General features: G+C 45.1%; 1 protein-coding gene across 2 annotated transcripts; it reads left to right on the top strand.

The window, feature by feature from the left end:
• Positions 1–74,430: 74,430 nt before the first annotated feature.
• LOC309567307 (phosphatidylinositol 5-phosphate 4-kinase type-2 beta) lies at positions 74,431–251,096 on the top strand. 2 transcript variants are annotated; one of them, XM_082272716.1, is made up of 10 exons: positions 74,431–74,600; positions 126,117–126,214; positions 158,049–158,145; positions 158,242–158,394; positions 160,248–160,394; positions 160,483–160,521; positions 176,977–177,090; positions 219,127–219,379; positions 243,442–243,545; positions 250,024–251,096. In XM_082272716.1, exons 1-10 carry the CDS (start codon positions 74,457–74,459, stop codon positions 250,102–250,104), a joined length of 1,230 nt encoding a protein of 409 aa, XP_082128842.1. In that variant the 5' UTR covers positions 74,431–74,456; the 3' UTR covers positions 250,105–251,096. The 2 variants fall into 2 exon arrangements, with proteins under 2 accessions (XP_082128842.1, XP_082128843.1); XM_082272717.1 differs by lacking the exon at positions 176,977–177,090.
• Positions 251,097–288,358: the final 37,262 nt, after the last annotated feature.

The raw sequence follows: 288,358 nt of genomic DNA, 5'->3' as shown, positions 1-288,358 counted from the left end.
GCTATGCTGAATCCTGTGATCTGTCCCTGCCTGTCACAGAGGAGATCCGCCCACTTTGTTTACACAAGCGGGTGGATTCCCTCAGTCTTTCCTCGACGATCGGGGAGGAGAGACGGTGATCACCACATCTCCTCCCCTGGCCCGACTACCGCTGTGTCTAAACACAGCGGGAGCGAGCCTCCGGCGGCACGCACGTGCGCCGCCGAGAGATGGTGGAATAGACCTATGTCACCAAACCCCGGGCTGCCGCGTTGCTGCAGTAGCAGCAACGTGAGCAGTCTTAAAGTGGTTAATCTTCCTAGCAGTATGCAGGCTCTCCCTTACAGAGCCCCGAGCACATGGTTAGGCCTCAGACTTCAGGCCTACCCAAACAGCAGCAGTTCCTCACACACCCACCCCAGACAGGGGTCTGGGTGGTAAGAGCCAGATCACCTGACTTCCTACAAATAAATAGTCTCTCCCAGCATGCTCCAATACCAGTGTGATTTGCTGAGAGAAACATACATATTTATATTGGAAAAATAGCCCAATGGTGAGGCTACCTATAGCACTTGATGGTATGTGTACACCTTATTACAAAAATGAAAATAATATTTGTGTCTTGTGATAAAATTTGTGGTGTTTTGTAAATAAAATGTTAACTAATGTACACCATATAGAACATCTAATGCATAGATAAGAAATGTTGATAAATAATACACTTATATTTCATACAGTAGTAAAAACAATCCAAAATTTTAAAATAAATAAATAAATAATTAATGGTGAGATATAAAGTGCTTGTGGCTTATTTGGTCAAATCCATAACATGTGACTGTAGTGATAAAGTTTAGAGTGGTTCTCTTGTGCAAATGATGCTTATCCAACGCAAAAAGTGCAGGTGCTCAACGTGGAAATTTTCTGTTTACTTTGTGACAATAGTGCAGCTCTGATTCCTTTTCCACCGTGGTAAGATAAGGGTGGGTCACTAAGCAGATGGAGTGGGTCTTGTATGCCTTATAGCATCAAGACCAGTATTGCTTTAGTGGCCTCCAGGCTAATAGGGGTCTCCTCGTGGCTCTCCAAACGTGGGGTGGATGGGATGGTGGACTTCCTCCTCTCCTCTCACCTTATTGGATTTGGGGCCAGTATATGAAGAAAGACAAAAGGTGCTCCGGATAGTGTACGAGAAGACGTCACCGGATGTGACGAAACGTGTATGTTTGGAACGCACAGCGTGACGTGTGATCGCAGGTGGAACGCAAGCCAGATATCTCCCGCTTGCCACTCTGCAGCTGGTTCACTACTAGCACACACGATCACAAACGGCCTATAACGGCCTAGGAACCCAATTTTTTTATGCTTTTTCTGCCATTTTACCTGTATTTGCCCTGATAATATTTTACCCATGGAATGGGAATAAAATAATTTTTTTTTAAATACTACACTATCCAGAGCACCTTTTGTCTTTCTTCATATACTGGCCCCAAATCCAATGAGGTGAGAGGAGAGGAAGGAGTCCACCATCCCATCCACCCTACGTTTGGAGAGCCACGAGGAGACCCCTATTAGCCTGGAGGCTACTATGGACTTGACCAAATAAGCCACAAGCACTTTATATCTCACCATTAATTATTTATTTATTTATTTTTACATTTTGGATTGTTTTTACTACTGTATGAAATATAAGTGTATGATTTATCAACATTTCTTATCTATGCATTAGATGTTCTATATGGTGTACATTAGTTAACATTTTATTTACAAAACACCACAAATTTTATCACAAGACACAAATATTATTTTTATTTTTGTAATAAGGTGTACACATAAGCGCTATAGGTAGCCTCACCATTGGGCTATTTTTCCAATATCCATCCACTTGTTTCTATAGCTGCTGCTAAAACACATACAAAACATATATATATATATATATATATATATATATATATATATATATATATATATATATATATATATATATATATATATATTTCATATATACCACCAGGCACGGGGAATATACTCTGGTATATTTTTTCATACATATTCATAACCTGACTCACTGTAATTCATTACCCTAATGCCAAAGGTAACAGTGCCACCTACTGACAGAAGGGAGAAATAAAGCCAAACCAGAATTAGAAAAGGAAATCCAATGACCACAAGACTATAAATCAGCCAGGCTATCTACCCCCTAGCACAACTAGATTTACTAGCAACCCTGCTTAGGATAAGGGTGCTACATAAGGCCTTGCTATTATCTTCAACAGCAATTTGATCTCAAAGAACAAATGATTAATTCCCAAGTGTAGCACAATGTGAGACAGGCAATACTAAATTGATTCAGTGAGTCCCAATGACTCTGATACGATTAGGCTGCAGTCCTCTCTCTCTCTCTCTGTGGCGGACCGATGCACACACAATGGATCCTGGGAAGCAAGAGAGTGTGGGCCTGGTCAGCAGATCCCTTTTATAGTCTCTCCCACAATTTTCCCCTGGAGCGAATGGCCTGCTGAGAGGTGTGGTCCATAAACAGTTCAGCAGTGCAGTAATAGACCATACATCATTTTGTAATAAATTCTACATACTGCATCCAACTATATGCAAAATGATCTACTGTATGAATGTATTGTATGTACCCTATATATATATATATATATATATGTATATATATATATATATTGTGACAGGAAGTCAGGTAAATCTGTGGATGTAGTCACAGACAGGAGATACATTTCCACCTGGTTTGGAAAGTTCACCAATTACTATAGGGTGTCGGCTGCAGAGATAGCCAGCAGGAAATTGAAAACCATTCAGCTGTTCAGAATGAGGAAATGAAGGCTTCTATAATTTGTCCAAAGGAAGTCTAAGGATTGCTGCCTCCTGCCGCTGTGTGGGCATGGGGAGAGGAGGACAGTCAGATGTGTGCCCCCTGAAAGCTGTGTAAGCATGGGGAAGACCTCCTCTTTTAATTGTTCCAGGATGCCATTTTTCATAACTTCCATTTGTTTTAGTTTTGTGCTAAAACTGAGCCTTTGACACCTCTCTTCCTGTAAGAGTTCCTGAGTGTCTTGCAGCTGCGATTCCAAGATAGAGAAATCTTTGGCAATTTCTCTAGATTTGCTAAAAAAAAATTGAGACCACTGTCTCTTTAAAACTTAGTAGTTTTTCTCTCTCTCGCAGGATCTCCTTTCCTGTACACACAGTTTGTGCAGTCTCATGCACCAGACAAAACAAAGTCCATCAAAAATTTTGAGACCACTGTCTCTTTAAAACATGTTTTTTCTCTTTCAGGATCTTCTCTCCTGCACACATAGATTGTGCAATCTCATGCACCAGACAAAGTTCACAGGACAGATGAACTTATTTGCAGGGATCTCTGCTTCTGCCCAATGCATACCTCCACCATATGTGGGAGATTAGCTCAGTGGTAGGCATGGATGACCCCTTGGAGGGGTTCGTTACACAGGGAGACAGCCGAGAAGTGGTTGCAAACAACACTTTGGTTTATTCATGCAATGCAGCAAAAACATCCAAAATAAAAATAAAACACAAAATAAATCCTTGCCACTGTGGGCGGCTACCTTCTCACATACAGGAACCTACCTACGGAGTCTGTCTCCAACCTACTGTTGGGCAAACTTTGCTGATCCTACAGCAGACACTCAATAGTCCATGTTTTTTCTTCACACAACAAATGTCCATTGATCATGTCCCTTTTCCTCTTCACATTGAACAGGTCCCTTTGCTTTTCTCTTCACATAGAACACAGTGCATTTATTTCTTTCCACATAGAAATAGTCCAAGACCTCACCTTGAGTAGTCTTCACACTTGTTACCCTCCTCAGCTTCACATCACTTCAGGAGGTCTTCCCCATGCTCACACAGCTTTTAGGGGGCACACATCTGACTGTCCTCCTCTCCCCATGCCCACACAGTGGCAGGAGGCAGCAATCCTTAGACTTCCTTTGGACAAATTATAGAGGCCTTCATTTCCTCATTCTGAACAGCTGAATGGTTTTCAACTTCCTGCTGGCTATCTCTGCAGCCGACACCCTATAGTAATTGGTGAACTTTCCAAACCAGGTGGAAATGTATCTCCTGTCTGTGACTACATCCACAGATTTACCTGACTTCCTGTCACAATATATATATATATATATATATATATATATATATATATTGTGACGAGACCAATCTCGCCACTGGGCATTGGAGAAGCCTGCTTGCTCGCCTCCTGCAATGTGACTATGGACCCTCTCATCAGCCCATGCTAAACGTAAACCCCATGGCGATTTAACTGTGTTTGTGGCATCTGAGCGCTGTTTGGATATGTTGAGCGCTCAGATCCAGGCTATCTGGGGATGGGTTGAATGTGGGGGTTCTGTTCAGTAGACTGGGAGTTATGCATTTTTGTGTCTTTTTGTGTTTCTTTAACCATGTGGCTAATGGAGTCTTGCCTCTATCCTCGAAGCTAAACCTTATTCCTGTAAACTGTAAGGCACAGGAAGTGCACTCCTAATATGGTCATTCCAGGAAGTCCAATGAGGAGACGGACTGTCTGAGGTGGCTCTCCATTCACCTATTGTCGGGTGTGCTAATGAACTTGCCTGCTGTCTGCTAAGAGATGTAGTGACACTCAGAGTAATGTGTATTGAGGGCTCGTTAGGGAACCATTGTTCTGTGTCTGGCTATTGTGTACATTGATTGCCCCCTGGGGCTTCTGTCTCCTTGCACATGGCAGTCCTTCTGGTCAAGCTATCTGACCAATCACTGCTGACTCATTTTCAAGCCCTCATTTGCATGGCTGGAGAGGACCTTATGGGGAACTGCAGGTACTGTGCAATTGACCAATGGGAAAGCGGTTGTTGGGGGAAGGATGTTCCAAATTCTGTATAAAAGTGTGCTGTGTTCTTCCAATAAATGTTGTTCATGTTTTACCCTCAACTCGGAGCTTTGTCTCGTTATTGGGGGGATTTATTGAATGCTGTTCCAGTTTGACTGCTAGGAGTGTAAACCCTTCATATGTTTTTTCCTATTCAGCTGTATGCAGCATTCATAAGGTTCCAGCTACACTGTTTGCATCATTCCTTGGTTTCCAGTTCGGGAGTTTGGTGTCCTGCAAGTAGCTGTGCCTGCAGCTCTGGAAGGGGAAGATCTCCTAAACGGTTTTAACCCTTTTGTGTCCGGGGTGCCGTTACATATATATATATATATATATATATATATATATATATATATATATATTGGCTATAACTGGAAGCCCACAAAAGGTCTTATTGTGTGATCTACCTTTTTTTGAAGCAAATAATAAAAATAATAAAAACAATGAATATATTTTTATATGTGGGAAGTACCTATAAGGTTATTTTTTGTTATAGAACTCAAATGGACTCTTTTTGATGGTAAAAAGGACTCTTAGTGACTGGTCTTATCATCTGGTATTATCAGATCATAGAGCATATTGTACACAAAAACATTGATAATACAGAAAGTAGAGGAGAAAGAAGTCATGTATGACTATGTACTCTGATAAATCAGTGGAAAAAAGGGCAAGAAAAAAAAATTGAATTAATAGGGAATGTAAAAACATGTATAAAAGTCCCGTGATCATAACTATGTAAAATTAGAGAGATGTATGGATACCTGTATTAGGTATATAAAGTATATTCACTCATAAGATATTTAAAACCCAACACTCTGTTTTGGCAACTAAAATCCCTGGACAATGTACAGTAGGTGGTCTGATATAATATGGTTAACATATGGGCCTAAAGGATGGTGAACACTTCTGATTCTTCAAAAAGTGTCTCCACTGTTAAAAAAACAGGTGTCTGTTGCTGACATCACAGGTTAGTATGAAAAGGCAAAAAGAGGGACTTTACAGGCAGCCAGTACACCATTTCAATTTGTTTAAAATGCATACATTTTTTGATTCACAATAAAAAGTTCCAATGTTGAAAAAACATGTACAAGATAAAATCCACTGCTCAAATTACATGCATCTTGTGAAATTGCAAACAGAAGGAGCAGTGCAGTGAACACATACAGCTCACCAATCAACGAGCTCCCAGGTGCCCAATCCACAGCCGTTTAACTATACATATGTACAAAGATGATCCGCACACAGATAGTTGCTCTTAACCACTTTACGACCAGCTACGTAGGCCTACGTCGGCTGGCTTTGCGTGGTTACACCTGGATTATGCCTCTAGCTAGAGGCATTATCCCGGTACCGGTGTTTAGATCCAGTGGTCGGCTTTCCGGTGGTAACGACCGATGCGGCTTGGGAGTCGCTCGATCGTTACCCTGGCGAGATGGAGGGGATGTCCCCCCCCCCCCTCCCACCGCCTTCTGCGGCTCTGCCCGGGTCTCCCGTCCCACCGGGAGACCCGAGCACCCAGCCGGCGCATCCGCCGGCTGGATGAAGTCTCGATCAAAGCTGGAAGCGGGTCTCCGATGACGTAACCCGGAGGCGGCGTCCATGACGTCACTTCCGGGTTACTCTGCTGCAAAAGGCGGCAGTTTCAAAAAGTGAATGTATTCAAAAATACCGTTTTTGGCATTTTGAATACATGGAAGTGCAGTGGAGGGGTCTAGGTTCTTTTAGACCCTCGATCCCTCCATAAAGAGTACCTGTCACTGCATATTGCTGTCACAAGGGATGTTTACATTGCTTGTGACAGCAATAAAAGTGATCAGATTTTTTTTTTTTTAAACCTGTGTTAAAATTAAAAAAAATAAATAAATAAATAGGAAAAAAAAATAAAAAATGTAGCCGCCCCCCGTCGCCGTTAGCTCACGCACGAAAGAAAACGTTTATGGAAATCACGCCGCAAATGAAATCTCTGTTCAAACCACACATGTGAGTTATCACCACGATCACCAGAGCGAGAGCAATAATTTTTAAAAAAGAGCTACACGCTAACTAAACTGGTAACCTTTAAAAATGTTTAAAGCGTCGCCTATGGAGATTTTTATTGACCATAGTTTGCCGCCATTCCGCGGGTGTGCGCAATTTTAAACCGTAACATGTTGGGTATCTATTTACTTGGCGTGACATCATCTTTAACAATATACAAAAAAATGGGCTAACTTTCCTGTTTAGTTTTTTTTTAAATGCAGTGAAATATGATTTTTCGTAATTTTTCCAAAAAAATGGCGTTTGAAAGACTGCTGCGCAAATACCGCATGACAAAAAATACAAAAAATATTGCAATGACTGCCATTTTATTCTCCAGAGTCTTTGTTAAAAAAATATATATAATGATTGGGGGTTTTAAGTAGTTTTCTAGCAAAAAAAAAAGATTTTATCTTGTAAACAAAAAGTGTCAAAAATAGGCCTGGTCTTAAAGTGGTTAAAACAATCTTCAATTTTATTCAGGAACCACATGAACCACATGACTAAGCCCTTATAGGCTGAAACGTGTCAATTGATCTTATCAGCAGATGTGTTCTGTGGTTCCTGAATAAAGATGAAGATTTTTTAAGAGCAACTATCGGTGTGCGGATCATCTTTCTACATCTTGTGAAATTGTACATATGAAATAATGATGTCTCCACTGTATCCGATGCGTTTCAGGTCAAACCTTTCTTCAGGGGTAAGCTGGGGGAGATACATGTATTCAAAGTTTCTATTAATAAAGAACATAACATAAAATAATGGTACAAACAAAACAAATCAAGAGCCTTCATATTGATTGTAAGAAGATCACCTACCACCTGAGATGATCAAGGTAGTAAAAGGCTGTGTGTGAATAAAAAAGACTTTGCCTCTGCCTAAATGGAGGGATCAGCGCAACATCACAGCCATAGAGCCCAAACCATCCTAACGAAGGTCCCTACTGAAAGAAGCCGCTATCAAGTTTGGGGGGGAGGAACTTGTCTGATCTCAACCCGATAGATCCCCTTTGGGATGAATTAGAGCGGAGACTGTGAGCCAGGCCTTCTTGTCCAACATCAGTGCCTGACCTCTGTGCTTCTGGAAGAATGGTCAAACATTCCTATGGAATCACTCCTAAACCTTGTGGACAGCCTTCCCAGAAGAGTTGAAGCTGTTATAGCTGCAAAGGGTGGGCTAACTCAATATTGAACCCTATGGACTAAAACTGGGATGCCATTAAAGTTAATGTGCGTGTAAAGGCAGGTGTCCCAATACTTTTGGCAATATAATAGATATCTCAAATTCTTACAAACATAATACAGTTTATTATACGGATCAAATGATATGATGAATATTTATCTGATTGTGTTTGTCTATTAGGGATACATCTAGATATGGCTCTGATGGGAGTATTCCCTGTGTCCAGCAACATAAGAGAGTAGTTTATTTTCACATTATGGGGCCCGTATGTTGCTGACATGTGTATAGTCCCTAGATGTAGCAAAGACATATATGTTTTCTATGAGATGTATAAACTCCGCGCAAGAGGACTCTAATAGGATATGCCCAAAAAATGTGCAAAAAAAAATATATATCCCAGTGACAAGTGTGTGGAGTAAATATAATATATAGATAGTGTGTGTGAGTGTAGGCTGCAGCCTCCCTGAATATTAGTCCGGGGACTAAATATAAAATGAATAAAAGATAGGGTGTTGGCGCTGCCTATTTAAAAAACAATAAAAACGTACAAACTGTAAATACTATAAAGTGACAGTGACAAATAATTTAGCGTAAATATTGCATGCTAAAACATAACTCAATACAAATGAGTGCTAATCAAAATAAAGGTGCTTAGCAGATAAAGTGCTTATCAAATAAAGTGTTGTAGTGCACGTGCAAAGAATTCCCAACTGTATCATACAGTATATGGAAAGTGCTGTAAAGAGCTGGGGAAAAAACTAGTATGCAAAGGATAAATATACAAATACAAGAAAAATGTAATAAAATGAAAACACAATCAGAATAGTGTTGGTGTACAAATAGAATATACTAAAAGGAAACACAATCCAAATAGTGCTGGTGTGCAACCAATCTGTGAATAGTCCCAACACAATCCAAATGGTGCTGGTGTGCAACCAATCTGTGAATAGTCCCAATGATGGAATTTCTGTAGTCCAGTGATTGAGTATATTGTGCAGGAAAAAAATATATATATGAGTGGTAGGTGACAATCACTGTATTCAAAAGGGTGACCCCGTGCCGTGTGGTAGGGTGCTGCGTGGTCCTTTCTGGTGAAAAGGCTCACTTACCAGAAGCACCCACCCCACACAGGGGTATAAGGCGGGTGTATAAGAATCAAGGGTCTCGGTGTCTCCCCTCTTCCTGGGTCGATGGGTCCCTGAAGTGGTCCCTGAGGTCCTAACTGGAGGTATCCCTGGGGTATTAGTGGATCCTACTATTCTCCTATAGGCTGGGGATGATCCGAGAGGTCCGCCAGATATAGCTCATAGCCGTATACCAAGGGATGATAGATAGACAAGGCACATAGCGTAATACTGTCTAGGAGGTTTATTCAATATAAAACAGAGAGGTACTCACAATCAGAAATAAGTAAACAAGCACAGGTACGAGTGTGGAGCGCGATGTGGTCCAAGCCTCGTTCTCTATGTGCGGGAACCGGAAGTGACGCGACACGCCGTACGCGTTTCGTAATCAATACGTCCTCAGCAGCGTCGGTACACTTCCACCATGGTCCCTTATAACTACATGCGGTAGCTAGGCAACGGATTAAACACAGGTCGGTAAACACTGGAAAGAACCCGGAAGGAAGCTCCAGGGCATCGGCTACAGTAATATGGCGATCAAGGAAGACTATAACAGAAGAAACTTTTTTAATATCGCCAATCCGTTATATGTACTGGCCAAATATATGTAGTATATGCCGAACCTGGGTAGTTTGCAAGAAATTATTTTGTTATATTATTCCACTGCTAATCGCATGTAGGTAGTCTGGGAAGTGACATACATCGTGAATACTAGACAAAGTATATATCTAAAGCATATTAACCCTATGTAAACTTTAATCAAACAATAAAAAGGTGTGTATAGTAATGTGTATATAAAAAAGGTATATAAAAAAGTCTATATAAGAAAGAGTGAATGTTTTTTATTAAAAAAAGTGGATATTTTTATGTAAAAAGGGAGGAAATTTGGAAGGCCATCTAGTGGTGTATAATAAGAATACACGTGATGTAAAAGGCTAGAGGGGAAATAGCCATTAATTAGAAATTAGTGGAAGAGATGGACAAAGGTAATAGTATTTGAATCGTCAAGGACAAGGTATTTATAAATTGGAGTGCGATGAAGGTGGTGAATAAATTTATTTAAATTATGGCATCTCAGGTTTGTAATATGTGTATGTTTCTGGTAACATAGGTAACAAGATATTATGAAGGGAACTAGTAACATAAGATGATTCTATAACAATGGGTGAGGTGGACATTAAATTATTAATTATAAATAATTATTAATAAATAGTAAAAGAAGATAATGTATGGCATGATGACTATAAAATAGTTTGCTGAAAGATGTTCGTTTTTTAAAAATATATATATGTTTAAAATATTAAAATTATTTAAAAAAGGGGGGTATGGACCGACTAATAGAACCGAATAATAAAACCGATTAATAAAACTCGGAGTATTATGGAGGTTAAAAATTAGAGATAAAACAATTAAGATCGATGTCTAAGTTAAGGCCTTTGGGCTGTAGTGTATTGAGTCTATATATCCAGAATGTTTCATTTTTGGAGATTTTAATCTTCTTGTTTTCTCCTCGCCAATGTGCAGCTATGGTATCAATCCCATAGAAGATAAGTCCACTTGGATTTTTATTGTGTTTTTCTGCGAAATGTCTGGATAGACTATGTTTTGGGAAGCCTTTTCGTATATTCTTAATGTGCTCTCTGATCCTGACGAATAAAGGTCTTGTTGTCCTGCCCACATATTGCAGCCGGCACGGGCACTCAACGACATAGGTTACATGATCTGTGTGACAAGTGATTAGTTTATTAATGTGAAATTCTTCTCCACTGGCTCTGGATTTAAATTTGAGTGTTTTCCTAGGTTGTCGTCTATTCGTTTTGCATGGTAAACATCTATTGCATCTCACAAACCCTTTAAGGTCTTTAAATAATTTAACTGTCTGTGGAGGGTCAATTACATTGTGTACTAGTTGGTTCCGAAGCGAGGGTGCCCTTCTGTAAATGAATGTAGGTTTATTCGGTAGTAATTTTGATAGGGTTCTGTCTGACTTGAGTATTGGCCAGTATTTTTTAATGATACGTTCTGTGTCTCTAAAATTCTTGTGGAACCCCGTGATAAAAGCTGTATCTCTCTTATTGTTATGTGTATGGTTCTTTTGTGACAATAAATCTTCTCTATTCATTCTTCCAACTGTTTCTCTGGTTTTGAGTAGGGTTTCCTTGTTGTATCCTTTCTCTTCAAATCTTTGTAGTAGTATTGAGGATTGTGTCATGTAATCTTCGTAGTTGTCGCAATTGCGTCTCATACGGATAAATTGACCCTTAGGGATGTTTCCTTTCCAATTCGGATGGTGACAACTGGTATTAGGTATGTAGCCATTTCTGTCGGTGCTTTTAAAAAAGGTTCTGCTCTTTAACATCTGTTGGTCTTTAAAAATTTGTAAATCGAGAAAGTTAATTTGTTCTTGACTCCAGTTGCCCGTAAATTTTATCCCATAGGGATTATTGTTAAGAGTGGAGAAGAATTCTCGCAAAGTGTCTTCCGTGCCATTCCAAATTATTACGATATCATCAATGTATCGTCTGTAAAAAGCTAATTCAGGAAATTGTTGGTTATATACGGCATTCTCTTCAAGCATGTCCATTAAAAGGTTGGCGACACTCGGTGCATACTTGGCACCCATAGCCACTCCTTTCGTCTGCAGGTAGTACTCACGATTGTACCAGAAGAAATTGTGGGACATTGCCAAATCGAGGCCTTCCATGATGTAATCTATCTGGATCTGTTTTAAATTACTCTGTTCATGTAAAGCCTTTCTTACTGCAGTCAGTCCATCAGGTTGGTTGATGCTCGTATATAACGAGTTCGCATCTATAGTGGCTAAAAGGCAATTTTCTGGGATAGGTATGGATTTAAGGGTCTTGATCAATTCTGAGCTATCTTTTAAATACGATTTCCCTTTCTTAACGACAGGTTGGAGGTAACTGTCCAAATACTCACCAAGTCGAGATAGTAGTGAGTCCACCCCGCTCACAATGGGTCTACCGGGGGGTTTTTGGGCATCCTTATGTATCTTAGGTAAATAGTATACCACTGGTATTTTACTAGATTGTGGCAATAGATATTGTGCCTCTTTTTTATTCAATATGCCAATTTCTTTCCCTTTCTTAATGTAATCTTTCAGTTTCTTTTTATATGATTTAGTGGGGTTGCCTTTTAGTATTTTGTAAGTGTCTGGAACCTGTAAAAGATTTCGCATTTCTGCTTCATAGTCGGTTTTCTTTAATATAACCAGGCCTCCACCCTTGTCTGCAGGTCTAATAACTATGTTTTTCTTTTTTTCAAGTTGTTTGATGGTATGTTGGATATAATTAAACCTTTTCTTATTGGTTTGAATTTTTCGTAGATCTGTCTCTACCATCTTCTTGAATGCTCCAATACATTCACTACCAGGTACTTTGGGGTTAAAAAGCGAATTATTTCTTAGACCTGTATGTTTAAAATTAGAATCATCTGGGATTTTTGTGGAGCCTTTTAGGTTAAAATGTTTCTTAATCTTAATTTTTCTTAAAAATCTGTGTAAATCAATAAAAACTTCAAAAGGGTCCACCTCTTTGTTAGGTGCAAATTTTAGACCGAGATCTAAAATAAAAAGTTCATCTGGGGTAAAAACAATGTCCGTGAGATTAAAAATACCTTGTCCTAAAATTTGCGTCTTCTTTTTCTTCTTGCCTCCCCTCTTTCCTCGTGTACGTCTCCTTCTTCCCAATGTGTGTTCTGGTATTGTGGTCTCATGTATCCTCCTTGTTGTTGACCTCTCCAGGGTCGTCCTTGAAAGCCTCCCCCTCCTCTGGGTGGGGCAGGTCTCCGATTCCGGGGATGGTAGGTGTTCCAATTGTTGTGTGGGTGGGGGCCCCTCCAATTGGGTCTTCCTTGAGGTTGATGCCAACCTTGAGTTTGTTGAGGCCCGTACGATGGTGGTCTTTGCCGGGGGCCTCCCTGAAAAAAATTCCTCGATTCGTGATATTGTATTCTTCCGTAGTCATCCCTGATCGGGGTGAAATCATCTCTTCTGTCCCTGGTCGGAGTAAAATTGTCCCTTCTCTCCAGAGGGGAGTATCTGTTTCGTGTGGGTATTTGGAACCTATTATAGTTAGGTGTACTGAGTATGGAAGGTCTAGGCCTAACTATCGGAGAGGGTCTGGTATCTGGTCTAACTATCTCCCTAGCTTGGATAAATCTATTATTGGGTGGTGTGGGCTGGATATCCCTGGATTCCCTGTTGGGTCTGAAGGAAAGGGCTCGGGGTGTTTCAGGAATAGGTGTTATAGGTTCATCCTCGAGTTCCTCCTCTTCCAATGATGATTCCATAGACGATGGAATGGTAGGTGTGTTGGGGATTAGATGTTTACCATGCAAAACGAATAGACGACAACCTAGGAAAACACTCAAATTTAAATCCAGAGCCAGTGGAGAAGAATTTCACATTAATAAACTAATCACTTGTCACACAGATCATGTAACCTATGTCGTTGAGTGCCCGTGCCGGCTGCAATATGTGGGCAGGACAACAAGACCTTTATTCGTCAGGATCAGAGAGCACATTAAGAATATACGAAAAGGCTTCCCAAAACATAGTCTATCCAGACATTTCGCAGAAAAACACAATAAAAATCCAAGTGGACTTATCTTCTATGGGATTGATACCATAGCTGCACATTGGCGAGGAGAAAACAAGAAGATTAAAATCTCCAAAAATGAAACATTCTGGATATATAGACTCAATACACTACAGCCCAAAGGCCTTAACTTAGACATCGATCTTAATTGTTTTATCTCTAATTTTTAACCTCCATAATACTCCGAGTTTTATTAATCGGTTTTATTAGTCGGTTCTATTAGTCGGTCCATATCCCCCTTTTTTAAATAATTTTAATATTTTAAACATATATATATTTTTAAAAAACGAACATCTTTCAGCAAACTATTTTATAGTCATCATGCCATACATTATCTTCTTTTACTATTTATTAATAATTATTTATAATTAATAATTTAATGTCCACCTCACCCATTGTTATAGAATCATCTTATGTTACTAGTTCCCTTCATAATATCTTGTTACCTATGTTACCAGAAACATACACATATTACAAACCTGAGATGCCATAATTTAAATAAATTTATTCACCACCTTCATCGCACTCCAATTTATAAATACCTTGTCCTTGACGATTCAAATACTATTACCTTTGTCCATCTCTTCCACTAATTTCTAATTAATGGCTATTTCCCCTCTAGCCTTTTACATCACGTGTATTCTTATTATACACCACTAGATGGCCTTCCAAATTTCCTCCCTTTTTACATAAAAATATCCACTTTTTTTAATAAAAAACATTCACTCTTTCTTATATAGACTTTTTTATATACCTTTTTTATATACACATTACTATACACACCTTTTTATTGTTTGATTAAAGTTTACATAGGGTTAATATGCTTTAGATATATACTTTGTCTAGTATTCACGATGTATGTCACTTCCCAGACTACCTACATGCGATTAGCAGTGGAATAATATAACAAAATAATTTCTTGCAAACTACCCAGGTTCGGCATATACTACATATATTTGGCCAGTACATATAACGGATTGGCGATATTAAAAAAGTTTCTTCTGTTATAGTCTTCCTTGATCGTCATATTACTGTAGCCGATGCCCTGGAGCTTCCTTCCGGGTTCTTTCCAGTGTTTACCGACCTGTGTTTAATCCGTTGCCTAGCTACCGCATGTAGTTATAAGGGACCATGGCGGAAGTGTACCGACGCTGCTGAGGACGTATTGATTACGAAACGCGTACGGCGTGTCGCGTCACTTCCGGTTCCCGCACATAGAGAACGAGGCTTGGACCACATCGCGCTCCACACTCGTACCTGTGCTTGTTTACTTATTTCTGATTGTGAGTACCTCTCTGTTTTATATTGAATAAACCTCCTAGACAGTATTACGCTATGTGCCTTGTCTATCTATCATCCCTTGGTATACGGCTATGAGCTATATCTGGCGGACCTCTCGGATCATCCCCAGCCTATAGGAGAATAGTAGGATCCACTAATACCCCAGGGATACCTCCAGTTAGGACCTCAGGGACCACTTCAGGGACCCATCGACCCAGGAAGAGGGGAGACACCGAGACCCTTGATTCTTATACACCCGCCTTATACCCCTGTGTGGGGTGGGTGCTTCTGGTAAGTGAGCCTTTTCACCAGAAAGGACCACGCAGCACCCTACCACACGGCACGGGGTCACCCTTTTGAATACAGTGATTGTCACCTACCACTCATATATATATTTTTTTCCTGCACAATATACTCAATCACTGGACTACAGAAATTCCATCATTGGGACTATTCACAGATTGGTTGCACACCAGCACCATTTGGATTGTGTTGGGACTATTCACAAATTGGTTGCACACCAGCACTATTTGGATTGTGTTTCCTTTTAGTATATTCTATTTGTACACCAACACTATTCTGATTGTGTTTTCATTTTATTACATTTTTCTTGTATTTGTATATTTATCCTTTGCATACTAGTTTTTTCCCCAGCTCTTTACAGCACTTTCCATATACTGTATGATACAGTTGGGAATTCTTTGCACGTGCACTACAACACTTTATTTGATAAGCACTTTATCTGCTAAGCACCTTTATTTTGATTAGCACTCATTTGTATTGAGTTATGTTTTAGCATGCAATATTTACGCTAAATTATTTGTCACTGTCACTTTATAGTATTTACAGTTTGTACGTTTTTATTGTTTTTTAAATAGGCAGCGCCAACACCCTATCTTTTATTCATATATGTTTTCTATGTCTGGTGTTTTCTGTAATTTCCTTTTCCCTCTAAATGTAGGATAATGTTTGCCAAGATTTTTTTGCTTATATGCTTTGGCAGTTTTTGTACACCACCATTTTTCCCTTCCCTCTCTCCTGCCCCTCTTCTCCTTTTGTACCAATGTATCATGTTGATGTCTTCCTTCTCGCTTCTCTTCCTTCTTTTCAGGGTCTTGATTTACTTGTCTCTGCTTAGTTATTTGTTATAGAGATCTGGGGGTGTTCCTGCTGTGGGGCCGGACGGTCCCCACTTGGTGCACAGGGGGGCCCCCTGTGATTCGGTAGCATGGGATCCTGTGATTGGCTTCATCGATTTCAGATGAACCTCCCTCTGTGGGGGGAATTGTCTGCTGACTGGTCAATCTGCATGCGTGCGCCGGTGGTTCTAAAACGCATGGCACCACATGGTGCGCTTCAAGCTCAGCTGGTCCGAGAGCTGCTTTCGCGCATGTGTGGCAAAAATCAGGTTGTGCACAGGCGTGGGCGTCCAGCGCTATATTTAGGTCCCCAAGCAGGCTGTATTCACAGTGGCTTGCCTTGGAGGACACTTTTTGGACGTGCTTCTTCACCACTAATCAGGTATCTGTTTTTTTCACACTATATGCAGGACCCTTTTGTCCACAGATACAGTACATTTGCTGCTGCCCTTTTTCACCATATGACATGCCTGTCCTTATACATATCGTATTCATGGTCACATCTATCTGTTACAGAGACGGATCCCTTTGTTTGTCCACCTGGAGCCTAATGCAACACTATCATTTCAGGGTGATTATCGACTGTTATTTAATATGCTAATCACCCCACAGACACTTTTTATACTAGATACTCTGGACTTCCTTGTTACATAATACATTACAGTAGAGTGACTGTCTCATATTGTTATTTTTTTGTTGTTTAAAGGCGATGTACAGCCAAAGCTTGTTTGACTGTACATCTTCTATGGAATACAGGAGTGCAATTCGTTTTGCATTCCTGTGACTCGTTTTCACCAGAGAGCGGGCATAAGTCCACTGTTTCTCTTCCACAAGCAGTGGTATCAGCAGGGAGCATCGATAGTTTCAAAAAACTATTAGATGGGCACCTTAACCCCTTCCGTACCGCGTCATGTCAAATGACGTCGGCACAAATCCTTTCTCGATCCGGGCGGACGTCATATGACGGCGCCCGGATCTCCCCGCTACTGCGCGCCCCCGGCGGCGCGCAGCGCGGCGATCGGGGGTGAGGCTCGTCCCTCGGACTGAGCCCAACCCCGATCAAGGTAAACAGCCAATGAAATTGGCTGTTTACCACGTGATCGGCTGTGTCAATCACAGCCGATCACATGAGCGGCTCCAGCGCGAGCCGCTCGTTCCTTCCTTAATGCGCGCCCCCGGGGGCGCGCAGCGCGGCGATCGGGGACGAGGCTCGTCCCTCGGACAGAGTCGATCCCCGATCTAGGTAAAGAGCCAATGAAATTGGCTCTTTACCACGTGACCGGCTGTGTCCAATCACAGCCGGTCACAAATGTCATCAGAGAACACGGTAACTAGCTGTCACCGTGTTCTCCTCCTCACACACTGATCCTGTGTGAGGAGGAGATTGTGGTAACAGCTAGTTACCAAGTACAGTGCACCCCAAATACACTGATTGCCCCCCCCCCCAATAAAGAGCACCTGTCACTAGCCCATCAAAGTACCCGAGTACCTGTCACTAGCCCATCAGGTACTCTGATGACAGGTACTCGGGTACTCTGATGGGCTGATGACAGGTACTCGGGTACTCTGATGACAGGTACTCGGGTACTCTGATGACAGGTACTCGGGTACTCTGATGATAGGTACTCGGGTACTCTGATGACAGGTACTCGGGTACTCTGATGACAGGTACTCTGATGGGCTGGTGACAGGTACTCGGGTACTCTGATGACAGGTACTCGGGTACTCTGATGACAGGTACTCGGGTACTCTGATGACGGGTACTCGGGTACGCTGATGACGGGTACTCGGATACTCTGATGACGGGTACTCGGATACTCTGATGACGGGTACTCGGGTACTCTGATGACAGGTACTCGGGTACTCTGATGACAGGTACTCGGGTACTCTGACGACAGGTACTCTGGTACTTTGAGTACCCGTCATCGGAGTACCCGAGTACCTGTCACCTACCCATCAGAGTACCCAAGTACCTGTCACCTACCCAACAGAGTACCCGAGTACCTTCCACCTGCTCATCAGAGTACCTGACACCTGAAGTACCCGAGTACTTGCCACCTGCTCATCATTACCCATCACTACTCATCAGTACTCATCAGTACCCATCAGTACCTATCACCTATTAGTATCAGTACTGATCATCCGTACCCATCATCAGTACAGTATCAGTATCACCTATAAGTATCAGTACTACTCATCAGTACCTATCACCTGCCTGTCACCTGCCCATAAGAGTACCCGAGTACCTGTCACCTGCCTATCGGAGTACTCGAGTACCTGCCACTTGCTCATCAGTACCAGAGTACCTGTCACCTGCCCAGCAAAGTACCCGAGTATCTGTCACCCTTCATACAGCCACCATGTCCAAGTCCAAAAAGGTTTATATACGTCGTCCGTTTAAACCTAAATACCGGTGTTATGGCAGCAGATAGCTGCCACAACCCTGGTATTTTTTTAAACGGTGGACGGTTGGCTTTCCGATAAGGGTGGTCCCAGCGGCGGATTCGCCGCGGGATCACCCTTCCGGGGTGGCGGAAGAGGTGCCCCCCCCCCCTCCCGCTGCATTCTGGTCCTTTTCCCCGTTTACCGGACCCGCCGGCAGCGGGGAAAACGATCCGGTCCCAGATCCTCACAGACAGGATGTCGAGTGAGGGCAAGCTTGCCCTCACTTGACTCTATGGTCTTGGAGGACCGGAGCTACGGCAAACGTCATTGCCTAGCAACCAGTTTAAAGGTCCCTTTTTTTTTTTCATTTTATTTAATTTTTTTTTAATTTTTTTTTTTTTATTTTTTCTATCTTTTAGTGTACTTGTGAGATCTGAGGACTTTTTGACCCCAGATCTCACAAAAAAGAGGTCCTGTCGTGCCTTTTTCTATTACAAGTAATGTTTACATTTCTTGTAATAGAAATAAAAATGATCAATTTTTTTTTTTAAAAAAAACAGTGTAAAAATAAAAAATAATAAATAAAATAAATAGTAAAAAAAAAAAAAAAAAAAATTAAAGCGCCCTGTCCCCGCGAGCTCGCGCGCAGAAGCGAACGCATATGGAAACCCCGCCCACATATGTAAACAGTGTTCAAACTACACATGTGAGGTATCGTCGCGATCGTTAGAGCAAGAGCAATAATTTGAGCCCTAGACCTCCTCTGTATCTCTAAGATAGCAACCTGTAGAAATTTTTAAAATGTCGCCTATGGGGATTTTTAAGTACCAAAGTTTGTCACCATTCTGTGAGCGTGCGCAATTTTGAAGCATGACATGTTGGGTATCTATTTACTCGGCGTAACATTATCTTTCACATTATGGAAAACAATTGGGCTAACTTTACTGTTTTCTTATTTTTTAATTAAAAAAAGTGATTTTTTTCTCAAAAAATTGCGTTTGGAAGACCGCTGCGCAAATACGGTGTGATAAAAAATATTGCAATAATCTCCATTTTATTCTCTAGGGTCTCTGCTAAAAAAAAATATATAATGTTTTGGGGTTCTAAGTAGTTTTCTAGCAAAAACAACTGATTTTAGCTTGTAAACACCAAATGTCAAAAATAGGCCTAGGCAAGTGGCTAGGATGCATGATGATGCTCCTTGGATGTTTAGGCCCCTCTATATGGCTAGGCTGTAAAAAAGTCTCACACATGTGGTATTGCCATACTCAGGAGGAGTGGCAGAATGTATTTTGGGGTGTCATTTTTGCTATGTACATGCTATGTGTTAGGAATATTCTATAAATTTACAACTTTGTGTAAAAAAAAAAGTTTTTATTTTTTTCCCACATTTTCCAAAAACTTGTGGAAAAAAATGACATGTTCAAAGGACCCATAATGCCTCATAGAATATACGTTGGAGTGTTTGCTTTCCAAAATGGGGTCATTTTGTGGACTTTTCCATTGTATTGGTGCTCTAGGGCCTTGAAAAGTGTGATAGGTAGTAAGAAAGTTTTATGTGTATTTATGCTCCTAAAACGCCTTATGGTGCTACTTGGACGTGGAGTCTCTTTTTGTGGCCAGGCTGTGTAAAAGTCTCACACATGTGGTATCACCATACTCAGAAGGAGTAGCAGAATGAATTTTGGGGTGTCATTTTTGCTGTGTACATGCTATGTGTTAGAAATAGCTTATAAATTGACAACGTTTTGGGAAAAAAAAAGAAAAAAAAATGTTTTCTTCATTTTCCCAAGAATTGTGGGAAAAAATTATAACTTCAAAAAACTCACCATGCCTCTTACTAAATACCTTGGACTGTCTACTTTACAAAAAAGGGGGGTATTTGTACTGTCCTGACATTTCAGGGCCTCAAGAAAGGAGATAGGCCATCAGTACATCTGGTGTGATCAATTTTCAGTAATTGGTACCATAGCTTCTAGACTCAATAACTTTCACACAGACTAAATAATATACACTAATTTGGGTTAATTTTACCAGAGATATGTAGCAGTATACATTTTGGCCCAAATGTATGAAGAAAAATTAATTTTTTGCAAAATTTTATAATAGAAACTAAAAAAAAGTGTTTTTTTTGCAAAATTTTTGCTCTTTTTTTGCTTATATCACGGAAAAAAAAAACCCCAGTTGTGATCAAATACCACCAAAAGAAAGCTCTATTTGTGTGAAAAAAATGATAAGAATTTTGTTTGGTTACAGTGTAGCATGACTGAGCAATTGTCATTCAAAGTGTGAGAGTGCTGAAAGCTGAAAATTGGTCTGGGCAGGAAGGGGGTCTAACTGCTCTGTATGGAAGCGGTTAAAGACCACAACATACAGGGGTATACAATGTACGGTTAATAGCAAACAGACACACACATCATAGGTTGAACTGGATGGACTGATGTATTTTTTTAACCTCACTAACTATGTAACTATGTAACTATGTAACTGTTCCTGAATGGACTCTCAAGGTTTTCTGGGCCCTCCAGGTGGTCTGACAGGTTTAATTAGGTCTAGATCATCTTCTTCCTCTTCACTTTTCAGCAGCTCATTAGGTGGGCGAGCTATCTTAACAAATCCCTCAACGAATCTTCTGTAATAGGAACAGAATCCCAGATATGACCTGAGCTTGGTCACAGTGGTAGGTCTCGGCCAGGAGGTGAAGGCTTCCAGCTTCTTGGGGTTGGTGGCCACTGCTTTGGCGGACACAATATCATCAAATTAGTTGATGGAGGGTTGATAGAACTGACATCGACCCCTTTAATAGAGTCTCTTCAAGACCTTCTCCAAACGCTCTTCATGTTCCTACAAAGTATTACCGAAGACGATGATGTTGTCTAGATCAATGTTTCTCAACTCCGGTCCTCAGGGCACACTAACAGGCCAGGTTTGCAAGAAAACTGAAATACATCGCAGGTGATATTATTTGCTGCTCAGTGATTGCAGTATTCTAGTCTGCATCTCCCCAAGGTAATACTTAAAATCTGGCCTGTTAGTGTGCCCCGAGGACCGGAGTTGAGAAACACTGGTCTAGATACACCAACACCTCCATCAAATTCATATCACCCACTGTCTTCTCCATCAGTTTTTGGAAGGTAGCTGGTGCTACATTAGGCTCCGTGACACTCTCATCAGAACTTCTAGGTGACTTTTGCTGCCAGCAGGTTCATCGTCTTTATCATCTGAGACTTTAGGGTGGGGGTGGCTATGATGGACTTCGACTCCATTGCCCCCACTAATCTGACATCAGACAGAGGTCCCGAGGCTTGATAGACGGCAACTCGGTTGTCACGTGTCCTCCTCCTTCATCACCACTTTGATAAGCTCAGGGTATTTTAGTGACTTAACACCGGCAAAGGTCTTCAGCTGAATCCAAACTGGATCTGAGCATAGGGCTCCCTTGAGGATTTGCTGTATCCTGGCATGGTCTATTACAGAAGACACCATCCCCTTTTTCAGCACAATCTGGTATAACATCTTGTTCAACCGTCTGATGTATTCAGACAGATGCTCACCTTGGCGCTTAAGAGCTTGCTCGAATTTATAGATCAGATTGGCTGCCTTCTCTGTCCGCCCAAACTCCTCATGGAGCATAGCCAGGTAATCGTAGGCTGTACAAGTTGTGTCTCTGAAGAAAGTTTCTGATGGCCTCAGCAGCAGCTTTTTGCCAACTCTCACTAATGCGCTGTTTCTTTTGGGCCTCTGGCAGGTTATATTCTTCTATAGCCTGCATTGCTTGTTCCATCCAGAGTTCATACTCTTCCTCTCCAGGGGGCAAGGGCTGTTTCCCCGAGAAGATCCTCAGCTTCCTATATCCAGCCCCAGGACATGCTGGATTGCCCTTTTGACATTTTGACACAAAGTCTCCCAGGGCTGTAAGGAATTCTGGCCCGATCATGGCATGGGGTGCCAGGGAGGGAGCTACTTCCTCAATTGCCTCATCTTGACTGGAACTTGTTGGACACTAATCTGGAACTTTCAGCTGGATTCGCCAAACTCAGTTTTATTGGCCAACTGCACACCAACGCCTCTGAAACTGTCTGGGACTCCTTGCTTCTACTCTAACAAGGCATATGTGTGGGAGGTGCCATGGTCTGGTTTGACGTCAATCACCCATACTTTCCGGTCTGAGGCCAATGTCTTCACTGCTTGACTGATCTGTTTTTCACTCCAGGTCTCCCCAGGGGGCTCAATCCCCACACTCAACTCTGGGTCTCAGCAGCGGGTACTTGGTACTTGTAGAGGTGTTGTCTTAAGGAGTTGATTGCAGAGTACCAGTATATCCCGGAAGAGCTTCCACGTGTTTCGCTAATCCTGCAGGAGCAGCTTGAATATTCACCTCACCTTCCCACCGGTTCCCGCCACAGAGGAGAGGCCGCCCGCCGGTTCCCGCCGCAGAAGAGGACGAGGGAGAAGCCGCTCACCTTCCCGCCGCCGCCGATAGCCGAGCCGCCGCCGCCAGGAATATCTGAGTTATCTGAGAGACTCTTCCTCAAGCGGTCCACATATCCTCTGTGGGACGTCATTGAGGTATGAAACGCGTAGGGAAGGCGTGCTGACGTCACCACGAGGAACCCGGAAGTCGGGCGGCAGCGTGTATGTCATGGTCTTACCTTCTTGCTGTTCTCCTTCGTTTGACATGTGCTGGCGGCCATCTTGGTTTCTGGGTTTCTTGTAGCCTCCCACCCTGCGGCTCCTCCTTCCCACTGGGAGGAGCTGGATGCCTAGCTCATATATATAGGAGGTCTGTGGCTTCAGTTCCTTGCTTGGTCCTCCTGTGTTCACATGCTTCTAAGACTGCTGCTGCTTCTGGTCCCTGATCCTGGCTTCGTCTGACTACCCTGCTGGTTCCTGATCCTGGCTTCGTCTGACTACCCTGCTGGTTCCTGATCCTGGCTTCGTCTGACTACCCTGCTGGTTCCTGATCCCGGCTTCGTCTGACTACCCTCCTGGTTCCTGACCTCTGGCTTCGCAAGGACTCTGCCTCGGTTTCGCCATCCGTTTGGACTTCTGCTTTACAGCTTGATTTTCAATAAAGCCTTCTTATTTTCACTTATCTGTTGTTGTACGTCTGGTTCATGGTTCCGTGACATTAGGACCAAGCCATGAATTCTGACGGTACAGGGCCATCCTCGCTACCCACGCTGGTTGCCAGACTTGATCAGCAGGATCACCTGTTGGGTCGGTTCGCTGTGGCGTTGCAAACCCTGCTTGAACGCACGGCTCATTTCGCTCCCGTTGCCGATGGGTCGGTTGTCGCTCCTGGGCCCGCTCCTACTGCCGCTCCGGTTGTTGCGCCAGAGTCTACCCCGACACCTGTTGTTGCGCCTGCGGTGTTTCGGGGTATGACCGTTTCTGCCCCCCTTCCACAGCGCTTTGGGGGAGAGCCAACTCAGTGCCGAGGTTTCCTTAACCAGGTGGGCATTTATTTTGAGTTGCTGCCACATGCCTTTCCTACTGAGAGATCAAAGGTGGGCTTCTTAATTTCGCTGCTCTCGGACAAGGCCTTGGCCTGGGCCAGCCCTTTATGGGAGAACAACAATCCGGTGGTTGCCGAGTTTTCCGGTTTTGTTGCTTCTCTTCGGAGGGTATTCGATGTGCCGGCTCGTGCTGCCTCTGCTGCGAAGCTCCTTATGTCCATCAGACAGGGTTCACGATCCGTAGCTGAATACGCCATTGAGTTTCGTACCCTGGCAGCAGAGGTGGGCTGGAATAATGAGGCTCTGGTCACTGCTTTCTCTCATGGTCTCTCGGATGCCTTGAAGGATGAGGTTGCAGCTAAGGACCTACCAGTGGAGCTCGAGTCTCTTATTTCTTTCTTGATTTTGATTGACACCAGACTCAGGGAGAGACCTTCCTTTAAGGAGAGTCTGCGGAGGCCTACTAACAGATTGGCGCCTACCTTTGCTGTCCCACCCGTGCCTCCCTCTCCTCCCACGCCTCCTGGGGATGACTTGACTGGGGGTGAACCCATGCAGCTGGGCTTTGCTCGCCTGTCTGAGGGGGAGAGGGTACTCCGAAGACGCGAGGGTCGATGCATGTACTGTGGTCTCGGTGGGCATTTTCGGTTGGCATGTCCGAACCGTCCGGGAAACGCTCGCACCTGAGATCCTGTCGGGGGCAGATCTTGGGTGGAGTCTCCTCGTCCCCGGTTTCCCGTGTTGACAAACCACTGATCACTGTTGTCCTCTCCTGGGTCGGGGGCTCAGTGACGACCCAGGCGTTGGTGGACTCTGGTGCTGGTGGTTTGTTCATTGATAGTGTGTTCGCTGCCGCCAATTCCATTCCTCTGCAGGCCCGAGGTTCTCCACTGGTTCTTGAGGCGATAGACGGCAGACCCCTTCTGCCGCCACACGTGACTCATGAGACCCTTCCAGTGGGGATAGCCATTGGTGCCGTTCACAGAGAGTCGGTCTGCTTCCAGGTTATTTCGTCTCCACACTACTCGGTGGTCTTGGGGTACCCCTGGCTCCAGAAGCATAATCCGACTTTCGATTGGAGATCGGCCGAGATCCTCTCGTGGTCACCGCAGTGTGGGGCTAGTTGCATCCATGGGCCTGTCAAGTTGCTGTGTACTTCCTCGGACTCTCTGTTGCCTCCTGAATACGAGGAGTACCGGGATGTATTCGATAAGGTGCGCGCGGTTGCCCTACCTCCGCACCGCCCATACGATTGTGCCATCAAGTTACAACCTGGTGCCGTTCCTCCTCGTGGCAAGGTCTATCCACTGTCGGTAGCGGAGAATGAGGCCATGGAGGAGTACGTGAAGGAGGCGCTTTCACGCGGACACATTCGCAAATCCTCGTCCCCGGCAGGGGCTGGATTTTTCTTTGTGAAAAAGAAGGGCGAGGCGAGGTGAGTTGAGGCCTTGCATCGATTACAGGGGTCTCAATCGCATCACGATCAAGAACGCTTACCCGATTCCCTTGATTTCCGAGCTGTTCGATCGCCTTAAAGGGGCCACGGTCTTTACCAAACTCGACCTGAGGGCGGCATATAACCTCGTAAGGATCAAGGCGGGCGATGAGTGGAAGACCGCGTTTAACACCAGGACCGGTCATTATGAATCCTTGGTTATGCCCTTTGGGTTGTGCAATGCGCCCGCAGTCTTTCAGGAATTCATTAACGATGTTTTCCGTGACCTGTTGCAGCAGTGTGTGGTGGTCTATTTGGATGACATCTTGGTATATTCTGAATCCATGAAGACCCACATTCTGGATGTCAGACGAGTGTTGCAACGGTTACGAGAGAACAAGCTGTTCGGTAAGCTTGAGAAATGCGAATTTCACCGATCCCAGGTAACCTTCTTAGGTTACATCATTTCCGCTGAGGGGTTCTCCATGGATCCTGAGAAGGTTTCGGCTGTCTTACAGTGGCCCCAGCCCAGTGGTCTTCGCTCCCTGCAGCGCTTTTTGGGCTTCGCCAATTATTATCGGAAGTTCATCAGGGACTTTTCCATGCTAGCCAAGCCTCTCACGGATCTGACCAGGAAGGGCAGTAATTCCCAGGTCTGGCCGCTCGAGGCCATCCGAGCTTTTGAGGCTCTAAAGTCCGCCTTTGTGTCGGCTCCGATTCTGTCGCATCCCAACCCTGGGTTGCCCTTTGTCCTCGAGGTGGACGCGTCTGAGACGGGAGTAGGCGCCCTTCTGTCTCAGCGTAGAACACCAGAGGGTCCTCTGCTTCCTTGTGGGTTTTACTCCCGGAAACTGTCTTCCGCGGAGTGCAACTATCAGATTGGTGACAGGGAGTTATTGGCCATCGTGCAGGCCCTTAAAGAATGGAGGCACTTGCTCGAGGGTTCGGTGGTTCCGGTCCTCATCCTGACGGACCACAAGAATCTGACCTACCTTTCTGAGGCCAAGAGATTGACACCACGTCAGGCCAGATGGGCTCTGTTCTTGTCACGTTTTAATTACGTGGTCTCCTACCTACCCGGTTCCAAGAACATCAGGGCGGATGCCTTATCACGGCAATACTCCGACCTGTCCAGGGAGGAGTCGATTCCGACTTCGGTCATACCTCCGAATCAGATCCTGGCCGCCATTCGCACCAGCCTGACCTCTCTCCTGGGTGAGCAGATTTTGGCGGCTCAATCTGGTGCTCCCTCTGGGAGACCCAACGGCAGATGTTTTGTGCCTGAGGAGTTGCGCACTCGGTTGTTGCGAACCTACCATAACTCCAAGACCGCGGGGCATCCTGGAAAGAATCAGCTGTCCTGGGCTGTTTCACGTCTGTTCTGGTGGCCTTCCCTACGTTCCGACATCGCCGCATATGTAGCGGCATGCTCCGTTTGTGCCCAGAGTAAGTCCCCTCGGCACCTTCCGTTGGGCCTTCTGCAACCCATAGCCACCGGGGAGCGCCCATGGTCACACCTGGGGATGGATTTCATTGTGGACCTCCCTGCATCCCGAGGCCATACGGTCATTCTCATGATTGTGGATCGATTTTCCAAAATGTGCCACTGTGTTCCTCTCAAGAAGTTACCCTCTGCACAGGAGTTGGCCACGATTTTTGCCAGGGAGGTCTTCCGGTTGCACGGTCTGCCCAAGGAGATTGTGTCGGATCGGGGGAGTCAGTTTGTGTCCAGGTTTGTGTCCAGGTTCTGGCGCGCCTTTTGCTCCCAGTTGGGGATTCATCTCTCCTTCTCCTCGGCCTACCACCCTCAGTCCAATGGGGCCGCAGAACGTTCCAATCAGGCCTTGGAGTAATTCCTTCGTTGCTATGTCTCCGATCACCAAGACAATTGGGTTGACCTCCTGCCTTGGGCTGAGTTTGCCAGGAACACGGCGGTGAACTCTTCCTCTGGGACGTCTCCCTTCATGGCCAATTATGGGTTCCAACCTGCCGTTACCGGAGGTATTCTCTCCCCAGGATATTCCGGCTGTGGAGGATCACCTTTCCGTCCTACGTGCTTCTTGGGTACAGATCCAGAAGTCCCTTGAGGTCTCTGCGCAGCGCCAGAGACTCCAGGCTGATCGCAGACGAGCGCCTGCTCCTTCCTACCAGGCCGGAGACCGTGTATGGTTGTCCACCCGCAACCTCAACCTTCGAGTGCCCACTCCCAAGCTGGCGCCTCGCTTTGTTGGTCCCTTCCGAGTGCTTCGCAGGGTAAACCCGGTAGCCTATGCCCTTGCGCTTCCTCCTGGCATGCGGATCTCCAACGTGTTTCATGTCTCCCTGTTGAAGCCACTGGTGTGTAATCGTTTCACTTCCTCGGTTCCTCGGCCCCGTCCGGTCCAAGTGGGCAATCGTGAGGAGTATGAGGTGAGCAATATCCTGGACTCACGCCTGGTCCGCGGTCGGGTGCAGTTTTTGGTTCATTGGCGTGGTTATGGTCCAGAGGAGCGTTCCTGGGTTCCCTCCGCAGATGTCCATGCTCCTGCCTTGCTCCGAGCCTTCCACGCACGCTTCCCTCAGAAACCGTTCTTTACACGGCGGAGGAGGGGCCCTTGAGGGGGAGGTACTGTCATGGTCTTACCTTCTTGCTGTTCTCCTTCGTTTGACATGTGCTGGCGGCCATCTTGGTTTCTGGGTTTCTTGTAGCCTCCCACCCTGCGGCTCCTCCTTCCCACTGGGAGGAGCTGGATGCCTAGCTCATATATATAGGAGGTCTGTGGCTTCAGTTCCTTGCTTGGTCCTCCTGTGTTCACATGCTTCTAAGACTGCTGCTGCTTCTGGTCCCTGATCCTGGCTTCGTCTGACTACCCTGCTGGTTCCTGATCCTGGCTTCGTCTGACTACCCTGCTGGTTCCTGATCCTGGCTTCGTCTGACTACCCTGCTGGTTCCTGATCCTGGCTACGTCTGACTACCCTGCTGGTTCCTGATCCCGTCTTCGTTTGACTACCCTCCTGATTCCTGACCTCTGGCTTCGCAAGGACTCTGCCTCGGTTTCGCCATCCGTTTGGACTTCTGCTTTACAGCTTGATTTTCAATAAAGCCTTCTTATTTTCACTTATCTGTTGTTGTACGTCTGGTTCATGGTTCCGTGACAGTGTACACAACGTTCTATTGCAAGCGCTTTTGAATCTCCCTAAATCTGAGTGATTTTAACTGGTATTACAATAAATTGTCTTTGCGTACTACACCATTGTTGCTCCCCTTTCTTTCATATCCGCTGCGAGGATCAGTGAGAGGTCGAGCTAGGATATGTATGGTGTTGCTACATACGATTTCCATTGGTGTTGGTGCATAGTGTAGCTTCCTGCTGCGCTAAGAGTTGTCACGGGATCAGCTGGGAAGAGGTGCCAGTCTCTTGAGTGGATCCATCGTTGAATATCTATGATATATGCCTACACTATATTGAGCTCTGGTAAGCCTGGTGTGAGCCCTTTGCATGCAGCATGTAATGTGGTTTTAGACACATTGATTGGGTGGAGGATTCCTTTCTACACCGGATGCTCTCTGCTTGCTCCCTATTACTATATTGGGACATCATCGTCTGATGGACTTTTATTGAATGTTATTTATTGAATGTCATAAATTTTGGTTCATTATTGTACATCTATTTGATCTCATATCAAGCAGTATCAATTAGCGCAGCTCTTTTTTATTTATTTATTTTTTTTATTTATTGAATATTGTTAGTTGTTTACTCTGCCTTTTCAACCCCAAGAACAGACTCAACCCCACTGGCACACCTGGCAACAATTTTTAGTGTAAATACCAAAGAAAATGGACACAGGTTGAGCGAACACAGAAATTATCTTTACTGTGAACTTGCTTAAGGAAGGAAAGAAAACAACAGTAACAATCATATTAAATAGTAAGCAGATGTGTATGGGTGAGCAAGGAATAAAGAGCTAATAAAGGAACCTCAAAGATCAAATCTGTCTGCTCTCAGGGGACTATATGACAAACTATATGATGGATATTACTTCAGTGAATTAACTGCCAACTCTATTTAAAGCGGTTGTATCCCGCTTTTTGACACTTTTACCTACAGGTAAGCCTATAATAAGGCTTACCTGTAGGTACAAATAATATCTCCTAAACCGGCACGGTTTAGGAGATATTTACAGTGCATGCAGCCGCTCGCGCGAGTGGCGCATGCGCTCTGAAGGTCCGGGGGGACCTTCAATTAACTTGCCGGGAGCTTGCCGGAAAAAATCACTCCCGCGCGCGTTAGATGACTTTATGGTGGTTCACTTGCTGAGATTTCTTTAATGGAGAGAACAAAGTAAAGTACATCCAAAGAGTGCTTGGTAGATAGAAAGGACTCGAATAGGGTTGGTAATCTTCAACTAAATCAGGCAGGTACTATCACTACCAAACAGAGTGTAACAGCATCACAGATTCTCATAATCAAGTGAGGCAGAGCAACAACAGCAGTTCAGTGTTCTGGCTTAGGGAGAATTGAGCAAGTGCCCTCTCACCAATCCTGTGTTCACAGGCCCAAGGGGGAAATATCATAAGATCGATCCTCCAGGTTTTCCCGACTGGCCACCTTCAAACTGAAACACCACACGCTGACAGCGACGCCTGAAGATGCACCCGGGTTCCTCTCTGTAGCCCTGGATATCAGCCACTGACCTCAGAGCTGTAGCATGAACGATCACAAAGACTCATGACCACAGCACCCTTCTCCAGCCTCCAGTCTTCCACACATCGCCTGGTACAGGGGCGTAACTACAGGGGTTGCAGGGGTTGCAATCGCTACCGGGCCCCATGCTCCAGGGGGCCCGGTAGCAAACCAGTGGGTGAACTTCTAGGATCTCAAAGGTCACACTTGCGACCGGGCCCTGGCATTTCACCACTGTGGGGAGGCCCCAAGATTGCAGGAAGGGGGCCCACTGCAGAACTTGTGAAAGGATCCTGATGCGGGACCATAATAAAAGGCCATGCAATGAGATTAAAGAGCCCCAGGATTAGTGGGAAGAGCCCCGGGCTTGAAGGGAAGGGCCCCGGCCAGGGGTCTGGGGGGGCCCTTCATGGTTTCTTGCATCGGGGCCCTGAAGGTTCTAGTTACGCCTCTGGCCTGGTACCTAACTCCCCTCTACCAGGAAGCCTCAGCTGCCAGATCGCTCCTCTCGGTTTATGGTTTCAGTAGTTTTTATCCTGACGATTACAATGGGGTAGCCTGGGTTGGGGACTACATATCCCAGTGTTCCTTGCAGTTCTTCAGTTCTCCCTGGATTGGCCAGCCCCTCCTGCCAATGGAGAAACCTGGGAGGGCACAGAGTGTCTGTGAATGTCCGTGACTCACTGCACAGTGAGAGAAGGAGAAGGAGGGGGGAAATTCCCCTGAAGCTGCTGGTAAGCTGTGTGTGTCCTTGTCAGCCTGCCTGTGCTTGTATTGGTCTCAGGCTGCAGCAGGAAATATGGGGTCACAGACGGGCTGAGATAGCACCCGCTACACTACCTTGACCATCTAGGTGGTAGGTGATCTCCTTAAAATCAATATGAATGAAGGCTCGTGATTTGTTTTGTTTGTACCATTATTATAAAGTTATGTTCTTTATTGATAGAAATTTTGAATATATGTATCTCCCCCAGCATACCCCTGAAGAAAGGTTTGACCTGAAACGCGTCGGATAGAGTGGAGACATCATGATTTCATATGTACAATTTTACAAGATGCATGTAATTTGAGCAGTGAATTTTATCTTGAATATACATGATTTTTCACCACTGGAACTTTTTAATATGAATCAATAAATGTATGCATTTTAAATGGATGGAAATGGTGTACTGGTTGCCTGTAAAGTCCAGCTCACTGGTGAGGGTTTTGTCTCTTCTAATCTCTCGTTCAAGCCTCCAGGTGATAAGGTATCTAAGGAATAGATCCAGAAGGTTTCTCGCTCACAGAACCTATGAAATCTCTAAGCTTCTCAGAAATTCCTAGGCATCTGCTCAATCACCCATACTTTTAATCCTAATGTTGATTTATTGTAATATTTGGAAAAGAGGGCCACTGTGGGGTTTATTTACTAAAGGCAAATCCACTGTGCACTACAAGTGCACTTAGAAGTGCAGTCGTTGTAGACCTAAATGGGGACATGCAAGGAAAATAAAAAAACAGCATTTTTTCTTGCCCATGATTGGAAGAAATCAGCAAAGCTTCCCCTCATTTCAGATCTTCCCCTCAGATCTACAGAGACTGAACTTCCAAGTGCACTTGTAGTGCACAATGGATTTGCATTTAGTAAATCAACCCAATTATCTTTCCAGTGCAGTGCCCTACAACCTACAGATGGTTGACATGGTGAACTAGATGGTGTGCTTAAAACCAGGTATGTTGTGGTGTGCTGGCAAAGTACATTTAGGGTGCCATTAAAAAAAATGCATGGTAGAGCAATGCACCACGCATTGTGCATTACCATACTTTGTGGTTTAAAATGTGTTTTATCACTAACCATAGCTCTGAAGCGGCCTTCAAAATATTTGATGAAAATATATTTAAAGTGTTACTAAACTCACAACAGTAAAATCATTCTGTATATGCAGTAAAGCATGCTTGTTATACTCACTGTGGAACCGAAGGTGTTAATCCTCTACATTTTGTCAAAAGGTTGTTTGATCCTGTCTTCTCTTTTCCTCCCCTTCTTTCACAGTCCCCAAATCATCTCATGATAGAACAGAGTCAAGGGGACAAGCTGCACATGCTCAGTTTGGTGTGTATTGCTAGGGAGTTGTTTTTTTTTTCTTAGGAGAGTGCATGCGATCAGCAGAGGGCCAATCAGCACTATCCAGACAGAGGGTCGGGGGTCATGCAGCCTCATTGGACAGTCATAGAAGAATGAAAACTCCTCCTACAAGCTTTAGCCAGACACTGATAGAAGTCACAAGACTGCTCTAACTGTTGATGAGAAAAGATATTTAGCAGTTTATTTTTACTAAAACGATTGCATTTCCATGTTCTGTGCACTGTGGGAGACCAGATATAGTGAATGCAGGGTCCTGAGTTTAGTAACACTTTAATGTCTATGACTAAAAATTGGAAAAACTAAAATGAATCGGAGGCTGCACACTTATAACGCCACTTCTGGATAAAACGTTTTCCAGCCACAAACAGCAAGCAGCTGTTCCTTCCCCCGGAACCACCCCTCTGACGCATTTCACCTCAGGCGTGGAGGTCTGTACAATTACTACCCACTGGAAAGAAACATGTTGCACAGGATACTTATAACAGCCAATGTACAGTATTCATTTCACAGAGAAGCAGTGGCGGCCGGCCGATAGGGGGCGCAGGGGCGCTGCCCCCCCCCCCCAAAAAGAAAAAGAAAAAAAAAGATTAAAAAAAATTAAAAAAAATAAATAAATACATTTTTTGCCCACTAGGGGCGCCGGACTCATTGGTGGCTATGGGGGGGTGAGGTTTTCCACCCGGCAGAGGCACCGATTGGCGGCCTTCTGGGGCGTAACTGTGGCGCAGAGCACTGTGCTACACCACCCCCCTTTTGTGATGTCCTGGATCATGATTGGTCCAGACTCCAGCCTGGACCAATCATGATTCAGGACATCCCTGCTGACCTCGTTGGGGGCGGTGCCGGTGCGTGCATCAGTCACTCACCGTCACCGCCCGGTCACCTTCCCGCCGCCGCAGAAGAGGAGTCACGAGGAGGGGAGAAGCCGCGGCCGGGAGCCAAGCCGCCGCAGAAGAGGACGGACGTCGGAGTCTCAAGGAGGGGAGAAGCCACCGCCGGGCGCCGAGCCACCACCAGGTAAGTGTCTCAGGGGAAGTGCTGACTCGTGATCCGTGGTAGATTGCGCTGTCGGCAGTGGCTAGCCTGTGATTAGCAAGAGATTGAGAGGAAATATGCCGCCTCCCGCATGAATGTTTGTAAAGGATTTTTACACTAAAATCCCTCTTCTCTGCACCCCAACTGTGTCTATTGGACACAATTGGATCGTGGTTAAGGCAAGGCTCTATTTATTTCCCCGGGGCATGGTGGCACATGATATCCCCTGTGAAACACAACATGTCAGTGTGTTTGGGGCTGTCCTGCAGCCATTGCCTAGTTTTGACCAGTGGCTGAGACAAGCTAAAAATTTGCTCCAACCCCCTGTTTTTGCATCATGCCCATGTGAAAGGGACCTCCTAGGAAGAAGAGTGGTCTAATGATTGTATTTAATGATTTTAGAAGATGTTTTTCAAGCAATCTTATTGTTAATTAGACCAGACCTTGTCCTGTAAATAAAATGCATTTTCATGAATATTTCTAAAACATTACTGAAGATTATTCTGTGTATGTAAAAAAAAAAAAAAGGAAACTAGTCTATGTTTTTAGTATTTAGGCCATCTAGTGGTGCAAATGGAGAATGCAGACAAACCATTTTTGTGTTTGCTGTAATACATTGACAACATTTCCTCAGGCTGTTTTTCCTTCATTCTTCTTTATAATGTAAGCTGCCAATAAATAACAGAGCACCACTAAATGTGGAAAAAGTGATCCGATTGTCTTCATATGTCATTTGACATTTCCTGGCCTCTGCTTACCCCAGAAGAAACATTAGCTATTAAGCAATTATTTGTTATTATTTTTCCTTAGGTCTTTCAGCCAGTGTAGTCTGAAGGACAGCCGTAGAAATACGGTGATCTTTGTTTTTGGCCAGATTGGGCAGCCCCATCAGTATACAAGCAGTTATAGTGGCAGTTGCAAGGTATAGTTAAGGAAACGTTTGACTGTGCATGTGAAGTACAGAAAAAACAGGAGACCGCTCAGGTGTAGTATGTAATGGATTACTCACAGGTGCTGGCCCCGGCTCGCTACTGCAGTGACATAGAAATGAGAAGAAACTGGTTGCTCCCCGCTGTTGTAATCCAATAAAACGTCCTTTATTCTTCAAACATAGGACAATAGCGCAGGATAGGTTACAGTTGACATGTTTCACACATTGAAGTGCTTATTCGTAAGTTGAAGGGGGCATGTACGCTGGTCACAGCATTGAAGGGGGCATGTACGCTGGTCACTGCATTGAAGGGGGCATGTACGCTGGTCTCTGTATTGAAAGGGGGCATGTACGCTGGTCACTGCATTGAAGGGGGCATGTACGCTGGTCTCTGCATTGAAAGGGGGCACACTGGTCTCTCTGCATTGAAAGGGGGCATGCACGCTGGTCACTGCATTGAAAGTGGGCATGTACGCTGGTCACTGCATTGAAGGGGGCATGTAAGCTGGTCTCTACATTGAAAGGGGGCACGCTGGCCTCTCTGCATTGAAAGGGGGTATGCTGGTCTCTGCATTGAAAGGGGGCACGCTGGTCTCTCTGCATTGAAAGGGGGCACACTATACCTTAATTACTGAAGGCCCCTTTCACACTTTTGCGACCTCAAAGTCACGCAATTTTTTACAGCGTTTTTTGCCGCAAAGCAATGCCTATTACATTTTTCTGTTTGCGCCCTTCCAAAAATTTTGAGCACCAGCCGCCACTGCAGAGAAGCAACATGGGCACTGAGAGAAGAACCCTTTTGCGCTACAGAACAGAAGAAGAAGTTCCTGGCACATATGACTGCAGTTTAGGTAAAAAAAAAAGGAAAAAAAATCAAGGTTTCAGTAGTTCCAGTTTTTAAAAACAAAACTATAGAGAAGCTACGGGTGGGTGAATTTGGAAGGGAAAAAGTATTCTTTTGCTAAGGCTGAAGATGAGCTTTAGGTACAACTTCAGTCTTTGTTGGATAACATTAGCAGTTTACTTATTAATTTACTTGTTGCTTGGTGTTGCACTTTAAAGCAGGCCAATGAAAACACAATTCCTAGTTTCAAATAAATTATTATACAATGTATTTTTGTTACTAAAGTGAATCTAAACCCAAGAACAAAAATGTAATATATGTCAGCTATCCAGTCCTTTAGATTAGTTGCCCCCAACGTTTTTGGCACCGGGGAACGGTGCCTCCATCACCTGCCCCAGATGCAGATTGTCACTGCATTGGTGGCAGCACAGGCATCCACAGAACATAGAGGCAGGCCTGGAGTGGTGGGTTCCGAGTAAGGAAGAACAGCGGTGATGCGGGGCGGGTGGTGAGAGATTACCTTATCTCTCTGCTCGCCCTCCTCACCTCCAACAGTGTTGCGGCCCCGCTGTGAGGGCGGAACAGCGGTGATAGGGGCGGGCAGGCGGTGAGAGATAATCTCATCTCTCTGCCCATCTGCCTCCTCTCCAACAGTGTAGTGGCCTGGCTGTGAGAGTGAAACAGCGGTGATGATAATGTCATCTTTCTGCTCGCCCACCGCCGCACCTTACACAGTGCAGCCTTTGTGGCCGGGCTGCAAACAGGCCGCGGCCCAAGGGTTGGGGCCCACACTTTAGATGATTTTTTTTTACTTTTGCCTGGTAATAGGGATCACTTACCGTGCAGTATCTTTAAAGAAGCAACGTCCCCCCCACCACCGCCACCACCCTTCCCCTGGACAGGGAGCGAGTAGAACACTTGCCCCTCTCTTCACAAGACACAGGAGAGGATTGGATTTTTTGGCAGGATCATTGGGTATTTTTTTGCACCTACAAATAGTGTAAATAAATCTCCGCTCTATGGAAGGGAAATAAACTAGTATTATTCAACAATAAATGTGCTTCAAATGTACAGTATCTCACAAAAGTGAGTACACCCCTCACATTTTTGTAAATATTTTATTATGTCTTTTCATGTGACAACACTAAGTGCCGGTTCACACTAGTGCGGCTGTGGAGATTGCATGTAATTCGGAGCGCACAGCTCCTTCATTACATGCGATCTTCTGTGCGGATGCAAATTCAGCCATACACTTTTTATGGCTGAAATTCGCACTGCACCCGCACAAAAGACGCACAGGACCCTTTTTTTCAGCCGCATCAGGATCGGATCGCACAGTGGTTCACACTTGTGCGATCCGATCCTGTGCGAACTGTCAGATTGCACTGCGATATGCAATCAAACTGGGGGTGTCATTAACATTTAATTGACACCCCCTGCGTATCGCATATGGCAGTGTGAACTGCCTCTTGTGCGGATGCGATGCGGGAACAGGCTGCGAATTCGCAGCCTTCCCGCATCGCACAAGTGTGAACCGGCACTAAAGAAATGACACTTTTCTACAATGTAAAGTACTGAGTGTACAGCTTGTATAACAGTGTCAATTTGCTGTCCCCTCAAAATAACTCAACACACAGCCATTAATGTCTGAACCGCTGGCAACAAAAGTGAGTACACCCCTAAGTAAAAGTGTCTGAATTGGGCCAAAAGTTTCAATATTTTGTGTGGCTACCATTATTTTCCAGCACTGCCTTAACCCTCATGGGCATGGAGTTCACCAGAGCTTCACAGGTTGCCACTGGAGTCCTCTTTCACTCCTCCATGACGGCATCACGGAGCTGGTGGATGTTAGAGATCATGCGCTTCTCCACCTTCCATTTGAGGATGCCCCACATAGGGATTATGTCTGGAGACATGCCTGGCCAGATCATCACCTTTACCCTCAGCTTCTTTAGCAAGCCAGTGGTCGTCTTGGAGGTGTGTTTGAGGTCGTTATCATGTTGGAATACTGCCCTGCGGCCCAGTCTCCAAAGGGAGGGGAACATACTCTGCTTCAGTATGTGTTTTGCTTTACGTCTATCTAGCAAGGTTACTTTGCGGTATAATCAAGGAAGTTCAGACCTCTGCAGTGTATAAATGTGCTTTTACTATACAAAACCTGCGGTACATACAAACAATTACAATATTAGGAACATAATACAAGACTGACAGATATAACAATGCCTAACAAATTAACAGCCTATGGTCTGTAAACAGAAATACACTTAAAGTTACTTAACTTAACAGTGTTCTTGATTCTCCGATGACAATGAGGACTCAGGCTTCCTAAACAGTTGCTGGAGAATCAGGTGAAAACATATTGGTTACAGGGGTCTCTGGTGTTCAATGCCTCCTGGAGTCCTGGATAAGACTGACTCATTCCAGTTTGGGCTGTGGTAGATACAGGCCATTGTGTGGCTAAATGACCAATCAAACCTGTTTGGACAGTGACTAATACCTTAAAGGGGGGGAAGGGTAGGCTTGGTCATACTGCATGCCTCAAGCCAAGCCTTTAGAAAGGAATAAGCTATACATATGACCTTATATGACTTCTTGACCAGAACTTGGAGGCTACAATGCATTAGTGAGCCACTGTATTAATAAGGAAATATGTAATATGCAATTTCCACAACAGTATGTCACAGTACATGTTGGCATTCATGGTTCCCTCAATGAACTGTAGCTCCCCAGTGCCGGCAGCACTCATGCAGCCTCAGACCCTGATATTCCCACCACCATGCTTGACTGTAGGCAAGACACACTTGTATTTATATTCCTCACCGTGTTGCCACCACACACGCTTGACAACATCTGAACCAAATAAGTTTATCTTGGTCTCATCAGACCACAGGACATGGTTCCAGTAATCCATGTGCTTAGTCTGCTTGTCTTCAGCAAACTGTTTGCAGGCTTTCTTGTGCATCATCTTTAGAAGAGGCTTTCTGCTGGGACGACAGCCCAGTAGACCAATTTGATGCAGTGTGCGGCATATGGTCTGAGCACTGACAGGCTGACTCCCCCACCCCTTCAACCTCTGCAGCAATGCTGGCAGTACTCATACGTCTATTTCCCAAAGACAACCTCTGGATATGACACTGAGCACATGCACTCAACTTCTTTGGTCGGCAATGGCGAGGCCTGTTCTGAGAGGAACCTGCCCTGTTGAACCGCTGTATGGTCTTGGCTGCAGCTCAGTTTCAGGGTCTTTGCAATCCTCTTATAGCCTAGGCCATCTTTATGTAGAGCAACAATTATTTTTTTTCAGATCCTCAGAGAGTTTTTTGCCATGAGGTGCCATGTTGCACTTCCAGTGACCAGTATGAGAGAGCGATAGTTATAACACCAAATCTAACACACCTGCTCCCCATTCACACCTGGGACCTTGTAACACGAATGAATCAGATGACACCGGGGAGGGAAAATGGCTAATTGGGCCCAACATGGACATTTTCACTTAGGGGTATACTCACTTTTGTTACCAGCAGTTTAGACATTAATGGCTGTGTGTTGAGTTATTTTGAGGGGACAGCAAATGTATACTGTTATACAACCTGTACACTCACTACTTTACATTGTAGCTCAGGGCCAAATTCACTGTACCTCCAACGCTGATTTTGTTCTATTTTACCTCCATTTTGACTATTTTTAGGTGCAAAATGCAATTCACTATAACACCATCAGAAACGTTTTGAGCAGTGTCAAATTCACTAAGATCAAATAATGTCAGGACTGGACTTAAAAACAGTCCAGCTAAAAGGTGGACTCATTTTTCAAAATCACAAAATATGGCAGGAAAAAAATAAAAAATGTGTGGGAAAGATGTGTTATATGCTTTTGAGCTAAATTGCTTTTAAACTGTGTGAAAAAGTTAAGTAGAAAAAAAGATATTAATAAAAGTGTAAAATGCAAAAATAGCTCCAGAGTCAATTTCTGGCAGATAGCCAATGTGTGCATGCTCCATACCAAAAATTAGTCTGAAAATAAAGTTTTTGAAAACGTTAGTGGGAGTTATAGTGAATTTGCGGCAAATACCGCTGCAAATTCGCTGTAAAACGGTGCTTTTCCGGCGCTAATGAGAGAAATGCACATCTTTTTTTTTTTTTTTTTTGCACATATCTATGTATGTCTATATATATATATATACAGTGGGTACGGAAATTATTCAGACCCCCTTAAATTTTTCACTCTTTGTTATATTGCAGCCATTTGCTAAAATCATTTAAGTTCATTCTTCTTCCTCATGAATGTACACATAGCACCCCATACTGACAGAAAAACACAGAATTGTTGACATTGTTGCAGATTTATTAAAAAAGAAAAACTGATATATCACATGGCCTAAGTATTCAGACCCTTTGCTGTGACACTCATATATTTAACTCAGGTGCTTTCCATTTCTTCTGATCATCCTTGAGATGGTTCTACACCTTCATTTGAGTCCAGCTGTGTTTGATTATACTGATTGGACTTGATTAGGAAAGCCACACACCTGTCTATATAAGACCTTCCAGATCACAATGCATGTCAGAGCAAATGAGAATCATGAGGTCAAAGGAACTGCCTGAAGAGTTCAGAGACAGAATTGTGGCAAGGCACAGATCTGGCCAAGGTTACAAAAAGATTTCTGCTGCACTTAAGGTTTCTAAGAGCACAGTGGCCTCCATAATCCTCAAATGGAAGACGTTTGGGACGACCAGAACCCTTCCTAGAGCTGGCCGTCCGGCCAAACTGAGCTATCGGGGGAGAAGAGCCTTGGTGAGAGAGGTAAAGAAGAACCCAAAGATCACTGTGGCTGAGCTCCAGAGATGCAGTCAGGAGATGGGAGAAAGTTGTAGAAAGCCCGCATGGAGTTTGCTAAAAAACACCTGAAGGACTCCAAGATGGTGAGAAATAAGATTCTCTGGTCTGATGAGACCAAAATAGAACTTTTTGGCCTTAATTCTAAGCGGTATGTGTGGAGAAAACCAGGCACTGCTCATCACCTGTCCAATACAGTCCCAACAGTGAAGCATGGTGGTGGCAGCATCATGCTGTGGGGGTGTTTTTCAGCTGCAGGGACAGGACGACTGGTTGCAATCAATGGAAAGATGAATGTGGCCAAGTACAGGGATATCCTGGACAAAATCTTCTCCAGAGTGCTCTGGACCTCAGACTGGGCCGAAGGTTTTACTTCCAACAAGACAATGACCCTAAACACACGGCTAAAATAACGAAGGAGTGGCTTCACAACAACTCCGTGACTGTTCTTGAATGGCCCAGCCAGAGCCCTGACTTAAACCCAATTGAGCATCTCTGGAGAGACCTAAAAATGGCTGTCCACCAACGTTTACCATCCAACATGACTGAACTGGAGAGGATCTGCAAGGAGGAATGGCAGAGGATCCCGAAATCCAGGTGTGAAAGACTTGTTGCATCTTTCCCAAAAAGACTCCTGGCTGTATTAGATCAAAAGGGGGCTTCTACTAAATACTGAGCAAAGGGTCTGAATACTTAGGACCATGTGATATTTCAGTTTTTCTTTTTTAATAAATCTGCAACAATGTCAACAATTCTGTGTTTTTCTGTCAGTATGGGGTGCTATGTGTACATTCATGAGGAAGAAGAATGAACTTAAATGATTTTAGCAAATGGCTGCAATATAACAAAGAGTGAAAAATTTAAGGGGGTCAGAATACTTTCCGTACCCACTGTATATATATATGAATCACAAAATATATATATATATATATATATATGTGTGTGTGTGTGTGTGTGTATATATATATATATATATATATATATATATATATATAGATGCCCAAAAATTATTATATGTATATTTATATATATATATATGTTTTATTTATTGATTTGCCTATGTTACATAGTGAACATTTGCCTATGTGAACTGTGACCTATGTGTGTGTGTATGTATATATATATATATATATATATATATATATATATATATATATATGAAAAGCAACACTAATAAGGCTTCTCCCCAAAAATGAAACATTGTATATGTGTGAAATTAATATATTTTTGGGTTGGTTAGATATAGAAAGTAACAATACTATATGGGTTTTTGCACATGCATATATATATATATATATACTGTATATATATATATATATATATATATATATACAAAAAACAATATATTATTGTTACTTCCTATATCTAACCAACCCAAAAATATATTAATTTCACACATATACAATGTTTCATTGTATATGAAAGCCCTATTAGTGTTGCTTGTCATATATAACAACAGACAGTTGTAGGTAGTTCAGGGATTTGACTACCCAAATACAGCAGCTGTGCTAACCACTTAACTACCTGAGGCTAATGAAATTTTTTCAAAGCATGTGTGATTTGTGCTTAAAAAAAATGTATATATATATATATATATATATATATATATGTGTGTGTGTGTGTGTGTGTGTGTGTGTGTGTGTGTGTGTGTGTGTGTGTGTGTGTATATATATATATATATATATATAGATATATATATTTATGTATCTATATATATATATTCTATTTAGACCCAATTCAAGCTCAAATAATTTTTATTTATTAACATTTTTTGATGGACTAATCAAATCAAACTATATTAATTTTTAAGGTGCCAGTGCATATATGTTTGGTATAAAGATAACAAAAAAAAAACCCTCAGAGACCACAATTCACAAATAATTAGCCTAGTTTAGTGAAACTGTATAAAATCAACACATTTTTTTAAAAAATCCTGCATGCTGGAAATTATATATAGGTGTTTAAAACATTTATTTCTGTGAAAAATTAGTATTTTAAATATAAATTGATAGGCTAGGAAACTATCAGTGGCATATATTATGAAATAAATGTAACAAAGTGATTATGTTTGTGTAAATTGTGTTTTGCAAAATGTTGCAAATATGTATTGAGCTTGAGCTTGATTAAATAAACTGACCAAAATATCCAAGTGGTTAGCACATCTGCCATGCGACAGTGTATTTGGGTGTTCAAATCCCTGAACTACCTACTGTCTGTTGTTATATATGACAAGCAACACTAATATGGCTTCTCCCCAAAAATAAAACATTGTATATCTGTGAAATTAATATATTTGTTGGTTGAGTGGGGAGCCATATTAGTGTTGCTTCCTATATAGAGCCACATTACACTCTGAAAAATAGCAGTGTTTGAGCTTGCAAATCAGAGAATTTGCAAATTGATTGAGCATATGCAGTGGAACCCCAGAACTCAGAATTCAACACCCCAAAAAAAAAAAATATATATATATATATCCCCAAAATATAATTTATATATTTCATTGTTTTTTTGTTTCTGAAAGATTTCTGGGTTCAGCTGCTCATGCTCCAAACATTTGCTATATTGCCCTTTTAAAAAAAAAAAAATACTACATCAAGTCAACACACATAAGAAATGCTTTCAATAATCTCAGCATGAGCACAAAGTGGCTTTTTCATTTAGACTAAGGCTGGCCAACATGATCCAATTTTCTTACAATTTTCTTGAAATTTACCTTCAAGTATGTAGTACAAAGGCCTGCCTAATTGGATACAAGTGAAAGTGTTGTTTAACTTTGACCTCACATTATGTGGTTTGTGGTAAATCTATCAGAAAATTGTACAACAAAAATTGAACATGTATGGCCAGCCTAAAGGGCCATACACACTATAAGATTTTCTAAAGACTTTTTCCTTCAGATTTACCTTTTCTATGTAGTGCAAGGGCCTGCCAGATTGCATACAAATTGAAAGTGTTTAGGTTTGACCTCATATTATCTGGTTTTGGTAAATCTAAAGGAAAACATTGCTGGCATGCCTAAGGACCCATATTGCAGTAAGTGTATTTTGTTGGATGAATACTTTTCATGCTCTAAATGTTTTGTAAAGTTTTTGCAAAGTGTGTCATTATGTACTCTATACATGTTTTTTTTATTTTCATGCCTCTGTGTAGCTGTATGTTCTGCTGATTTGATGGTATTTAAATGGAAAGGTAGGCTCATGCAAACAATAAACATAAAAGTATGTTGGGTATGTTTTATGCTTAATACTAAGGTGTCTACAACTTATTTTGCTTGACTTTTGGATATTGTAAGCTCTATCCATCATATGTTGTATCTTTGCATTGTAATTTGAATAAAAATTACTTGATTTCACATGCCTGCTTGAGTGATTACTGATGTTTTATACATGTTCAATAAAGCTTATTCATTTGTACACAGCTCCTGTTTTTTTGTTTTCTTTTCTTCATATTTGTCTGGATGTAATTCAGATATCTTTTGTGTCTATTGAATGTAATCCATTTCTTGTATTTTTTGTGTGTGTGCAATGGCAGTACAGTATGAACATGGGTAGGGTTTCTCCCTTTACTCCAGCGAAGTGTGTATGGGTGTGTATGGGGGGGTGGGGTGTGTGTGGGGGGGGGAGAGGAGTGTGTGTGTGGGGGGGGAGTGTGTGTGTGTGTGGGGGGGGAGGAGTGTGTGTGTGGGGGGGGGAGTGTGTGTGTGGGTGTGGGGGGAGGAGTGTGTGGGTGTGGGGGGGAGGAGTGTGTGTGTGTGTGTGGCTGTGGGGGGAGGAGTGTATGGGTGGGGGGGAGGAGGGGGGGTGTGTGGGGGGGCTAAATTGTAAGAAATAATTAAAGTGTGTATGTATATATTTAGCTAAAAATATATATAAATTAAGGAATAATACAAAATTTCCATTCAGGCTCTGTGGATGTAACCAAAACATTTAATGAAAAATCACTAAAAATGATTACTAAATAAAAGATTGCTACAGCGCTCACTCACCTCTTTAGTTGGCCTACGTCAGTGATGATGAACCTTGGCAACACAGGTGTTTTGTAACATTTCCCATGATGCTCATCTACATGGCCAAACCAATCTATTAACCTTCTACGATGAAGTGAGCTGCCACCTAGATAAAGGAAAGCCTGTGGATGTGGTGTATCTGGACTTTGCAAAGGCCTTTGACACCGTTCCCCACAAACGCTTACTGTACAAACTAAGGAAGGTAGGTATGGACCATAAGGTGAGTACCTGGATAGAGAACTGGCTCCAGGGGAGAGTACAGAGGGTGGTGATTAATGGGGAGTACTCGGATTGGGCGGGGTGTGGAAAGTTCTGTCCTGGGACCAATCCTGTTTAATTTATTCATAAATGATCTGGAGGAGGGGATATTGAGTACAATCTCAGTATTTGCAGATGATACTAAATTAGGCATGCCAATATCTTCTATGCAGGATGTGGAAACCTTGCAAGCGGACCTGAACAAAATAACGGGGTGGGCAACTACATGGCAGATGAGATTTAATGTTGAAAAATGTAAAGTAATGCACTTGGGGGCCAGAAACCAGAAAGCAAGCTACTCACTGGGGGGGAACCTCTGGGTGAGTCTAGGATGGAAAAGGACTTGGGGGTACTGGTAGACAACAGGCTTGGCAGTGGCATGCAATGCCAAGCCGCCGCAAGCAAAGCCAACAGAATACTGGGTTGTATAAAAAAGGGGACTCACTCCAGAAATAAAGAGATTATTCTCCCGCTCTACAAGACTCTGGTCCGGCCACATCTGGAGTATGCTGTCCAGTTCTGGGCACCGGTCCTCAGGAAGGATGTGCTGGAACTGGAGAAAGTCCAGAGAAGGGCAACAAAAATAATTAGGGGAATGGAGGACATCAGCTATGAGGAATGACTACAAGCACTGAACCTATTCTCTCTGGAGAAGAGACGATTGAGGGGGGATATGATATCAATGTACAAATACTGTACTGGCGACCCGAGCATATGGAACAAACTATTCAGAGAAAGGAGATACAATAAGACACGTGGCTACTCACTAAAACTTGAGGAAAGGCGGTTTAACCTTAAAGTGCGTAAGGGGTTCTTCACTGTAAGAGCGGTAAGGATGTGGAATTCTCTTCCACAAGCAGTCGTATCAGCAGGGAGCATTGATAGTTTCAAAAAACTATTAGATGGACACCTTAAATACCACAACATACAGGGGTATACAATGTACGGTTAAAAGCAAACACACACACACATCATAGGTTGAACTGGATGGACTGATGTCTTTTTTCAACCTCACTATGTACACTGCAGAGTACATGAGCATTATGGGAAATGTAGGGCAAAAACATCTAAGGGGGGGGGGGGATTAAGGGTTACCATCACTGGCCTAGGTAAAACATTTCCAATACATTTTAGTTGTCTGTGTGCACCATTTTTAAAATAAAGCAAAATCTCTTTGCAATAAATTGCAAATGGCACATTGGCGTTCGCCCTGGACCAGAAATGACACCAAATTGGCTTGCACACATTCCAGCAAGTGGTCACAATCAACTGGCTAATCATGGTGAGGGCCACTTTCAGCTGTGAAGAAATGGCATTCTTATGCAAAGTAAGTGTGTGTGTGTGGGGGGGGGGGGGGTCTGTGTTTGTAATCAGAGCATTGATTACCGGTGCAGACCCTTGGGGGATGCCACTAAAGCCACCAGGGATTGCTGACCCATGGCCACCAGGGATGCCCACCCATGCCACCATTGATGCCAATTAGTGCTCAGGGAACCTGTTAGTGCCCTCCTCATCAGTGCTGCCCATCATTACCATCTATCAGTGCTGCCCACCAGTGCCAATCATTGCCCATCAGTGCCACCTATCAATGCCCATCAATGTTGCATATCAGTGCCGCCTATCAGTGTCCATCAGTGCTGCATATTAGTGTCTCATCAGTGCCTGACAGCGCAGCCTCATCAATGCTCGTCAGTGCAACAAAAAACATATTGATTTACCAAATTTTATTACATAAACAAAAATACATTTTTTTAGGGGTCAAACATTTAGGTCTTCTTTTTGCCAATAAAAAAAAAAACCTTGCAGTGATCAAATACCACCAAAAGAAAGCAATATTTGTGTGAAAATAATGTCATACATTTGTGTTAGGTACAGGGTTGCATGACCGCGCAATTGTCATTCAAAATGCAACAGTATAAAAAGCTGAAAATTGGCCTGGGCAGGAAGGGGGTGTAACTTCCCTGTAAGGAAGTGGTTAACTATTGAAACATGGGAATGAATATTCCATGGGTAATCATGCTCAGCTCAATGGTTTAGTGGTTAGTGTTCCTGTCTATAAACACTGAGAGCATGAGTTGAAATCCCACGTGTGCCATCACCTCCTTAAATTTTAGACAACTGTAAATAAATACTGAAACTTGGCAAATGCATAATTGCACCCTGCACATATGCATGTCTGTTTCTTGAATATACATGGCCATTGACATGCAATTTTTGGTGATGTAGCCAATGTATTACTATGTAGCCAAAAAAAATAATGACACACAATTGTGAGCACACAGGGTGTTATCATGGTTGGGCCTTGAACTCATGACCTAGCAATCTTTGTCTATGACCATAGCCCACTACACCAAAGTGCTGAATACAATCAGATATGCCTGAAAGTTTCAGATGAATAAAGAATAAAGATTGCTAATTAGACAGCTGTGTAGTCTGCTATTAGTAAATCTAAAGGTTAAAACACATAAGATACATAACTATACCTTAAAATTAAAATAAACCATAATAGATGACATTGCCGTGTAATAGTGATTCAGAATAGACAAATTTCCTTTTATGAAAAACACAAAGGGATTTTGGTTAACTCCAAACCCTAATTCAGTCTTAGTTAACTCCAACTCCGAATTCACTAAAGCACCTAGTTGAAGGTTTAACTCCAGTCACTTACCTAATTAGGATGCTAATGAGTTTAGGCTGGAGTTATTTCTGGAGAAGTGAGCAGCTCTACTCCAAACTTATAGTGAATTAGGTCCTCAGTGTCATTTATTCAGTGTTGTCACAATAAAATATATATAATAAAATATTTACAAAAATGTGAGGGGTGTACTCACTTTTGTGAGATACTTTATCTATATAAAGTGCTCACTGCTGCCACCTTTAAAAAAAATACAAATATACCAATAGTTTCACAGTCAGAATATCATTTAATTGTACAAAAAAAAAAAAGGAATGTGGTACAGACATATTGCAGGAAGATATGGAGCACAAGTAAACGGACAACCAACAAAAATACAGTATAGTGTTTCCTTATCTATGGTACAAAACTTCATCAGTACAACTTAAGGCAACAGTGAGCGTATAAAGGATATGTAATGTATCCTAGATTGTAAAAAAAATAAAAAATAAATGAATGGTACAGCTTAGTAAGGAACAACAAACTCATCACGCTGTTTAGGGTGGCCAGATTCTGTCAAAAAATGTTTTTTTTTTTCAATCTTATTTTATTAATAGATGAATTGAAAAGGAATGTACAACAATATAAAAAGTTATATACCAAGTTATACAATATGGTACAAAGATAAGGATCATAGGAAAATTAGCATAGTTACACCATTATGGCATTTTCGCAATCTGATTTTCAGACATAAAAGAATAATTAAGACCTCCAAAGGTTTCCTCATTGAAATACATGTAATAGAACTCATAGGCCACCAAAAAGCAAATGGACCTATTATATCGGAAAGGATATTGTGAGTTACGTCAATAACCTCCTTCTCACAGTAGGCTATTATATACCTGGAATTTTGCTATAATTTGGTGTAAAGGTAGCTCAGAAAAGTTCAAGGCAGAAATATAAGTGGGAAGAATATAAATGAGACAGAAGAGGCAATAGGGAAAGAGGGAGAAGGGGAAAATGAAGGTCGTACGTACTCCATCATGGCACAGGGGTACCAGTATCTGTTGCACCCTTGACCCAGTGAATGAAGTCTGCTGAAAATCGGTAACATGAACCAAGAGGACCATGTGGTGGAGAATTGGTCCAGTTTCCCATTCTCCTGAGCCAACAGACGTTCCAAGTCTCCAATCTTGTCCACCTCAATGGCCCAGTCTCCCAGTGAAGGCATATACAATGTTCTCCAATGTCTAGGTATTAATACCCTGGTTGCGGCCAAGAAGTGCCACAGGATGTCTTTTTTGATGGATCAAAATGATCCCGGTATGAGTGACAATAGGGCCATTTCTGATGTGGGCTGAAGAAAGGTCAGTATCAGCCTGCAGAGTAAAAATCATCCCCCAAAGTTTCTGAACTGGGGGGCAATCCCACCAAATATGGAGTAGTGTCCCGGTAGCAGATGAACACCTCCAACAAATGTCTGATAGGGAAGGGTCTATGTATTTTACGTTAGAGGGGCATCTGTACCATCTGGTCAACAATTTAAAGCCCTTCTCCTGGGTTTTGGTGGCCATTGATAGTTTATGTGTTAATATGAAGCATTTCTGCCAGTCGATGGGTGAGATAGCATGTTGAAGTTCCTACTCCCATGCTCGCTTGTAGGGCGGCAGATCAGGGGAGAAAGCCCGAAGCAACAAGGAGTACAGATTAGAGACGACCGACTCGGGAGGACCGGCTTGCAAAAGCAGGTTCTCAAAACTTGAAGGGTCCGCCAGGATATCCGATAGAGAAGGCAATGTATGGAGAAAGGAAAGGACCTGTTGTCTCTTTAACCATCCTGTCGTAAGTTGAAAAGATTCCCAAGATAGGACCGCAGCTATCAGTGATGGATCAGCGTGGAGGACTTGGGCAAGGCATCTATGATTGTCTTTACTTCATGAGCCAAACCTCTTCCCACTAGAAGCCGGCGGGAAGGGTTCCAAAAAAGGGGGTCATGGGGCCCTGCAATTTAGATAGGATGCCGAATGTGGTCAGTCGGTCCCAAATCTGAAGAGTCTAACAAGTAAGAGTACAAGAGGGAGGTGTAACCTTGCGGTGAACAACAGGTGTCAATGACAGGGCACAGAGGTCTATTAAATTGAGGTGGCGTTCCAGCTGGACCCACAATTTAGATGAGTGATGGTGGAACCAGCCCACATTGTGCGTAAGTACTGCTACCTTGTGGTATAACGAGGCATCGGGTACTTCAGCACCCCCTCAGGCCTTGGGAAGGGTGAGTGTTGCATTTCTAATCCTAGGGCCCTGAAGTTGTTCAGCAGTATAGTTTACCTCAGGATTCTGATTACCTCAGGATTCTTAGTCATTCACTTCACAGCCAAGGGCAAAGTGAAGTAACGGCCTAGTCATAACTAGTGCCATTCAGCATTATTCAGCATTACTCAGCGTTAATCAACACCTTTCAAGTCGTCCCAGCCAATTGTGCATAGTGTATAAAGTTGGAGTATCCCACTCATTCCCTTCTCCCATCCAAGTTCCAAATAAAAAACACAAAAACCAAAGATACTGGACTGTTTCCTGACTGAGCTAAAACACTTGGGAAAATATCAGACTGTCATATTGTTGCTAATGGTAACCCAGGGGGACCCCGTAATCAGCAGCTCCCATGGGAATAGTGCTACATTGATATATAAGGTCTACCCTCTGTACACTATGCGACAACTGGGTCATTTCCTCTGTATTCCAGTTTTACTTCATTTATTTATTTTTGTATGATGGTTGTAATTCAATGAACATGGACATTAATGTGCTGCAATCTTTATATGTATGGTTGCATTTGGTCTTTCCTGCAATCCGGGTGGATACTTCAAGGAGTTAATTGGTTTTCCAAAGAATTAATGATTCGTTTTTGCTGTGGTGACCACTATATGGATCGCAGTGAAAGCACAAGTTTTTCAGCAATGAATAAGCGAACCTGATTCGTGAAACCCGTCTGCTGTTTGAGGCATCTGTTCATTGTGCTGTCATGTTTTTGGAGAAATAAAGACTTTTTATCCGCTGACACGAGTGCTGTCAAACCCTTTCCTATACAATAGCAAAAATAGTGGCCCACAGCCAATAACTCAAACGCAGTCCCATAGAGCCCATAGTGCCCTTCCTGATGCGCTTGCAAATCCTGAATAGCAGCCCACAGATTCTGCAGCACCTGTACTTTCCCCATTCACTAGCCAACCTGTAATTCAGGTGGAAACAGTGTATTTTACTCCCCTTGATTTTTTTTAGCTGTTTTTCACTGAAGATCTGTTCAAACCTATTGTGGACCAAAGCAATTTGTGCGCTATTTAATTTATAGCCGCAAACCCAAATTTGACCCTTGCCAGACAATTTGGCTGGAAACCTATCACAGTTCCTGAATTTAAGACCTTTCTGAGCCTATCCCTCAACATAGGCATTACTAAAAAGAGTGAGTTGGGGTAATATTGGTCCACTAACCCAATTCATCATATGCCAGTTTTGTGCTTCAGCATTACTCAGCGTTAATCAACATCTTTCAAGTTGTCCCAGCCAATTGTGCATAGTGTATAAAGTTGGAGTATCCCACTCATTCCCTTCTCCCATCCAAGTTCCAAATAAAAACACAAAAACCAAAGATACTGGACTGTTTCCTGACTGAGCTAAAACACTTGGGAAAATGTCAGACTGTCATATTGTTGCTAATGGTAACCCAGTGGGACCCCGTAATCAGCAGCTCCCATGGGAGTAGTGCTACATTGATATATAAGGTCTACCCTCTGTACACTCTGTTTTTCACTGAAGATCTGTTCAGACCTATTGTGGACCAAAGCAATTTGTGCGCTAATCAATTTATAGCCGCAAACCCAAATTTGACCCTTGCCAGACAATTCGGCTGGAAACCTATCTCAGTTCCTGAATTTAAGACCTTTCTGGGCCTATCCCTCAACATAGGCATTACTAAAAAGAGTGAGTTGTGGTCATATTGGTCCACTGACCCAATTCATCATATGCCAGTTTTCTGCTGCTGCCATTGCCAGGGCTAGATATGAGCAAATATTGCAGTTCATGCACTTCAACAACAATGAACTCTGTCGTCCTTGGGGTGACCCTGAATATGATCAGCTACACAAAATTCAGCCCCTTGTTAACCATTTCAACCAAAAATTTGAAGGCTTATTTATCTCCCAACAAGATGTCTGCATTGATGAGTCCCTGATTTTTATGGCCGCCTTGCTTTCAAACAGTTTCTCCCTAGCAAGCATGCCAGATATGAGGTCAACATGTATAAGCTCTGTGACAGGGCAACAGGCTATACATGTAGTCTCCTGGTTTATGAGGGAAAAGATAGCAGCGTGGAGCCACCCAACTGCCCAGACTACATAGGAGCAGGATTGTTTGGGACTTGATGCCACCCTTATTCGGAAAGTGGTACCATTTATATGTGGGCAATTTCTACACAAGAATGCCACTTTTTTAGACACCTCTTTCAATTAGGAATTGGTGCATGTGGCACCATGCGATATAATCGCCAGGGCTTCCCCAAAAGGCTTGTAAATGCCCCACTTAGTCACAGGGAAAGAGACTGCTTGAGGGGCAATGAATTGCTTGCAGTGAGGCGGAAGGACAAACTGAACATTTACGTTCTGTCTTCCATTTACGCAGATACGACTGTCCAAATTACAACGGTGACTTGTGTTGTTGAGAAGCCCCTTTCTGTCCACCACTACAACCATAAAATAGGAGGGGTGGATTTTAATGACCAGATGATGGGGCCGTACTTAGTTGCCCGTAAGGCCAGACACTGGTACAAAAATGTGTCTGTAAACTTAATCCAATTGGCTCTTTTCAACGCTTATGTACTATACAAAGTGTCAGGAAGAACTGGATCCTTCCTAAAATTCCAGGAAGAGATCATCACAGTCCTTCTGTATCCAGAAGCTGCTCTGGCCCAATTTCCTAATCAAGATGCAGTGAGGCGGCTGCAAAAGAGGCATTTTTCGGATGTCCTCCCTGGTACGGCTACCCAAAGAGTACCCCAAAAAAGATGCCGCGTCTGTAGCAAGTACAGATATAGGTGTGATACCCGCTATTTTTGTCCCTCCAGTCCTGGCGAACCTGGTCTCTGCATCGGTTTCCGTCGCTACCACACACTAGTGGAGTATTAGTATAGGGTACAGCATGGCACAGTCTAGGGCACACTTTCACACAGGGTCTCGAAAGATGTTAGATGGCTATCACATTTTGAGAGACTCTAACCTGGAATGTTTATAGTTACAATAAAAGTGTAAAAAAAAAAAGAAAAAAAAACATAAAAATAAAAAATAAAAAAAGCCAAAAATAGTGTTGTTTTATTGTTCTTACTGTTTTACTGTATTTTATGCTATACTGTAATGTTTAATTGTTACAGTGTTATTGTTAACCATTGTTTGCTTTGCAGGTATGTAATTCTACTTTTTTACTGTACTGTTATTGTGTTGTATTGTTAACCATTGTTTGCTTTGCAGGTATGCCATTCAGCAGCAGCACTGATTTGTTTATTTTGACAGCAACAGCAATACATAAATATTTTGACAGCAATACGTAAAATTAGCGACTCCAGGGCTGTAGGAGGTGATTTCCGCCAGATGGTCCCGAGACCGTGCCACAAACCTCTGCACCTTCCTGTTGAGACGAGAGGCCAACACGTCCACCTCCGGAGTAACCCACTGGAGGCACAACTGATGAAACACCTCCAGATGAAGTGACCATTCCGCCTGTCGACTGAGGTAATCCGCCTGCCAATTCTCCACCCCCAAAATATGTACAGCAGAGATGGCTGGAACGAAACGTTCTGCCCACCTTAGGTTCAGAATCTAACCAAACTCCCTCAGAGTTTGCATAGTAACCTCTAAGTTGTCCACCAGAGCAGTTGGAAACTTTGCTCCCAGCATATTTTCCATGTGCCCCAGTACCGTGATCCCCCGCTGACACAACAAAGCCAGCACTGGGGCCAACACTTTTGCGAAGACCCAAGGAGCAGAGGGGAGACCAAAGGGTAACACCACAAACGAATAATTGCTCCTCTCCCACAGCAAAGCGGAGGAAGCGCTGGTGAACAACACATATTGGAATGTAATTGTAAGGGTCCTTGATGTCGATAGAAGCAAGAAGATCCCCCTGATGCAGGGATGCCACTACCGTGCGAATGGACTCCTTTCGGAACTTCTGTACCCACACAAAGCAGTTTAGCGCCTTGAGGTCCAGAATTGGACACACCTTGCCCTCCTTCCTGGGGGCTGTAAACAGGTCTGAATAAAACCCTTGAAAACGTTCTGAAGTCGGAACCGGGACAATCACCCCTTGGCTCAGCGAGTCTTGCACTGCCCCAAAGAGACCCCATAAGCGGTCTGGGGACAGGCGCAATTTTAAGGGAAAAACCCTTTTCGGAGGGTAACAACGAAACTTGATCTTGTAGTGGGACCGTATGACTTCGTGGACCCACTTGTCCTGTACCAGGGAGGTCTATTAGTCCAGAAACCAGTGAAGACGTCCCCCCACCCCACATAAGGGTGAGGGCGCCCCTTTATGCTGAGGGAGCCTTGTCCGCAGGTCTGGAGAAGCCCGCCCTCGGCTTGCCAGACCAGGTTCGTTTGGATTCTCCAAAGGAGGCACTGAAGAGTTTTGATCCCTTGTCTTGAGACTCCTGAGGAATGAAAAAACTTCCTATAAGCCGAGAAGGATGGACCACGTCTATGATGGGGCTCCTTGACCTTACTAGCCTGCGAAAGAAAGGTACTCTTCCCCCCTGTGATACCCTTAATGACGTCATCCAGGGAAGCTCCAAACAGGCGATCCCCTAGGAAGGGGAGATTAGATAAGCCCTTCCTAGAAGTCTGGTCCGCAGCCCAGCATTTAAAGCGTAACTCTACTTTTGTTGAGAAAAAAATATTGCCCTCTGGGTGATCTATGTACATTGCAAAGATTTTTAAAAACTTTGTTGCAGATTCCTACCTTTTATTATTCAGAAGAAATCATTGTTTGTTTCTCTTTGCAGAGTGGGTCAAATGGGAGTGGTTTCATAATGATCTATCAGCTGTGGCAGCTTCAGGGCTCTAATGAGGGAAGCTGCTGGGCCTGCATCCCTTTAGACGTGTTCCTGTTGGGAGTATCTCGCCAAAAATAACATTTTTGTTGCAGGAGATGCCAGAAATCTGATTTGTATCTTAGGCAGACTTCTGGGGAAAATGGTGAGCCAATCACACAAGCAGGAAATTATGTTTCTGGGAGGTGGTCAGTACACATTCTGTGTACAGAACAGCTCCAGGTAGCCATGTTCCATTGCATTTTCAGAAAATGACAACAGCTGTAGATTGAAAAGAAAAGGTCATTTTTAATAGCATTCAATTACAATATGATTTGTTTCACAACTGTATACGCTATATTGTTTTTTCTTTATTTGCTCTTTTTTTCCTACGAAAGTGGAGTTACACTTTAAGCCAAATAACACGCCTAAGGACCCTTGCTAAGACAGACAGCCTCGCAATGAGAGGAGCCGCATCCAAAGAGGCATCACAGACAAACCGCAGCCCCTGGACCAACTGGTCCACCAGTTCAGCAAAGGCAGGGGGAAGCTGCTCCCCCTCCAGGTCCCAGCAGAAAAGCTTGGCCCACTCTGATGTCAGAGTTTGCGACATCAGGGCAATAGTAAAAACTTGCCTAAGTGCCGAACCAGCCACAGTGTACATATGGCGGGCCACATCCTCCGCTTTTCTGTCAGCCAATCCTTAAAGGCCAGGGACTCCTCAACCAGAATCATGGTTGCTTTGTTTAACCCAGAACCTGGAGAGTTCAGTCCTCATAAGGGTATTGCATAGCAAAACGCTTAGGGACCACAAGGAGGCGTTTTGGACAACCCCACTGTTTAGAGACAATTTTGTCAAAGTAAGCAGGAAAGGAGAACACCCTTGCCGCTCTGGAGGGCTTGTGCTAAAAAGGAACCGATGCCTCCGATGCGGCATCAGCTGCATCCTCCATTTTTAAAGTCTCACGCACAGATACAATCAGTGCATCCACCAGTGCCTTTTCATACAGGAACAGAGGAATCATCTTCAGTATCTGAGAAAAAAGGGTGTGTGTGGACACAGACCCAACTGGGTGACTTGCATCCGCAGCGGCCGAATAAGATTCAGGATCTGATGAGACAGATGAGGCAGGTGAAGACGGGGGATGCTTTTTGCTAGCCCGTTTCCCCAGGACCAAATCCACCTTGGACACCAAAGACTCCAGGACTGCCGTCAGTGCAGTAAGGGATTGTTGGAACCCGGAGGGCCCGGCACCCTCTGAGAGGGGATCAGGTGGGAAAATGTGCTCCAGAGACTCCATGAGTGAAAAAGGGGGACCCACAAAAAAATGTGTAAAAACACTTCTGGGGACACCCCCACTGTGCTGGCAGCACCACAGGTCGCCAGGCAAAGAGCACCAACTGATCCTATAGCAGAGAGTGAGAGGATTCCACCAGACTAGTTACCATCAACCGATCAGGCAACGCAGCACCAGGCTATCTGCACACACATGCGGCGATCAGGAAGAGAAAGATTCAGGAGTCAGCACCAGGGGATAAGGAGGGGCTCCCACCACCGGACATCAACACAATTCTCGTCTTTTTGGCTCTATACACCACCACAATGGATTTGAAATGAAACACACAAGATGTGCTTTAACTGCAGACATTCAGCTTTAATTTGAGGGTATTTACATCCAAATCAGGTGAAAGGTGTAGGAATTAAAACAGTTTGTATATGTGCCTCCCACTTTTTAAGGGACCAAAAGTAATGGGACAATTGGCTGCTTAGCTGTTCCATGGCCAGGTGTGTGTTATTCCCTCATTATCCCATTTACAAGGAGCAGATACAGTGGGGATCGAAAGTTTGGGCACCCCAGGTGAAAATTTGTAATATAAAATAAATAAAAAATAATAAATTTGTAATAATGTGCATAAAGCCAATTTATTTCCCTCGTGAAGAAAACATCCTTCACAACAGTTGGTCAGATCAATAACACTCTCCAGGAGGTAGGTGTATGTGTGTCAAAGTCAACAATCAAGAGAAGACTTCACCAGAGTGAAAACAGAGGGTTCACCACAAGATGTAAACCATTGGTGAGCCTCAAAAACAGGAAGGCCAGATTAGAGTTTGCCAAACAACATCTAAAAAGCCTTCACAGTTCTGGAACATCATCCTATGGACAGATGAGACCAAGATCAACTTGTACCAGAGTGATGGGAAGAGAAGAGTATGGAGAAGGAAAGGAACTGCTGATGATCCAAAGCATATCACCTCATCAGTGAAGCATGGTGGTGGTAGTGTCATGGTGTGGGCATGTATGGCTGCCAATGGAACTGGTTCTCTTGTATTTATTAATGATGTGATTTCTGACAAAAGCAGCAGGATGAATTCTCAAGTGTTTTGGGCAATATTATCTGCTCATATTCAGCCAAATGCTTCAGAACTCATTGGACGGCGCTTCACAGTGCAGATGGACAATGACTCGAAGCATACTGCAAAAGCAACCAAAGAGTTTTTTTTAAGGGAAAGAAGTGGAATGTTATGCAATGGCCAAGTCAATCACCTGACCTGAATCCGATTGAGCATGCATTTCACTTGCTGAAGACAAAACTGAAGGGAAAATGCCCCAAGAACAAGCAGGAACTGAAGACAGTTGCAGTAGAGGCCTGGCAGAGCATCACCAGGGATGAAACCCTGCGTCTGGTGATGTCTATGCATTCCAGACTTCAGGCTGTAATTGACTGCAAAGGATTTGCAACCAAGTATTAAAAAGTGAAAGTTTGATTTATGATTGTTAATCTGTCCCATTACTTTTGGTCTCTTAAAAAGTGGGAGGCACATATACAAACTGTTGTAATTCCTACACCGTTCACCTGATTTGGATGTAAATACCCTCAAATTAAAGCTGAAAGTCTGCAGTTAAAGCACATCTTATTTGTTTCATTTCAAATCCATTGTGGTGGTATATAAAGCCAAAAAGATTAGAATTGTGTCGATGTCTCAATATTAATGGACCTGACTGTATATGCTTCACAGTCATGGCCGTCGCCATTAGCAATGAGAAACCACTAGAAAATGGCTACACAAACATGGCTGCTGAATCTACAGCACACAGGCTACAAGAAAATGGCAGCCCCGTGCGGCACCCGGGGGCCCAGGAGGGGTCCCAAGAGCTCCGAAACTTGACACCAGCAGGAAGGGGGGCCCTGGTAGGAACCCCCACCAGGTACAGCCCTCTCCCAAAAGCCGATCGTCCAGGCGCTGGCCATGCGCCCCCACCCCCCTTTGCCAGCTTAGCACCCAAGACCGACCTGAAAAGATGGTATGGCCGCACCATGGGGAAGGGGGAGGGGTAGGCAGATCACCAAGAGAGGGGGGATGCTGCATGGGAAGGAGGAGAACCTGGGGGCCTGACTGTCCCAGGGATGGGCCCATGTCCACCCCAAAACCCTCTAGGGGGAGAGGGGGGACACCTACTTACCATACCAGGGACAGGGTGGGCACCGCTCCAGACAGAACCTCCTCTCCATCAAAAAAGTGGGGCTGTCGGCCAGGAGGAACGTTGCAACTCAGGCCGAGGCCAGGTCATAGTGACCTCACGAGATGTTTAACTTGCAGGTCAGCCCCCGTCCAGTGGGGCTATGTCACGGCCAACCTGGCTCACTGGCCAGACTTTAAAAAAATATCCAGCATGTCGCCCAGTCCAGCAGTTGATTGTAGACTCTCACAGGAAAAATAGAAATATCCATTAAAAAGGAAAAAATTGCCAGGACCGAAGATCCCAAAAAGGAACTAGGTTTTTACTCCTCAGAAAGAAACTGAGTGCCTATAGCTGAGTGGGCATATACCCCCTGGGACTGCCCATAGGTCTAGTCAAGCTTTTTTTCTGCCTAGTGTCCTACTGCTGTAAGGGGCAGTATAACCCAATGGTTTAGACGATCAGGAGCTGTGTCCGTCAATGAACGATAGAGAAATATCATTTAAGGGACAGCTTTGTGTAAAAAAAAAAAAATAATAATTTTTGGAATTTTTCTGAGACTTGTGGCAAAATATAAAATATTCCATAGACTCAACATCCCTTAGCTTGGGGTGTCTACTTTCCAAAATTGGGTAATTTGGGTTTTTTTTTGTGCTATCTTAACATTTCAGGGCCTCCGAAACTGTGATAGGTAGTAAGTAAGTGAAATGAGCAATTTATGCCCTTTGAAATTCTGAACTACAAAAACAAAGAAGTTCCCCTTGGGTGGGATTTTTTAGGCACTATTAGATCAAAGGCACACAAATGGTAAATTTAGAAACATTATTAAAGAGTGTGATACAAAAAGATAAAATTGAAGAGGCAAGTCAATTCATACATTACATTAGCAGTAGAACATAATAATGCTAATGCTAACTGCTAATGTAATGTATGAATTGACTTGCCTCTTCAATTTTATCTTTTTGTATCACACTCTTTAATAAAGTTTCTAAATTTACCATTTGTGTGCCTTTGATCTAATAGTGCCTAAAAAATCCCACCCAAGGGGAACTTCTTTGTTTTTGTAGTTCAAGTCTGGGATGTGGCACTCAAGGGATCACCCCACATGAACTAAATGTTTTTGAAATTCTGAAGGCTGATTGGTTTTCGGGATCCTTTACTGGGCTAGGCTCCTAAACAGTCTCAAATATGTGGTATCCCCCGTACTCAGGAGAAGCATCAGAATGAATTTTGGGGTGTAATTCCACATATACCCATGGCATGTGTGAGCAATATATAATTTCAGTGACAATTGTTTTTGTAATTTTTCAATCACTTGTGACAAAAAAAATGACATATTCAATGAGCTCAACATGCCTCTCAGGAAATTTCTTGGAGTGTCTACTTTCCAAAAAGGGGTAATTTGGGGTGGGTTTTCTACTGCCCTGCCATTTTAGCACCTCAAGAAATGAGATAGGCAGTCAGAAACTAAAAGCTGCATACAGTGGGTACGGAAAGTATTCAGACCCCCTTAAATTTTTCACTCTTTGTTATATTGCAGCCATTTGCTAAAATCATTTAAGTTCATTCTTCTTCCTCATGAATGTACACATAGCACCCCATACTGACAGAAAAACACAGAATTGTTGACATTGTTGCAGATTTATTAAAAAAGAAAAACTGAAATATCACATGGTCCTAAGTATTCAGACCCTTTGCTGTGACACTCATATATTTAACTCAGGTGCTTTCCATTTCTTCTGATCATCCTTGAGATGGTTCTACACCTTCATTTGAGTCCAGCTGTGTTTGATTATACTGATTGGACTTGATTAGGAAAGCCACACACCTGTCTATATAAGACCTTTCAGATCACAATGCATGTCAGAGCAAATGAGAATCATGAGGTCAAAGGAACTGCCTGAAGAGCTCAGAGACAGAATTGTGGCAAGGCACAGATCTGGCCAAGGTTGCAAAAAGATTTCTGCTGCACTTAAGGTTCCTAAGAGCACAGTGGCCTCCATAATCCTTAAATGGAAGACGTTTGGGACGACCAGAACCCTTCCTAGAGCTGGCCGTCCGGCCAAACTGAGCTATCGGGGGAGAAGAGCCTTGGTGAGAGAGGTAAAGAAGAACCCAAAGATCACTGTGGCTGAGCTCCAGAGATGCAGTCAGGAGATGGGAGAAAGTTGTAGAAAGTCAACCATCACTGCAGCCCTCCACCAGTCGGGGCTTTATGGCAGAGTGGCTCGACGGAAGCCTCTCCTCAGTGTAAGACACATGAAAGCCTGCATGGAGTTTGCTAAAAAACACCTGAAGGACTCCAAGATGGTGAGAAATAAGATTCTCTGGTCTGATGAGTCCAAAATAGAACTTTTTGGCCTTAATTCTAAGCGGTATGTGTGGAGAAAACCAGGCACTGCTCATCACCTGTCCAATACAGTCCCAACAGTGAAGCATGGTGGTGGCAGCATCATGCTGTGGGGGTGTTTTTCAGCTGCAGGGACAGGACGACTGGTTGCAATCGAGGGAAAGATGAATGCGGCCAAGTACAGGGATATCCTGGAAAAAAACCTTCTCCAGAGTGCTCTGGACCTCAGACTGGGCCGAAGGTTTACCTTCCAACAAGACAATGACCCTAAGCACACAGCTAAAATAACGAATGAGTGGCTTCACAACAACTCTGTGACTGTTCTTTAATGGCCCAGCCAGAGCCTTGACTTAAACCCAATTGAGCATCTCTGGAGAGACCTAAAAATGGCTGTCCACCAACGTTTACCATCCAACCTGACAGAACTGGAGAGGATCTGCAAGGAGGAATGGCAGAGGATCCCCAAATCCAGGTGTGAAAGACTTGTTGCATCTTTCCCAAAAAGACTCCTGGCTGTATTAGATCAAAAGGGGGCTTCTACTAAATACTGAGCAAAGGGTCTGAATACTTAGGACCATGTGATATTTCAGTTTTTCTTTTTTAATAAATCTGCAACAATGTCAACAATTCTGTGTTTTTCTGTCAGTATGGGGTGCTATGTGTACATTCATGAGGAAGAAGAATGAACTTAAATGATTTTAGCAAATGGCTGCAATATAACAAAGAGCGAAAAATTTAAGGGGGTCTGAATACTTTCCGTACCCACTGTAAATTCAAGTAAATGTACTATAGTTTGTACTGTAGACGCTATAACTTTTGGGCAAACCAATAAATATACGCTTAGGGCTTTTTCACACGGGCGTTCCGATTAGATCCGCCTGTCAGTTTTTATAGGCGGATCTGATCGGATGCCCCATTCAGCCCTATGGAGCAGCGGATGTCAGCGGTGACGTGTCCGCTGACACCCGCTGCCATCCGCATCCAATCCTGTCCGTGAAATCCGGATGGATGGAAACCCTATTTTCCATCCGTCCTTGGGATCGGATGAGAGCGGACAGGCAGTCCGCTCTCATCCGATTCCCCATAGAGAGCAGCGGGGCTCTGACACCCCCCTCTCCGCACACAGTGCGGAGACGGAGCTGTCATCTGCCGGCTCAGCGGGGATCGGCGGATCGATCCCCGCTGAGCAGAGCACGGTCCGCATTCCGTGAAACTCTTTGAAAGAGCCCATATTGAATTTTTTTCACCTGAAACATGTTGCTGAATACGTTTTGGTCTCAACGTATGACAAAAAAATAGTATATTGGATTTTTTTTATAAAAGTAGAAAATGTCATTTTTTTTCAAACTTTTCAGTATTTTTTTAAAATATATTTTGCAAAAAAATTGTAATCTCAGTGGTGATTAAATACCACCAAAAGAAAGCTCTAGTCGTGGGGGAAAAAAAAAGGATGCAAATTTAGTTTGGGTACAGTGTTGCATGACCCCCCCCCCCCCCCCCACACCAATTACCAGTTAAAGCAGCACAGTGCAGTGCCAAATTACAAAAAGTGCTCTGGTAAGGGAGTAAAACCTTCTGGAGCTGAAGTAGTTAATCAGTACAGTAGTCGTTCGAAAATGCAATATAAATACACTACAACACATTTCATCACTTTTTTTATTGTCAAATAAGAATTTTCGTAACTTTAGTAAACCCTTCATTTTTTGATACATTAGCATGCAAAAAATAAAAATAAAAAATGGACGATCATTCGCCTGATAATCTCATCGTGTGTACCCAGCACAAGTCCTAGTCGGTCAGTCTTTCTGGGCTGTTAGCAAACCTCCTTTTCCCAGCTACTCCCCATGGAACACCTTGTCGAGATGTATGAAGCATAGTATAGCGATGAGGCTGAGCAGGCCTGTTTGGAGTATGTGTGTGCGCAGTGTGTATGTAGAGTGTGTATGTGGAGTGTATGTGTATGTAGAGTGTGTATGTGCAGTGTGTGTGTATGTGCAGTGTGTGGAGAATGTGTGTATGTGGTTTGTGTAGTGTGTATGTTAAAGTGGAGTTCCAACCAAAAGTGGAACTTCCGCTTTAGACACTCCTGACATGCCAAATTTGGCATGTAATTTTTTTGGGGTGGAGCGGGTACCTAGATTTGACAGGTTCCCTCTCCCACTTCCGAGTGAAAGCTCTTCTCTCCCCCTCCCTCCTTGTAATCTGCCTGTGCCGCCGAGAGGGAGAGGAGCCAGGCTTCTGGCGGCCGCATCGCTGGATTGTCGACAGGTGTGGGTTTATTAAAAGTCAGCATAGTTACATAGTTACATAGTAGGTGAGGTTGAATAAAGACAATAGTCCATCCAGTTCAACCTGTGTAGGTGTGTGTGGCTGTAATCATCTCACATACCCCTGAATGTTCTGATCCTTGAGATGTAAGTCTAAGAGTCTTTTGAAAGCCACCATACTACCCGCAGAAACCACCTCTTGTGGTAGAGAATTCCACAATCTTGTAGCCCTAACAATAAAGAACCCCCCACGTTGCCTGAGGTTAAAACGCTTCTCCTCTAATCGCATTGTATGCCCTCGAGTCCTCATGCAATCCCTTCGAATGAACAGCTTTTTTTCTAAGCTGGGATCCCCATTAAGATATTTATAAATTGCTATCATGTCCCCCCTCAGACGTCTCTTCTCCAGGGAGAATAAATCGAGCGATTGTAGACGCTCTTCATAGTCAAGGTCCTCCAATCCCCTAATTAGTTTAGTTGCCCTTCTCTGGACTCTCTCCAGCTCCAACACATCCCTCCTGAGGACTGGCGACCAGAACTGGACAGAATACTCCAGATGCGGTCGGACCAGAGTTTTATAAAGTGGAAGGATTATAGTCTTATCTCTGGAATACATCCCTTTCTTTATGCATGCCAATATTCTGCTGGCTTTGGCAGCTGCCGCTTGACATTGCATGCTGTTGCCTAATCTATCATCAACCAAGACTCCCAGATCCTTCTCCATTTTTGATTCCCCCAAGGGTTTCCCTCCTAACGTGTATTGTGCTTTTATGTTTTTAGTCCCCAAGTGCAAAACCTTACACTTCTCCACGTTAAACCTCATTTGCCATGTCGTTGCCCACTCTGTAATTTTGTCCAGGTCATTCTGTAGGATATCTGCTTCATGCTGTGCAGTTATTGCTCTGGCCAATTTTGTGTCATCTGCAAAAACTGATATCGAACTACTGATCCCGACCTCAATGTTGTTTATGAATAAATTGAACAAGGTTGGTCCCAGGACTGAGCCCTGGGGCACCCCGCTTACTACCTCAGACCAGTCTGAGTATGCGCTGTTTATTACCACTCTTTGGACACGCCCTTTAAGCCAATTCCGTATCCAAGAGCAAACCCTGCTGTCGATACCTGCAGATCTTATTTTATAAATTAAGCGCTTGTGGGGAACTGTATCAAACGCCTTAGCGAAATCCAAGTACACCACATCCACTGGTCTCCCCCTATCTAGCTCACCTCCTCGTAGAATGTTAATAGATTGGTTTGACAAGAACGCCCATTTGTAAACCCGTGCTGATTACTGCTGATGATGTTGTTGTCTTTAGCAAACTCTACGATATAGTCCCTTATCATCCCCTCCAGAAGTTTACATACTATTGATGTCAAACTGACAGGCCTATAATTTCCCGGGATATGCCTCTGGCCCTTTTTGAATATCGGAATCACGTTAGCTTTCTTCCAATCCCCTGGTACATCTCCTGTCCTAATACTGTCAGCAAAGATCAGGAACAGTGGTCTGGATATAACCTTACTGAGTTCCTTGAGTACTCTCGGATGTACGCCATCCAGGCCTGGTGATTTGTTTGTGTTGAGTTTATCCAGCCTTTCCCTGATTTCACCCTCTGTTAGCCATAGTGGCAAGTCCTGTGTATTACTACCAACCAAACAGTCATGGTCAGTGTACCCCTCCGTTTCCTGTGTAAAGACTGACGAGAAAAAAGCATTCAGCACGGTTGCTTTTTCAGTGTCCTCTGTAACCATCCTCCCATCATTGTTAATTATGTGTGCAATATGCTCTGCCCTAGTTTTTTTGCTATTGATATATTTAAAGAATTTCTTTGGGTTTTTTTTACTATCCTCCGCTATTTGTCTCTCAAAGTTGATTTTAGCCATCTTGATTTCTTGTTTACTTTTCTTATTTGCCTCCTTGTATTGCTCGAAAGTCGATACTGTGCCCTCTGATTTATACTTCTTGAAGGCCAATTTTTTTTCCCTAATAAGTTTTTTGACGCTACGGTTTAGCCAGCCAGGTTTGGCTTTGTCTCTTCTAAATTTATTTCCCATAGGAATGCACTGCAAGATGCCTTTGCCTAATATGTTCCTAAAGCATTCCCATTTTTCCTCTGTGGTCAGGGATCCCAGGGTTTGGTCCCAGTTTACCCTTTCCATCAACGAGTACAATTTTGGAAAGTTTGCCCTTCTGAAGTTTAGGGTTCTTATGTTCCCCACTTGCCTTGTTATATTGTTATTTATACTAAATGTGATCATCCTGTGATCGCTAGAGCCCAGATTGTCCTGGACTCCTACCTGCGAGATTAGGTCTGGGTCATTAGTGATCAATAGATCCAGGACTGCATTTTCTCTAGTCGGAGAATCCACCAACTGTGACATGTAATTATCCAGTAAGGTTTCCGTGAATAGGCGGGCCTTCTGTGAGTGTGCAGTCCCCTCGTCCCAGTCAATGTCGGGATAATTGAAGTCCCCCAATATGACGACTGATCCCAATTTTGCCACTTTACTCATTAGTGCTAAGAATTCCAGCTCTACCTCCTCCCCTTGGTTAGGTGGCCTATAGCAAACCCCCACAATTACTTTCCCCTTTTCTCCTTCCCTATGGAGTTCAACCCACACAGATTCTAAATCCATGCTCATCCCATCCGTAATGTCACTCCTTTCTATCACCTTTATATTGTTCTTGACATAGAGACATACCCCTCCCCCTCTTTTTCCTACCCTGTCCTTCCGGTACACCGAATACCCTTGGATATTGGCCAGCCAGTCATGTGAGGGGTCGAACCAAGTCTCTGTTATTCCCACAAGGTCTATGTCCTCCTCATGTACCAATATTTCCAACTCATCCATTTTATTAGCTAGGCTCCTGGCATTAGCATATACCCCTCTTAGTTTTACGGAAGTTAAGCGCAATTGGCGGTTATGTTTATTCCTGTTTGGTCTGAGATTTTCCCGCACAGACCTGCCAATTGACATTGTGGACCTACTGTCGCTGCTGACCCTACAGCTGCCTTCAGTCCTCTGCTCCCTCCTGACTGACTCTACTTCTGAGCCCTCCCCCCCGTCTCCTAGTTTAAAAGCTCCTCCAACTTGGTGGCCATCTTTCTCCCCAAAAGAGCTGTACCGTCCCCATTAAGGTGCAGCCCATCCTTACTAAAGAGCCGGTAGCCGACTGAGAAGTCAGCCCAGTTTTCCAGGAACCCAAACCCCTCCTTCCTACACCAATTCCTTAGCCACTTGTTAAGTTCCCTAATCTCCTTCTGCCTCTCCTGTGTGGCTCGAGGTACAGGCAGTATTTCAGAGAAAACCACCTTGGAGGTCCTTTTCCTCAATCTATTACCTAAGTCCCTGAAATCGTTCTTAAGGATCCTCCACCTACCTTTAACTTTGTCATTAGTGCCCACATGCACCATGACCGCTGGGTCATCCCCAGCCCCCCCCATCAATCTGTCTGCCAGATCTGCGATGTGCCGAACTCGGGCGCCCGGTAAAGAGCAGATACACTTTTTGTAGCTGCTGACTTTTAATAAACACAAAAACGAGTGGAACTCTCTCTGCTTTAAGTGTGCGTGCAGTGTTTGGAGAGTATATTTATGTTCAGTGTGTGTGTGTGTGGAATGTGTGTGCATGTGGAGCGTGTATGTGCAGTGTGTGTATGTGGAGCGTGTATGTGCAGTGTGTATGTGGAGCATGTATGTGCAGTGTGTATGTGGAGCGTGTATGTGGAGCATGTGTGTGAAGCGTGTTTGTGCAGTGTGTGGAGAGTGTGTGTAGTATGTGCAGTGTATGTGGAGAGTATGTGCAGTGTATGTGGAGTGTGTATGTGGAGAGTTGTATGTGTGCAGTGTATGCATGGAGTGTATGTATGTGGAGTGTGTGCAGTGTGTGTGTGTGTGTGTGTATGTATGTACGTATGTGGAGTGTATGGGGAATGTGTGTATTTGTAGTGTATGTATGTGGAGTGTGTGCAGTGTGTATGTGAAGTGTATGAGTTTGTGTATGTATGTGGAGTGTGTGTATGTATGTATATGTATGCATGTATGTATGTGGAGTGTATGAGTGTGTGTGTGTGTGTATGTATGTATGTATGTGGAGTGTGTGTATGTATATATGTGGAGTGTGCATGTGGAGTGTGTGCAGTGTATGTATGTATGTATGTGGAGTGTGCATGTGGAGTGTGTATGTGCAGTGTATGCAGTGTGTATAGGGAGTGTGTGTATGTATGTATGTATGTATGTGCAGTGTATGTATGTGGAGTGTATATGCATGTGCAGAGTGTATGTATGTATGTATGTGTAGTGTGTATTTGGAGTGTATGTATGTATGTATGTATGTGTAGTGTATGTATGTATGTGCAGTGTGTGAATGTGCAGTGTATGCATGGAATGTATGTATGTATGTGGAGTGTGCATGTGCAGTGTGTGTATGTGGAGTGTGTGCAGTGTGTATAGGGAGTGTATGTATGCATGTATGTATGTGGAGTGTGTATGTGGAGTGTGTGCAGTATGTATGTATGTATGTATGTGGAGTGTATGTATGTGGAGTGTGTGCAGTGTGTATGTGGAGTGTGTGCAGTGTGTATGTGGAGTGTGAATGTGCAACGTGTATGTGGAGTGTGAATGTATGTGGAGTGTGTGCAGTGTGTATGTATGTATGTATGTATGTATGTATGTGGAGTGTATGCATGTATGTATGCAGTGTGTATGTGGAGTGTGTATGTGGAGTGTATGTATGTGGAGTGTATGTATGTATGTTTAGTGTGTGCAGTGTTTATGTGGAGTGTGTGCAGTGTGTATGTGGAGTGTGTATGTATGTATGTATGTATGTGGAGTATGTATGTGTAGTGTGCAGAGTGTATGTATGTATGTATGTATGTATGTATGTATGTATGTGGAGTGTGTGCAGTGTGTATAGGCAGTGTGTATCGTAAGTGTGTGTGTGTGGAATGTGTATGTGGAGTGTGTGCAGTGTGTATCGTGAGTGTGTATGTGGCGAGTGTGTATCTATGTATGTACGTATGTGCAGTGTATGCTCCCTGTGAAAGGGATGTGTATGTGGAGTGTATGTATGTATGTGGAGTTTGTGCAGTGTGTATGTATGTGCAGTATATATGTATGTATGTAGAGTGTGTATGTGCAGTGTATGTATGTGGAGTGTGTGCAGTGTGTATGTGGAGTGTGTATGTATGTATGTATGTGGAGTATGTATGTGTAGTGTGCAGAGTGTATGTATGTATGTATGTGGAGTTTGTGCAGTGTGTATCGTGAGTGTGTATGTGGCGAGTGTGTATCTATGTATGTGCAGTGTATGCTCCCTGTGAAAGGGATGTGTATGTGGAGTGTATGTATGTATGTGGAGTTTGTGCAGTGTGTATGTATGTGCAGTATATATGTATGTATGTATGTGCAGTGTATGTATGTGGAGTGTGTGCAGTGTGTATGTGGAGTGTATGTATGTATGTTTAGTGTGTGCAGTGTGTATGTGTAGTGTGGAGTGTGTATGTATGTTCAGTGTGTATGTGGAGTGTGTGCAGTGTGCATGTATGTAGAGTGTGCAGTGTGTATGTGAAGTGTATGTATGTGCAGTGTATGTATATGTGTAGTATGCAGAGTGTATGTATGTATGTATGTGGAGTGTGTATGTGTAGTGTGCATGTGGAGTGTATGTATGTATGTGGAGTGTGTATGTGCAGTGTGTATGTGGAGTGTATGTATGTGGAGTGTGTATTTGGAGCGTATGTATGCATGTGGAGTGTATGTATGTGTAGTGTGCAGTGTGTATGTGGAGTGTATGTATGTGTAGTGTGCAGTGTGTATGTGGAGTGTATGTATGTGTAGTGTGCAGTGTGTATGTGGAGTGTATGTATGTGTTGTGTGCAGTGTGTATGTATGTGGAGTGTGTGCAGTGTGTATGTGGAGTGTATGTATGTGTAGGGTGCAGAGTGTATGTATGTATGTATGTATGTATGTGGAGTGTATGTATGTGTAGTGTGGAGTGTATGTATGTGTAGTGTGCAGTGTGTATGTGGAGTGGAGTGTATGCATGTATGTGGAGTGCATGTATGTGTAGTGTGCAGTGTGTATGTATGTGTAGTGTGTATGTATGTGTAGTGTGCAGTGTGTATGTGGAGTGTATGTATGTGGAGTGTATGTATGTGTAGGGTGCAGAGTGTATGTATGTGGAGTGTATGTATGTGTAGGGTACAGTGTGTATGTATGTGCAGTATATATGTATGTATGTATGTGCAGTGTATGTATGTGGAGTGTGTGCAGTGTGTATGTGGAGTGTATGTATGTATGTTTAGTGTGTGCAGTGTGTATGTGTAGTGTGGAGTGTGTATGTATGTTCAGTGTGTATGTGGAGTGTGTGCAGTGTGCATGTATGTAGAGTGTGCAGTGTGTATGTGAAGTGTATGTATGTGCAGTGTATGTATATGTGTAGTATGCAGAGTGTATGTATGTATGTGGAGTGTGTATGTGTAGTGTGCATGTGGAGTGTATGTATGTATGTGGAGTGTGTATGTGCAGTGTGTATGTGGAGTGTATGTATGTGGAGTGTGTATTTGGAGCGTATGTATGCATGTGGAGTGTATGTATGTGTAGTGTGCAGTGTGTATGTGGAGTGTATGTATGTGTAGTGTGCAGTGTGTATGTGGAGTGTATGTATGTGTAGTGTGCAGTGTGTATGTGGAGTGTATGTATGTGTTGTGTGCAGTGTGTATGTATGTGGAGTGTGTGCAGTGTGTATGTGGAGTGTATGTATGTGTAGGGTGCAGAGTGTATGTATGTATGTATGTATGTATGTGGAGTGTATGTATGTGTAGTGTGGAGTGTATGTATGTGTAGTGTGCAGTGTGTATGTGGAGTGGAGTGTATGCATGTATGTGGAGTGCATGTATGTGTAGTGTGCAGTGTGTATGTATGTGTAGGGTGCAGAGTGTATGTATGTGGAGTGTATGTATGTGCAGTGTGTATGTGGAGTGTATGTATGTGCGGAGTGTATGTATGTGGAGTGTGTATGTATGTGGAGTGTGTATGTGTAGTGTGCAGAGTGTATGTATGTGTAGTGTGCAGTGTGTATGTGGAGTGTATGTATGTGTTGTGTGCAGTGTGTATGTATGTGGAGTGCGTGCAGTGTGTATGTGTAGGGTGCAGAGTGTATGTATGTGGAGTGTATGTATGTGTAGTGTGCAGTGTGTATGTGGAGTGTATGTATGTGTTGTGTGCAGTGTGTATGTGGAGTGTATGTATGTGTTGTGTGCAGTGTGTATTAGGGCTGAACGATAGTCGATATGATATCGACTATCGTTCTGTGTCCGTAGGCGATATTCATATCGCCGAGGTCACGATATTTGCATAGGCAGGGGGAGGGACTCGGAGGAGGACAGGAGGACTCGCAGAGTCGCAGACTTCTGTGTTAGGTCGGAGGAGAACTCACACATCCAATCCACTGCAGGCTGCAGCCCGCCCCACACGTTCAGTGAGTCTCACTCTCCGCCCTAGTTTTTTCAATGGCACATTCAGGCAACCAATCACGCCGTGAGCAGCTGCACAGCTAACCAATCACGCGTGCCTGCACACCTGATTGGTTCGCTGTGCCGCTACTCACGGCGTGATTGGCTCCCTGAATGTGCCATTGAGAAAACTAGGGCGGAGAGTGAGACTCACTGAACGTGTGGGGCGGGCTGCAGCCTGCACGAGACGAGTGACTAATGTAATGTATGGCATGCGGCTGTGCTCCTTTCTAATCCACCGCTCCAGCCTCCTACCACCACTGCCAGTAGCAGTATATATGTGAAATAATCTAAATAATCTATATTGACATGGTGTGTATACAAAAAGGGAAAAGTAGATGTATGTATATGTAGAGGAAAATAAATTATTAATAATTCAGAGGTGATTTATATATTTATAATTTATTTTCCTCTACATATACTTAAATACATCTACTTTTCCCTTTTTGTATACACACCATGTCAATATAGATTATTTATTGTATTTCGCATATATACTGGCAGCACCAATCACTTCCTCTTTATAATCTATTATATAACCCCTTCCAGGGTTATATTTTGAAGTGGGCTGCAGCCAACCTCCTTTATATTTCTCCATATAAAGGACGGGTCCCACAATATCGCAATATATATCGTTGGGAAAAAAATATCGCAATATATTTTTTTTCCAATATCGTGCAGGCCTAGTGTGTATGTATGTGGAGTGCGTGCAGTGTGTATGTATGTGGAGTGTATGTATATGTAGGGTGCAGAGTGTATGTATGTGGAGTGTATGTATGTATGTATGTATGTGGAGTGTATGTATGTGTAGGGTGCAGAGTGTATGTGGAGTGTATGTATGTGTAGGGTGCAGAGTGTATGTATGTGGGAGTGTATGTATGTGGAGTGTGTATGTGGAGTGTATGTATGTGTAGTGTGGAGTGTGTATGTATGTGTAGTGTGCAGTGTGTATGTATGTGGAGTGTATGTATGTGTAGGGTGCAGAGTGTATGTATGTGGAGTGTATGTATGTGTAGGGTGCAGAGTGTATGTATGTGGAGTGTATGTATGTGTTGTGTGCAGTGTGTATGTATGTGGAGTGCGTGCAGTGTGTATGTGGAGTGTATGTATGTGTAGTGTGCAGTGTGTATGTGGAGTGTATGTATGTGGAGTGTGTATGTATGTGTAGTGTGTATGTATGTGTAGTGTGCAGTGTGTATGTGGAGTGTATGTATGTGTAGTGTGCAGTGTGTATGTGGAGTGTATGTATGTGGAGTGTGCAGTGTGTATGTATGTGTAGTGTGCAGTGTGTATGTGGAGTGTATGTATGTGTAGTGTGCAGTGTGTATGTGGAGTGTATGTATGTGTAGGGTGCAGAGTGTATGTATGTGTAGTGTGGAGTGTATGTATGTGTAGTGTGCAGTGTGTATGTGGAGTGTATGTATGTGGAGTGTGCGGTGTGTATGTGGAGTGTATGTATAGTGTATGTATGTGTAGTGTGCAGTGTGTATGTATGCATAGTGTGCAGTGTGTATGTGGAGTGTATGTATGTGAAGTGTGCATGTATGTGCAGTGTGTATGTGGAGTGTATGTATGTGTAGTGTGCAGTGTGTATGTATGTGCAGTGTGTATGTGGAGTGTATGTATGTGTAGTGTGCAGTGTGTATGTGGAGTGTGCAGTGTGTATGTGGAGTGTATGTATGTGTAGTGTGCAGTGTGTATGTGGAATGTATGTATGTGGAGTGTATGTATGTATGTATGTGTAGTGTGCAGTGTGTATGTATGTGTAGTGTGCAGTGTGTATGTATGTGTAGTGTGCAGTGTGTATGTATGTGCAGTGTGTATGTGGAGTGTATGTATGTGTAGTGTGCAGTGTGTATGTGGAGTGTATGTATGTGTAGTGTATGTATGTGTAGTGTGCAGTGTGTATGTGTAGTGTGCAGTGTGTATGTGGAGTGTATGTATGTGTAGTGTGCAGTGTGTATGTGGAGTGTATGTATGTGTAGTGTGCAGTGTGTATGTGGAGTGTATGTATGTGTAGTGTGCAGTGTGTATGTGTAGTGTGCAGTGTGTATGTGAAGTGTATGTATGTGTAGTGTGCAGTGTGTATGTGGAGTGTATGTATGTGTAGTGTGCAGTGTGTATGTATGTGTAGTGTGCAGTGTATGTATGTGTAGTGTGCAGTGTGTATGTGGAGTGTATGTATGTGTAGTGTGCAGTGTGTATGTGGAGTGTATGTATGTGTAGTGTGTATGTGGAGTGTATGTATGTGTAGTGTGCAGTGTGTATGTGTAGTGTATGTATGTGGAGTGTGCAGTGTGTATGTGGAGTGTATGTATGTGTAGTGTGTATGTGTAGTGTGTAGTGTGCAGTGTGTATGTATAGTGTGCAGTGTGTATGTATAGTGTATGTATGTGTAGTGTGCAGTGTGTATGTGTAGTGTGCAGTGTGTATGTGGAGTGTATGTGTAGTGTGCAGTGTGTATGTGGAGTGTATGTATGTGTCGTGTGCAGTGTGTATGTGTAGTGTGCAGTGTGTATGTGTAGTGTGCAGTGTGTATGTGGAGTGTATGTATGTGTAGTGTGCAGTGTGTATGTGGAGTGTATGTATGTGTAGTGTGCAGTGTGTATGTATGTGTAGTGTGCAGTGTGTATGTGGAGTGTATGTATGTGTAGTGTGCAGTGTGTATGTATGTGCAGTGTGTATGTGGAGTGTATGTATGTGTAGTGTGCAGTGTGTATGTGGAGTGTATGTATGTGTAGTGTGCAGTGTGTATGTGTAGTATGCAGTGTGTATGTGGAGTGTATGTATGTGTAGTGTGTATGTGGAGTGTATGTATGTGTAGTGTGCAGTGTGTATGTGTAGTGTATGTATGTATGTATGTATGTATGTGGAGTGTGCAGTGTGTATGTGGAGTGTATGTATGTGGAGTGTATGTATGTGGAGTGTGCAGTGTGTATGTGTAGTGTGCAGTGTGTATGTATGTGTAGTGTGCAGTGTGTATGTATAGTGTATGTATGTGTAGTGTGCAGTGTGTATGTGTAGTGTGCAGTGTGTATGTGGAGTGTATGTATGTGTAGTGTGCAGTGTGTATGTGGAGTGTATGTATGTGTCGTGTGCAGTGTGTATGTGTAGTGTATGTATGTGTAGTGTGCAGTGTGTATGTGTAGTGTGCAGTGTGTATGTGTAGTGTGCAGTGTGTATGTGGAGTGTATGTATGTGTAGTGTGCAGTGTGTATGTGGAGTGTATGTATGTGTAGTGTGCAGTGTGTATGTGGAGTGTATGTATGTGGAGTGTGCAGTGTGTATGTGGAGTGTATGTATGTGGAGTGTATGTATGTGTATGTATGTGTAGTGTGCAGTGTGTATGTGGAGTGTATGTATGTGTAGTGTGCAGTGTGTATGTATGTGCAGTGTGTATGTGGAGTGTATGTATGTGTAGTGTGCAGTGTGTATGTGGAGTGTATGTATGTGTAGTGTGCAGTGTGTATGTGTAGTGTGCAGTGTGTATGTATGTGTAGTGTGCAGTGTGTATGTGGAGTGTATGTATGTGTAGTGTGCAGTGTGTATGTGGAGTGTATGTATGTGTAGTGTGCAGTGTGTATGTATGTGTAGTGTGCAGTGTGTATGTGGAGTGTGTATGTGTAGTGTGCAGTGTGTAGTGTGTATGTGGAGTGTGTATGTGTAAGGTGCAGTGTGTATGTGGAGTGTATGTATGTGTAGTGTGCAGTGTGTATGTATGTGGAGTGTATGTATGTGTAGTGTGCAGTGTGTATGTGTAGTGTGCAGTGTGCATGTTGAGTGTATGTATGTGGAGTGTATGTATGTGTAGTGTGCAGTGTGTATGTATGTGTAGTGTGCAGTGTGTATGTGGAGTGTATGTATGTGTAGTGTGCAGTGTGTATGTATGTGCAGTGTGTATGTGGAGTGTATGTATGTGTAGTGTGCAGTGTGTATGTGAAGTGTATGTATGTGTAGTGTGCAGTGTGTATGTGTAGTGTATGTATGTGTAGTGTGCAGTGTGTATGTGTAGTGTACAGTGTGTATGTATGTGTAGTGTGCAGTGTGTATGTGGAGTGTATGTATGTGTAGTGTGCAGTGTGTATGTATGTGAAGTGTGTATGTATGTGTAGTGTGCAGTGTGCATGTGGAGTGTATGTATGTGTAGTGTGTATGTGGAGTGTATGTATGTGTAGTGTGCAGTGTGTATGTGGAGTGTATGTATGTGTAGTGTGCAGTGTGTATGTGGAGTGTATGTATGTGTAGTGTGCAGTGTGTATGTGGAGTGTGTATGTGTAGTGTGCAGTGTGTATGTGGAGTGTGTATGTGTAGTGTGCAGTGTGTATGTGGAGTGTGTATGTGTAAGGTGCAGTGTGTATGTGGAGTGTATGTATGTGTAGTGTGCAGTGTGTATGTGTAGTGTATGTATGTGCAGTGTGTATAGGCAGTGTGTATGTGGAGTGTATGTATGTGGAGTGTATGTATGTGTAGTATGTGGAGTGTATGTATGTGGAGTGTGTATCGTGAGTGTGCATGTATGTATGTGCAGTGTATGTATGCTCCCTGTGCTGTGAAAGGTCTGTTCCATGTGCGGAGGATGTAGCGTCACCCCCTCCCTCACTTCACATACCACGGGCAGCCCCGCCCACCAGAGGCGGCCATCTTGTCCGGAAAGGGGACCGGACCGGCTGCATAGTGGTCTCCAGACGCAGACTTGCAGAAAAAGCCGAGCAGGGGGGTGAAGGTGGCGGACACGTCTGTAGAATACGTCTTGTCGGGAACTGTATGGAGCACGGCCATAGCTCACAGCTGACAGGCGGCCCATTGCACTGACATCACCGGGGATTACACCGGCTGGACCGGAGTGAGGGAAGGAGGGGGCCATGAGCTCTTGTTAGGAGCGGCCAATGTTCCGGAGAGGGGTTCCCGGCCTCTAGATCCGTGCCAAGGGAGGAGGTGGCGGAGAGGCCCCGGATCCCTCCGCCTGCACCATGGCCTCCAACTGCAGCAGCGCCGCCGCGGGCAGCGCCAGCAAAACCAAAACCAAGAAGAAACATTTCGTCTGTCAGAAAGTCAAGCTGTTCCGAGCCAGCGAGCCTCTCCTCAGTGTGCTGATGTGGGGGGTGAACCATACGGTAAGTATTTACTACACCTGTGCTGCATGTATCTGCAGATAGAATCCCCCATTCACATCTGTGCCATCTGACAGGTCAAGTCGCAGCCTATTGCCAGCAATGGGAGTGTCCAAATCAGTGCGACACCGACTGCATCCATTCCCTAAAGTAGTTCCTGCGCTACTTTTAGCGACTTAAGGGGCGACTTCCATAGACCTTTGTGCATGGACCCGCGCAGATGTCATTTAAATCGTCCTCCGAAGTCAGACTGAAATGCCGGTTTGAAATTGCGCAAATTCAGCTGAATGTCTTCAATTTCAGACCTGCATACAGTGTAAATCTAGGCTAAGTCGCTCCTGAAGTCGCACTGAAATGCACCTTTGAAATTGTGCGAGTTCAGAGGAAATCGCACGTTTTCAAACCTGCGTTCATTTAGGGCTAAGCCCTCATTCACATTTGAGGCGGGTTTGAAATCGGTCAAATTCAGCTGAACTCGCACGATTTTTAAAGCCACATTTTCAGTCCGACTTCAGACTGCTGACAATAAGCTGCGATTTGGCCTGTCAAATCCCCCCGATCTGAATGGGGGATAATACATAGTTGTACATGGGCTCCATTCACACCTAATACAGATGCAGGTCACGTATCGCACTTGGACCTCATTCACACCAAGTGATTTGGAGTCGCGGGAAGAATCGAGACCTTTCTAAATTACACGGATGTGGCAAAACACACCATACATGTTCACGTTGAAGGCGGGTTTAAAATTGTGCGGATTCAGCTGAACTTGCACAATTTCAAAGCCGCATTTCAGGGGTGACTTGAAAGATATCTGTGCGGGTTCATGCTCAGTTGTCTATTGAAATCACCCCCGAAGTCGCCAAAAGTAGTGCAGAAGCGGTGCCGCAAAGTTGGCATCGCACCAATTTGGATGCTCCCAGTGCCGGCAGTAGGCTGCGATTTGACCTGTCAAATAACCCCGATGTGAACCGAGGCCTAATACATAGTTGTACTTGGGCTTCATTCACACCTATAGCAAAAATGGAGTGAAGGCGCCAGAGAGACTGTTCCTAAAAGAGGTTGCATAAAGGGATGCTCACAACTGCTGTATTCAAAAAATATAAACTTTATTGAAAAACAAGGCATAGTGAAACATGTAAAAAAATGCCCCTTTCTTTTGTACGACAGACACGCATAAAGCAGACCACTCAGGCTCCATTCACACCTGGAAATTTAGAATTGCCATAATTCCGAATTGCAGTACAACGGGCGAAACGCGTTTGGGTGCCATAATACTCAATGACACCCCAAATGCGGTGCAATTTGCCACACAATAGATTTGTGCCTTTTAAAAGCTGTGCAAAGCTCATTGCCCAAAAAAGGAGCAGGAGGCAAATGCGCAAATGCAGCCTGTTGAGGTGAATGGGCTGCTGTATGTATGACACACAAAAACCTGTGCAAATCACACTTAAAAAAAAAAAAAAATGTACGTGAATAGCTGGCTTCTGTTCCACGCAGAAAGTTGTGTAAATCGCACTTATAAAAGGCCAGGCATAGAGAGAGTATTGGCACATCTTATGCATGCGCCATAATGGCACCCCACACACCTTGCTAACGCAAAGTACCATGCATTTTGGTGCGCCAGTTGCTGCTTTTTTGTGATATTCGTGTTAAGGGTCACCCACCGAAAAAAAATGAGCGTCCTTTGGGCTCCATTCACACCAATGCATTTTTTTAATGCTTTTTTGCACAAACACAGGACATTATTTTTGACATGATTTCCTATGGAACACGTTCACATCAATTAAGTGTATAGGTGTCACACCGCGCTAATTTAAATATTAAATAGAGCTGCTCGCCCTACAGTGGACCAGACATTGCAACTAATATGGTGATAAAGTACAGCGCCTTAAAAAAAAAAAATATCAATACATAAAGAAAAATATAAAAAATTAATCATAAAGTGCAAGGTGCCAAATTTACATATAACTAGCACTAAAGTCCATAAGTATAAAGTCCACAATAATCAATATTTATTTCATTCAATTTTACAAAAAAAAAAAATCATATCTCCAATTCCCAACCCCCGTCCTCACAATTCTCCTATTAACCACTTCTGGACCGGAAGGATTTGCCCCCTTAATGACCAGGCCATATTTTGCGATTCGGCACTGTGTTACTTCAACGAACAATTGCGCGATCGTGTGACGCTGTATCTAAATAAAATTGTTGTCCTTTTTTTTTCCCCACAAATAAAGCTTTCTTTTGGTGGCTAATTGTTTACCTGTGCAATTTTTTTATTTTTTGCGCTATAAACAAAAAAAGAACGACAATTCTGCTATACAGTATAACATTCTGAAAAAAAAAATTTAAAAATCAAACTTTAACATTTTAGGCCAATTTGTTTTCTGCTACATATTTTTGGTAAAAGAAAATCACAAGCGTATTTTGATTGGTTTGTGCAAAAGTTATCCTGACTACTAACTACGGGAAAGATTTATAATTTTCATTGTTGTTTTTTTTTGTTTTTTTTAAACTAGTAATGGCGGCGATCTTCAATTTTTTGCATGATTGCGGCGGACAGATCGGACCCCTAACTGACATTTTTGACACTTTTGGGGGACCAGTGATATTACTACAGTAATCAGTGCTAAAAATATGCACTGTTACTGAAATAAAGACACTGGCAGGGAAGGATCGATCCCCCGCTGAGATAAACGGAGTCCGTCCGACGGACGGGCTGTGTGAAAGGGGCCTAATTCCAATATGTTTTCTCTAATTTCCCCAAATTCGTATGTAATCTCTAGTAGTTTTAAAATCTCTCTTTCCCACTTTTCTTCGTCTCTGCTACACATGAATTTCATATCCTATATTTATTCAACTCTCCCGCACCATTCCCTACAGTGGGGACTTCGGTTTGTAGCCATCTTTATGGGATCGTCCCTTTCGCGGCATTGAAGCGGAGTTCCGGCCACAAAATCGACATAGTCGATTTTGGGCCATCCGCTTGCTATAGCTCACCTGAAAAAGAAACGGGTAGTTAGGATAAATTTTTTTTTTTTTTTTTTTTTACTTACCTTGTAATTGCAGAAAAACATACTCTCCTTTCTTCCACTTCCTCCCTCGGCGGCTGCGGCCCGCGCCGTCACTTCCGCTTTGCAAAGATTCTTGGGAGCTGAACGTCATCGCTCCCAGGAATCAATGCGACGGCACCGGCCCCGACGTCCGTTCCAGTGCAGGCGCCGTCATACCTTGCTAAACAGCTTTTGGGCATGCCCAGAAGCTGTGCAGGGATGACGCTGCAGACTCGGAAGTGACGGCGGGGACGCAGAAGAGGATCACGCTGGCTTCAAGCTGCCCACACCTGAGATGGCAGCACTGGAGAAAAATTTTTATAAGTAAGTATTTCTTCTAAAAGGTAAGTGCGAACCGGGACAGTTCAGAGGCTAGCCATTGTGGAATGTACTAGCCCTGACTGTCCTGGGGATATGTATGTTGAATTTTTTTTTTTTTGTGGCCGGAACTCCGCTTTAAGCAATTTTGGAACTATTGAATTTCTGTAGGATTGTAAATGATGGACTGGTTTTATGAAATAAACAAACCCAGTGATCATCGGCCACTTTCTCACTTGTAATTTGGTTGATAAGATGTATTTTTAACCAGTATATACAGATCTTGGGGCATTCCCACCATATAGGAAACATTGATCCTTCAGCCTGATACCCTCTCCAACACCAACTAGATTTCTCAGGGTGGTAACGGTGGGCCCTGGCCGGTGTAATATACCATCTCGATAGGCACTTGTAATTCAACTCAATGGTGTTTGCGTCTCTAGAGGTGCAATGTGCGGATCTCAGCACAGTTTTCACCTCGTGTTCTATTATTCTAATTCCTGTTTCTCTCTCCCAATTTTTGATAAAAGGAAGTTTCCTCTCTCTCCAGATCAGTTAACCTCTTCTTTACTAGGGACGATCAAACTTTTCAAAAGTTCGGTTTGGCCAGGACATCCGAACTTCCCGAAAGTTCGGCCCGGGTTTCAGAACCCTATTGAAATCAATGGGACCCGAACTTCGGTAATCAGAAAACACCATTTTGAAGCCTAAAAAGGGCATTGGGTTCTGGGTCATGCCCCAGGGACTATTAATCACACAAAAAAAAGTTCTTAAAAATTGTCATTTTTGATAGAGAGACAATTATTGCAAAAATTAAAAAAAAAAATTCTTTGGATTTAGTGTCTGGGGGTCTAAAAAGTGTACCTGTGAAGTTTCAGCTCTGTAGCATGTCCAGAACCAGAAAAAAAAAGATTGTTTGTATTAGGTCACATATAGAACAGGGATATGGCTCCGCTATTTTCACACCTTGCCGGTTTTGTACCATTTTTTTTTTTGGGCATTTTTTTGGGGGACTTTGGAGGCAGGCAAAACATCTGAACTTCTGTGTAGGGGTATATATACATACACCCATGTCTGTATATATACACATAGGTGTGAAAATAGCAGAACACTATGCTTGCGCTAATGAAATAATTAACACCAATATGTCTCCGCTCCTATAACACCTATATATGTGTGTATGTGTAAAAATACATATAAGCGTGTGTGTATATATACCCTATACAGAAGTTCAGATGTTTTGCCTGCCTCCAAAGACCCCAAAAAAATGCCCAAAAAAACACCAGCTACAAAAACGCCCAGGTGTGTTTTTGCAGCAGGCGTTTTTTTCCACAGCCAAATTGATTCTCTGACCCAGGTAAAAAAAATGTAGTGCCCGTTAATGGGATTAACAGAGTTGTATGCCCATTCAGCCTGCTTATAAAAAGCATCCCAAGTTTTGTATACAACTCTTGTTGATTTGTATATCTCTAAACTTTGGTAGAATCCAAATGTTCCTATCCAATTGTGCTCAGCTTAACGTGGTTTCCAGCTTTACCCATCCTTTTTTTAAATCTTTTATTGTCCATTCAATCATCCGTGATAACACTGTTGCTATATAGTATCTTTTAATATCCAGTACCCCTAAACCCCCTGACGCCTCATCTCTGCTTAGAGTCGCCCACCAGTCCCTTGTTTTTTTTTTTTTTTCCTGTGCCAAAATTTTTTGGATATACAGTAAACCCCCCTCCATTGCGGGGGTTACGTTCCGGACCCAGCCGCGAAAAGTGAAATTCCGCGAAATAGAAAAACCCTATTAAAATGCATTGTAGGCATGTTTTTTTACTGTCACTGTACGTGTAAAAGCATTTTAAGGTCTTTAAACACACTTTTAAAACAATAGAAACTCATTTAACCACTCTGCAACCGCTCACAGTAATACTACTGCGGCAGAGTGGTTCGTTATCGTCCAGTCACGTAGTATTAACGTGACTGGACACTCCCCCTTCTGGGCGGCGCTTGCGCGCCGCCGGAGGCTCGCTCCCGCTGTTTTCATTCACAGCGGGAGTCGGGCCAGGGGAGGAGCAGCGGCGATTGCCGCTGCTCTTACCCGATCGTCGGGGATCGAGTCTGGAGATCCGCCCGCTGTGTGTAAACACAGCGGGCGGATCTCCATAGTGACAGGGAGTGACAGATCGGAGTGTTCAGCATAGCTGGACATCCGATCTGTCCATGAATCACTCAGTCACCTCCCCCCCTACACGTCAGTAAGCACCAGGCATACATTAACCCCTCCCTCTCCAATAAAATTAACCCCTTCCCTGCCAGTGTCATTTTTACAGTAACAGTGCATATATATAGCACTGATTACTGCAGTAATGTCACTGGTACCCCCAAAAGTGTCAAAAATGTCAGTCAGGGGTCCGGTCTGTCCGCCGCAATGTCGCAGTCCCGCAAAAAAAATCGCAGATCGCCGCCATTACGCGTTAAAAAAAAAACACCAAAAATGACAGAAATCTTTCCCTTTGTTAGTAAACGCAATAACTTTTGCGCAAACCAATCAAAATACGCTTATTGCGATTTTTTTTACCAAACATATGTAGCATAAAACAAATTGGCCAAAAATTTTTAAAAAAATTGGTTTTTACATCTTTTTTGGGGGGAATTTCATATAAAAAAATGTTAAAAATATTGTTATTTTTTCAAAATAAACGCTCTTTTTTTGTTTATAGCGCAAAAAGTAAAAATCGCACAGGTGATCAAATACCACCAAAAGAAAGCTCTGTTTGTGGGAAAAAAAGGACGTAAATTTCGTTTGGGTACGGCGTCGCACGACCGCGCAATTGTCAGTTGAAGTCGCACAGCGCCGAATCGCAAAAAGTGGCCTGGACGGAAGACAGCAAAATCCTCCGGTTGTAAAGTGGTTAAACACATAAAAGATACTAAGAGACATAGCAAGAGCTATGGAAAACACAAAAATATTTCATTTTTAATGATTTATATAGTAAAATAACATTACAAAAAAAACCGCGAATTACCGGGACCGCAAAAACTGAACCGCGATGTAGCGGGGGATTACTGTAATCGTTTTTATTTTAAATATGCAACTGGAATAGCAATAGGGAGCATTTGGAATCTGTATAGAATTTTAGGCTTATCATTTTAAAGATACTAATTCTGCCCAGCCACGATAATTGACTCGAGATATTCCTGATATTAAAGAGGAAGTAAACCCTCCTCTGACACTTTTACCTATAGGTAAGCCTATAATAAGACTTACCTATAGGTACTGTAAATATCTCCTAAACATGTACAGTTTAGGAGATATTTACCTTACATGCAGCCAGTGACGTCACTGGCGCATGCGCTCTGAAGGAACGGCCACTGGTGCCGTTCCTTCAGAGTGCCGTGACCGTCAGCTCCCGCGCGCGGGAGTGACGTCACTGCGGCTCCGGCCAGTCAGATGGCTGGATGCCGCGATCCCGGAAGACCTGTCCAGTCGCCCGTCATAGAGGTAAGCGGGCGGCACTGCGGGGCTTCGTTCTTAGGTAAGTATTTCATAATGAGCTAGTATGTGATGCATACTAGCTCATTATGTGTTTCTCTTTCAGGTTAAAAAAAAAAAAAAAAATGTTTGGGTTTACAACCTCTTTAAACTTTATCTCCTCCAACATTGGAATATAGTTGGCCAGGTAGAGATTTTCAGATAATGGGGTTATATTTATCCCTAAATAATTTAATGTGTATTTCGCCCAAGTAAATGGAAATTCTTTCTGTAATGCCTGTTCTTTTTTCTTTTTTTTTTTTTTTTTTTTCAATCTAATATTTAAAATTTCGGATTTTATTGGGTTTATCTTTAAAATTTGACAAGTCTCCATATCTTCTCAGTTCTTTGATATTCCCAGGCTGATTTTAGGATTACTTATATAAAATAGGAGATTTAGCACATATGCTACGATTTTATGTTCATTATGCCTGATCTTCACCCCTGTTATATCTATATTGTTCCTGATCGAGGCCAACAGAGGTTCTAATGACAGGACGAGCAATAGGGGTGACAAAGGACACCCCTGTCTCGTCCCATTGCACATCTCGATCCCCGCTGACAGACTACCATTTACCTTTACTGAAGCAGCAGAGGGATTTCTGGAAAGAGCTCCTATCCAGCGAATCATCCTAGGGCCGACTCCTAAGTTCTATATTGTTTCAACCATGAAGTCCCAATCCACCCTGTCCAAAGCTTTTTTAGCGTCAACTGACAACAGGAGTGCTGGGACTAGGGATGCACCGATCAGATATTAGGATATGATATCGGCGCCGATACTGCCACAATAGCTGGATCGGGAAAATTAACCGATCCACGGGCCGATACGGTTTTGCTGAGTCCCAGCTCAGCTGTCCCTTACTTGGTGTAGTAGTAGTAGAGCTGCACATGACATTTGCTCGATTCTTTAGACTACATTCACACCTGAGCGTAGCGTTTTCGCGTGTTTTTTTACCGCGATTTACAGGCGTTTTTTGTTCAGGCGTTTTTAGATTGAATAGAGACCAATGGAAAAAGCCTGTAATCTGCCCAAAAAGAAGCTCATGTACTTTTTTGAGCGTTGGGCGTTTTGCCCACAGTGTCAAAATGCTCAGATGTGAACAGGGGCCATTGAAATGAATAGGATTTGTCTTGTTGGGCGTTTTGAGAGCTGATCCTAGAGCAGAAAAAAACGCCCCAAAACGCCTACATGTGAACGGAGCCTTACATAGCTGTGAGGGAGCAAAGAAAAGCTGTCAAAGGAAAAAAAAAAAAAAAGAGCCTCCCGCAAATGCCAACATCAGTCTCCCAGTTAAGTATAAATACAATGTATCTTTTCCTTCCCGGAGGAGGGAAGTTTAACCTCTTAGAGCCGGTTCACACTGAGGCGACACGACTCCTTACTACTTCGGGGGCGACTTGTGCATTACCATGCACCACGACTTCGGAGCGACTTGCAGGGACTTCACATAATGGAAGTCTATGCAAGTCTCTCCGAGGTCGCCCTGAAGTAGTACAGGACCCTTTTTCTAAGTCGGAGCGACTTGTGTCGCTCCTATTAGAACGGGTTCTGTAGCGGTCAATGGACCGCGAGGGAGCGCGACTTGTCAGGCTGACAAGTCGCCTGACAAGTCACGCTAGTGTGAACCGACTCTTAAAGACTAAGGCCCCTTTCACACTTGTGCGACTTGTCATGCGATTTGGGACTGCAAAATCGCATGACAAGTCGTTCTCCATTATTTCCAATGAGCCCCATTCATATCTGTGCGACTTGAAGTCACACCGACTTCAAAGTAGTCCCTGCTCTACTTTTATGCCTGTGATCCTCATATTTAGGATCACAGGTCTCTGTGTTTATTTCACAGGTCCTTCTCCCATACAGTTAGAAAACCCTCCCCTATGTTTATTTCACAGGTCCTTCTCCCATACAGTTAGAAAACCCTCCCCTAGGCTCACACTTAACCCTGGGATCACCCCTGGGTTAACCCCTTCTCTGCCAGTGTCATTATTACAGTAACAGTGCATATTTTTAGCACTGATAACTGTAATAATGTCAGGGGTCCGATCTGTCCTCCGCAGTGTCGCAGTCCCGCTAAAAAATCGCAGATCCGTCCCCATTACTAAAAAAAAAAAAAAATTAAATCTTTCCCTTAGTCTGTAGAGGCAATAACTTTTGCGCAAACAAATCAAAATACGCTTATTGGGATTTTTTTTTTCTACCAAAAATACGTTGCAGAATACAAATTGGCCTAAAAGGAAGAACTTGTTATCACAGATGATTGAATGGACAACTTTTTTTTTTTAGGAAGTGAAAAATATTGTTTTTGTTTTTTTTTTTTTTGTTTATAGCGCAATAAATAAAAATCGCACAGGTGATCAAATACTACCGAAAGAAAGCTATATTTGTGGGGAAAAAAAAGACATCAATTTTATTTAGGTACTTAGGCGATTGACACGTGATACCCCCTGCAGGGATTTTTCCTTTTGTTGAGTCCGGTCCTGGGAGAGTGGGAAGCACAACTTTATCCACTTCACCATCCACTTTCAAGATTTCTTTGGGATTGTCATTTTTATGGACTTTTTATATTCTTTTATTATGGATTAGATTTCAATTGATTTACATATATTCACTTTAGCACTATAGCACTTTAATGATTTTTTTAGTGTGTATTACAGTCCTTTGTATTGTTCACCTCACCAGCACCTACCACTTTTTTGATGAATTTGAGCTACAGTATTTATTAGGAAAATTGTTAGATGTTTTTGATGTATTAATATCTAACTTTATTTATCATTAAATCACCAGTGGTATCTACACTTCTTTATACTGGGTACACATCTTGTTTATCACAATATTGTTCCTGGCTTTAGCTCTGCCAGGTTTATATATAATTTTATATAATTTTTCCCCTAGGCAGCGCCACTTATTCCTCTGTGTTTTTTCTATTGCCTCTATGAGTCTATGGTCCAACATTATATAGTCCAGTCTTGAGTACGTCTGGTGCACGGGGGGAATATAATGAATAATCTCTCTCCTGCATGCTGGATTCTCCAATGTTTACTATGTCATGTAGGAAATCACAAACCTCCCCACTTCAGACTCCTGAAGAAAGGCCTGCGTGTCTGAAACGCGTCGGGTGGGAGGATTTCCTCCAAGAAGTCAACATGTACCATTTGAGTATATGCATCACAATTCTCTCCATTTTCTTTTGAAAATTACACCTCTACATACTATCTGTATAACTTATGTGACATTTTTGATCTATGTAAGATCGATTTTAAACTTTGTTAATAAAATGATATAATTTTTATCTACTGACATTTATAAAGCTTTTTTCTAACTTTCCTAAGCTGGTATCCATCCTTCCCCCCCATGCACCGGACGTACAATCAAGAAGCGGATCCATACAGAAATTAAGATCTCCTGCCGAGATTAGATAACCCTTTTTGAAAAGGAACAATTTGTCTCAAATTTTCTTTTGAAATCCTAATGAATTTTTATTTGGGCAATATCTATTTGCTAATGTGCAATCTAGACCCTGTAATTGTCACCTCCAGGAAGATGTATCGGCCATCAGGGTCCAAAAGTGTTTCTTCCAGGCAAAACCCTGACGCCTTTGGCAAATCCTATAGCAACTCCCTTTGGACTTTTATTGGGTGAATACCCATATACCAATTCGGGAAATATTTTATTTTGAGTAGATCTTTTGTGTTCTGTGTGATAGGTCTCGTGTAAAAAGGAAATTTTAACAGAATTATTTCTAAGTACCTCCAACAATTTGTCTTTTGGTTGGGGTACTTAGTCCTCTGACGTTATACGATAACATTTTCAGGCAATTTTATTTTAATTTTAATCTCTCTATCAGCTCTTGCCCCTTGATTTTTAATCTCTCCCCACGACCTCCACCTGTACAAGTCGGGTGAGGGAAGTGGGGGGGCCCACATTATAGCGCTCACGTATACGTTAGCCAAAACTTTACGGGAGGACAATACCCTGTTCAGTAGGACTATAAGTTTTACAATTCTAGATTCCCCACTACCCTCCTCCCTCTTTATCATCTTTACCCTAAGCTCCTCCATCATCCCCCTCCCTCCTCCAACCCTTCCTCCCCCAGACCCCTCGTAATTCCCTTTCCCTGATGTTATTGATTGGCTAAAGATCCTATCAAAGAAATTGAAGGGATCAATCCAAAGATTCCCCTCACTCTCTCTACTCTTGTCCTTCAGGGTGGTGCTCAGCAGGCGCACTCGTGAACACTGCCTCTATCCTGCTAAGTGAGGAAGTCCAAGGCCCTTCCGGACTGCCAAACTAAGTCACAGTTCAAACTTCATAGATCAATAGTGTTGAATGAAGTTGAAAAGAGGAATACCAGTGTAAACTTTGTGGTTTAAATTTGTCTTGCCATCATACGTGTTGAAATCACGACTGTGTACCATCCACCAGTCAATATAAATTCACTGCTTACCAGAGAATGTGGACTTGGATACCATGAGCACTGAGTCAACCGCATTTAAGATATAGCTGGAGATTGATTGGCAGTCTTACCGTGGATTGAAGTTACGTTATTTCCAGAGTTTCCTGTATGCTCCATCTTCAGCCATTCCTTTCTGTCATATTCCTGATCGATCGCAGGTGGCCGGCGGACCCGCTAAATGGCCCCCACTGTGTCCAATGACAGCGGGAGAGTGGCTCGGGCGGCGCACACGTGCCCCCTAGAACCCTTGTGTGCTTAAGGGCCGCCCTGGCACAGTAAATGTACGTGGGGCTGTCCTTAAGTGGTTAAAAGCAAAACTGTGCTGCAGAAAAGCATGTAGTGGGGTTACTGCCATTTTGCGGCGATTTGCGTTTTTTTAACCACTTCCAGCCCAAGTTTATTCTGCCACTTCTCTCCTACATGTAAAAATCATATTTTTGTTGCTAGAAAATTACTCGAAACCCCCAAACATATCTTGTTTGTTTTTTAGCAGAGACCCAAGGGAATAAATTGGAGGTCATTGATATTTTTTATATCACAAGGTATTTGCGCAGCAAATTCTTTTTTTTTTTTTTTTTGGAAAAAAAATCTTTTTAATGAATTAAAAAAAGAAACCCTAAAGTTAGCCCGATTATTTTGTATAATGGGAAAGATTATGTTATACTGAGTAAATAGATACCTAAAATGTTATGCTTTAAAATTTCACAAACTCGTGGAATGGCATCAAACTTAGGCACTTAAAAAATCTCCATAGGCGACAATTTAAACAGGTTACCTGTTCAGAGTTACAGAGGAGGTCTCTGGGTAGAATTATTGTTCTTGCTCTAATGTTTGTGGCGATACCCCATATGTGTGGTTTGAATACCATTTCACATATGTGGGCGTGACATGCGTATGCATTCGCTTCTGTGCGTAAGCACATGGGGACGGAGGGGCTTTACATTTTTTTTCTTTTTTTTTTATTTTACTTTTATTTTTTGTTTGACACTATCCCTCAACATTTCTTCTTCTTCTTTTTTTTTTTTTTTTTTTTTTTTTTTATCGATTTTATTAATTAATGTAAACATTCCTTGTAATGGGAATAGGGCATGATATGTCCTCTTTACAGCAAGAGATGGGTCCCCAGATCTCTCCTGTAGGCTGGAAAGCCTGAAACCCCCCCCCCCCCCCAAAAAAAAAAACTACCATATTTATCAGCGTATAACACTCACCTCAATTTTAGGAGGGAAATTTTCAGGAAAAAGTTTAAATTTGAAATAAACCGCTTTGAACTCAGAACTTTTTTTTTTTAAATCAAATGCAGCCTCGCCAGCGCAGTGTCGTCTCTTGCAGCCTCGCCAGCACCATTGCATAGAGCAGGGATGGGTCGGGCCGAGGAGTGGGAGGACAAGCGACTGCTGTCATCTGAAGTTGTGGCGCCTATGATGGACGTCGCACATCCTGGCCTCTGTGCTGTCTGTCATAGGAGGCGGGACTTCCTATGACAGCGACCGCTCATCCTTCCTTCTCCCTGGCCCGCCTCTCGGCACTGCCTGGGTTTTTTTTTGTAGGTAGATATAGATATAGATATATAAAGGCTTATAACACGCACTGCTGCTTTGCCCTCCATTTTTAGGAGGAAAAGGTGCGTGTTATACGGCAATAAATATCTCGGCTTCCCAACCAGGATAGATTTGATTTAACTCACTAGAACAAAGGCTTATTTTATTCATCTCGATTTAAAGCATAATTTCTCTTACGTCCTCCGACAGTCGCCGCCTCTCCATATTCGTCACAATGGGGTAATTGACCTTTGCTCCGTAGGAGTAGCTAGGCAACAGAATGTCGATATTAAAGCTTTTAGCATATCCCACCCCCAGGGGGTGGTCCCCTCAGTCAATACCCTCCTGCTTCCTGTTCCATACCTCAGTTTCATTGTCTAGCTTTCAGGAGTTAGCTAGCTGTTTCTTTGCTGGGGCATTTTGTCTCAGCCTTTATCTTTTCTTTTTGATTTTATTTGAGTTTTTTTCTCTCTCTTTACTTAGCTGTTACTTTTGTCAGCATTAGTTAGTTCTTCTGATGAAGAGGATCGTGCGGGCTGGGTCTCGGGCTGGCCCCCCTGGTCGCAGGTTGTGGGCCAGTGGCTTCCCAGTAGGGCTGTCACGACTCGTCGACGTAGTCGACTACGTCGACTACAAAAAATCGTCGACGTGCGGAAAATGCGTCGACGCGTCAACGTGTGACGTCACACGCCGCCGGCCGCCGCGCCGCTTCAAGCATTGCCGGCCGGGTGAAATTCCCCCGCCGGGCTCCGTCGGAGACGAGAGGTGAGTGCTGACCGTCTCCAGCACCCCTGTACTGCCACAACACATTCGCATCCTCCCCCAGCTACTTAGAGATGTCACATTTGCGGCGCTACACCGGCTTTGTAATGGCCTGTACTAGGTGGGAGGGCTTACTGGGGGGTCTGCACTGGAAGGGGGGCTTACTAAGTGGTCTGTACAGTACAGACCACTTAGTAAGCCCCCCTCCCAGTACAGACCCCCCAGTAAGCCCTCCCACCTAGTACAGTCTGTACTAGGTAGGAGGGCTTACTGAGGGGTCTGCACAGGGAGGGGGGCTTACTGAGGGGTCTGTACTAGGTTGGAGGGCTTACTGAGGGGTCTGCACTGGGAGGGGGGGCTTACTAAGGGGTCTGTACTAGGTTGGAGGGCTTACTGAGGGGTCTGTACTAGTGTACTGGGAGGGGGGCTTACTAAGTGGTCTGTACAGTACAGACCCCTCAGTAAGCCCTCCCACCTAGTACAGACCCCTTAGTAAGCCCCCCCTCCCAGTGCAGACCCCTCAGTAAGCCCTCCAACCTAGTACAGACCCCTTAGTAAGCCCCCCTCCCAGTGCAGACCCCTCAGTAAGCCCTCCCACCCAGTACATACTGTACTAGGTGGGAGGGCTTACTGAGGGGTCTGCACTGGGAGGGGGGCTTACTAAGGGGTCTGTACTGGGAGGGGGGCTTACTAAGGGGTCTGTACTAGGTTGGAGGGCTTTCTGAGGGGTCTGTACTGGAAGGGGGGCTTACTAAGTGGTCTGTACAGTACAGACCACTTAGTAAGCCCCCCTTCCAGTACAGACCCCTCAGTAAGCCCTCCCACCTAGTACAGACCCCTTAGTAAGCCCCCCCTCCCAGTGCAGACCCCTCAGTAAGCCCTCCCACCCAGTACATACTGTATTAGGTGGGAGGGCTTACTGAGGGGTCTGCACTGGGAGGGGGGCTTACTAAGTGGTCTGTACTGGGTGGGAGGGCTTACTGAGGGGTCTGTACTGGGAGGGGGGTTTAGTAAGTGGTCTGTACTAGGTGGGAGGGCTTACTGAGGGGTCTGTACTGGGAGGGGGGCTTAGTAAGTGGTCTGTACTAGATGGGAGGGCTTACTGAGGGGTCTGTACTGGGAGGGGGGCTTACTAAGTGGTCTGTACTGGGTGGGAGGGCTTACTGTGGGGGGCTGTACTGGGAGGGGGGCTTACTGAGGGGTCTGTAGTGGGAGGGGGGCTTACTGAGGGGTCTGTATTAATTACAGGATTAATTAGCTAATCAAAAAGACTAAATTTAAGCAAAAAAACAAAAAAATTAAATCGATAGATTAGTCGACAGACAAATTAATCGTTAGTTGCAGCCCTACTTCCCAGCCTGCCATCGAGCGTTCAGTCAGGTATTTTTCCTGGCATTGGTGAACGACCCATCCCTGTTCGCTGCAGGGATGCTGTGGTGAGGTGGCTACCTCACTGGACGCCATGCGGTTTCGTACCGCAGTGCTGCTGCGTCCTGGCTGCGACTTTCCCTGTCCCATGTGCAGTGGCTTGATCGCTTGTGCAGGTTCCCCACGCCATTCGGAAGGTAAGTGTTCTCTGTGTGGGGACCTGTCTGTTTAGTGGGTGTCAGTCTGGGACTGTGTAACCCTGCATGTCTATTCACACTATGAGGCTCCCTGTCTGGATGCTGCTGTGGGCTGCAAGGAGGGGGGCTGTGATACACTCTTCTGTGTTACTAACTGTGTGATATCTCTGTGTGACATGCTATATGTTGTAGGGCATGCTGTGGTACATGTTTTGTGCAACATGCGGCGGCCGCTGCTGCGGCCCGCCATTTTGATAACTGCAGGCATATGAGGGCTTCTTCTATATGCTGGGAGCGGCGTTTTGGCGCCAAGCGCCGGCGTTTTGGCGCCAAGCGCCGCCATTTTGGCGGCAATCGCTCCGGCCTCATGTAGCACTGCATTTACCTCCTCCCCCAGCGGCCATTTTTTTGTAGCCTTCCATAGGCTTTATAGGAGCGGCTTCTGTTGCATCACTTCCTTTTCCCTGGGCACACCAATCGATACAGCAGCAGCAGTGATCTCTCCAGGTTTTTATCCTCTTTAGTCCTGTGTTCCTTGCCTGAGTTTGTAGTTTTCCCTGTGGGGGTCGACTTGTGCTGGTGTGTGTGAGCGGTGGGCTGCGCTCGCCGCGCTTTTAAAGGGACAGTTACCCTTTTTTCTCCTGCACATTTCTGGGGGCATGGATTCTCAGGAAAGCAAATTTCCTCCCGCTTTACTGGGAGGCCAAGGGGCTGCTGCTGTTTCCCCTGAGGGGGGCGATTTGGCCACAGTTGTGGCTAACCTGGCTGCTCAGGTGCAGATGCTTGTGGCTGCTCAATCCACTAAACGGCCCAGAGTTTCAATTTCCTCTGATTCAGAGGGCGAAGGTGATGGGGCAGCTATGCTCCCTGGACTTTGCAGGGTCGGAGGGGGATGCAGAGGTTGAGGGGGTTGATGATTCTCCCCCTGGCTCGTCCGAAGAGCTTGCCATCATGGATGAATTGGTTGCTTCTATCAAACAAACGTTGCATTTGCAGGATGAACCGTGTCCGCCTGCCGTTCTGGCTTCTTATGGGACACAGCGGAGACGCAAAACATCGCAGGTTTTTCCTTGCACTGAGGATTTTCAGCGCGCTGTTAGTGAACAATGGCGCAATCTAAAAAAGCCTTTTGCTGTACCAAGTAGGTTCAAGCTGCGTTATCCCTTCACGCTGATGAACGCTGGTGTGTTCCACCTCCGGTGGATCACGCGGTGGCGGTTTTGAATAAATCCACTGCGATTCCGGCAGAGGATACCCCGGTGTTCCGGGAACCTATGGACAGGAGACTGGAGTCTATTGCCCGTCATACTTACTCGGTTACCGGTTCCATGCTAAAAGCTATTTTTGCTTCCCTTATGGCAGCTCAAGCTGTCGCGGATTGGATGCAAGTGCTCAGGCGCGTCCTGGTGGCTGATTCCGCCCCGCCGACGACATTGGCAATGGTGGATCAGATCCATCAGGGTGTCATGTATTTGTGTGATGCGGAATTAGATGTAATTCCTTTAGCTGCACGTGTGCACAGCGTGGCGGTGTTGACACGCCGTTTGATTTGGCTAAAATGTTGGTCTGTGAACCAATCGTCTCGCAAGACTTTGGCTAATTTGCCCTATACGGGATCTCGCCTTTTTGGCGACTCACTGGATACGCTGATTAAGGGGATCTCTGGGGGTAAGAGCACGCTCCTTTCCCCAATCTCACAAGGCTAAGGGCGCTCAAGGTAAGAAGCATGCTTCGTTTAGGCCCCCTCAGGGGTCCTTTCGTGCCTTTCGGTCGCACTATAAGGGCAAGCCCTTCAAGGGTCAAGGCTCCCAAAAGAAACCGTGGGCAGGTAAGCAGAAGTCCGGCCAGTCTGGGTCCGCTGCCCATAACAACGCGGCCTGAAGGGACGCCCTCACCCAGTTCTGGGGTGGGGGGACGTTTGCTCGGTTTTCTTCAACCCTGGCTGGCCCGCGTTCGGGACAGGTGGGTTCAGGAGATCGTTCGGTCCGGGTACAAGATCGAGTTCCTATCTCGGCCGGCGAACAGGTTTTTTCCCTCAAACCTTCAACTGTCTCCGGAGCGTTTGCGGGATCTGCACCTGGCGGTGCAGGACCTGCGGGCTCAGGGAGTGGTGGTTCCGGTGCCTCATCGGGACAGATTTCAGGGGTTTTATTCAAATCTGTTCACTGTGCCCAGAAAGGAGGGCAAGGTATGTCCAATTCTGGACTTGAAAGCTCTGAACCGCTTTGTGCGGGTTCGCAAGTTCCGCATGGAATCCCTGCGCTCGGTGGTGGCTGCTCTAGTTCCGGGAGAATTCATGGCCTCCATCGACTTGAAGGATGCGTACCTACACATCCCCATTTTCGAGGGTCACCAGAGGTACCTTCGATTCGCCATTGCGGAGGATCATTATCAGTTCGTGGCGTTACCCTTCGGTCTCGCTTCGGCTCCGCGGGTTTTTACCAAGGTGCTTGCACCAGTTCTGGCCTTACTGAGAGCCCAGGGTATCTCAATCCTGGGGTATCTGGACGACATTCTGGTTCGGGCTGCGACCAGTCAGGGTCTGGTGAAGGATCTGTCCATCACGATGCAGACTCTGCAGGAGTTTGGTTGGACGATAAACTTCCCAAAATCGACGCTGAGCCCGTCGGTTCGTCTTCCCTATCTGGGTATGATTCTGGATTCGGTTCAGGCGAAAGTCTTCCTACCGGAAGACAAGCTCAAAACGCTTCAGGACGAAGTCAGGTCCCTTCGGGACGTTCCGTGCTCATCCCTCCGGACGGGCATGAGGTGTTTAGGTTTGATGGTCTCGGCTTTCGAGGCGATTCCCTTCGTCCAGTTTCACACGAGGGGTCTCCAGGCGGAGATCCTGTCCAGGTGGGACGGGCGACCACAATCTCTGGATCTTCAGATCTCGTTGAGTCTTCACACAAGACGGAATCTTCTGTGGTTGCTGCAGTCCCCGGCGGTGTCGGGGGGCAAGTCTTTTCGTCCGCTTTCATGGACGGTGATCACCACGGATGCCAGTCTGTCGGGCTGGGGTGGTGTTCTGGGCGTTCTGTCCGCCCAGGGTACTTGGTCGGAGGAGGAATCCTCCCTTCCGATCTGGAATTGCGGGCGATAAATCTCTGCCTTCAACGCTGGACGGACAAGCTTCAGGGCTGTCCGGTTCGGGTACAGACGGACAATGCCACGGCGGTGGCCTACATCAAGCACCAGGAGTGCCCGAGCGGCTCGGGAAGTAGCCGACATTCTGTCTTGGGTCGAGACGCACGTCCCGGCGATAACGGCAGTTCACATTCCGGGGGTGGAGAACTGGCAGGCGGATTATCTGAGCCGCCAGACTCTGGACCAGGGGGAATGGTCGCTCCACCCGGAGGTCTTCCAGATGTTGTGCGCGAAGTGGGGTCTTCCGGATGTGGACCTTTTCGCGTCTCGTCTGAACAACCAGGTGGGAAGGTTCGTGGCAAGGACGCGCGATCCTCGGGCAGACGCGTCAGACGCGTTAGTGGCTCCGTGGCATCAGTGTCGGCTGATGTATGCATTCCCACCAATTCAGTTGCTATCTCGGTTCCTTCGCAGGTTGTCCTCGGAACCAAAAACGGTGATTCTGGTGGCGCCGGACTGGCCCCGCCGGTCTTGGTACGCAGACCTCGTGAATCTGGCGGTCGACGCTCCATGGCGTCTGCCTCTTCGGGAAGATCTTCTGTCTCAAGGACCGACATTCCATCCTGCTTTACAGTCGCTGGCTTTGACGGCCTGGCTGTTGAAACCGAGGTCCTGAAGGATAGGGGTCTCTCTCCGGAGGTCATTCATACTTTGATCAATGCTAGAAAGGCCTCTTCGGGGAAGATATACTACCGTACTTGGAAGGCCTATTTTGCCTGGTGTGAGTCCAGGGGGTATTCCCCTCGCTCATACTCGGTTTCGAGAGTGTTGGCTTTCCTTCAAACGGGCGTGGACCAGCGTTTGGCGTTGGCCACGATTAAGGCGTCTAATTCTCTGGTTGGCACCTTTGTTCAAGGGGTGCGGCACCTGGTCCCTCCTCGGAGGGAGCCTTTGCCTCCGTGGGACTTGAACCTCGTTCTGTCCGTGTTACAACATGCTCCTTTTGAAAAGATCAGGGAGATCTCGTTGCCTCGGTTGTCCAAAAAGGTCGCCTTTTTGGTGGCGATCACTTCGGCTCGCAGAGTTTCGGAACTGGCAGCTTTGTCTTGCAGGTCTCCGTATCTGGTACTCCACTTGGATAAGGTGGTCTTGCGACCTAATCCTTCTTTTCTTCTGAAAAGGATTTCGGAATTTCACCTCAATGAGGACATTGTCTTGCCTTCGCTTTGCGCGGAGCCTAAGCATCCGAAGGAGGTACATTCCTTGGATGTTAGGGCGATCAGGGTTTACCTGAATTCGACAAAATCCTTTCGCAAGACGGATTCTCTTTGTCCTTCCTGAGGGACCTCGGAAGGGCATGGCGGCGTCGGCGGCTTCTACCATCGCCAAATGGATCAGACAGACCATTGAGCAGGCATATGCTTTGAAGGGGAAAGTTCCTCCTATGCCTGTGAAGGCGCACTCTACCAGATCTCTGAGTACGTCTTGGGCCTGTCATCATTGGGCCTCTGTGGCCCAGGTGTGTAAGGCGGCGACTTGGTTGTCCGTTCACACTTTCTCAAAGTTCTACAAAGTGGATGTTCAGGCATCGGCAGATGCTTCCTTTGGCCGCAAGGTTCTTAGTGCGGCAGTACCCTTTAAGGTTCCTTGTTTTTGGGCCCTTGGCTGTTTGGGTTGTTTTTTATCCCTGGGTTAGTTGTTCTTCCTGGGTTGTTGCTCCTGTTGAGCAAAGTTTTTTTCATGCTACCCAGCTGGTTTCCTTCCTTTGGTAAGGTTCCTTTCTTTGATATGGGTCCGGCGTTGCCTTAGGCGCGGCTGCGTTTCCCACCCCTCATGCTTACACTGCTTTGGGACGTCCCCATTGTGACGAATATGGAGAGGCGGCGACTGTCGGAGGACGTAAGAGAAAACAGAATTTTTGTAAAATCTTACCTGTAAAATTCCTTTCTCTGAGTCCTCCGACAGTCGCCGCCCCCGCCCCTCTTTTGGGGTTTGTTTATGTACTCTACTGCTATTCTACTGAAACTGAGGTATGGAACAGGAAGCAGGAGGGTATTGACTGAGGGGACCACCCCCTGGGGGTGGGATATGCTAAAAGCTTTAATATTGACATATTCTGTTGCCTAGCTACTCCTACGGAGCAAAGGTCAATTACCCCATTGTGACGAATATGGAGAGGCGGCTACTGTCGGAGGACTCGGAGAAAGGAATTTTACAGGTAAGATTTTACAAAAATTCTGTTTTTTCAAGAGCACCTGTCATCTCTGTCCTGCAGCAGCTCCTCCTCTGACCCGCTGTTAACTGATTGGCCATCCCATTCACTTTAATGGGACGGCTGGTGATGCAGCAGTGACACAAGAAGGGTGAGGCACATGGTGGCAGCAGGTGAGTGGATGCCCGCTAACAGGCGCTGTCATGATGGATCTGAAATGACAGGTGCTCTTGAAATGTAAGGACTCATTCTTGCTGGTAGTTCGTGTGAAATTGTGTGAATGCAGTGCATGTTATCTCATCTTGCAGAGCTTGGATTCATTGCATGAATATACAGCCTCATGCTACATAACTAAGCTCCATTTCATGCTGAATAAACTAAATTAGTTTTCTATTTAAGATATATTAATATCTTTAGATAGATTTTTTTTATTCCAAAAGCATTTTATTAACCACTTTAGAACCGCTCACAGTAATACTACTGCGGCAGAGTGGTTCGTTATCGTCCAGCGACGTAGTATTAACATCGTTAGACACTCCCCCCTTCTGGGCGGTGCTTGCGCACCGCCGGAGGCTCGCTCCCGCTGTTTTCATTCACATCGGGAGTCGGGCCAGGGGAGGAGCAGCGGCGATCGCCGCTGCTCTTACCCGATCGTCGGGGATCGAGTCTGGAGATCCGCCCGCTGTGTGTAAACACAGCGGGCGGATCTCCATAGTGACAGGGAGTGACAGATCGGACTGTTCAGCATAGCTGGACATCCGATCTGTCCATGACTCACACAGTCACCTCCCCCCCCCTACACGTCAGTAAGCACCTGGCATACATTAACCCCTCCCTCTTCAATAAAATTAACCCCTTCCCTGCCAGTGTCATTTTTACAGTAACAGTGCATATTTATAGCACTGATTACTGCAGTAATGTCACTGGTACCCCCAAAAGTGTCAAAAATGTCAGTCAAGGGTCCGATCTGTCCGCCGCAATGTCGCAGTCCCGCAAAAAAAATCGCAGATCGCCGCCATTACGCGTTAAAAAAAAAAACACCAAAAATGACAGAAATCTTTCCCTTTGTTAGTAAACGCAATAACTTTTGCGCAAACCAATCAAAATACGCTTATTGCGATTTTTTTTTTTACCAAACATATGTAGCATAAAACAAATTGGCCAAAATTTTTTTAAAAAATAGGTTTTTACATCTTTTTTGGGGGGAATTTCATATAAAAAAAATGTTAAAAATATTGTTATTTTTTCAAAATAAACGCTCTTTTTTTGTTTATAGCGCAAAAAGTAAAAATCGCACAGGTGATCAAATACCACCAAAAGAAAGCTCTGTTTGTGGGGAAAAAAGGACGTAAATTTCGTTTGGGTACGGCGTCGCACGACCGCGCAATTGTCAGTTGAATTCGCACAGCGCCGAATCGCAAAAAGTGGCCTGGACGGAAGACAGCAAAATCCTCCGGTGGTAAAGTGGTTAAAATAACTTTGATTAAAAAAAATATGATTTTAAATAAAATCTGATTATTATTATTATGATTATTATTAATAATAATAATCATAATTATTATTTTTTTTAATCATGGATTTTTATCCACCCTATTAGCCCAGCTGAAGAAACGGCAGTGTTTACATCTGCCGAGGCTTTTGAAAATTTGAAGCGCTTACCGACACCCTGCAGTACATTTACTGTTACAGGTCGTCTCGCACAGGCACAATTACATACCGTACCTGCACATTGCGGCTTTCTTACGGGTCTGCTCGCACATGCGTTCCAAGCAGCTTGAGCTGCCATTCATGGTGGCACAAGCTGATCAGCGTGTTCTGGCCAATAATTTATGACTGGCATCGGCTGAGCGAATGACAGAAGAGACCCTTGTGTTGATAAACAACATTGGGCTCTCTACAGACAGCAATGTTCCGCTTTCTTTTTTTTTTCTCCCTCCAATTCAGAGAATAAAATCGGGGATATTCCATAGTATATAGTACTAACAGTAACATAGTAATAACAGCACACAGTACACATATTAACGCTTCTTAGGCACGCAGTTAACCCTTGGATCCCTCCAGATGTAACTCCTTCCCAGCCAGTGTCATCAGTACAGTGTATATTAGAACAGATCACTGTATAAGGCTCCTTATACAGTGATCAGGGGGGCTCCGGGTTGCTCAGCGGGGATCGATCCACTGATCCCCCACTGAGCAGGCGGATGACAGGTCCATCTCCATTTACTTTGCAGAGACAGACCTGTCCAAGCCCCGCTCGCCTCTATGGGGAGATCGGATGAAAACGGAGCGCCTGTTTTCATCCGTCCTGGATTTCACGGGCAGGATCTGTTCGGAGAGCAGCGGGTGTCAGCGGACATGTCACCACTGACATCCGCTGTACCATAGAGGTGCAAGGAGCATCCGATCGGAAAGCCCATGTGAAAGGGGCCTTAGTGTCACTGGAGATGTCAGTTTTAGACATTTCTCACAAAGTGTCAGTGTCAGATTGCCTGCCGCGCGCACAGTCCAGCTATATTGATCTCGGCTATTAGTAGTATAACAAAAAAATAAAAATTCCAGGATCTATAGTACCCCACTTATTTTTTGGGGGATTTGGGGTAAAGTAAAAATATCAGGGTGGGGGGTTCAAAATGTTCAGTCTTTTTTTGGTTTCCATAATATTTTATTAGGGAAGTTTAGAGAAACCAGAACAAGTAGATAAACATTTTCACATGGGCCCATCGGCCTATTGATATGTTTGAGTTACCTGACCATAATAGTGGTTAAACATTTTAACCACTTGCCGACCAGTCACTGGAACTGTACTGTGGCAAAGTGGCTCGATTCCGTCCAGCGACGTAGACCTACGTCGCTGGACTCCTCCCCTTGTGGGCGGCGCTTGCGTGCCGCCGGAGGCTCGCTCCCGCTGTTTTCAGTCACAGCGGGAGTCGGGCCAGGGGAGGAGCGGCGGTGATCACCGCCGCTCTTCCCCGATTGTCGGGGAATCGAGTTTGGAGATCCGCCCACTTGTGTAAACAAAGCGGGCGGATCTCCTAAGTGACAAACAGTGACAGATTGCAGGGTTCAGCCTAGCTGAACATGCGATCTGTCCCTGTGTCACTGTCACCTCCCCCCACACACGTTAGTAAGGACCAGGCATACATTAACCCCTCCCTCTCCAATAAAATGAACTCCTTCCCTGCCAGTGTAATTTTTACAGTAACAGTGCATATTTATAGCACTGATTACTGTAGAAATGTCACTGGTACACCCAAAAATGTAAAAAAGTCAGTCAAGTGTCCGATCTGTCCGCTGCAATGTCGCAGTCCCGCAAAAAAAAATCGCAGATCGCCGCCATTACTCGTTAAAAAAAAAAAAAAACCCACCAAAAATGACAGAAATCTTTTGCTTAGTAAACGCAATAACTTTTGCGCAAACCAATCAAAATACGCTTATTGTGATTTTTTTTTTTTTACCAAACATAGGTAGCAGAAAACAAATTGGCCAAAAATTTAAAAAAAAGTTTGATTTTTACATTTTTTTGGGGGGGGGGGGGGGATTTCATGTGAAAAATATTCTCATTTTTTCAAAATGTACGCTCTTATTTTGTTTATAGCACAAAAAGTAAAAATCACACAGGTCATCAAATACCACCAAAAGAAAGCTCTGTTTGTGGGAAAAAAAAGGACGTAAATTTTGTTTGGGTACGGCGTCGCACGACAGCGCAATTGTCAGTTAAAGTCGCACAGTGCCGAATCGCAAAAAGTGGCCTGGACGTAAGACAGCAAAATCCTCCGGTGGTAAAGCGGTTAAAGGAAAGACAAGATAATGTAAAACAAAACAGTAAATAGTTTTAAATACTAGTGGCTTGTATAGGTTGTAGGGTGAGCAAGCGTTTTGAATCTCAGAGCCCAGAGAGGCCTAAATCTATAGAAAAGTCAGAGGCATAATGACACTAATTATAATGTGGGTCGAGCTGACTTCTTGAGACACAATGGGTAGGTTGGGTAAGTATCAACAAAGTAATGAAGGGATGAGGTTTGCGAAAAGGTGAATGCCACGGGGTGTTTAAAAAAAAAAAAAAAAAAAAGTTTATGCATTTTCCAGCTAGCCATCTGGAATAAATCTATTAGTTGTATCACCGAGTAGGGGTTATAAAATTGTAGAAGAGGGAAGGAAGGTCGAAGCGGGGGGGGGGGGGGCACGAGTGCCTCCAACCTGACCCTGATCTTTGACACATCCATCCTCGGTTATCCCGAGAGTTTAGTGTAGGGAGTAAATTTTAGGTTTATCAAGAGGTCAGGGTGTAGTACCGTATCAACTAGTGTGCATTTACGATTTGGGTGTCATAAGGGGTGCTTTTGAAGTGATACCAGCAGGCCCATTGGGCGGTGTGTTTTTGGTAATATTGTCATACAAGATGGCTATTAACTTCTCCATTTCGCCGATTTTATGGATTCTCCGAATCCATTCTTTAATTGAGGGTGCACGGGTTTTGCCCCAAAGAACTGGAATACAAAGCTTAGCTGCATTTATCATGTGCATAGCTAGGAATTTGAAGTAGCAGCATCTGGGTATTGTAGTGTGGTGTAGGAGAAGTTGGGCGAGGAAACATCCAAAGCGAGGGTAGAGACTCTTGAGGTTATGTTGCGGACTTCATTCCAGAACTTTTGAATGGTGGGGCATGACCACCAAATGTGGGTGAGAGACCCTAGTTCCGAATTGCAACTCCAGCATAGGTTGGTTATCGATGGTGCATATTTGTGGATAGAGGTCGGGGTTCTATACCATCGAGTGATGACCTTATACCCATTTTCTTGAGTTGACACATTTATTAACCCCTTAAGGATGTTTTCGAAGATTTGTTCTCATTGTTCATCCGTGAGGTTTAGGCCCTGTTCACATTGGGGCGACGCTACTTTGCCGGGCGACCTCATAGGTCACGGCGCGTTGCTCGCACCGCAACCTCGGAGTGGCCGGCACGGACTTCATAACATTGAAGTCTATGCAGGTCGCTCCGGGTCGCCCCAAAGAAGCTCCGGACCCTTTTTCTAAGTCGGAGCGACTTGTGTCGCTCCTATTAGAACGGGTCCGCAGCTTCTCTATGGAAGGTGACCTACGGCGACCTGTCAGGCGACCAGGTCGCCTGAGAGGTCGCCCCAGTGTGAACGGGGGCTTAGGGAAAGTTCTTTCTCCCAGAATTGACATGTCTTGTTTTGCTTGGGTCATTTGTCAAAAAAAGTAGAGCATATATGGTAGATACGAGATGTCTTTGCGGGGTGTTTTCGAAGCACAGTAGTTTTATGGGAGTAGGTTGACGGGTCCCATGTGTTTCTTGACTCCAATGACTTTCTTCATCCAGTTGAAGCCATGACAGATATGACGTAACTCATAAAGGTACCAAGCGGTGGGCAGGTTTGACTTTTTTGATGTTAACCTCTTTGGAGTTGTGATTGTTAATAGCGGTTTTTATTCCAAAAAATGTGAGTTTGAAGTTGGGATCTGGGTTTATGTCTCCTGAACGTGTTGATACTGCACCATTGGAGATTGTCGTCTTTCTTTATATGTCCCAATCCCTTTGGACCAACATAGAGTATAGTAGAGTGATCTATTAAATAGACTGCATTAGTCTAGCTGCTTTCTAACTGCCTGAGACCCCTTGAGGGTGAATTATGAAGGCGAGCAGACACTTCACCTGGTGATAGCAGCACATCACACTTAGAGGTTGTAAACCCGATTTTTTTTTTTTTTTTTTTTTTTTTTTTTTTTCACCCTGAAAGAGAAACTCATAATGAGCTAGTATGCATCGCATACTAGCTCATTATGAAATACTTGCCTTAGAACAAGCCCCCGCCGTGCTGTCCGCTTACCTCTATGACGGGCGACGGGCGGCACGGGGCTCTGAAGGAAAGGCACCAGCGGCCGTTCCTTCAGAGCGCATGCGCCAGTGACCTCACTGGCTGCATATAAGGTAAATATCTCCTAAACGGTACATGTTTAGGAGATATTTACAGTACCTATAGGTAAGCCTTATCATAGGTACAAATGGCAGAGGAGGGTTTACTTCATCTTTAAAGGAGTGGATGCACACGTAATGATTTGCTGGCTGTTTCTTCAATGGAGACTTTTTTGGACCTTATATACTGCACATTTGCACTGTTAGGCTCCATGTACACAGGGCATTGTTAAAAGTCCCTTTTGAATGCTGGAATTTTTAGGACGTTTGAAACGTCCGTTCGGTCGCGTTTGTACCCGCGTTTAGCGGCGTTTGCGGGCGTTTTGCGTTTAGAACCGTTCCTAGAGGTAAAAAAAAAAGTATTCCCCTTTAAAATGGAAAAACGCTAAACGCGGGTCATCGCGTTCGGACGCGTTTGTGCGTTTGAAACGCCGGGAAACACACGTTCGAGCACAAATAATTGCGTTCTAAAAAAAGTCCCTGAACGCAACTGCCTGCAAATGACTGTAAACGACCTGGTGTACATGGACAGATAAGATAAAATGTAGATGGGTTCAGCTCCTAAACGGCCATTTCCAGCGTACCGTGTACATGGAGCCTTATGCTGGCCATACACGTATAGATTTTCGTCCGGAAATTTTCGTTTCAAGAAAATTCGTTTGATTTTCTAATCGTTAGTGGGGTTAAATCGATGTCCTTTTTCGACTGCAGCAACGGGAAAATTCGTAGGGGCAGAAGGGAAAACTTTTCTCGATCAACGAATTTTCGGGCAGTGTATGTGGTAATCGTTCAGAAATTACATTCATTTTAAAATTAAATGTTAAAAGCAAAAGACAATTTTCGAACGACATTCGTCTATTCAAAGAATGTTCAAAGAATGTTCAAAGAATGTTCAAAGAATGTTCCCGTCCAAAAATCTATACGTGTATGGCTAGCATTAGAGTGGTTACTTATTTATATTTATATTTTTTTCACTTTGGATTTGTTTTGTTTGCACCTTAAGGCTTCTTTCACACGGCCGCTCCGGATTTCTACTCCGCTCTGGTGCTTTTTTTTTTTTTTTCACGGAGCGGATGACATTTGTGTCATCCGCTCCGTGTGTCCTCATATCATCCCATCCGTTTGTGGATGATATGCGGACCTAATGTAAGTCTATGGCATTGCGGATGACACCGCTGACATCCGATTTTCCTTCCTTTCCCTTTTTTGAACGGATGAAAAAATAGGGTTCTGTTCCGTTCCAAAAAACGAAACAGAACTGAAAGGAGGCAAATCGGATGTCAACGGATGGTATTCCGCTGACATCCGCAATGCCATTGACTTACATTATGTCCGCAAAAAAATAGGATGATTTGCGCACAAGCGGAGCGGTCGTGTGAAAGGACCCTAATACAAAAAGACGGGATTCTCTGCACCATATTGCACTTTATATGCTGTAATATGTAAACTTCTTTTACTTCTTTATTTTTTACCAATTTTATAATAGCGGTATCACAATTTTTTCTCATATGCAATTGTTTTTAGTTAGGTTTCTTGTCTTGGTAGCATCTTTTTTTTTTTTTCAGAGACAGTGTCTGTTTCACATTGCACTTAAGTAAGATAATACCTTAATTTGGTATATTAATTGGTTGATATTTATGGTTTATACTGGTTATTTATTCTTTTTTAACAGCTCTACCACATTTTGTCATTTTTAATATACTGTTAATTGCTGTATTAGGGGATCCAGAGGGAGTGTTGACCAGGGTTTCATTGAGGTGATGTCTTCGATTCCAGATAATTAACTTAGGTCTAAGGAACGATGTTGGGCAAAACTAGAACAGGAACACTGTATGTATAAGATAAACCTCAAAACGTGTTGAAAGGAGTTGGTTTCCATGGTATGGGTGGTGAACGCAGCGTTCCTGGCGAACCCACCTGTGAGCCGGCGAGGCCAAGGGGTGCCCGCCTGAGGGGTGGTGGCGAGCCTCAGACAGGGGTGTTGCTGGAGAAGACCTTGGTCGCTGGGGCCGCATGCCATCCTGGTGGATCTGCGTCTTCGCATTCTGATGGCAAGGAGGATGTATCCTCCTCAGCAGCCACGTGCGAAAGCGAGCTGGTGGAGAGACACTTATAGCGGGAAACCTTAAAAATGGCAGATAATTCTACAGCGTCAGGGGCGCAGGTGTCTTTTGGCACCTGCAAATTGAGTATAGTAGAGCCTGGGGGGTTATGCCTGCTGGGACAGCCCCTTTAGGTCCAAGTCCTGTTTTCTGCCTAGTGCCTGTCCCTAATGGGAGGAGCATAACCCTATAGTCTATGATTAAGCAGAGCTGCGTCTGTCGAACTTCAGAGAAAAGGATTTTACGGTAATTTCTTATAAAAAATCTAGTATTTTTCAAAATTGTTGATTTTTTTTGTTTATAGCTAAAATAAAAATCGCACAGATGATCAAATACCCCCAAAAGAAAGCTCTAACGTGAAAAAAAAGGACATCAATTTTATTTCGGTTCAGTGTTGCACGACTGCACAATTTTCCGTTAAAATAATGCAGTGCCGAATCGCAAAGAATGGCCTGGTCATTAAGGGGGCAAATCCTTCTGTTTTGTATGGCTAGCATAAGTGACAGCGGGCACAGGTAGCTTTTATCAAGCCACCTGCCTATGATAAGGGAATCTGTCATACATAATACATTACAGTTCTGTCTGAAAATCGTCTTAATTTTTTTTTTTTTTTATAAAAGAATTTGATCTCCGAGTGTGATATGTACCGGATTCAACCTCTAACAGTATATATCTCTAATGTCCGTTATTTTGGATTAGAGATTTTGCTCCATAACCATATAGTTATTTGTTTACCTCTGCATATTCATGAAAGGAGTGTACTCCGTGCTAAGGAAAAGGGGGGATAATAGGCTGCAGCCTCCCTCAAAAATAACCAAAGTCTATATACATGTAAAACAGAGGGGAGGGGTGGGGAGGGGAATGGCGCTGCCTAGGAGGATAGAAAAACCACTGATATCCTACAGGAGGAAAAATATGTAAATGTAAAACTAGGTGTAGTAACTGAAGGTGTAAAAGTTAAAAGAATGTGTTCAGCAAAAACAATTATGATACTCTGGCAATGAACATCAGGATAATGATGACTGATGGTGACAGTAAATCAAATAATGCCCAAAAATATCAACACATAATATATAAGGTGGCTAGTGCCGTAAAGTGCAGGATTATTGAAGTCCCGTGGTGATAGTGGTGTACAAATATTAAAAATAAATCAATATATAGGTCCTAAACAGTACTATGCATATAAAGTGCTTGGTTGAATCAAATACCATGATAAGAGTGGCAAAAGGTAATCATAAAAGAATGGGTATAAAGATTATAAATCACACAGTGTTAGTTCTGTGAGGGACTGCAAATAGACAGTGTTAGGTGACTCAGTGCTGGCAGTATAGGAAAAATTGGGTAATAAATAGAGAAATGGGGGTTGCCCATAAAGAGCATACTAATACATAGACCAAGGTGACTCTGTGCAGAGGTAGGTATTAGCTAATCTATATAAAAATCCATAAATGGTGTAAAACAGGTGACTATATCTTCATGCGATTATCCCCAAACGTTAAATTTGTAGTGGGTATAGTGGTAGAGTGCTGGTGTCTCTCAAGTATATGGTGCACTCACCAGAAATACCCACCCCACACAGGGGTAATGGGCAGGGTAATATTAAGGAGTAGGTAGGTACTCGGTCTGGTCCTGGATGGCCCTCCTAAAGGTCCTGGAAATCCCTCTAGGTAAACTCTATCCTGGTTTAGGGATCCTCAGTGTCTAGTGTGGGGTCCTATCCTGGATGGTCCTGGATATTCCTCAAGGCGTTGGGGTAAGTGGTGATCGGAGAGTTTTCTCCTCTTTGAAGAAGAAAGAGGACCACAAAGGGAAATCCCCTTCCCCTCCAGGAAGCCCCCGCCCAGGGCCCAGCTCCATGAGCAAGGACGGAAACAAAGCCACTATACCTCCCATTTCTTTTTACGCTGACATCAGTCGGTTGGTGGATAGCCTTGTTCTGAATGGGGTATGTGGAGCTGCACAAAATTGCCGCAAGTTGTGTTTCTTTTCTGGGCAGTCACCCACCCCCACCGACGAGGAGAACTTTGAGAGTTGGATGACTCAGGCTACCCAGGCTGTGGATGAATGGAGTGTCGCCGAGTCTGTGAAGAGACAGAGGTAAAGTGAGAGCTTAAGAGGCCCTGGAGCAGAAGTGATCCGAAATCTACGGATGGGGAACAAAAACTGCACGCCTGACGATTATCTGAAAGCCCTTTTTGATGTGTTTGGGCGGGTGGAGAAGACCACTGATCTACTCCTATAAGTTCAACCACACGCACCAACAGAAAGGAGAAAAGTTATCAGAGTACATCTCACAAGTAGATAAGATGTTACACCAAATCCTCCTGCGGAAAGGGGTTGGCCCTCAAGAGGCTGACCAATTACGTTTGGACCGAGTATTACAAGGGGCTCGGCCCAGTCACCCGATTGTCCTAAAATTACTGCTTAAAGGGGTTAAAGATACTCCTACTTACCCTAAACCCATGCGGGAAGTTAGGGAGGAAGAAGCTTTGCTTGAAGAGAAAAACCATGGAGGAAAGGAACCATTAAATAATGAGTTAAGAAGAAAAAGAGCCTCTGCCCGGCTGCTTCGAGTGGAAAATAGCCTTTCAGAGGACGAGAGTGAAGCCGAAGTGGAGTCAAACCACCAAGAGGAAGCTCCAGAGAGCAAGAAGACCGAGCAAGTTTCGCCATCTGCTGACTTAATGCTTCAAGTAGCTCAAGCACAGACTCAAATGTGCCAGACCTTGGTGCAGGTCATGGAAGCGAAAGGGAAGGTTCCTGAGATGCGGAAGTCGTTTAAAGGATCAAATCTTTTCTCCCCTCGGGACAGAGGATGCTTTGCTTGCGGAGAAAAGGGGCATTTCAGGGCCCAATGTCCAAGGCGGGGATTTAGTCCTGAGACAATTGAAGAGTTGCTGAAAGCCATACAGAAGTTCTTCCTTAACAAGAAGGCGGAAAACTTCAGGGGACCTCCAGTGAAGGAGCCAATTGAGAGTCCCGCTAAAAGCCTGAGCTCCAGCAATCATGAGGGTAATTTACGGTCACAATGAGATGGGGTGTGCTCTCCCATCCCTCCCCAATACCTCTATATCTTTTGTAGGGATCCACTGAATCTGGCAGAGAGACACAGAGGGTTGATACCTCCACTCCTCTTCCGCAGAGAGGATCCAGAGCCCCACAAACTTAAGTCTGTCAAGGTGCTTACCATTGAACTTCTGAAGGTTCCAAGCACTGGAAGGTGAAACACTCTAGTAACAAGGTCTGTCGAAGATTGTTCCAGCCCATTAAATAAGTTGTACCCAAGAAACTAGTGGGGCCATCCCCGGTGGTACCACTACAGGTGGAGGGTATTTATACCAAGGCCTTGTTGTATACGGGCACTCAGGTGACATTGCATTATAGTGACTTCTACCAGGAGCACCTGAGGCACATCCCTTTGTTAGTTAGAACTAAAGTTAGAACTAAAGATCTGGGGTTTAGGGACCCAAATGTTCCCCTATGACGGGTACGTCCCCATGAAGATACCGTTTCAACCCACCAAAGGGGCGAAGATGGAAGGGTTTGATACTCTGGCTGTAGAGCGCCCCCTACCCCCCAGGTGCTAAACCGAATTCCCTGATAATTGGCATCTGAACAGTACATCTAAACAGTGACGGCCGGTGCGTTGGGGGCGCAGAGGCGCCGCCCCCCCTATCCATGTGTCTGGCCCCCTAATCTACATGCGGGGCATGTAGAGACCCGTTTTCTGATTGGCCGAAAGGCGAACCTTTGCCATTGGCCGAGGAGGAGGACTCGGGAGACGCGGAGGACTGAGGAGAAGCCGCTGCTGCATCAGGTAAGTGCACTGGTCTTTCTGCACGCTGGTCAGTCTGCATTGAAAGGGGGCACACTGTGGTCACTCTGCATTGAAGGGGGCATGCTGTGGTCACTCTGCATTGAAGGGGGCATGCTGTGGTCACTCTGCATTGAAGGGGGCACGCTGTGGTCACTCTGCATTGAAGGGGGCACGCTGTGGTCACTCTGCATTGAAGGGGGCACGCTGTGGTCACTCTGCATTGAAGGGGGCACGCTGTGGTCACTCTGCATTGAAGGGGGCACGCTGTGGTCACTCTGCATTGAAGGGGGCACGCTGTGGTCACTCTGCATTGAAGGGGGCACGCTGTGGTCACTCTGCATTGAAGGGGGCACGCTGTGGTCACTCTGCATTGAAGGGGGCACGCTGTGGTCACTCTGCATTGAAGGGGGCACGCTGTGGTCACTCTGCATTGATGGGGGCACGCTGTGGTCACTCTGCATTGATGGGGGCACGCTGTGGTCACTCTGCATTGATGGGGGCACGCTGTGGTCACTCTGCATTGAAGGGGGCACGCTGTGGTCACTCTGCATTGAAGGGGGCACGCTGTGGTCACTCTGCATTGAAGGGGGCACGCTGTGGTCACTCTGCATTGATGGGGGCACGCTGTGGTCACTCTGCATTGAAGGGGGCACGCTGTGGTCACTCTGCATTGAAGGGGGCACGCTGTGGTCACTCTGCATTGAAGGGGGCACGCTGTGGTCACTCTGCATTGAAGGGGGCACGCTGTGGTCACTCTGCATTGAAGGGGGCACGCTGTGGTCACTCTGCATTGAAGGGGGCACGCTGTGGTCACTCTGCATTGAAGGGGGCACGCTGTGGTCACTCTGCATTGATGGGGGCACGCTGTGGTCACTCTGCATTGATGGGGGCACGCTGTGGTCACTCTGCATTGATGGGGGCACGCTGTGGTCACTCTGCATTGAAGGGGGCACGCTGTGGTCACTCTGCATTGATGGGGGCACGCTGTGGTCACTCTGCATTGATGGGGGCAAGCTGTGGTCACTCTGCATGGAAGGGGGCAAGCTGTGGTCACTCTGCATGGAAGGGGGCAAGCTGTGGTCACTCTGCATGGAAGGGGGCAAGCTGTGGTCACTCTGCATGGAAGGGGGCGCGCTGTGGTCACTCTGCATGGAAGGGGGCGCGCTGTGGTCACTCTGCATGGAAGGGGGCGCGCCGTGGTCACTCTGCATGGAAGGGGGCACACTATACTTTTGTGACCTCAAAGTCATGCAATTTTTTGCCGCAAAGCAATGCTTATTAAATTTTTCTGTTTGCGCCCCCCCCCCCCCCCCAATAAATTTTGAGCACCAGCCGCCACTGCATCTGAAGTCTAGAATGGTGTTGGGCCATGTGAGTGCTGCTTCTCCACTAACCCCTTCTGAATTTAAGGAGGAGAAGAATAGGGACAAAGGGTTGGAAGGTATTTCTCCTGCTCGCCCAGCTGTTCCTTTCAAGTGGGGGGAGTGAGTAAAGACACAACTGTCTAGATGGGAGAAACTATTTTCAAAAAATGATTACGATGTCTGCTGTGCTAAAAGTGCCCAACATTGAAACCGCCTTAGTGAAGATAAACCCTTCCGAGAGAGAGCCCGGAGGATACCCGAGTGACTTGGAAGACCTTCGCGAGCAATTAGCTGAGCTGAAGAAGTCAGTTGTTATACGGGAGTCCCGTAGTCCTTATGCTTCACCCATAGTGGTGGTCCAGAAAAATAATGGGACCATCCGGATGTGCATCTATTACCGTAATCTTAACCAACCATTCCGGATCAATACACCACCCCTCGTATAGAAGATGCTCTGCAGTGTTTATCAGGTGCCAAGTGGTTTAGCGTGTTGGATCTGAAGAGTGGGTATTACCAAATAATACCTATACATCCTGAAGATGGAGAAAAAACTGCTTTCATCAGCCCACTGGGTTTCTTCGAGTTTAACCGCATGCCCCAAGGATTGGCAGGAGCCCCAGCAACCTTCCAGAGGCTTATGGAGAACACTGTAGGGGATATGCACCTAATTGAAGTTCTGGTATACTTAGATGACATCATTGTCTTTGGTAAGACCTTGAAAGAGCATGAAGCCCGTTTTGGAGAAGGTGTTTCAGAGGCTCTATGAAGAGGGGTTGAAGTTATCGCTGGAGAAATGCCAGTTCTATCACACCTCTGTCACCTATCTGGGGCACGTGGTGTCTGCCGCAGGGGTATCTACTGATCCGAAGAAGTTGGAAGCTGTCACCACTTGGCCTAGACCTACAAATGTGACCGAGTTGCGATCCTTCTTAGGATTCTGTTCTTATTACAGAAGGTTCGTGAAAAGTTTTTCTCAGCTGGTGCTTTGAGTGAGCAGCTAAAGAGGGAAACCGAAGAGGAAGTGCTGATGCCTCGGAAGACAGAGATGCCCAAAAAGGGGCCCAGAGGATCTAAAGGAATCTATTCAAGCCCAGTGGGATGTCAAGTGTGAACAGACCTTCTGCAAATTGAAGGAGAGCCTTACAAAAGCACAAGTCTTGGCCTATGCAGATCCTGCAAGACCTTATGAGTTACACGTGGATGCCAGTAGAGATGGTTTAGGAGGAGTGTTATATCAAACTGAAGGAAGGCTGCGCCCTATTGCCTAATATTAGTCGCAGTTTGTCCCCCTCCAGGGAAGAATTATCCCATTCACAAGTTGGAGTTCCTGGCCCTCAAGTGGGATGTACCATTGACGTACCTGCTGACTACTGCCAAGTTGGATGCCACGGGTCATAGGTGGTTAGCTGCCCTCTCTGAGTTTCAGTTCAGTTTGAAGTATCGGCCTGGAAAAGGGAACTTGGATGAGGACACGTTGTCTAGACGGCCACATCCTGCTGATAAAAGAGAGCGTGAGTGGTTGCATCTCACCTCTGAGGGAGTACAAGCCACCTTTCAAGGAGTAGAGTACCGCTTGAAGGGAGTATTGTTCAAACTGTATTTGTTATTAAAGTTCTGCAAAGACAGTGACTTTGAATTATGGGAAATATTGTTTCGGAGGAGCCAGGACCATAGACTGCTATGTAAAGGGATTCTTCTCCCATTGAGCTATGTAAAGGGACTCTTCTCCCATTGAGCAATGTGACCCGCGGAGCCTGCTGGGAGTGTCCTTCATAAAGGTGGGCGGGATCCATTTTCGCTCTCTTGCCTCGGACAGCGTGCTGTAAAGAAGGGGAAGAGCTGCTGCGCATTGCAGAGGAGTAGGCCAGAGGCCTAGTGGCGGACACCGGAGCTGAGGCGGGTGGTGTGTATGCGGAAGGACACTTGACAGGCCGAGAGAGTCGCAGAGCAGGGCCTGGCTGCAGCGGGGAGTGGAGTTCCCGGTATTGGGTGAGAGACATCCAGCATCTACATCTACAGTTATCTGTCACACCCCTAGACTGAGCCAGGGAAGGATTGCCGAACTGTTTGGATAGAAGGGCTATACTGACTGATCGTAATACCACTGGACACTGCCGTTACACTTAGTGCAAAGTGGGTGAACTAGGCCTTAAGCCCTTTCCAGTACTAGGCTGTCTGCCTGATGAGAAGCATGTAGACCAGTGTCGCATTTGTCCTTGTGGATTACAATTACTGACTACTTTGGGGATTATAACTACCAATTCCCTTTATTTTGGATTACAATTACTTTTCTTGACTGAGGATTCCTTGCCGGCAAAGACTAGTGAGGCCTCACTCTCCAGGAGACTGTTCAGTATAAAGGGGGCCCCTGTTAGTTAGTACACAGAGTGCACTCTGATATTCAGGTAGTAGTTATACTGTTCATTTCACAGTTTTGTTTTATAAGTGTGGTTAACATTAATTTGTGGTCACTCTCTAATCACGAAAACCTAAATGTGTCTTCATTGTTACTGAACACAATCCTCTAGCATATATATGTATGTACTTACATTATATATGTGTGGCTTGCGTTCCAGATCCTGAGTGCTAAACCCTATTCTTTGGTTGGGGAATCTACATTCTTGGCAATTACTGCATTATTTCTAATTCTGTTTGTATACCCTTTTATTTCCAATTCAAAAGCAGTAAACTTGTTTTCTCTGTCGTTCATTGACAGACGCAGTCCTCTTGATTAATATCAATTGGGTTATACTGCCCTCTACAGGAGTAGGACACTAGGCAGAAAAAAACGTTCTGGCCACACCCTAGGGGCAGTCCCAGAGGGTATATCCTCTCACTTCCTGCTACAGGATGTCAGTTTTTTTCTGTCTAGTCAGGAGTAAGGACCTAAGTTCCTTGCTGGGATCTTTTGGTCCTGGCAAGTTTTTTTAGATAAATCTTTATTTAGCTTTTTTTCTCCAGCTTTTGTTTCTGTGAGATCTTCAAGCAATTATGCTGGAGCTGGGCGACGAGCTGGATGTTGAGATCCAGTGGTCACCCCAGCCAGCCTACGAGCGCGTGCAGATTCTAGCTCCGCGCTGGATCGGCCGCGACACATTCAAGCAATTACGCTGGATCTGGGCGACGGGCTGGATGTTGAGATCCAGTGGTCACCCCAACTATTTTACGAGCGCGTGCAGGCCCTAGCTCCGCGCTGGGTCGGCCGCGACATAGTCCCACTGGACGGGGACTTGCCCTGCGAGTTAAACGTCTCGCCAGGACGCCTACGACCAGTCGGAAACTGAGTCGCGGTGTCCGGATTGGTCGACAGCCCCCCCCACCTCGGTGGAGAGGGGTTCTGTTAGGAGTGGGTGCCCGCCTGTTCCGGTATGGTGAGTAGAATGTTCCCCCCCTCCCCCTGTCGGGTTTTGGGATGGATGCGGGCCCCTCTGTGGATGGTCGGACCCTCTTGATCCTGGGTTCCCCCTCTATCCTATGACATGCTTCACAGATCTCCCTCTTGCTAGTGTGATTTGGTGAATAAGATATACCACTCCAGGAGGCTTGGTTTGGGAGCGGACTATCTGATAGTCACTGTAAAGAACTGGCGCTGTAAAAGGAGAGAAGCCATGACTGAGGTCAGTCAGAGATGGAAACAGGGCGCCGCTGGCGTTACTGTTTGAAATAGTCATGTAAGAGGGGTGATATGATCAAGCACCTACCTAATGCATAGTGATGCAGCTACATGGACTATCGGCATCCTCCCGCAGGCCGCATGGAATCCGCAGGCCGCCGCCATCCTCCCGCAGGCCGCACGGATTCTGCAGGCCGCCGCCATCCTCGCGCAGGCCGCATGGAATCCGCAGGCCGCCGCCATCCTTCCACAGGCCGTCCGTTTCCCGCAGCCCGCGTGGGGCCGCCACTTTGGCGTAGCCTGGTGTCTCCTGCATGGGGGCGGCCATTTTGGATACACCCAGCTACCTCGAGGAGTAGCAGTGGGAGTGCCGGAAGGCATGTAAAGGGGCGAAGCCGCCTCCTTTACCCGGGAAAACGATCCACAAGACTTCCTGTTCTGTAAAGGACAGCGCTGAGAGCAGTTTGGTAGAAGCTTCTGTGCATCAGGTGGTGAGCCCTTGGGGTCTCTCTCTCGCTCTCTCTCTCGAGGCGCTGTTGCGCTGGGGGATTACATTACAAAAAAAAAAGTTTTTTCTTTTTCAATTCTTGTTTGCTGGCAAGTGTTCTTGGATTAATCATGGACCCTGCCACACGTGTATCCCCACCTGATCCCCTCGAGGTGGCCGCAGGACCCTCCAGTTCCCCATTTACTATTGATGCATTGTCAGCGGTTTTGGAGTCTTTTGTATCCCGGATGGAGGTGGCCTGTCAGGGACGGGGGGCAAAAAAGCGACCCCCGTCTACCCCTATCTCATCTGACATTTCAGATACAGATTCTGAGCCTGTCGCAGCAGCTGCAGGCCCCTCTTCTGAGGCTAGTGTCTCATGTCCCATCTACTCGGAGAGTGAGGTGGACATCTCTCCCTCTGCTATAGCGCAAGATAAAGCGCTAGTAGATGCACTGATTGTGTCTGTGCGGGAAACCTTAAGACTTGAACTTGTACCTACGGAAGCAGTTGATACTGAAATTGCCTTTGGTACTCGCAAGCCTACCAAGATGGCAAAGGTGTTTCCTTTGCCCAAATGTTTTCAAGATATAATTAAGGAAGAATGGGCCCGTCCAAAACGAACCCCTGGTATTTCCAAACGCATTGCTAGATGCTATCCATTTGAAAAATCTCTCCTTGATAAAGGGACCGTACCACCATCGGTGGATTCGCCGGTTTCCAGACTAAATAAAGCTACTGTTATCCCGTTGGAGGATGCTCCGTCTTTTCGGGATCCAGTGGACCGTAAGGCGGAATCTTTATCCCGCTCGATATTTACCCTGATAGGGTCAGCCTTTAGGCCAGTGTTCACCATTGCTCTGGTTGCACAAACATTGACAGAGTGGACCAAGTTGTTACGCCGAGATCTGGAGGGGAGAAGTCTCCCCCCGGCAGTTTTGGACTTGCTGGAGCAGATGATACAAGCGCTACAGCTTGTCTGTGACGCCGCCCTGGACACCGCTCCATTGTTGGGGCGTGTATCGATCTCGGCGGGGTCCTTCGGCGCATGTTATGGTTAAAGTGCTGGTCGGCGTATTAAGCTTCCAAAAAGAGCTTTTGGCTGATTTCCCCCCCCCCCCCCTTTTCAAAGTAAAATTACCAAGGGTCTCATTGGAGGCAAGAGCACCTTTCTACCACAGGCTACGAAAGGTAAGGGACCTCGTCGCAGACGGGGACCGTCTTTTGCTGTTCATAAAAAAATAGTTTCGTTCCTCTAAGGCGAGTGATAAGGCGAGCTCCTCCAAAGACCCCGTAGGGGTTTCAAAGGGGCCTACAGCCGCATCACCTTGAATGCGCCCGATCTCGTCTGATCTCGGAAACTAAACAGGGTTGGGCCTGTTTAGTACCTGTATGAGAAACTGCCTGGGAATACCAGGTGCTGTAGGCTTAACGCTAGTCGGGTAACAAAGATCTGATCTTTCCAGACCTGAATATAAGACCACACAGCCTGAAGGTGCACCCCCACCCATATCTGGGGTGGGGGGACGTCTTCACCGGTTTCCGGATCCGTGGCTTTCCAGAAATCCAGACAAATGGGTTCGCGAGGTCATACGGGCAGGATACAAGATCGAGTTTTCGATCATTTCCACCGGTGCGATTCTTCCCTTCCTACATACGACTATCCCCGGATCGCTTAAAGGCTCTGCTGGGCAAGGAGTGGTCCAGTTTCTTGGGGGGAAAAGTTCAAGGGATTCTACTGGAACCTGTTCACAGTCCCCAGGAATGAGGGCAAACTGCGTCCAGTTCTGGACTTGAGGGCGCTCAATTATTTTGTCCGGGTGCAAAAATTCAAAAGGGAGTCCATTCGCACAGTCGTGGCCTCCATGCATCAGATGGATTTTTTGGCGTCCATAGACATTAAAGATGCCTATCTTCACATTCCCATTTATGCAGGACATCAGCGTTCCTTGCTTTACTGTGGGAGAGAACCATTATCAGTTGTGGCGTTACCCCTTGGTCTCGCCTCTGCTCCCCGGGTCTTCACAAAAGTGTCTTGACCCCGAATTTGATACTGTTGCGACAGCGGGGCATGTCGGTTTTAGGCTGCCTGGACGACCTTCTTGTCCGTGCAGAGTCTCCGTAGGCTCTATTGCCAAACTTGGAGATCACCATGGTCTCTTTGGAACAGTTCAGGTGGTTGGTGAACCTGCAGAAATCATCCCTGGTCCCCACCAGGAGACTGGACTATCTGGGCCTTACTTTAGATACATCCTTGGCAAAGGTGTTTCTCCCTGCTGAGAAACTCCAGAGGATTCAGTCGACGACTCAGTTGTGATTGTCAGTCAACTGGCCTTCCCTTCAGATTTGCATGAGGGTTCTGGGACTGATGGTGCCCTCCTTCGAGGCAGTACCGTTTGCCCAGTCTCATACCCGAATTCTCCAAACGGAAATTTGTCTCAAATGGAACCGGAATCCCGATTCCCTGGACAATCGGATCCGGCTGAGCGAACGAACCAGGGAATCTCTGGTTTGGTGGCTTCAATCACCAATGCTCAGTCAGGGGAAGTCATTTCGTCCAATCTATTGGACTATTGTCACCACGGATGCCAGACTATCCGGGTGGGGTTCTCGGCAGACTATCTGCTCACAGGCCCTGGTCCCTGGAAGAATCCAGGTTACCGATAAATGTACTGGAACTGAGAGCGATCAGACTTTGTCTGATTCACTGGACCGAGCAGCTCCGGGGCAGCCCGGTGTGGAATCAGTCAGACAATGCCACGGCAGTGGCTTACGTCGATCACCAGGGGAGCACCAAGAGTGACCTGGCGGCCATAGAAGTGGCCAGCATCCTTCGTTGGGCGGAACAATTGTTCCAGCTCTCTCCGCCATATTCATTCCAGGGGTGGAAAATTGGCAGGCAGATTTTCTCAGCCGTCAGATTCTGGATCAAGGGGTATGGTCTCTTCATCCAGAGGTATTTCACCAATTGTGCCTTCATTGGGGCACCCCGGATGTAGATCTGTTGGCATCTCGGCTCAACAGGAAGGTGCGGGGGTTTGCAGTTCGCTCCCGCGATCCTCTAGCAGACGCCGCAGACGCGCTGGTCGCCCCGTGGGGGCAGTATCAGCCTTCCCTCCTCAAGTTGCTGCCGAAAATTCTTCGCAGGATAGAGGTGGAGGGAATTCCAGTCATCCTTGTGACTTCGGATTGGCCCCGTCGGGCCTGGTACGCTGACCTGGTCAGGCTGGTCGCGGACGTCCCTTGGCGACTTCCTCTCAGGAAGGATCTGCTGTCTCAGGGACCGATCTTCCATGCTGTTTTACGATCGCTGGCTTAACGGCCTGGCTGTTGAGACCCAGGTGCTGAAGGACAAGGGGTTGTCGGCTTCAGTTATTCCTACTCTGATTAAAGTAAGGAAAGCGAGTTTCAGAAAGGTCTATCAGCGCACATGGAAGTCTTACATTGAGTGGTGTGAATCCCTTGGGTTTCCTCCACGTTCCTACTCGATGGCCAGAATATTGGCTTTTCTGCAAAAGGGAGTTGAGCAGAAACTGTCCTTGAGCACTATCAAGGGTCAGGTTTTAGCGTTAGCAATCTTCTTTCAGAAGCCTTTGGCTACTCATTCCTTGGTACGGAATTTCATCCAGGGGGTGTGGCACCTGGCTTCGCCGGTGCGCGTCCTTACCGCCCTGGGATCTTAATTTGAAAATATTAGGGAGATTCCCTTGCTATCCCAGAAGGTGGCCTTTTTGGTGGCTATCACTTCTGCACGCAGGGTGTCAGAACTGGCCACATTGGCCTGTTGTTCCCCAGATCTGGTGGTACATAAGGATAAGGTGGTTCTTCGCCCGAATCCATCCTTCCTTCCTAAAGTGGTTTCAGAGTTTCATCTGAATGAAGATATTGTGTTACCTTCCCTGTGTCCTAAGCCCAGCCATCCTTGGGAGTTTGCATTACACTCCTTGGATGTGGTTCGGGCGATCAAGGTACACTTGACTACTACGAACTTGTTTCGTAAGACGGATTCACTTTTTGTGATCACGGATGGCCCTAGAAAAGGGTTGCCTGCTTCTGCCGCGACCATCTCTAGATGCATCAGACAGACGGTGGTACAGGCTTATTCTATTAAGGGTCGGGATTCTCCGTTCCCTGTTAAGGCGCACTCCACTCGGGCGCTTAGTGCTTCCTGGGCCTTCCGCCATTAGGCGTCAGTGGTTCAGGTTTGCAAGGCGACTACCTGGTCGTCGGTTCATACCTTTACAAAATTGTATAAGGTTGATGTGCTGGCATCGGCGGATGCCTCTTTTGGCCGCAAGGTTCCTGCAGGCCGCTGTGTGAGGAGACTGTTGGTCTACCTCGAGGGTTGTTGGGTTTTTCACTTGGGTCTCCTCTTTTTGCTTGATGAGTCCTTGATGCTTCTGGTTGGCACCGGTTGGGCCTTCTAGATTGAATTTTGATTTCCGTTATCCCACCCCTCATTTGTGGCACTGCTTTGGGACGTCCCAATTGATATTAATCAAGAGGACTGCGTCTGTCAATGAGCGACAGAGAAAATTGGATTTTTGTAAGAACTTACCGTAAAATCCTTTTCTCTTAAGCTCATTGACAGACGCAGTACCCGCCCCTCTATATTTGAGTTGGGTTAAATTCTCTGACACTGCTTTGTGACATAACTGACATCCTGTAGCAGGAAGTGAGAGGATATACCCTCTGGGACTGCCCCTAGGGTGTGGCCAGAACGTTTTTTTTTCTGCCTAGTGTCCTACTCCTGTAGAGGGCAGTATAACCCAATTGATATTAATCAAGAGGACTGCGTCTGTCAATGAGCGACAGAGAAAATTGGATTTTTGTAAGAACTTACCGTAAAATCCTTTTCTCTTAAGCTCATTGACAGACGCAGTACCCGCCCCTCTATATTTGAGTTGGGTTAAATTCTCTGACCCTGCTTTGTGACATAACTGACATCCTGTAGCAGGAAGTGAGAGGATATACCCTCTGGGACTGCCCCTAGGGTGTGGCCAGAACGTTTTTTTTCTGCCTAGTGTCCTACTCCTGTAGAGGGCAGTATAACCCAATTGATATTAATCAAGGGGACTGCGTCTGTCAATGAGCTTAAGAGAAAAGGATTTTACGGTAAGTTCTTACAAAAATCCAATTATTTCACTGCAATACTTGTGGTCTAAATCATTTTAATATGACCGAACCAATAGTGTCAGTTGGGTTGGAGCAGTATGCTCGCATTAAGCCACTCCCCTGGGAGCAGGGCTACACCTAGTTTACATTTACATATTTTTCCTCCTGTTTTTTTCCCACTCCAGTCTAGGATATCAGTGTTTTTTCTATCCTCCTAGGCAGCGCCATTCCCCTCACCTCTGTTGCACTGCATATTCATATTTAAGAATAAATCGCCCCATTTTTTTTTTAACATTTTACCTAAATTATACACCACACTTTCCTCTTTCGTCCACCGACGGACGTAGCTGCTGCTTTAAATCATAGATGGATGGGCATAGGTGAAATGGGACATTGAAACATTTATTGATGGACTGTATGTATGTATGTGTGTGTGTGTGTGTGTGTGTGTATAGATAGATATTTAAAAGAAATGATGGACTCACGTTAATTTCTTATATATAGAGGATTTTTACACTATTTTCAGATATTTATTTATGTACTATAATTTGAATGCACTTTATTGAAGGAGAGTGCTGCACTTTTTTGTGACTATAATTATTTTGATAGATTTCTGTCGAACAAGCGAGTTGAAAAACTTTTTCTGATCCGCATCCTACTACTTGGGATAAGGGGGTAATTTTCTGCATTTTGCAGGTCTCTGGCTGGCTCATGTTTTTGACAATTTATGTGCATTTCTAGCTTTGATTAAAAAAAAATTAAATAAATAGAATTTAGCCCCTTACCTTGGATTACCTTAGACAAAGGTTGGATGTGACAAACCATTCCATCTCCTCAACTGCAGGACTTGCATTTGGCAATCTTGAAACTATTACAGCAAAGGGCTTTTGTCCCAGTTCTACCCTCTAAAAAATGTGGGTGATTATTTTTAAATCGTTTTACAGTTCCCAGGAAGGATGTTGCTTGTCCAATCCTAGTCCTCAATTCAGGATTGAGTCCCATCTGATCGGGGGTAGCCTTCTCCTATCGAGGAATCTTCTTGTGTTGATCAATATCAGGGATGTATAGAAGTTGTTGTAATTTGCTGCAGCCAGCAAAGGTTCCTCCCATTTGCTGTTGGTGAGGAACACTACCACTTTGTGCCACTTCCCTTTTGGGTAGCATCAGCCCTGTGCGTTGGGCTTTGTGGATGATTTACTCTTAGAACCCGAGTCATACTGTAAGGTGAAAAACAATCTTTCCATAACTGTGAGAACTCTTCAAGAGTCTAACCAGCAGTATTCCCATCTCGCACATTCCTGGATTGGGCAATGTTAAATGGTTGTTGCAACAATGCCAGCTGGATACTAGTAACATCACAGATGTAAACATACATATTGACAGCACACCAAGGATCTTCAAATAATGTCCAAATTATTTTATTCAAAGTAATCGCAATGGAAGAGTGCAACGTGAGATCATACGCTGGACGAAGGGGTCCAAATAGTTTGGATGGTATTTAAAGATCTTCGGTGTGCTGGCAACATCACCAAGATTCTGGTTGGAAATTAAATGTTCCTTCTGTTGGGAGCATCTACTTTACTGGATCAACAAGTAAAATGTCTATTATACAGGGGTGACAAACGAAAAATCTAAGACTGATCTGTTAATGAAAGTGACAGACTGTGCAAACATACATCAAACACCTAATGGGTCATTTAAGCTATACAGTGCCTTGAAAAAGTATTCATACCCCTTTGAAATGTTCCACATTTTGTTATGTTACAACCAAAAACATGTATTTTATTGGGATTTTATGTGACAACACAAAGTGGCACATAGTTGTGATGTAGAACAAAAATGATAAATGATTTTCAAACTTTTTTACATTTGTATTCAGCCCCACTGAATCAATACTTGGTAAAACTACCTTTCTCTGCAAGTGATTGAGTGATTTTTGTTTGCCCATTCTTCTTTGCAAAATAGCTCAAGCTCTGTCAGATTGGACGAAGAGCATCTGTGAACAGCAAATTTTCTGGTCTTGCAACAGATTCCCAATTAAATTTAGGTCTGGACTTTGACTGGCCCGTTCTAACACATGAATATGCTTTGATCTAAACAATTCCATTGTAGCTCTGGCTGTATCTTTAGGGTCGTTGTCATGCTGGAAGGTGAACCTCTGCCCCAATCTCAAGTCTTCTGTAGACTATAACAGGTTTTCTTCTAAGATTGCCCTGTATTTGGCTCCATCCATCTTCCAATTAACTTTGACCAGCTTCCCTGTCCCTGATGAAGAAAAGCATCCCTACAACATGATGCTGCCACCATCATGGTTCAGGGTATTGTGCAATGTTTCTCTATCGTTGTTGACGGACGCAGTCTCTGATGCATATCAGTAGGGTTATACTGCCCACTACAGGAGTAGGACACTAGCCAGAAAAAAAGTTCTGGCTACGCCTATGGGCAGTCCCAGGGGGTATACCCTCTCTCCTCCTGCATAGGATGTCCATTTTTATCTGCCTAGTTAGGAGTAAGGACCTAGATCCTTGCTGGGATCTCCACTTCGGCGGAGAGGGATTCTGTCAGGAGATGGCGCCCACCTGTTCCAGTATGGTGAGTAAATGTTCCCTCCCCCTCTTCCCCTGGCGGATTTTGGGATGGATGCACGCCCCTCCCTGAGACGGTCGGACCCTCACATTCCAGAGTTCCCCTCTGTCCTGTCACGCACCCCCTCTTCTACCTGCCCCCCTCCTCACACTGGGGGCTACTGGGCCTACTCCCAGGGGTTGGGGATCACGCTCCGGGCCGGATGTAGGGGCAGGGGGGATGTGCCACCGGCGCCAGACGAATGATCGTGCGGGGGGGTCTCTGCCTGTTCCTCCAGAGCCCATCTGCTAATCGATCCCATTTTGGAGTCTGGGGGGTCCCCACGAGGGTCCTCAGCTGCTCGGCAAGCGACGCGGGGCCGCCATTTTCTTGTAGCCTCATGTGCCGAAGAGATTGGTGGCCATCTTGGTACACCCAGAACCACGGTCATTCTGCGGTGGTTCGCTCTGTAGGAATCCGATTTGGCAGTTCCTGGAGGCGTCTCTTTGTGGGTGGAGCCCCTCCCTATACCCTGGGCTGTTTCTCAGATCCTACCCTTTTTGGATCGAGCTGCTGCTGACACGTGCTGCGCAGACGTTTTTGGCCTCCTGCTGTATCTGGGTACAGTCAGTGTGTTGGGGTCTGTCTCTCCTCTGCTGGGGGTCTCCGACGCGCTGCCTAACCTCTTGGGGGGGGGGGGGGCGCTGTAGTGCGGTTGGACCTTTTGAGGGAAAAAAAACTTTTGGTGTCACTTTTTTCAGCCTTTGCTGGCGGGTTCCCCTGGTGCCCCCCTCCGGGGAGGCCACAGGGCCCTCCAGACCCCAGCTGTCTACAGATGCAATTTTGGCGGTCCTGGAAGCTTTTGTGTCCTGGGTGGAGGTGGTCTTTAAAGGGCGAGGTGCTAAGAAACGCCCTCCGCCTACCCCTGCCTCATCTGATGTCTCAGGTTCTAAGTCTGATTCAGCCACCGCAGACACAGGTCTCCCTGCCGGGTCCGCTACCTCACGCCCTGTCTCCTCTGATAGTGAGGATGACATTTCTACCTCCACTGCCGCGCAAGATAAGGCCCTAGTGGACGCACTCCTTTCTGTGCGTGAGACCCTAAAAATGGAGGACGCAGCTGCGACTGAGGTGCAGGTTACGTTTGGCACTCACAAGCCATCCAGAGCGGCAAAGGTTTTTCCTTTTCCTGCGTATTATGACGCCATGCTCAAAAAAGAATGGGACCGCTCAAAGCGTTCCTCTGAGGTGCCTAAGCAGATTGCTAGGCGCTATTCTTTTGAGGAGTCCCTGATAGACGTGGGCTGTGCCACCTACATGGACCCTCTGGTCTCCAGGCTGAATAAAGCTACCGTGATTCCAGTGGAGGATTCCCCGTCCTTTAAGGATCCAGGGGATAGGAAGGCGGAGGATGTGGCCTGTAATATGTACTCCCTGGCAGGGTCTGCACTGAGACCGGTGTTTACGGTTGCCCTTTCACGCAAACAATGACTGAATGGGCTAAGTTACTACGCTGTGACTTGGAGGGAAAATGTTCTCCAGACCTGCGGACAAGACCACCTCGGCCTAGGGTGGCGCCCTCATCCGTATCTGGGGTGGGGGGGAAGTCTTTACCGGTTTCCGGACCTGTGGCTATCCCGGATATCAGACAAATGGGTTAAGGAGGTCATAGGGTCCGAGTACAAGATCGAGTTCGATCCATTCCTCCGGTAAGGTTTTTCCCTTCCAATGTGCGACTGTCCCCTGAATGCTTGCTGGCACTCTCTGGGGCAGTTCAGGACCTGGTACAACAGGGGGTAATAGTCCCGGTTCTGTGTGTGGAACGTTTTCAAACCTGTTCACGGTTCCCAGGAAGGCAAGATGCGTCCAATCCTGGACCTGAAAGCACTAAATTGCTTAGTGCGAGTTCAAAAATTCAAGATTGAATCGGTTCGCGCAGTGGTGGATTTCCTGGCCTTCATAGACATCAAAGATGCCTAACTTCACATCCCAATCTGTGCAGGACACCAATGGTTTCTCCATTTTGCCAAGGGAGAGGATCACTATCAGTTGTGGCATTGCCCTTTTGGTCTCGCCTCTGCTCCTCAGGTTTTCACAAAGATGTGGGCTGTAAACCTGGCGCTGTTGCGGCAGCAGGGGATATCGGTCCTGGGTTACCTGGACAATCTGCTTCTCCGCGTGGAGTCTCCTACGGTGTTGGAAGCAAATTTGGAAATCACCCTGAGAACTCTGGAGGAGTTCGGGTGGATTCTGAACCTTCAGAAGTCGTCCTTGGTCCCTTCCATGAGACTGGACTATCTGGGCCTGACTTTGGACTCGTCCTCAGCCAGGTGTTTCTTCCTCCGGAAAAACTCCAGACTGCGGTTCAGCTGTTGCTGTCCAGCAAATGGTCATCCCTTCGTACCTGTATGAGTTCTGGGGCTGATGGTGTCATCCTTCGAGGTGGTCCCCTTCGCTCAATTCCACACGAGGATCCTCCAGAAGGAAATCCTTCCCAAATGGAACAAGAATTCAAATTCCCTGAACATTGAGATCTAGCTGAGCCAGGTGACCAAGGAGTCCCTGCTCTTGTGGCTTCGGTCCCCGATGCTCAAGCAAGGAAAATCCTTCCTATATATTGGGACAATTGTCACCACGGATGTAAGTCTGTCCAGGTGGGGGGGTTCTTGGCAGGTTCTCTGCAGGTTCTCTGCTCAAGGAGTCTGGTCCTTGGAGGAATCCAGGTTACCGATCAGTGTTCTGGAACTGAGAACCATCCGACTGGACCGAGTACCTGCAGGGTTGTCCAGTGCGCGTTCAATCAGACAATGACACGGCCGTGGCTTATGTCAATCACCAATGGGGCACCAAAAGTGTCTGTGCGGCCTTGGAATTGGCAGGCATCCTTCGTTGGGCGGAATGCTTTGTTCTCCGCTGTTCACATTCCAGGAGTGGAAAATTGGCAGGCGGATTACCTTAGTCGACAGGCCTTGCATGCAGGGGAATGATCCCTCCATCCAGAGGGGTTCCAGCAGTTGTGCCCTAGTTGGGGCTCTCCAGATGTACATCTGTTGGCGTCGTGGGTCAACAGAAAAGTACAGAAGTTTGTGGCCCGCTCCCAGGACCCTCTGGCGGATGCCACAGACGCGCTGGTGGCCCCATGGGGTCAGTATCAGCGGATTTATCAGATTGGAATCCTGCGAGCTACCCCTCTAATCTAGATTTTACAACTGCCGCAAACACCTCTCTCCTCAGAAAGTGCTCTGTGCTATAAATACAATAAATAGTGTTGCGCAAGAGTAAAAATCTGCCTGGTTGCTATTTCAACGATATTGGTGACCAATCCAGATTGTACTGTGTATGGTGTGCTATCCAAAAATGTAAAATAAAATAAACCTGTGTGATATAAATTGTTTCGTGAAAAGTCAATGTTTTGATGTGATTCCAATGCTGATTTTATATAAATAAATGTGTAACCCGCTTCAATAATTATACAGTGTTACCAAATATAAAGTGCTGTGTGCTGATACCGTTGTGTTTAAAAAAATCCTTGCAATCAATATTTGCTATGTTCTCTCATGCAAACAGAAAGCAATATATATAAAAGATTCTAATATATATATAAATAGTCCATACAGTGCTTATAGGTGTTATAATCTGAGTCCTTAATATAAAGAAAAAGTGCCAGGTGCTTGTGGAATAATCAGCTGCAGGTGCTCAATCCGCCAAGTCTGTGGACATGTGGGTGTGTACCCAACCGGTATGCTTGACCGATATATCACCAAACTCCATGCACCCCCTCGTGATTGGGCGCTCACCTTAAGACCGATATAGATATGCCTCTAATCGTATACAATATGAACTCCTCTGGGGCACTTCTCCTCCCTTCCACTGAGATATCAAAAGATCGCTGGCAGTATCCTCCTACATGTAACTCCAACACTCCATAGGGGACGATACCATGTGAAAGAGATAGCTCCAGATAGTGCTTATATCGTTTTATACTTTTTATTAAATGCCAAGTGAAAAGATGTACACTCACATTTCCAGGTGCATGTATGCACGTATGAATCGCTTTAACCGTTCCCGGATGCCTTTCGGATAAATAGGGAGCCGCCTCGGCTTGCGACCGTCCTCCTTGGTCTGCCCGACAGCCTCACGCTGGGTGCAACGCTCCGTCCGTCCTAGCCCCTCCCCTACACGTGACGACACAGAGACCTCGTGTCTTCCTCAGGGGAATGCGATATAACATGGTACACTCACATTTAATTGTGCCAAACGGCACATACAAAAACCGGAGAGCAGAATGGTGTGTAAACGCTGCTCGGTAACAGCGTGCGTTCCACAATGCGTTCCAACAGCGGGCGGAAGTGGCGAACCAGAAGTGATCACCGAAACAACCTCAATGCATTTCGCGAAGTCACGTCATCAGCAACTTCCTGATGGCTTCTCGCAAGCTGCAAACAGGACTTCTTACGGCTTTTTTTCAACAATGGCTTTCTTAATGCCACTCTTCCATAAAGGCCAGATTTGTGGCATGCACGACTAATAGTTGTCCTGTGGATATATTCTTCTACCTGAACTGTGGATCTCTGCAGCTCCTCCAGAGTTACCGTGGGCCTCTTGGCTGCTTCTCTGATTAATGCTCTCCTTACCCGGCATGTCAGTTTAGGTGGACAGCCATGCCTTGGTAGGTTTGCAGTTGTGCCATACTCTTTTTCCATTTTAGGATGATGGATTGAAACATGCTCCGTGAGATGTTCAAAACTTGGGATATTTTTTTTATAACCTATACCTTCTACCTTTATATCATGGCCTTCATGATACTGTTTGTTCACTAAGGTTCTCCTTAGCAAACCTCTGAGGGCTTCACAGAATAGCTGAATTTATATTGAGATTATATTCCACACAGGTGGACTCTATTTTCTAATTAGATGACTTCTGAAGGAAATTGGTTCCACTAGATTTTAGTTAGCGTAAAGGGGGCTGAATTCAAATGCACACCACACTTTTCATCAAATTTTATTTTTTTTAATTTGAAAACCATTTATCATTTTCCTTCCACTTCACAATTATGTGCCACTTTGTGTTGGTCTATCACATAAAATCCCAATACATTTATGTTTTTGGTTGTAACATGACAAAATGTATGTGGAGCATAAATGCGGCCTCTCGGTGGGTGAGCTTTAATGCCGAGAGGCCGCATATATATGGCCTTATATAAACAGTTTTCTGTGCTGAGAGCGCAGGCTCCCAACACATTTTCCATCGGGGAATGGAAAGCTCGCTATGCTTACTTGTGATTGGGAGCTTTCCAATCATGTGGTCACTGTGACAGCCAATCACAATAGTCACATTTCCTGAATGCCCACGTCTGTCTGCTGGCATTTAGATGTTCTTAAACACTTGTCGACCGCGCTATAACTGAACGAAAGGTACAGCGCAGTCATCTAGCTTTGCTGGGCGCCGGCGGCTCGCTCTGTAATTAGTGTTCTCCGGATTATGCTGACCACAGATTGAGTTAAAGAGCCAATCAGTGGCTCTTTACCATGTGATCAGCTGTGTCCAATTACAACTGATCACAGAGGTAAACAGATGTCGATTATCGGCACACTTTTCCTCATGCTGAGAGCATGAGAGGAGAAGAGAGCCGATAACCGGCTTCTCTAAAAGGGACATCTACACTGAAAATCAGGGCACTGATTATCAGTGCAGTCCCACCAGTGTTGCAAATCTGTGCCCACATAGTTGGGTTGAAAAGACACAAGTCCATCTGGTGTAACGTTCTTAATAGAGGAGTGGTGTCCAGAATTTGTTGAGCACTGACAGATTAACCTCTAGAGGTTATGTAGCTAATGGTGGAATTTAAAATTGAGAAATGTCGTTTTTTTTTTTTTTTTTTTTTTGTTATAGATATTGATTGCAAAGGCGTTTTAATAAAGTTTTGTTGATTGTATAGATGATGTAATCTATTTATTTAATTACTGCTATCTGTGGTAAATACTTTCATCTTCTGGCTTTCAGATCAATGAGTTGAGTAATGTTCCAGTTCCTGTTATGCTGATGCCGGATGATTTTAAAGCCTACAGCAAGATCAAAGTGGATAACCACCTTTTCAACAAGTAAGTGTGGTCTGACACGTTTACCCTGTGACCCATCTGGAGTTTACTAAAATATAACCTTGGGAATTTATTTAATGCATGTAACGCAAATGTGTAGTACAGTAAAACCTTGGATTGCGAGCATAATTCGTTCCGGAAGCATGCTTGTAATCCAAAGCACTCTTATATCAAAGCGAATTTCCCCATAAGAAATAATGGAAACTCAGATGATTCGTTCCACAACCATTTATTCATAAATCCTTCAATTTATAGTACATATAAAAAGATTATAGCATTGCGATAAGTTGTGTAACCATACAATGTCCATCCACAAATAGCCGCTTCCACAAGGGCATTGGAAGCAAATTCCAGCAGGAGCTACAGGGTAGCATTATGGTTCCATTTAATGAAGGTACAACATTTAGCAAATCACATGGTTGATGAATAAAACAGGCACATCTAAGTATGCAGGCATCCGGGGTAAAGCTGTCCACATAGACCATCTTCTGCACCGTCGGCTGCTAGACTGTAATCCTGAAGACCACCCTGCAGTAAAGCGACCTGAAAGCGAGGGGCAGCATGGAAAGGATGACGTAGATGATGATGCGGAGGATGGTCTATGTGGACAGCTTTACCCCTGATGCCTGCATACTTAGATGTGCCTGTTCCGATCATCAACCATGTGAATTGCTAAATGTTGTACCTTCATTAAATGTAACCATATTGCTACACTTAGAGGCGCCTCTCTTCTCTTTTATACTCAGCTGTGACTTGAGGCTACTTGTATATCAAGACATCGCTTGTATATCAAGTCAAAATTTATTTGAAAATTTTGCTTGTCTTGCAAAGCGCTCTTAAACCAAGTTACTCTCAAACCAAGGTTTTACTGTAATTCAGAACAGGTCCATCTTTTCTTTTATTCTTGGTTTTGTATTTTGTTTAAAATTTTTAAGCTTTCACTCCGTTTAAGACCCATTTAAAGTGCTGAATGTGTTAATAGAAAAAAAATTCTAGAATTCATTATTTAAAAAACTGTACCAAAATATAAAAATGAGAAAATACTTAAAATTGTCAAGTATCTGAGTTCACGTCAATCGTTCTAGTACTTTCTATAGTAATCATTCAAGTTCTAAATGATAAATTGATAGAGCAAAAGTTAAAAGGGTAACTCCACTTTTGCGGGGAAAAAACATTGCAAATAAAGAAAAAAATAATAGTGTGTACAATTGTGACACAAATCATATTGTAATTGAATGTTATTAAAATTACCTTTCCTTTTCAATCTGCAGCCATTGTAATTTTCTGAAAATGCTATGCAATGTGGATACCTGGAGTAGTTCTGTACACAGAATGTGTACTGAACACCCCCCAGAAACCTAATTTCCTGCTTGTGTGTTTGGTTTGCCAATTTTCCCAGAAGTCTGCCTAAGATACAAGTCAGATTTCTGGCATCCCCTGCAACAAAAATGTCATTTCTCTGTCGCTCATTGACAGACGTAGTCCTCCTTGATTAATATCAACTCGGGTTATACTGCCCTCTACAGGAGTAGGACAAGACAGGAAAGAAAACGTTCTGGCCACACCCTAGGGGCAGTCCCAGAGGGTATATCCTCTCACTTCCTGCTACAGCAAATCAGTTTTTTTCTGTCTAGTTAGGAGTAAGGACCTAGATTCCTTGCTAGGATCTTCGGTCCTGGCAGGATTTTTATAGAAATACTTTTTTTAGACAGCTTTTTTTCTCCAGTGTTCCTGTGAGATCTTCAAGCAAGTACGCTGAAACTGGGCGACGGGCTGGATGTTGAGATCCAGTGATCACCCCAGTTCAGCCTACGAGCGCGTGCAGGCCATAGCTCCGCGCTGGGTCGGCCGTGACATAGTCCCACTGGACGGGGACTGACCCTGCGAGTTAAACGTCTCGCCTGGACGCCAATGACCAACAGAGTCACGGCGTCCGTATTGGTCGACAGCCCCCCCACCCCGGTGGAGAGGGGTTCTGTCAGGAGTTGGCGCCCACCTGGTTCCGGTATGGTGAGTAGAATGTTCCCCCTCTCCCCCTGTCGGGTTTGTTGGTGGACGCGGGCCCCTCTCTGGGATGGTCGGACACTCAGTTTCTGGGTCTCCCCTCTATCCTATAACAGGTCACAGATCCCCCAATTTGAGTGTGATTTTTGTGAATAGAAACCAGGAGGTTTGGTTTGGGAGCGGACTATCTAAAGTCACTATATGACTGTAAGGGTGACTGAAGTCAGTGGCAGACTACTATAAGGCATTACTATTGAGGTATAGAGGTATCCTACCTGTCTAGTGTGTACACAGGCCGATGCCTATGCCTGAGTTACTGCAGCCACAGATCGCCATCCCTCCAGAAAGCCGGTCACTTCCACAGGCCGCATAGCCTCCCGCAGGCCGAGGACACCTCCCGCAGGCCGAGGCACTTCCGCAGGCCGCACAGGCTGAATGCACACATCCCGCAGGGCGCTGCTAACTTGCAAGCCGCCGCTATCCTACACAGGCCGCCGCCATTTTCCTGCAGATCGCACGAGGCCGCCATATTGGCGTAGCCTCGTGTCTCCAGCATGGGGGCGGCCATGTTTGAGGTGACCAAACACCTCGTGGAGTAATTGGGAGGCGCCGGAAGGCGTGTAAAGGGGCGGAGCCGCCTCCTTGGCCCAGGGAAAGCAAGCCAAAGACTTCCTGTCTGTAACAGACAGTGCTGGAAGCAGGTTGATAAGAAACTTCTGTGCATCAGGTGAGCCTTGGGGTCTCGGTCTCTCTGTCTCTGTCTCTGTCTCTGTCTCTGTCTCTGTCTCTGTCTCTGTCTCTGTCTCTGTCTCTGTCTCTGTCTCTGTCTCTGTCTCTGTCTCTCTCTCTCTCTCTCTCTCTCTCTCTCTCTCTCTCTCTCTCTCTCTCGTCCAAGCAGGTAGACTGAGGGGTGCTACTGCGCTGGGGGACTAAAAAAAAAAGATGTTTTTTTGTTGCAATTAATTTTTTTGTGTTTGCTGGCAAGTGTCTTGTTACATGAACCCTGCCACACATGGATCCCCTCAGGGTGGCCGCAGGACCCTCCAGTACCCCACTTGTGATGATGCATTATCAGCAGTTTTGGAGTCTTTGGTATCCCGGGTGGAGGTAGCCTGTCAGGGATGGGGGTCAAGAAGAGCGACCCCCGCCTACCCCTATGTCATCTGATACCTCAGATACGGATTCTGAGCTGGTCATTGCAGTCCCTTTTCTGGGGTTGTTGTCTCGGGTACAGTCTCCTCAGACAGTGAGGAGGACGCTTCTGCCTCCGCCATAGCCCAAGAAGCGTTGGTGGAAGCACTAGTTGTGTCTGTCCGGGAAACCTTAAATCTTGAGGTTACACCGGCAGAAGTAGCTGACACTCATATTCCTTTTTTGGTACTAGCAAGCCTACCAAAATGGTGAAGGGTTTCCCTTGCCCAAATAGGGTCGTCCGTAAATGAGCCCTGCTATTTCCAAACGCATGGCTAGGCGCTATCATTTTGAGGAATCCCTCATTACAAAGATGGACGGTACCACCAATAGTGGACTCACCGATTTCCAGACTAAATAAATCCACTGTTATCCCGTTGGATCGACAGAATGGGCCCCACCCATCTCTAGGGTGGGGGGATGTCTTCACCGGTTTCCAGATCCAGGGCTTTCCAGAATCCCAGATAAAGGGGTTCGCAAGGTCATATGGTCGGGATACAAGATCGAGTTTCGATCACTTCCACCGGTGCGATTATTCCCTTCCAATAGTCGACATCCCCGGGTCGCTTAAAAGCTTTGCGGGGGACAGCTTGATACAACAAGCAGTGGTAGTTCCCATTCCTTGGAGGAGTTCTAGTCGAACTTGTTCACAATGCCCAGGAAAAAGGGCTAGGTGTGTCCAATTCTGGTCTTGGAAGAGATGGAGTCCATCCATACAGTGGTGGCCTCCCTGCATCAGGGGGATTTCCTGGCGTCCATAGACATTTAGGATGCCTATCCTTATATCCCCATCTTCGCAGGACATCAGCGTTTTCGTTGCTTTTCCCAAAGATAATCCCTGGTTCCCACCAGGAGACTGAACTATCTGGGCCTAATTTTGGATACATCCTTGGCAAGAGTGTTTCTCCATGCGGAGAAACTCCAGAAGATTCAGTCAATGATTCGGATGTTGCTGTCCGTCAACTGGCTGGGATTGATGGTCGCCTCCTTAGAGGCAGTACCGTTTGCCCAGTCTCATACCCGAATTCTCCAAAGAGGAGATTCTTCTCATATGGAATCGGAATCCCGATTCCCTGGACAATCGGATCCGATTGAGTGAGCGGACCAGGGAGGCTCTGGTCTGGTGGCTTCGGTCTCCGATGCTCAGCCAGGGGAAGTCATTTCTTCTGATAAATTCCAGGTTACCGATAAATGTGTTGGAACTGAGAGCGATCAGACTTTGTCTGATTTACTGGACCGAGCAGCTCCAGGGCAGCCCGGTTCGGATCCAATCGGACTATGCCACGGTCATGACTTAGGTCGATCACCAAGGGGCACCAAGAGTGCCCTGGCGGCCATAGAAGTGGCCAACATTCTTATTGGGGGAACAGTTGTTCCAGTTCTCTCCGCGATATTTATCACGGGGGTGGACAGGCAGATTATTTCAGCCGTCAGATTCTGGATCAAGAGGAATAGTCTCTTCATCCAGAGGTATTTCACCAGCTGTCCCTTCATTGGGGCACCCCGGATATGGATCTGTTGGTAGGTTGGCTCAACAGGGCTCGCACCCGCGATCCTCTAGCGGACGCAGCAGACGCGCTGAACGGCCTGTAAAGGACTCTCAAGGACCGATCTTCCATCGTGCTTTACAGTCGCTGGTTTTAATGGCCTGGCTATTGAGACCCAGGTACTGAAGGACAGAGGGTTGTCAGCTTCAGTTATTCCTACTCTAATTAAAGCAAGGAAAGCGACTTCCAGCAAAGTCTATTATCGCACATGGAAGACTTGTATCGCGTGGTGTGAATCTTTTGGAATTTCCCCCACGTACCTATTCGGTGACCCGAATCTTGGCTTTTCTGCAAAAGGGGGTTGAGCAGAAACTATCCTTGAGCACTATCAAGGGTCAGGTTTCAGCATTGGCAATCTTCTTTCAGAAGCCTTGGGCTACTCATTCCTTGGTGTCCAGGGGGTGCGGCACTTGGCTCTGCCAGTGCGCGCGCCCTTACCGCCCTGGGATCTTAATTTGGTGTTTGTCGGTTCTTCAGAAACCTCCCTTTGAAAATATCAGGGAGATTCCCTTGCTTACATTATCCCAGAAGGTGGCCTTCTTGGTGGCTATCCCTTCTGCACGCAGGGTGTCAGAACTGGCTGCATTATCATGCCATTCCCCATATCTAGTGGTTCATAGGGATAAGGTAGTTCTTCATCCGAAGCCATCCTTTCTTCCTAAGGTGGTTTCAGATTTTCATCTGAATGAAGATATTGTGCTACCTTCCTTGTGTCCTAAGCCCAATCATCCTCAGGAATATGCGTTGCATTCCTTGGATGTGGTTCGGGCAATCAGGGTATACCTGAAGACTACGGAATCGTTCCGTAAGACGGATTCACTTTTTGTGATCACGGATGGCCCCAGAAAGGGGTTGCCTGCATCTGCCGCGACGATCTCCAAATGGATTAGACAGACGGTGGTACAGGCTTATTCTATTAAGGGTCGGAATCCTCCGTTCCCTGTTAAGGCGCACTCCACTCGAGCGCTCAGTACTTCCTGGGCCTACCGCCATCAGGCGTCAGTGGTCCAGGTGTGCAAGGCGGCTACCTGGTCGTCGGTTCATACCTTTACAAAATTTTATAAAGTTGATGTGATGGCATCGGCGGATGCCTCATTTGGCCGCAAGGTTTTGCAGGCCGCAATTTGAGGAGACCGGTGGTCTACCTCGAGGGTTTTTTTCCATTGGAATTTCAGTTGAGTCTCATCGTGTGATTGATGAGCCTTTAAAACTTCTAGTCGGCACCGGTTGGGCCTTCTAGATTGGATTTTGATTTCCATTTTCCCACCCCTCATTTGTGGCACTGCTTTGGGACGTCCCGAGTTGATATTAATCAAGGAGGACTATGTCTGTCAATGAGCGACAGAGAAAAATGGATTTTTGTAAAATCTTACCGTAAAATCCTTTTCTCTTAAGCTCATTGACAGACGTAGTACCAGCCCCTCTGTTTTTGAGTTGGGTTGGGTTAAATTCTCTAAACACTGCTTTGTGACATAACTGATTTGCTGTAGCAGGAAGTGAGAGGATATACCCTCTGGAACTGCCCCTAGGGTGTGGCCAAAACGTTTTCTTTCCTGTCTAGTCCTACTCCTGTAGAGGGCAGTATAACCCGAGTTGATATTAATCAAGGAGGACTACATCTGTCAATGAGCTTAAGAGAAAAGGATTTTACGGTAAGATTTTACAAAAATCCATTTTTTTGGTGGGATACTCCCAATAGGAACACGTCTAAAGGGATGCAGACCCAGCAGCTTTTCTTAGTAGTGCTCTACAGGTGCCACAGCTGCGTGATAATTATGAAACCACTCTCATTAGACTTACTCAGCACAGAGGAACAAACAATTATTTCTTCAGAATAACAAAAGGTAGGGATCTGCAACAAAGTTTGTTATAATCCTCCTTGTAATGTACTCAGATCACCCAGAGGGGAATGTTTTTTTTTTTTTTTTCAACAAAAGTGGAGTTACGCTTTAAATCCAAGGTAAGGTACAAGCCAATGCATTACAAACCCATGTGCTACGTTTAAATTATCCTTGTGTCAAATGTAGGGACTGCCATTGGTTACCACCCTCTGAAGATGCTAGGCTTATCCTATGCTGATCACTGGTTTTAATGTGTTCTGTATTACTTATCTGGATCAAGTATGTGAATCAGGAGACCCAAAATACAAAAGGTTAGGGCACTGGGTGAGTGACTCTGAGCTTTGAAGCCAACTAATGTAGCTTCTGTGCTTCTCTTAGATTAGGTTTGCCTAGGCTGCTGTGTAATCCAAAAAGAGGAAGTAATGCCAATAAAGTGCATGACTGATGCTTTTTTTTTTTTTACTATTTGCTTTAAAGAACTGGAACTCCAAAACATAATCAGTGTCACCATTGGTAGTGACCCAGCATTCATTCTGTAGTCCGAGCTCGTGTGCAAAGGTGTGTATAACGCTGCATTCAGAGCCATAGTGTGCAATTTTTATTAGGGTCGGAGTATTCATTTTTTAACAGCTGCTATAAAAAAAAGCACCGTTAATAGTGGGAATTAGTAGATGGTTTTAAAGTGATATTAAAGTCCTTTTCTCTTGCGTCCTCTGACAGTCACCGCCCCTCATATAGTCTTCACCAATGGGTATTGACCTTTTATCCACAGGAGCAAGCTAGGCATAAGACTTGTTAAAAACACAAACAATTTGCATAGACACACCTGTAGGGGGCTGTCCCACTGGTCCAATACCCCCCTGCTATCAGCATTCCCAACTCAGTTTGTCTTTTGCCTAGTTAGGAGTAAGATAGGCTTCCTTGTGCTGGGGCTACAGTCTCAGCCTTTTCTTCTGTTTTCTTACATTTTATTTTGTGCTAAGTGTGTTTTCTTTACACTGTTAGCTTTTATTTGTTTCCTGCGCTAGTTAGTCAGAACTTCGGAAGACTACAGCGTTTGCGGAGCTGGGAATCGGACTGGTTGTACTAGAGCCTTACGGAATCCCAGCCCGCCATTGAGCGTTTAGCAGGCTATGCGTACGCCCTGACCTCGCAAACAACCTGTCCCTGTCCTCAGGGACAAAGCCCGCGAAGTGGCCACTTCGCTAGGATGTCTCAACTGCGTCCTCCCGCGTGTTGCTAGAATCCTGTTTTGGCTGACGGCACCCCCACCACCAGGGGTGGGAGGCTTCCCGTCGCAGAGAGGCACCCACGCCTTCGTTGGATCGGTAAGTACCATGCTACCACCTCTGTCTGTGACATTGTATGTCCGGGGGTGTATGTGGGGCCTCTGTCAGGGGGACGACAGTCTGCTGGAGTCTGTGGTATCCCCCTCATGTCTGTGTGTCTGGGCCCCGCGTTTCCTCCCGGTCCCTGCGGGGGTGCTATTGCGCCTGGACCGCGCTTGTGGGGGTCCCTGAACCCTTCGGCACTGTATAGTGTAAGTTTGGGGGTGCAGACATACGTGTGGGGGCCGCTGCAGGGTAAATTCGCGGGGCCGACATTTTGGGTGTGGGCAGGCTGTTCTGGCTTCAGTAAGGGCATTCAGCAGCCATTTTCCATGTAGTGTATCGCGCCCTTTCGGACGCCATCTTTAGTGTGGTAAGGTTTTTTGTACATGTGTTCGGCGGCCATTTTCCCGGAGCCTCCCCATTACTTTCTATTGGCAACCATTTTTTCTTGGCCCAAGTCCTATTTAGCCTCTAGCGGTGTGACATCGCTTCCTTTCTTCATGCAGCCAGATCGTGCAGCAAGCGTGGTAACTGTATAGCTACACTTCTGGGGGACTTTTTATGCTGTTTTAAGGGGATATTCCTTTGCTATTGGTTATATTCCTCCCTGTGGGGTGTCTCAGGCAAGTCCTCATTGTGAGGCATTGCGGTGGGTTTCGCCGCTATCGCGGTTTAAAGGGCCAGCGCTATAAGTTTTTATGGAGTCCCAGGACAGCAAATTCCCCCCAGCTCTGGTGGAAGATTCAGGTACGCCTGAATCGTCTGCAATTACTGCTGCATTGCGACTTTAGCGTCCAAAGTGGATCCTTTGATGTCTGAAAGGGCTTCTAGAAAAAGGCCTAGGCTTTCTCACTCTTCTGATTCTGAGTCTGATATGGTTGCCATGGACAGTGTACCCCCTGAAGGGTCTCTCTCCTCTGTCGGAAGGGGAGGCGGAGGATGAGGAGGGGGGTGACCCGTAGAACCCAGAAAGCTGCACAGGTGTTTCCCTGTCCCGCTGAGTTTCACAAAACGGTGAACGAACAATGGTGCAATTTTGAAGCGCAATTTTGTGGTACCAAAGCGGTTTCAGTACCGTTATCCCTTTGCGTCACCTACGGATTCTTGCTGGACCGTGGCCCCTAAGGTGGATAACAAGGTGTCCAGGTTGAACAAGGCTACTCAAGGCTATTCTCCGGTGTTTAGGGACCCTACGGATAGGCGGGTGGAATCTTACTCTCCACTCCTATATGGTTGCGGGTTCTTTGATGAAACCTATTTTCGCCTCTGTCATGGTCTCTCAGGCGGTGGTAGAATGGACCAAGGTGCTCAGACGCACCCTTGTGGCTGATTCCGCCCCTCCTGCTACTTTGGAGATGGTGGACCAGATTATTCAGGCTGTTCTATACCTGTGTGACGCGGCCTTGGATGAGGCCCCTTTAGTCTCGCGACTGTCTGCTGTCGCGGTGATAATCCGTCGTATGGTATGGCTAAAGAGCTGGTCGGCTGACCAGACTTCCAGAAAGACGGTGTCTGACATCCCTTATGCGGGGAATTGCCTTTTTGCGGGGTTACTGGGGGCAAGAGCACTCTGCTGCCCCAAGCTCCCAAGGGTAAGTTTTTCCGCGGTAAGCGGGGTCTTTTCGTGCCTTCAAGGCACGAAGGGCAAATCCTTCAAAGGCCATGGTGGCCAGAAGAAGCCTTGGGCAGGCAAGTCCAAAGCCGCTCCCCGCTGGCGCGGCGGCCCAGTCCGCCACAACCTGAAGGGACGCCCTCACCCGTTCCAGGGGTGGGGGGACGTCTGCGCGGTTTTCTCGAATCTTGGCTGCTCCGGATTCTGGACAGGTGGGTTCAGGAAATCATTCGATCAGGTTACAAGATCGAATTCCTTTCGCGTCCAGCGCAGGTTCTTTCCCTCTTCGTTTGACCCCAGATCGTTTACAAGATCTTCATCGGGACAGATTTCAGGGGTTTTACTCGAATCTGTTCACTGTGCCCAGAAAGAAGGGCAAGGTACGTCCGATTCTGGACTTGAAGGCTCTGAACCGCTTTGTGCGGGTTCAGAAGTTCCGTATGGAATCCCTCCGTTCAGTGGTAGCCTCTCTGAGCCCGGGAGATTTCCTGGCTTCAATCGACCTCAAGAATGCGTATTTGCACATCCCCATATTCGAGGGTCATCAGAGGTACCTCCGATTTGCAATCGAGGAGGAACACTATCAGTTTGTGGCGTTACCTTTCGGTCTCGCTTTGGCTCCAAGGGTGTTTACCAAAGTGTTGGCTCCTGTTCTGGCCCTGTTAAGGGCGCAGGGAATTGCGGTCTTGGGATACTTGGACGATCTCCTGTTAAGATCGAGTGCCAGCCCGAGTCTGTTGCGTGATCTGTCAACCACGGTTCATACGCTCCAGGAGTTCGGGTGCACAATCATTAAGAACCACACAGTGGTGTAGATGAGGACCCTGCCCATCATGTGAAGCAGAGCTCCTGAAAGAAGTATGAAGAGTCAGGTCGCAAGGCTGGCTGTGTGCTGTCTGGCAGAGCTGTGTACATTTCAGGACTAGGACAAAAATAGAAATCATGCAACATAGTTCCCAACTACAGTGGAAATAAAAAGTCTACACACCCCTGTTAAAATGTCAGCTTCTGTGATGTAAAAAAAATGAGACAAAGGTAAATGATTTCGCAGCTTTTTTCACCTTTATTGTGACCTATAAACTGAAATCTTTTAGGTGGAGGGAAGTAAAAACCAAAAACAAAACATGGTTACATAAGTGTGCACACCTTTAAACTAATACTTTGTTGAAGCACCTTTTTGATTTTATTTCAGCACTCAGTCGTTTTGGTATGAGTCTATCAGCATGGCACATCTTGACTTTGCAATAATTGCCCACTCTTCTTTGCAAAAACACTCCAAATCTGTCAGATTGTGAGGGCATCTCCTGTGCACAGCCCTTTTCAGATCACCCCACAGATTTGGATTCAGGTCTGGGCCATTCCAAAACTTTAATCTTCCTCTGATGAAGCCATTCCTTTGTTGATTTGGATGTATGCTTTAGGTCGTTGTCATGCTAAAAGATGAAGTTCCTCTTCATGTTCAGCTTTCTATCAGAAACCTGAAGGTTTTGTGCCAATATTGACTGGTATGTGGAACTGTTCAAAATTCCCACTTCCTTGACTAAGGCCCCTGTTCCAGCTGAAGAAAACAGCCCCAAAGCATTATGCTTACGACCACCATGCTTCACCGTGGGTATGGTGTTCTTTTGGTGATGTGCAGTGTTGTTTTTGCGCCAAACATATCTTTTGGAATTATGACCAAAAAGTTCAACCTTGGTTTCATCAGATTATATAACCTGTTTTCCCACATGCTTTTGGGAGACTTCAGATGTGTTTTTTTGCAAAATTTAGCCGGGCTTGGATGTTTTTCTTTGTAAGAAAAGGCTTTCGTGTTGCCACTCTACCCGATAACCCAGACATATGAAGAATACGGGAGAATGTTGTTGCATGTACCACACAGCCAGTACCTGCCATGTATTCCTGCAGCTCCTCTAATGTTGCTGTAGGCCTCTTAGCAGCCCCCCTGACCAGTTTTCTTCTCATCTCCATCAATTTTGGGGGGATGTCCAGTTCTTGGTAATGTCCCTGTTTTGTGCCATACTTTCTCCACTTGATGACTATCTTCACTGTTTTCCATTTTATATCTAATGCCTTGGAAATTCTTTTGTACCTTTTTTCATGACTGATACCTTTTTAACAATGAGATCCCTCTGATGCTTTGGAAGCTCTCTGTGGACCATGGCTTTTGCTGTAGGATGCGACTAAGAACATGTCAGGAAAGACCTACTAGGACAGCTGAACTTTCTTTGGGGTTAATCAGAGGTACTTTAAATGACGGCAGGTGTGTACTGACTCTTATTTTTTCATGAGTTTGAATGTGATTGCTTAATTCTGAACACTAAATTTAAATGGGGATTTGCGCTATGGACAAATGTGTGATAAGGTGCTAAATGTGCGTAGAGCTGCTGCCTCCCTAATGACTACTACCAAGGTAGTGTCTGTTATAAAACCTGTAAAAATAATGTATTGGCGCTGCACTTTGTGCAATATACTAATATGGTGATGTATCATACTCCAAAAATGTGAAACCTAATGTACAGCATATATGCAAAAAAGTGCATGTGCTAAAAAAAAAAAAATATATATAAAATGCTGTGTAATATAGAAGAGCTAATGTGCAAAACATTGAACATTAATAAAGCTTTGGTGACAGATTGCCCCTAACATTATTGCACCGCCAAAAAAAAAGTGTTTTTTTCAAATGAAGGGATTTTATCCTTGTAGAAAATGTGGAGTTTGTGCACTCAATCAATTGAGGAACAGGAAGTATAACTACCAATGTCACTACTAAATCTTATGACATTGAATCCTTCATGACTTGTTACTCTAAAAATGTGGTTTATCTCATCACGTGTCCGCAGGGCTTGCATTATGTGGGCCGTACAATTAGGACTTTCCAAATTAGGATGAACTAACCTATTGCCAACATCCGTAAGGGTTTCCCTAAGCATAGTTTATCCAAACATTATGACCAATGTCACAATGGGAACCGAGTGGTACGTCCTTCATGGCCATTGATGTATTTAACCCACATTCGAGAGTCATGTGAGAAGGGAGATCCCTAGGTTGGAAATCTAGGTGGATTTACTGGTTGAAAAGCTATAGACCCTTTGGGCTGAATATTGAATAGGATGTTAACGCATTCATCAATAATGGTAATATCCCTATTCTTTCAATAAATTTTCCTTTAGTATTGGTAATCTATTTCTTGGGGAATTTTTTAGTTATTTTTTAGTTAATTTTAACACTTTTTCCATTTAATATCGATATTCTAATGCCTCTCGTTTTATTTTTTAAATATAATATTGATGGTATTTTAACTTTTATTTATGATGTCCAACCTTCGTTTTTGACAACCTTTTAATTTATGTTTTTAAATTATCAGGATATGGCCACCTTTTTTTTTTTATTTTTTAGAATTTTCCATTGTGGGGTTTATGTCCTTACAATGGAGATTGGAAATGTTCTATTTCCGGCATGTTTGAGTCAGGCTTGGTGTGGAACTCGCCATCCAGGACATTGTTCCATTTCTGGTTTGAGGTGTTTTTCACCAGCTCTGGTGTGGAACGCAATCAATTAGGAAGTAAATTCTATTTTCGGATCCAGTCTGCTGGCTAGCGTTAGCTTCCATGTGGAACGGAACGCCGTGTATGTTGTCTAGCACAGTTCCGGGTTCGCTGATATAAATAGACGCTGCGTGCATACAGAGCCATGCCCCCCTGATGTCTATGTGATGAAGCGCGTAGGGAGGAGCTGGTTCTGCGTGCACTTCGTTCAACCCGGAAAGTCGGCCATCATATCGCACTGTATCGCTGCCTGTTTGAATACTATAAGCGCTTATTTCTTATGTAGCGAGTCTAACTTTTACCTTTTTTAATAGTGTTTTCCAAAGTTACTACACCATGAGCTTTATTTATTGATCTCTTTGGATTTATATGTATCCTACTTTGGACCCTGATCTGCTAATTGGATATTCTATTAACTGGTCTCTGAGGCTGTGTGATCCTCTAATTCACCTAATGTGCCATTTGATCATTGTGGAAGCAATGAGCCATTAGATGCGGTAAGAGACGGTGTATTTTCACTGTGGTGGTGGCGGATGTTTATTTCACATTCCCTGAATTATACACTGAGGTGGTCAACTCTTTTTCCAATCAGGATTATATGGGACTTTTGGACTTTTAAGCTATTAACTTTAAGCGCTGCATTTCTTCTATTTATTCAACAATAATAAAGTGCAGGTGCTAGATACAGGTGCCCAAACAATACGAACGGCCAACTACATTAAACAATATCTGCATTAGACATGTGCTAACCTAACTGATCCGTGTTTAAGAGCACAAGTCCACTAGTCCAAATTTTCCCTGCGCGTTTGGTCACTCTGACATCATCGGGAGCTGCCTCCGGATGACGTCAGAGTGACGAAACGCGCAGGGCGGAATCTAGCGATATTGTGCCAATTCCGGTTTAGGTCCGTAGAACGCACCACGTCCCAGACTTCCTGCTTCTGACACAAGCTGATTGTTTCCTTTTTAAATGTAAATGCTTCCCCCCTCTAAAATATTTCAGTTTGTTTTTCCATTTGAGTTGTACAGTTTATAGGTCACATTAGAGGTGGAAAAATTCTGAAATGATTTATGTTTGCCTCATTTTTTTACATCACAGGAACCTGACATTTTACCAGTAGTGTGTAGACTTTTTATATCCACTGTATGTGTTTGGCGGTTTGCTTAAAGTTCAGCTTTTTTATGACCAGTTTATCAAGCTGATGGTTTACTAAGCCAAATGTTGAGGAGCCACATAATGACGTCAAATGGATCACCTTCTTTTCATTGTTTTACCAAATAATTGATGTGCAGTAATGTCTTTATGTGGCAAGACATTTAAAATTAAAAAGCTTGTTTTTCAGGATACATTTATCATGTATTTAAAAAAATACATTTTAACTTATTCCAATATGTTTTACATAACGGATGAGAAGTTGTCTTCAATCTCCGACGTCAAAATGTGTTTTTCCATATACTACAAATACAATACCAGTGTGTGGCGCCCTAAAATTGTGACAAAATGTGTCTCCCCCTTTATAGGTAAACTAAACACCTTAATTATGCAGAATAAAAAAATGTAAAGCTGGCGCTCAAGGCACTTAAAAAAAAAAAAAAAAAAAAAAAAAAAAGGGGGAAAAACCGCTCCCAACAGAAAACAAATAGTGGATGATGATGAATATCATAAATGAAAAGGCAATGCGGTTAAGCAATATATAAAAAAATAATAGAAGGTAAACTCCAGTGTGACTGTCTCAACACCAATGGTTGCTTCAGTGATTAGATACTTAATCTTCACCACTAGTGCTCAAATTGTGGATGTACACTCACCAGAGGTGTTTGACCCCTTTTTACAGGTAGGTCAAAATGGGCTTGTGAAACCACAAAATTGCTGGGATCCCTCCAATGAGAAGCTCCACTTCATTCCTCCATTAGAGTAGAAAACTCAGAGAAAATGACTTCACAGGAAGCAAAAATAAAAAGTACCATTAGGGGGTAGTATTTTAGTTGTAATAGGTGTTAAAAACATAATAAATACTTAAACCGCTTTTATGTGATATACTCAATAAAAAGAAATATAAAAATATAAGCACATCCAAATATGAAATCGTATAAAATGTGTCAAACATTGCTGTCTATGTAAACTGAACTGGCTCCTAAATAGAATATTCACCACTGCCATCTTGTGGTAAAATGATGATGGTACACCCTCCATTTAAATCCTAAAATTAGTCTTATGAAATGGGGGGAATTAAGGCTCCCTCATTGTATATCTGATGGTGAACTATAACTTATTTAATACCATAATTAAAACAAAAGTGTATAAAAAAAAAAGAATACATATATATAAAACATATACATACATGCATACATCTCCATTTATTTTTTCAAGAATGTGCATTACCCTTGGCAGACTTCCCTGGATACCGCCCCCCACTCCCTCCGTGCCAAAGCTGAGGAGGCAGTCAGTCACAGGTATCCTGGGGTGAAGGAAAAAATGCAGGAGTTGGAGAAACTCCCCAACTTTACAGAACCCCCTGTGAACTCCTACTCAGGTAGGTCTGCCTTTAGGCAGACTATGGAGGTTCTGTCTATTTTCCCCCCATCCTTACTTTAGGCTAAGGTTGTAGGAAGAGCCATGAGGAGGACTTACTGTGGGACCAGCAGGCCTGCATCTTTCCGCACATTCCACCACATCCCCCTAGCAAGCAGGTAGGCTCGCGTGGGAGAAAGGGGCATCAGGGATCTCTGTCTTTCTTCCGCTCAGGCCAGCATGCTGCTGCTCCACACCCGGTACATCCATACTAATCACGGCCGCCTGGAGTGAAAGTGATGTCATTAAGATGGCACCGCCGCAGGAAGTGGATGTGCGGCCATCTTTTGTGTGGACAAATGCGTCCGCGAACTGTGCGGCTGCCCCAAACAGACTGGGAGGCGTGTTAGAGGGCGGAGGCCCCTCACATCCCAATAAAGCACCCAGTCAGCAATGGTTGCGGCAGCAGCAGGTATTGGCATGCTCCTGCCCCCTCCAGGCAGACCAATGGGAGAGCCAAGCCCCAGCTCTCCTACAGTAAGGAAGAGGGGAGGAGGCAGGAGAGACTTCCCAGGGGGGTTTAGTACTCCTGTTTAAATTTTTGGGGGGTTAAGGGGAGGTCATACAGGGCAGCAGGGTCCCCCGTCTCTCTCTCTCTCTCTCTCTATTTGTCTTTGTTGTTATCATTCCACAGCCCAAAACCCAGAAATCGGCTGAGGGGCTGACATAACCAAAAAAGAAAAAATATTGCTGTACATGCAGGGTAAAGATTCCATCCGACAGCGATAAATTACTTTTCAATGGATGCATTAAGAAAATAGTTAATGAGGAGACTAAGCCCCTGGTATAAGACTTTCTCGACTTTAAAAAAAGAGATGACGTCCACGCTTGAATCTCTACAAACAGCCATTGATGAGATGAAAGGGGGGGGCAACTCAAAAAAAACTTGTGAGACCGAAAGAAAGGCCTAGAAAGCCCTCCCCCCAACCACAGCTGAGTTCCTCGGATTCAGAAAAAGAGGGAGAACTCCTATACCAGAACAGCTCCGACGCGGAATCTGGCTCGATCAAATCACAGAAAATTTCCAAACATCTTTTCCCGAAAGGAGAAATGGAAGAGCAATTTTATATAATGGAAGAAAGAAACTCAAGAATCCCAGCCCGTGGACTTCCTCAGGGACAGACTATATAGAGGTTTTTAACTTTGACGTTCAATACCGGGGTTATGGCAGCAGATCCGGTCTGCTGTCCCCTCAGGCAGGAAGTCGAGTGAGGGCAAGATGGCCCTCACTCGACTCTATAGCCTTGGAGGACGGAGCGACATCATACATAGCTTCCTAGCAATGGATTTAAAGAGCCCATTTTTTCTATTACAAGGGATTTTTACATTCCTTGTAATAGGAATAAAAGTGATAAAAAATTTTAAAGTTTTTAAAAAAAAGTGTAAAGATAAAAAAAAATTAAAGCAGCCTGTCCCGTTAGCTCGCGCGCAGAATACGCAAGTCGTGCCCACATATGTAAACAGTGTTCAAACCACACGTGATGTATCGTCGCGATTGTTAGAGTGACAGCAATAATTTGAGCCCTAGACCTTCTCTGTAACTCTAAAATGGTAACCTGTAGAAATATTTAAAGTGTCACCTATGGAGATTTTAAGTATCAATGTTTGTCGCCGATTCACTAGCATGCGCAATTTTGAAACATGGCATGTTTGGTATCTATTTACTTGACTTAACATTCTTTCACAATATATAAAAAAAATTGGGCTAACTTTACTATTTTCTTATTTTTTAAATAAAAAAAGGGATTTTTTTCCCAAAAGGTCGCTGCGCAAATATGGTGTGATAAAAAAATATTGCAATGATCTCCATTTTGTTCTCTAGGGTCTCTGCTAAAAAATAAAATCTCGGCTTTCGAGGGGATACCCTTTGCCCAGTTTCACACGCGGGGTCTCCAAGGGGAGATTCTGGCCAGGTGGGACGGACGACCACAATCTCTGGATCTCCAGATTTCGTTGAGTCATCGCACCAGAAGGGACCTTCTGTGGTGGCTCCAGTCCCCGGCGGTGTCGGGGGGCAAGTCCTTTCGCCCTTTCTCGTGGACAGTGATCACCACGGATGCCAGCCTGTCGGGCTGGGGTGGTGTTCTGGGCGTTCTGTCCGCCCAGGGAACTTGGTCGGAGGAGGAGTCCTTCCTTCCGATCAACATTCTGGAATTGCGAGCGATAAATCTCTGCCTTCGGCGTTGGTCGGACAGGCTGCAGGGCCGTCCGGTTCGGGTGCAGACGGACAATGCCACAGCGGTGGCCTACAACAACCACCAAGGGGGCACCAGGAGTGCCCGAGCGGCTCGGGAAGTAGCCGACATTCTATCTTGGGCCGAGACGCACGTCCCGGCGATATCTGCTGTTCACATTCCGGGGGTAGAGAACTGGCAGGCGGATTATCTGAGCCGCCAGACCCTGGACCAGGGAGAATGGTCCCTTCACCCGGATGTCTTTCTGATGTTGTGCGAGAAGTGGGGGTCCCCAGATGTGGACCTGTTCGCGTCTCGTCTGAACAACAAGGTGGAAAGGTTCGTGGCAAGGATGCACGATCCTCGGGCAGACGCCTCGGACGCGTTTGTGACGCCCTGGCATCAGTATCGTCTGTTGTATGCCTTTCCACCGATTCAGCTGTTGTCCAGGTTCCTTCGCAGGTTGGCCTCGGAACCGAAAACGGTGATTCTGGTGGCACCAGACTGGCCGGTCTTGGTCTTGGTACGCAGACCTCGTGAATCTGGCAGTCGACGCTCCGTGGCGTCTGCCTCTTCGAGAAGATCTTCTGTCTCAGGGGCCGATATTCCATCCTGCTTTACAGTCGCTGGCTTTGACGGCCTGGCTGTTGAAACCAAGATCCTGAAGGATAGGGGTCTCTCCCCTGAGGTCATTCACACTTTGATCAAGGCTAGAAAGTCCTCTTTGGGGAAGGTTTACTACCGTACTTGGAAGGCCTATTTTGCTTGGTGTGGGTCCAGGGGGTATTCCCCCTCGCTCATACTCGGTATCAAGAGTGGACCAGCGTTTGGCGTTGGCCACGATTTAGGGTCAGATTTCTGCTCTGGCCGTTCTCTTTCAACGCCCTGTGGCGTCTAATTCTTTGGTTGGCACCTTTGTTCAAGGGGTGCGGCATCTGGTCCCTCCTAGGAGGGAGCCTTTGCCTCCATGGGACTTGAATCTTGTTCTGTCCGTGTTGCAACATGCTCCCTTTGAAAAAACCAGGGAGATCTCATTGTCTATGTTGTCCAAGAAGGTCGCCTTTTTGGTGGCAATCACCTCGGCTCGTAGGGTGTCGGAGCTGGCTGCTTTGTCCTGCAGATCTCCGTATTTGGTGGTTCACTTGGATAAGGTGGTCTTGCGACCTAACCTGTCTTTCCTTCCAAAAAGGATTTCGGAATTTCACCTCAATGAGGACATTGTCTTGCCTTCGCTTTGCGCTAAGCCTAAACATCCAAAGGAAGTGGCTTTGCATTCCTTGGATGTTGTTCGGGTGATCAGGGTTTACCGGTCATCGACTGAATCCTTTCGCAAGACGGATTCTCTATTTGTCCTTCCAGAGGGGCCTCGGAAGGGCATGGCGGCGTTGGCTTCTACCATCGCCAAATGGATCAGACAGGTCATTGAACAGGCCTATGCTTTGAAGGGGAAAGTTCCCCCCATGCCTGTGAAGGCGTACGTCTTGGGCCTGTCATCATCGGGCTTCTGTGGCCCAGGTGTGTAAGGCGGCGACTTGGTCGTCCGTTCACACCTTCTCCAAGTTCTACAAAGTGGATGTTCAGGCATCGGCAGATGCTTCCTTTGGCCGCAAGGTTCTTTGTGCGGCAGTGCCTTAGGGTTCCTTGTTTTTTCTTGGACCCTTGGCTGTTGGGATGTTTTTATCCCTAGGTTATTTGTTTTCCTGGGTTTTCCTGGCTCCTGTTGAGCAAGTTTTTTCATGTTGCCCAGTTGGTTTCCTTCCTTTGGTAAGGTTCCTTTCTCTGATGTGGGTATTGCGTTGCTTTAGGCGCGGCTGCTGTTTTCCCACCCCTCATGTCTACACTGCTTTGGGACGTCCCCATTGTGACGAAAATGAAGAGGCGGCGACTGTCGGAGGACGTAAGAGAAAACTGAATTTTTGTAAAATCTTACCTGTAAAATTCCTTTCTCTGAGTCCTCCGACAGTCTCCGCCCCCGCCCCTCTTTTGGGGTTTGCTTATGTACTCTACTGCTATACTACTGAAACTGAGGTAGGAATGCAGGAGGGTATTGACTGAGGGGACCACCCCCTAGGGGTGGGGTATGCTAAAAGCTTTGATATTAACATATTCTGTTGCCTAGCTACTCCTACGGAGCAAAGGTCAATAACCCCATTGTGACGAATATGAAGAGGCGGCGACTGTCGGAGGACTCGGAGAAAGGAATTTTACAGGTAAGATTTTACAAAAATTCAGTTTTTCCAAAGACCTTGAGAGGAGATTTCCATTTGACGGGCAACAAAGCGCTCTCATGAAATGACCAAGACTGGACGCATGCCTGGCCAAGGTGTCAAAAAAATCATGGCCAGCTACAGGACCCGATAGACAAAAAAAAATGGATGTCACACTATGTAGAGCATTTGAAGCAGGGGCCACAGGGTTTCAGCCCAACATAGCGAACAGGTATCGCCAGAAACCCATCTCCGACAAGCTGGATGTATAGATCCAGTGGTCACTCCAGCCTGCCAGCTCGCCCAGACCTTAGCTCTGCACTCGGTCGGTCGCGAGATGGTCCCACTGGACGGGGACTGGCCCCGCAAGTTAAACGTCTCGCCAGGTCACACACAACCAGGTTCAGGCCCGAGTCGCAGCGTTCCTATTTTGGCCGACAGCCCCCCACTTCGGCGGAGAGGGATCCTGTCAGGAGATGGCGTCCGCCTGTGTTTCTGGTGTGGTGAGTAAATGTTTCCCCCTGGCGGATTTTGGGGTGGACGCGGGCCCCTCTCTGGGATGGTAGTACCCTCACAATACCGGGTCCCCTCTGTCCTTTCATGCACCCCCCTCTTATATCCCTTCTCCCAACCCCACCACACTGGGGGCTGTTTGTTTCTACTCCCGGGGGCTGGGACTGCGTTTTTCAGGCTGAATGGGGGGTCGGGGTGTGCCACCGGCAGCGACCAATCGTGGGGGGGGGGTGGTCTCGGTCTGTACACCCAGGGCCCACCTGCCACCTGCTGATCTATTCTGTTGTGGAGTCTGTGGGGTCCCCCTGAGGGTCCTCGGTTGCTCTGTTTGCTGCGCGGGGCCGCTTTTTTTCTTGTAGCCACATATGCTAAAGAGATCGGCGGCCATCTTGGTACTCCCCGCACAGCCATTTTGTGGTTGATTTTTCCCTAGGAATCTGTATGGGAGTTCCTGGAGGCGTTGTTTCTGTGGGTGGAGCCCCTTCCTATATCCTGGACGGTTTCTGAGCTCATTTTCTTTTGGAGAACTACTGCTGACACGTGCAGACATTCTGGGCCTGCTGCTGCATCTTGGGACAGTGAGTCTGGGGGTCTCTCTCTGCCTGGGATCTCCAGCGTGCTGCCTGACCTTCGGGGGGGGGGGGGGGTGCTGTAGTGCAGTAGGACTTTTTTTTTTTTTTTTAACATTTTCTCAACTTTTGCTGACAGATTCCCCTGGTGCAACATGGACCCTGCAGCTCATGTGTCCCCCACCTGACCCCCTCGGGAAGGCCGCAGGGCCCTCCAAATCCCAGCTGTCTACTGATGCAATTTCGGCAGTTCTGGAAGCATTTGTGTCCCGGGTGGAGGTGGTCTTTAAAGGATGAGGTGCTAAGAAATGCTCTCCGCCTACCCCTGCCTCATCTGATGTCTTAGATTCTGAGTCTGATTCATCCACCGCAGACGTGGGTCTCCCTGTCGGGTCTACTACCTCACGCCTGGTCTCTTCTGATAGTGAGTATGACATTTCTACCTCCACTGCCGCGCAAGATAAGGCGCTGGTGGACGCACTGGTTGACCCTGAAAATGGAGGATGCGGCTGCACCTGGGGTGCAGGTTACATTTGGCACTCACAAGCCATCTAGAGCGGAAAAGATTTTTCCCTTTCCCGCTTATTTTGCCAACATGCTCACAAAAGAATGGGGCAGCCCAAGACGTTTCCCTGGGTTGCCTAAGCGGATCGCTAAACGCTACCCTTTTGAGGAGTCTCTGGTAAAGAAGTGGACTGTGCCACCTAAGGTGGATCCGCCGGTCTCCAGACTGAATAAGGCTACCGGTATGCCAGTGGAGGAGTTCCCGTCCTTTAAGGACCCGGAGAATAGGAAGGCGGATTTGTTTGTGATGCCGCGCTAGACACTGCTCCCTTGTTGGGCCAACTGTCGGTTTCGGCGGTGGTTATCTGCCGTATACTTTAGCTAAAGTGTTGGTCTGCAGCTCAGACTTCCAAGAAGGCCTTGACTGATCTTCCTTTTCAAGGAGATCGCCTGTTTGGTACTACCCTGGATGACATTAAGGGTCTCACGGGGAGGAAGAGTACTTTTCTTTTACAGGGCAACAAGGGTAAGAACCCTCGTCGCAGACGGGGTCCCTCCTTTTGGCTCACAAAACGTTTTTTTCATCCCTCGGGGTCAGTCGATTAAGGCGAAGTCCTCCCAAGACTCCCTCAGTTCACACGGTGGTGGCTTCCCTACATCAGGGGAAATTCCTGGCCTCTATAGACATCAAAGATGCCTACCTTCACATCCCACCTTCAGATCTTGATCTTCAGATCCTACCTTCAGATCCTGGCACTGCTACGGCAGTGAAGGATATCGGTCCTGGTTTACCTGGACGATCTGCTTCTCCGTGCGGAGTCCCCTATGGTGCTGACAGCAAATTTGGAAATCGCCATGAGAACGCCTGACGAAGTTCGGGTGGATTCTGAACCTTTAGAAGTCTGGACTATCTGGGCCTGACTTTGGACTTGTTCTCAGCCAGGGTGTTTCTTCCATGGAAAAACTCTTGAAACTTCAGACTGCTGTTCAGCTGTTGCTGTCCAACAAATAGTCGTCCCTTCGAACCTGCATGCGAGTTCTGGGACTGAAGGTGTCGTCTTTCGTGGCGGTCGCTTTCGCTCAATTCTACGCGAGGCTCCTCTAGAGGGAAATCCTTCTCAAATGGAACAAGAATCCAAACTCCCTGGACATTCAGATTCAGCTGAGCTAGGTGACCAGAGAGTCCCTGATCTGGTGGCTTCGGCCTCCGAAGTTAAAGCAAGGAAAATCCTTCCTCCCTGTAATTGTCACCATGGATGCAAGCCTGTGGAGTAGTTCTCGGCAGGTTCTCTGCTCAAGGAGTCTGGTCCCTGGAGGAATCCAGGTTACTGATCAATGTCCTGGAGCTGAGAGCAATCAGGTATTGCCTAGTCCACTGGACAGAGCACCTGAGGGGTTGTCCAGTGCGCATTGAATCGGACAATGCCATGGCCGTGGCTTATGTCAATAACCAAGAGTGTCCTTGCGGCCTTGGAAGTGGCAGGCATTCTTCGTTGGGCAGAGCACCTTGTTCCAGCTCTCTCAAATGTTCACATTCCAGGAGTGGAAAATTGGCAGGCGAATTACCTCAGTCGACAGGCCTTGGATGCAGGGGAAAGGTCCCTCCATCCGGAGGTGTTCAGCAGTTGTACCTTTGTTGGGGCACTCCAGACATGGAACTGTTGGCGTCTTGAATCAACAGAAAGGTGCAGAGGTTTGTGGCCATCTCCCGGGACCCTCTGGTAGACGCCGCAGACACGCTGCTGGCCCCGTGGGGTCATTATCAGCTGATGTATGCATTTCCTCCTCTCAAGTTGCTCCTGAGACTTCTTCGCAGGATCAAGACGGAAGGGATTCCGGTCATTCTGATGCCTCTGGACTGGCTTCACCGTGCCCGACTAGCCGACCTGGTCAGGCTGATCATGGACGCTCCTTGGAGACTTCCTCTCAAAGAGGATCTACTGTCTCAAGGGCCAATCTTCCATCCTACTTTACGGTTGCTGGCTTAAACAGCTTGGCTGTTGAAAGCCAGGTGCTGAAGGACAGGGGGTTGTCTGCTTCAGTAAATCCCACCCTGCTTAAAGAGAGAAAAACAACCTCTAAGAAGATCTATCATCGTACGTGGAAATCCTACATTGTGTGGTGTGAGTCTCTTGGAGCTCCCCCTCTCTCTTGGTGGCACGCATCTTGGCTTTCCTTCAACGGGGAGTTGATCAAAAGTTGGCCTTGAGTACCATCAAGGGTCAGGTTTCGGCCTTGGCGATTTTTTTCTAAGGGCCCTTAGCCACCCATTCCCTGGTGTCTAATTTCATCCAGGGGGTGCGGCACCTGGTACCTCTGGTGCGACCCCCCCCCCCCCCCCGTTGCCTCCTTTGGGACCTTAAGCTGGGGCTATCAGTTCTTCAGAAGCCTCCCTTTGAGAGTATCTGGGAGATCCCACCTGCTTACTTTATCCCAGAAGTGGCTATCACTTCTGCGCGAAGGGTGTCCGAACTGGCGGCATTGTCCTGTCGTTCTCCCTATCTAGTGGTTCTTAGGGACAAAGTGATACTTCGTCCTGATCCGTTCTTCCCTCCGAAGGTGGTTTCTAGTTTTCACTAAAACGAGGACCTTGTTTTACCATCTTTGTGTCCTAAGCCCAAACATCCTAAGGAATGTGCTCTGCATACTCTAGATGTAGTTTGGGTGATCAGGGTGTACTTGACGACTACTGAGTCTTTTCGTGGGTCAGATTAACTCTTTGTACTCACGGATGGCCCAAAGAAAGGGCTGCCTGCGTCTGCTGCGACTATTTCCAGATGGATCAAACAGGCTTATTCAATTAGGGACAGGTTTCACCTTTCCCTGTTAAGGCGCATTCTACTTGGGCGCTAAGTGCTTCCTGGGCTTTTCGCCATCGGGCTTCTGTGCTTCAGGTTTGCAAGGCGGCTACCTGGTTGTCTGTTCACACCTTTACCAAATTTTATAAGGTGGATGTGCTGGCATCTGCAGATACCTCTTTTGGCCGCAAAGTTTTTCAGGCTGCTGTTTAGGGGGCTTTTTGGCCTTCCTTGAGGGTGTTTACTGTTTGTGGGGCTCATCTTGCTGTTCTGATGAGTTCCATGTTGGCTGTGTTTAGCCTTGGGGACTTGTTTTTTTTCTGCTGTTCCCAACCCTGATTTTATGGTACTGCTTTGGATGTCCCTACTGATATGCATTAGAGGACTGTGTCCATCAATGAACGATAGAGAAAACTGGATTTTTGACTAACCGTAAAAATCCTTTTCTCTTAAGTTCATTGATGGACACAGTACCCGCCCCTCTATTTTGAGTTGGGTTGGTATTGTTTTCTCTGACACTGATTTGATACAAAACTGACATCCTATGCAGGAGGAGGGAGGGTATACCCCCTGGGACTGCCCATAGGCGTAGCCAGGACTTTTTTTCTGCCTAGTTTCCTACTCCCTGTAGGGGGCAGTATAACCCTACTGATATGCATCAGAGGACTGCATCCTTCAGTGAACCTAAGAGAAAAGGATTTTACGGTAAGTCAAAAATCCAGTTTTCCTCCTTCAATGGCGAGCATTCTGCTCAAATCATTTTATCCTGCAGATAATACCCCAAGGATACAAAATAGAATTCATATCGGAACATCCAACCAAATTCAGAACCATGACGGTTCCAGCCTTCTCAAGACGAGACATACCCATGAAAACAGCAATCGGGGAATTGCTAAAGGAAAAGGTGATAACAGAGATATATCCCCATAATCACACATTGTGATTCCACTCACCTATTCCTGCGGGCAAAACCCTCCGGCAGACACCACCTAATTCTTAATCTGAAAAACATGAACAAGTCAGTATTTTTACAGGAAGTTCAAAATGGAGACAATCTTTCTGGTAAGAACATTACTCCCAGAAGCAGCTTTCCTGGTGACACTCGACTTAAAGGACGTGTACCTTCATGTCCTTATTCACCACAGCCACCAAAAGTTTGAGATTCACCATCCAAGAAGGGAGAAAAACGTGACACTTTCGATATCAAGCGCTCCCGTTTGGCATTTCCTCAGCCCCGCATATATTTACCAAGATCTTGGCGGAGGTGAAGCAAGAGCTCAGATTAGGGGGGTACTAGCCGTGCCTATCTGAACGACTTCTTAATATATGGTTATGTCCCAAAAGGAAGCCTAAGCGGGCTTACAAGAGACCAAACACTTTTTCTCTCCCAGCTGGGGTGGCAAATCCAATGCTGAGAAATCAAACACAATTTCCTCTGAGAAGGCTTCATTCCTGGGCTACGTTATCGACACAACTGCACAAAAGATCCTACTTCCAGAGCACCAGGTAGCCAAACTAAACAACATGGCAGATCAATGAAGAACCACAAAACAATGGACAAGTAGAGCATTATGTCCCTTTTTGGGGCTCATGTCTCTCTCAATTCTTGGTGGTACAGTGGGGCCAGCTTCACATGAGGACCTTAACAGTGCCACCTGTTTAACAACTGGGACGGAAACGTGAATTTATTGGAGGGAACGACTCCCATTCCCAGAGCCATAGGGAAGTCTTTAACATGGTGGACAGAAAAAGACACTCTGAAGAAAGGCAAACTATGGCTCTCGCCGACTCAAGTCCGAGTTACCACAGACACAATTGCGTCTGGATGGAGGGCTCATATAGTACAACAGGTCAGAAAAGGAAACTGGGAACCAGGAATGTCAGAAGTATCCTCCAACTTAAGGAAACTAACAGCGGTACTGAAAGCGCTATATGCGTTCCAGGAGGCAGTAGAAGGGAAGCATGTACAGATTCTATCAGACAATGTCACTACAGTGACCTACATCAACCGACAAGGGGGTACCAGACCAAGATCCCTTATGAGAACAGCACATGTACTTCTCTTATGGGTGGAGGTTCACCTATCACTGGTGGCGGTACACACAATACCCTAGCGGACCTCTTGAGCTCAACCCAGCAGAATGGGAACTGAACCAAAGAATATTTTCAATACTTGTCTCAGGCCTTCCAGAAGTTGATCTCTTAGCAAACAACAAGAAGGCGATAAAGTATTTCTCCCTATAAAGAGAGGCAGACTCACTGGGTTTAAACTCCCTGGGGTTCCCGTGGAGGTCCAATCTGGGGTAAGCCTTTCCATCCGGTACAACTGCTCCCCAGGACGATCAGAAAGATCCATACGGAGAAGGCGAGGGTGATCCTACTAGCACCCTTTTCGGCTGAAAAGGTCTTGATTTAAGGCTCTGGCAGAAGAAGATCCTTAGACTTTACCGAACCAGGACTCCCTCCTTCTGCAGTCCGGAGCATGCCATCCGCAACTTCAGACTTTCAAATTGACAGCATGGAACTTGAATGGTGCATCCTACTGAAAAAAAGGCCTGTCCGCTAAAGTAGTAGAGACGCACCTACAAAGCAGAAAACCAAAGAAAGATGTACGGGAAACCAAAAAAGAATACGCGGGAAGATCTGGAAAAAGTATTTAGCAAACATGCTGCCCAAAAAACGAGATTTGCAAGATGTGGGTACGGTACTCCCCTTCTCGAAGGAGCAGAAGCTGGCCTAGCAGTAAATACTCTCAAAGTACACGCTACGGCAGGTTTTTTTTTTTTTTTTTAGATACACCGCTTAGAACGAACGTTCTGGTCAAACGATTCTTCAAGTCCATCTCAAGGAAACGTCCGAGCGAAAACATTAATGTGGTCCCTTGGAACCTTTCCCTGGTTCTCAGGGCTCTAATTCAAGCACTTCTCGAGCCACTTTTGGAAACTTCATTGAATTACCAGACACTCAAATCAGTCTTCCTAGTCACTGTTAAGTCAGCTAGACGAGTTGGCGAACTTCAGGCCCGCGAACTTCAGGCCCTCTCCAAAGGAACCTTTTTTCACAGTCCTCCCAGACAAACTAGTCCTCGGAACAGACCTGCTGTTTCTCCCAAAAGTTGCCTCAGCATTTCACCAGTCACAAGGTCATCTTACCATCATTCTGCCAAAATCCATCCACCCAAGGAGATGAAGCGTTTGCAACTTTGGACGTTAGAAGATGCATCCTCCATTATCTGGACGCCACTAAACAGTTTAGGAAAGCTCAGAACCTTTTCGTTTTGTTGGCATTCACAAAGGGAAATCTGCATCCAAAAATTCCATAAGTAGATGAATCAGAACAGTGATTAAAAACTGCTTCTGTCGTCCAAAGAAAAGCCAGCCCACCAAACCCGAAAGCGCACTCAACGCGCTCAATTGCTGCTTCCTGGGCAGAGAAAGCCTGGCCTCAAATCTTTGGGGTCTCATGTGACTGTCCTGGAGGATGACTAGGGAAAGCTTGAGTTATTACCTGATCATTCCTTTTCCAAGGATCCTCCAGGACGGTAAACCCCCACCCCCAGCGAAGTACATATATCAGAACATTCGTATTTGACAGCAAGGCAATGTTTGTACAACTGAAGGGGCAGCCTAGGGTGGCCTTTTTAAAATTTTGTATGCTTGTGTTTCCTGCAAGAGGTGGAGCCTATCCCTCAGGTAATAACTCTAGCTTTTTTGACCATGTCTGTACCCCTCCAATGTTTGAGAGCCCTATCTATGCCCCACAACCACAGGAGAGTGGAGCTCTTGACAGTTTTTTTTTTTCTTCTTTATTTACAGAGAAAAACTATATCAAACAGTTCCATTAAATGTGACACTAAATATGTCCTCTACTTGTTAATGTGCCGATGCAATTTCCAATACGTAGGTAGGACCACTAGGAACATACTAATAGGAATAGGAGAACCCATCACAAACCTAAAAAATGGGTGTAAAAATTATAATATATCCAATTATTTAGGCAGGCACATAAAAAGGACCCCACCCTTCTTTGGTTCTGAGGCATAGATAGGGGGGCTCTCTAACATTGGAGGGGTACAATTATGGTCAAATAAGTCTGCCAGATGGAGACTCAGTGGATCTATAGGCTCCAATCTCTCCAAGGGGTTGAACAGTGATCTAGATCTTAACAGTTTTTTTACGGATTATTAAATTGTCCTAATATTTTCAATAGTTGTTACAAGGTTATTTCAGCTCTAACACCCCTTTTAGGGGGGTTCCTTAATGTGGTAGGTTTATACGTTTTTTTTTTTCTTTCCCCCGCAGTGGTTTTATTTTTATCACCATGCTGTAGTGCAGAACTACCCCGGTAAAATTTATCCTACAACATATAGTAAACAAATTCCCATTTTTTTTTTTTTTTTTTTTTTTTTTAAGGTTTCAATTTATAGGTCTTTTTCTATAATCTCCCTACACACTCCTTATGGGAGCTGAATCGGGGGTTACACTTTTGTTCTAATTATGGTATTAAATAGGTTATAGCAGGCCTCGACAAATCCCGGGCGCCAGGTCGCATTTGCGACTAGAATTAGCGACCTGGCGCCTGGGGTGCCCTGCAGGATGTGTCCTGTCCCTTTTGCGCCCCCCATCTCCTCTTCGAGTTCACGGACTTCCGCGGCGTCCAAAAATTTAGTCCCCGGCTTTTCGGCCTTCTTCTGTGAGATGAGAAGCTAGGGGAACTGGCGCCCTCTTGTGGTGGCCGGGAGTAATGCATGTTCTCAATGCCAAAGAGGAGAAGAGAGGGAATTTTTTTAAGGCTTCATCTCTCTGTCCAGTTACCTTTGCTTAAAGGTAAGTGGACAGGGAGTGTGGTTATTATTATTAATTTATTTTTTAAATGTAAAAAAAATAAATAATAATTTTTCTTTTTTTTTAATTATTAAAAAAAAAATAAAAAAATGTTTTCTTTTTTTTTTTTTTCAATTCTTATTAAAAAAAAAAAAAATAATATATATATATATATATATATATATATATATCTTTTTTTTTTTTTTTTCCTCATCGCCGTGCCACAGCCAAAGGCCCTTTCACACGGGCTGTCTGATCAGGTCCGCCTGTCAGTTTTTCAGGCAGACCTGATCGGACCGTTCTGTCTCCTCTATGGAGCAGTAATCTGCCGCCATCTGACCCTGCCCGCCAAAAACAGACGGATGGTGGTTCTATTTTCTATCCATCCCGTGGATCGGATCAGATGGCATCGGATGGAAAGAGACAGACAGCCTGTTTCCATCCAATTGCGCTATAGAGGAGAGTGGGGTTCTAGTTCTATTTATGTGTAAATTTAATATCCGTTTTATTAAATAAAGCTTGGTTGTTAGTTTAAAAAAAAAACAAAAAAAAAAACTGGCTCCTAACTTTTTTAGCTGGCTCCTAGATTTCAGGCAAATTTGTCAAGCCCTGGGTTATAGTCCCTGTGATGGTGTTCACCATCACTGGAATTTAAGGACAGATGGGTGAGGGGTTGAATTGCTTCATTTTTGTCAGCAAGGTCAATTGTTCCCTTTACCATGAGGTTTCTGAGCAGGACCTAATATGGTCATCCCAGGAAGTTCTGAGGAGCCGGACTGTCTGGGGGTGTCTCCCCATTCAACTATTGTCAGGTGGGCTAATGCTAATGACCGCACCTGTTGTCTGCTAAGGGAGGTATTGACACAGAGTAATGTGTATTCAGGGCTCGTTAGACAACCATTGTTCTGTGTCTGACTATTGTGTACATTGATTGCCCCCTGGGGCTTCTGTCTCCTTGCATTGGTCAAAGTTATCTGACCAATCACTGCTGACTCATTTTCAAGCCCTCATTTGCATTGGTCAAAGCTATCTGACCAATCCCTGTTGACTCATTTCAAGCCCTCATTTGCATGGATATTCCACTTTCTGTATAAAGTGTGCTGTGTTCTTCCAATAAATGGTCTTCCTGTTTGAACGTACATACAGCTTGCCTGGTGTTTTGTTCTAATGGATTCCGGACGGCACATAGCTGTAGTTCGGATCCCGGATCCTTGGTTGACCGAACCATCAGACGTTGCGATCGGCAAGCTGACTTACTAGAAACAAAGGAGTGTCGGGAGAGCGGACAGAGCGAGCAAGGGTCTCGTCACAGTCCCCCCCCCCCCCCCCCCCAATTTGATAAAACTAATTTCAGGATTTCAATGGAGGGTGTACCATCATCATTTTACCACCTGATGGCAGTGGTGATTATTACACTGCTCAAAAAATGAAAGGAACACTTTTTTTTAATCAGAGTATAGCATCATGTCAAACTACTGGGCTATTGATCTGGTCAGTTAGGTAGCAGAGGGGGTTGTTAATCATTATCAGCTGCTTTGGCATTAATTAAATTAACAGGTGCACTAGATGGGCAACAATGGAGCGACCTCCAAAACAGGAATGATTTTACAGGTGGAGGCTATTACTCTAGGAGATCTGGATAGGGTTGTAGAAGGACCGGTTTCTGCTCCTTTGTGCAAGGAGGAACAGGATGAGCACTGCCAGAGCCCTACAAAATGACTGGTGTGAATGCCTCTGACCAAACAATCAGAAACAGACTTCATGAGGGTGGCCTGAGGTCCTGATGTCCTCTAGTGGGCCCTGTGCTCACTGCCTGGCACCGTGGAGCTCGATTGCCATTGAACACCAGAAATCGCAGGTTCGCCACTGGTGCCTTGTGCTTTTCACAGATGAGGACAGGTTCACCCTGAACACATGTGACAGATGTGAAAGGGTCTAGAGAAGCCATGGAAAATGTTGTGCTGCCTGTAAATTCATTTAGCATGACCAGTTTGGTGGTGGGTCAGTGATGGTCTGGGAGGCATATCTATGGAGGAACACACAGACCTCTACAGGATAGACAGGGGCACCCTGACTGTCATTAGTTATCGGGATGAAATCCTCAGACCCATTGTCAGACCCTACACTGGTGGAATGGGTCCTGGGTTCCTCCTGGTGCACGACAATGCCCGGCCTCATGTGGCGAGATTATGCAGCCAGTTCCTTGAGGATAAAGGCATTAATACCAATGAATGGCCCTAATGCTTGCCTGACCTAAATCCAATAGAACACCTCTGGGACATTGTTTTGGTCTATCTGACGCCCCCAGGTTGCACTTCAGTCTGTTCTGGAGCTCAGCGATGCCCTGGTCCAGATCTGGGAGGAAATACCCCAGGATCTATATAGATGGACAGCTTAACCACGTTACCTTTTCATTTATGTTATTCATGAGTTTATAGGGCATATATGTGAGCATCATTCACTATCGGTAAGTGCTGTTTTTCACATTTTATTTATGTATGTGAGCGCCATCTTTACATTTTTTTATTCTGTAAAATTAGTTTTTACCATGATAAAATCTCGAAGGGCAACTTTTTAAAATATTTTTTTGTTTTTAATTCCCTCAGGGAGAACCTTCCAAGTCGTTTCAAGTTTAAGGAATATTGTCCCATGGTGTTTAGAAATTTAAGAGAGAGGTTTGCGATCGATGATCAGGATTACCAGGTACATGGGTAGGAATATTAATGATTGTTTGCTTTTGGATACCTTCTATAAGTATTCTTTCTCTTAATGTGTTATTTCTGACTGTTTCATTTTCAGAACTCTTTGACACGCAGTGCTCCTGTAAACAGTGAAAACCAGGGACGGTTTGGATGTCGATTTCTCACTTCATTTGACCGGAGGTTTATTATAAAGACGATATCTGGTGAAGATGTTGCTGAGATGCACAATATTCTGAAGAAATACCATCAGGTAGCTGCTTTTGTTGAACTTTTTTGGGGGAGATCTGACTGCTTTAATCCCACAGTCAGTCCTATTATTTTGAAAAAAGCGAAACCGGGATAATGTTATTTTGTGGTAGTGTTCCACATATACCCATGGCATGTGTGAGCAATATATCATTTCAGTGACAACTTTGTGAAAAAAAAAATTTAAATTTTTTTTTTTCTTTTTGTCTTTTTTTTTTCAAAAACTTGTGACAAAAAATTAAATCTTTCATGGGCTTAACAGGCAGGGAGGGCGGGGTTGTACTGCACCTCAAGAAATGTGATAGGCAGTCAGAAGGTAAAAAGGAGTAAATTTTAGCCTTTATGACAAAATTTGAGTTTATTGGATATTTTTTAAAACAAAAAGTAAAAAATAACAGCTTTTTTTCTTTTATATCGCAAAATAATAAAATCCCGCTGGTGATCAAATACCACCAAAAGAATGCCCTATTTGTGTGAAAAAAGTACATGCAGTGCATGACTGCGCAATTACCAGTTAAAGTAGCGCAGTGCCAAATCGCAAAAAAAGACCTGGTCAGGGAGGGGTGGTGAACCTTCTGGAGGTCAAGTGGTTAATGAACACTACTTTGAGTGCAGGTTTCATGCAATGCAACACCAACAAGAACAACCCTTTTATGTCACTACATCACACATTTTTTTCATCGGTTTTAGTGGCTTTGTTTTACAAAGTACCTCAGCCAAATTCTCAGTATTAAAAAACTTTGCCATTTATTGCATAAAGTTTATATAGAACGACACCTCTGCTTGGATAATTAAGACACTGTATATCGCCATTATATATTTTTTCTTTTTTGCATGTAAGCAAGAATTCAACATGCAAGTGTGGTGTTCCTACTGTTAATATCCAAGCTTTTCATATCCTTCAATCATGGTTGTGTTTTTTTTTTTTTTTTTAAGACTATTGGTATGTGGCAGCTCTGGAGGCTGAATTTGCTCTGTCTGCCTAGTTCTAGGAATACACTGCTAGAGCCTCTTTTTGTCAAAGGAGATAATAATGGGATCCATATGTCTCTAGATTCTGAACCTTTGACTCTAGTTTCTTTATCTTAATCAAAAGACATCTGCCCAAAATGCAAAAGTAGGGGCACTTTGCATCTCGGGCTGTGATCAACCTGTCCCTTGTGACATTCACTACATCTCAAAGATACACATGACTCTTAGAGCCCATTCACATTAGCGCGACTTGTCAGGCGACTTGTCAGTCTGACAAGTCGCGGTCCATTGATTAGCACAGGACCCGTTCTAATAGGAGCGACACAAGTCGCTCCAACTTAGAAAAAGGGTCCTGTACTACTTTGGGGCGACCTCGGAGCGACTTGCATAGACTTCCATTATGTGAAGTCTCTGCAAGTCGCGGTGCACAGCAGTGCACGCGACTTCACAGGTTGCCCCCCAAAGTCGTGTCGCGCTAGTCTGAATGGGCTCTTAAGACTCCCATGTTTTATTGCTCTTGTGAAAGTGAGACCCAGCTGCACACTCTCCATTTGCAGGCAGTATAGAGGAATTTGAGAGCTTTTTGACATGGTGTTTTTTTTTTTTTTTTTTATATCCTATTTTAATAAATAATGACCTGCACAATTTGGTGTGCTCTCGTCTTTATTGTATTTTAAAAGAAAAAAGTAAAGTGGGAATGGAACTGAAGGAGGGTATGCTTTGGACCCCTTGACAGGTAAAGGAGGTTTTGGATTAGATGATGGCACTAGCAGCAGGGTGAGAGAAGTAGGGTCCATACTAATAAGCTTTCAGAAAGGTTGTGCATTAGACATTTTTTTCATTGATCCTAAAATAGTGACTTTTCTTTTATTTCTTTTATAACAGTTTATAGTGGAGTGTCATGGTAACACTCTGCTTCCTCAGTTCCTTGGCATGTACCGGCTAACAGTTGATGGGGTTGAGACCTACATGGTTGTCACAAGGAATGTGTTCAGCCACCGTCTTGGGGTTCACCGCAAATATGACTTAAAGGTATAGTGCCACTATGTAATTACTACCTCCTTTGTGCAGGAAGTATTGTGGCCCTCTAATCTTTTTATTTTTTTCCATTTTGTTCCAGGGTTCTACTGTGTGCAGAGAAGCCAGTGACAAGGAAAAGGTAGGTTTCAGTGGTTATTTATCTAAGGTGTACTATGCAGTGGCTCTCTTTTAACTCTGGCAGAACGCTCTGTTCTGTAGTAATCACTACTCTGTAAATACATTCTATAGCCAGTTTCCTATCAATTTAAAGACTGGATTTTCCAAGCCTATTGACTTGAAATTACGCATAAGCCATGTCTCTGGAAACTGTGTCAAACACTTTTTGCAAACTTTTTTGCTTACTTTCTCATAATTAAGACATAAAGCATATTTGTTAACTTTTGTGAATATCTTGTGTCATCTTGACTCTGGATGTTAAACTAATGCAACTGTAGTTACTAGTGAAAACTTTGATCCCTTTTAAAAAATAGGTTCCACATCAGCCCTGCACCAATTTAGCCAGTCATCAAGAAAGTGTCTAAAAATTTGAAACCATGGCTTTGAAACGGTTCAATGTCCATATCATGGACTGGATTCCCCCCACCCCCACAATTTTCCTTTGCATACAGAGAGCTGAAGTAGTTATTTAATAAATTTGCCTTCGCCTTGTCCCCAGTCACCAACTAACGTGCGTTATCTTGTTTAGAGCCTACATTTTTGACCTGACATTTTTACTAATAAGAGATTTCAAGTGTACCTAAAATATTATAATTATCAATTTATTCTGGTGTACCCCGGTAATCTTCAATCATCTTGAAATTTAAATGAAAAAACAGGAATATCGGCGCAAGCATGAATAAATAAATGGATGGAAATAAATAAAAGCAGCTGACACCAAGGTAAAAAATATGTAAAACCCAATGTAAAACTGATAGTGAAAAGTGCAGCGCTAAAACAATAAGACAATAAAACATCAATGGATAAATGAAAAGTCTATGAATGGCACGCAGTAGTCTTGTAAAAAAGAGGAGAAAACAGTCCAATAAGAAATCCCAATGAAAGTGCTCAGTGCTGATCAGTAAACAGGACACAAGTGCTTGTTCAGTGCAATCCTTCACCAGAGGTGCTAGCCTCTCACCTGTAGGCTGTGAAAAGACAGCCTTAAAAGTACACTCCCAGCAATGTGAAAATCCTGACCAGGACAGCAATCACAGAGGGCATCTCTCCCTTTTGTAAAGGTGTTCACAACGATCCCCATGTAATAAAAAGGGGGCAGACCATAGTGCAATATGTTTCAAACACCACAATTTATTAATAAAACAAATGGACAGCCTCTTACTTCAAGGTAATGCAAAAACGAGCAGTACAGCAATCCAGCTGGTCTCCAGACAGAGCGGAACGCTCTGCTGACAGGGGCTACGAGTGACGTCACGATCTCCTCTCCCTTGCGCACGCGTATCGTCCGTGGGCGGGACTTCCTCAGCGTATCAATCTTGAAATTTGCAAACTTGCTTTGCAGCGCTCCACACACACACACACACTTACTGTCTTGAATTCTTTGATGCATATTCACTATGCCCTGTTGATAAGCACTGCTGTGTTAAACAATTCAGAGCCTATCTTCTGAACTACAGAGGTGCTGAAAGGAAGAGTCTCAGGAGGCAGAGTCAGTACAGGAATCACTGTTTGCTGGTAGCAAGGTACCATGTGATATGTAGTCCTTAAAATTTAAACTAAATAGCAGAGGAGAAGTGGCAAAGCATGCAAGGAGCCCAAGAAGTTGTGGAAAGAGTTGGCCAGAAAACAATCAATGTTCACAACATGAAATCAGAGTCTTCAAGTATATATTATAAATCCTTATATTGGATTGTCAAAAAAATAACTGTATTCTGTGACCACAATTTTCCTTTAAAAATTTTTTGGGGTTTGTCTTATTTTTTTCGCAATCTATCGTTTATTGAATTCTTGCGGCCTTAATTTCCTTCTTGCATACTTTGTTAAATTCTATTCTAAATTCTAACTTTTCAAATAAGTGTTTTTGTGTTTTTTTGGTTTTGTGTTTTTTTTTTTTTTTTAGCCACACACTGTTTTTAATCGAACCTTTTTGTTTTTTTATGTTCTGCTTTTTTTATTTTCCAAGAAATTCTGAGACTGCGCCAAACTGAGTGGACACAGTTCCACACAGTTGAAAAAGTAAATACAATACAAATGACCGTTCACCACTAGAAAAGTTTATAAGGTATCCATTAGGGGTGCACCTTTTCACTGGTCTCACTATTCGATTCGATTACGATTAGCGATTTGATCCAATTCCGCGATGCATGACAATTACTGCCCATGGTTTTTATCCAAAAATTCAAGCAGTCAGAATAACAATTTTTATTTTCATCTGCTCTTAAAAAAGAAAAAAAAAAAGGTCACTTCCCTGCATATAGCAAAGTCTGAATACAGCAGACAACAGTATTTATTTACAACAGTAAATACTATGGCATCCAACTGTTGTAGTAATGCAGTTTACGTCTTCATAAAATAAAATATTTGAATGTAAACATTAACCTGTCTAAACCTTAAAAAAAAAAAAAAGCAAAGATCGTGGCCAAGCTTACAAAACAAGACCTAATCCCCTTATTGCAATAAATTCCAGGTGTGCTACAACCTGTATGATCTTCAAAACGGCACTTCTTGACTGGCAGAAAACGTTACCTGCACTCTAACACGATAATTCCTGTACCTGAAACCAAGCCAGGCCACCATTAGAGAAAGGAAAATCCTTGACAAAATAGTCAATTGAAGCCCAAAACCTTATGGAATCACAAATATACACAATACCAAAAAAAGCACACGTCAGTGAATCTGAATCATGAGAAAGAGTTGGCAGTTTGGCACATGAGGGTCAGGTCATGGGTGTTTGTGTTTTTTTTTTTTTTTTTCTCCATCGTTCATTGACAGACGCAGCTTCATATCCTCTCAGTCATTGGGTTATGCTCCTCCCTTCAGGAATAGGACATTAGGCAGGAAAAAGCTTTCACCACTCCTACGGGGCTGTCCCTGCAGGCATAACCCCACACACTCTGCTACAGCCCTTAGTTTGTTTCTGCCTAGTTTAGGAGTAGGACTTGGTTCACTGCTGGGATTTCGGTCTTCGCTGTTATATTTTTGGGAACCTTTTTTTGTAATTCATTCTTTTAGAGTTCCTGGAGAACTACAGACAACAGCCGGCTGGGTTTCGGACTGTATATTCTAGATCCTTAAGGTCTCCCAGCCTTGCCAGCGAGCGTGAGCAGGTTATAATCCAGCACTAGGCTCGCCACTACAGAGCCCCGATGGATGGGGATGAGCCCGCGAGTGGACTGTATCGTTGGGATGCTAATGACCTGGAATGCCCTGAGTCGCATCGTACCCCTTGAGGGGGGGGGGGCGGGAGTCTGTTTGGAGTGGCACCGACCTGATTCCGTGGTATGGTGAGTAAGTGTCCCCCCAATTTTCTGGCGGTCTCGAGGTGGACATGGGCCCCTCCATGGAATAGTCGGACCCTCGGGTATCCCTCGATTCCCCTGGCCTCTCGGGTATTCTCCTCCCCTTAGCTGCTCCCCCCCCCCCCCATACAGATTCCTACCTTTGGGGGGCGAATATATTGCAGCTGTTCTGCAGGGGGGGGGGGGGGCGTTTTCTCTGGTGGACCATCCAATGCCTTTGTTTGCTGACCCCCCCCCCCCCCCCCATGGGTCCTGGAGATCGCATGGCTTGCCATGGGGGCCGCCATTTTGCTGTAGACTTGCCCTGCATTAGTGTCAGAATCCCTCATTGTAATTTATGGGCAGCCATTTTCTAAATTTTCCCATAGGAGTGCATGGGGCAGCCATTTTCTTGTGGACCACGGTGCTGGACAGCCTTGGCAGGCATCGGACACTCTAGGCATAACTCAGGTGCTTTCACTTCCTGTGTCAGATTGGTCTTTCTGCTGTACAGATCGTTCCTGCAAGCCCCCTGATCGGTTTGGTAATGTTTTTTTGGGGTCTCTTGTTGGTTTTCTCACACACACTGCTAACAGACTGTGTTAGGCTGGGACTTGCTGTAGCAGCAGTGCGATCGCGTTTTTTAAAGTGACACTACATCTTTTTAAATTTAGTGTAAATGGAGTCCCAGGAAAAAAAATTTCACCTACAGACCCCCTCAGTGCGACTGCGGAACCTTCTGGGTCGCAGCCCTGTCAGCTTTTTACAGCAGTTTTAGAAAGCATAGTGTCAAAAGTGGATTTAGTATTAAAAAGTAACAGCTGTAAGCGCTTTTTGCCTTTGCCTCCTTCTGTTGTATCTTCAGATTCAGAGGCAGATGTGGCCGCCGCAGACACACCCCACCCTGGTGGCTCTGTGTCATTGCATTCTGATGGCAAAGGGGACCTGTCCTCGTCAGCCGCTGCGTGGGAAAGGGCATTGGTGGAAGCACTTATAGTTTCAGTGCGAGAAACTTTAAAAATGGCGTATGAGTCTACAGTGTCAGGAACGTAGGTGTCCTTTGGCACCCGCAAATCCCAGAAATTCGGGGGGCAAAGTGTTCCCCTGTCCGTAAATTTTTGACAAAATTGTCTATGTGCAGTGGGGCGCATCAAGCACGTTAGTGGTGCCAAAGCGGTTTAAACGCCGTAATCCCTTCGTGGATGATTTCTTCCCTCGATGGACCGTGCCACCAAGGGTGGATCATCCAGTTTCCAGACTGAATAGGTCTACTGTGGTCCCAGTGGAAGAATCGCCTGCCTTTACGGACCCCGTTGATTGACAGATTGAGTCTCTGTCCCACCATATACATGTGTTAGCGGGGTCAATATTGAAACCAACTTTTGTGACCACCCTGGTGTCACAGACCGTCACTGAATGGGTGAAGTTACTAAAAGGTGTCTTGTAAACGGAACAGCTCTCCCCGGGGCTGATTGAGCTCTTGGATCAAATGGCTGAAGCCCTTCTGTATATGTGATGCATCGCTGGATACGGCTCCACTGGTAGCCAGTGTGTCCGTGATGGGGATTGCTATTAGACGCATGGTGTGACTAAAAAAACGGTCTGTGGACCAGGTTTCCAAAAAGGCTCTTTCTGACCGTCCCTTTACTTGGGAACAGGTTGTTTGGATTCTCCCTGGATGAGTTGATCAAAGGCCTTACAGGTGGGAAGAGTACTTTTCTCCCTCAATCCTCTAAGTACAAGGCACCACGTGCTAGACGGGGGCCTTCTTTTACTGCTCATAGGTGGCTTTTTCATACCTCCGGGTCGCAAGAAAAAAGAGAGCCATTCAGGTCTTCTGGGAATTCCAAGAAGACATGGTCAGGTAAACCGAATACAGGCAAATGTGGATCTGCAGACAAATCCTTGTCTGCATGAAGGGGCGCCACCACCTGTGGTGGGGGGATGTCTTTGCTTCTTTCCAGAACCATGGACTTCCTTGTTTCAGGACAAATGGGTTCACAAACTGATCCGATCAGGGTACAAGATCGAATTCCAGTCTCGACCGTCGGACAGGTTCTTCCCGTCCAATCTGCGCCGATCTCAAGACTGTTTAATGGATCGCCGAGAGGCGGTACAAGATCTGCTGTCGCAAAAGGGTGGTTGTGTCTGTTCCCTCTCAGGAACATTTTCAATGGGGTTTTATTCAAACCTGTTTACTGTGTCCAGGAAGGAAGGCAAAGTGCGTCCATTCCTGGACTTCAAGGCTTTGAACCGCTTTGTGTAGGTACAGAGTTTTCGAATGGAGTCCATTCGCACGGTAGTGGCGTCCCTACACCAGGGAGAATTTTTGGCCTCCATAGATATCAAGGACGCATATCTACACATCCCTATCTACGCTGGACACCAGCGTATTCTCAGCTTCGCTATAGGAGAGGGGCATTAAAAATTGGTGGCGTTACCCTTTGTGCTCGCCTCCGGCCCCAGGGGCTTTACCAGGGTGCTGGCTCCGGTTTTGGCATTACTGCGCCAATGGGGGATTTTGGTTCTGGGGTACCCGGACGATCTCCTATTGAGGGCGGACTCTCATTCAGCCCTGTTGGACGACTTGACTGTCATCACAAAATCTGCCCTGATACCTTCAATGAGACTGGATTATCTGAACCTGACTCTGGACTCCGCTTTGGCAAGGGTCTTTCTTCCCCCGGACAAGTTGCAAAAATTGCAGAGGGAGATCCGTTTGTTGTTCGCAAACAATCTGTCCTCTCTGCGGACTTTGCGTGTGGGCCTTGTGTCTTATGATATCAACCTTCGAGGCAGTTCTGTTTGCTCAGTTCCACACAAGACCCTTACAAAAGGAGATTCTCGTAAAATGGAACAAGGATCCAAAATCTATGGATACTGTGATTCAGTTGAGTCGCAACAGAGTCTTCTCTTCTGTTATGGCTTCACTCATCAGCACTTCGCCAAGGTAAGTCCTTCCTGCCGTTTTATTGGACGGTGGTTACCATGGATGCCAGCCTGTGAGGCTGGGGAGGAGTGCTGGGTAAACTCTGCGCTCCTGGACAGTGGAAGAGTCCAAGCTGCTGATAAATATCTTGGAGCTCAGAGCAATAAAGCTTTGCCTGAGTTGTTGTGCGGCTCGTTTGCAAGGTTGCCCGGTCCGGGTTAAATCGGATAATCCAAGATTCTGGATTGGGTGCAGAAGTTTGTCCCATCTCTTTCTGCTGTGCACATCCCAGGGATCGAGAACTGGCAGGAGGATTACCTGAGTCGTCAGGTGTTGGATCAGGGGGAGTGGTCCCTGCACCCAGAGGGGTTTCACTTCCTGTGTGTCTGGTGGGGGGACACCTGATGTCGACCTGCTTGTTTTTTAACTTAAGAAGGTTCAGAGGTTTGTGGCCAGGTCAAGGGATCCTCTGGCCGCACGCCACAGACGCAGCGGTGGCTCCTTGGGGTCAGTATCGGCTGATCTATGCCGTTCCCTCCGCTGAAACTCCTGCCGAAGCTGCTGCGCATAATAGAGGTGGAAGGGATTCCAGTCATTCTAGTGGCCCCAGCCTGGCCTCGCCGGTCTTGGTACGCAGACCTGGTAAGGTTGGTCACTGATGCTCCTTGGAGGTTTCCTCTCAGCGAAGATCTGCTAAAAGGCCGATCTTCCATCCTTTTTTACAGTCGCTGGCTTATACGCCTGGCTGTTTAAAGCCAGGTATTGAAGGACAGAGGTCTTTCTGACTCTGTGATTCCTACACTGTTGAAGGCCAGGAATTCTACTTCCAGGAAGATCTATCATCGTACATGGATATCGTACATTTTATGGTGTGAATCATTGAAAGTGCACCCTTGCTTGTTTTCGATAGCTAGGGTTTATGACTTTTCTTCAAAAAGGGGGTTGAACAGCATTTGGCTTTGGGCACTATCAAAGGCCAAGTCTCGGCTTTGGCTGTGTTTTTCCAACTTTTTAGCTACACATGCCCCGATTCGCACTTTTTATTCAGGGAGTGCGTCATATGCCCCCCCTGAGGCTAACCCCGTTACCTCAGTGGGATCTGAATTTGGTGTTATCGGTTCTTTTTGAGAACATTAGGGAGATTCCCCTGCTTACATTATCTCAGAATAATGGCCGCAGGGTGTCTGAACTGGTGGCGTTGTCTTTGGTCCACAGAGATAAAGTGGTACTTCGACCTAATCAGTCACTTCTTCCTAAGGTGCTTACTGATTTCCATTTAAATGAAGACATTGTGCTGCCTTCACTCTGTCCTAAGCAAATGAATCCCAAAGAAATTGCTTTGCATTCTTTGGATGTGGTTCGGGCTATTAGAGCTTACCTGGCGGCTGCTAAATCTTTCAGGAAATCAGATTTTTTGTCCTTACCGAAGGACCTAGAAAAGCATTGGCTGCGTCTGCTGCGACCATATCCAAATGGATCAGACAAACGGTGGTTCAGGCTTATTCACTGAAGGGTCAGGTTCCTCCTTTCCCGGTGAAGGCGCATGCTACTAGAGCGCTGAGTGCCTCTTGGGCTTTACACCATCAGGCGTTAGTGATGCAAGTTTGCAAGGCGGCAACCTGGTCGTCAGTGCACGCGTTTACAAAATCCTACAAGGTAGATAACGCTTTAAACACCAGTATCCTTTTCCTGAAAAGGTTTCCAACCGTTGGACAGTGCCATCTAAAATGGACCATCCCATTTCAAGATTAAACAATTCTACTCTTGTGCCTGTGGAGGATACCCCAGTTTTTTCAGATCCAGTAGACAGGCGGGTGGAATCCCTTTCCCGCCTTCACCTGCTAGCGGGTTCCATTTTGAAACTGTGCTAGTCTCAGACGGTGACTGAATGGATTAGGGGTTTGCGGGAGTCTTTGGACCCTGAGACTGTTCCTCCAGGACAGCTGGAACTGTTGGACCAGGTGATCCAGGCTCTGGTGTTTCTGTGTGATGCGTCTATGGATGCGGCTCCCCTGGTGGCCAGGGTCTCGGGCGTGGGTATTGTTTTAAGACGCATGGTCTGGTTAAAAAGCTGGTCGGCTGACCAAGCTTCTAAAAAAAGCCTTAGCTGATCTCCCCTTTCTGGGAGACAGGTTGTTTGTTTGGCAACTCCTTGGATAAATTGATCAAGGGCCTGACTGGCGGGAAGAGTCCTTTTCTTAATCCTCCAAGGGTAAGACACCCCCTCCTAAGTGGGGTTCCTCCTTTTTCTGCTCATGAACGTTTTTTTTCGTGCCTCTGGGGTGCAAGAAAAGGGTAAGCCGTTCAGAACTTCTGGAGGTGCTAAGAAACCCTGGGGCAAGTCCAATGCCGGTCAGTCCGGTGCTGCAGACAAGTCCTCTTCAGCATGAAGGGGCGCCCTCACCCGTCTTAGGGGTGGGGGACAGGGACGTCTGCGCTTCTTTCAGGAACCCTGGACTTCCTTCGTTCAGGATGAACGGGTTTGCGAACTTGTTTGTTCCAAGTACAAGATCGAATTCTTGTCCCGGCCAGGGGACAGGTTTTTTCCAGTAAAATCTTCACCTGTCTCCAGAGCGTTTGATTGATCTGTGGGAGGCCGTGCGAGATCTCCTGGCTCAAGGGGTGATTGTGCCAGTTCCCCAACAGGAATGCTCTCAAGGTTTCTATTCAAACATGTTCACCGTGCCCAGAAAGGAGGGCAAGGTGTGTCCAATCCTGGACCTCAAGGCTCTGAACCGCTTTTTGCGGGTGCAGAAATTCCGAATGGAGTCCATTCAGTCGGTGGTGGCATCTTTGAATCGGGGGGATTTTCTGGCTTCCATCGATTTCAAAGATGCATATCTCCACGTCCCCATATTTTAGGGGCATCAGCGATTCCTCCGCTTCTCGGTGCCAGAGGAGCACTTTCAATTCGTGATGTTACCCTTTGGTCTTGCCTCGGCTCCCAGAGTTTTTACCAAGGTCCTAGCCCCTGTGCTGGCCTTGTTGCGTTGAGGTATCTCCATTGTGGGGTATCTGGACGATGATCTGTTGCAAGCAGTTTCCCATTCGGATCTGCTGGAGAACATCTCCATCACAATTCGGACCCTTCAGGAGTTCGGGTGGACGATCAATGTCACCAAATCGGCCCTGACTCCGTCTGTGTGGGTCACCTATCTGGGGCTGATCCTCGACTCCTGGCGAGGGTCTTCCTTCCCTTGGAAAAGCCTCAGAAGTTGCAAAGGGCGGTCCAATTGCTGATGGATGCCAATCAGTCCTCCTTGCGGGCTTGCATGAGGGCCCTGGGTCTGATGGTCTCGACCTTCGAAGCAGTCCCGTTTACTCAGTCTCACACGAGACAGCTGCAGAAAGAGATTCTGTCACAATGAAACAGAGATCCTCGGTCATTGAACCGGAAGATTCGGTTGAGCCATCTCACGAAGTCGGCTTTCTTGGTGGATCCAGTCACCTGTCCTGTGCCATGCCAAGTCCTTCCTGCCGGTGTTTTGGAAGGTGGTCACCATGGTGACGCTAGCCTATTAGGCTGGGGTGGAGTGCTCAGGGGACTTGGGCGTGGGAAGAGTACCTTACCGATCAATATTCTGGAGCTGAGAGCGATCAAGCTCTGCCTGCTTCACAGGACGAGTCGGCTACACGGCTCTCCGGTTCGGGTCCAGTGTGACAATGCCACGGCGGAGGCTTACATCAATCGTCAAGGGGGCACCAGGAGTGCCCTGGCAGCCAAGGAGGTGGTCGAGATTCTGGTATGGGCGGAACACAATGTTCCGGTTCTTTACGCAGTCCACATCCCAGGTGTGGAGAATTGGCAAGCGGATTATCTGAGTCATCAGGTGTTGGATCGGGGAGTGGTCCCTGCATCCGGAGGTGTTTCATCTCCTGTGTGTCCAGTGGGGGACCCCGGACGCGGATCTGTTTGCGTCTCACCTCAACAGGGAAGTATAGAGATTTGTGGCCAGGTCTCCGGATCCTCCGGCCGACACCACAGACGCTCTGGTGGCTCTTTGGAGTCAGTATCGCCTGATCTTTGCCTTCCCTCCGCTTGTTCTCCTGCCAAGGTTTCTTCACAGGGTGGCGATGGAAGGGATTCTGGTCTTTCTGGTGGCACCAAACTGGCCTCTGCGGTCTTGGTATGCAGAGCTGGTAAAATTGGTCGTGGATCCTCCATGGCGTCTTCCTTTGCGGGAAGATCTACTATCTCAAGGACCAATCTTCCATCCTGCTTTACGGTCGCTAGCTTTAAAGGCTTGGCTGTTGAAAGTAAGGTGTTGAGGGATAGAGGTCTTTCTGATTCAGTGATTCCTACCCGTTTGAAGGCCAAGAAGTCGACACCTAGGAAGATCTATCATCGTATGTGGAAATCGTACATTTCTTGGTGTGAATCGCTGCAGCTGCACCCTCTCGTTTTCTATAGCTAAGGGTTTTGGCCTTTTTACTAAAAGGGGTTGAGCAGCGCTTGGCTTTGGGTACTATCAAGGGCCAGGTTTCAGTTTTGGCTATTTACTTCCAATGTCCGTTGGCTACTCATAGATTGATTCGCACCTTCATTCAGAGGTCTCATCATCTGGCCCCTCCAAGGAGAACCCCGTTACCGCCGTGGGATCTTAATATGGTTTTGTCTGTTCTTTAAAAAGCCTCCTTTTGAGAATATTAGGGAGATTTCTCTTATTTTCTTTGTCGCAGAAGGTTGCCTTCCTAAAGGCTATCACTTCGTCCTTTGTTCCTAAGGTGGATGTGGTTCAGGCAATCAGGGTTCATCTGACGGTTACGGAGTCCTTCAGGTAGTCGGACTCTCTCTTTTGTCCTGGACGGTCCTCGCAAAGGATTGGCTGCGTCCGCTTCAACCATTTCGAGATGGATCAGGCAGACGGTTGTTCAGGCTTATTTGATCAAGGGTCAGGTTCCTCCTTTCCCTGTGAAGACTCATTCTACTAGAGCGCTGAGTGCCTCTTGGGCTTTTCGCTATCAACTTGTACAAGTTTGGAAGGCAGTGATTTGGTAGTCTGTGTACACCTTTACCAAATTTTACAAGGTGGATTTGTTGGCTTCTTCAGATGCCTCTTTTGGCCGCAAAGTTGTTTTGCAGGCTGCTGTTTCATAAGAGAATGTTTGTACTTCTCTTCTGGGTCTTTTATCTGGGTGAGCTCCTGTTGTTTTGGTTGAGCTCCATGTTGCCCGGTTGGCTACGTTTAGCCTTTTGGAGTTGACGTTACTGTCTGGTTGCGTTTTCCCACCCCTCATGCCTATACTGATTTGGGACGTCCCATTCAGCTCATGGAGAAGAGGCTGCGTCTGTTGATGGGACTTTAGAGAAAATATGATTTTTGTAAGATCTTAGCATAAAATCTTTTTATCTGATGTCCATCGACAGACGCAGCACCTGCCCCTCTGTGGTTGGTTCTGTTGTCTTCACTGCTTTTAAACTAAACTGATGTGCTTGGTTGTGCAGTGGGAGTTTATGCCTGGAGGGACAGCCCCCTGGGCCTGTGTATTCAAATTTTCCTGCCTTGACCACTCCTGATGGGAGGAGCATAAACCCACTCAGCTCATGGAGATGAGGCTGCGTCTGTTGATGGACATCAGAGAAAAAGATTTTATGGTAAGATCTTATAAAAATCATATTTTTTTCCAAAATGGAGTCCCAGAATAAAATTCCACCTGCAGACCCACTAAACGACTGCGGGACCCTCCGGTTCACAGTTGCAGCCAGAAATAGCAGTTTTTTTAGCAAAGCCTGATGTCAAAAGTGGAATTTGTCTTTTCCGGTGATGCCAGCTGCAAATGTCCTCTCCCCTTACCACCATTGGCAGGGTCCTCAGACTCTGAGATGGATATGGTGGCTGCAGACCACCTTGAGGGGTCGGTGTCTTCACATTCTGACGGTAAAGAGAACCTGTCCTCATCAGCTGCCGCATAGGAACGCGCATTGGTGGAAGCCCTGATAGTTTCCTTGCTGGAAACTTTAAAAAAGGCTGATGAACCCACAGCGCCGGGTACGCAGGTGTCTTTTGGCTCCCGCAAATCCCATAGGTCGAGCAAGGTGTTCCCTTGTCCAGAATTTTTTCACACTATTGTGGATGAGCAATGGGGACGCATTAAGCACATGTTGGTGGTACCTAAGTGGATTTTCCGGTGGCCAGGTTGAATAAAGTGACTCTGGTACCAGTGGAAGAGTCTCTAACTTTTGCGGATCCCATGGATAGACGGGTGGAGTCCTTGTCCCGCACGTGGTAGCAGGTCACATGTTAAAGTCTACCTTTCTGAACGTTCTGTTGGCGCAGACTGCTACTGAATGGGTGAAGTTACTTAAAAGTAACTTGGAAGCTGAACGGCTTCCCCCGGCAGTGCTGGAACTGATGGACCAGTTGGCTCAAGCCCTGGTGTTCATGTGTGATCCGTCCCTGGATGTAGCCCCATTAGTGGCCAGAGCTTCGGCAATGGGGATTGCTATTAGGCGCATGGTGTGGCTAAAGGGCTGGTCTGCCGACCAAGCCTCCAAAAAGGCCCTGACTGATCTTCCTTTCACAAGAGAGAGGCGGTTTGGATCCTCTCTGGATGAGTTGATCAAAGGCCTCACTGGGGGGTAAGAGTACTCTTCCTCAATCCTCTAAGGGCAAGGCACCACCTGTTAGATGGGGGTCTTCTTTTGCTGCTCGTAGGGAACCAGTTCATACCTCAAGGTCGCAAGCGACGGTAATCGGAGACGGACCAGGCCGGATCTGCAGAGAAGTCTGCGTGATGGGGCGCCCTCACCCGTTTCTGGGATGGGGGGATGTCTTTGATTCTTTCCGGAGCCGGGTTCCTCTCAAGTACGCTCTATAGGGGATTCCGCGTTGGTGAGGGACTTACCTCCCTCGGACAAGCTGCAAAAGTTACAGGGCACTATCCGTTTGCTGTTGGCAGTCTTTCTTTTCTGCGATATTGCAGAGGCTCAGGGCAATACGGTTTGGCAAGATTTTCCTGTCCGGATTCAATCGGCCTATGCCGCAGCTGTGGCTTATTGTGATTTCCATGGGGGCACCAAGTGTGCCTTGGTGGCCTTGGGAGTGGTTCCCTCACCTGGAGGCTTTTTCATCTCCTGTGTGTCCTGGGGGGGGGGGGGGACCCAAGATCATCAATTTGTTTGCTTCTTGCCTCACCTAGACGGTTCAGAGGTTCGTAGCCAGGTCTCTGGATCCTCTGACCGACGCCAAAGATGCACTGATGGCACCTTGGGGTCAGTACCGACTGAGCTATGCTTTCCATACTTTGCATCTCCTGCCGAGACTTTTACACAGGATAGGGGGGAAGGAATTCTGGTCATTCTGGTGGCCCCAGACTGCCCTTGCTGGTCTTGGTACGCAGATCTGACAAGGTTGGTCACCGATGCTCCTTGGAGACTTTCTCGCTGGGAAGATCTGCTGTCTAAGTGCCTAATCTTTCATCCTGCTTTACAGTCGCTGTCTTTAACGGCATGGCTGTTGAAAGCCAGGTGTTGAGGAATACAGAATTCGGGGTTATATCAGCGCAAATGGATGTTGAATATCAAATAAAAGCAGCTATATTCTCAGGACAAAAAACAACTCCCGTATCAAAGTAAAATGCAAAATAGAGCAGCGCTAACAGAATGATGTAGATAAAGCAGCTTCAAATGATGAAAGAAGAAGAACTAATAGTCCATGCAATGCCCGTGAGGAAAAAAGGTGACACACACTCCTGGGTAGAAGAAACAGGTGCGCTAGTGCACTCACGACCACCATCTTCTGAAATGGCCTCTCACCTTAAACCTGTATGTCATAAGCGTATACCATCCGGGCAATCAAGGAACGGTCATTACCAAGACGGACTCAATGGATCAGTCACTCCATATCCACAAAGCCAACAGTATCCCTGGATGAGCTCTGGACGCCAGTTCCACTCAAGACCATGTAAATGGGAACATAAGATCGGGCAAGCCCATAGTGTGATACTGACAAAACTTTTATTGATGAAGCACACAGAAAGACAGCCTCTTACTTGGTAGTTGATAAAAAACAGCATGTACTATTACAGCGATGTCAGGGGGGTCCTGCAGGTAACCTCGCCGAAATTTCCAAACAGCAGCGGGTGACGTCAATGGCTCCGCCTTCCCCCCCGGACGCGTTTCATCCCCCAATGGGTGGTATCTGTTCTCCAAATGCCTCCTTTTCAAAGACTTCGGGGGCTTTCGCTGCTGTCCTTGCCTCAGAATGTTGCCTTCTTGGTGGCTATCACTTCTGCCCACAGAGTGTCTGACTGGCGGCGTTGTCTTGCCGATCACCTTATCTGGTGGTACATAGAGAAAAGGTGGTATTTTTTTAACTTAATCGGTCGTTCCTTCCTAAGGTGGTTTCTGATTTTCATCTGAATGAAGATATTGTATTGCCTTCACTTTGTCTTAAACCTCAGCATCTGATGAAGCATGCTTTGGATTCTTTGGCTGTGCTTCCGGCGATCAGGGTCTATTTACAGACCACTGAGTCCTTTAAAAAATTGGACGCTCCCTTTGTCCTTCTTGATGGACCTCGTAAGGGTATGGCCGTGTCTACTACGACCATTTCCAGATGGATCAGGCAGATGGTGGTACAAGCCTATTCACTGAAGGGTCAGGTTCCTCCTTTCCCAGTGAAGGCTCACTCTATGAGAGCGCTGATTGTCTCTTGAGCTTTTTGCCATCAGACGTCGGTGCTACAAGTTTGCTAGGTAGCAACTTGTTCGTCGGTGCATATGTTTACTAAATTCTATAAGGTAGATATGTTGGCATCCGCAGATGCTTCTTTTGGCCGCAAAGTTTTGCAGGCTGCAGTTAAAGAGAGAATTCCTTTTGTTTCTCTTTGAGGGTTCCATTGTTTCCGGGTGAGCTCCAGTTGTTCCTGGTTGAGCTCTATTTTACCTGGTTGGCTACTTTAGCCATTGGGGAATTCAGTTTTTTGTTTCTGTACTGTTCCCACTCCTCATGATATACAGTACTGCTTTGGGACATCCCTATTAATCTATGAATAGGAAGAGCTGCGTCTGTTGATGAACTATAGAGAAAACTGGATTTTTATAAGAACTTACTGTAAAATCCTGTTCTCTGAAGTTCATCGAAGCAGCACCCACCCCTCTATTTCTGAGTTATGGGGTTTTCTTCTAATACTGCTTGCAACCAAACTGAGAAGAGCAGAGGTTATGCCTGCTGGGACAGCCCCCAAAGGCGTGGACAATTTCAGAGAAAAGGATTTCATGGTAAGTTCTTACAAAAATCTATTTTTTTTTATTTTTTCCTGACATATTGGTGTTCTATCTTTCACTTGGATTCTGTTGCACTAGTAAATACAGCTGGATAAAACAAAATCTGTCTTCATTTCAGGCTGCAGAATGTGATTTTCTATACCCACTGTAGTTGTGGTTTGTAGAAAATGTACCATAAAATTGTCTTGTAATAGGTTTATAAATTCCCACCCGTGTACAATGCACGCGGTTTTAGTGCAGCACCATTCACCAGTGGTATACTTTCAGCCTTGGCCACATGTGTTCCACCCTGGCTGCTGCCTCTTAAGCTAAATGGAATTCAGTTTGGGGGGTAGTAAAAATGCAGTTTAACTGAGTGGTTTTACTGTCCTGTGTACAAGAAATTGGTTCACATTTGTGTTGGGCGGTTCATTAATTTCAGTGGGCTGAATTTTTACCGAAAACGCACTTGTTCCTTATTATGGGTACTTCTGGTGGATGTCCCAGTGGCTATGTATGATCTATTGATCAAAATTTCTAGCCCTTGAGGAATTTTACTAAAAATAACATTTTTGTATTCACCATAAAATTTTTTCTGAGTTTAGGAATGCCACTCCCGCCCCTCGTGTTGTTGGGCCGTTTGCCAATGTTGTTTGGGTTCTTTGTAACGTCTGCTACTCGCTGATTCTCTGGCAGTTGTGGGGCTAGACCACTAAATGCAGCCATCCCCTTAGCTGCGGTTTACTTGTAACTAGCATTGTACCCTTGCAGATGGAACTATTAGCCACTGATTTTGATTGATCCATCAATGGCTGGGTACTTCAATGATCTATGAGAAGAATGTATAGTGAGTACAAAAATTAAAATTTTATTTTAATTACCTACTTTTTTTAAGCAAATTACTAGTTAACTGATTTTCAGAATGGCACTTTTGTTTCAAGTTAAATTTTAACTTTCACAAATCACTAATGCTGAATTTTTCTAACTTTTGCTTAATCCTTAGGCCAAGGATCTGCCCACATTAAAAGATAATGATTTCTTAAACGAAGGACAAAAATTGCATGTAGGTGAAGAGAACAAGAAGATGTTTCTTGAAAAGCTAAAAAAAGATGTGGAGGTGAGAGATGGCACTTTTATTGAAAAAGTGTAACTTTGGAATGTGTTAATGACCAACAGCAACATGCCTGTCAACTCAAAATACCTTGTATCAATTAGTCTAGCCATTGCTACAACAATTTGGAAAGATCAAAACACAATATTTCCATTCAATAAATCAATATGCTTCCATTTTCTAGAAGTAGATTTAATAACTTTTAGCCTGGGTTCACACTTCTGCAATGTGGTGTAAATTTGATGTTGGTTACTGTCCAGGGTGAGGTGTCAATTTATGTTGTGATTTGCAGTGTGGATGTGCAAACAAATTTGCATTGAACCATAGAAGTTCGCATCACACCCGCACCAAAGAACAGGTGTCTTTTTTTTTTTTTTCTACCCGCATCAAAATCGCAACACTGATATGTGAACCATAGATATCCATTCTATTCAAGAGACATGCGACTCTTGGGCTACCTAACCGCATCTAAACTGCTCAAGATTCGCAGCAGTGTTAACCCAGGCAGTATCCCTTTTCTAAAGCAAAAAGTCAGTCTCCTGCAGTCAGGTGCTGTGCTCAGGGAAAAGATACGTCTCAGACTGTTGACAGCGCCTAGGGTCTTGCTGCCCTCTCAGGACCATGTACATCCAAAAGTACTAAAGGAAAACGAAAACAAGAGAAGGGCACACCAACCTAGTGCAATTCCATTATAACATTTATAAATTGATAAATGAGGTATTGCACGTAATCACAAACGCATGTGGTGAATACGCATGACAAAAAGCCTTCAGAACTGTTGGATGCTCCAATGCTGCAGGGAGACCAGATGGTGTCCGTGAGGGCTAAGGCTGACTCGTTTCAAGGGAGAACCCTCTTCCTCGGAGCAAAAAAACAAATTTGGCTCTGAGGAAGAGGGTTCTCCCTTGAAACGCGTCCTTCTTAGCCATCACGGACACCATCTGGTCTCCCTGCAGCATTGTAACATTCCAACAGTCCTGAAGGCTTTTTGACGATACTGTTATTTGACATGCGTATTCACCACATGCGTTTGTGAGTATTGTGTGATGCCTCATTTTATCGATTTAATGCTCTAATGGAATTCCGCCGGGGTCGGTGTGCCCTTCTCTTCTTTTCCTTGTGGAAAAATGGAGAAGGATCTGGGAGTCTTGGTTGATGATAGATTAGGCAACAGCATGCAATGTCAAGCGGCAGCTGCCAAAGCCAGCAGAATATTAGCATGCATAAAAAAAAGGGATGTATTCCAGAGATAAGACTATAATCCTTCCACTTTATAAAACTCTGGTCCGACCGCATCTGGAGTATTATGTCCAGTTCTGGTCGCCAGTCCTCAGGAGGGATGTGTTGCAGCTGGAGAGAGTCCAGAGAAGGGCAACTAAACTGATAAGGGGATTGGAGGACCTTAACTATGAAGAGCGTCTGCAATCGCTCGATTTATTCTCCCTGGAGAAGAGACGTCTGAGGGGGGACATGATAGCAATTTATAAATATCTTAATGGGGATCTCAGCTTAGAAAAAAAGCTGTTCATTCGAAGGGATTGCATGAGGACTCGAGGACATACAATGCGATTAGAGGAGAAGCGTTTTAACCTCAGGCAACGAGGGGGGTTCTTTACTGTTAGGGCTACAAGATTGTGGAATTCTCTACCACAAGAGGTGGTTTCTGCGGGAAGTATGGTGGCTTTCAAAAGACTCTTAGACTTACATCTCAAGGATCAGGACATTAAGGGCTATGTGAGATGATTACAGCCACACACACCTACACAGGTTGAACTGGATGGACTATTGTCTTTATTCAACCTCACCTACTATGTAACTGTGTGTGTATGTATGTATATGTGTGTATATATATATATATATATATATATATATATATATATATATATATATATATATATATATATATATATATATATATTACACATAATACACTAAAGGCAAACCCACTGTGCACTAGAAGTGCCCTGCAAGTGTGCTTTGGAAGTACAGTCGCTGTAGATCGGAGGGGGACAAAAAATTACATTTTTGCTTGCACATGATTGGATGATAGAAATCAGCAGAGCCTCCCCTCATTTCAGATCTACTACTACACCAATAAAATGCTGACATATTGACGCTACAAGGCCCTAAAGTGTTACTAAACCCACAACAGTAAAATCGGTCTATAGATGCAGAATAACATGCTTGTTATACTCACTGTGTAACTTAAGTAATTAATCTTCTGCATTGTGTAAAGGCTGTGTGATTCTGTATGCACAGATCCTCCCCCTCCTGCACATTCACTCTGGGCAAGTTCAGATAAAACACAGTAAGTGTAGTTCAGCTGCGCACGCTCAGTTTGGTTTCGATTACTGGAAAGAAAGCTTCCTGGTTTTAGTGGAGCTAATCAGCTCACATGGTATTAACATCACACGTGGGCGTGTATACAGATCCTAAATGACAGCCTAGTCCCTCCCTCCTCCATGCCCAGTAACTACAGAACACTGGGGGGATGTTGCATCTTGATTGATGGATGCTCCACCTCCCATAAAAGCATGAGGACGCAGGCTATAGGGGATTTCAAGAGGCAGTGAAATCTCCTCCTACATGAACACTCTGGACTCGGACGGACCCTGCTGAGTATCACTTGACCGCAGTATACAGATCAGCTAACAAGGTGTATAGCTGCAGTATTTTAATGTAAATATATTATTTATAAGCTGTAAGCAGTGCGGGGCTGATGAACTTTTTTTTTTTTTTTATATTACTGGGTTTAGTAACACTTTAATCATAGCTAAGATTACATTGTTTTCTAGTGAGAAACATGTTACAGTACTATCTAGTTTGCTTTATTTGGAGATTTTGAATATTAATGAATAAAGTGTAGTAAGGATTGTAGTTGGACTTCATTGAGTTTGTGCAACTGAATTGCATGGAGGATAAACAGGAGCCCTGCTTTTTGCGTCCAACATCCCATGAGCTGTATTGACAGTGAGGTAAATTAATACTTTTTTTTTTTTTTTTTTTGTGTGTGCTCAGCACCTAGTGATGGCTGTGAGGAGAGAGATTGTAGTAATTTTTGAATAGTGGAAAAATAGTGAATCATCAGTTGGAGATCCATTCCTTCAATTTCACTGGCTGTGAGATTGTGTTTATCCTTTCACCATCCCTTCTCTTTCTACACACCTAAATGCTGTCTCTGTATGTGAAGTGTATATTAACCTTACACCTCTCTATCCTGCACAACTGCACATTAACACCTTCATCTCCATTCTGCCATTCTGTATGTGACCATCCCCTCCTCCCTCTGTGTATGACCTGTACAATAATTTAATCTAGTGTACCATTTCTAAGCTCCAATAAAACACAAATTATTCTTGTGCTACACCATCAGAATTCCGGGCTATATGAATAAAGCTGCCAACATTAATGTGGGTAATACCAAAATAAAAAATATAAAATGGAGAAATGGTATCGCTATACCCATACACTGTTGAAAACCTAAATATAATTAAAAAAATCTTATTTGTGATGAACACTATGTGAAAAACAACTGTCCATGCACACAGGCCAATCTGTAAGCAATATCCAAATTTTGACAACAAGTGCTTATAGTGCAAGGTGTAACATGTACAGTGCTTTGCGAATGTATTCGGCCCCCTTGAACTTTTCGACCTTTTGCCACATTTCAGGCTTCAAACATAAAGATCTAAAACTAATTTTTTGTGAAGAATCAACAAGTGGGACACAATCATGAAGTGGAACGAAATTTATTGGATATTTCAAACTTTTTTAACAAATAAAAAACTGAAAAATTGGGCGCGCAAAATTATTCAGCCCCCTTAAGTTAATACTTTGTAGCGCCACCTTTTGCTGCGATTACAGCTGTAAGTCGCTTGGGGTATGTCTCTATCAGTTTTGCACATCGAGAGACTGAAATTTTTGCCCATTCCTCCTTGCAAAACAGCTCGAGCTCAGTGAGGTTGGATGGAGAGCGTTTGTGAACAGCAGTTTTCAGTTCTTTCCACAGATTCTTGATTGGATTCAGGTCTGGACTTTGACTTGGCCATTCTAACACCTGGATATGTTTATTTGTGAACCATTCCATTATAGATTTTGTTTTATGTTTTGAATCATTGTCTTGTTGGAAGACAAATCTCCGTCCCAGTCTCAGGTCTTTTGCAGACTCCATCAGGTTTTCTTCCAGAATGGTCCTGTATTTGGCTCCATCCAACTTCTCATCAATTTTAACCATCTTCCCTGTCCCTGCTGAAGAAAAGCAGGCCCAAACCATGGTGCTGCCACCACCATGTTTGACAGTGGGGATGGTGTGTTCAGGGTGATGAGCTGTTGCCAAAAAGTTCGATTTTGGTTTCATCTGACCAGAGCACCTTCTTCCACATGTTTGGTGTGTCTCCCAGGTGGCTTGTGGCAAACTTTAAACGACACTTTTTAAGGATATCTTTAAGAAATGGCTTTCTTCCTGCCACTCTTCCATAAAGGCCAGATTTGTGCAGTATACGACTGATTGTTGTCCTATGGACAGAGTCTCCCACCTTGGTTGTAGATCTCTGCAGTTCATCCAGAGTGATCATGGGCCACTTGGCTGCATCTCTGATCAGTCTTCTCCTTGTGTGAGCTGAAAGTTTAGAGGGACGGCCAGGTCTTCATAGATTTGCAGTGGTCTGATACTCCTTTCATTTCAATATTATCGCTTGCACAGTGCTCCTTGGGATGTTTAAAGCTTGGGAAATTTTTTTGTATCCAAATCCGGCTTTAAACTTCTCCACAACAGTATCTCGAACCTGCCTGGTGTGTTCCTTGTTCTTCATGATGCTCTCTGCGCTTTAAACGGACCTCTGAGACTATCACAGTGCAGGTGCATTTATACGGAGACTTGATTACACACAGGTGGATTCTATTTATCATCATTAGTCATTTAGGTCAACATTGGATCATTCAGAGATCCTCACTGAACTTCTGGAGAGAGTTTGCTGCACTAAAAGTAAAGGGGCTGAATAATTTTGCACGCCAAATTTTTCAGTTTTTTATTTGTTAACAAAGTTTGAAATATCCAATAAATTCCACTTCATGATTGTTTCCCACTTGTTGATTCTTCACAAAAAAATACAGTTTTATATCTTTGAAGCCTGAAATGTGGCAAAAGATCGCAAAGTTACTTTCGCAAGGCACTGTAGAGTGCTAATTATCCATACACAGACCAATCTGTGAGTGACACTCAATCTTCAAGCGATTTGAAAAAATAAAGTGCAATTGGTCACGACTTCACATGATCACACACAGTTTACTGGTAATTTGATTAGCTTCTGAGTACCTGCCTGTTCTGATTGGATAGAGGAAATGGTTTTTAATGTGAGTGCACACTTTATTTTTAATAAAACAGTTTATTTCTAAAAAACCGCATTGTGCTTTCATTTTGATCGGCTTTGAGTACCTACTGATGGTGAGCAGTATCAAAACCTGGCTTCTACTGGAGACATTATTTATATGAAGCACTATTTGACCAACGCTGCATTTAATGGTCAATTAATTCCGGTAAGAGGCTTGTTGATTTGTTTGCACACGATTGGAGGTGTTGGAGTTCACTTTATAGGGGAAAATCTTTCCTCACAGGAGTTAACTATTTTGGACACTGTTTATGAACACTGTATATTTGCAATTAAAGGTCGGTCATTCTTTTACAGGTTGGTCACTGCATGGACAGTTTGCACTTGCATCTTAACCGGTTGCCGACCGCCGCACGACTATATACTGCGGCGGTCAGCCCCGGCCAGGCAGAGTGACGTATCGGTACGTCACTCGCCTGTCACTGACTTGCGAGCCTATCGCGGGTGGGCGCCCGCCGCGGCTTGTTCACAGACAAGTCAGTGCGTGTGACCGGCGGACTCGATGTCCGCCAGTCACACTGCGATCGCTCCTGTGAAGGGAGAAAGAGCGGCTTGTGTAAACAAGCTGCCTGTCAGTTCTCCCTGTGTAAAAGTGAAGATCTGTCCGTTCTACTATGTAGAACGGTTGATCTTTGCTTTTACACCAATAGGAATGTCCCTGCACAGTTAGGACACACTTAACCCCTCCCTGTCCAATAAAGTTAACCCCTTCCCTGCCAGTGTCATTTTTGCAGTAACAGTGCATATGTATAGCACTGATTACTGCAGTAATGTCACTGGTACCCCCAAAAGTGTCAAAAATGTCAGTCAAGGGTCCGATCTGTCCGCCGCAATGTCGCAGTACCGAAAAAAAAAAAATCGCAGATCGCCGCCATTACGCGTTAAAAAAAAAAAAAACACCAAAAATGACAAAAATCTTTCCCTTTGTTAGTAAACGCGATAACTTTTGCGCAAACCAATCAAAATACGCTTTTTGCGATTTTTTTTTTTTTTTTTTTTTTTTTTTTTTTTTTTTTTTTTTTTTTACCAAACATAGGTAGCATAAAACAAATTGGCCGAAAAATGTTAAATTTTGATTTTTACTTTTTTTGGGGGGGAATTTCATATAAAAAAATGTGAAAAATATTGTTATTTTTGCAAAATTTACGCTCTTTTTTTGTTTATAGCGCGTGATCAAAAAATCGCACAGGTGATCAAATACCACCAAAAGAAAGCTCTGTTTGTGGGAAAAAAAGGACGTCAAATTCGTTTAGGTACAGCGTCGCACGACCGCGCAATTGTCCGTTAAAGTCACGCAGTAAAAAATCGCAAAAAAAACCCTGGTCCTTTAGCAGCCAAATCCTCCGGGGCTTAAGTGGTTAATGAATAAGATTTTAGGAATATAATCGATCGAAGATTGATCGTTCACTCATGGATTGATCCGTGTATAGATAATTAGGATGTTATATGTTGCACTATATGCACTTTTTTGTCAAAATATTGATATTCTTTACAGATTGATCAGTCTGTGGACAGTCTGTTTTTCACATAGTGTTTATTTTTCTCTTTTGTTAAATGACGGACACAGCTTCAAGTCTTCAGACCATTGGGCTTTATGCAGTCTCTCTTCAGGAGTAGGACTAGGCGGAAACCTTTTTGGTTAGGCCTCTGGGGCAATCCCAGAGGGTATACCATCACTTCCTGCTGTAGGACTCCAGTTTTTTCTGTCTTGTCAGGAGTAAGGACCTGGCTGTCTGCTGGGATCTGTGGCCCTGGCATTTTTTTCCTTTTTTAAATTACATTTTTTACTTTTTATTTTTATTTTTGTTCCTGTGTGAACTACAATCAATAGCTGGACTGGACGATGCACTGGATATCCTAGATCCTTACGGTCTTCCCAGTCTGGCCTGCAAGCACGACCCAACTATTAGCTCCGCTAGGTTGGCCGCGACATAGCCCCACCGGACGGGGGCTGGCCGCGACATAGCCCCACCGGACGGGGGCTGGCCGCGACATAGCCCCACCGGACGGGGGCTGGCCGGCAAGTGAAACACCTTGCAAGGTTGAATAGCCCTGGTCACTACAGCAGTCACTATCAAAGTCGCAGCGTACCTCAGGCTGCAGCACCCCATTCTAAGATGGCGCGGTGGACTGCTGGGAATAGCGCCCACCTGGTGACCGTGGTATGGTGAGTAGTGCCCCCCCCTCCCAATTGTTGGAGTGATCGCGGGCCACTCCTGGGGATGCCCTCATACTCCCCCCCTCCCCCCCTTCTCCTTAGAGGGGTTTCCCCTGTGTAGGGTGTAGGTGCCTTCATCTGCTCCCTCCCCTGGGGAATGGGTGCTTTTGGATGGGGGGACTTATATGGTGCTAGGCCCGAGAAGTAGTGGGTGTGTCCGTACCTGGGTACTGCAGGGGAGGTGGTCCCCTCCTGGGGTCTGCGTGCTTCCCTGGGGTCCAGGTTACCGTGCAGTGCTGCGTGGTTCTGCCATTTTGCCGTGGGTTCTTTATTCCCGGCTTCAGTGGCCATTTGGTTTCCCCATAGAGTTTAACGGCAGCCATTTTTTGTAGTCTGATGTGATGCTGGGCTGGGGGGAGCCTCCAGTGTCTGGTAGGCATTTCCTCTTTCTAGCAGTGTGGCAGACCATTTTGGCGCTCTCCAGCTCGGATGGTGATTCTCTGGGGGTACGCTATCCTTCCTCTGTTGTATGCAGAGCCGTGGGTGCGCTGATTCTTGTGGTGCCCCAGCGGTGCACTGGGGTAGGGTGTCTTCCGTTTTTTTTTTTTTTCCCCTGCAAAAAAAAAAAAATTCTGAGCACCGCGGTTTTTCGATTAACCACTTATGGTCATGGAGCCTCTGGAGCAGGTTTTATCATAGAGTCTGGAAGGCATAAATTACTTGGTGTGAGTCTCAGGCGGTTTCTCACTGTTCCTTTTCTGTGTCTCGCCTGTTAGTTTCTACAACTAGGTGTAGATCAATGTTTCGCTCTGGGCACCATCAAAGGCCAGATTTCCAATTTGGCCAAATTTTTCCAAAGGCTTTTGGCGGCAAAATCCTTGGTTCAAACTTTTGTGCAAGGTGTTCCCCCATCTGGCGCCGCCGGTGAGATCTCTGGTGCCTCGGTGGGACCTCAATTTGGTATTTGTCTGTGCTTCAAAAGCCTCCTTTTGAAAATATCGGAGAACCTCCTCTGCTCTCTGTCACAGAAGGTGTCCTTAGTCGCTATTTCTTCGGCATGTAGGGTGTTGGAGTTGGCTGCGTTGTCATGTCCGTCACCTTACCTGGTAATTATTGGGGACAAAGTGGTGTTGCGACCCTGTCAGGCGTTCCTTCATAAGGCTGTCAGGGTTTCATTTGAATGAAGATATTGTGTTACCATCCATATGTCCTAAGCCAAAACATCCTAAGGAAATTGTCTTACATTCCTTAGATGTGGTAAGGGCGATTCAGGTGTACCTGGCGGTGACTGAACCATATTGAAAATCCGATTCTTTCTTTGTTCTTACGGATGGACCTTGTAAGGGGCAGGCCGCATCTGCTGCGACCATTTCCAAGTGGATCAGGCAGACGAAGGTGCAAGCCTATTCCATTAAGTGTCAGCTTCCTCCTTTTTCTGTTAAAGTGCATTCTACGAGGGCGCTTAGTGCTTCCTGGGCCTTCCGTCATCAGGAGTCAGTGGTTCAGGTGTGCAAGGTGGCTACATGGTCATCTCTACACACATTCACAAAGTTTTATAAGGTGGATGTACTTGCATCTTTGGCTGCAAAGTTTTGCAGGCTGCAGTTGCAGAGGCTTCTGCTTCTTGAGGGTGCAATTTGTTCCTGGTGTTTTGAGCTCCAGTTATTCCTAGTTGAGTTCCTGTTGTTAACTGGTTGGCTATGTTTAGCCTTGTTGGGAATTCTGCGTTTGCTGTGTTTTTTCCCACCCCTCATATTAACACTGCTTTGGGACATCCCAATGGTCTGAAGACTTGAAGCTGTGTCTCAGTGAATGAAAGAGAAAACTGGATTTTTGTCTTACCGTATAATTATTTTCTCTGAGGTGCACATCACCCCCTCCACTCTAGGGGTTGAGTTATTTGTTCTTCTGACACTGCTTGTTAGTGGAGTCCTACAGCAGGAAGTTATGGTTTTCCCATCTGGGACTGCCCCAGGGGCATAACCAAAAAGGTTTCCATCTAGTCCTACTCCTGAAGAGAGACCGCATAAAGTCCAGTGGTCTGAAGACTTGAAGCTGTGTCCGTCAGTGAACTTTAGAGAAAAGGATTTGACGGTAACACAAAAATCTATTTTTTTGCAGTTTAGTGAAGTACTGAAGTGAAATGGTGTAGCACTACGTTTCTCTATTTTATAACAACTTCCGTGTTTGAAACTCTGTAACTTTCAAACAGTTACATAAAAAATATATGTAACAGCAGCTAGCCAGCAGTGATGGGCTTCCACACCACTAAGATTTTTTTTTTTTAAATAAAGTGCAATGCTGCTGTAAAGGCAAAAAGCTCTGAAATTATTAAATCACCAAAATTATCCTGCATGCTCAAAATGAATTCTACTTGAATAACTATATAAAACACTTTTTTTTTTTTTTTTTTGCGTGTTGAATATTAATCACAAAGATACATATGAATTATTACAAAATCAAGGAAAATATACACTGTTTATGTTCCTCGATATCTCAATATTTTAACAATGAATAATTTTATGTGAAAAAACATTAGTCATCAAGTCCAACTCCAGTGCTCATAAGAAAGTGCTCTTGTGTCTTAAACCTGTATCCATCCATCCATGTGCTCCATCTCTGTGCTCCGAATATGCTCACCTCTGGATTTGACCCATGAAATCTATTTTATAGGTCAAAAGTGCAGTTTCCCTTTGGAAGGGTCTCAATACTGTTGGATCCTTCCTTCCGGTCCTCCTTTGTGTATGGCATGCTCTTTCCCTTTAAATAGAAGCAACTTCCACTTTAATCAACCAAAGATCTACCAGTTTAACCCCTTCTTTGCAGAAATTGTGGCATAAAGTTGTGCCTACATTCCAAAAAAAGTAAATTTGGGCATCTACAAACTGTGCTGGCTTTCTTATAACCGTAGAGGTTATTTTTTTTTTCTCCTCAAATTTGTGTGTGTGTGGGGGGTGGGGGGTTCATGTTTGTATTAAAAAACAAAACTGTGGTTATTAAAAGTGGCATATAATTTATTTGGGTACAGTGTGCAAGAAATGTTTTGAGATGTGTCACAGCACTGAAAGCTGAAAAATGGTTTAGTAATGAAGGGGTATTAGTGTAACAAGTACACAAATGGTTAAGGTTGAGATCTTAAAAGCGGTTTTCTACTTTAATAGAGTTAAATGTAAAAAAAAAAACCCTCATATATATATGAAGTTGTATGTAATTTAAAATAGAAAGGATTCATTTAAAGTGTAACTCCACCTTGGTTGAGTAAAAAAAATCCCCTCTGGATACATGAACATTGCAAGGATTTTGTGTTTCAATTTTTTTTTTTTTTTTTTTAAAGCAGTGAATTTTATTAAGGTTTCAGTACAATACAAAGAGAGTAAAAAGTTATTGGAACCGTGCAAGTACAGAGGAATATGCGACAATGCAAAAATCAACATGGTGCATGAGAGAACAAGACCGGTACATTCAGGGATCAATAGAGAAGTAGCGGAACAGGTTATTGCGGTACTACGAGCACGTGTCCGGGCATTGTACCCATCTAGTGTGTCAATGTTTTTATTTGAGTTTACTAAGTGTTATTACATTTAGTTCACTATAATGAAACCTGTAACAGAAGCATAATCATAGTAGATTTAGAGTCGGTTCACACTGGGGCGACATGACTCTGTACTACTTCGGGGGCGACTTGTGCATTCCCATACACCACGACTTCGGAGCGACTTGCATGGACTTCACATAATGGAAGTCTATACAAGTCGCTCCGAGGTCGCCCCGAAGTAGTACAGGACCGTTTTTCTAAGTCGGAGCGACTTGTGTCGCTCCTATTAGAACGGGTCCTGTAGCAGTCAATGGACTCCAAGGGAGCGCGACTTGTCAGGCTGACAAGTCGCGCTAGTGTGGACAGGGTCTTAGCCCCCGTTCACATACACGCGACGCTACTTCGCACCGCGACCTCCGAGGTCGCGGTGCGAGCAGCGCGCCGCAACCTCGGAGTGGCCACCACGGACTTCATAACATTGAAGTCTATGGCGGTCGCCTCCGGGTCGCCCCAAAGAAGCTCCGGACCCTTTTTCTAAGTCGGAGCGACTTGTGTCGCTCCTATTAGAACGGGTCCGCAGCTTCCCTATGGAAGGCGACCTGTGAGGCGACCAGGTCGCCTCACATGTCGCCTTAGTGTGAACGGGGGCTTAGAGAAATTGTTTCATCAATCCAGTAACTTGTTTGTAAACATTGTGTACATGTTCAGTGAACAACTATAGATATAAGACACAAGAATGAAATGAGCAGCCCTAACAGGCTAAAGCAAATAGTTAACACTAAAAACCAAGAAATCATTGCTCCCTTTAACATCAATGACCACTTGAAGTCTTTTGTGGTATTTGTGGAGGAGGCTCTTTATATTCTCAGATGGTAAAGCTGGCCATTCTTCCTGGCAAAAAGTCTCCAGTTCCTGTAAATTCTTGGGCTGTCTTGCATGAACTGCATGTTTGAGATCTCCCCAGAGTGGCTCAATGATATTGAGGTCAGGAGACTGAGATGGCCACTCCAGCACCTTCACTTTATTCTGCTGTAGCCAATGACCAGTCGACTTGGCCTTGTTTTTAGGATCATTGTCATGTTGGGATGTCCCATAGGATTTGAAAGGATACATTTTTCCATGCATTTTTGTTCTGCTTTTTAAACACCAAAAGCACATCAAAATTTGATCAGTGTGAAAGGGCTCCAAGTCAAAAACTCAAGAAGAAAGGCAAGCATGGAAATAATTGAAAAGACTAGAAAGAAATTAGATGTGTCAAAAATAACCTGTATCAAATTAGCATCTCCCGGTCACTCAGCAAACTATCTGGCTGCCATGATATTTCTAATTTAGATTGCGCATTATTCCCAATATTGCGCATTATTCCCAATATGCATCATTCTGAATACTGAATATTTATCATTGGTTATGATCCATTTGAGCTTAACAAATTCAGTGTAAACCGTAGGCTTTCTCCAACTTCGTAAAAATATAAAAAGTAAGACGCTAACATGCACCCTTAATCTACTCAAATATCATAAATACTGTGTGAGAACCTCAATTCAGTGTTGGTGAATCAAGAATTTTTAAATTAACAAAAATAAAAAAAGGCTGCAAAGTCCATAAAACAGAGTAGTCCTTGCTGTAAACTCCTAATTACCATGCTTTCTGGTATTAAAGTGCCTTCAATACTCCTTCAGTTAGTGCTCCACCACTGTGTGCACAGAATGCACACTTACCAACCATTCTCCAACTTGAGTAATTGCAATCCTAGGTGCCAGGAAAATATATGCTATAAGCCTGCCAATAAAACACACAGTTGCCACACCAGAAGTGAGACTCCTTTGCACTGTATTACAGCATCAAAAGATTTCCATCCTTATTCGCTTATATAAACATGCAGCTATTCTAAACTTTACCACCGCTCAGTTGTGTTGACCTCATAAAGCAAAATGGGTCAAATGAAAACTGCTTCATCCATGTGGATCACCCCCCATTCTTGCCAAGTAATTCAAATGCACACTCCCATCTCTAAGGATTCATGCACACTAAGCAGCAGAAAAAAAAAAATGCCAGAACTGCTGGCAGAAACAAAAGCAACAAAACTGACCTGTAATGCTGTTGCCCAAACCTCAGCTGACATCATGTGACATCAGTAGGGAAAGCTCCGCCCTACGCTTTTATTTCTAAGAAATGTAATCGGGGGCTACTGTGAGTCTAAATTTGCACTTGCATGTTAAGGAAGGAAAGAAGGAATAAGAATGGCAAAGTACAAGTGACTTTAACTTCAGATTTAAAGTGTATGTGTCATCCTCATTTGATGATTTACCCTCATCTTGGTTTAAGAAGAGTTCTAACATTTTGGATTTCTCATCACTTTGACTCTAATACAGTAACATTTTTAAGCCTAACACAGTTTTGTGTTGCTGTAAATGTTTTTTCTGGACCAAACTGGCTGAACTATTTCCATTAATATGAAATGTGGCCTCTGTCAGAGTTTTATGTAGCATCACCACAATATCCACTTCAGCTCCAGGCCTTTTTCTGACACTTTTGTTTGCCTTTAAAAACCAGTGTTTTTTTTTGCTAGAAAGTTAGTTAAAACCCCCCAAACATATAACTTTTTGAACGCATAGGCCATAGAGAATAAATTGGTGGGTTTTGCAATTTTTGTGTCGCACAGTATTTGTGTAGCAGTTTTTCAAACACTATTTTTTTTCAAACACAATTTTTTTTTCTCGATCGTTCATTGACAGACGCAGCTCCATCTCTTCATAGACTATAGGGTTATGCTCCTCCAATCAGGAATAGGCACTAGGCAGGAAAAAAACTTAACCACACACTCTATCGGCAATCAGTTTGTTTCTGCCTAGTTTTAGGAATAGGACCTAGCTCCCTGCTGGGACTTCAAGCTTAGCTTTCAACAGGGAAATTTGTTAGTTGCTATTTTTTATTTTTTGCACAGCTTAGTTCCTGACAGACCAAGATCCAGAGGAACGACAAGCAACAGCCGGCTGTGGTTTCGCACTGAATAATCCCAGCCTGGCCAGCGAGCGTGAGCAGGTTATAGTCCAGAACTAGGCCTCGCCACGACTGTGCCCTGATGGATGGGGACGAGCCTGTGAGTGGACCATCTCGCTGGGACGCGACGACCTGGAACGCCCTGAGTCTCAACTTCCCCCTGGCTGACAGCACCTCCATCCCAGGTGGGAGGTGTTCTGTTTCGGTGTGGCGCCCACCTGGTATCGTGGTATGGTGAGTAGATTGTCCCCCCAAAACCTCCTGACGGTCTCGGGGTGGATCTAGGCTCCCCCTGGAATAGTCTAACCCATGGGTGTCCAACATTTTGGCTTCTCTGGGCCACAATGAGTGTAGAGAAATTTTCGTGGGCTGCATATAAAATATATACTATAGTTAAGGTATATAAGTAATAAAATGCCGCCGCGCCCTTCCCGGAAGCCGTGCCCCCCCCCCCCCCCGCACAAATTTAACATAACTAGAGGATGATCAAATTAAATGGAATCAGTATACAGAGGTTTACTTCTTCTGAGAGCTAGTAAAGGAACACTCTAACCACCATGACAATTTCAGTGATATGGAGTGGTCATGGTGGTAGGAGTCAAAAACACTGCACATACTCGCCTAACACCCCCCCCCCCCCCCTCCCCTCCGAGGCAGCCTCTGCCTACAATTGAAAGCTGCTGTGGCCATGCCCCCGACCCGACTTCCTTCCTCCCCAGCAAAAAAAAAAAATTGTCAGGGGGCAGTGGGCCGCATTGCCTGCGGTTCTGGGCCGCAGGTTGGACATGCCTGGTCTAACCCAAGGGGCACCCTCCGTTCCCCTGACCTCTTGGAGGACTGGGCCTGTATACCCTTCAGCACTCCCCTACCCATAGCGGGTTTTTACCTGGGGGGGGGCGGTGATATTGCGGCCGTTGTGGCACTGCTGTGGTGGGGGTGGCTTGTCCTGATGGGGTCCTTGTTTGGGGACCTTCCGATGCCTACTGTTCTGGGACCCCTATGGGGTTCCTGGAGACTTCATGGCGCACTGTGGGGGCCGCCATTTTGCTGTGGATCATGTATGTTTCTGTTCCCATTGTTTTGCATGGGCAGCCATTTTCTATAGTTCCCCATTGTGAATGAATTGAGCGGCCATTTTCCTTAGGTCCACAAGCTGGACAGGTGTGTGGCATGGCTTTTTTAAATGTAGAGGCAGAGGTTTTTTCTTTTCCTTTGCAGTCAGGGTCACGTTCGTTTGGCATAGCACAGGCTGCCAGTCTCCTGAACGGTCTGGTAATGTTTTTTTTCTGGGGTTCCCTGTAGCTTTTTCCTCATCCACTCTATTCTATTAGTCAGGGATTGAAGCTCCGCTGTAATCGCGGTGGGATAGCGTTTTGGTGGTTCTTAAAGGGACACTAATTTTAAAATCAGTGTAACATGGAGTCCCAGGATACATTTTCACCTGCAGATCCCCTGGGAGCAGCTGTGGAACCTTCTGGGTCCCATGCTTTCAATTTTTTCAAAATGGCACCATTGACAACTGGATAAACCTGAAGTGATGTCAGGTCATCGCTTTCGGCTTATGAAAGCCAGTCTGACTAGCCGGCAGATGTGCCAGCTGGTTGATGGGGTCTCCCGGTGGGATGGGAGAACCCAGGCAAGCTGCAGAAGGGGGGGTGGGGGACATCCCCTCCTGCTGCTTGTAATAGCAATCAAACAGCTTGTTAGCCACTATGATTGCTAATTCAAGAAAGCAGACTGCAGGCTTTAAAAAAACAGTCCCGAGATGATGCCTACGGCTGCAAGCGGCATCCTGGTATAACCACCAAAAATCCAGCAATGTACGGGTATGCCGCTGGGCATTGAAGTGCTGTGTTCTGGCAGCAGAATGTGAAAACAACTTCCCCTCTCATTCCTGGAACAATGTCAGGATAAGTGCAGCTCAGGCATTCACAGGAAGCCATGGATTTTTTTGAATGAATACAAGGCTTCCTCTGATAGGCTGAGGTGGAGATTGTGTAATTATCCTTCTACCTCCCCTCAGCTGGACACATGTACCGCTGCCGGAACACAGTGCTGTATGCTCCTATGTAGCTTATGCTACATTCAGTTTATACAGCACGGACAGTGGCTAGATTTCTCTTTCGTTCACTGACGAACACAGCTCCTCATCTTGACTATGTGGGTTATATTGCCCCCTACTGGAGTAGGACACTAGGCAGAAAAGAACTTGACTATGCCTATTGAGCAGTCCTAGGGGCTATACTCCCACTCTGCTGTAGGCACTCAGTTTTTTTCTGCCTAGTCAGGAGTAGGGACCGATTTCCTTTCTGGGATCTCTGGTCCTGGCAATTTTTTCTTTTTTTTTTTTTTTCCTCCCTCTTATTATTTTGTTCTTGTGAGATCTACAATCAAATGCCGGACTGAGCGATGGACTGGATGATCTACATCCAGAGGTTCCCCCAAATCTGGCCAGCGAGCGCGTGAAGACCGCAGCTCTGTGCTAGGACTGGACGGGGGCTGGCCTGCGAGTTAAATGCCTCACGAGGGTGCATACGAACTGGGTTCAGCCTGATTCGCAGGCTTTCCTCCTGACCCAACAGCACCCACATTACGATGGAGTGATGGTCTGTCCGGAGCGGTGCCCACCCTGTTCCTGGTGTGGTAAGTAGCTGTCCCCCCTTCACCCCTGGAGGGTTTTGGGGTGGCCGTGGGTCGCTCCCTGGGCTGGTCGGACACCTGGGCTCCCCACCCTCTGTCAGCATCGCCCCCCCCCTTTCTCGGTGGTCTCCTGCAGGCCTTTGCCCCCCCCAGGCTTGCAAGGTAAAGTCTCGCCGGAGTGCATATGACCGCGTTCCAGATGCCCGCATCGCAACATTTCCTTGGGTGACAGCCCCCCCCCCCCACTTCTGTAGAGGTGGTTCTGTCTATGGACCGCACCCGCAGCTTCCCTGGGTTGGTAAGTAGAACCTCTTAGGTGCGGGGTATGGGTGCTCCTATAGATTGGTCAGCCCTGGGGGGTGGGTTCCCCTCCTCCCTGTCTGACCCTTTGTCCCTGCTGGTTGTGTGTCCTCCCTGAACCCCCCCTGCTCTGGGGGCTGTCTGTGTGTGTGTGCAGTACCTGATGAGCTACAGGTCTGCTGTGTCCCCTACTTGTGTTGGCAGCTGGTGGCTAGGTATATCCATCTGTGTGGGGTTTGGTCAATTGGTTGCAGCTGCCTGGTGGCCCCTCCAGGCCTTTTTTGACCATGTTTTTCTCTAGCAGCTATTTTTCCCTATGGCTTTGCTATCCTGAACTGCAGCCGTTTTCTTGTAGCCCTGCCGCATCACTGTGTATTTCTATGGGCTTGCTGTGTTTGGGGGGGGGGGGGCGGCACGGCAGCCATGTTTTTGAGGTATGGCTCTATTGTCCTCCTGTAGCAGGTGCTCTGTGAGCCCAGCAGTGGCCATTTTCTTGGTGAGTGCTTCTATGTTGTTCCCTGGGCTCTGGTGGGGGGAGGGTGGGATATGGCAGCCATTTTCTTGTAGCCCTCAGCGGCCTCATAGCTACCTCTGGCCTCTTCTAATCATTAGTTTGTCTGTACCCGGGCTTTCTGACTGCAGTATGTTCTCCACATGGCTCTTCAGTCTGTCTCTCCTGCTGAGGGACCGCTGGCATCTGTGCCTGGTGTGGTGAGTCCTGGTGGGGTATTCCTCTTCTCTGTTGGCCTGGGGTGCGGTGTTCATTGGGGTTTCCTTGCGACTAGTGGGCTTCCCATGTGTCTGTCCCTTTTGGCACACAAGCCGCTTCGCACTACAAACTCTATTTTCCTTACTTTAAATTTGTATACAATGATTAGGAACGTCCTAAAAGACCCTTTTGTGGTCCCGTAATGGTTTGCCATGCATTATTCCTTCGAAGACTCTCTTCTGAAGAAGTGGACTGCGCCGCCTGTCGTAGACACTCCTATTTCCAGGCTGAATAATGCTACTATGATCCCAAGAAGAAGTCTCCGTCCTTCAAGGAACCAGCAGACTGAAAGGCGGAGTGGGCTGCATGCACAATGTTCACTATTGCCCGTTCGGCCCTTCGGATTGTTTTGGCCACTGCCCTGGTGTCTCAGACCCTTACAAAATGGGCCAAACTCCTTCGCCATGGCCTCGGTGGGGGGGGGGGCAAGTTGCCCCAGCTTATTTGGTATTGGCGTCCCAGTCGGTCCAGCACCTTAGGTTTGGGTATTATGCATCCTCGGATGCTGCCCTCTTGCTCTCTGTTTCGGCGGTTGTGCTTCGGCGTGTGCTGTGGCTCAAATGCTGGTCGGTGAACCAGACGTCAAAGAAGGTGTCAGCGAATTTGCCCTTTCAGGGTGATCTTATCTTTGGGGCTGCCCTGGATGACATCATCAAGAATCTTACTGGGGGGAAGAGTGCTTAGCGCAGTCCATATGGGTTAATGAACCGCATCACAAGCGTGGCCCCGCCTTTTCCGCACACTGGAAGCCTCTCCATCCATAGGAATTCTTGGCGTTGATAAAAATCAAGGATGCCCACCTGCACAGCCCCATCTGTACAGGATACCAGCGTTTCCTCTGGTTTCCTCTGCTTCATGGAGGGAGAGGAGCATCAGTTTGTGGCACTACCCTTTGGTCTTGCTGCAGTTCTGGCCTTGCTGAGACAACCATGCTTGGGCATCTAAACAACCTACTTTTGAGGGCATCATTTCTCTTGGCTTTAGAGGACGACGTGGCGGTCATGATCAGCACCTTGTGGGAGTTCGGATGGATCCTGAATTTCCAGAAATCCCAACCAGGAAGCTGGATTATCTGGGCCTGTCTCTCGACACTGCAATTGGCCAAGGTGGTTCTTCCACTGGACAAAGTCTGGAAGCTGCAGTCAGCAATTGGGCTGCTGCTGTCTTGCCTTCGCTGTTGCATGCAGGTCCTGGGACTGATGATATCTGCTTTTGAGCCGGTTTGGTATGCTCTGTTCCATATGAGGGCTCTTCAGAAAAAAAATCCTGTCCAAATGGGACAAGTCTCAGGTCCTTGGACTCCTGGATTCCCCAGGGTCAAAAGACCTGAACTTCACTACTTTTTAGTGGCTTCAGACAGAAGTCCAAATCTTTTCTTCCCTTGCATTGGACGGTGATCAGGACGGACACCATCCTGTCCGGTTGGGGAGGAGTACTGGGGGCTGGAGTCCCAGTTATCCAGTGATTAGGCTCTGCCTGGAGCAATGGACAGAGCATGTTTGGGGGCACCCGGTCCGAATCCAGTCAGACAATGCCATGGCGGTTGCCTATGTCCTCCACCAGGGAGGGACGAGGAGTGTTGCAGCATTGCTTGAGTTGTCCCATATCCTCAGGTGGGCAGAACGTCACATGCCTGTGCTCTCTGCTGTGCACTTTCCCAGTGTGGAAAATTGTCAGGCAGACTACCTCAGCCGTCAAACGTTGGAGCAAGGCGAGTGGTCCCTGCATCCCAATGTTTCACCAGATTTGCCTCCGGTGGGGTACTATGGACGTGGATCTAGCGTCTTACTTCAACAGGAAGGTGCTAAAATTCCTGGCCAGAACAAGGGATCTTTTTGAGGATGACAGACTCCCTGGTGGCATCATGAAGTCAGTATCACCTTATGCAAGTGCATCTCAAAAAATTAGAATATTATCAAAAAGTTAATTTTAGTAATTCAATTCAAAAAGTGAAACTCTTATTATATACAGTGACATTAAAGGTCTTCACACCCCTGTTAAATTGTCAGGTTCCTGTGATGTAAAAAAGAGACGAAGCTAAATCATTTCAGAACTTTTTCCTCCTTTTTAATGTGACCATTAAACTGTACAACTCAATTGAAAAACAAACTGAAATCTTTTAGAGAGGGAAAAGTAAAAATAAACTAAAATGTTTTTGCATAAGTGTGCACACCCTCCTATAACTGGGGATGTAGCAAGAGGCCTACAGCGACAACAAAGGAGCTGCAGGAATATCTAGCAAGTACTGGCTGTGTGGTACATGTGACAACAATCTCTCGTATTCTTCATACCCTCCGTAAAAGTATGAAACCTGACATTTTAACAGTGATGTTTAGACTTTATAGCCACTATACACACACACACACAGAAGAACAACCTATAATTTCCTAAATTCAAGATCACTGCTCAGTTCTATTTGAAATGATCTAAACAGGAGTAAAAGCAGTTTTTTAAGTATATTTCATAAGTTACATACTTATTGAAGCACAAATTTAAACAAAACTTAAATGAGATTTGAAAAAGAACATTTATCAAAATTATACAACACTTTCAGATACCTCCCAGTTATTGGTGTTAATCTGGCACCTTCTGCTTGTTTCTTTATCTGACAAACCCTATTTAACTGGCAGCCTAACTTTCTAATTTTCACTGACTTTGCAAAACGGTGAGCTGTTCTAAAGTGGCTGAAACCCTCCTGCAGCAGGTAGTCCAGATGAAGGCCAAAGGGATGACCCATTTATCTATAGCAAGAGAAGTTTGTCATTCCAAATCTGACTATTGCATCTTTACAATGTCAAACTCATTCAAGTCCCCCAAGAAGACAAATGCAAGAGAGGACCGGATCATTTTGAGAATCTCAGTGGGCAACCATTTCAACACTGCAGCTGCTATTGCTCTCCGGTTCAGCACTGAGCAAAGTAAGGATCTGTATAGTCATACAGTGTCACGCCATTTAAGAGACTTTGGACTGAAAGCCTACTCTGCAGTGACTAAACCTCTCTTTAGCAGAAAGAATCAGGCTAGACTAACCTTTGCTGAGGAGCATGTTGTGTGGACAGAGAAGAACTGGTCCAAAGTTCATTATAGTGAAGAAAGCAAGTTTAATTTATTTGGGTCTGATGGGAAAAATTATGTTCGTCGACAAACTGGGGAAGGACTAAACCCAAAGTGTGTAAAGTCAGTGGAAGGGGAGAAGGTAAGTGTCATGGTTTGGGGGATGTTTTCTGCTGCAAGAGTTGGGCCTCTTATACAGCTACATGGCAGAGTGAATGCAAATGTTTATCAGAACCTTCTTCGACAACATGCGGTTCCTTCCCTGCGTTCATTACCCAGCAATTTTCATGCACGACAATGCCCCGTCACACAGCAAAACGGGTAAAGCAGTTCCTTGAAGCTAAAAAAAAAAAAAAAATGAAATTGCCAGCCCAGAGTCCTGATCTAAACCCAATAGAAAACCTCTGAAAAATCCTTGGCGACAGTTATGGCCAAGAAACCCACTATAGTCACCGATCTGTTGAAGAGACTGGAAGGAAAGTGGAACAAAATCACACCAGAGCAGTGTGAAAGACTAGTGATGTCATGTGCCTGCAGATGTGCTAAAGTAATTTAAAGCCAAGGCCTGTACACTGCCTACTATATATTGTTTGCTGTAACCTTCAGAAATTTTAGTTGTAATCTTTCTCTGTGCTACAGCCATTGCTGTTTTCTAGTGTTGATCATTGTGTTTTCTACAAAATAAAGTTTTTTTTGTTTTTTTTTTGTAGAAGCGTCTGTTATTTTGATAAACACTGTTCTATTAGCATGGTATAGCAACAACAAAAATTCCATCAAATGTTTAGCAACGAAGATTACATTTCTGAAAAAATCATGTGTGCATAAATTGTTCTACTTTGATCTCCAGTGTGTGTGTGTGTGTGTGTGTGTGTATGTATATATATATATATTATCCAATGGTTGCCACCGCACCCAAATCAGGGCTAAAAAAAAGGTAAAGGTAAACGGACAATGACGGTTTAATCAGTGTTTCGAAGAGGCACAAGCTAGTCTTCCTCAGACGAAATGTCGATTAAACCATCATTGTCCATTCACCTTTCAAGACCCGAGAGTGCCGCTCTCTCCTTTTGGTGTGTGTGTGTATATGTATGTGTGTGTATGTATATGTGTATGTATATGTGTGTGTATGTATATATATATATATATATATATATATATATGTGTATATAATCTGTGTATATTTTTTTTTAAATGTCTACAGGTACTGTGGTGGAGGGATCTGGGGGTCCCCTCCTCTGCACTTAAAAGCATTCAAAACGCCAAGTTTGGCTGTTTTGAATGCTGTAAGTTTTTGAATTCAGCGCCACCAGTACCCGGAAGTGATGTCATGTCGGCGCCAAATTCAAAGAAATGGTTGGAGACCCGGTGTAATGTTAGAAAACCTTACCCCGTGAGAAATCCATACCCACGTCACTTCCTGTCAGGAACAGCTGAGCAGCGTAGCAGTGCGCATGCTCACAGCTCCGGATACGTCATCGAACAGCTGAGGAGCTGACTAGTGCGCATGCACGGAAGGTATGGATTTTTCACGGCAGTGTGTGTAACGTTACGACTCGGCTGTTGCGGCGGCTACATTAAAACAGCTCGGCTGCAATATGAGTCATCTCCCCTCCTATCCCTGTCACTTCCCTGATCTCGGCTAGTAAATATAAAAGCGGCGGTGGGTGTATGAAATCTAAATGAACGGAGATCTCGGCTCCATGATTTATCTTTTCATACACCCGCCGCCGCTGTTGTATTTACTAGCCGAGATGAGAGAAGTGACAGGGATAGGAGCAGAGATGACTCATATTGCAGGCGAGCTGTTTTACTGTAAACGCCGCAAGTGTAACGTTACACACACTGCTGTGAAAATCCACACGCTTCGAGCAATGCGCACTAGTCAGCTCCTCAGCTGTTCAATGACGTAGGTGCTGACGTAGGTGCACAGGAAGTGACGGGGTATGGATTTTTTACGGGTATGGTCTTTTCATGGAACACAGGTCAGACGGTGGCGGTGAAGGTAGGGTCCCCGGGTCTCCAGGTGGGACAGGAGACCCGGGCGAGCCGCGGGAGGGGGGGGATGTCCCCTCCTGCTCTTTGTCTTGACATCACTTCCGGGTACTGGGAGCGCCGAATTCAAGGAAATGGAGACCCGATCAGCCGGCGGCGGTGAAGGTAGATGTCCCTTCCCGCTCCTTGGAATGACAGCCGAGTGGCTTCTCAGCCGCATCAATTGTCATTACAAGATAGCCGACCGCCGGCTATGGACACCGGTACCGGAGTGATGCCTCTAGCTGCAGGCATCACCCCGGTTCATGCACTTTCCCGAAATATCGGTAAATCAAAAGGCCGATTCCAATATATCTGGGAAAGTGCATATCAGCCCTCGCTATATCGTCTTTGCCGATAATCGGTCGATCACTAGTGTAGATCTCTCGCTTTCTCTCTCTTATATATATATATATATATATATATATATATATATATATATATATAATTATATGGGTGTGTATAGTTGGAATAGTCTATATAAAAGAGGGGCTATCTTTGAAACCATATATACACAACCATTCAAAACTGGTCTATTGAAAGAACGTACCAACTGACTGGAATAAAAGCACACCTTAATAATCCTCATGGTAAGATTAAGAGTCAGAACTAATTAACTTGTAGGTGATGTTTATACCATAAAAATGATACATTATCGATGAGTATTTTATGACAATAAACGACAACTCAAAAAGGGTCTTTAATGAAAGAATAGAAGTGTGTGTGTGTATATGTATATATATATATATATATATATATATATTCAGATTTCTTCATACCCTTTGGCGCCAGGGTGCCCTGGTTAATAATCCAGTAGGTTTCCTGTCGGCTTACCCGTTTAGAAACGTTCCGACGCTGGTGAAATTGTATCTGGAATAGATTTGAGAACCTAAATCTTGAGCTTTTCTGTGGCACTCAAAGTGATTGGGCACCCTGTTTAGTGTTGCCTTCCTCTACAAATCTGCAATGCTCTTTTACGTTCTAATAGTATGGCCCACATACAACATACCACATGGGCAGGAGAGACCATAAACTACATAGAGGAACAATTGTCAAAAGCACTGAAGTGAAAACTTCTGCCATTATGGTTAAATGATTTCTGGCTGTGCTGAACATGTGCACGTCAGGTATAGAGGTTTTTCGCACCGCAACATTCTAATTAAAGGGATAAAAGTCAACTGAATATTTCCTGTGGATGGTTTGATAGGTTTAATTTTCCTTTTTATAATTGGAGCCTTCCTATGAGCAAATTGGGGAATCACAGAAGTTGTTGTTTTTAGGTGAGGGTCCTGCTGTAAGATGGACCAGTGTTTTTTGAAAACCTACTCCATTCTCCGATGTTTGGTATGATATTGTGTAATGAATCTGGTACCTGTATCTTCCCTGGCTCGCGGTTTTGTTGCAGGGATAGCCTCAGTATTATAGATAAGTTGAGCCTGGTCAAAAAGATCTGGGGGTATACTTGTCCACAAATTTTTGTTTTAGAGACACACTGTGTGTGTTCTTCCAATCTCCTACAGTTGTGCCACAGATGGCACAACTGACTCTTGGGGAAATTTGTCACCCATCTTGGGTGGGGGCAGCTAGAAAAATGCAAGGATGAATTCCCAGCTGTGGGCTTAGTCATCTAATTTATCATTAGCAAAAAAACGACATTAAGATCCAAATCCTAAAAACAGAAGTGGTATATATAACTGAAGTAAAAGAGAGTCTAAATCTTAGAATTACAATAGGTGACACATTTCTTAAGTGGTTGTATGTATATCTCTGTTAAGCCCAGTGGTCGAAATATTATTGGGAGTGGGAACCTTGGTAGGTTCAGAAAGCTTATGAGTGGCCTCCTGTTCATTTGGGGCCATTCTTTACTTTTTTTTTTTTTTAAGGTGTGTTCTATTTTTGTTTCTATCAATATAAAACCTAAATACCTATTGGTGTGTGTACAATTTCTCTTTTCGTTCATTGATGGACACAGCTCCTGATCTTCTTAACAATTGGGTTATACTGCCCCCTACAGTAGTAGGACACTAGGCAGAAAAAAGTCTCTCTACGCCTATGGGCAGTCCCAGGGGGTATACTCCCTCTCTCTTCTGTAGGAACTCAGTTTTTTTTTCTGCCTAGTCAGGAGTAAGGACCTAGTTCTTTGCTGGGATCTCTAGTCCTGGCAATTTTTTCTTTTTAGATAGATTTTTTTTTTTTTCTCCTGGAATTTTTTCCTGTGAGATACACAATCAACTGCTGGACTGGACGATGGGCTGGATAATCTAGATCCAGTGGTCACCCCAGTCTGGCCAGTGCATGCAGATCTTCGCTCCGCACTAGGTCGGCCGCAACATAGCCCCACAGGATGGGGGCTGGCCTGCGAGGTAAACGCTTGCGAGGTCTCAGCCTGAGTCGCAGTGTTCCTCCTGGCCAACAGCCCCCTATTTGGGTGGAGAGGAGGTTCTGTCTGGAGCGTTGCCCACCTGATTCATGGTATGGTGAGTAGCTGTCCCCCTGGAGTGTTTTGGGGTGGATGTAGGCCCCTCGATGGGACAGTTAGACCCCCCAGATGGGGGCTCCTGCCAGGGCCCCCTGTCCTGCCTGGGCCTGTCCTTGAGGCCTAGGGATCCCCCTCCTGGGAGCTGCCATTTTGTTGTAGCCTTGTGCTGCAATGCACTGTGGCAATGTTTGTGTAGTCCAGCAGCATTTTTACGGTGGTTTGCCATAGAAAACAGTAGTGGCCACGTCTGTGGAGCCTTCCAGGAAGGCAGTGGGAGCCCCTCCTCATCCCCTGGTGCTGACTCCTGGATCCTTTCATTTCCTGATCACAGCTCGTGCAGTTCAGATTCTCCTGGTGGGTGCGGTGCATCTAGTGGGGTCCTTTACCTCTTTGCGAAGGATCGATTGGTGCTCTGTGACTTGCAAGCGGGTGGTGCTGCCAGAGCGGTGGGGGTTTTCCCCTAGCTATGTTTTTAAAATTTTTTGTGGGGTCCCCCTGGTGACTCATTGAATCTTTGAAACACATCTCCCCACCTGATACCCTCTCTGGGGCTGCTGGGCCCTCCTTGTCCCAACCATCCATTGATGCATTGACGACGGTCCTGGAGTCCTTTGTGTCCTGGGTGAAGATGGCTTTTGGGCGATGGGCTGGCAAAAAGCACCCCCTGGCTTCCCCTGCCCCATCTTTTATCAAATCCTGAATTTTATTAGGCCGGCGCAGACGTGGGTCACCCTGCTGGGTCTGCGACCACGTGTCCTGAATCCTCAGATAGTGAGGAGGATTCCTCCGCTTCTGCAACCACGCATGAAAAGGCGCTGGTGGACGCACTGATTGTATCTGTGCGTGAGACCTTAAAGATGGAGAACACAGCTGTGATGGAGGCGCAGGTTCCCTTTGACACTCACAAGCCATCCACTTTACTAGGCGTTACCCCTAATAGGAGTCCCTTCTTAAGAAATGGACTCGCCACCGGTGGTGGACCCTCTGGTTTCCAGCTTGAACAAGACAGCCATAATTCCGGTTGAAGATTCCTGGCCTTTAAGGATCCAGCTGACAGGAAGATGATGGCTGTGGCCCGCACTTTGTATACTCTGGCTGGTTCAGCAATGGGGCCGGTATTCACCGTTGCCCTAGTGTTGCAAACTCTGACTGAGTCGGCTAAGCTCCAATGTTACTTGGAGGGGGAACAGCTCCCTCCTGCCTTTGCCGAGCTGGCAGACCAGTGGCTGCAGCTTATCTGTGATGCCTCTTTGGATGCCGCTCCCCTGATGGCCCACCTTTCTGTTTTGGCAGTGGTCCTTCAACGTGTCTTTTGGCTCAAGTGCTGGCCTGCAAGTCAGACTTTAAAAAAGGCCTTGGCTGATCTTCCTTTTCATAGAGATCGCCTGTTTGGAGCTACCCTGGCTGACACAATTAAAAATTTCAAAAGGGGGGTAGAGTACTTTTCTTCCACAGGCTACTTAGGGTCGACTGACAAGGGCTCGAAGACTTTCACGGCCTCTTCTGGAGGATCCAACAAACCCGGTCTGGCAAGCCAAGATCAGGTTTCTCCAGGCCTGTGGATAAGGCTCCTGCACGAACGTGCGCCCTCACCCGTACAGGGGTGGGGGGGGATGTATTCACTGGTTTCCAGACCTGTGGACTTCCCGAGTGCAAGACAAGTGGGTCCACTAAGTCATTTGGTTCGAAACAAGAGTTTCGCTTTTGTGCCCCGGCAACTTTTTTTCGTTCTAACTTGCGCCTGTCTCCTGACCGCTTACAGAGCCTGTTTGGGGTGGTACAGGCCATGTTCCATCAAGGGGTCATTGTCCCGGTTTCCGACTTCGGAACATTTTCAGGGTTTTTACTCAAACCTGTTCACTGGAAGGAAGGCAAAGTGCCCCCCCCCCCCCGGGGATGGTAGACCCCCCTGTGTCCTTCCTCCCCCTTGTGCTTCCCCCCTCCTCCTTGCGGGGTTCCCCCTTAAATTTGGTGCCCTCATCTGTCCCCTGTCCCTCCTCCTGGCCCCTTTTTGGGGGAATGGGTAAAATTGGGTAGGGGGGCTAAATAGTGCTGGGATGGAGGAGCGGTGGGTGATGCCGCTGTCGGCCCCTTTTCGGGGTGTCCGTACCTGGGTAATGCGGGGGGGGGGTCCTCTCCTGGGGTCTATGAACTTTTTCCCTGGGGTCCAGTTGGGTCCAGGGTCCCATGCAGCTCCGTGTGGTGCCGCCATTTTTCTGCGGTTCGGCGGCCATGTTTTTATTTTCCCCATAGACTTGCATTGGTGGCCATTTTCCTGTAGTCTAAGACAGTGCTGAGGCTGTGGGGGCCTCTAGTGTCAAGTCAGCATTTCCTCTTTCCAGCTCGGATGGTGAGTCTGAGGGTACACTATCCTTCCTCTGCTGTATACAGTGCCGCGGGTGCGCTGATTCTTGTTGTGCCACAGGGGCCTCCTGTTTTTTTTTTTTTCTTTGCCGAGTAGCGCAGTTCCGCCTAACCCCTTGTGGTCATGGAGCCTATGGAGCGTGTTTCACCACCCGATCCACTCCTGGAAGCTGCTTACCCTCTGGGTCTCAGTCTGCTCTGGCAGCCATGACGGTAGCCCTGCAGTCACTAGTAGCCAAAGTAGATATGGCCCTGCAAATGAGACCTGGCAAGAAGCGCCCCCGCCTCTACCTGTATCTTCTGCTTCCTCAGATTCTGAGGTGGATTTGACTGCCGCAGACGAGAATCAGCCCACTGGGTCTGCGTCCACGCATGTTGAGTGCTCTAATAGTGAGGATGAGTCGTCCTCCTCTCCAGCCGTGCATGAAAAAGCGCTGATGGAGGCCCTGATTGTATCAGTGCGGGAAACTTTAAAGTTGGAGGGCTGCTGCTGAGTCGTCAACGCTGGGGCTATTTGGCACCTGCAAATCTTCCAAGGTGATTAAGGTTTTTCCCTTTCCTGCCTATTTTGACGAGATTGTCACTAGTCAGTGGGGTTCCTCGAAATGAATGGTTGGAATACCAAAGCGTTTTACTAGAAGATATCCCTTTGAGGAGTCTCTTCTGAAGAAACTGATCGGTGGACTCTCAGGTTTCCAGGCTGAATAAGACCACACTTTTGCCAGTTTAAGATTTCCCATCTTTTAAGGACCCCGTGGACAAAAGAGCCGAGGCTCTGGTCTGGTACCTCTTCACTGTGGCTGGTTCAATTTTAAGACCGGTGTTTGCTATCACCTTAGTATTCCAGACCTTAACGGAATGGGCTTAGGGTTTGCGCCAGGATCTTGAGGGGAGTCAACAGCCTTCTGAGCTGGCTGACCTGGCGGATCAGTTCCAAGTGTTACAGTATATTTGTAATGCATCCCTGGATGCATTACATTACTTTACTTTACATTACTTGACCGGAAGGGTTTCTGTGACAGCAGCGATCCTTCACTGCATAATCTGTTTGAAGTACTGTTCAGCTGACCAGGCTTCTAAAAAGGAACTGATTGATCTCCCCTTTGTAGGTGACCGTTCGTTCGGTGTCACTATGGAAGAGATCATTAGGGGCTTACGGGAGGCAAGAGTACATTGCTTCCACAGGCTGCTAAGGGCATGGAGCCTCGCCGTATGCAGGGTCCCTTCTTTTCAGCTCACAAGCGGCCCTTTCATCTGGCTGGTTCACAGGAAAAGGGCTCGAGATCCACCCGTAACTTTGCGGGAGACTCCAAGAAGCCCTGGAATGGTAAGTCCAAATCGGGCGCTTCTGGTTCCGCAGACAAGTATTTCCTAGCCTGAATGGGCGTCCTCACCCACGTTTGGGGTGGGGGGGGGGGTACTTTACCTATTTCCAGATCGTGGACCTTGCTCATTCGGGACAAATGGGTTCACAAACTGATTCAGTTCAGGTACAAGATCGAGTTTTTGTCCTTGCCTCCGGCAAGGTTCTTTCCTTCTAACTTACCTCTGTCTCCAGAGCGGCTACAGGGTCTTTACGGGGCAGGGCAGGACCTGTTAGCACAAGTTATTGTGCCGATTCCAGAGTCAGAACATTTCCAGGGTTTTTATTTAAACCTGTTCACAGTTCCCAGGAAGGAAGGCAAGGTTCATCCGATCTTGGATCTCAAGGCTCTGAACCGTTATGTGTGGGTTCAGAAATTTCGGATGGAATTCATCCGCACAGTAGTAGCTTTCCTTCATCAAGGAGATCTGATCTGATGGCTTCTATCGATCTCAAGGAAGCTTACCTTCATATTTCAATACAGGTCGGGCCTCAGTGTTTTCTTAATTTTGCCGTGGGCGAGGAGCACTTTCAATTCGTGGCGTTACCCCTTTGGTGTCGCTTAGCGCCTTGAGTGTTCACAAAGGATTTGGCCCTGGTGTTGGCCTTGTTACGGCAGAAGGGGATCGCAGTACTGGATTACCTGGACGATCTGCTTCTGAGTGCAGAGTCTTCCTTAGCTCTAGAAGCCGACTTGGACCTTACGGTGCAAACTCTGCAGGAGTTCGCATGGGCACTGAATTTTCCAAAATCGGCACGGTCTCCGTCCGCAAAACTGGACTACTTAGGTCTGACGCTGGACTCACATCAGCACGGGTGTTTCTTCCTCAAACAAAACTGCTGAAGCTACAGAAGGCTGTTCAGCTCCTGTAGTCCAACCATCAATCATCGCTCAGGACTTGCATGCAAGTGCTGGGTCTGATGGTCACCACAGTGGAGGCAGTTCCACACCAGACCTTTGCAAACGGAGATTTTGATCAAAAAGAACAAGGACTCGCTGTCAATGGACAATCTGATTCTGTTGAGTCTGGGTTCAAGGGAGTCTCTCCTATGGTGGCTTCACTCTCCGGCCCTTCGTCTGGGAAAATCTTTTCTTCCCCTGTATTGGACTGTAATCGCCATGGAGGCCAGTCTGTCCGGAAGGGGAGGTGTCTTAGAAGTGTGTTCGGCCCAAGGTGTCTGGACTCTGGAGGAGTCAAGGTTGCCGATCAACATCCTGGAAATTCGGGCGATCAGACTTTGTCTCAGTAGACAGATTGTCTGCAGAGGCGCCCTGTGCGGATACAATTGGACAATGCTATGGCTGTGGCATATATTAATCATCAAGGGGGCACAAAGAGTGCCCTGGTGGCCCGGGAAGTGGTCGGCATCTTGAGGTGGTTCAGAGTGATATGTTTCGGCTCTCTCTGCTGTGCACATTCCGGGGGGGTAGAGAATTGGCAAGCAAACTACCTGTCAGCCAACGTTGGGTCCGGGAGAAAGGTCTCTTCACCCGGAGGGATTTCATCAACTGAGTCTTCGGTGGGGGACCCCCAATGTGGACCTGCTGGCTTCCCGTCTCAACAGGAAGGTACAGAGGTTCATGTGAAGGTCTCGGGATCCTCTGGCCGACGCTGCAGATGCCCTGGTGGCCCCTTGGGGTCAGTATCGTCTGATTTATGCCTTTCCTCCAATACAACTTCTGTTGAGACTGCTACGCAGAATCTAGGTAGAAGGGATTCCAGTCATTCTGGTGGCACCAGACTGGCCTCACCAGTCTTAGTACGCTGGCCTGGTAAGGCTGGTAGCAGATGTCCCTTGGAAACTTCCTCTCAGGGACCAATCTTCCATCCTGCTTTACAGTCGGTGGCTTTAACGGCTTGGCTATTGAAAGCCAGGTGCTGAAAGACAGATGGCTGTTGGAGTCGGCGATTCCTACGCTGTTGAAGGCTAGAAAATCTACTTCCAGGAAGCTTTATCATAGAGTTTGGAAGGCGTATGTTACTTAGTGTGAGTCTCGGGGGGTTTCTCCCCGCTCCTTTTCTATGTGTCGCCTGTTGGAGTTTCTACTATTGGGTGTAGATCAATGTTTAGCACTGGGCACCATCAAGGGCCAGGTTTCCGCCTTGGCTATTTTTTTCCCAAAGGTCGTTGGCGGAGAAGTCCTTGGTTCACACTTTTGTGCAGATAGTTTGCCATCTGGCTCCTCCGGTGCGATCCCTGGTACCTCAGTGGGATCTCAATTTGGTTCGGTCGGTGCTTCAAAGGCCTCCCTTTGAAAATATTCAGGAAATTTCTCTGTCACAGAAGGTGGCTTTCTTAGTGGCTATTACTTCCGCATGTCGCGTGTCGGAGATTCATAGAGATGAAGTGGTGTTACGACCCTGTCAGACCTTCCTTCCTAAGGTTGTCTCGGGGTATCATTTGAACTAAGACGTGCTACCGCCCCTATGTCCTAAGTCTAAACATCCTAAGGAAACATTCCCTAGATGTGGTCAGGGCGATTCGGGTTTACCTGGCGCCGGTGACTGAACCATTTAGGAAATCTGATTCTTTGTTATTACGGATGGACCTCGTAAGGGGCAGGCCGCATCTACTGTGACCATTTCGAAGTGGATCAGGCAGGTGGTGGTGCATGCCTACTCCATTAAGAGTCAGGTTCCTCCTTGTGCAAGGCGGCTATGTGGCTGTCTGTACACACATTCACAAAGTTTTAGAACGTGGATGTGCAAAGTTTTGCAGGCTGCGGTTGTGGAGGCTTCCGCTTCTTGAGGGTGAACATTTTTTTTGGTGGTGAGCTCCAATTGTTCATAGTTGAGCTCCCGTTACCTGGTTGGCTATGTTTAGCCTTGTTGGGATTTCTGCGTTTGCTGTGTTTTTCCCACCTCTCATGTTGACACTGCTTTGGCATGTTCCAAAGCAGTCTGAAGAATTGAAGCGGTTTGTCAGTGAACGAAAGCCAAAACTGGATTTTTGTCTTACCGTTGAATCCTTTTCTCTGAGTTTCACTGACAGACACAGCACCCGCCCCTCTTTTGGAGTTGTTATTTGTTCTTCTGACACTGCTTGTTACAAACTGGAAGTCCAACAGCAGGAAGTGATAGTATACCCTCTGGGACTGCCCCAGGGGCGTAACCAAAAAGGTTTCTGCCTAGTCCTACTCCTAAAGAGTGACAGTATAATACCCAATGGTCTGGAGAATTGTAGCTGTGTCTGTCAGTGAACCTCAGAGAAGAGGATTTTACGGTAAGACAAAAAACCTGTTTTTATTTTTTAGTATTCCATATAAGAATCAATGATTTATCCCCCTAGAGGTGTGTATATATATATATATATATATATGTGTGTGTGTGTGTGTGTATATATGTATATATATATATATATATAATATATTTTAATAAAGAATCTTGAACTGGTTATAAATTATCAGCATATAATTTAATGTATCCATTTCTGTAATTAACATCAATTTTGAGTCTCTTACTAATTTGTTAGGTTAGATAATCAATGCATTTAGATGCAAACCCAATGTGTTATGTTTATATTGAATGTAAGGTTTGTTTTAGGACTTCCATAGATGTGGTGTAGTCTCCTTTTTTACATATCAGATTATCAAGTAGTACTCTGGGCCCGACCCTCCATCTGTTACCATATATTAGACTGACACGTCTGTCAGTCCAGGTAGGAGGAAAAAGCCCAAGTTTCGAAATGCACTACCGCCCACTCGCACGCCATTCGTCGTGACGACATGTACAGGCCGGAGCCAACTTGCGTTCCACCGCTGCGATTGGCCGCTGCCTGCTTCTGTCTGTTTACACAGCCACTGCTCGATGCTGCCACATTACCGTTTCTGAGAGATCCTGTGACTGACTGCTATTATGATGTGTGGCTGTATTATTCATCTATTCGTGAATTGCCACTTGTCTTAACTTAATAAACTGTTGCTTTTAACCACTTAAGCCCCGGAAGATTTTACCCCCTTCCTGACCAGGGGGTATTTTGCGATTCGGCACTGCGTGACTTTAACGGACAATTGCGCGGTCGTGCGACGCTGTACCTAAACGAATTTGACGTCCTTTTTTCCCCACAAACAGAGCTTTCTTTTGGTGGTATTTGATCACCTGTGCGATTTTTTGATCATGCGTTATAAACAAAAAAATAGCGTCAATTTTGCAAAAATAACAATATTTTTCACATTTTTTTATATGAAATTCCCCAAAAAAAACGTAAAAATCTATTTTTTTAACATTTTCGGCCAATTTGTTTTATGCTACCTATGTTTGGTAAAAAAAATTGCAAGAAGCGTATTTTGATTGGTTTGCGCAAAAGTTATCGCATTTACTAACAAAGGTAAAGATTTTTGTTGTTTTTAACGCGTAATGGCGGCGATCTGCGATTTTTTTTTTTTTTTTTTTTTTTTTTTTTGGCGGTACTGCGACATTGCGGCGGACAGAGTCTGGTGCCCCTCTTCTCTTAGTACTTCCTTGGCCTTCCGTCATCAAGTGTCTGTCTGTGTCTCAAATCTGCAAGGCATTTACCTAGTCATCTGTGCACACCATTACTAAATTTTACAAGGCGGATGTCCTGGCCTGTTAGGAAGCATGGTTTGGCTGCAAAGCGATGATTTAAAACATTTTAACGGTTCCCTGTTTAGAGGCACAGAGGAGGTCTTGTGCTAGAATTATTTCTATCACTCTTATCGATCGCGACGATAGCTCACGTGTGTTTTGAACACCTTTTACATATGCGGGCACGACTTGCATATGCGTTCGCTTTTGCGCACGAGCATAGGGAGACGGGGAGCTTTAAATTTTTTTTTATTTTTTTATTTTTTCCTTGATTACATTTTTTTTTTTTTTTACACTATCCATTTAAATAGTTTTTTATTTTTTTTATCACTTTTGTAAAATATCCCATTTGACAGTAATAAGCATGTGGTGAGGTAGCCTATGTGGTTTGAAGAAAAAACAAAAACCGTAGTCCATTCCAATGGAGCCTAGGAGACAGGGAAAGGCACTTGCACATTGTACTGTTAATCAACAGAAGGTCCCACAGTAAAGTGGATAGCACAGTGTAACTTGGCACACGTCAATAAACTGTATATAGTTGCATAAGATTCCATACCAGGAGCAAACCAAGTATGGTTGTGAGATATTGGTACATAGGCATCCCCAAATGCCTCAGCAGGAGGATGGAAAAAAAAAATAGGAGGGTTATTTAATTAGAGTTAAGAGTTAATTGGCGAAATGCAATCCAAAAAAGGAAAATGGAAAAGAAAACGCCTGTTCTTTAGTTCTCACCAACCTCCGCATTCAGCCCTAGGGAAGCCTACTGCACCTACATGCAGCTGAAATAAACATCTATGGAAACAGTATATTCAAGACCCTGACAGAATGATCTGTAGAATTTGTGGCATTTGGATTGGGGGTCACCGATGGCAGCAAAATAAGATAAGTGGTGGGTCAAACATTAGCCAAGATGATGAACGTGTGGCCAGCATATTATCACCCATAACTTTATCACCAAGATTCATCATATGCTGCAGGCCTGCCTAGCGCCTAACTCGGCACACTTAAAAAATGAATATAACCACCAACATATAGGAGTCATTAAATGAATGAGCACTCCAACTCAATCACCTTCACATTAGTATAGGCCTTTATGTAGGCTGGGGTTATCCATGTAGCATGCAGGACTTTTGAAAATGCACTGCACCCGCAGCACACTGGTGTGGAAAGTTCCATAGGATTTAAAGGGATACATTTTTCTTCGTTTTTTTGTTTTTTTTTAACCCCAAAAATGGACCATTGTTAAAAGACTCTCACTCTGGTCTTAAAACTGCATTCCAAGAATTTTACAAAAGTATCCACTATTTTTATGCTCAACATTGTATATGCAATGCTTACTGGGTGCAATTGCACTGTGAAACCTTGTCTTCAGTGTTTGGAAGGCTAAATGTGCTGTTACTGTTCAAAACCCTTATAAAATATAGTGTAAAAAAGTGTAGAGAAGGGAGTACATTGAAGTGGTGGGAAAGGGGAAATAAAAAAGGGGCAAATTAGTAAATAGGAGTATAGAGGCTCCAAGTCTTGGTACCAAGTTTATTCTGTACCATTTGAATCTGTGCCTTTTGAATCTATTTTCTGTTTACAGGACAGTTTTTAATTCTAGTGATAAAGTTATTTTATGATTTCTCTGTCCTCTTTTTTGGGTATAAGAATTCTGAAGTGTTCCATTGCTCCCCCACTCTTTTCAAAACAATAATTAAAGCTTTGGCTGGAGTTGGGCTTGCATGCAGTTTATGTATGCATTAAAAAAAAATTCAAACCATGGATAAAGCCAGAAAATCACAAAACCAGTCTTCTCTTGTATGCACAGATTGCAAATGCAGCTATCCTAGAAGATGTCATGCCCAAGGTAATGCATGTAACTTGTAGGATAAAAAGAAAAAAGTGAGTGCATTTTTATCATTTGTTTTTTTGTTTTTAATTTATCAAATAAAGTATTTTATTGCACAAGATTGTTGCACTTCCCTCACTTCTTCCTCCCCCCCCCCCCCTTTCTAATAAAATTATCTCAAACGTTTGAATGTCAAGGATCTACGTATATTAGAGTTCCTTACCCGGGGTTCTGTCAAATATAATGGGACATTGTATCATGCAGTCATGCACTTAACACCGATGCTGATTTAGTCTTACTGAGCCCTGGCACCAACCTATTCTCTTGCTACTGATAGCCAACACTGACCTAATCTTGCCAATTAGTGTCAGCAGTAGTTTCCCACAGATTGCCAGTGTAAGCACTGCTTTACCACTTCCCATGAAGCACTACTATCCTAGGTGTACTTCATATGACGTCTGGGTGTGCGCCCTAGGCACGGGTCTTGGCCGGGAATGTGGAGGTGGCCCGGACCTCTTAGGGCCCTCAGACACAACAGAGCACTGCTCAGCACTGCCATAATTATGGGAAACACTATTAGTGGCAGCAGCGGGAAGAGTGGCTCATTAGCCACTGACATGGCAGAAGGAGCAAGCGGCCAACAGTGCAGTCCAGCTGGGAATCCCCAGCAGTCTGTCATCCTCACTGCTGCTGCCAGCCTCCCCCAGGGTATTGCTGGAGCAGGCCTGACTGGGGGAGGTGGCAGCTGACTCAGGGACGTTGGGGCTCTGGAGTCAGTGGTTTCCCGGCACCAGAGAACCCAGCTCCCACTGGCTGGAGGAGAGGCTGAGCCAGGGAGAGGAGAATCTGCGACACGAGCGGTTCAAGGAGATGCAGGCCAGTGGCCTGGAAGAGTGCGAGGAGGTAATCTCCTGTCGGCATGTCCGGCCCGGGCACTTGCTGCAGACAGCGGCCGGCCTGTTTAGATGACACCAACTTCACTCAACTCCCATTACAGCAAGTCTGCTGTATGGAAACATGGAGGCTATTGTTACTGCTTCTGTCATTCAGGGTGATCTGCAGGAGCCAGACTATCTTCACTCTTGAGTGTTCAGGGCACAGAAAGCCTAGCAACTAGCATTTTCAAAAGGAGCTCAGCAATGGCAGCGTCCATACATGGAGGACTACATGCATGCCTTACAATTTTATAAGCAGATTGCAGGTGAAGAGTTTAGCATCATGGCACTGGGGTAGATGGTGCAGTGAGTGTGCGGCTGGAGTACCACAGCAACATCTCTACTGAATTCAGATGTTGCAGGTGTGCGGTGCTATATCTACCCCTTTGTCATGGCATTGAACTCAGCACTGTAGAAACTGGAGAGAATGTATTCATGGTATTTGATTTAGAGAGCGTGCACTCTTATAATGGCAGAGGTGAGTACCCTGTGTCGTGCATTAGTAAAGATACACACCAGGGCTACATCGGAGAAGGGGTTATTCTTTGAAAATAAAGCTCTGTTTAAAAGAAAATTACTCCTATGTTTTTAGCTAGCTCCTAGATTCAAAGCAAATTGTTCAAGCCCTGAAATATACGGTGATTTGGGTTATTTTTACCAAAGAAATGTAGCAGAATACATTTTGGCCTAAATTTATAAAGATTATTTGCAAAATTTTATGACCAATGGAAAAAAATACACGTTTTTTCACAATTTTTCTGTATTTTGTTTGTATTGCAAAAAGTAAAAAAAGTATTGAATAAATACCACCAAAAGAAATCTTAATCGGTCTCAAAAAAGTTAAATTTGGGTACAGTGTTGCATGCCTGAGAATTTCACACTCAGTGTGACAGCGTTGAAAGCTGAAAATTGGCCTGCACAGGAAGGGGGTGAAAGTGTCCAGGTAATTAAATTATTCACCTTGTTCTCATCTTCAGAATTTTCTTTTTCATGCCCTGCACTAATAAGCAGCGATCTGTGGGCAAACTTAAAGCGGAGTTCCGGCCGCAAAATCGTTACATTAGATTTTGTGGCATCCGCTTCCTTATTGTCACCTGAAAAAGAATTGAATATTCCCGAATTTTTATTTTTATTTTTTTACTTCCCTTGTTTCAGAAGAAAATATACTCCCCTTTCCTTCCACTTCCTCCCTCTGTGGCCGTGGCCCGCGCCGTCACTTCCTGTCCTGCAATGCGTCCTTGGAGCTCTTACTCATCACTCCCAGGAGGCAATGGGCAGGGACGTAGGCGGCCGGCCGCTCCTCTCATCGTGTTATTTGCAAACAGGAAATAACGCGATGATAGGCGTCCCTATGGAAACCCTTACTATGCACATCGCATAGTACTGGGCATGCGCGAGATTTTGCACTGCATTCATCGGCCCCCTCCATCTAGAACCAGGAAGCAGGGCATACATTTGCATACTGCGGCTTCGGGTGACCAGGACAAAGATGGTGGCGCTCAGCAAACTTTAAGTTTAAGATTTTATGATTGCCAATCAATTATTAAACTGTCTAAAACCGGATTGGCAAATGTATGAAGGGCGGGAAGTATTTATTAAAAAAAAAAACGATTCTGTGGCCGGAACTCCGCTTTAATTACGATATGAGAAAAATGCAAGGGGGTTGATTTACTAAAACTGTAAAGTGCAAAATCTGGTGCAGCTGTGCATGGTAACCAATCCACTTCTAACTTCAACTTGTTCAATTAAGCTTTGACAAAAAAAAAAAACCTGGAAGCTGAGCTCCAGTTTTAGTAAATCAACCCCACAGTGTCAATAAAAGTTGTTTAGTGTATTTACAATAACTAGATAACATCTGCCATACATATTTAAATAAAAAACTGGCCTGTTCCAATGGCTTATTTCATTGCCGTATCTGGGAATTCGACTCACTCCGACCTATGAGGGAACTGCATCACACTAACTTCCCGCCTTTGTCTAGGAAGCTGACTGAAATGTCGTCTTGGGCCCATTTCCCACTGTCCTGATTTAGCGGGATTGATGTGATTCCGCATGTCTTATCTTCTCATCTTAAATAGTTACATAGTCTGGTTGAAAAAAGGCACAAGTTCATCTAGTTCAGCCAATAAAAAGGGGGGGGGGGATGTATAACAATCTTATATTCACAATCCCATATCCACAGTTGATGCAGAGGAAGGTAAAAAAAAACCCCAGCAAATCCAGTTTGCTCCAGCATGGAAAAAAAATTCCTAATTGATCCCACAAGAGGTGATCCGATGTTCCTTGAATCAACTTTACGGAGGCTATCCAACATTTTCACAGCTCTTACTGTGACGAAACCTTTCCATATATGTAGATTAAATCACCTTTTCTCCAGATGTGGCTGCCATGCCTCCTATTCTCCAAACCACCGGTCTTGGCATATCCCTTCAGTAGTTCTATCTATAGCAAGCAGTGATGTAGTTCCATCCCTGCTTACGGTAGTGGGTGGACCAGACTCTCGGCCTGTACCACCCATGGAAGTGGTGTCCTAAAAATTACAGCTCTGAAACGCTCTGGGTCTGTCCATCCTCCACTATCCCAGTAGCCCCTGCTCAGTGGTGGATCAGGGTCGCAACAGGCCTTAGTGTTCCGCTACTGTGGGGGGGCCCTAAGCAGTTTTGCCAGTAAAAAAAAATACCCAAATGCTCTCCTCCTCCCGCATCAGCCACTTCTGCTATTCTCATTCAGCGCTACATCTCTCTAATCAACCCGGTGCTTTCACCAATCTCCCCTTCAGCGCTATCTGGCTTCAATCAACCCGTTAATTTTCACCACTCCCCTCCAGCGCTATCTGGCTTCATCCAACCCGATCCTGGGAGCTGATACTGCCTGCCGTCCATGCTGCTGTGTGAGACAGGCAGAACAGCAAGTGTGCTGTGCCCACGTTGGATACTAATAGATTGGTGGTGAGCCTTAGAAGGGATGTGGTGAGAGCTGTAGCTGGTCAGGGGCTGAGTGCAAAGCTGACAGCTGTGTATTGAGGATAATTCTAGTCGTAGGGGTGACAACTGTGGAGGAGGGGTGCCACCTGAGGGCTGTGGATAGGGGGGGGATGGTGTACAAAATAATCATTGCAGCCTCAGTGCCCATCAGCACACAACAGTGAAGAAGAAAAATGTTATAACCGAATCTGAGAGTTTTTTTTTTTTTTTTTCATTATGTTTGGTCTTTTATTTTGTGTAGCAAAAAAAAAAAAAACATTGGTGATTAAATACCACCAAAAGAAAGCTTCATCTGTCTCCAAAAAAAAAAAAAATTCATAAGGGTACAGTGCTGAACAACTGTACAATTGTCATTCAAAGTGCGACAGCACTAGAAGCTGACCATTGCCCTGGGCTGGAAAGGGCAAGTGTTGAAGTGGGGTTTGTCGGTGTATAGTACAGCAAAATCTGACCAGTGTGCTTATGTACTTGTGTATTTATTTGACTAACATGGAGTTCATTTTCTGTGTCATGTTACCTTAACGGTTCATGATTTCTTTTTTTTCTGGAGAACGGACCCTTTACTTTTTTTTACTGTACCCTCAGATCAGGCAACCTAGAATCTGGCCCTGTCCTGTCAACACTTCCCCCCCCCCCCCAACTAGAGTAGGGGTTAATCATAATGGTTATTGCACTTTGAATTTTTTTTTTTTTTTTCAAGATTCTTACACGGAGTTTATTCCATTTTAGTTACTATTGTAATGTAAATTATTGCACTTGAAGTTCATTTGTATTGTAAATATCTGTAGGAGGAGTTTCCACCATCCCTGCTAAGTTTTTCATTTTTTGTCTTATTTTAAGTTTAATGTGTATATGTGACATGACTGGTATCACTGATATTGTGTTAATATGAGAATACCTTACATCAGAGGGTTCCACCATTATTGTTGTCGAATCAATTAATAAGGCAGCGCTGCCTTTTTTTTTTTTTTTGTACGTTTTCACATGTAGATGTTTACTTGTGCCACATGCCGATGTGAAGCAGCATGTCCCGTCTTTTTTTGTGTGTTGCGACTAGGGATGTGTTTAAATACAGTAATCCCCCGCTACATCGCGGTTCAGTTTTTGCGGTCCCGGTAATTCGCGGTTTTTTTTGTAATGTTATTTTACTATATAAATCATTAAAAATGAAAGATTTTTGTGTTTTTCATAGCTCTTGCTCTGTCTCTAAGTATCTTTTATGTGTTTAAATGAGTTTCTATTGTTTTAAAAGTGTGTTTAAAGACCTTAAAATGCGTACAGTGACACGTACAGTGACAGTAAAAAAATCATGCCTACAATGCATTTTAATAGGGTTTTTCTATTTCGCGGAATTTCACTTTTCGCGGCTGGGTCCGGAACGTAACCCCCGCAATGGAGGGGGGTTTACTGTACACCATACAAGCACTGAATGCTGTTAGAAAGATCCCAAAGCTGCAGGAGGAGGAATATTTATAATACAGCAGAATACAGTGGGTATAATTATGGTAATGTGTCTACAGTTGGGTAATGATTAAAAGCAATGTAAACGATCCCCTTGTAAAATAACCCATTCAGTTTAAAGTAGAAACGATAGGCAAAACATTTTTGTTTGTTTAGATATAAAAAAAAACATAAATACTTTTTTTTTTTTTTTTTTTTTTTTTTTTTTATTTATTTATTTTTTTTTTTTTATAAATGATCACATTCTCTCTGTTCTCAGCTGTATAAGAGCTGGGGGAAGTGGGGGGTGGAGGAAGAAGAAGCAGGACAATTATTTCCAGTGAATGGCTGTGCAGTGGGAGCATGTCAGGACAAGTCTGATCATTGGAGGAGAGTACACTGAGTTTCCAGCATAGCTAGAGAACTGTCCATGGTGTGTTCCCCTGCTGAGTGTGGTCAGTTTTTAGTAGGAAAGCAAGGGGAGTAGCAGGAACACCATGGATTTCACATAAAGGAAGCAATAAAAAGAGAACAGGATACTTTCTTATTCAAGTACATGGTAAAATGGGCACATATCAGGAATATGAAATGTTGGGGGTAACAAACACTTTAAAGCATGTAAGGGCAGTTAGTTTTTCTCCTGTTGAGGTTGGAGGGGAAGAGATTGCATGTGAAGAAATCAGCCACAGCCCATGACAGAAAACCTAGAGGAGGGAGAATTAAATATATAATGTAGACTACATAGAATAAACTAAACATTTTGCACATGCATGCTTTACATTTAAGATTCGTCACCGAACTGTCCTGCTGTGTGGTGCTGAGCAGTGTGGCGTGAAAATGAGGGGCATAATTAATATTGAAATGGGCGAGTACACATTCAAAATGAACAGGCCTACTGTACCATTATAATTCCCAGTGGATGATGGGAACTGTAGTTTCTTTTTACTGTAGAGCAAGATGAGAGGATATGATGTAATCCCTACTGTTACACCTCCTCCGTGGCAGAGCAGATGCTGTTATTTTTTAAGTTGCAATGTTGACATCCTGAAAATTCAGTTAGACTTTTCTCGTTGATTGCAAGGAATTTCACAAATGTTTTAACTATTTGGAGTTTTGTGTGTGGGGGTGTACTAATGGGTGATTTTTTTTTTTTTTTTTTTGCCTATCCCAGAGTTTTTAGTGCAAAACAACCTATAATCAGTTTTCTCTTTCTTTTTAAATTCAGTTCCTCTCTGTGTTGAAGATAATGGATTACAGCCTCTTAGTTGGTGTGCATGATGTGGATCGGGCAGAGCAGGAGGAAATGGAAGTAGAGGAAAGGGCTGAGGAGGAAGAATGTGAAGATGGCACTGGAATCCCCATATGCTCATACGGCACTCCTCCAGACAGCCCAGGAAACCCCCTTAACTTTCCTCGGTTCTTTGGGCCAGGGGAGTTTGACCCATCTGTGGATGTTTACGCAATGAAGAGCCATGACAGTGAGTACAGTAAAGCGTATCTAAACCCAAGAGCAAAAATGTAATACATTATAGCATGCCAGTCTTTAGATGAGATGGTTGCAGTTTTTTTTTATTTTACATTTTTCACCTTTCACCTGGTGATTCTGCCAGCAAAAGGAACATGAAAAAATGGACCTACAATTCTGCCACTCATTGTCTGGAGTCTCCAGTAAACACAGTTTAGGAACAACTCAAAGGAAAAATATATACGGTTCTACGGGTCCAGGGCCTTGGTCAATCCCTATGGAACCCAGACCCTAAAGACCCCTTCAGGTCTGTGTCCACCGTGAGTGTCCAACGTGAGAAGTCAAGCCTGGACTCTGTCGGGCACCAATATGGACAGGAAACACAGGATCACCCTTTATCTCTGACCGTTACTGTAAAAACCAACGTTATATGTGTATGTTACATCGTACCATTGGTCTCAGGAGCTTCCTACTGTCCTTTTCACTAAGAGGACTTTGCTACTGGACAGTCTGCGCCCAGGTACTGCATACTCCTTCTAGACATGCTCACCCTATATTCTGCACGCTACTTTGTGAGTATTCCACAGGGGAATACCCTCACCCATAGCTATGGTGGAAACTAGGCAAAAGGGAGCCACAGTGAAAAATCCTTGCACTGCCAAAGGCCCACACAACATTCTACCTTATAATGACATTGCTTCGTTTTAAATAGAGCAGGACCTGATTTTACTGCATCAACAATGGTTTCTACATTCGACTGGTTACCAATTAGGTAGGTAACAAGTGGCCTACCTAATGAAGGCAGACTTTTCTGCATCTATATCACAATTTCTCTGACAATTTACAACTTTAATACTGCCATGTCTGTCCAGGGCTACAAAACAGCAAACTCATGTTTGCAGCTACTCCATCATCGGATGCCGATATACCTATCTTATCAGTGGTTGACATGGAAAGAAACTAGGAGGACCCTGAGGCAGTAGAGGAGGCTGTAGACTTCTCACCTCTTAACTCCTCTACACATAAAGCTGCAGCTTCATGTAACATATCTATATGTAAATATGCTCACTTCTGCTATGCTCAAAATCCTCTGAATTGTTGCACTTAATTCTCCTTCGTATCTACCCTTTGGGTACAAGGGGACATGAGAAATTTAAAAACACATTCTCTCTTCACTATCAAACAGAATGTACAATCTATGATCCTTAGGCCACTTTAGAAAGGATTTTCATTCCTCTGAAAATCATTTCTAGACTCTATCAAGTGGAAAAATTTGCTAAGAAGTGGTCTGTTCTAGTAGTTGATTATTCCATCTCAGTCTTAAACATCTCACCATACCAATGGAAAATGTTCAGAGGTTCTGCAGATAAGAAGTTTGAAACACTCTGAAAGCCTCCAGGTTTGCCATGACATTAGTTTAGCTGGCCCAAGCTATTTCCTTCACTAAAAGATGAGCCTGCCACATACAGTACACAGTGCTGTGTTCCAGCAACGGGACGGGGACTTCCCTTCTTGCTGCTGGAACAAAATTGAGCTGGGCTGATCATTGCTCAGCCATTCACAGGAAGCCCTGTATTTCATCAATAAATACAAGACTTCCTCTGGTTAGTTGACGTGGAGCAGATGATGTCATGATCTCTACCTCAGCCAAACAAAGAAATGCTTGTATTCATTCATAAAAATACTAAGCTTCCTGTGAATGGCTTGAATTTGATCTAGTAACGATATAGAGAAGTCTCCAGAAAAAATAGTGTTGTACACTATTTGTAGCTAATGCTACATACAGTTCAAACAGCGCTCCCAGCAGGCACATCTGTTGGTGAATCAAAAACGTTGGTCAAGCTTGCCTACACACAGGGTCCCCCATTTCTGGCATATCATTAAGAAGATGTTGGGATGTGGTCCACAGAGATCACTGGACAGTGAGTCTATGGATACTTTGCCTGTGTCCTGTTCTGTATGATTAAGATAAGAGGAAATTTGAATTGCCTCTAAATTCCATATCTTGCAATACTGTAAAGGACATAAGGGAAATGTGTCTCCTTCCTTGTTCCCTGCATCTAAGTATGCACCCCAAAGAAATCTCCTCTGTTGTCTGGATGTAGTCGGAGCCTATCTGAAAGTCGCAGCCTCAATCTAAAAAAAAAAAAACTTAAAAAGGACACCCTACATCCAAGTACACTATTGCCAGATGGGGAAGACAGCTCATTGTCAGAGCTTATACTCTTAAGCAGTGGTTCTTAACCTTGTTGGAGGTACTGAACCCCACCAGCTTCATATTTGCATTCACCGAACCCTTCTTAATTGGAAAAATAAAATATGATTTTATGAGTCTAGTCTCGGGAGGGGCACTGCCAGAAAATAAGGTGTTGTTTACAGAACTGAATTAAACGTATCATACAAAGTAAAATGTACAGAGGTCAGTAGTATGTAGGGCAGTGTACAGAGGTCAGTAGGCTGTAGGGCAGCGTACAGAGGTCAGTAGGCTGTAGGGCAGCGTACAAAGGTCAGTAGGCTGTAGGGCAGTGTGCAGTAGTGAGTAGTTTGTAGGGCAGTGTGCAGTGGTCAGTAGTTTGTAGGGTAGTGTAGCGAGGTCAGTAGCATGTAGGGCAGTGTATAGGGGTCAGTAGTTTTTAGGGCGGTGTAGAAAGGTCAGTAGGATGTAGGGCAGTGTATACGGGTCAGTTGATTGTAGGGAAGGATAGAGTGGTCAGTAGGCTGTAGGACGGTGTACAGAGAATAGGGCAGAGGACAGAAGTTGACAGGACAGAGGATATGACAGTGTACAGGGAGGGCACACACTGCGGGGGGGGGGTCAGGAGGGCACACATCGGGGGGTTATGAGGGCACACACCAGGGGGTTGGAAGGGCATACACTGGGGGGAGGGTCAGGAGGACACACACTGTGGGGGAGGGTAGTGAGGGCACACACCAGTGGAGAGTCAGGAGGCCACACACTGGGTGTCAGGAGGGCACACATCAGTGGTTGAGAGGGCACACACTGGGGGAGCCAGGAGGGCACACACTGGGAGGAGGGGGGGTTGGGAAGGCATACCATGGGGTATCAGGAGGGCACACACTGGGGGGGGGGGGTGGGAGGGCATACCATGGGGTGTCAGGGGGGCACACACTGGGGTGGGGGGTTGGGAGGGCACACACTGGGGGAGGTGTTGGGAGGGCATACCATGGGGTATCAGGAGGGCAAACACTGGGGGGGTTGGGAGGACATACCATGGGGTGTCAAGAGGGAACACACTGGGGGGAGGTGTTGGGAGGGCATACCATGGGGTGTCAGGGGGGCACACACTGGGGGGGGTTGGGAGGGCATACCATGGGGTGTCAGGAGGACACACACTGGGGGGGAGGTGTTGGGAGGGCATACCATGGGGTATCAGGAGGGCACACACCAGGGGGCATTCACAATGCTTATTGAGCTAAATGAAAAGGACATGCATTTCCATTTGTCAGCTAACAGCACCTCTATGCTAAGCTGCAGTAACTCAGCAGACTTAGCATAGAGGTGCTTGCAAACTAATCCACCATGTACAGCTAGCTGAGCCTACCTACAGGAACATTCACTCGGCTCCCTCTGCTCAGCTGCTCACACTTCCCTCTTCCAGGCGGGCCCGATCTCCGTGGTCAGGTACATCCCTATCCCGCCCACATCCCGCCCAAGCAGCCTGCAGGAGATAGGCTGGAAACCTGCTGGGGGAGGTACAGGGGGCGAAGCATCAAGTATCTATGTGTAATGGCTGTGAGTTGTCCCGACCGCAGCTCTGATTTCCCGGGGGAGGGTTGGCCTCACAATCAGTAATATTTTCTCGGGGGGAGAAATTGCCCTGTTGCCCCCCCCACCGAACCCCTGAGACTGACTCACCGAACCCCTGGGGTTCGATCGAACCCAGGTTAAGAACCACTGCTCTTAAGGAAATAATACCTACTGCACCCTTACCCTCACGCAACCAGATAGGTGGGCCTTTCCTGGGCTTTCAGACATCAAGCATCTTTTGTGCAATTTTGTAAAGCTGCCACCTGGTCTTCAGTTCATACATTCTCCAAATTCTACCAGGTGGATATCTGGACCCTGCAGATGCAGGTTTGGGCCGCAAGGCTTTTTCAGTGGCTGACCAGAACTGGACAGAATACTCCAGATGAGGTCGGACCAGAGTTTTATAAGGTGGAAGGATTATAGTCTTATCTCTGGAAAACATCCCTTTCTTTAGCATGCATAAAGAAAGGGATGTATTCCAGAGATAAGACTATAATCCTTCCACTTTATAAAACTCTGGTCCGACCTCATCTGGAGTATTCTGTCCATTTCTGGTCGCCAGTCCTCAGAAGAGATGTGTTGGAGCTGGAGAGAGTACAGAGAAGGGCTACTAAACTAATTAGGGGATTGGAGGACCTTGATTATGAAGAGCGTCTGCAATCGCTTGATTTATTCTCCCTGGAGAAGAGACGCCTGAGGGGGGACATGATAGCAATTTTTAAATACCTCAATGGGGATCTCAGCTTAGAAAAAAAGCTGTTTAGTCGAAGGGATTGCATGAGGACTCGGGGACACACAATGCGATTAGAGGAGAAGCGTTTTAACCTCAAGCAACGTGGGGGGTTCTTTACTGTTAGGGCTACAAGACTGTGGAATTCTCTACCACAAGAAGTGGTTTCTGCGGGTAGTATGGTAGCTTTCAAAAGACTATTAAACGTACATCTCAAGGATCAGAACATTCAGGGGTATGTGAGATGATTACAGCCACACACACCTACACAGGTTGAACTGGGTGGACTATTGTCTTTATTCAACCTCACCTACTATGTAACTCTTGAGTTGGGTCTTTGACCATTCTGCTTTTTTTTTTTTTTTTTTTTTGAGCCGTTGGTGTTGCCCACCTTTCTGATTGCTTAGGGACATCCCATGATCTGTAAATATCCATCCTGTACTGTACAATTTAATAATGTAACAATTACAAAAAGGAATTTGTAATTACCCATTAAGTCCATATATTGGTGTACAATACAGGACACAGATCACCATCTCCTCTGTCTTTGTGTTACTCTGCATTGCTTGCTATGGTCTCACAAGGTGGAGTAGGGTTTTAGGGGTATGTTGGAGGGGGATATCAAATATCTTTGCCAGAGTCCAATCACCAGATGTTAGTAGCCTATAGCCCAATGTCTATGAATATCCAGCCTTTGTCCTATTAATAATTTTGATTTGTTTGGCTTATATTGGTTGTTAAAGCACACACAACCAAATGAATATCCGCTTCCTGGGCATTAGTAGCTTCAGTGCCACTAGAGTAGATTTGCCAGGGAGCCACCTGACCAACCTCCCTGACTTTTGCCAGAGACTGCCAGCTGGATATGGCAGCATATACTGGCCAAGATTTTGAGCAAGGTTTTTTTTTTTGTGTTCCTGCTGTCCTCTGTTTTATTTCTTGTGCTGTGTTGTCATGGAGCATAGGGTAAAATATAATTTACGCTGGCCGGTAACAATGCTTCCACATGCAGTTGTAATAACCATACAAGCTAATCACTTACCTTCTTTTGTGTTCCTTTTCTTACCTAAAAATTTTCCTTTTTTTTTAACTAAGGTAGTTTAGGAGGAGTTACAAATTTATGCTGTTCTGTTTCCTGTCCCTTTTAGGTGGGTGGATCCCCTATGTCCTGCTGTGGTGTCATGGAAACTTTGTGGAAACATTGTTATCGGTTAGTGTAGCTTCTATTTTCTCTGCTTCAGTTTCACCCCCACCTTGTGACTAGACAGTGAAATGAGCAGCAGAAACTGTTGAAGTTATCTGTCTCTCTGTTCTCTCTTCCTATCAGCATGACCCCTAGCACTGCAGGGCACTTGACTTTTTTTCTGCTTTTTCCTTTCTCCCAATGAGCTCTGCTGTACAATCTGTACAATTGACTGCAAGAGGCTGATACAAAGTTTAATTTAGTTACTTGCACAGCATTTAAAGAATACATTTAATAGTGTGTTAATGTATACAGAGCTGCAATAATGGGTACCTTTTTATATTGTTTTGTTATGCATGTCCTCTGGCTACAAAGCAACCAAACTGCCCACCTTTGAATCTGTCTCAGAAGCCTCTCGAGTCTTCTGGGGGGCCATAGCCTAATTATCTTTTTTTAAGTCATCTTCCAGTACGGCTTACCAGAGAGAGAGAGAGGCTCCTCCCACCTAGCAGAGAAAGCACATGATCCACCCCTTGGATCAGCCGCAACAAAAGAGAACCGAGGGCAGTCCTTCAAGCCTTGATTTTTTTTTTTCGGGTGTACCATAAGAAATGTGCAGGTATTCTCCAACAACTTAATAACAGTTTCTTACATCAACAAACAAGGAGGTACAAGATCTATAGGCTTAATAGAGATCATAGACGACCTGCTGACTTGGGCAAAAGAAAACCTAGCCTCTCTTTGGGAAAGGGAGCCTGAACAACCTGGCAGACTGTCTGAGCAGGAGGAAGATTGTGCAAACAGAATGGAGTCTGACTCAGTCCATTTTCAACCAGATTACGGTAAAATGGGGAAGACCTCTAATAGATGTATTCGCAGCAAGGGAAAACGGAAAGGTAGAAACATTTCTCCCTGCAGAAGGACCCCCCCCCCAGCATGGGATTGGATGCCCTATCCCAGTCTTGGGAAGAAGGCCTGGTATATGCTTTTTCCTCCATTTGTGCTTATCCCAAAAATAGTCAGGAAAAATCAAATACTTTACTGCTACAGTAGTTCTCATTGCCCCCTACTGGCCCAAGGGAGTGTGGCTTTCCGGGTTGCTCAACGTGAGTTTGCCAAACCTTTAGAGGCTTCCCAACTCTCCAAACCTCATACACCAAGGAGTAGTGATTTACCCTTTGGTTGCCCAACTTTCTCTAAGGGCCTGGCTTCTGAAGGGGAACTACTTAACCCTCCTCTTATGTTAGAATTCCGTTACTATCCATGATGTTAGGGTCAGTTTTGACCCGTGTTTTAAATCAGCCATAAAATACCCTCTGAATAATTATTTATCATCAAATTTGTTTCTTACCTCTTGGTTACCTTGTTAGGCTTCTTTATCCTTGAAAAGATTGGTTTTAATATTTTCGGTGTGACCCCCTAGACCTTTCTTTTGATAGCATACCTCTCATTGTCAAATTTAAAAAATGGTAAAATAAAGTCATCAACTCTGAAATGAATTTGTCCTATGTTTCTTCACTTTATTTAGAGAAGCAGACAAGCAGGAAAAGAGATAGGCCCCTCCCTAACTACAGCTCACAGGGTTGAGAGGGGATTGGCTGTCACTGTTACTAAGCAGAGAGAGTGTTTATGATTTCAGTTTTGGAACTTATTAGTGTCCTAAAATCCTATATTATAACTGGGTCAGAATTGACCCTAACACCATGAACGTCTTAATTTTCACCACAGTATTTTATAATTTAGTGAAAAGGATTATTTTTCTATTACATTGTTTAAATAGAGGTTCCTGACAAAGTAAAAAAATCTTGATGCAATAAACAAATTTATGTGATACTTATAGACATTCAAAACCTGAAAACGGGTCAGTTTTGACCCTAACACAAGAGGAGGGTTAAGCGAAAATGATTGTGCCAGAAAGTAATTGAATTTAAACCATCCTTGGAAGCAGGAAGGCTTCTACTAATATTGCCTACAACAAAGTATGAAAACGCTTCTGTGGTTGGCGCAAAAAGATTGGTAGGATATCTGGTCCTATAATCTCGGCAGTGTTAGACTTCCTACAGAATGGGGCAGATCTGCATCTAGCCCTCAACAACCTAAAAGTATATGTGGCTGCTCTTTCTTATTTTCTAGATGTAGGCCTAAATGAAGACCCCCTTATTAAGAGGTTTATAATGGCTATAGGTCGCAAAAGGAAACCCACGCATTCTATATTCACATTGTGGGATCTTTGTACTGCGCTGCAAGGTTGCTGTAAGGAACCACTTCTACTTTATTTTCATTATTCTTTAGTCCAAACAAAGACAAGAGCACCTCTAAAAGCGCACATGCTAGATGGATGAAGTTGGCAATCTCAGAAGTTTACATAGTGTCTTCCAGGACTCCGCCTTTAACCACTTGCTGACTGCCTAACTGTAAATCAACGTCATGATTTTGACGTTGAATACCCCGGTTATGGCTGCAGCTAGATGCAATAACCCAGTATGTGTTTTCCTTAGGCGTCTGGCTTTCCATAAAAGGTGATCCCAGCAGCGGATTTGCCTCAAGATACCTTAAAGCGGTGGGAGAATGGCCCCCTCTTTTGCCGCTTCCTGGGCTAAGGTTACCAGTTGGTAGCTCCAGGAACTATCTGTTGTCGGCTGTGTTTTTATATAGAGATGAGTGATGGCTAGATGGCCACAGCTCATCTCTATGCCCTTGGAGGACCAGAGCGACGTCGACCTCCCTTCCGGTTATTTAGCCATGTAAACATGTTTTTTCCTTTTTCTTCTTAAAGCAAAAGATGTTATTGATATAGATAGATAGATATATAGATATATATATATATATATATATATATATATATATATATATATATATATATATATATATATCACACAGTTGTGCTCAAAAGTTTACATACCCTGGCAGAATTTATGATTTCTTGGCCACTTTTCCGAGAATGTGAATGAGAACACAAAAACTTTTCTTTCACACATGGTTAGTGTTTGGCTGAAGCCATTTATTATCAATCAACTTTGTTTGCTCTTTTTAAATCAAAATGACAACAGAAACCACCCAAATGACCCTGATCAAAAGTTTACATACCCCAGTTCTTAATACTGTTTATTGCCCCTTTTAACATCAATGACAGCTTGAAGTATTTTGTGGTATTTGTGGATGAGGCTCTTTATCTTCTCCGATGGTAAAGCTTTCCATTCTTCCTGGCAAAAAGCCTCCAGTTCCTGTAAAATTTTGGGCTGTCTTGCATGAACTGCGCGTTTGAGATCTCCCCAGAGTGGCTCGATATTGAGGTCAGGAGACTAAGATGGCCAATCCAGAACTTTCACTTTCATCTTCTATAGCCAATGACAGGTCAACTTGGCCTTGTGTTTAGGATCATTGTCATGTTGGAATGTCCAAGTACGTCCCATGTGCAGCTTTCGGTTTGATGAATGCAAATTTTCCTCCAGTATTTTTGATAACATACTCCATTCATCTTGCAATCAATTCTGTCAAAATTCCCTGTGCCTTTTATAGCTCACACATCCCTAAAACATCAGCGATCCACCTCCATGTTTCAAAGTAGTAATGGTGTACTTTTCATCATTGGCCTTGTTGACTCCTCTCCAAATGTAGCGTTTATGGTTGTGGCTAAAAAGCTCAATTTTGGTCTCATCACTCCAAATTACTTTGTGCCAGAAGGTTTGAGGCATGTCTCTATGCTGTTTGGCGCATTGTAAGCAGGATACTTTGTGGCATTTGCGTAGTAATGGCTTTCTTCCGGTGACTCGACCATGCAGCCCATCTTTCTTCAAGTGCCTCCTTATTGTGCATCTTGAAACAGCCACACCACATGTTTTCAGATAGTCCTGTATTTCACCTGAAGTTATTTGTGGGTTTTTCTTTGCATCCCAAACAATTTTCCTGGCAGTTGTGGCTGAAATTTTAGTTGTTCTACCTGACCATGGTTTGGTTTCAACAGAACCCCCACATTTTCCACTTTTTGATTGGAGTTTGAATACTGCTGGCTGGCATTCTTAATTCCTTGGATATCTTTTTATATCCCTTTCATGTTTTATACAGTTCAACTACCTTTTCCCGCAGATCCTTTGACAATCCTTTGTCTGCTTTCCCCATGACTTGGAATCAAGAAACGTCAATGGAGCACTGGATGAAAGATGCAAGGGTCTGCCAGGAGTCCAGAAGCTCATTGACCTTTTATACACACATACTAATTGCACGCAAACAGATCACATGTGAGGATGGTTACCTTTTTAATAGCCATTCAAACCCCTTTGTGTCAACTTGTGTGCATGTTATCAGGTGAAAATCATTTGGTCATTTGGGTAGTTTGTTGCCATAATTTTAAAAAGAGTAAACATAGTGGATTGATAATGGTTTCAGCTAAACACTAACCATGAGTGAGTGTTATCATTCATATTCTCGGAAAAATGGCCAAGAAATAATAAATTTTACCAGGGTATGTAATTGTATGAGCACAACTGTGTGTGTATGTGTGTGTGTGTGTGTGTGTGTATATATTTTTTATATATATATATATATATAATGAATGTGTGTATGTATGTATATATATATATATATATATATATATATATATAACATTATCTTTCATATTATACAAAAAAAATTGATGTATATGTTTTTTTTTTTTATGTTAAACATTTCCCGCAAACCGTCGGAGCTGTATGTCGGCTTGAAGTGGTTGTACCAGGGTAATGCCGGCATCAACCCGGTACAGTTTTTTTTTTTTTTTTTTTTTTTTTTTAGAGCCGGCGGTCAGCTTTTTGATACCAACCGATGCAAGTCAGCGAGCTGGAGGGGACATCCCTCCTGTCGCTCTGCCCCGTGGCACGTCCACTGGCTGGTTAGTGTCCCAAACGAAAATGGCTTTGATCAGGTCTCTGATCAAGTAACCCGAAAGCAGCTCCACAACGTCACTTCCGATTTACTCAGCTGCCAATGGCGCCAATTTAAAAAAACTGACCATATTAAAAAATGCAGATTTTGGCATTTAGAATACTTTGAAGTGCAGTGGAGGGGTTTGGGGTCTTTTAGACCCCCAGATCCCTCCATAAAGAGTACCTGTCACAAGGGATGTTTACATTCCTTGTGACAGCAATAAAAGTGATATTTTTTTTTAAGGAACATTGCTAAAAATAAAATAGGAAAAAATATTTTAAAGCGAGCCCTTCCCCGTGAGCTCGCGCACCAAAAAAAACCACAAATGTAAGTCGCGCCCGCAAGTGTAAACGATGTTCAAATTACACATGAGATATCACCGAGATCCTCAGAGTGAGAGCAATAATTATAGAAAAAGACCTCCTCTTTAACTCTAAACTTGTAATCATTAAAAATGTTTAAAGTGTCGCCTATGGAGAGTATCGTAGTTTGTCGCCATTCCACGAGCGTGTGCAATTTTAAAATGTAATATGTTAAGTATTTACTCGGCATGACATCATCTTTCACAATATACAAAAAAATTGGGCTAATGTTAGTTTCTTTTTTTTTTTAATTCAGTAAAATGTATTTTTTCCCCAAAAAATTAGTTTGAAAGACTGCTACGCAAATACCGCGTGACAAAAAATATTTCAACGACCGCCATTTTATTCTCCAGAGTCTTTGCTAAAAAAAAAAATATATATAATGTTTGGGGGTTCTATGTAATTTTCTAGCAAAAAATACTGATTTCTCTTTCATTCATTGACAGACACAGCTCCTAATCTTCTTGCCCATTGGGTTATACTGCCCCCTACAGGGGTAGGACACTAGGCAGAAAAAGAACTTGACTATGCCTATGAGCAGTCCCAGGAGGAATGTTCCCACTCTCTGCTATAGGTTTTTTTTCAGCCTAGTCAGGAGTAAGGACTTAGTTCCTTGCTGGGATCTCCGGTCGTGGCAATTTTTTATTTTTAGATTTTTATTTTTTCCTGTTTTTTTTCCTGTGAAATCTACAATCAACTGCCGGACTGGGTGACAGGCTGGATAAGCGAGACTGGCCTGTGAGTTAAACGCATCGCGAGGTCGCATACGACCGGGTCTCGGCCTGTGTCGCAGTGTTCCTCCTGGCCGACAGCCCCCCATTTAGATGGCGAGGAGGATGTGTCTGGAGCGGTGCCCATCTGGTTCCTGGAGGGTTTTTGGGACGGTCAGACCCCTGGGTTCCACTTCTTCCTGTTAGGCCCCCCTTTGAGTCTGATGGTCCTGTGAGCCATCTGCCCCCTCTCTTTCCCCCCCCCCCCATCCCCCCTCCAATCCCCCCTCCACCTATACTGGGGTTGTATGGTGGTCTGACTACCTGCTGAGGCAGGGTGCTGTATTGGGGGTGGGGGGGTATACCGCCGGGGACCGGGCGATTTGCTGTGGGGGGGGGGGGGGGAACTGCACCTGGTGGGGGGCTCCTGCAATGGCCCCCCCTTCTGGCTCTGTGTCTTGCCTGGGCACAGGGTTCCCTCCTTGGTCCGTGCAGGGCCACCATTTTGTTGTAGAAATGTTCTGTATAGGCTGGGGGCCATACTTGTGTAGCCGCGGCAACCATTTTGCATTAGTCTGGCATTGAGTTGAATGGCGGCCATTACTGTGGAGCCTTTTGGGCGTCCATTTTAGCTGTTAGAGCCCCTCCTTATCCCCTGGTGCTGACTCCTGGGCCTCTTTCCTTCTTGGATGCCACACGTGGAGTGCACAAGCCATCTAGAGCGTCAGGGTGTTTGTTTCCTTCCTATTTTGACAGATTTGTCGCAAATGAGTGGGAACGTCCAAAATGTCCCTTTGTGGTCCCTAAGCGATCGCAATTAGGTACTCATTTGAAGAGTCCCTCCTGAAGAAGTGGACTGTTCCCCCAGTTTCCAGGTTAAATAAGGCAACCATGATTCCGGTAGAAGAATCGCTGGCTTTTTAGGATCCGGCTGACAGAAAAGCAGAGGCCGTGGCCCGCAGTGTGTTCACTGTGGCCGCCTTGGCACTCAGACCGGTCTTCACCATTGCCCTGGTGTCACAAACTCTGACCGAGTGGGCAAAGCTTTTACGCCATGACCTGGAGGGTGAGCTGCCCCCCCTGCCTTTGTATAGCTGGCGGACCAGTTGGTTCAGGGGCTGCAGTTTCTGTGATGCTGTGCGAAGGGCTGGATAGTCCAGATTCAGTGGTCCCCCCCAGCCCAGCCAGAGAGCATGTGCAGACCGCAGCTTCGCGCTAGCACAGAGGCGTGTCCGCGAGTTAAACGTCTCGCATGGTCGCATATGACGGTCGCATACGACCAGGCTTGGGTCTGAGTCGCACAGGTCCCTTAGCCGACAGCTCCCCTACTTGGGTGGCGAGGAGTTCTATCTGAAGCGTTACCTGCAACATGGAAGGGTAAGAACAGTCCCCTCTCTCCCGTTTTTCTTTGGGGGGGAGGCGCTGGTACCCTACAGGGACGGTCGAACCTGCCTGCAGGTTCCCTCCTCCCGTCCTTAAATCCCTCTCTGAACTGGGCTTCCCCCACTCCCTTTCCCCCCTGTCTGGACCTGGAGTCTGGTGGGGGTCCCAGGGCAGAGAATTCAGCAGAGACCCCAGGGGTCTCCCCCCGCTATTCGCTATTCCCACTCTGTAAGGGTCCTGGCATAGTGTGTGTCCCGCCCTGGTAGTCTGGAGGGGTCCCAGTGTAGGAGACCCCTAGGTGCATGCCCTGCTGTTTGCAGTGTTGGGTATAGTGCAGGGAGGACCCATTGCAGAGACCAGTGCAGAGTGCACAGCAGAGTGTCTCCTAAATGTGTCTACTACCTTCAGGTGCCAGTCCCCTTGCAGAGGGTGCAGGAAAGATCCTGGCGGCATGCTTTAGTGTAGCTAATGAGGGCCATTTTCCCTTAGTCCAGCTGGTCTCCGGGTGGCAGCTATGTTTGTGTAGCCAAATGATGTCACGGGGCCATTTTCCTTTAGTCTAGCTGTTCTCCGGTTGGCGGCCATGTCTGTGTAGCTAAATGATGTCACGGGGGCCATTTTCCTTTCGTCTAGATCAGTGATGGCGAACCTTGGCACCACAGATGTTTTGGAACTAAATTTCCCATGATGCCCATGCACTCTGCAGTGTACTTGAGAATCATGGGAAATGTAGTTCCAAAACATCTGGGGTGCCAAAGTTTGCCATCACTGGTCTAGATGGTCTCCGGTTGGTGGCCATGTTTGTGTAGCAGATGATGTCCCAGGCATGCTGGGGGACTGAGGCCACGTGGAGATGCCGAAGCTCCTCCTCTTCCTCCTTAGTTTCCTCTTCTTGTGCCCGGGACATGTGAACAAAGATAGCGTCTGTGATGATGCTGGGTTTGAATTCTTGGTGCTCCACTGGTCGGTAAGGTGAGTCTTTGGGGGTCCCTGTTATCTCTCTCTCTCTCTCTCTCTCTCTCTCTCTCTGCTGGTACCCTGAGCCTTGAGGAGATCCTTTAGTGTTGCCAAAAAGTTTTTGTACTGCAAGGTCTTCCTTTCCTTATGGAATCTCTTGTTCACAGCCCCCCACTGACCCCCTTATGATGGTGGCAGGTCCCTCGGAACCCCAGCTTCCCATGGTTCTACTGACGGCGGTCCTGCAGTCCTTAGCGTCCCAGTTGAAAGTGGCGTGTGGGCAAAGGCCCAGGAGGAAACGTCCCCCGCCTTCCCGTGCTCAGTCTGTTATCTAAGTCTGAGCAAGATGCTGCTGTGGATGGGGCCCGTCTAGGAGGGCTTATATCCCTATCATACCCCCAGATCCACCTGATAGTGAGGATGATTCCTCCATGGTCGCAGCAGTGAATGAAAAGCCGCTGGTAGACGCACTTATTACTGCAGTGTGTGAGACTTTAAAAATGTAGGATGCGGCTGATGTAGCCACAGACGTGGCTGTGTCGTTTGGTATGCATAAGTCACCTCACACTCCAAAGGTGTTTCCTTATGTGCCTTATTTTGACAGGTTTTTCTGTAAGGAATGGTATTAACCAAGATTACCCTTTTGTCGTCCCCAAACGTTTTGATGTATGGTCTCTTTTGCCACCATGGGATTTAAATGTAGTGCTTTTGTTTCTCCAGAAACCTCCTTTTGAGAATATTTGGGAGATTCCCTTGCCTACGTTATCCCAGAAGGTGACATTCTTAGTGGCTAATACCTCGGCCCACTGGGTATCGGAGTTGGCGGCATTATCCTGTGGCAGTCCCTATTTGGTAGTCCCTAGGGATAAAGTGGTTCTTCGTCCCTGTCCATCATTCCTGCCCAAAGTGGTCTCTGACTTCCATTTGAATGAGGAAATTGTGTTGACTTCCTTGTGTCCCAAGCCGGCTCATCCCAAGGAATTTGCTTTGCATACTTTGGTGGATGTGGTTCATGTGATTCGAGTGTATCTGGCAGCTACTGAGTCTTTTCGGAGGTCAGACTCACTTTTTGTGGTTATGGACGGACCAAGAAAAGGGCTGGCAAATATCGCAAGTTTGTCCAGAGGAAGGAACACTCTGGCTAGAGCCCAGATAATGGGATTTTTGTACTTACCGTAAAAGCATATTCAAATATATATATATCATCAGGCTTCAATATCGCAAGTTTGGAAGGCGACCGCTTGGTCTTCCATGCACACCTTCACCAAATGCTATAAGATAGATACTTTGGCATCTGCAGATGCTTCTTTTGGCCGCAAAGTTTTGCAGGCTGCTATTTAGGAGGGGCTGTTCCCTCTTGAGGGGTGTTTTTTCTTTAAACCTTTATTTTTCAGACGGGCTTTTGTGTCCTGGTTAAGGGCTCTTATTTTTAGCCTTGGGTTATTTTCCCCACTCCTCATTTTCTTTTTGGCACTGCTTGGACGTCTCACTAGTTATAATTTATGGAGCGATATGTCCATCGAACGAAAGACAAAATTGGACCGTAAAATCAATTTCTCTGCTTTAATCTGCTTTAATCAACAGACACAGCATACACCCCTCTATGGAGTTCTGATACTGCTTGGTACTAAACTAATTACCTACAGCAGAGAGGGGGGTTTTATACCAGCTGAGGACGGCCCATGGGCATAGCCAGGTGTTTTATGTTCTGCCTAGTCCTGGGGGAGGCACTATAACCCACTAGTTATGAATTATGGAGCGCTGAGTCCGTTGATGAACTCAGAGAAATGTATTTTACGGTAAGTACAAAAATCCCATTATCTGGGTAGGACTTTGCTGTAGCCAGAGTGTTCCTTCCTCTGGAAAAACTCCAAAAGTTGCATGCTGCGATTCATCTCTTGCTGTCCAGCAGATGGTCGTCCCTCCAGACTTGCATTAGGGTGCTGGGCCTGATGGTTTATACCCTTTGAGGCGGTCCCATTTGCACAGTTCTATATGAAGTCCCTGTAAAGGGAGATCCTGCACAAATGGGAAAAGTGTCCGAAGTTGAAGGCTAGGAAATCTACTTCCAGAAAGGTTTATCATTGAGTTTGGAAGGCATACATTACTTGGTGTGAGCTGCGGGGGTTTTTTACCCACTCCTTTTCTGTGTCTCACCTGTTGGAGTTTCTACAGTTGGATGTAGATCAACATTTGGCTCTGGGCACCATCAAGGGCTAGATTTCCGCCTTAGCTGTTTTTTTTTCCCAAAGGCCGTTGGCGGCAAAGTCCTTGGTTCACACTTTTGTGCAGTGAGTTGACCATCTGGTTCCTCCAGTGTGATCCCTGGTACCTCCGTGGGATCTCAATTTGGTTCTGTCGGTGCTTCAAAAGCTTCCTTTAGGAAATATTCAAGAAATTCCTCTACTCACTCTGTCGCAGAAGGTGGCTTTCTTAGTAGCTATTACTTCCACATGTCGCTTGCCGGAGTTGGCTGCGTTGTTCTGTCGGTAACCTTACTTGGTAATTGATAGGGACAAAGTTGTGTTGCGGCTCTGTCAGGCGTTCCTTCCTAGGGTTATATAGTTACATAGTTTGTGAAGTTGAAAAAAGACCTCAGTCCATCCAGTTCAACCTGTGATGTGTGTGTGTGTTTACTGTTAACCGTACATTATATACCCCTGTATGTTGTGGTCTTTTAAGGTGCCCATCTAATAGTTTTTTTAAACTATCAATGCTCCCTGCTGATACCATTGCTTGTGGAAGAGAATTCCACATCCTTACTGCTCTGACAGTAAAGAACCCCTTATATTTTTTAAGGTTAAACCATTTTTCCTATAGTTTTAGTGAGTGGCCAGGTGTCTTATTGTATTTTTTTTCTCTTAAAAGTTTGTTCCTTATGCTAGGGTCATCCCCAGTACAGTATTTGTACATTGATATCATATCCCCTCTCAAGCGTCTCTTCTCCAGAGAGAATAAGTTCAATGCTTGTAGTCTTTCCTCATAGCTAATGTCCTCCATTCCCCTAATTATTTTTGTTGCCCTTCTCTGGACTCTCTCCAGTTCCAGCACATCCTTCCTGAGGACTGGTGCCCAGAACTGGACGGAATACTCCAGATGTGGCCGGACCAGAGTCTTGTAGAGTAGGAGAATAATCTCTTTATTTCTGGAGGGAATCCCCTTTTTTATACAGGCCAGTATTTTGTTGGCTCTGCTTGCAGCGGCTTGGCATTTCATGCCACTGCCAAGTCTGTTGTCCACTAATACCCCCAGGTCCTTTTCCATCTTAGATTCTCCCAGAGGTTCCCCCCCCCCCCAGTGAGTAGCTTTCTTTCGTGTTTCTGATGCCCAAGTGCATTACTTTACATTTTACATTTTTTTACATTAAACTTCATCTGCCATGTATTTGCCCACCCCATTTTTTCGTTCAGGTCTGCTTGTAAGGTTTCCACATCCTGCATAGAATATATTGCATGCTTAGTTTAGTATCATCCGCAAATACCGAGATTGTGCTGGATATCCCCACCTCTAGATCATTTATGAATAAATTAAACAGGATTGGCCCCAGGACAGAACCTTGGGGGACACCACTTTCCACACCTGCCCCATCCGAGTACTCCCCATTTATCACCACCCTCTGGCCTATCCGGGTACTCATCCTATGGTCCATATCTACGTACCTTAGTTTGTACAGTAAGCATTTGTGGGGGACTGTGTCAAATGCCTTTGCAAAGTCCAGATACACCACATCCACAGGCCTTCCTTTGTCTAGATGGCAACTCACTTCTTCGTAGACGGTTAATAGATTGGTCTGGCAAGAAAGATTTTTCATGAATCCATGCTGATTACTACTTATACAATTTTCATTACTAAAGTCTTGTATATAGTCCCTTAACATCCACTCCAAAGAATACAGATGTTAGGCTGACAGGACTATAGTTACCCGGGATATATCTCAGCCCTTTTTTAAATATTGGTACCATGTTGGCTTTTTTCCAATCAGCTGGCACCATACCCACCTGTAGACTATCCTTAAAGATCAAGAATAATGGTCTGGCTATCACCCGGCAGAGTTCCTTAAGTACCCTCGGGTGCAAGCCATCCGGTCCCTGTGATTTCTTTGTTAAGTTTCTCTAGTTTAGTTCTAAGTGTATCTTCTGTTAACCACGGGGGTACTTCCTGAGGTGTATTATTTAATTTAGCATTACAGGCCGGGTTAGTGTAGCCCCCCGATTCTTTTGTGAAGACTGAAGAGAAGAAATTATTTCTGCCTTCTCTCTGTCCTCTGTCGCCAGATTGCCTTCATCGTCTTTTATGGGGCCAATGTGTTCTGGCCTCGCTTTCTTACTGTTTATATACTTAAAGAATTTCTTGGGGGTTTTTTTACTCTCTTCCGCTATATGTCTCTCGTGTTCTATTTTAGCCGCCTTGATTTCGCCTTTACATTTCTTGAATGCTGCCAATGACCCCTCAGCCTTGTATTTTTTGAAGGCCTTTATATATAAATATGCATTTTTATGTTGGAGGTTAGCCACCCAGGGTTTAGTTTTGCTCTTTTAAATTTATTCCCCTTTGGAATGTGATGGCCAATCCCTTTGTTTAGTATGCTCTTGAAGCACTCCCATTTTTCCTCTGTGTTCTTTGTTCCCAGGGTTCTATCCCATTTGATATTTTCTAGCAAAGAGCGCAGTTTTGGGAAATTGGCTCTTTTGAAATTCAGTGCCCTTATATTACCCTTGTGTTTCCTATTACCATGATTAATACTGAAACAAATTGACCTATGGTCACTATTTCCTAAGTTGCCCCATATTTCTATATCCATGAGCAGGTCTGTATTGTTGGTAATCAATAGGTCTAGTACCGCATTGTTTCTTGTCGGTGCGTTCACCATCTGACCCATGAAATTGTCCTGCAAAACATTTAGGAACTGCTGAGCCTTGGATGAATGTGCGGTTTCTTCTGCCCAGTCTATATCTGGATAATTAAAGTTCCCCATTATAATGATATTTCCCTTCCTTGCTGCCATTCCAATCTGTGAAAGGAGGTCTGCCTCCCCCTCCTCCCTCTGGTTGTGGGGGTCTATAGCATATGGCCAATATTACTTTTCCCATAGTGCCTTCCCTTTGAAGTTCTACCCATAGGGATTCTGCCTCATCCATAGCTCCATTATTAATATCATCCCTCATATTTACCTGTACACTGTTCTTAATATACAGACATACCCCTCCCCCTTTTTTACCTTCTCTATCTCTGCGATAAAGGGAATACTCCTGAATGGTCGCCAGCCAATCATGAGAGCTGTCAAACCAAGTCTCTGTAATCCCCACAAAATCTAAGTCCTCCTTATACATCAGCAGCTCCAGCTCTCCCATCTTGTTGGCCAGGCTTCTAGCATTGGTATACAAACCTCGTAATTTTGTCCGGTTGAATACTACATACTCACTTGATGTTGTTTTTAAGCTGCTTTTGCGATTTTTTTTTTTTTTTTTTTCTTTTCCCCATACCCACCTTGGGTTTAGGAACTCTGAACACCCTATCGCTAATGTCCCCATTTGTGCCCGCTGAACCTTGCCCCCCACTGGCTAATTCTACATTTGTACCCTCCCCCCATCACCTAGTTTTAAAGCCCCCTCTAACTTGTTGGCCATCTTCTCACCCAGTACGGTTGCACCCTCCCCATTTAGGTGCAATCCGTCCCTACTAAAGAGCCAGTAGCCGACTGAGAAGTCGGCCCAGTTCTCCAGGAACCTCCTTACTACACCAGCTCCTCAGCTACTTGTTAACTTCCCTAATCTCCCGCTTCCTCTCTGGTGTGGCTCGAGGTACAGGTAGTATTTCTGATAATATTTTATCTTAGAGTTTCATTTGAATGAAGACATTGTGTTACCATCCCTGTGTCCTAAGCCTAAACATCCTAAGGAAATTGCCTTATATTCCTTAGATGTGGTAAGGGCAATTCGGGTGTACCTGGCGTTGACTGAACCAATTAGGAAATTAGATTCCTTGTTTGTTCTTACGGATGGACCTCGTAAGGGGCAGGCCGCATCTGCTGCGACTATTTCCAAGTGGATCAGGCAGACGGGTGGTGCAGGCCTACTCCATTAAGGGTAAGGTTCCTCCTTTCCCTGTTAAAGTGCATTCTACGAGGGTGCTTAGTGCCTCCATCATCAGGCGTCAGTGGTTCAGGTACGCAAGGCGGCTACATGGTCGTCTGTACACACATTCACAAAATTTTATAAGGTGGATGTACTTGCATCTTTTCAGATGCGGCTTTTGGCCGCAAAGTTTTGCAGGCTGCGGTTGCAGAGGCTTCCGCTTCTTGAGGGTGAAAATTGTTCCTGGTGGTGAGCTCCAGTTGTTCCTAAGTTGAGCTCCTGTTGGTTGGCTATGTTTAGCCTTGTTGGGAATTCTGCCTTTGCTGTGTTTTTTTCCCACCCCTCATGTTGACGATGCTTTGGGACATCCCAATAGTCTGAAGACTTGAAGCTGTGCCTGTCAGTGAACGAAAGAGAAAATTTGATTTTTGTCTTACCGTAAAACCCTTTTCTCTGAGGTTCTCTGACAGACACAGCACTCGCCCCTCTGTTGGGGTTGAGTAAGACAATTTGCCCCCTTTAATAAATGGGACTATAAAGGCAACCACTACCCACAAAATGTAATAAAAATATACATTTTATTTGACATAAAGACAATACATCACATATCGATTGTAGAAAACAAACATACAAAGTGATCATTAAAAATTGTCACGGCTATAGAGATTGTCTTAACAGATGATGTCGCAGCCTCATTCATGAAAGAGAGCAATCCTCCAGTACCAGACGCGTTTCAGGTGTTCATCACCTTTATTTAGGGGTATAGGAAATGGAGGTTTATAAAGTTCTCAAATTAGGATATTTTATAAAAAAAAAAAAGACAATAGCTGTGTATATTAAAAACCAAAAGATAGGTCTACGGTAAATATCCCAAGCTGGTGAGTATTGGTCTGAGGTGGGGATATCTCAACCATCCAACATAGCCATTTAGTCTGGCAACGGTCCTAGATGGGGCCAAGTGGTGTCCCTGGAGTAACAAGGTGTGGGATTGTCTGTAATGGTTGTAGATCCCGCGCCTATAGCTATTCTTGACGGGGTAGAGGTCAGGATGTGTCAAGATATCGAACAAGTTGTCTCCGCACGTGTCCACACGACACCCGGCAGCTCCATGTCTTGGTGGTGAGCTCCGGTGAGCTCCAGTTGTTCCTAAGTTAAGCTCCTGTTGGTTGGCTGTTTAGCCTTGTTGGGAATTTTGCGTTTGCTGTGTTTTTTCCCACCCCTCATGTTGACACTGCTTTGGGACATCCCAATGATCTGAAGACTTGAAGCTGTGGCTGTCGGTGAATGAAAGAGAAAACTGGATTTTTGTCATACCATGAAATCCTTTTCTCTGAGGTTCACTGACCGACACAGCACCCGCCCCTCTGTTGGGGTTGAGTTATTTGTTCTTCTGACACTGCTTGTTACAAACTGGAGTCCTACAGCAGGAAGTGATGGTATACCCTCTGGGACTGCCGCAGGAGGCGTAACCAAAAAGGTTTCCGCCTAGTCCTACTCCTGAAGAGAGACAGCATAATATCCAATTCAAAAATCCAGTTTTTTTTTTCTGCAATTTCAACCCAAGCAAAATCCACTTGACCGGAGCTTAAGAGCTGTATTGTAATGATAAAAGGTAGAACATACAGTATATTATTCTAGCCAAAATGAGGGTAATTCCTCTCTTAGGCCTGGTTCACACTACTGCGGCCCTGTAAGCTAACAAAAAATGGCTCTGCATGCACAGGGTGCATTCAAACCTCTGTGTTGAAAAATGCCTGTTCTGACGATTGTTTAATGTGTTTCGTATGTGGTTAAGAGAATGTGGTCAGGAGTTTTTTTTGTATATAGTGTGTGTGTGTGTGTATATGTATGTATATATATATATATATATATATATATATATATATATATATATATATATACACAATGTAAAACATGTCTTACATGTGTCCTGTATGTGCTTCCATTCTATATAACACGTTTTCAAGGAAACTGCACTTGCAATGCATCTAGCATCATTTTAGCAACCTGCACTATAGCAGCACGTGGAGATGAGAATGGTTTAAACCAGGGGTGGGGAACCTGCCGCCCGCACGATCGTTACGTAGCCCAATCCCCCCCCCCCCCCGTGCTGCTGTGTCAGAAGGAGCCCATGGCTTCGTCCTGACACTGTGAGTCTCCGAAAAGGGTGGACCCGGGGCGCAGAGCAGTGCGCCTTGAGCCCGCCCATTTGTGTGACAACAGCGAATGAAAATTCGCTATTGTCTCACGGATCCTCCTCCTCCTTGGCCAATGCCATTGGCCGAGGAGGAGGCAGGACGCGGGAGGACTCGAAGAGACACGGGGACTGAAGAGAGGAAGCCACCGCTGCAACAGGTAAGTCAAGTGCACTGGTCCGGGGGGCTTGGCACGCTGTTCACTCTGCGTTGTAAGGGGGCACGATGATCTCTGCATTGTGGTCAGTCTGCATTGAAGGGGGCATGCTGTGGTCAGTCTACATTGAAGGGGGCACGATGATCTCTGCATTGTGGTCAGTCTGCATTGTAAGGGGGCACGCTGTGGTCAGTCTGCATTGTAAGGGGGCACGCTGTGGTCAGTCTGCATTGTAAGGGGGCACGCTGTGGTCAGTCTGCATTGTAAGGGGGCACGCTTTGGTCAGTCTGCATTGTAAGGGGGCACGCTTTGGTCAGTCTGCATTGTAAGGGGGCACGCTGTGGTCAGTCTGCATTGTAAGGGGGCACGCTGTGGTCAGTCTGCATTGAAAGGGGGCACGCTGTGGTCAGTCTGCATTGAAAGGGGGCACGCTGTGGTCAGTCTGCATTGAAAGGGGGCACGCTGTGGTCAGTCTGCATTGAAAGGGGGCACGCTGTGGTCAGTCTGCATTGAAAGGGGGCACGCTGTGGTCAGTCTGCATTGAAAGGGGGCACGCTGTGGTCAGTCTGCATTGTAAGCGGGCACGCTGTGGTCAGTCTGCATTGTAAGCGGGCACGCTGTGGTCAGTCTGCATTGTAAGCGGGCACGCTGTGGTCAGTCTGCATTGTAAGCGGGCACGCTGTGGTCAGTCTGCATTGTAAGCGGGCACGCTGTGGTCAGTCTGCATTGTAAGGGGGTAAGCTGTGGTCAGTCTGCATTGTAAGGGGGCACGCTGTGGTCAGTCTGCATTGAAAGGGGGCACGCTGTGGTCAGTCTGCATTGAAAGGGGGCACGCTGTGGTCAGTCTGCATTGAAAGGGGGCACGCTGTGGTCAGTCTGCATTGAAAGGGGGCACGCTGTGGTCAGTCTGCATTGAAAGGGGGCACGCTGTGGTCAGTCTGCATTGAAAGGGGGCACGCTGTGGTCAGTCTGCATTGAAAGGGGGCACGCTGTGGTCAGTCTGCATTGAAAGGGGGCACGCTGTGGTCAGTCTGCATTGAAAGGGGGCACGCTGTGGTCAGTCTGCATTGAAAGGGGGCACGCTGTGGTCAGTCTGTATTGAAAGGGGGCACGCTGTGGTCTCTCTGCATTGAAAGGGGGCACACTGTGGTCACTCTGCATTGAAAGGTGGCACGCTGTGGTCAAATATAACAGGCTAATTTTCAAGTTGATCACTTTGTACGGCCCCCGAATGATGTTACAAAAATCCAAATGGCCCTTGGCAGAAAAAAGGTTCCCCATCCCTGATTTAAACTGTTGAATGTCCATTTTGTTTTATTTTTGGTGGTGGGGGGGGGGGGGGGGAACGTTGTTGACAGCAACAAAAAAACTGATTGGTTGCCATGGCATTTTCTTTTACCTTAACTGTTTAACCTGCATTTGTGGGGGTGGGGGGGGGGGGGGGAATGCATGTAATAAAAATAAGAGCAATCAGATCTTCAATAGTAATAGTGGGTTGGGAGTGGAGGTTAAAAATAACAATTGTATACTTTTAGATTTTGGTAGGAATCCAAGCATAACAGTGTGTTTTAAATGTATACATTTTGTTAATAGTTTTAATGAGTATATAACAATGTAACTTTTGAATTTTTTTTTTTTTTTTTTTTCTGCAAGATGCACCCAAGAAAGAAGTCTACTTTATGGCCATCATAGACATCCTGACACCATATGATGCCAAGAAGAAAGCTGCACATGCTGCCAAAACAGTCAAACATGGGGTAAGCAGAAGTACTACTTTGGCCTCATCACTTCAGGGTTGAAGTACATGTCTAGCCAATTATCCTAATCATACAGGACTTGATGCTTGGACCATGGGTTATATGTTGCTTCCTTGCAGTGATTGGACACTGGCTCCAGTATTTTGCTAGTGTTCTTTGGTGATGGACCCCTTCTCCTATTAGAGAAGGTTTGACATTTTTTTTATTTATTTCACCAGTTTTCTTTTCATCCTTTGACACTTGTGTCAAGATCTGACTGCGTATTGCCTTTTGGCTCTCTAGCGGGTTCCAGATCGGGCACCTAAATTGGGAATTGGACACTCCGGCAGCGGATCCGGCCTGTAAAGTTTACGTCAGGAATTTAATCTTGCATTCAGCGCTCACCTTGGCATGTAATCTAATCAATTTAGTTACATAGGTTAAAAAAAGACACAATTGCATCTGGCTCAACCAATGAAGAACAAAAAACAGTAAAGAACACCCAACTATACAATCCCATATATTTAATCCTATACCCGCAGTTGATCCAGAGGAAGGCGAAAAAACCCCAGCAAAGCATGATCCAATTTGCTACAGCAGGGGAAAAAAATTCCTTCCTAAACCCCCAAGAGGCTATCTGATCTTCCCTGGATCAAGTTTACCTATAAATATTAGTTCCCATTTATATTATGTACACCTCGGAAAGAATCCAGGCCTTTTTTCTCTTTTCAATCTTATTTTATTAGAAAATACAAGTATACACAAGAAAAAGGGAAAACCGAAATTCTCTCCAGAACCATCTTACTTAATACCACTTAACATGTTACCAAGTATTTCATGTTAATGTTAGAAATATAGATATCAAACATTTAATATCCATCAAACATTATAGCTACACAGAGTACTTTATCTTACAAAACCCTAATATATTGTTAATAAGACAAACTCCTCTCATTATAATTCCCATAACTAAATACTCCTCTGAATATATCACTTAATCCTGATTTACAAATACGTCAAAATGTCTTAGTTGGCTTACTGACATGATGTAAACACTCTCAACCAAACAGGGGGGAAAAAGAAGAGCGAAAAAAAAAAATAAATACAAAAAAAGACAAAAAATACGCACAGAAAGTACGCACTCCGCTATGACGATATATCGGTGGCCCGATAGGGGTTGATATATTGCTCCAATTGGACCCATAGCTTAGGTTCCCCACCCCTGATCTATGTCCCGGGGGCCGTATGCGGCCCTCGAAGTCATCTGGTCCGGCCCCCCCGTGCAGCTGAGTCTGTGTCTCTCAGCTGATCTGTCAGAATGGAGCCAATGCTTCCTGTATAGTTCCGGCTCCGTTGTGACAGTCTGAGTGAGTCACAGGCGGAGTGATATCAAATGCACTCCGCCTTTGACCAATACAGGAAACATCGCCTCTTCCTCCAGCACGGCATCGCTGCTAGCCAGCATTTCCCGCCAGCAGCACACACAGCAGTACCAGCCAGAGCCAGCAGTACAAGCCAGAGCCAGCAGTACTCACAGCAGTACCAGCCAGAGACAGCAGTACCAGCCAGAGACAGCAGTACCAGCCAGAGCCAGTAGTACTCACAGCAGTACCAGCCAGAGTCAGCAGTACCCACAACAGTACCAGCAAGCAGTACCTACAGCACAGTACCAGCCAGCAGTACCCACAGCAATACCAGCCAGCAGTACCCACAGCAGTACCAGCCTAAGCCAGCAGTACTAGCCAGTAGTACCAGCCTGAGCCAGCAGTACCAGCCAGCAATACCCACAGCACAGTTCCAGCCTGAGCCAGCAGTACCAGCCAGCAGTACCTACAGCACAGTACCAGCCTGAAACAGCAATACCCACAGCAGTACCAGCCTGAGCCAGCACTACCCACAGCACAGTACAAGCCAGCAGTACCAGCCAGCTGTACCAGCCAGCTATGCCCACCAGCATTACCTGCCAGCAGTTCTTTTTAAAACTTACCACCATAAAGTCGACTGCGCTCCAGACTGGAAAACCAGTTGCAAGTAGCAACATCATCAATACCAGCTAACATCACACACCTCACCAAAGAGAAGCAGTTGCAGCCATCACATTAGGGGAGAGTTAATTAAATGTTTGACCAAATATAACAGGCACATTTTTAAGTTGATAATTTTGTATGGCCCCCGAATGATTTTATAAACACCTTTATACCTATAAAGCACAACCTTTATATCTATGTACTTTAGCATAGTTTATTCATGTTAATGTTAGCCATTAACAATGAACAAATCAATTGTGGAGGCGCTAATGCACGCTCACGTAGTTCATTCACAACTCCTGAAGCTTTCAGACACAGGCCATATGAAGGTACGGGGTGAAGGCTACAGGGTTACAAAAATATGTGCATTCTTTTTCTCGTCGTAACTTACCCTTTAACTAGACCTAACCTAACACTCTATCTATGTACTTTAGCATATTTTTTTATTTGTTGATGTTGGCCATTAACCACTTCCATACCGAGTCATGTAAAATGACGTCGGCAAAGTGGTTGTCTAGATCCGGGCCGCCGTCATATGACGTCGGCCCGTTCTAGCTGCTACTGCGCGCCCCCGGCGGCGCGCAGCGGCGCGATCAGGGATGAGGCTCGTCCCTCGGACATAGCCCATCACTGATCAAGGTAAACAGCCAATAGAAATTGGCTGTTTACCACGTGATCGGCTGTGTCAATCACAGCCGATCACATGAGCGGCTCCTGCACGAGCCGCTCGTTCTCTCTGCAATGCGCGCCCCCGGGGGCGCGCAGAGCAGCGATCGGGGACGAGGCTCGTCCCTCGGACAGAGTCGATCCCCGATCTAGGTAAAGAGCCAATGAAATTGGCTCTTTACCACGTGACCGGCTGTGTCCAATCACAGCCGGTCACAAATGTCAACAGAGAACACGGTAACTAGCTGTCACCGTGTTCTCCTCCTCACACACTGATCCTGTGTGAGGAGGAGATTGTGGTAACAGCTAGTTACCAAGTACAGTGCACCCTAAACACACTGATTGCCCCCCCCCCCCCAATAAAGAGCACCTGTCACTAGCCCATCAAAGTACCCGAGTACCTGTCATCAGGTACTCAGATGACAGGTACTCGGGTACTCTGATGGGCTGGTGACAGGTATTCGGGTACTCTGATGACGGATACTCTGATGACAGGTACTCGGGTACTCTGATGACAGGTACTCGGGTACTCTGACGGGTACTCGGGTACTCTGATGACAGGTACTCGGGTACTCTGATGACGGGTACTCGGGTACTCTGATGACGGGTACTCGGGTACTCTGATGACGGGTACTCGGGTACTCTGATGACGGGTACTCGGGTACTCTGATGACAGGTACTCGGATACTCTGATGACGGGTACTCAGGTACTCTGATGACAGGTACTCGGGTACTCTGATGACGGGTACTCGGGTACTCTGATGTCGGGTACTCTGATGACAGGTACTCGGGTACTCTGACAGGTACTAGGGTACTCTGATGACAGGTACTCGGGTACTCTGATGACAGGTACTCGGGTACTCTGATGACAGGTACTCGGGTACTTTGAGTACCTGTCAACGGAGTACCCGTCATCAGAGTACCTGAGTACCTGTCACCTACCCATCAGAGTACCCGAGTACCTTCCACCTGCTCATCAGAGTACCTGACGCCTGAAGTACCCAAGTACTTGCCGCCTGCTCATCAGTACCCATCACTACTCATCAGTACTCATCAGTACCTATCACGTATCAGTACTGATCATCAGTACCCCTCAGTACAGTATCACCTATCACCTATCAGTCAGTGAGTACTACTCATCAGTACCTATCACCTGCCTGTCACCTGCCCATCAGAGTATTCGAGTACCTGTCACCTGCCTATCGGAGTACCCGAGTACCTGCCACCTGCTCATCAGTACCAGAGTACCTGTCACCTGCCCAACAAAGTACCTGAGTACCTGTCACCCTTCATACAGCCACCATGTCCAAGTCCAAAAAGGTTTATATACGTCGTCCGTTTAAACCTAAATACCGGTGTTATGGCAGCAGATAGCTGCCATAACCCTGGTATTTTTTTAAACGGTGGACAGTTGGCTTTCCGATAAGGGTGGTCCCAGCGGCGGATTCGCCGTGGGATCACCCTTCCGGGATGGCGGAAGAGGCGCCCCCCCCCCCCCCCCCCCTCCCGACGCGTTCCGGTCCTTTTCCCCGCTTACCGGACCCGCCGGCAGCGGGGAAAACGATCCGGTCCCGAATCCTCACAGACAGGATGTCGAGTGAGGGCAAGCTTGCCCTCACTTGACTCTATGGTCTTGGAGGACCGGAGCTACGGAAAATGTTGTTGCCTAGCAACCGGTTTAAAGGTCCTTTTTTTTTTTTTTTTCATTTTATATTATAATTATTTTTTTTTTTTTTTCTATCTTTTAGTGTACTTGTGAGATCTGAGGACTTTTTGACCCCAGATCTCACAAAAAAGAGGTCCTGTCGTGCCTATTTCTATTACGAGGAATATTTACATTTCTTTTAATAGAAATAAAAATGATCAATTTTTTTTTTTTTTTTTAAACGGTGTAAAAATATAAAATAATAAATAAAATAAATAGTAAAAAAAAAAAAAAATTAAAGCGCCCTGTCCCCGTTAGCTCGCGTGCAGAAGCGAATGCATACAGAAACCCCGCCCACATATGTAAACGGTGTTCAAACCACACATGTGAGGTATCGCCGCGATCGTTAGAGCAAGGGGAATAATTTGAGCCCTAGACCTCCTCTGTAACTCAAAGATGGCAACCTGTAGAAATTTTTAAATTGTCGCCTATGGGGATTTTTAAGTACCAAAGTTTGTCACCATTCCGTGAGCGTGCGCAATTTTGAAACATGGCATGTTGGGTATCTATTTACTCGGCGTAACATTATCTTTCACATTATGGAAAAAAATTGGGCTAACTTTACTGGTTTCTTATTTTTTAATTAAAAAAAGTGAATTTTTTCCAAAAAAATTGCGTTTGGAAGACCGCTACGCAAATACGGTGTGATAAAAAATATTGCAATAATCTCCATTTTATTCTCTAGGGTCTCTGCTAAAAAAAAATATATAATGTTTGGGGGTTCTAAGCAGTTTTCTAGCAAAACAACTGATTTTAGCTTGTAAACACCAAATGTCAAAAATAGGCCTAGGCAAGTGGCTAGGATGCATGATGATGCTCCTTGGATGTTAGGCCCCTCTATATGGCTAGGCTGTGAAAAAGTCTCACACATGTGGTATTGCCATACTCAGGAGGAGTGGCAGAATGTATTTTGGGGTGTCATTTTTGCTGTGTACATGCTATGTGTTAGGAATATCCTATAAATTGACAACTTTGTGTAAAAAAAAAAAAGTTTTCATTTTTTTCCCACATTTTCCAAAAACCTGTGGAAAAAAATGATATGTTCAAACGACCCATAATGCCTCATAGAATATACGTTGGAGTGTTTGCTTTCCAAAATGGGGTCATTTTGTGGACTTTTCCATTGTATTGGTGCTCTAGGGCCTTGAAAAGTGTGATAGGTAGTAAGAAAGTTTTATGTGTATTTATGCTCCTAGAACGCCTGAATGTGCTTCTTGGACGTGGAGTCTCTTTTTGTGGCCGGGCTGTGTAAAAGTCTCACACATGTGGTATCGCCATACTCGGAAGGAGTAGCAGAATGTATTTTTGGGTGTAATTTTTGCTGTGTACATGCTATGTGTTAGAAATAGCTTATAAATTGACAACTTTGTGGGAAAAAAAAGAAAAAAAAAATTTTTTCTTCATTTTCCCAAGAATTGTGGGAAAAAATTACAACTTCAAAAAACTCACCATGCCTCTTACTAAATACCTTGGACTGTCTACTTTACAAAAAGGGGTAATTTGGTCGGTATTTGTACTGTCCTGACATTTCAGGGCCTCAAGAAAGGAGATAGGCAGTCAGTACATCTGGTGTGATCAATTTTCAGTAATTGGTACCATAGCTTCTAGACTCAATAACTTTCACACAGACTAAATAATATACACTAATTTGGGTTAATTTTACCAGAGACATGTAGCAGTATACATTTTGGCCCAAATGTATGAAGAAAATTTTATTTTTTGCAAAATTTCATAATTGAAACTAAAAAAAAGTGTTTTTTTTTCAAAATTTTTGCTCTTTTTTTGCATATATCACGAAAAAAAAAAACCCCAGTTGTGATCAAATACCACCAAAAGAAAGCTCTATTTGTGTGAAAAAAATGATAAAAATTTTGTTTGGTTATAGTGTAGCATGACTGAGCAATTGTCATTCAAAGTGTGAGAGTGCTGAAAGCTGAAAATTGGTCTGGGCAGGAAGGGTGTCAAACTGCTCTGTATGGAAGCGGTTAAAATGTATTTATGGTATATTACTAGGGTTTTTTTTTTTTTTTTTTTTTCATTTTAGTATACTTTGGATACTGAATTCCCTGTTACTTTAGTATATCTTTTTGATCTTTTTCAGGCTGGAGCAGAAATTTCCACAGTGAATCCAGAGCAGTATTCCAAACGCTTCATTGAATTCATGTCAAATATCCTGGCATAGCTCTTCTCTCTCCGTCCTACTCTGCACTTGCCCTTTCCCTGTACGCAGGGATAACCCTCACCCTCCTGGTCTGTGTGCAAGAGTCTACATGAGTGTGAGTGAAGTGGTGTGTTTGCACGCCCATCCTATTTGTACCTCCTGTCCCCTTATTTTGCTAAAAGATCAATTATTTCCCATCCTCTAACTGTAAGGTTTGTGATATTACATTTCAAGGTCACAAATTTAAACTGGTTACACCAGGATTTTAGGTCACAATGTAAGTGCTCCCCAACCTTACATTCCTTTTAAATATTAAAAGTTTTGTACTATGTTACTGCTGAGATAGAATAGTTGTTACAAAACCCCTTTTCTTTATCACTTACTGCTGTTTAAGTGACTGCAGCATCTGCACTTCCTTACTGTAAAAGGAAAAACAAATGATCTAATAGTTTTGTCTGTTCCTTAAGCTGGGAGGGCTGCTAATATGCAAATCAACTGGACTCTTAAACCAGAACTATTTTTTGTCTGTGCCCACTGTATTCTAAGATCAGAGGGAGGCATTCTGTATTTTGTGCCTACCCCTACAGATGACAGCTAACACGTTCGGAGGAGAGGCTCTTTATTTTTTTATTTCTTTCACATGTATGTGACTGTTAGAGGCTAGGGATACCGTAAACAGTATTTTTTTCCTTTTTCACAGAGAGGGTTGTTATTCTTGATTTGCACTGCAATGTTTTTTTCTCAGTTTAAATGACTTTAGCACTTAGTTATTCTTAAAAATACAAGCAAACATTATTTTGTTTTTACAAATTTCAGATACTTTTCAAGCTATGCTTGTGTACTTTTCCTCCAGCAACAACTGTTAAATGTACTTTTCGTCTGTGCTTTTCAGCTTTGAAATGTTTTTAAAGTATTATTCTCTGCATTAGGAGGAGGATGGGTAAAGCAGGAAGAAATGAGTGTGTAAATTATTTACATCCGTCTTTGATTATATGTCTTGCTGTCAAGGAAGGGAGCCCACCCACTTTTAGAAATTTAGCTGGTCCTTTCTGCGCCAGTCAGATTTCGATCAGTGTATGGCTAGTTTAACGGATCATCTTACAAACAAAACAGAAACCGTTAAAACATTTTCTAGTAGAGTAGAAAATATTTGGATCTTGGATTTATTTTCTCATTTCAATTACGGTTGATTGATGTCAGACAGACCGGGAAGTGAGGGGAAATCTCTTTTCCAGGGACACAGACAGCATTTGAAACCTGACCAAGTTTCTAACCCTTCCTCACGCTCTCCAAAGACATTGAAAAAGAATTGTCTTCAGGTACAAGTATGCTTTCTGTTAAAAAAAAAAAAAAAAAGTTAGAAAAAATAGCCCATCCTGCCTAGCTTTCTAGGACTCCCTACCCTGGTGCTTTTGTTACCTTTCAGTGAAAGCAATTCTTCCTGTGGTGTTCACATCCTATGTCCTAATGTCTTGTCCAGAGCTGCATACACAGTAATTTACTATTGAAAATTGGACTGTACTGCTACAGTGAAGATGCTGTAATACATTCTTTTAAGTCGTTGGAGAGTTCCTGTGCAGGCAACACTGGTTAGAAGTTTAGGGTACATGATGTAAACACTGCAGGAGGTTATGGGAAAGGTAAGTAAGCACCGGAAGGGAGGGGTTGGGCTCTAGCTTTCCAAGTTAAATTAGGTTAAAGTATATGTTAACTCAAACAATAAATGTATCCCATTTGCTCCCTTATGGTCTGTTTGTATATACTATTGAAAGTATTTTGTTTGATAATTGCAAAAAATACCTGGTCGTCTGAGTGCATTCGGGGCCATGCACCTGCATGGATGTCACATTGTGTGCATGCAACCACTGGGTCTGAATTGACAACTGTGGGACTGCTGGCACGGGAAAAAAAAAAAAAAAAACACGGCCCTGCAGCATCACTACCAAAATCCTGGGTTTTAGAGATTCTAACTGTGCTAAGATCACATTTTATCAGCACAAGAACATAATGAGGGTTAACGCGTGTGTCAAAGCAAGAATATTTCTGTAAGATATGCACAATTCCCCATGTTTTAACCTTTTAAACAAACAGTACAGAAAAATAACTGTTGATATGCCAGAATTAAAGTATGCTTTTCTAAGACTGGAGCAGAAAGAATCTGGAGCAGCTGTGCATGGCAACCAATCTGCTTTTAGCTTTCATTTTCAAAGCCTAAAGTGTTACTAAACCCGGTACCTTGCATTCCCTTTGTCTGGTCTCCCACAGTACACAGAACATGGAAATGCAAACATTTTAGTAAGTATAAACTGCTAAGTACCTTTTCTCATCAGCAGTATACCGCAGTCTTGTGACTTCTATCACTGTCTGATTAAAGCTTGTAGGAGGAGTTTTCATTCTCTCCTGACTGTCCTATGAGGCTGCATGACCCCTGACCCTCTGTCTGGATAGTGCTGAATGGCCCTGTGCTGATCATATGCACCCTCCCAAGAAGAAGAAAAAAAAAATCTCTAGCAAATGCTCTGTTCTATCAGGAGATGATTTGGGGACTGTGGAAAGAGGGGAGGATCAAACAGCCTTTTTACACAATGCGAAGAATTCCCCTCTTTGTTTCCACAGTGAGAATAAGCATTTTACTGTTGTGGGTTTAGTAACACTTAAACTGAACAAACCTTAGAAGCTGATTTCTGTGCACAGCTGCTCCAGATTATGTCTGCACCAGCTTTAGTAAATGCTATCCACTGTATTTTTGCAGCTGAATTCCAATTCATGTTATCGTCCCTGCCTACTTCATTTCCAATACATTACAAAGAACACAGACCTCTCCTACTCTACATATCCTCATCTTGAGCACTGGCAGACCACACAGGAAATTTTTAGCTCACTGGATGCCTGACAAACTTACCTGGTATTTTTTGAACCTATCGAACAGATATCAATAAAGACTTTCAATTATATATTTAGCAGACAAAATGGAGCAAAAATGAGAAAATTGTTAGGGTTTACATGCACTTTAAATGTAATTTGCTTGTGTAAATGTATTTGCAGTTACTTACATTGTAGTACCCTCTTGCCAGCACTCCCTCTCAATCGTTAACCTAATACACATTTTGACAAGTTGCTCTGCAGTCCATGTCTTGCTGGGAGTAGGGTAAATCCAAAGGTGCAGTTACAGTTTAAGGCTCCTTTCACACTAACCGTCTCCAAAGTTGCGTTATTTTCAGTGCAACTTTGGAGCCCGACTTTGATACGACTTTGAAGTGACTTGGATAAGAGTTTGGCACTGAAGTTGGATTAATGTAGTGCAGGAAACTTTTCTGAACCTGCAGCGACTTGAGTAGTGTCAATTGGAACGGCTCTCATAGAGGTACATGGTATTTTACATGTCCTGCAACTTTGGGTCTCATAAGTTGGATGCCAAGTCACACAAGTGAGAAATGAGCCTAACCTGATATTTAAAATGTGATATTCGCCATGAAGCTGGACTTTGAGCCCATAGACCTGTAAGGAGAATGCACTATTCTGTACTGCTATTTTTTTTTATACAAATTAAAGGCTGAGAACCTATGTGGAATACTCTTTGCTTCAACCCTGAGCCAGATCTTTAATAATGTGTACAGGCATTCTATACAAACACTGCTGGTGGCAGACTTTGACACCTTGGGCCTTATTCACTAACATATAGTAAAATACAGCATGTACTATGACCTGTAATAATTTATGTGAGTGTAGCCAGTAAATTTCATAGAATTTGCTGTGAATTCTAGAAAAGTTTATGCATTCAGTGTTAGATAAAATAACATGTTAATTCCTACAGATCATATAAAAATTGGGTTTGGGCCAAGAACAATCTACAAGCCAAAAAGTATTACAAAGATTTGTACGGTGTACGCTAAATCTACTGTGAGAAGAGGCAATTTATGAAAGCTGGAGCAAAAATGGACCTGTAGATATGGATATGTTTACTATGGTTAAAAACTGTTTTCGGTTTGTGTCCGTTTTTAGATCTGCATCACATCATAGAGCTCATTCATAAAAACTGGCAGCTTTAAAAGCAGCATATATGCATCTTGCTGGTTTTCTTGAGCGCACATAGTAAAATAAATGTTTTCATTCCTGTCACATCCTGGAGGTCTTTTTTTTTTTTTTTTTTTTCTGACCTGGTATACCTGATTATGGACTCCAGATATTATACCTGTTAAATATTAACTGTAAGTCAGAGGCAGATACCATTGAATGGCATGTTTCTCAAAAATGTGACAAGGATCGCACCTCATTAGCTTTTTACCCTGCATTGGTATGTCATGATATGACAAAAACCGGCAAACTCAAGGAAGTCCAATGTGGCTATCTCTAATGTATAATATGGGTACTTCGGTTTTACGAAAAACCAAACATTCAGCATACACCACTATAAAGGATACTATGGATCCATAATGTATTGCTAAACATATAAAAAAGAAAATGAAATAATCAAATGTAATCAACCAAAAATTCTTAAAGGTCATGTAATCTACATAGGCCATTTATTACACAGAAAATACAAGATTATTCCATTTGTTTCCTTTATAAGAAGGATCTTCATGTCACTGACCTCTGTCGTTTCTAACACTGGGCTTAGCTACAGAATCAATAACAGTTTGTGGTATCTTGATATATAAACCAATTTCATATACAATCTCTGTTTCTGTATAAGGAGTTGTACCTGAGTCTGTATCCAGTTGGAGCTCACAATTTGTATTCAAGTTGGAGGATGTCAGGTACTTTTGAGTGTTTCTATGCTTTGCGAATGACAATACTATGTTAAATATGCAATATATTGTCAGAAGTGTTGGGACGCCTGCCTTTAGAAGCACATAAACTTTAATGGCATTTTAGTCTTAGTCTGTAGGGTTCGATATTGATTGGCCCACCCTTTGCACCTATAACTGCTTCAACTATTCTGGCAAGGCTGTCCACAAGGTTTAGGGGCGTGTCTATGGGAACGTTTCACCAATCTTCCAGAAGTGCATTTGTGAGGTTAGGCACATATTTTGTATGAGAAGCCCTGGCTTGCAGTCTGCGCTCTTATTCATCCCAAAGGTTTTCTATCAGGTTGAGGTCAGGACTCTGTGCAGGCCAGTCAAGTTCCTCCACCCGAATCTCGCTCATCCATGTCTAAATGGACCTTACATGTTGGAACAGGAAAGGGCCATCCCCAAACTGTTCTCACAAAGTTGGGAGCGTGAAATTGTCCAAAATGTCTTGGTATGTTGATGCCTTAACAAGTTCCCTTAACTGGAACTAAGGGGCCAAGCTCAACCCCTGAAAAACATCACATTATAACTCCCCCTCCACCAAATGATTTGGACCAGTGCACAATGCAAGCTCTGTAAAGACATGGATGAAAGCGTTTGGGGTGGAGGAACTTGACTGGCCTGACCTCAACCCGATAGAATACCTTTGGGATGAATAAGAGCGGAGACTGTGAAGGAGGCCTTCTTGTCCAACATCAATGTCTGACCTCCCAAATGCGCTTCTGGAAGAATGGGCAAACATTTCCATTAACACACTCTAAACCTTGCGGAAAGCCTTCCCAGAAGAGTTGAAGCTGTTATAGGTGCAAAGGGTGGGCCAATCCAATATTGAACCCTACGGACTAAGATTTGGATTCCATTAAAGTTCATGTGCATGCCATAGTCGTCACAAAACTTTTGACAATATAGTATATGTGTGTCCAACGCGAAGAATGGTGGACTTGAGGTTGGTTAAAAAATAATTTCATGAATGGTTAATATTATACATGGTTACATTTGGTTCAGCTTGGATTATTGTAACTATGTATATACCATACCTGCCCAATGCCCTTGGAAGCTGGAAATCGCTAACGGTAGACACTACTTTCGTGTCTCATGCTGAGCTACTGGCCTGATGCAGTCTGAACACAGTAGGTCAGCCCCTTGGCATGGGTGCAAGGAGCAGGAATTGCTTTGCATTTTCTGAATGAATGCAAAGTGTTCATGTAACTATGTATAATATAGCCATGTATATGTTTTTTTTTTTTTTTAAACCATGGTAAAATAATTTGTACTTTCTATGTAATAATTGGCTTAAAGATTACATGACTGTTGAGAATTTTTGGTAGATTACATTTAATACATTTTATACACTTAGCTATACATTTTGGATCTGTAGTAGATTTTAAAGTGGTATATGCTGAATTTTTTAGTTTTTCATGTTGAAAGTTACCACAGACCCTGAATAGATGAGTTTGGTAGGCCCTTTTTTCTTTGTGGTGGTATTTCAGTTTTAAATGGGATTTCTGTAAATATTTGAGACACTGGTTGCTACAAACTACTTTTTCTGTTTAAACTGTGGTGTCTACCATACCCACCAAGTTCTATCCTGTAGAAACACAAAAGTTGCCATTATTGATGACCTTCTGAAAATTCTAGTTGGTTGGCTATTTTGCTGACCCACTGGATGCTTTTTGAGTTGCCTAAAAAAAAAAAAAAAAGTAGGCCAGATAAGTAAAGACAGAATTCCTATGTATACTTGTTCTGGGTTGGTGATGCGGGTGCAGCATGATAAACCGGTAACAAGCATTTGCAGAGCCAGCCAGAACCTCTGCTTCTTGCAGCAAAGGTTTTGCTTTAATGGGTTGAAGCACCACATTTGATGTATTTAACCCTCAATGTCACGCACTGTTCTAATGTGGTGTTGCAGTGCTTTCATAAAATATCCATTTTATCCAAACATGTACTAATAAAATATTGACTGAGCTCTCTTGGAAATTCTTGTTTCCTGACTGTTGATGGAAAGGGTTCAGTACTTTGAGAGACTGACTTTGGTCAGTATTTCTGATTTCAAGCTGCATGTGTGTTTAGTGTCAAGTGTCTCAAATTATGTAGACCAGAGATAACCAGAGAATTAGTATTACATAGCTATTCATTAAGGGACCTTCTCACTAGGTCCTGCCCTGACACATTCTGTTACCTTACTGCTGTGTCAGATAGAAACAAGTCACTCTCCATACTTACTGAGCAGTGCTGCAGTAAGTACATAAGCTCTGCCCCCGCCTTTGCGCTCTGCCCCTGTGCTTTGGTTCTCCTGCTATTTCCCACTGGGGCTGGTGCTTTGGAGTCCTGTTCTGCAACACAATACTTGTGTTGCAGGCACTCTATGAAACACGGATGCAACATTTTTTTTAATGGGTCATATGCGCCATATTAGTGGACCTGTTCCATACTTCCCTGTGTACAATGGCCACATGTGTGCCATCTGCCTCTTTAGCAGAATCGCCACCAGCTCATCACAAGCGTCTCAGTGTTAGTTCTATACACTTTTATTTACAGTCACTTGGTCAAAAAAGGTCACAAATCCTCTCCTGCTTCTGCAGAGTAATTGGAACCCTTGTTGAAATATTTTTTTTTTTTGTTATAATAGTATGGTGAATTATAACCACAAAAGCACTGGGCTTAGGTGTCCTCCCAGCTCATGATACACTAAAAGATCCAAAATGAGCAGCAGAGTTCCTCCTCTTGGACCTTATGCTGACTGAGTGAATCTTTGTACTCCTATATGCTCCTCTAAATCATCCTAACTCTAACTGGTTTGGGGTCAGATTTTATAAGTAAAATTGCTGCCTTGATTGCTTGACTCCCAACACAGAGCCCGCAGGAGTCAGTCTACACCTTCTCCTCCAGAGTCTGATATATTTGCAACTTTACGCGCAGCCAAGGATGATGGGTCGAACCTATCTGTTTTGGATGATTTTGCGCTTGAAGACGTTCAGTCTTCTGGCGTATCTCCTAGGCTTAAGGATACCGTTTTGAGTTCTAATTGACATGGTGTATACGTGGCTAGTTTTTGAGCAACCTGTATCTGAATTTTCTAAAGTTACCAGTCTGGACTTCCTTAATAGTTGCCCTTCCATCAAACCTTTCCATTATATTGCTACTACAGTCATTTTTGTATGGTTATTGTTCCTCTCCTGACAAGCTTCTTAACCCTGTTTTGCTGAGTAATATCCTATTGAGGCGTTTAGGAAGTAGGCCCTACCTCCTGTGGACCTTTCAATTTTTGCCCTAAATTAGTAGTTTTCTTTTTCTTTTAAATAAATGAGTTCTATCATAATCGAACATTCCACAGTACTTTTTTTTTCCATAAGAAGCACAAAGCAGTAGCGTGGGCTCCAGCTGAAGTGCATCACTTGTTATGAGGAGGGGAAAGCAGGGGAATGAGTTGCAGCTAAAACTATCTGTTGGTATAAAAGCAAGGAGAAACCCATGCTATGCTAGCTAGGAGTGCGTGCGCAGATGTTGCTCTGTGGGCTCTTGAATGGGGACCAAGCCATATTTTCAGGCAGGGAAAACCGCTTTTGTACTTCCCTTAACAGCTTTGTTAAAGATGTCACTAAGGTAAAGGATCCACTTTTACACCGGCAAAAGAAAATTAAGGCTTAGGCTATTAAACCACCTACTTCTAGAACTAAGAAGAATTGCATTCAGTTCTCCCAGACCTCTAACACCATATCTCAAGTCCAGTACTTTCTCCTTGCAAATCTTTGACGTGTCAAAACCTTCCAGACTTGGGAGAAAGTGCTCATTACAGTGAGGAGACACCACTTCTAAAATTTGGGAGATGTCTGTTAGCCTGTTGCAACCACCTACACCAATAGCATAGTGGATGCATCGGAGAAGGATGTGGTGTCCATGGGCTACAAAATAAGATTTCTAACTTTACCTCCATTCCGCTTTATGCTGTCACATCTTCTCTTCCAAAGAGTCATTGCCATCATTCTGGAAAGGTTTTAGGGTTTCTACTCCAACCTGTTCAACATACCCAGAGCAAAATGTGTTATTCACAATCCTTTGACTCTAGAAATGCTTCATGCTTTCATTCAAGTTAAAAAAGTCCCATATGGAATCTACCCAGTAAATCCTGCTTTCTCTTTTCAGGAGACTTTCTAGCCTCTGTGAACATCAAGGATGCCTTCTTGCACATTTCCATCATTCAGCCCCACTGCACCTCAAATTTTCACAAAGGTGCTAGCACTACTACGCTCACAGGGCATTTTCATAATTCGATACCTGGATGACAACCGAGGAAACCGTTGGCACAGGCCCTATCAATCAATATTCAACAAACTGTTGAAACTCTCCAGTGATTCCGTTAGATCCTGGAGTTCTGTTCCCGGTCTCTCCTTGCCTTCTAGCTTCCAATCTCCCAGCATCCTTGCAATGCCCTACTGCCTTTTGGACCAAGGTGTCCTTTCCCCAGTTCCTGCTGCAGAATGATTTCAAGGCTTTTACTCTAACTTCTTCACAGTTCCCCAAAACCTAAGGGGACGTCCTCCCTATCTCAGTTCTAAATTTAAGTTTTGGATGGAGTCCGCTCAGAAGCCATTGCCTCCCATCATCAGGTATTTTCTCTACTCAGTGGACATCAAAAATGCATATCTCTACATAGCCATCTTTACTGCAAACCTGCAGTTTGCAGTAGGGCCCTCTCACTACTAGTTAATGGCCCTACTCCTCTGCCTCTCCTCAGCACCTCAGGTGCTCACCAAGGTGCTAGTTTCAGTGCTGGCTCTGTTGCGCTCCAGGGACATACCTGTATTGGGTTACCTGGACAATATCCTCTCTGCAGGAACAGTTGTTTTGAGTTTTGGGGAACAATTTACCTTTCACAGTTGTCTTTGGTTTTGGATGACCATGTCAATGTGTTTGTCGCTGTACAAGCCCTTGACATTGTACAAGCCCTGCATTACTTCAGTGAGATTCTATACCTGCAAAAGTTGTTGGTACCAACACATTGGTTGGTATACCTGGGATTGTGTTACAGTACCTCCAGGAGCTGTATCTGTCATATCTGCGAAGGGTGTGTTACTTGTGCCCAAAATGTGTAAGGCATGTTGGCGTTCGTCCTCCATGTAGAGATGTGGGTATGTGTTAAGGAGGTGTTTGCGCCTCCTACCTTGCAATTTTCAAAGATGAACACCTTTGTCAGGGGGAGAGTTGCATAGGTCAGGAACTGCTTTCTTCTGGTTCTTGAGTTAACCTCATCTTGTCTATAAGATTAACCCTTTAGGCCTGGTTCACACTGGTGCAACATGTGATCCGACTTGTGAGAGCACAAGTTGCCTGACATGTCAAAGTCAATGTTTCCTTATGAGAGCCATCCAAATTGATCCGACACAAGTCACTCCGACTTTAGAAAAGTATCCTGCACTACTTTAGTCCGACTTTGATACAACCTTAATGCCATAGAGCAGGGATCCCCAAGCTACGGCCCCCCAGCTGTTGCAGAACTACACATCCCATGAGGCATTGTATAACTCTGACATTCACAGACAAGACTAGGCATGATGGGAAATTTAAATATAACTTCTCCCGCAAAAACACAGCGCTTGCTATAATAATGTGATTAATTTGACATGTGCAAAATGGAAAAAAAACAAGCCAGTTAACTGACTAAAAAATGTCCTGTAGATAACCCTAAGTGGGCGAGTAGTGCAAAGTGGTTGTACCAATAAATATATAAGATAATAAATAAGGTTAAAAATTACAAATTGATGAACTTACACCTAAGTGAAATAACACCAGCAATAGCCAATAAAGTGCTAAAGGAAAAAAAAACAAATTTTTAACAGTACAAATATGTAAGGAAGTCCATATTTATGACATAGTCCAAATAAATAAGTGCAGTGAAAGTGGAGCAGTGTTAGTGCCAGAAGAGATGTAGAACACTGGATCATGCAGGGAGTGAGGCCAGGATCACCACGAGTGCACGCACAGGGGATGTGGGTCAAAGTCACCAAATTAAATGAATCCTCTCTTGCCTTACAGCAGGGGGATCACTCAGGCTTATGTGGTCTCTGTGACCAGTGTATCTGTAGCGCCTGGATGCGTCCTCCCTCTCCTCCTCTCGTGTCTTGGAGGTCTCAGTAATTGTTAGGTATAAAGGAAAAAGCTGGTCCTTGTAAATATTATAGCATAGAATATCTTGTTATATGGCTGTGGATAAAGACTGTCCAATCCTAGCACTATAGGGTATGGCGGGGGGCTTTTAAAGCTCAAAGTGGATAGTACCTTACGAGGGATCTCCTTGCTGCAGTGCTTCAATCTTTCCTCCTCTTTGTTTCATCCTTTTGGCTTTAGCAGGGCGGGCCGCAGCAGCTGCTGCTTTTTTTTTTTTTCTTTAATAGTATTTTCTAACTCCTTAGGAGCACATAAATTAATTTCCGGTCACGGGTGACCTAACACTTTTTTTCACATGATGGGAAATGTAGTTCCTGAACAACTGAAGGGCCATAGTTTGAAGACCCCTGCCATAGAGTGTAAAAAGTCACGTTTAGGCCCCTTTTACACTCGTACGACCTGAAAGTCATGCAACTTTGCCGCGTCTTGAAGCAATGCCTGTGTAAGCCTGAGGTCTGTGGACCTCTAGTCACATCAAAGTCAGACCAAAGTAATGCAGGGAATACTTTGAAGTCGCTGCGACTTGAAGTGAATATATTACCATCAAATTAAATGTTTAAAACTAGTAATGGCAAAACAGAGGTGGTTTCCAAAGCATACCACTACAAGGAGCATTACGTTTGAACTCCGTCAGTTAATGAATCAGATTGAAAAACATAGGTAGCAATTAATATGAATGTTACTCATTGGAAATCATTGGGTACGACTTGAAATGCGACTTTGCAATCCCAGGTCGCAGGTCAAGTCGTACACGTGTGAAAGGGGCCTAAGTCGGATCAAAGTCCTCCTGAAGTTGGATTGGAAGTTGTGCGACTTTCATGTCGGGGCAGTGTGAACCTGGGCTTAAAGTGCACTTTACATCCAATAAAGTTTGTATACAAATGCATCTAAACAAATTTGCAATACATAATATAGGGAGAATAGCACTAAACAAAATTGGATAAAATCCCTATCAAACTCTAGCCACTTTCATTCATCTTGCTTGCATCACAACTAAAATAGAGGCTAATTCTCTACAGATGGTTGAAAGTTACATAAATACAATATTTCCAGTGACCTCATTCAAAATATGCCACTGGAATTCACTGAATATATTACCATTAAACTAAATGTTTAAAACTAGTAATGGAAAAACAGAGAAGTTTTTCAAAGCAAACTACTACAAGGAGCATTACATTGAGCTCCCTCCGTAAATAAATTAAATTGCAAAACATAGGTAGCAATTATTATTAAGATATACATTTTAAAAGATAAATATAAAAGTATGACCAAAGCTTTTTTGGCCATACTTCTCTTGTGGGCCACAGGAAGTGCTCTTTAGCTGCTCCAAGCTGTGGAAGAATCCTGACTGACAGTGCTGAGCTGAGAGGCAGAGCCAGCTGCGCCCAGCTTCTCTCCAGCCTGACACTCTAGTGAGTGCTGGAGGAACAAGCAGAGTGTGATGGCTGACCGTCTCTGCTCTCTGGTCCAAGCAGACCGAGAATTGAGCGATCAGCGGTCATGTGATCACTTGGTTTTCAGTCTTCGAGCCGACGTGATCACTGTGATTCTGCATCATAGAGGTAAATATAAATATACGTGTGTGCGTATATATATATGTGTGTGTGTATATATATATATATATATGTGTGTGTGTGTATGTGTGTATATATATATATATATGTGTGTGTGTGTGTGTATATATATATATATATATATATATATATATATATATACCTTTAAAGTCAGGGCTGAGAACCCTCTTTTATAATGTCACCATTCTAAACATGCATTCACTGTCTAGCAGTTTAACATAAATATCCCTATCCTAAAGTAATGCCGTACCTGCTGATTTAGCCGAGATTCCTTGAAAGGAAGGCTACACTTCTTTTCCTTTTTTAATATATTCAGGGGGAGAGTTGCATAGGTCAGGAACACGTTTAAGGAGATATCGAACATTTTGGAATGACCATTTGCAGGAATTGTACCTTTTTAAAATGTTTCCACTTCACAGTAGATCTCAAAGTTACAAAGCACCTCCCACACCCTCTAAAACTACGGCCTCCTTCGCGAAAACCAGAAGGAGCACCCCAGTTTTCTAGTTTTCCACCGTTTCTATTTGGATCCATTAAATCAGTGTTTGAGTGTATGTTCTTAGGGATTGGGTTCCCATCTTTTCTGTCAAAGTTCACCTCCAGCAAGACTGAATGGCATCAGGCCTTTCCTTCCCAGGTTTTTAAAGCTGCCCCCTCCCCTCCCTTCGTTTTTAAGGCTGCCACCTTCTCTTCTGATACAAGTTTTCGACGTAAAGTGTTACAGGCAGCTGTTTAAGCTGCAAGCATTCCCTGTTTTTTTCTGTTTTTATTTTTTGGGTTTGGTTGCCAACTCCTTTAGACCCCGTTCACACTGGGGCGACCTGGTCACCTGACAGGTCGCCGTAGGTCGCCTGCCATAGAGAAGCTGTGGACCCGCTCTAATAGGAGCGACACAAGTCGCTCCGACTTAGAAAAAGGGTCCGGAGCTTCTTTGGGGCGACCCAGAGCGACCTGCATTGACTTCAATGATATGAAGTCCATGCCGGCCGCTCCGAGGTCGCGGTGCGAGCTGCGCACCGCGACCTGTGAGGTCGCCCCGGCAAGTCGGATCGCCCCAGTGTGAACGGGGTCTTAGACTGCTTTTAGACATCCCAGTTGTTCAGTAATGGACGAGGGAGAAAATAATTTTTGTACTTGCTGTAAAATCCTTTTCCCTGGGTCCATTGAGGAAAACACGTTTCACTGGTTTGCTTCCAAACTGAAGCATCCTGATCATGAGAGGCATCATACCCTGTGGTGGAGCTAGCTTACATTTTTTCCCCAGTGTCCATCCCTATTGTAGATGGCAGTATAAAATTAGTTCTATAAGAATCCTATGTCCCTCAACGGACAAAAAAAATGATTAAACAGTTATGTTTTTGAGTACATGATTAGCAACAGTAGTCCTCTGTACAGAGTTTCTGTAGACTATTTTTGGTGGTCCACATTAGGGATGCTAATTGTATATTTTGGTTCCCAATTGTGTGCTTGATGTCTAAAGATGCTTTTCTTTTCTGAACCCCATTTTGACTTTATGGGAAGGAATAAGACAGGTCAGTCAGTGCGTAGACAGGTCACCGTATAGGACATGCAGAGAACCTTCTCCTATGGCTGCCAGGAGGAAAAAGTCAGCGCAAAGTAGGGAAATTAATATTTTGATCCACATTTTTCTTTCTTTGCTTGGAAGCAAGGGGCACAGACAGTGTACTTGTTGATCTGTATAATTTGTTTCCTTTACATTTTAGCAGGAACAGAGAGAAGAAAATGAAAATGTATGCATAGCCTGAGTAAACTTATCAATTTCTATGTCTCAATTGTATTTTTGCTGAGGCAGATTCATGATGTAGAACAAAACAAATGTATTCAAAATTACAGATTATTTATATTATTATATATTTGTGTAGGTAATGGGCCTTTTGATTGGCTGACATTACTTCCTACCAACCTGCCCTGCAGATGATGTAAACCTACTGTTGCCATAAAGCTCTGTTTTTCTTTGAGCCACCAATCTCCTAAGTCCATAACTGGTTTAATAGAAGTATTTTGTGATGTGTTTACACATGAAGTAGCATAAAGTTACACATAATAAATGTTTTGACAGTATTGTTTTATTAAATGCAATTGTTTTTATTTTTATTTATTTTTTTTTTATTTTTTGTTCAGAAAAAAAGGGATTTATTTTTCTTTTACTCTCCTCCTAGGTACAGGGCCAGGCAGGCTATTACAATGGCTGTTCTGGTGCCACAGGTCCTTTCACTGTCATAATGTTTATGAGTCAGGCCTCTTGGAATAAATGGGAATGACTTGAATTACACAGTGACGTCTTGTAGCTTTAGAGGCAAGAGCACTGAACTTGAGTTCCCTGGTTCCCTCACCTGTGGCCGCCCTTTTTAAGCTGTGTGACTCTTGGGATTTTTTTTTCAAGTTATTGAAAATGTATCAGGAGAGAGACTCCTTGGCAAAAACAGATTTGGGGAGTAGATATCATTAAAGAGGTCTATTAAGGATATTAGACGTCAGTTGATGATTCAATTTACCAGTGTCTGCTCCTAAACTAAGTAACCTGGGTTAACACAAGCTTATTAAGAAGAGTATGTTTAACATCAGAGTACGTGGTTCCCTGGCCCTCTTTTAATTTCTTAAATTAACATGTATAATAAATATTAACATGTATCTGGATCCAAAACAAAAATGTAATAAAATGCATTTTAATAGTCCTTGAATGTGGCTGCATTACTCTTTTCTCAGGCCTTTTTCCACTTTCCCCAAGTAATCCTGCCAAAAACACTTCTTCTCCTAGGGTGACGATGCCGGCTCACTGTACTATATCTATGGAGGTGCAGTGTGTAGTCACTCTAGGCTCCTGGTTTGAACATGAGAACACTTCCCCCTTCATCATCTCCATAACATGGGGGTTGTTCTGTAGACCAAGGGGAGAACTGGGTAAGGCTAATGACACTGCTTGAGATTTCAGTGCAGCAAAGGCAGCATGCACAAAAAGATATGAGCTTATTGGATTTCTGGCAGAATCAACAGGTATTTTTTTGCACTTGTCGAACTGATATCAAAAATGCTTTCAATGGTATATTTAACAGACCAAAAGGGAGCAGTGAATTGTTAGGGTTTACATACAATTTAATCATGGTATATATGGTTGAATTATTTTGTTTGTTTATATAACCTGTGATTTGAATACTGATGTTAAATGTCCTCCAAATCATTATCCTTTCAAAGAGAGGGCAAAATTATAGAGAGAATGTAGAAAAAGACTATAGATTAGTGGGGAACTTTGCAATCTCCTGCAGAAGCAGTAACTTTATGTATATGCAGGGGCAGTGTTAATGTTCCCAGTGACAGCAGTTTTGCCAAATTTGTTTTCCTTCATTAAATGTACAATTTGTCAATAAAAATGAGTGTTCTTGGTTATTATTGTCCTGTGGTGTTTTTCACTTGGCAAATACATTTTATTTTTACATTTTTACATGCCTGAAACCTGTGAAGTGTTAGAGATATGTTAGTAGAACACCATTTCATTGGTGCCTGTAGAGATGTTTATTAAACTATTTGTATGTTTACTGTCCTGCCTGAGTAAGTTGCTTTTTAGGCTTCTTTCACATGGGGCTGACTCTTGTCATGATTCTTCCTGCTCATTGTGGAATCTGTCTGCTGATCCTTGCTGAGCAGGCAGATGGCTTGTCCATGTCCATTTCGCTTATGCAGAGCGGACACAAATACAGCCTGCTCCTCTCTATGGGTGATCGGTTGTATACAGACCCCCTGTCTGTTGTATACTTGACTGCCATCCGATTTGCTAACTAATCTGCTAGACAGATCGAGAACGGACCCCCTTTTGTTTTTAGCTGATCGGACTAGATGTCCATATACATCTACCACTCCATAGAAGACAATAGAGGGTCCGATCAGGTCTGCATGAAAAACTGACAGGCGGACCCGATTGGTCCTCTCGTGTGAACGGGGCCTTACAGTGCAATTCCTACAGCGAATCTGTAGCTGTGGACGTTCAAATATATACATATTCTTAAAAGCCTGAAGAAATTTAAAACAATCCCTCACTGACTCCTGTAACTGTATGCACTGTGGAGAATTTCACAAAGAAGCAGCAAAATTACATCTCCTCTCCCCTTGCTTTCTCTGTCAGCAGGGTCTAAGGATGAACAAATCTGCCAGGATTCAATTGCAAGGATACTTTGAATTCTCCAAATCCCAAACTTAGCAGCGAACCATGTGAAATTCTATGTGTGTTTAATCCTGATTATAAATTCTGGACATTATAATGCTTAATGGGCAAGCTATTGTCAAAAAAGATAAGTCCTGCGTTTTCATAAGGGCCATTTAACAAAGCAAAGCAAAAAAAATACCTTGCAGCTGGGAGAGGATCCTCCTTAATGCAACTTTGAGGGTGTATAATAGAAAAATAGTGCAGCGCAATCCTAGTGGTAAAATTATAAAATCATGCAGAGTCCCAGTGTTAATAGGTGTCCATATAAACAGATAAAAGTCTCCAGTGTAAAGTGGTCCTAGGGCAATTCCATAAGGTGCTTGTCTCCACGAGTGCTCATGCAATCCCACCACCTGTTCACACTGCCGCTCACCTTAACAAAGAGACCCTACAGGGTCAACCAGCATTTCATCTCAAAATCAAAGCATCCTCACACTTTCTTCCTTAAGCGTAGTAAATGATTACACCTCCGATGCACTGTCAGCTCCTCAAACAATGTTACCAATATGTGTAGGAGACAAGAAAAAACGATCTAATGCTCTCTGTATGCAATCAAGCACTCTTTAATCCATATAAGAAAACAACTCACATTTTTGAAGAAAATAACAGCGCATATCTGCAGAGTTTGCAAGCAGGCGTGCATCAGGTCCACCAACCCGGAAGAGTGAGAGGCGGCCGCGGGTCACGTGACATCCCTCGTACGCGTTACGTCCGTGAAAATAAGCGGGACTTCTTCAGCAAGGGTCACGTACCATACTGCGGACCCGTCTTTTATGACAATATGATCTGCCCACCTCCTGTCTTCAATTAACTAATCAGTAACTGATTAGTTAATTGAAGACAGGAGGTGGGCAGATCATATTGTCATAAAAGACGGGTCCGCAGTATGGTACGTGACCCTTGCTGAAGAAGTCCCGCTTATTTTCACGGACGTAACGCGTACGAGGGATGTCACGTGACCCGCGGCCGCCTCTCACTCTTCCGGGTTGGTGGACCTGATGCACGCCTGCTTGCAAACTCTGCAGATATGCGCTGTTATTTTCTTCAAAAATGTGAGTTGTTTTCTTATATGGATTAAAGAGTGCTTGATTGCATACAGAGAGCATTAGATCGTTTTTTCTTGTCTCCTACACATATTGGTAACATTGTTTGAGGAGCTGACAGTGCATCGGAGGTGTAATCATTTACTACGCTTAAGGAAGAAAGTGTGAGGATGCTTTGATTTTGAGATGAAATGCTGGTTGACCCTGTAGGGTCTCTTTGTTAAGGTGAGCGGCAGTGTGAACAGGTGGTGGGATTGCATGAGCACTCGTGGAGACAAGCACCTTATGGAATTGCCCTAGGACCACTTTACACTGGAGACTTTTATCTGTTTATATGGACACCTATTAACACTGGGACTCTGCATGATTTTATAATTTTACCACTAGGATTGCGCTGCACTATTTTTCTATTATGTATTCAGAAGGTGTTTTGGAGATATTGCCCTTGAGTGCTTAGCTGCTGGTCCATTTATTAGTGGTGTGTACAAGAGTCCAGCGCTGAATATTTCTTTTTATTTGATTCTGTTTACAACTTTGAGGGTGACATGGGAAAAACAAAATCCTTCAACCACTTTTGGACCAGGCATTTCTGACACTTTTTATTTACATGTAAAATTTACTTGGAACACCCAAACACTATATATTTTTTTAAAGCAAAGAATAAAATGGTGAGTGTTGCAATTTTTTATTTCATGGTATTTGCGCAGCTGTTTTTCAATTGCAATTTGTTTTTTGAAAAAAATACACTTTTAATTTTAATGCACAAAAAAAATCCAATTAAAATATATAAGATGTTACCCCGAGTAAGTAGATAACAAAACATGTCGCACTTTAAAGTTGTTCACGACTGTGCAACTGCGACAAACTGTATTTTATTATCCATAGGTGACGCTTTAAAAGCCTTTACAGGTTACCACTTTAGATTTACACAGGCAGTCTGGGGTTAGAATTACTGCCCTCAATCTAACGCTGACAGCTTAGAACTCATCGGTTGTTAAGGACGTGGCAGAATGCTTCCCAGCCCGCTCTTTAACAACTAGCTAAAATTCTCGTTATACTAACGCGCTGCAACCGTATGCCAGTGTATTTGCGGCACATTACCATAGACTTGTAAGGCTTCAAACGCATTTTTGCTCGACATGAGGCTTCAGTTTTGAAGAGAAGCGATGCTAATGCTTCATGTTCTTATAATGTGAGCCGCACTGTGTGCTGTCCATTGTATCATTTGCATAGGCATTTTTAACGCTTCTCAAATGCATGTTTTTAATGCCAGTGTGAACTTGGCCTAAGGGTAAAAAAAACCTTAAGCCTTTTTAGAACCACTTAAAATTACATATTCTGTACTTCGTAGATGCCTCTAAGCTGTATGTGGTGTTGTAAAACATTATGATTTTCATGTGACACTAGTATTCTGGCATCACATTTTGGATGTTTAATTGAATTTTTTTTTACAGCAGAAGACCAATCTGATTAATTTTAACTTGAAACATTTTTTTGCGGTGACACCTGATTTTTCTTTATCTAGTAGGAATAGTCCTGAATTTAACGATTAAAGTAGCAGCCACAAAAAATCTAAACTATAAGAAGCATTTAATCTTATTTAAAAAAAAAAAAAAAGCTAAAGCACTTTTAAAAAATGGGCCAGTGGCACATTTTATTGGTACATTATGTTAAAAGTTTTATAAACATGTCAATACAGAGTACTCAAAAGTGGAGAGTGCACAAGAAAGTGGTTAAGGCTGTAGGTTGTTTACCTTCATGCATTCTATTATAATTCTTCATTGTGTGCTGCCCCCCCCCCCCCCCAATACTCACCTAAGCCCTCTCGAGCCAGCAATGTGCACATGTCCTGGGTCTCTTTCTCATTGTCTCCCACTACTGTCGATCACAGCCAATTGAGCCCATGAGGAAAGAGTGTGGGGAGGGGGCCACAGCTCTGTCTCTTATGGACGCATAGGGCCCAACTTGCTCCTCCCCCTTGGCCAATCCCCCCATAGCAAGCCGCTTGCTATGGGGCACTGGCCAAGGGGGAGGAGCTAAGAGTACTGGCAGTGGACCGAGAAGATGATCAGGCTGTTTTTTTTTTTTTTTTTTTTTTTTTTTTTTTTTATATATATAAATAACATCATACTTACCTGCTCTGTGCAATGGTTTTTGTTAAATAAAAAAAAAAAAAAAACACGGACCTTTTTAATATCACTTTTTCAACAAGCTAAAGTTAGAAGCGGATTGGCTAACATGCACAGCTTCACCAGATTTTACATTTCCAGTTTTAGTAAATCAACCCCATAGTCTGGTTATGCATTTCAGTAGTAGGAGGCCTTATCCATAGCGGACTATAGCATTACAAAAGTGCATTAAAACCTGAATATGTTGTTTTACTATAACTGCTATTTGATGTACTATAAAAAAAAAAATGTAATTTTTTTATAATAAAATCACAAATGTTCATTTTATACTGTATGTGGATAACAAATCTACACCAGATTTTAAAGAAGGGGGTGCCTATTTTCAAGTTGGAAAGCATCCACTATTCTATCACCAATTTACTAGAGTGTCTAGAAAGATCAGAAACATGGCTATCTATGGTTGGTTCACATAAGTTTGGGATAAAAACATGCCACTATCTTAGGGTACGGTACACAGGGACACCATGAGGTTGCCCAATGGAGGACTATGTATCAACTAAGGGCAGCAGCAGTAGTGTTTAAAGATGGCCTGGCATCTGTCAATCACATCCTGGGAAGAAGTCCATTGGACGAAATACAACGGAAGAGATGTCATTACACACCGGAAGTGCCATGGCAGCCATCTTAACTGAGGTTTACAGACATTTCAACAAGCATTCGTCTGTGTGTGGTTTGTACATTAAATATTGAATTTTAACTACACTACTGCACTATGGACCCTTTTTAAATGTCTTGCATGGAAGAGTCCTTGTATAGAAGAATGGAGGATGGGGAGAAGTGCTGATGATACAACTTTACTTATGAGAGGAGCGCTTACTAAATAGAAATTTGGTAAGGTGCATGGTGTGACCACAAGGTGATAAGCAGGTTGGAGACACTGTTTTCACAATGCTTATGGCACTGGATTATGAGTGATAATGTGAGTGGTATGACACTATTGCACAGTTTATAATTTAGAGCAGTATTGAGCATTTATCCATTTTCATTTTATGGAGGCTTTTATGTACAATTCTGGACACAGGAGGGAGGAATCCTTGAGAGGATTGTTTGATTGTGTACCAATTCACTCCAGAAATAAAGAGATTATTCTCCCTCTCTACAAGACTCTGGCCCGGCCACATCTGGAGTATGCTGTCCAGTTCTGGGCATCGGTCCTCAGAAAGGATGTGCTGGAATTGGAGAGAGTCCAGAAAAGGGCAACAAAAATAATTAGGGGACTGGAGGGCATCGGCTATGAGGAAAGACTACAAGCACTGGACTTATTCTCTCTCGAGAAGAGACGATTGAGGGGGGATATGATATCAATGTACAAATACTGTACTGGCGACCCTAGCATAAGGAACAAACTTTCTCTTATGTCCTCCGACAGTCGCTGCCCACTCATACAGTCTTCACTTATGGGGTATTGACTTCATCTCCACAGGCGTTTCTAGGCATAAGACTTGTAAAAGAACAATAAATCTACATAGTCACACCCATGGGGGCTGTCCTTCTAGTCCAATACCCCTCTTCAATAGCCATCCCACTTCAGTTTGTCTTCTGCCTAGCTTCAGGAGTGGATAGGCTTCCCTGTGCTGAGGCTACAGTCTCAGCCTTTTCTCTTATGATTTATTTTCAAAAGATGTAATTTCTCTTACGTCCTCCGACAGTCGCTGCCTCCTCTGTCATCACTGTTGGGTATTGACTTCCGCTCCACAGGAGTAGCTAGGCAATATAGACTTAGTCAAAAAACAAAAGTCCTTAGCATATACACACCCATGGGGGCTGTCCCATCTGGTCAATACCCCCCTGCAGTGACCACTCCCAACTCAGTTTTAATCTGCCTAGCGTCAGGAGTAGTTAGGCTTCCCTGTGCTGGGGCTACAGTCTCAGCCTATCTATATCTTTTGTTTGATTTTCTTTGAAAATGTCAGTTTTTTTCTTACTTTACTAGCTGTTTATTTTGTCAGCTTTAGTTTTAGTCGACTCTTCGGAAGAAGATGGATTCATGCGGTGCTGGGATTCAGACTGACCGTCCTGGGTCTCCAGGGCAGAAGGTCAGATGGACCCCCAGCCCGCCATCGAGCGTTCAGCTATGGTTCGCCCTGGCATTATGAACGACCCATCCCTGTTCGCAGCAGGGATGCAGCCGTGAGGTGGCTACCTCACTGGACGCATCTGCGATTCTGCAGTGCAATGTCCCTGGCTAACGGTATTCCCTGTCAGATGAGGACAGCGGCTTTCCGTTCTGAGAGGCTCCCCACGCCATCTGGTACAGGTAAGTACTTCTGTGTGGGGCCTCTGTCTGGGGTGGCAGTCTGTGTTGCTGTGTGTTCCCCATGTCTGTGCCTGTGTGACTCCCTGATGCGGTCCCTGCGGGGATCGCTTGTACATGCGCTGCGGTGCTGTGTGTTTTTTAGGGGTCCCCTTCCCTGTATCACTTCGGTGTTTGTGGGGATGCAGACTGAGTGTGTGGGGACCGCAGCGGGCGAATCCGCGCGGTCCGTCATTTTAAGTATGGGCAGGCATGTTTGGCTTCTTTATGGGCAAACTACATGCTGGTTTTGGCGCCATCCGCCGCCATTTTGCGGTCGCAGAGCGATTGTTCCGGCCGCATGTTCGGCGGACATTTTTGCGGAGCCTTCCATGCAATTCCTATGGGGCAGCCATTTTCCCTGGGTCATGCAGCCTCTATGTTCAGCCTACTTTAGCAGCACTTCCTTTTCCTCTGATGCAGGACAGCGGTGGCAACACTCGGAGTTCTGCAGATTATCGCTCTCAATATCTTTCTGTATTGTCACTTCTGGCTCAGTTTTTTCCTTCTCCTGTTTGGGGGTCTTTGTCACTGTAGCTGTGGGCTGCGCACTCTGCAGCGCTCTTAAAGGGACAGTAAAGACTTCTTGCACTGTTGTTTTTTTTGTCACATTGGGCAATGGATTCTCAGGACAGCAAATTCCCCCCAGCTCTTGTGGGGGTCCCCAGTTCTCCTGTGGCCCCTCTGAGACCTGATTTGGCCGCTGTAGTGGCGACCTTGGTGTCAAACATGGAAATGCTGATGGCTGAACGTGCTGCTAAAAAGAGGCCCAGATTGTCTCTGTCCTCTGATTCGGATGGTGATATGGCTGCTGCGAGCGTGCCCTTTTCAGGGTCCCGCTCATCCTTAGACCCGCTGGGGTCTGAGGGGGAGGCAGAGGTGGAGGGGGTTGATACCTCCTCCCCGGGGTCGCCTGAAGAGCGGGCGACCATGGATGAATTAATTGTTTCTGTGAAGGAAACACTGCATTTGGAGGATGAGCCCAGTCCTCCGAGCGTTGTGTCCTCATTTGGGACGCACAGGACCCGCAAGTCGGCGCAGGTGTTTCCCTGTCCGGCTGAGTTTCATTACACTGTTAATGAGATGTGGCGCACTTTTAACGCCCATTCCTGGTGCCTAGTCGGTTCAAATTGCTTTATCCCTTTGCACCGGCTACGGAATCACGGTGGTGCGTGCCCCCGCAGGTGGATCACACTGTGGCTGTGTTAAACAAGGCTACCTTGATTCCTACTGAGGATTCCCCGGTTTTCCGGGATCCCACGGACCGGCGGTTGGAGTCTCTGGCCCGCCATTCCTATATGGTGGCGGACTCGTTGCTCAAACCTGTTTTTGCGTCCGTTTTGGTGGCTCAGGCGGTGGCTGATTGGACCAAGGTGCTTAGGAGCAACCTCGTGTCTGATGATGTTCCGCCTGGCCGACTGGAAATGGTGGATCAAATCCACCAGGGAATCATTTATTTGTGTGATGCGGCCTTAAATGAGGCCCCCTTAGTAGCACGCCTGTCTAGCGTCTCGGTACTTAACCGGCAACTGATATGGCTGAAGAGCTGGTCGGCGAACCAGTCCTCACGGAAAACAGTCGCTGATTTCCCCTGTGCTGGCTCTCGCCTTTTTGGCGAGGCATTGGATACCCTGGTAAAAGGCGTCACGGGGGCAAGAGCACCATGCTGCCCTAGAACCCGAAGAACAAGTCCTTTCGAGGCAAGCAGGGTTCTGCGCCTAGATCCAATCAGGGGTCCTTTCGTGCCTTTCGGAACCAATCCAAGGGCAAGCCCTTCAAGGCCCAGGGCGGCCAGAAGAAGCCCTGGGCGGGTAAGCAGAAGTCGGGCAATGCCGGCTCGGCGGGTCAGTCCGCCTCTGCCTGAAGGGGCGCCCTCACCCGTTTCAGGGGTGGGGGGATGTTTGCGCGGTTTCCTCCAGCCTTGGCTGCTCCGGATATCGGACAGGTGGGTTCAGGAAATCATTTGATCAGGGTACAAGATCGAATTCCTTTCCCGGCCGGCGGACAGATTCTTTCCCTCAAATCTTCATTTGCCTCCGGGGCGTCTGCAGGACCTGCACCGAGCGGTTTAGGACCTTCTTGCTCAGGGGGTGATTGTCCCGGTGCCTCATCGGGACAGGTTTCGGGGGTTTTATTCCAATCTGTTCACTGTGCCCAGAAAGGAGGGCAAAGTGCGTCCTATTCTGGACCTGAAAGTGCTGAACCGCTTTGTGCGTGTTCGAAAATTCCGTATGGAGTCTCTCCGTTCAGTGGTGGCCTTCCTGGGCCCAGGGGAATTCCTGGCCTCGATAGATCTCAAGGATGCGTACCTGCACATTCTCATTTTCGAGGGTCATCAGCAGTACCTTCGGTTTGCTATCGCAGAGGACCACTACCAGTTTGTGGCATTACCTTTCGGTCTCGCTTCGGCACCAAGGGTTTTTACCAAAGTGCTGGCGCCGGTTCTGGGCCTGCTGAGGGCTCAGGGCATTGCGGTCTTGGGTTACCTGGATGATCTACTTCTGAGATCACGTGCCAGCCAGGACCTAGTGCGCGATCTGTCCACTACAGTACAGACGCTCCAGGAGTTCGGATGGACCATAAACGTTCAGAAATGGACGTCTCCATCGCTTCGTCTTCCCTATCTGGGAATGATTCTGGACTCTGCTCAGGCAAAGGTGTTCTTGCCGGAGGACAAGCTCCGGACCTTGCAGGACGAGATCAGTTCCCTCAGGGACAACCCATCCTCGTCACTCAGGACCTGTATGCGGGGCCTGGGGTTGATGGTATCGGCCTTCGAGGCGATACCCTTTGCTCAGTTTCACACGCAGGCTCTCCAGACGAAGATCCTGGCCAGGTGGGACATGCTGCCTCAGTCCCTGGATCTGAGTGTCTCATTGAATCGTCAGACCAGATTGGCTCTTCTGTGGTGGCTCCAGTCCCCGTCGGTGGCGGAAGGCAAGTCCTTCCGTCCGTTGGTGTGGACGGTGATTACCATGGATGGCAGCCTGTCGGGCTGGGGTGGAGTCCTGGGCAACCTGTCTGCCCAGGGCACTTGGGCGGAGGAGTCCTCCCTCCCGATAAATGTGCTGGAATTGCGAGCGATAAAACTCTGTCTCTTCCGGTGGTCGGACCGTCTTCGGGGCCGTCCTGTCCCGGTACAGACGGACAATGCTACCGTGGTGGCTTACATCAACCACCAAGGGGGCACCAGGAGTGCTCGGGTGGCCCGGGAGGTGGTCGACATTCTGTCTTGGGCCGAGACTCATGTCCCGGCAATCTCAGCAGTTCACATTCCGGGTGTGGAAAATTGGCAGGCCGACTATCTGAGCCGCCAGACCCTGGACCAGGGGGAATGGTCCCTGCACCCGGAGGTCTTCCAAATGCTGTGTGCGAGGTGGGGATCCCCGGACGTGGATCTGTTCGCATCTCAGTTAATCCGAAAGGTGGAAAGGTTCGTGGCAAGAATGCGCGATCCGCTGGCGGACACCTCTGATGCGTTAGTGGCCCCTTGGCATCAGTATCAGCTGATGTATGCTTTTCCTCCGATCCAGTTGCTATCCAGGTTCCTCCGCAGGTTAGCCTCGGAACCGCACCTGGGGATTCTGTTGGCTCCGGACTGGCCACGCCGGTCCTGGTACGCCGACGTTGTTCACCTGGCAGTGGTGCCTCCGTGGCGGCTGCCCATGCGGGAAGATCTCCTGTCTCAGGGTCCGATCTTCCATCCTGCTTTACAGTCGCTGGCTTTAACTGCCTGGCTGTTAAGACCCAGGTCCTGAGGGACAGGGGTCTCTCCTCTGAGGTCATCCCTACCCTTGTTAAGGCTAGGAAAACCTCCTCTGGTAAAATCTACTACCGTACCTGGAAGGCTTATTTCGCCTGGTGTGAGTCCAGGGGTTTCTCCCCTCGCTCGTACTCGGTGTCGAGAGTGTTGGCCTTCCTCCAGTCTGGTGTGGACCAGCGCCTGGCGCTGGCCACGATCAAGGGCCAGGTGTCTGCACTGGCTGTTCTTTTCCAGCGCCCTGTGATGTCTCATTCTCTGGTTCGCACCTTCATTCAAGGTGTGCGACATTTGGCTCCTCCCAGGAAGGAGCCTCTACCTCCAGGGGACTTGAACTTGGTTCTGTCCGTGTTACAGAATGCTCCGTTTGGAAACATACGGAAGATATCGTTGCCTCTGCTGTCCAAGAAGGTTGCCTTTTTGGTGGCGATCACTTTGGCTCGCAGGGTATCTGAACTGGCGGCGTTATCTTGCCGGTCTCCATACTTGGTGATTCACAAGGATAAGGTGGTTTTGCGTCCGCAACCCTCCTTCCTTCCTAAGGTTGATTTCTGAGTTCCACATTAATGAGGACATTGTCCTGCCTTCGCTTTGTACGAAGCCTAAGCATCCTAAGGAGGTTGCTCTGCATTCCTTGGATGTTGTCAGGGCGATCAGGGTTTACCTGTTGTCTACGGAATCCTTTCAGAAGACGGATTCACTCTTTGTCCTTCCTGAGGGACCTCGGAAGGGCATGGCTGCATCCGCAGCAACTATTGCCAAATGGATCAGACAGACCATTGAACAGGCTTACGCCTTGAAGGAACGGGTTCCACCCTTCCCTGTGAAGGCGCATTCTACTAGATCTGTGAGTGCGTCTTGGGCCTATTGGCATCGGGCCTCGTGGCCCAGGTGTGCAAGGCTGTGACTTGGTCGTCGGTGCACACTTTTTCCAAATTCTACAAAGTAGATGTTCTGCATCAGCTGATGCCTCCTTTGGCCGCAAGGTTCTCAGTGCGGCAGTGCCATAAAGGATCCTTGAGTTTTTTCTGGCTTCCTGGCTGTTGGTATTTGCTTTCCTGGGCTGTTGCTCCTGTTGAGCATTGTTTTTTTCTGTTGCCCAGAAGGTTCTCTTACGAAGCATGTAAGATTCCTTTCTCTGATGTGGGTACTGCGTTGCCTTTTCTACGGTTGCGTCTCCCACCCCTCATGTCTATACTGCTTTGGGACATCCCAACAGTGATGACTTAGAGGAGGCGGCGACTGTCGGAGGACGTAAGAGAAAACGGAATTTTTGTAAAATCTTACCTGTAAAATTCCTTTCTCTGAGTCCTCCAACAGTCGCCGCCCCCGCCCCTCTTTTAGGGTTCTTATTACCTACTGCTATGCTACCAAACTGAGTTGGGAGTGATCACTGCAGGGGGGTATTGACCAGATGGGACAGCCCCCATGGGTGTGTATATGCTAATGACTTTTTTGTTTTTTGACTACGTCTATATGCCTAGCTACTCCTGCGGAGGGGAAGTCAATACCCAACAGTGATGACTTAGAGGAGGCGGCGACTGTCGGAGGACGTAAGAGAAAAGAGAAAGGAATTTTACAGGTAAGATTTTACAAAAATTCAGTTTTTTTCTTTACATTGATAGCTGTTTTTCTCTATCGCTCATTGACAGACGTAGTCCTCGGTGATTCAACACCCTCGGGTTATGCTGCTCTCCACAGGAGTAGGACTAGACAGGAAAGAAAATGCTCTGGCCACACCCTAGGGGCAGTCCCCAAGGGTATATCCTCTCTCTCTCTCTCTGCTACAGCAAATCAGTTTTTTTCTGTCTAGTCAGGAGTAAGGACCTAGATACCTTGCTGGGATCTTCGGTCCTGGCAGGATTTTTTTCTTAAAAAGATTTTTAGACAGCTTTTTTTCTCCAGTGTTCCTGTGAGATCTTCAAGCAAGAAAGCTGAACTGGGCGACGGGCGGGATGTTGAGATCCAGTGGTCACCCCAGTTCAGCCTACGAGCGCGTGCAGGCCATAGCTCCGCGCTGGGTCGGCCGCGACATAGTCCCACTGGACGGGGACTGACCCTGCGAGTTAGACGTCTCGCTGAAACGCCAAAGACCATGAGTCACGGCGTCCGTATTGGTCGACAGCCCTCCAACTTCGGTGGAGAGGGGTACTGTCAGGAGTTGGCGCCCGCCTGGTTCCGGTACGGTGAGTAGTATGTTCCCCCATTTCCCCTGATGGGTCCTGTGGTGAACGCGGGCCCCTCTCTGTAATGGTAAGGATGGGTTCCCCTCTATCCTATAACATGGCACAGATCCCCCTATATTGAGTGTGATTTTTGTGTACAAAAAGCCAGAAGGCTTGGTTTGGGAGCTGACAATCTAATTACAAGTATGTTTAAATGATTGTAATCTGTGGCAGTACTGGAATCTTACTGTGATAATAGAAAGTATCCTACCTGTCAGAAGCCACAGGACATGTATGCGGCTTTCCAGGTCATTCCTCCAGCTAAAGCATGCCTCCCGACGGCCACGCGGTCCGCCAGGGTTCGGTACCGCCGGTCAAGCTGATCTCCATGAGAGAGAGATTTTGCGATGCCGAGATACTCTGCAGTCAAGCCGCTATTCGGTAACAGACCGCCGTAGATCGCACGAGGCCGCCATTTTGGCGTAGCCTCGTGTCTTCAGCATGGGGGCGGCCATGTTTAAGGTGACCCAAACACCTCGTGGAGCTAGGGGAGGCGCCGGAAGGCGTGCAGAGGGGCGGAGCCGCCTCCTTTCTTTCCGGGCAGCCAGCCAAGAGACTTCCTGTTTGTTTGAGACAGTGCTGAGACTAGTTGCAGTGAACTCTGAGCATCAAGTGGTGGTCTATCTCTCTCTCTCGCTCGATAGGGATCCCTAGCAGGTAACACTGAGGGGCTTTGTGGCGCTGGGGGTCTGAAAAAAAAAAAAAAGTTTTATTTATTTTTGGATTGAATTTTCCGGGTATTTACTGGAATTATCATGGACCCTGCCACACAAGTACCCCCACCTGTTTCCCTCGAGGGGGCCACGGGATCCGCCGGTGCACAGAGTATGGATGCATTTACAGCAGTTTTGGAGTCTATGGTGGCTCGGGTGGAGGCGGCCTGTCAGGAACGGGGGTCAAGAAAGCGACCTCCGCCTACCCCTATATCATCTGACACTTCAGACTCAGATTCTGAGATGGTCATTGCAGCTGCAGGTCCCTCTGCAAGGGCTGTTGTCTCAGGTAAAGTTCCTTCAGACAGTGAGGAGGACGTTCATACTTCCGCCATAATTCGGGAAGAAGCATTGGTGGACGCACTAGTTGTGGCGGTTCGGGAAACCTTAAGACTTGAGGTTTCACCGGCAGAGGCAACTGAAACAGAGATTCCCTTTGGTACTAACAGGTACTAACAAACGGTGAAGGTTTTTCCTGTACACAAGTGTTTTGGTAATAAAATTAAAGAAGAATGGGAGCATTCTAAGCGTACCTTTACTATTACTATTTCCAAACGTATTGCTAGACGCTATCCGTTTGAGGAATCCCTCATTAAGAAATGGACGGTACCACCAGTGGTGGACCCACCTATTTCCAGACTGAATAAAGCCACGGTTATTCCAGTAGAGGACACTTCGTCCTTTAAGGATCCGGTGGATCGAAAGGTGGAAGCGGAGTCCCGCACTATTTTTTCCCTGATAGGGTCAGCATTTAGACCAGTAATTGTCATTGGTCTGGTTTCCCAGACACTTACGGAATGGGCGAGATTGGTGCGCCAGGACCTGAAGGGGAAAGATATCCCCCAGGGAACATCTGAATTGATGGAACAGATTATACAAGGGCTACAGTTTGTCTGTGATGCAGCCTTGGATGCTACCCCCCTATTAGGGCATGCATCTATGTCAGCGGTAATACTCAGACGTGTGCTGTGGTTAAAATGCTGGTCAGCGGACCTAGGTTCCAAAAAGACCTTGACAAATCTCCCCTTTCAGGGGAATCGCCTATTTGGGGCCACCCTAGATGAGATCATTAAGGACGCCACTGGGGGCAAGAGCACTTTCTTGCCACAGGCTGCTAAAGCTAAGGGACCTCGTAACAAGCGAGGACCTTTCTTTACCGCCCATAAAGGGTTCGTACGCCCGGCTGGAACAAGCGGGAAAGGCAAGGCTCCTCCAGGAGGGTTCAAGAAGGGCTGGTCGGACAAACAAAAGACCGACTCAGCCAAACCCGAAGCAAAGGATTACACAGCCTGAAGGTGCGCCCCCACCCGGTTTGAGGGTGGGGGGACGTCTTCACCGGTATTCAGGGCATTAGATCGAGCATCGATCACTGCTACCGGTGCGATTCTTCCCTTCCAACATTTAAGTACTACAGGGAGCGGCAGTTATCGTTCCCTGAACAGATCTTTTCCTTTACCTTTTCCAAAGATTAGTCTCAGTTCCCCACAAGAATCGGATCCGGTTGAACAGACAGACCAAGAAGCCTTTAGCCAGGTGACTTCGGTCCCGGAGGTTCAACCAGGAGAGATCACCGTTCCTGATAGGAATCAGGTGTCTGATAAATGTGTGGGAACAGAGAACGAGCAGACTTTGTCGGATGGTCGGGGCCAGATAGCTCTAGGGCCGCCTGGTTCAGATCCAGTCAGCGCCAGTGGTCCTAGAAATTCTAGGCTGGCCTCGTCAAGCCGGTCTGGCCGGCTTGGACATATTAGTCGCGGACGTTCCTTGGGAACTTCGTCTCAGGGAGTGTCTGCGGTCTCAAGGACCAATCTTCCATCATGCTTTACAGTCGCTGGTTTTAATGGCCTGGCCATTGAGACCCAGGTATTGAAGGACAGAGGGTTGTCAACTTCAGTTATTCCTACCCTTATTAAAGCAAGGAAAGCGACTTCCAGCAAGGTCTATTATCGCACATGGAAGACTTATATCGCGTGGTGCGAATCTTTAGGGATTCCTCCACGTACCTATTCGGTGACCCGAATATTGGCCTTTCTGCAGAAAGGGGTTGAGCAGAAACTAGCCTTGAGCACCATCAAAGGTCAAGTTTCAGCATTAGCAATCTTCTTTCAGAAACCTTTAGCTACCAAGTCCTTGGTGCGGAATTTCATCCAGGGGGTGCGGCACCTGGCTCCACCAGTCCGCGCGCCCTTACCGCCCTGGGATCTTAATTTGGTTTTGTCGGTTCTACAGAAACCTCCCTTTAAAAACATCAGGGAGATTCCCTTGCTTACTTTATCCCAGAAGGTGGCCTTCTTGGTGGCTATCACTTCTGCACGCAGGGTGTCAGAACTGGCTGCATTATCATGCCAGTCCCCATACCTAGTGATTCATAGGGATAAGGTAGTACTTCATCCTAAGCCATCTTTTCTTCCAAAGGTGGTTTCAGATTTTCATCTGAATGAAGATATCGTACTACCTTCCTTGTGTCCTCAGCCCAAGCATCATCGGGAACATGCGTTGCATTCCTTGGATGTGGTTCGGGCAATCAGGGTTTACCTGAAGGCTACGGAATCGTTCCGTAAGACGGATTCACTTTTTGTGATCCCGGATGGCCCCAGAAAGGGGTTGCCTGCATCTGCTGCGACTATCTCCAAATGGATTAGACAGACGGTGGTAAAGGCTTATGCTATTAAGGGTCGGAGTCCTCCGTTCCCTGTTAGGGCGCACTCCACTCGAGCGCTCAGTACTTCCTGGGCCTTCCGCCATCAGGCATCAGTGGTCCAGGTATGTAAGGCGGCCACCTGGTCGTCGGTACATACCTTTACAAAATTTTATAAGATTGATGTGATGGCATCGGCGGATGCCTCATTTGGCCGCAAGGTTTTGCAGGCCGCAATTTGAGGAGACCGGTGGTCTACCTCGAGGGTTTTTTTCTGTTGAAAATTTTTCTGTTGAGTCTCATCACTGAGGATGAGCATTTTAAACTTCTAGTTGGCACCGGTTGGGCCTTCTAGAGTGGATTTGATTTCCAATTTCCCACCCCTCATTTGTGGTACTGCTTTGGGACGTCCCGAGGGTGTTGAATCACCGAGGACTACGTCAGTCAATGAGCGATAGAGAAAAATGGATTTTTGTAAAATCTTACCGTAAAATCCTTTTCTCTTAGCTCATTGACAGACGTAGTACCCGCCCCTCTGTTTTGGAGTTGGGTTGGGTTAAATTCTCTAGACACTGCTTTGTGACATAACTGATTTGCTGTAGCAGAGAGAGAGAGGATATACCCTTGGGGACTGCCCCTAGGGTGTGGCCAGAGCATTTTCTTTTCTGTCTAGTCCTACTCCTGTGGAGAGCAGCATAACCCGAGGGTGTTGAATCACCGAGGACTACGTCTGTCAATGAGCTAAGAGAAAAGGATTTTACGGTAAGATTTTACAAAAATCAATTTTTTTTTTTTTTTTTTTTATCAGTACTAGTTAGTGGATCTTCGGATGAAGACGGCGTCTGCGGAGCTGGGAATCGGACTGACCGTCCTGGTTCTCCAGGACAGAGGGTCAGATGGAACCCGAGCCCGCCATCGAGGCTATGTGTTCGCCCTGGCCTCACAAACGACCCATCCCTGTCCATCTGGGATGCAGCCATGTGAGGTGGCTACCTCACCGGACACAGCATAGGTTCGTCCGTGCACTAATAGTGTCCTGCGTTTTTGGCTGGCGGCACTCCCCTGCCCTCTGAAGGTGGGCGGTTTCCCGCTTGATATGAGGCACCCCACGCCATCAGGTACAGGTAAGTACATTCTATGTGGGGCCTCTGTCTGGGGTCAGCAGTCCTGTGTGTCTTTGGTGTCCCCTGTGTCTGTGCGTTTTGGGCTCCCTGGTCCCGGTCCCTGCGGGGGTTTTTATTCTCTCACAGCAGCGCTGTGTGGGGTTTTTTGGGGGTCCCTCTCCTAATGTCACTTTAGGGTGCTTTGGGATGCAGACACGTGCGGCGACCGCTGCGGGGTTGAAAACCACCGGTCCACCATTTTAAGTGTGGGCAGCATATCTGGCTTCACTGTGGGCACTCATACAGCATGCTATGTAGTGTATTTTCACGCCTTACGGCGCCATCTTGTGTGTGGCAAACGATTGTTCCGAGCACATGTCGACGACCATCTTGCCGAAGCCTCCCATTAGTTTACATAGGCATCCATTTTCCCTTGGCCTGCAGCTTAGTTCAGCCTCCGGCAGTGACATCACTTCCTCCTTTCTCACAGAGCCGACCGAAGGAGCTGGTAACACTTTGTGGGGTTCTGTCCTGCTATTCTTTTTCCTGCCTTGTGCAATCTTCCTGGTCAGTTTTGTCCCTGCGAGGGGTCTTATAGCGGTGTGCTGTGGGGGTCTGCGGCACACTTAAAGGGCCAGTTTAAAAAAAAAAAAAAAAAAACTTTTCTTTTCTGTTATGGAATCCCAGGACAGCAAATTCCCACCAGCTTTGGTGGGGGATTCAGGGTCCTCTGAATCCTCTACAGTCACTAATTTGGCTGCTGTTGTGGCAACTTTGGTGTCAAAAATGGATGTGCTGATGTCTGAACGTGCTGCTAGGAAAAGGCCTAGAATTTCCTTTTCTTCTGATTCTGAGTGTGATATGGTTGCTGTAGGTAGCGTGGCCCTTTCAACGGCCACTGGTGCCGTTCCTTCAGTGCCCCGTGCCGTGACTGTCGGCTACCGCGCGCGTGAGTGACGTCACCACAGCTCCGGCCAATCAGATGGCCGGATGCCGTGATCCCGGAAGACGTCATACAGGTAAGCGGGCGGCACGGCGGGGGCTCGTTTTGAGGTAAGTATTGCATAATGAGCTAGTATGCGATGCATACTAGCTTATTATGTGTTTCTCTTACAGGTAGCCAAAAAAGAAAAAAAAAAAAGTCGGACGGGTTTACAACCTCTTTAACATGTATCTATGTATTATTTTGTGTGTTTGACTATGTTTACATCAGCGACAGCTGTTTGAAGGTGGAGCTAGGGGGTGGGTGGCAACATCTCTCTATTCTCCTCCCTTCCCCTCTATTTAAATCCTTTTCACAATGCCACTGGAGATCTGGCGAAGGGCTCAGCCCGAACCATGTTATCTCCATTCCTGTGGCTCTTACCTTCCCCCCCCATCTCTAGGTAGTGATCGCTACTGCGGGGTGTGCCACGTCCTGTACAGTGAGGCTGCCGTTACTATTGGTATTGGTGCCCAGAACGGACTTCCAGCAGCCAATCGTCATCCGCCAGCGCCGCTCAGGACATCTGAAGCGAGGAGACGCCGGTGTGCTGTGGACTTGCGGCCGGTTAGGTTCATGGGGGGTTGTGCTTCTCCCCCCCCACCCTCCTTACCCTCAGGCTCCGTTATCCTTCTTGTGCATCTGCCCCTGAGGCTCCTTTACCATTAGAGAATCTGGAGAGATGTTTCCACTTATTCCCCTGGCTCCCACAACAGGTACTCACTGCTTGGATGCACCCTGCTCAACAGTGTTTTTACCAATTTTAATAAATGTGACATTCATCTATTGTGATAATTTTTATTTGTGACCTCAGTGCCACCTGTCATTACTTTGGGGAGCGTTTACTAACCCATCTATTTGTTGTGTCGTACTTTTCTCAGCTGGATCTGAGTATGGGACAGCTGCACCTCTGATATTGACTTATTGGCACTCTACCTAAGGCCGTCCATCCCATACAGCTTGACACCACAGGTTTGGGGATCTCTGACTATCCGGTTTTCCAGCGCCTGGAATTTTTTATATAAACTTTCTATGGCTATATTGTCAAGAGTCACTAAAGCCCCGTACACACGTGCAGATCGTCGGCCCCCGGGCTGTCGTGTCTGTTGAAAAGTGCAAAAGAATTTTGGCAGCCGACTGCAGAAGTGATGTCATGTGATGGTTAACTTTCCCTGTGTTTTTTCTTTTCTGAGCATGCCCAGTCTTGCAAATCTGCTGTCTGTCGGCCGAATTTTGTATTGACTGGCGAACAATCGGCCGCTCTGGTGTTGGCATACAAAAATTTTAATGCTTGCATGACAGATTCTTTTCGGCCAAAAGTGCGCTGTCTGAAGCATCATACTAACAAGCATACAATCGGCCGATCACTTTTCGGCCGACAATCTGCACGTGTGTACGAGGCATAAGTCAGCAGACATAGCAAACTGTTTTAGGATTTTTTTTATCAGCTCTGTATAACCTTCCAGATCAAATGCATCATTATGGGTCTACCCAAAAAGATCTTAAAAATAACTATCTAGCAGACTCTTCTCTCTCAAAACTTACTAGCGATGAAAAAGTAGTACCTGCAAACCTACTGTATATCACTGGAAGAAAATTTTAACATGGCATTTAGTAATATGCCAGTGGGTAAGGCCCCAGGACCCAACGGGTTTACTCTACTATAAAACATTCAGTCAAGTCCTGACTCCTAAATTTTTCTCTGCATTTAACTCAATACTACAAGGGAATCCTATACCGAAGGACACTTCTCATGCACATACCACTGAATTGTTGAAGCCAAATAAAGGTCCCTCACTCTGTACCAGCTACAGACCAAGCGTTCTCCATAATACAGATTTTAAGCCGTTTACAAAAATAATGGCAATAAGAATCTTGCCCTATTTGGAGAGAGTTATACATGTGGATCAGGTAGCTTTTGTGCCTGGCAGAGAGGTGAGGGATAATACCTCCAGAGCTCTCAATATTATCCAATTTTGTAATAAATCATCAAGGTTGCCCTCTCCCACTCCTTCTTTTTATACTTATGGGCCATACACACTAAGTTTTTCTGAAGACGTTTTCCTTTAGACTTACCAAAACCATATCATATGAGGTCAAACCTAAACACTTTCAATTTGTATGCAATCTGGCAGGCCCTTGCACTACATAGAAAAGGTAAATCTGAAGGAAATCTAACCACAAAAGTTGGATAGTGTGTATCCAGCTTTATGGGCCATACACACTATAAGATTTTCTGAAGACTTTTTCCTTTAGACTTACCAAAACCATATAATATGAGGTCAAACCTAAACACTTTCAATTTGTATGCGATCTGGCAGGCCCTTGTACTACATAGAAAAGGTAAATCTGAAGGAAATCTAACCACAAAAGTTGGATAGTGTGTATCCAGCTTTAGTCTAGAGCCGCTGTTGAGACATATCAGATGTAACGTGTACAGGATCGAAGGACATCCCATAAAATAACTGCTTTTTCAGACAATCTACTTTTTTTTTTTTTTTTATTACCAATCCGGAAATATCTCTACCAAACCTAGTTAGAGAGCCAGGAGAGCTACTCACAATGATCAAATTATAAAATCAATGTTGCCAAGTGGGAGGCGATGAATTAAGCAATTCCAGAATCTAGAGTCTCTGCTTTGGAATCCAGCGTCTCGTTTAAATTGGTTACCGAAAGGCTTAAGTATTTAGGAATATATCTTACACGGTGCATAACCAATACGTTCCAGCATAATTTCCCACAACTGCTGTTTAATATTAGAAGCGATCTTAGGAGATGGCGAAATCTGACACATACACAGCTTGAAAAGAACAGTATTTTAAAAAGGAGCGTAATGCCCCGGTTATTGTATTTATTCCAGACTTTGCCGGTGGCAATCCCAGTTACCTTCCTAAGCCAAATAAAGTGGGAGTTTATACAATTCCTATGGGCAGATTTCCCACCTAGGATTAAGGCAGAAACACTATGCCTAAAAAATGTGGGGGTATGGGATTTACAGACCCAATCCGCTATTACCAAGCAGTATTAAAATAAATCCTGAATTTTAGGCTGATGCAACCACACTAGGACAAAGAGCTATCTATTGAACAATCCATTAAGACTGTCCCCCTCAAGGCCCTTCCGTGGTTACCAGTGGTGGAGCTAGACTTTTAAAACAGGGGTGGCAAGGTATTATTTTGGGGGTCAATATACAAAGTGTTCAATTACACTAAAAATAAGCTTCCTGTGTGTGCTGCAGCGTTATGTTTTGTTTTGGAGCTTGAAGGAGCTGCGTGTCAGCTTAACCAATGAAAAGTGTAGCAGCAACACTCCCCCCATATAGACCTCCCGCCCGTACAGTAGGCCAGAGTAAGGTGAGGTCCCGTCCTCCATATAGATCCCCCTTACAGCATGCCAGGGTGAGGTGAGGTCCCGTCCCCCATATAGATCCCCCCTTACAGCAGGCCAGGGTGAGGTGAGGTCCGGGGACCTCACCTCACCCTGGCCTACTGTACGGGGGGGAGATCTATATGGGGGACGGGACCTCACCTCACCCTGGTCTACTGTAAGGGGGGATCTATATGGGGGACCTCACCTCACCCTGGCCTGCTGTAAGAGGGTGATCTATATGGGAGACAGAACCTCACCTCACCCTGGCCTGCTGTAAGGGGGGATCTTAATGGGGGACCTCACCCTAGCCTGCTGTAAGGGGGGATCTATATGGGACCTCACCCTGGCCTGCTGTAAGGGGGGATCTATATGGGGGTCCTCACCTCACCCTGGCCTGGGGGGGATCTATATGGAGGACCTCACCCTGGCCTGCTGTAAGGGGATCTATATTGGGGACCTGGTCCCCCATATAGATCCCCCCTTACAGCAGGCCAGGGTGAGGTGAGGACCCCCATATAGATCCCCCTTACAGCAGGGTGAGGTGAGGTCCCCCATATAGATCCCCCCCCCTTACAGTCAGCAGGCCAGGCATTGGGCAAGGGCAGGTTCCCCATAAGATAGATCACCTTTCCTTTACAGACTTCTCACTACTCAGTCAGTCACTAGTACAGTCAGTAAGTACTACAGTAGTAGTCTCTTACCTACCTTTTGTAGTGATCAGCATGCCCCCCATCAATGTAGTGACCAGCGTACCCCCCCCCCCCCCATCAATATAGTGACCAGCATGCCGTGTCCCCTTCAATGCAGAGAGACTTACCTAAGGTAGAACAGAGCCAGTCAACGCCTGTGGTTGGGCTTCGAAGCTGTCTCTTCCTAGATACCGTTTATGCTGATTGCTATGCGCTTTGGAAGCGCCACCTTTGTGAGTACTATTCCTTTTACTCAATAAAGCGGTTTACTGCAACCATACAGAGAGCACTAGATCTCTTCCTTTGTTCCCCCTTTATGTTTATCGGTGAGAATCCCTCTGGAGGTGATAGGCTATCCATAGCCTTTACTATCTGAAGGTCCCTGTGTATATACAATGCTGTGATTGACCCAGCAGTGGGTCTGTAGTGGAGGTGAGAGACCAATTCACCTGGTGGTGGGATTGCACTAATCACGAAAGCACTAATATAATATATGTGGCTGCATATTTGGGTAATTTTT

The sequence above is a fragment of the Pelophylax lessonae genome, assembly GCF_965119305.1.
Source record: "Pelophylax lessonae genome assembly, chromosome: 11".
NCBI classification, from domain to species: domain Eukaryota; kingdom Metazoa; phylum Chordata; class Amphibia; order Anura; family Ranidae; genus Pelophylax; species Pelophylax lessonae.
The sequence above is the reverse complement of the archived record's forward strand: the minus strand, read 5'-3'. Positions and strand labels throughout refer to the sequence as shown.

Bases quoted from the DNA above. Each gene is read 5' to 3' on its own strand.
- LOC309567307 (XM_082272716.1), top strand. From the start codon at position 74,457: ATGGCCTCCAACTGCAGCAGCGCCGCCGCGGGCAGCGCCAGCAAAACC. The intron at 160,395-160,482 runs GTATAGTGCCAC...ATTTTGTTCCAG, and splicing joins ACCGCAAATATGACTTAAAG to GGTTCTACTGTGTGCAGAGA. The intron at 243,546-250,023 runs GTAAGCAGAAGT...GATCTTTTTCAG, and splicing joins CCAAAACAGTCAAACATGGG to GCTGGAGCAGAAATTTCCAC.